Source organism: Drosophila miranda (genome assembly GCF_003369915.1).
Source record: "Drosophila miranda strain MSH22 chromosome Y unlocalized genomic scaffold, D.miranda_PacBio2.1 Contig_Y4_pilon, whole genome shotgun sequence".
Lineage (NCBI taxonomy): Eukaryota > Metazoa > Arthropoda > Insecta > Diptera > Drosophilidae > Drosophila > Drosophila miranda.
The window spans coordinates 802,692-1,045,519 of NW_022881636.1; the positions used below are offsets into that span (position 1 = coordinate 802,692).

At 49.5% G+C, this 242,828-nt stretch overlaps 6 protein-coding genes across 10 annotated transcripts; 4 read left to right on the plus strand and 2 right to left on the minus strand.

The window, feature by feature from the left end:
- Positions 1 to 31,281: 31,281 nt before the first annotated feature.
- On the plus strand, positions 31,282 to 33,780 carry LOC117194898. The gene is made up of 7 exons (XM_033399361.1): positions 31,282 to 31,564; positions 32,182 to 32,559; positions 32,613 to 32,782; positions 32,863 to 33,039; positions 33,108 to 33,254; positions 33,326 to 33,589; positions 33,678 to 33,780. Exons 1-7 carry the CDS (start codon positions 31,304 to 31,306, stop codon positions 33,778 to 33,780), a joined length of 1,500 nt encoding a protein of 499 aa, XP_033255252.1. The 5' UTR covers positions 31,282 to 31,303.
- Positions 33,781 to 60,940: 27,160 nt separating this feature from the next.
- LOC117194899 lies at positions 60,941 to 80,491 on the plus strand. Of its 2 annotated transcripts, none has more exons than XM_033399362.1 (6): positions 60,941 to 61,239; positions 61,293 to 61,462; positions 61,543 to 61,719; positions 61,788 to 61,934; positions 79,704 to 79,967; positions 80,063 to 80,491. In XM_033399362.1, exons 1-6 carry the CDS (start codon positions 60,949 to 60,951, stop codon positions 80,154 to 80,156), a joined length of 1,143 nt encoding a protein of 380 aa, XP_033255253.1. In that variant the 5' UTR covers positions 60,941 to 60,948; the 3' UTR covers positions 80,157 to 80,491. The 2 variants fall into 2 exon arrangements, with proteins under 2 accessions (XP_033255253.1, XP_033255254.1); XM_033399363.1 differs by having other exon boundaries at positions 61,305 to 61,462.
- Positions 80,492 to 98,056: 17,565 nt separating this feature from the next.
- On the minus strand, positions 98,057 to 100,120 carry LOC117194925. Its single transcript, XM_033399389.1, has 6 exons — positions 100,028 to 100,120; positions 99,090 to 99,467; positions 98,867 to 99,024; positions 98,610 to 98,786; positions 98,395 to 98,541; positions 98,057 to 98,324 (listed from the first exon to the last, which is right to left on the minus strand). The coding sequence occupies exons 1-6, from the start codon at positions 100,118 to 100,120 to the stop codon at positions 98,057 to 98,059; spliced, it is 1,221 nt and encodes a 406-aa protein (XP_033255280.1).
- Positions 100,121 to 107,413: 7,293 nt separating this feature from the next.
- Positions 107,414 to 110,081, minus strand: LOC117194936. Of its 3 annotated transcripts, none has more exons than XM_033399398.1 (7): positions 109,975 to 110,081; positions 108,642 to 109,019; positions 108,419 to 108,588; positions 108,162 to 108,338; positions 107,947 to 108,093; positions 107,612 to 107,875; positions 107,414 to 107,516 (listed from the first exon to the last, which is right to left on the minus strand). In XM_033399398.1, the coding sequence occupies exons 2-7, from the start codon at positions 108,996 to 108,998 to the stop codon at positions 107,414 to 107,416; spliced, it is 1,218 nt and encodes a 405-aa protein (XP_033255289.1). In that variant the 5' UTR covers positions 108,999 to 109,019; positions 109,975 to 110,081. The 3 variants fall into 3 exon arrangements, with proteins under 3 accessions (XP_033255289.1, XP_033255288.1, XP_033255287.1); XM_033399397.1 differs by lacking the exon at positions 109,975 to 110,081 and adding an exon at positions 109,579 to 109,855 and having other exon boundaries at positions 108,419 to 108,576; XM_033399396.1 differs by lacking the exon at positions 109,975 to 110,081 and adding an exon at positions 109,579 to 109,855.
- A 2,199-nt stretch (positions 110,082 to 112,280) lies between these two features.
- Positions 112,281 to 222,118, plus strand: LOC117194907. Of its 2 annotated transcripts, none has more exons than XM_033399373.1 (3): positions 112,281 to 112,417; positions 221,602 to 221,979; positions 222,045 to 222,118. In XM_033399373.1, exons 1-3 carry the CDS (start codon positions 112,325 to 112,327, stop codon positions 222,087 to 222,089), a joined length of 516 nt encoding a protein of 171 aa, XP_033255264.1. In that variant the 5' UTR covers positions 112,281 to 112,324; the 3' UTR covers positions 222,090 to 222,118. The 2 variants fall into 2 exon arrangements, with proteins under 2 accessions (XP_033255264.1, XP_033255263.1); XM_033399372.1 differs by having other exon boundaries at positions 222,033 to 222,089.
- On the plus strand, positions 116,331 to 119,237 carry LOC117194905. Its single transcript, XM_033399370.1, has 7 exons — positions 116,331 to 116,612; positions 117,202 to 117,579; positions 117,633 to 117,802; positions 117,883 to 118,059; positions 118,128 to 118,274; positions 118,346 to 118,609; positions 118,705 to 119,237. Exons 1-7 carry the CDS (start codon positions 116,352 to 116,354, stop codon positions 118,805 to 118,807), a joined length of 1,500 nt encoding a protein of 499 aa, XP_033255261.1. The 5' UTR covers positions 116,331 to 116,351; the 3' UTR covers positions 118,808 to 119,237.
- Positions 222,119 to 242,828: the final 20,710 nt, after the last annotated feature.

Genomic DNA, 242,828 nt, shown 5'->3' on the forward strand with positions numbered 1-242,828 from the left:
TGGAAATCGCTAACTACGTCAAGTCTGCTGTAAGCATTCAACAGGCTCAGTTAATGGAACAACTAACTTCATTTTTAAGCAAAACAATTGAATCTTCGATTCAAAGTCAATTAGCGTCACTCCAGCTGACGCAACCAGAACATATCTCTCCCGATGTTTCCGGTGACAATAACATTAACCAAACAAATAACGTGGGTATCGGTCAAGCACGAGATAGTCACGCAGAAGTTCTTTTAGATTTTTCAAGAGCGAGTGCAAATCGAAGTAATTCGAGCTCACACGTAGCACCAGCAAAAGTTTCCAGTATAATGCAGAATTGGCGCATTAAATTCGATGGTTCAAAAACTTGCATGAGGATGGATGAGTTTATTTATCGAGTACGTTCTCTAACGCAACAAAATCTTTATAACAATTATCAATTGCTTTGTGATCACTTGTATCTTTTATTCGCGGGAAAAGCTAGTGATTGGTACTGGAAATTCCATCGAAATTACCCAAACTTTAATTGGGATACGTTTTGTATAGAGTTTAGAAGAAGATTTGAAGATGTTGAGACCGACTATGATATCTGGGAAAAGATTAGGAAACGTCGTCAGGGCGAAAACGAATCCTTCGATGACTTTCAATATGCTATCGAAGATCTCGTGGATAGGCTTCATAATTCGGTTACAGAAGAAGATGTTGTGAATCTACTTATTAGAAATTCCAAGCCCACTCTTCACCACGAGCTTCTTCACTTAAAGATTGCCAATAGATCGTTATTACGACGAGAGGTACGTAAGCACGAGCAGTTTTATAACGATATAAGATCGGTCAAGCAAAGGACTCTTCGCTCATACGTATCGAAATTGTCAGGTCCAGACGATAGCGAGCAGCTATTCGATGACTTGGTCGAGCATAATGAAGTGTGTCAAATACAACGTCGTACTTCACAGTCAGTTCCAACTTGCTGGAACTGTGACAACAAAGGTCATAAATTTGACGATTGTGTAGGTCCTCGTAAGATCTTTTGCTACGGGTGTGGAACAAAAGATACTTATAAACCGGTATGTCCCAAATGTAACCCTCCGGGAAACCGGCAGAAGGATGTGTTAAACAACAACAAGCCGACACATCCTTAGAAAAAAGTTTGCAAGAATCACCTACTAGTTTAACGAACGACCAAAGTTTAAGGGAGCCTAAGATCAGCTCACAAACAGTAGAGGAAACCCTGCCTACGGCATATCATTTTTCATTTACTCCTTTACCTGAAAGGGAAACATAGGATTGCTCATAGTTGTTGATCACAATACTAAGTTCCATTTTCTGTGTCCCTTGAAGAAATTTACAGCCCCTAAGATCTGTGAATATCTGGAAGGGTCTCTCTTTTATACATTTGGGGTGCCAGAAGTCATCTTGTCAGACAATGGATCCCAATTTAAATCTAGCTACTTTCAGGCATTTTTAAATAGCTTCGGTATAACACAAAAATGCACAGCTATTTATTCACCGCAAGCGAATGCCAGCGAGCGACTGAACAGATCCGTGATAGCTGCGATACGAGCTTATATCGGTAACGAACATTCCAATTGGGACTGTAACCTAAATGCCATTAGTGGTTCATTGAGATCTACCTTACATAGGAGTACAGGGTATTCTCCATATTTTCTAGCATTTGGTCAAAACATGATGTTGAATGGGAAGGATTACGCACTCTTGCGTAAACTAGACCTTTTGAACGACGATACTAGAATGGAGAACCCCGATTCCTTGCAGCTAATCCGGCAACAGGCTAAAGCGAATGTCAATAAGGCACACGAAGAAAATTCGCATAGATACAATTTGCGCTGCCGTGATACACAATTAAAGATTGGAGATTTGGTATATGCTAGAAATTTCACACAAAGTAGTGCTATAAAAAAGTTTAGTTCTAAACTAGCCCCTGTGTTCATTCCCGCTCAGGTAATTAAAAAGCGAAGTCCGTACTATTACGAATTGGTCGATGGGAACAAGAAATATCTCGGCGTGTATCATCTGAAAGACATTCAAATCAGGAAATAATCTCTCCTAATCAAGTTCTTCAGATAATTATTCGTCGAGCAGGTCTTGTATAATTATCTGTGGTGTAGTAGCCAGCACAAAATATAGGGAATTGGTTATCTTCTTTCGTCTCGTGAGACCCCCTAGTGATATTTCGAACGATCAAGCTTTAGCCGCTCTTAAGGTTGGATCAAAGCCTTAGCCGCTCTTAAGTCCGAACGCCCACGAACACATACAAGCGACGGACAGTGGGAAGCATAGACGGCAATCGTACGATTGCACAGTTAAGCTATGCTGTGCATTAGACGATCGTTTTATGCTGCTGCGAATGTTCTGGATCATACGATTGCACAGTTAGTAAAAAGCTCAAAAGCTCTGCTGCACTGGCTACTCAGTCCATCGTCTATTACTGCTTTGAACAATATAAGAAAGTTGATCGATCTGTAAAGACGTGATAATTTCCGAGTGCGAGCAACATACATATTGCACACACATATATATAGTGCTATCCGGAAAATATATATATTTCCACAAATATATGCTGGAAGCATATAGTTACAAGTGCCGTACAGTTCAGTGGTCAGTGAATGACAAGAATTTAGTGCAGATATATTTGGGAAAAGAGGTATGTTTTCATATTAGTGCCGTGCACGTGCTGACATAACCTATGTTGCAGGGAGGTGTACCTAAGCTGCCCCATCGCGGTATAGTCTCGAGAAGACTACCCTGGGAGCTGGCTTAGGCGAACAGTTGTCGAGGTTTCTCCAACCCCATCCATAATTCATCTTTTCTGGACCTTATATTGCCACCAAGTCGGAATCTCCAAAGATCCAAGTGGAACAGATCAGCCTTAATCGCCAAGAATATTTAGTGCTGCTCAGACATAAATAACTAAATACAAGCTTGGCGGAAGATTCGTCAGTACGGCCCGGAACCATATACATCGCACCTGTTGACCTCTAACCAACTTCAGGCGGTCAACAGTCTACAAAGCAGCAGCACAGGATCGAGTTTTGTCCAATTTACATTTAATTCATTATCAAGTTCCAACGCATAAACATCAGCAGTTTAACGTAATGTAACTGAAACTTTATTAACACCCCTCTTTGATGTTACGCGCGTACATACCTACATACATATGTGCATATGCACACTAAATTGTCTTCGTTTGCTACCTTTTGGTTCAATTTTCGCGATAGAGCATAACAATTAAATTTCTGTCTGTATTATGAAAACCAAAACAACTGACTGATGACTATGCGACGGTGTTTGTAGCGTAATTGTATTGTATGCATTATATATTTATGATTTCCATATTTTAAACAGCTGCGGTCAACATCTACGACATCATTGGGCCCAACGATCAGCGTAAGACAATAACGCCGGAGTGAGTAACTATGTACAGCAAAAAGTAGTTTGGTCAAAAGAGCCTATTAACTTGAAAGTGTAGATATGCATACAGTGTATAATGATTCAAACCCGTCTGCTCAGTGTGTATAATGCACCCCAGTCTGATCTAGCTTTTGTTTACGATTTCGATTCTTATTCTCTCGTTTATATATATATATATATCTATACCCTAATGTTTTTCATGCTTTAAAATAATGAATTTATAACTAAACTTATATGATAATTAGGATTAAGGAAATATTACCCACAAATTAGAAGCTAAGTCAATTGTTGTGTTTCTACAACTGCAACGTAATGAATATTGAAATTGAAGTCTCACATTATATTAAAATATGAATCTTTTTGGATTGAAATGAATCTTTAAAATCATAAAAATGGCCTGTCGAGTATCCGTGCCAGGATCTTATAAAATGTGGTAAACCTTAGTAAAGGATTGATCAAGGGACAATGCAAGAACTCGAACGCAATGTCATGGTAGGGAGGGTACAGAAGAGAGGGACAATCAACACCTAGGTTCTCTCTAAATAGAAATGGTTCAGTAGGGCTTTTTTTTTTGGCGTGTCGGCGCTATCAGTATTTCAGTTTCCTTTGTTTTATATAATCACTTATAGTTCCCGTAAAGTGCACTAATTAAATGTAGTGGAGTACGATAGTACAATTAGGCGAGGAAGAACCCCGACCATCCGGCGAGCTAGACCCGAGCCTAGCAAGAGTGCACACGACCAACCCTATTTGTACGCCGTCCTTAAGTCAGTCATGGTCATCTGCTGATACCGAGGGCCTATATATCTGTTTACATATATATATATTTAAACTCTGGTACACTACACTGTGTCCCCTTGGCCCTCTGACAATGCCTCACATTCCAGCCACAGGCTGCTTGACTCTGTCCCCGTCGCAGCTCCTGTCTCCGCTCCTGTGGCTGCTCTTGTGGCGTATGTTGTTGCCATTTTAAGTGTGCATGTGCGCCCCAAGGCTGATGGTGGGAGGGTGCGGCCGCAGAAAGAAGAGGAAACACACAATGAAATTTAAATGGCCTCCGAGTAGCCATGCCCTGAGTGAAAGGACTATTTAATGCAGCAAAATTCTGCCAGGTATTCCCTACATAAATGCTTTTTCCTGGAACAGCTGCCGACAGCCATCTGACAAATGTGGCGAGGGCACACAACCGAGCCATGAGATACATCTACCTCCCAACAGGTGGAAACTTTGATAAACGCTTGAATACCAGAACAGTTTGCTGGCTGCCAGCTAAATGCCTAGCAACGGCTTATCATATTTGATACACTGAAATTCCATTCAGACACTGCATTTCCTTTGAACTCCACTGACTGCTGGCTCTTTATGGGGAAATTGACAACGCACCAGTGACCTCTACTGATTCCAATCTGCGTCCAAGAGTTGCAGAAAGAGCAGTCGAGAGGAGGATAGAACGGATACCAAGGTCACTATGGACATTCAGCTCATCATATCACAGGCCACTGCCCTCTCTTTTCAGAGGAAACTCAACTTATTTCGATAGAATTATCCCTTTACCCTCCACACAACACACTTTACCACCACTAAGGTTGCGAATGCCCAGGGGTGGCCATATACCGAGCATTCATTTTAATGCCCTTCCACTCGCTGCTCCTCAATAAAAGAGCAAAGAAATAAAATAAACTTTAAGGACCGCAAGCAAAAGCTGAAACAGCTGATAATCATGATTTATGGGAAATGAGTAGCGAGGTGGCAGGCCAATGACAGCAATCGACTCGAGGCAGGAACGTCCTGTTGGCATAGAACGAATGCTTTGGTCAAACCAGAAAAGAGGCCAATAAACACGGCCATAAAAACACCCACTCCAGCACCCTTGGCTTTTCATCAGATCAGGGAAATGTAGGAACGAAAGAATGAAGCCATTGTAAACGAAATCATTTTCTGGCTTTGCTATTTAAAAAACTTTTTTGCAGATTCATCATTGTTGGACGAGGATATGTGTATGGTGTGTGGAGTGTGGAGCGTGGCGTGTGGCGTGTGGCCTGGTGTGCTTTGGTCCGCTTCGAAAGCAATTTGCCAGCCAGCCATAGAAGCAATTATTTTCTCATACTACGTATACGCAACGCGTGCCCAATGCGCTGCTAACAGATTTATTCTTTCATTAGAAGACAAACAACCGCTTTCCATTACGCGGCTGCCGTTTCTTATTAAAACTCAAACAGAAGCGAGAGACCAGCTGCAGAAGCCATCGCAAATTGCGCGCCCAGCTTTATTTACATAATTTTTTCTTGAGGGACAATAGTGGCCCCAAGAAACGCAACAAAATTCTCATTAAAAGCCAGAAAACTGTACGCCCATTTAGCTTGGGGCCAGCTTGGCAACCATCAGAGTGGGTCCAAGAGTCCTAGAGTCCTGCCAAGTGTTCCGAAAAGCATTGCCGGCCTGGACAGTAGTATCGCCTCCAGCTCGAATTTGCATTCATATTAAACATTGCTCGGTCGTAATCTGATTATGTGCAGAAATACATGTAGCACTTAAATCACCTGTAATTGATTTCTACCCTCCATTCGCACTCCATCACTCATACGCAGCGTTGCCCCTGGCAGCCCTGTAAACCCTCAACACGACCGCTGACAGGTAAATAATCACAATCACAATCAAAATGGTCATCATCGTGATGAGCAGCCTCGCAATTACCCCCCACAGCTCCACGGATTCTCCCCAGCTTCCGCCCACATGTGGATCATCGATTATTTCCCATTGGTTTTGATTGATGTCTGCTTCCGCAGACCGATAATGATTATGTTTATGATGAAGCCACTAATTTATAATGCGGCGAAAACAAAGCCACCGTACCTGGCCAGCTAATAAATCAAAATCGAAGTTTACATGGGGATGCCATTTTCAAGAGTTCCGGTGGAACGGAAGCATTATTTGTGTTCATGGCTGAATAATTTAATGGAAAATGCGATTGAGTGGCCTGCAGTTATCCAATTGAATGCCGTTTTTTATGTTGTACATTATAGAAGCCTGCCTCCTATGGATTCGAATGAAAATGTAGCTTTGATTTTGCCGTATCAGGCAATTAAAATCAGGGCATGTTCGCGATTGGTTTTCCGCTAATAAATTGGAAGCGTGCCATGGGAAAGGATGCGAGCTATCCACCAACAGCACCACAAAAACTTTAACAATGAGAGAAACAATTTCTTCGAACTGTTGCATATTTATATTCATCTGAGTACAACATCTACAATTCCTCTGCAAGTACTGGGTACACTCGAATTGGCAAGAATAATCAAATTCAGCAAAAGCTCATAAAAAATATATGTGGGGCCCTAAAAGGATTCCAAGAGACCACCCTCAAGCCAAAGGGGTGGAGCTGGTGGCGGCTCTTTTCAGCTTGAAACTGAACTTTGATGACAGCTGGGGCTCGGCCAGGGCCAGGGCCAGGGCCTCCCCACGCCCGAGTCAAAGTCCCACTCATTCAACATCAAACGCATTCGGTAAAGGCGAAGCGTTGTTTGTGCGAATGAGTTCCAGTTCAATGAACGGGCCAACATATCGGCAGCAGATACCGCACTCACAGGCACACTCCCCCGTAACAGTACCCCACACAGAAAGGAATCCTCGTGGTAGGGATGGGCCGGCTAAGATATTGGTCCCTCCCTCCCAAAGTGGTTTAGAGCTCGATGCATAAATTCCGGCGAACTTCGAATTGATTCATAGAAATTTCTTTATTAGACAACGTGGCTTACCACATCATCGGGAGAATGACTGGATCTCGCCCAGGAAAAACGAATTTCGTTGCCCCAGCAACAGAACGGGGGCAGAGTAAGCCGCATTGAATGAATCTGTCAGTCAAGGAGAGACGAGCATTATTATCCACAGCCTTGCGGGGCGTTTCCACATTTCCCAGCCATTCGAGGACACAATCCAGAACGGCTTAACCTACATATGGAGAGAATGCTTGACCCGGCCCGCCAGAAGGTTACCTGGACAACAGGTTAGAGAAGTCCTCAAAGACCCATTCAATCTGTATCTCTCTGTGTGGGTAAATACCAAATGGTCTGGTGTCCCTCTTAATGAGAATCCCCTTAAAATATTGACCGCGTATACGTATTTATTTATGTACAGTCTGTCGCCCCCGGGGCGGAGAACAATGTCTGGGGTAGGACGCCGTTACGCGCTGTCCTGCTGTTGCATGCCAAACGGAATACAGTTTGTGGCTGCTGAATTCAGGAACATGAATAAGTCAATGTCTGTGCTGTCATTGGGGTTGGCTGGGGGGATGGCAATGACTTTGTCTCGTCTCTGTCTCTATCTCTATCTCTGTCCCTGTTCCTGTCCCTACACTCTGGTTACATTTCCACTTCGGTCTGCCACTGGCATTGTGTTTGTTCAGAGTGTCTTTGGCTCCGGGCTATATTTGCCGCTTGGCTATGGGTTTAATCAAGCTTGAAATTGTCTAATGTCGGTGGGAAATGTGCAGGGACCCCATGATTGGGTTGTTGAGTTGATATTACTGGGTGCTCAATCTCTCTGACTTCGAATGGGGCTATAAAGAACGGTCTTAATTTCTGAAGTGCTCAAATTACACCGCCCCATATCTCTGTAATTAATTTATCCTACAGTCAAATGCTTTTGAATTGACATTCAACTAAAATGCTCTAAAAACGCAAACCCCTAAAGTAGCGCAAAGAAACGTAAGTCATAATTCTTTCCCGGTATTGTGGAGCTGCTTTCCCGCTGTTCCAATAAAATAGAGAATCCGCTTACCATGAAAGGAAATTGTTCTAAGAAAAACACGTAGCTGCTCTCCAACTCAAGAAATCGCTTTTCATTTTTATACCCGATACTCAAAATAAGTATTGGGGTATTTTAGATTTGTGGTAAAAGTGGATGTGTGTAACGTCCAGAAGGAATCGTTTCCGACCCCATAAAGTATATATATTCTTGATCAGCATCAATAGCCGAGTCGATTGAGCCCTGTCTGTCTTTCCGTCCGTCCGTCCCTATCAGCGCCTAGTGCTCAAAGACTATAAAAGCTAGAGCAACGACATTTAATATCCGGACTTCTGTGATATGTCACTGCTACAAGTATATTTCAAAACTTTGCCCCGCCCACTTCCGCCCTGTGAGGGAGCGTACGCTCCACCCACATTTTTCCGCCCATCAACTCGCCGGCATTTTCCCATTGGAGGGACCCGGACCTACGTTATTTGAATTAAGATTTTGACTTTTCTTCGTTTTCTAGGTTTAAGCATCCAACGGCACCGACACAGCAACGGGGAGGAATACACCAAGAATCGAAATCCAACGGCACCGACACAGAAACGGGGAGGAATACACCAAGAAACAAAACCCAACAACAACAACGCAGCGGAAGCCAAAGAGAGAGAGAGGAATACACCAAGAGCCGAAACGGTAGCCAACAGCATCAATTCAGCGACGGCCGAAGACGAGAAGCGCCGAAAAGATAAGCCGCCAGCGTCGACGCAGCAACGAAGCGCCGAAACGGTATGCCCACAGCAGCAACGGCAGAAGAGAAACGCGGAAAACTAAAGCGAAGTAACGACGCGCCAGCAGCGAAAAGGAGAGGCAAAAGTCACCGGCGCAGCGTAGACGCCGAACGACGGCGCCAGCCCTCTGCCGCCGCGAGAATGACGACGCTGGCCGCCCACGCTGGCGCTGGATCGGGAGAGTTCTGAGGCTGGAGAAGAAAAACGTGGATGAGAAAAATTCGATTGGGAGCAGTCGTAGGAGTCGGACGTGTTCGCGGAAAAATTCGAGTGGCTTGGAAAAAGTAAAAACACGTGGCGGCCCGGATCCACGCCAACGCTATCAGTGACACGGGGAAGATCCGGCATCGACGCTGCGCTTACGGGGAGAAGACTCTGCATCGATACTACACTTACGGAGAGGAGATCCTGCATCTACGCTGCACCCACGGGGAAGAGGAGGCTTGCGACGAGTACAAGCGTGGGAGTTCAGGGGTAAGCTAGTCTCTAGACGTGTATACGGGCTGCTGAGCGGTGCGATAGGTAGGGAACCAAGAGAGAATAAAGTGAAATGTAACGAATATAACAGAAACATAGCCCGACCACCAACTATCTATACACTAGGGAACCTGGAGGCCCTGGGCTTCATCTTCTCTGCCCTTCCTCCCCCCTCTTGCCGAGCCTGCGTGCTTCCATCCAGTAGTTCGTAGCCCGACAGGATCCTGAGGCCGCTGTCCGGCGATTGCCTAGGCGTTCTCGGTGACACCTGTCGTCGTTCCCTCCGCATGATTCCCTCCCGTAGTTTGTGACCTCGCAGGGTCCCGAGGCCGCTATCCGACGATCGTCTAAGCGTCCCCGGTGACGCCTGTTGCTGTCTCGCCTGATCCCCGATTCCCTGGTTTCCGAAGGGACTGTCCGGCGAATGCCTAGGCCCTCTCGGCGATACCTGCCCTGTATGATAAAGACTTTCGCAGTAATGTTTAGCCCGATAGTGTCCCGTGAGTGCAATCCGGCGATTGCCTAAGCACTCTCGGCGATATACGTCGGTATTCTCGTACTCGTAGTAACTCTTAGTTCGGCGTTGTCCCGTAAGTGCTATCCGGCGATTGCCTAGGCACTCTCGGCGATGCCTGTCGATATCCCTGACCCCCGTAGTAATTCTTAGTTCGACAGTGTCCCGTAAGTGCTATTCGGCGATTGCCTAGGCACTCTCGGTGATGCTCGTCGATATCCCTGACCCTCGTAGTAGTTCTTAGGCCGACAGGGTCCCGTAAGTACCGTCCGGCGATAGCCTAGGTACCCTCGGCGACACTTGTTGGTATTTCCGCATAGCGAAAACCCCCTTTCCGCGTCGTAGTAATTCTTAGGCCGACAGCGTCCCGTAAGTACCGTCTGGCGATAGCCTAGGTACTCTCGGTGATACTTGTCGGTATTTCCGCATAGCAAAGTTCCCCTTTCCGCGTCGTAGTAATTCTTAGGCCGACAGGGTCCCGTAAGTACCGTCCGGCGATAGCCTAGGTACTCTCGGCGATACTTGTCGGTATTCCCGCATAGCAAAGTCCCCCTTCCCGCTTCGTAGTAACTCTCAGGCCGGCAGGGTCCCGTAAGTACTGTCCGGCGGTAGCCTAGGTACTCTCGGCGACACCTGTCGGTATTATCGCATAGTAAAGTCCTCCGTATTGATTCTGAGTTCGGTGGGGTCCTGAAGGCGCTATTCGGCGATAACCGGAGTGCTCTCGGTGAAACCAACTGCCACGTCCCACGCTACGATCGCTCCCGTCCGCGGGACTGCTGCCCCGTCCCCCATCGTCGGTCCGAAATACGGAGTCCCGGCAAATTATAAATATTACTGTAATTTCGACCCTGGAGTAGACTGAGATATGTACCCCAGCCCAGGATCGCTTCCTTACAGATGGCGCCCGAGCAAGGACTCCGGGATTCCGTTATGTTTTGGGGCGCTAAGTGGAACAGTCGATCAGAAGAAAGAGTAGCAGGGGGAATCGGGACTGTACCATGCGCAAGCACGGCCAGTCGGAATAATTAGGACAAGAATAGCTGTATATCTCTGTAAAAAAACCTCACGTGAGGTCGCCCATTATTCACGTACAGCCGAGGCTGGCTTCCCTAACCTCCCTAGCAATAGCGTCAGCACGTGGCCGCTGCGCCCACATGAGGAGGAGAGCGCCGCGACGAGGCGGCAGAGAAAGAGAACCGAGCCGAAGCTGAGCGGAAATCGCTAGAGAGAGAGCGACATGTACGCAGCGAATAGCGCGTCGTGGGCGGTAGAGGCCGAGCGAGCGTCGGAATCCTCCCGAAGACCAACCAGCCCGGCTATATATTTCGTACTCAGACCCAGAAGAGGATAGGCAACGCCCGGCCCTCAGCGAGAAGAGTCAATGCCCGGCCCTCAGCGCGAGCAGTCATTCAATGCCCGGTCTTCAGCGCGATCATTCAATGCCCGGCCTACAAAACAATAGCCGATAGTCAACGCCCGGCCCTCAGCGAGAAGAGTCAATGCCCGGCCCTCAGCGCGAGCAGTCAACGCCCGGTCTTCAGAGCAGTCATTCGATGCCCGGTCTTCAGCGCGATCATTCAATGCCCGGCCTACAAAACAATAGCCGATAGTCAACGCCCGGCCCTCAGCGAGAAGAGTCAATGCCCGGCCCTCAGCGCGAGCAGTCATTCAATGCCCGGTCTTCAGCGCGATTATTCAATGCCCGGCCTACAAAACAATAGCCGATAGTCAATGCCCGGCCCTCAGCGCGAGCAGTCAACGCCCGGTCTTCAGAGCAGTCATTCGATGCCCGGTCTTCAGCGCGATCATTCAATGCCCGGCCTACAACCGGCCTACAACCAACGCCTCCACTGGACAACCGTGTTAACCGTACATACGCCGTTCTTCCGTGACTAACCTCAAGGACTCCGGTATTCAGTGCGTGACCTAAGAAAAGATTCTACCGGAGGCTCAATACGTGATACTACCGTTGGAAATGCGAAAGACCTCGAAGTGCCAGTTCGACCACCGTGCTTCGACATGGGGGTACAGTGGATTTCGTATCGGCGCAAGGACGAATTGCAGGCCATCGCCGCCGAATTCGGCCTCGGTGAAACCGGGACAGTGGACGAACTGCGCAGCCGGATCTCGGCCATTATCTCGCGCGGTGAGCATCCGACTGGGATCGAAAAACGGATCAAAGAAGGAAGGGATCTGTGCGGAGCAGCCGCGCGCAGCTCACGGCGACTCTGGCTGGCTTGAAACCACGACTGACCGGCGACATGGTGACAATCACCACCAGCACCGCTTCCGCGAGGAAGCCGGAACTTCGTGACCCGGAAGGGAAGAAATTTCCTTCGCCGCCCTGGCCGATAAGCTGCGCAATTGGGGTCTGAAGTTCGACGGACACTCGGATGCGCTGGCTTTCATCGAACGGTTGGAAGAAAGAACGGTTGCCGCGAGCCATCTCCGGGCTACTAACTGGCAAGGCAGAAGGATGGTTTAGGACGTTCCAGATGCAAGGCAAGCCATGGACCGAGTTCCGGAAGGAGTTCTTGGAGTTCTTCCTACCCCCGCGATACTTTTAGCGCTTGGAAGATACGATCCGCTCCCGTCGCCACCGACCCCGAGAAGCCTTTCAGGACTACTTGATCGACCTCCGACTCATGATGCAACGAGCTCAGTATACTCCAGACAGGGAGCTGGACAGGATCTACGAGAACCTTCGGCCGGAATACCAACTGTTCACCCGTAGACATGAGTTCGAGACGTTGCGAGAACTGACCCAATTGATAGTAGCGTACGAGACAACGCGGGACCGCGAACATACCCACCCAGCTAACGACCGCCCAAATACGAAAGCCAAAACGCCATCATACCAAGGACCCGGATTATCCACCCCACAGCATGCTTCTCCAGACGACACCGGGCCCTCCCGGAGCGCCGAGACGGCAAGCCGCGTAGTGACCCAGATGGAGACCGGCCGGTGAACACACGCCGGGCCTGCCGTAATTGCGGGGAGGAAGGTAATTTCAGCAGTTCATGCAGGAATCGGCGAGTGCTATTCTGTTGGGAGTGTGGCCGCCGCGGCATCCGGACGATCGACTGCTGTAGGCTATCCGAGTCGGGAAACGGGCCGAGTCTCCGCTCGTCAGGGAACCGATCGGAGACATACCTCCAGGGCCCCCAGGAGTAACTCATCCCTTAAGTTTGGAAGGAGGCAGGATCGCCGCGCTAGTAACCATCGAAGGAGTACCGCTCACAGCTACCCTCGACACGGGAGCAACGCGGTCGTTCGTCAGTCATCGCATCGCTCATGAAGTAAGTACCGGAGGGAACGCACGGAATATAAGGACTACCGTCCGCCTGGCGTCCGCCAGCAAAGGAGGTGACGCTAGCAGTTTCGGTCAAGGTACGTCTGGATCAACAGGAAACGCTGGTGATTCTATTAGTCCTACCCATGGTAGTGGACGACATCATACTGGGGCTCGATTTCCTTTGCGGCGTCCAGGCCATAATACAATGCGGACGAGCGTACTTGCAGTTGACCCAGCGGGCGATCCGGGAAACAAACCCGATCCCCACATCATCCTCGACTCGGCCCCGCATGGTTACTTTTAGTGACGAAAGTTCCGCGACTGCATCCGCTGGTCCTACCGACTCGACCAATCCAACGGCGACCCACCGGACGTAGACAACGCACCAGAATCCCAACCACGCCAGACCCAGCAATGTACCAGTGACAACGCACCCGAATCCCAACCACGCCAGACCCAGCAATGGACCCACGACAACGCATCAGGATCTCGAACACGCCAGACCCAGCAACGCCACCCGAACCCAACCCACGATTCGATACGACCGCGCCAGAACCATCAACGAAGATTCGACGGAGACGACTGCGACACCGCTGAACACACCCAGGGCCAGTCCGTCCGCCTCGAAGAACACCCAAAGGAACGAAGATTCGACGGAGACGACTGCGACACCGCTGGACACACCCAGGGCCAGTCCGTCCGCCTCGAAGAACACCCAAAGCAACGAAGATTCGACGGAGACGACTGCGACACCGCTGGACACACCCAGGGCCAGTCCGTCCGCCTCGAAGAACACCCAGAGAAACGAGGATTCGACGGAGACGACTGCGACACCGCTGCACACACCCAGGGCCAGTCCGTCTGCCTCGAAAACCACCCAGAGTATCCCTACCAAGACAACGGAGCTAAGCCACGACCACGCCAGAACCAGCAGTAACCTCAGGACAACGATTCTAAGTTTCGACCACGCCAGACTCAGCAGCAATACAAGGACAATGCATCGAAGCCTCGACCACGCCAGACCCAGCAGCAATACAAGGACAACGCATCTAAGCCCCGACCGAGACGGACCCGGCGGCGCTAAAATTATAACACGATCGACGCGAGCCAAATCAGAAATGCACAGCAGTGCGGATCAATCAGAGCGAACGATCCCACGGGAAACAAGCATCGCTCTACACCACGACCCGCTACGCCTGGAAGACCACGGCCCCGAAGGACATGGGCGGGTCAAGGTAGACCAACTCGCACCTCACCCCCCAACGAATTATCAACTCGCCCCGTTAGCCGATGCCGCGGCCGGTCGACAACGCAACCCTTTTCGAAGATCAGACTCGACTAACCCAGTTACCGTGAACCTCGACTACAGGTTCATCAAGGCAAACGAAGGAAAACTGCGAGTTTAGCCGACTTAAAGGCGTTCCACGGAGTGGACCACCCGAGGAGAACCCAACGACGTTGGAGAGACCTGAATGACCTGCCGACTTCGCAAGGGCCACTTGCGGTAGCGCGCTACCGTCATGTCCTCGCCCCGTAAGGGGCGCGACCCACGAAACCGTAAGCTACGTATACAACCCCTTATGGGATTAGATAAGTACTACACCCAATGTAAACATCTTCTTACTCGCACCGCTCAAGCAGGATAGGGGGAGGGTATTAGTACTTCTAGTTAAGACAGGCAGGTTCTAACCGACAGGCATTTTCTCCCTAGAATCGACTGAAGACATGAAGCGTCTAAGAGACGGAAGGCAAGCTCGGCCCCTAGGGGCAAATGGTGATACGACGGGACACCCTAGTGGAGACGAGCAGCCTGAAGTCCCGGCACTTGCCGACGAACCAACGACACACCGGACTCGCGGCTGGATCGTCGACCCCAATGGGCCATCCGCCTCCCGTCAAGCCCAGCTGAGGCGGGTCGGAGAGGCGACACTTCGACAACAGGACAGGATGCCATGGTGCCGGCGCGCGGCAGCCCTCCAAGGGTGGATCGACCAACAAACCCAGGGCCCGGGGACCGACGCCGAAGAGGAAGTAGAGCCCGATGGCCGCTTCGCAACCGCAGGTGTCCGCTCGGCGCCCAATCACGACGTCGCCGCCCTGAATCGCCGTTGGTTCGGGAGGTATGGGGCTGCCATCGACGACGACAACGCGACCACGGACACCGACGAGCACGAGACGATAATACGCGACGCTCAAAGCCTGGCGTCCACGCTGCAGGACGAAGGGAACCGACACCCACTGGCTCGCGGAACGAATGGGACTCGCCTCTTTGGGCCGAGTGGAACCTGGCCGGTCAAGGTCGGGCAGCCACCCCTCTAGCAGTACACGACCCGCCGCAGTTGAATGCGAGCATCACGCGAATGATGCCACCTTACACACACACACGTATAGAACGTATCTTATTGGTTTCCGATAAAGAACTCTTGTTTCCCTTCCTCTGAATGCAACTCGATTTGAACTGTAATTATGGGAAAACGTTTCTCTTGTTTCGTGTCGTTTGCAGCCTGACCGCTATGTGCCCGGCTCCCCCATTTTTCGCGACAGCAGTCCAGCGCGCCCCGCCACCTCAGCCTCAGGGGCGCCTATAACAGCTTCTTCTTGTGACAGTTGAGAACCTTGACGTTCCTTACACAGGAGTCATCACTGTAGCCGTCCTAATAGGTGCAAACATAGCATTCGAGTGCTGCAAGAGAGGGAGAGAGAGAGTGAGAGAGAGAGAGAGAGAGACATAGAGAATATTGAACGAGGTCATGACGCTGCTATGCCTTTCGCTTTCGTTTCGTTGTTTTTCAACGAATGAGCATCAAGGGCAGAGTCTGCTTCATTAAATGTCGCCTTTTGCTGGATACAAATCCACACCGCAAATATCTTGTATGGTAATCCAAGAAAACTCTTTTCACACACCATATGAATGTCAAAGGGTGTTCAGGAGGTAGTCTTTCTTTCTGGTTTTCTTTGAAGAAATTCCCTGAGCGCGCAAAGGGAGCTGGCTGGCGGTAAATAAGAACAAAGTGAACCACAGCCGTGGCCACCCATTTCTGGGGCCTCCGTTGTTTATGGCCCGCTGTGGTGGCCAACTGTCAAGTGAGCATCGCCTGCACCTACACGCCCCACCCCACCCACATCGTGGCACCTCAGCGGGACCGCCGACTAGAGGAATGCTTTCAACATTTCTTTGGGTGACTCGCAATTGGGATCAAGTCAATATTTGCAGAGTAAAAATAAAAATTACTTCCGCCCGAAACTCGAGCGTTTCTTAAGTATGTTACATCCACCACTCTCCACCTGGATGGATGACCCGCCGCTTGGCGCCGCTGTGACGAGAGCAGTGGAGTGGTGGACGATTCCAGTGAACTGAATAGCGGCTCACTGGGACCAGAGTTGTCGCCTAGTCGAAGGAGAGCGTATAACAAAAGATGCAAAGCAGGGTTGAGTTGGAGACGGGGACCAGTCGCGACTGGGAATGGTTTTGAATAATTTTCATAGGCATTTTTCAAAATTTGCACTTGAATTTTCGTGTTGTGCCGCACTTTATCAATGAATAAAATATGAAGTCAAATTCCTGGTCTCATTTCGACGGAGGAAATGGTAATTAAATAATTGAAGCATTGAATTAAATAAGGAAAGTAATTAAATTCAGGGAAATTCTTCGAAAAGATAGCCACGAATAGAATTCGATATGGATACATATACTTCATACATTCGTTCATCCGATGTAAATACATATTTACAAATTTCAAATTTCACGAGAATGGGGAAAATGCCAGGAATGCCAAAATATTGATGGAAGTCAAGCCGAGGCTTTTAGCCAGGCGACGCGTGCCAATCCGCAAGATCTTCTCCCATGTACACTTTTTTTTTTTTTTTTTTTTTTTTTTTTTTTTTTTCATATACTTATTTATTTGCTCTATAATATATACTATACAATTTATATTTAACTTAATTTAACGGACAAGAGTATGTTGGGACTAGGGGCCCCGCGGACTGCGGTACTGCCGCAAAGCATTGCTTCGCAGTGGCGTGGACACCTACTCCGTCCCCTTCTCTCCAAGGACCTAAGCGTTCGCATCACGCTAGAGGCGAACTTCGCGGCCGCTTCCCACACCTTCGGGTCTGCCAGCATCAGCGGCACCCGAGTCTCGGTGCTGACCCTAGACCCTGCTGCTGTCTCCAATGTCTGACGCTCGAGGTCAAACCTGTGGCAGTCGAAGAGGACGTGGCGAGCGTCCTCCTCTATGCCTGTGCCACACTCGGGGCACCAGTCCTCTGTCTCGTGGCCGAAGCGCTTGCTTCCTTTCAACCCAGCATGCTATGCTTGGGATGAGGGTGTGGGTCCATCGGCCTTTGGGGGAGTGGTCCCATCGAGTCTGCCATCTGTCTATGCTGGTCCTTCTGGCGGCGTCCTTAATTTCTGCTTTGGAGCGTACCTCGGCTGCACTGTCCGTCATGGCATCATGGATCTCCTTCCTCTCCCTTATCAGCTCCCTGAGCGGAACTTGCCCGGCAATGACTAACGCGGCTTCGTCTGAGATGGTCCGGAACGAGCACGCGATCCTAATGGCGCACAGTCTGTACGTTGCCTCCACTCCTCGCATGTAGCTCCTCACCTTCGCGGCTTCTGCCCACACCGGTGCGGCGTAGAGCATCTGCGACGTCACGACGCTCGTCAGCAGTTTCCTCGTTGCCTGCTTTGGCCCTCTGGTGTTTAGCAGCATCCTGGATAGCGCTCCCGCGTTCCCACCGGCCTTCGTGTGGACGTATTCCAGATGCTCTTTGAAGGACAGGCGCGTGTCGATGAGGACTCCAAGGTACTTGATGGACCTCTGCGATTCGATCGCGGTCCCACCAACCTGCACTCTGGCGGTCTCGACCACTTTACGGCTGGATATCAGGACCGCCTCCGTTTTTTGGGCCGCCAGCTCCAGCCCCGCGGCGGCTAGCCACGCCTCGACGGCTTGTATGGCGACGTTGGCAAGCTCCTCCACCGCGGCAAGTTCCTTCGCTACCGCCACTATTGCGACGTCGTCAGCGAAACCCACCAGGTTAGTGTTGGCTGGCATCGGGAGCCGTAGGACCCCGTCGTACATGGCGTTCCAGAGCAGAGGTCCCAAAACGGAGCCCTGCGGGACTCCGGCTGAGACTTCGTATGCCCTAGAGCCCTGACATTTATTTTATTTATTTATTAAATTAACAAATTATCTGTTAATAATGGTGCTTAGTTGCTAAAGGCGGAAAAAGATAAGTTAAAAGTTAGCTAAATTTAAATGATTATAAATATTGCATGCAATTAGTTTAAGAGACAGTTCAGGGGATAGGGTTTGAGAGAGGGAGTTATAATTATGGCATAAAACCCTAAAAGGTTCATGATCAGCAAAATTAGACCTACATATGGGTAGACGGATAGGCCTAAGAGTACGGGTAGGTCTAGATGGAACGGCCAAGTCAATCTGACCCAAGAGAGTTTGGGAGTCAACAGTCCCAAGAAGGAGCTTGTGCACGAACATTACGCCATTGCATATTCTGCGATGGTGCAACGACGGCAGGTCAATAAGATTTAGCGTAGACCGGTAGGGTGGCAAGATTCTACCCGAGTCCCAGTTAAAGTTCCGAAGGGCAAAAATTAAAAATTGCTTTTGCACGGATTCAATAACAGCCTGCTGCTCTTTATACTGCGGGCTCCACACACAAGAACAATACTCCAATATAGGACGTACTAACGAGATGTACAGTTGTTTCGTAACGTACGGGTCGTCAAACTCCTTGGACCAACGCTTGATGAACGCTAAAACACCCTTAGCTTTATTTACAGTTGCAGCTATATGGGTGTTGAAACACATCTTATGATCAAAAAGGACTCCGAGGTCATTTGAACTCGAAATTCGCTCAAGGACATGATTTCCTAGAACATATGAGACAAAATGAGGAGCGCGACGGTAAAATGTCATAAGTTTGCATTTGGAAAGGTTCAGAAAAAGAAGATTAGTTGAACACCACAATAGTAGTTCACTTAGATCAAGTTGAAGGCGTGTGTGCAAATACCAATCAGAGTAAGAAAGACAGATTTTGACATCATCAGCATACGTTAGTGTAGTAGAGTATGTTATAACTTGAGGAAGGTCGTTCACAAATAAAATAAACAGAAGCGGGCCCAGATGACTTCCCTGTGGCACACCTGAAGTAACATTAACAGTATTTGACAACACGTTAGAAAACAAAACACGTTGAGTACGGTTAGAGAGATAGGACAAAATCCAATCTAGAAGATTCGTTGGGAACCCTTATAAAGAGAGCTTTTGAATAAGCAGAGCATGGTTCACAGAATCGAATGCCTTGCTGAAGTCCGTAAAAACTACATCCGTCTGCAAACCAATTTGAAAACCACGGTGGATTAGGTTAGAAAACTCAAGAAGGTTAGTCGATGTCGAACGATGACTGAAAAAACCGTGTTGCGACGGTGATATCAAGCTGCAACAAAGATGTTGCAGCTGCCGGGTGACCAGGAACTCAAGAAGCTTCGGGATGGCGGAAAGCTTTGCGATACCACGATAGTTTTCAAGGTTTGATCTTGAACCTTTTTTGTGAAGCGGAATGATGTAGGACTCATTCCAAATTACTGGGAGAGAAGACTGTTCCAAGGAGAGGTTGAAGAGAAAGGTCAAGGGTTTGCAAAGGGACTGGGCACAGTGTTTTAAGATGCAACTTGGTACCTGATCTGGACCCGCAGAAAACGATATGTCCATAGATGACAAACCTTCCAGAACAACGCTTTCCTCGAAAAAGGGCAGAAAAATGCTGTTAGCTTGAGGTAGCTGGTACGGATACGGAGTAGATGCGTTGTAAATATGAGACGAGTACGTTGTTTGAAAAAAGTTAGCGAATAGCAGAAGCTTCTGTTTTGTTCTGGTAATGAAGGGACGGAGGAAAAACGTTTGACTTGCGCTTAGAGTTAACGAACGAATAGAATTTTTTAGGATCACTAGGAAAGTTACTACTACATTGTGAAAGGTAATGATTATAACACTGACTATTGACGGCAAGGAACAGAGAGCGAGCGGAGGAGTATAGAGCTAAGGCCAACGTGGAGCCTGACTTCTGGTACTTTTTATAGAGCCGGGATTTATTATTTTTTAAGTATGACAAATACTTGGAGAACCAGGGAGGCTTGGACGATACAGGTACAGTGATATCTGGAACAAACGTATTAAGGGCGGAGTAAATAGAACTATAAAACGAGTTAACAGTTGCATCTATGTTCGGTAATGAATAAAGAAACGACCAATCAACACGCGAGAGATGTAGATCTAAATCGATAAAGTTTGTTTTGCGAAAACACTTTATGTGACAAGGAGCCATGGAACTGTCAGCTCCTCCAGATTGTGTACACTCCAGTGATATCAACAGAGTTGGATGGTAAGGATCTTCAGGGAGAGATATTGGGCTTGCTCTATAAACCGTAGCAAGAGAACCATCGTTAACAAAAACGAGGTCAAGAAGTCTGTCCCTAATGTTTTTAACGGCATTAATTTGGACAAGGGAAATATCCGTTAGCCCATTGATAAAGTCATTATGGCAATTGGGAAACAACAGGTTAGCGTCATTACAAGGCAGCCAAGAAAGAAATGGGAGGTTAAAGTCCCCATGACAATAATTCGATCATTGCACCCTAATGCAGAAACAACATTATTAATTGCTGAGAGGTGGTGTAAGTAAAGCTCAGCATCAGACCTGGGAGGAATGTAAGAGCAGGTTAAATAGAAAAATGCGGAGCCAACACGAACTTTGACTGCAACAAATTCAATTCCATGAATGTTATTGAATGGGAATAACTCAGATGAGAAAACAGATTTAACAGATTAGAAAACATTAGACGACATGTGTCCATTGTCAGCACCCTATTGCTGAAATAGCTGCGCGCTATGTTCAGTAGGTAGCCTGGGATGTTGAAGGACCTCAGTGCCTCCAGCGTCCGGGTCCAGTCGGCCGAGTTGAAGGCGTTCCTTATGTCCAGTGTCACCACCAGACAATAGGACTTTGTTCCGCCTCTCCACCTAGTCCCAGCAATGGCTTCCTCCGCCGTTTGTACGACCCTCAAGATGGCGTCCTGCGTCGACCTCCCTTTCCTGAACCCGTATTGGTTCTTGGAGAGACCGCCTGCTGCTTCGATGGCTGCGCTCAGCCTCGCACCGATCACCCTTTCGAAGATGGGCCTGTAGGAAGAGGCCACCCCTGGCGGCTTGCCCGGCTTGGTTAATAGTAGCAGCCGTTGCCTTTTCCACCTCTCGGGGAACGTCCCTCCTGGAGGCATTTGTTGAAAAGGCCCGCAACTTCCCTCGGGAGTAGAAGAAGTGCCAGCTTCAAAGCGCTGTTGCGCACCGCATCCGGACCCGGAGCCTTCCTAGGTATCAGGTTTCTGCCTGCCTGCAACACCTCGGCTTCCGTTACCTCGCAGATGTCGCTCGGGCTATGCTCGAACCGCAGGGAGCTAGGAATCTGCCGTCCTCGAGGAAACAGTGCCCTGACTATACCCTCCAGTGCCTCTGGATCTGTTGGAGCTTTGCTGCCCGCGTTCAGCCTCTTCACCACCATCCTGTACGTGCCTCCCCAGGGGTCCTCTTCGGCGGCATCACACAGCTTAAGGAAGCATTCCCTCTTGCTGTTCCTTATGGCGGTCTTCAGATACTTCCTCGCCGCTTTGTAGGTCTCGCTGCATCGGGCCAAGCGCGGTGTGCCTCTGGCTCGCTGGAGCAGCCTTCTGGCCCGGTGGCAGGTTCTACGGAGAACCGCAATCGCTTCGCTCCACCAGAAAACTGGATCCTTGTGCTTCTGGAACGTCCCTCTCGGTAGCATGCTCTGGTCGCAGGCGCCTTCAAGTGCGTCCGCCAATTTGGTCGCCATATCGTTGGCTCCGTCTGCATCGTTTGCAGAGTAGCTCTCAAGGGCGCTTGCGAATCTCTGAGTTCCCAGCGTGTCCTGGCGGTACGCCTTCCCATGCCGGAACGGGGTACCTCTCGATCGGGCAAGGGTGCCCAGGGTGCATAGTATGGCCTCGTGGTCGCTGGCAGTGTATACGTCGCTGATCCTCCATCGGGCGTGCCGGGCCAGCGTGCTGCTGGCATAGGTGAGATCGATGATCGACCCTACACCTGCCCTGCTGAAAGTTTGTTGGGACCCTTCGTTCAGAAGGACGACGTCCAGAGAGGCAAAAGCCTCCAACACTGTGCGGCCTCTGGCGTTTGTACGGGAGGACCCCCATTCCAGGGCCCAGGCGTTGAAGTCGCCTCCGACTACGACGTTGTTCCGTCCTCGCAGATCGCAGCTCAGCTCATCCATAATGCGGCTGAAAGTCTCCAGTGAGAGGCTGGGTGCCAGGTAGCAGCTGTAGAACCATATGCCGCCTACATACCCTCGGACGAACCCGTCTGCCGACTTGGTGTCGCGCAATTGCGGCGCGTCGACGCCACAGAGCCACAGGGCCACAGGGCCGCTTTGCCAGTAAGGTCCGTGGCCCAATCGCTGCTGCTGCCCACCTTATGTGGTTCGCTGAGGAGTGCCACCTCAGAGCCAAGCTCGCGCACCGTCAGCGTCAGGAGATCCTGTGCGGCCCTGCAGTGATTCAGGTTGAGTTGAATCAACTGCATGTCGTCCTGGTTTTGCCGACCCAGCTGGGCAGTTTTTAGTGCCTGCCTGGTGCGTGACCTCCTTCTTTCCAGCTACTGAACAGATGAAGCACGCAGGCTCTTTTTTGCATTCGGCAACTTTGTCCCTTTCTCCCCGCATTTGATGCAGCAGCCACTCCTGTCCACTGTACTCTTGCAGTTCGGTGCGATATGCCCGGGTTCCAGGCATCGGTAGCACCTTGGGAGTCCATCTCTTTCCCGGATCCTACATATGGTCCAGCCGATCCTCACCTTGCCGCCTTTCAGGATCGCTTGGCCCAGGGAGAAGGGCAAGCTGACCACCGCCAGCTGGGACTCCGCGTATCCGCGGCGCAGACTGCGGACTCTTACTCGACCCTCGTCAATGTTGAATTGGCGAGTTAGAGCGGCACAGATCTCCTGCTCCGTCGCGAGGGAGTCGATGTCCCGTATCTCCAATATGACCACCTTCGAGTCTTCCGTTATTGCGCGCACAGACGCTCCATCGCCGAGGACACGTGCGATGCTGACTTTCATGCCCTCAGCACTCTCCACGCTGTCTTTTGCCACCTCCAGCAGAAGGTTGCCGTTTATGGTGCGGCGTACCTTGGAGACGCAGCTTCCCAGGTCGGAAAGCTGGTTGTCGTGTCGTCTGGTGACCATTGCCAGAACCTCGCTGTACGACTTCCCGGGGCCTGAACTATGACCGCGTTTGGGCGAGCGCGGCGTGCTGCTCTCGGCCTCTTGGCCACCACGCTCCATTCGCTGTCAGGGATTCCGGGGCTCTTGGGCTGCCTCATGGCGCTGGTCGTCGCCACGTCTCCGTGTGGCCGCAACGGGGCCTTTTTAAGGGTCCTCTTGGTTGCGATAGCTCCTTTTCGCTGCCTTGGGCGCGTAGGTGGGGTTCCCGGCTCCCCATTGGACCTTCGGCCACGGATGGCTGGCTAAGTCTACGCCACGGTTCGGTTTGCGCTGCGGCATCTTTCCTCCAGACGGTCGTTGTCTGCTGCTCCTTGTCTGCGCTCCGCGTGCTCTGTGAGCATTTCGGGCACAGGCCTTGGGCGTCGGAGCCTTCCTGCAGCGCGCTTCTACCCGCTGCAGCCTCTTGGCTCGATTCGATGATGTTCGAGTGCAGCTCCTTCATGCGCACGAACAGTGCTCTGGTGGCCATGTTGATGTGGCGCGTATTTTTGTCCATCATCCTGGTCTGAACCTCATCAAGGATTTTTCCCAGCTCCGAGATGTTCTCAAGGCAGGTAGCCTCCTGGTGGGCCTTGCTCTTCTTGGGCGGCGTTTGCCTCTGGGAACTTCCCGGGCTGGCTGGGTCCCGAACCCTCTTGGGGTCTCCCTAGAGTCAAGGTCCCGACTCTGCGCCGCTGCTGCTGGAGATGGAGATGGCTCGGGTGCCGGCGATCGGGCGAGCATGCTACCCTTCCTGAAGGCGAGCTTTTCATCCTCCTCCATTCCTATTGTTTACTTTAGAATTTGAATTTCGAAATTAAAATCTCCCTCCGTTGGCGCGCAACTCCAGCTCTCTCCAACACTCTGGCAGCCCTGGGTCGATCGGGGCTGTCTGGCAACACCGTCCGTGTGGCAACTCTACGCGATCACCTGTCTGGCGGCGCGATCAGCTGCTGTGTGTGGAGCTCCATGTACACTTGTACGTGTGTGTGTGTGTACACGGATATGTGTGAATGTAATTTCATAGCTGACAGACGACGCGGCATTATCTACTCTATATGCGAGTGTGTGGCAACAAATATCGCCTGCTGAATGACCAGACACATTTATTTGTTGCCGCTGCCTCATCTTGACAATCAATTAATTTTCCCCCTCCCAAACCGGAGGCAAGGCTCCCCCGCTCCCCCCGCTCCCACTCCCGCTGTCAACAAAGGAAAGTGGCGTCGCGGGCGCTAATTGTTTTTAATGCAAATGGAAAAGGATTTAATAGCGAAGGCGAAACACATTAAGAATGGATTTTTAAAACCATTTAAATTATGCCACAAGTTCCCATCAATCTGGCTGCGTGCCTCTTCTACTTCTGCCGCCTGATGACGCCACTGTTCCAACTGCTATGACGTCAACGATTGCAACACTCTTCAGCTGTGCAGCCAGTGCATCCCGTCTCGGCCGGATTTGTCTTCGCCAAAGTTCACTGACACTTTCATGAGTTTTCTTGGGTCGACGAAAATAGTTTTTCCACATTTCGCATTCGACCGAGTGGAAATGAAATCCCTTGGAGCATAGATAGAATATTTCAGAGCAGTGCTCGCTGCCAAAAGCTTACTGTTACACATTCGTTCTGCGAAACGAAATCCAGTTAATTAAAATGTGGCAAGCAAATAATCAACAAGCAATTCAAACTAGAAAAAGACCACAATTCTGCTTCCTCTCTGCCTTTGCCTGCCGTAAATGGCCGTCCAATTGGTAATGGCTCGACAAAAATCTCACATTCATATTTACGAACCATAAATATGGACTCAAACTACCAAAAAAAGGAAAGGAAAAAAATAAAAGGAGGTTAACCAATTTGTTCGCTTGCGGCTGCTGTAAGTGACAACAAAAGAGGTGGTGGAGCCGGTCAAGGCATTGTAGCTTTTTGCAAATGAGTTTCCGTATTTCATTCGGATTCCATGCATATTGCATTTTCTATAAATACAGTATTTGCCAACTGTTCTTTTTTATTTTCACTCTCAAACTGAGTCAATGCAGTGCGTGGGCGGAGGTGCAGATGCAGCTGCAACAGCAACAGCAACAGCATCGGGGTGGCAGCATCAGCACCGAAAATAAATTTCAAATATGTCACAAGCAAAATGAGATAGAATTTTTAGGCGAATATTCGCTGTGCCATGCTGCGTGGGCAGCGATGGAAAACGCAGGTGAAGTCAATGCGCTCTAGCCGAAAAAGTAAAGCCAGCATCAATAATGTGAGCAGGCGAGGGGATATAGTTGTCAATCGATTCGCAAGAAGTTCAGGGTTGCCTACTGAACTGAACCGTTCGACAATAGTTCTCTACGATCCAGACTACAAAGTGGCAAAACAATAACACTCCCCCACACACCAGACGTGCGATGTCTCAGCTAATTTTCATTGCTACAAGCGCGGACGGGCGTCCTTCAGGGCCTGCCAAATTCTAAATTTTGGCTAATTTGTCAACAGCCCCCCAGCATTATCCGCACATATCCGACAATTTGGGTAAACCCAAACATCTAACAAAAGCTGTACACATTCGCTACTTACACTATATGGATAGTACGGATTGAATTACTGGAACCATGTGTCCGCTATAGAGAGCTTAGCTTGTACATACATAAATGGGCACCTAGCACTATTATATTTTGCATGCAAATTCCAGGACACAAGTGTGTACCCTCACGTAAAGATGATGCCAGAAATTCCAACTGACGAAGCAGATATGCGATACACTGCATCAGCAGTAACCTACCAAGATGAGGCTCCTCCGTGCTTAGCCGCCTCCCTTGGCACTGACACTTGGCATTTCGCAACCTTCTCGAGCCAAGGCGAGCACTTCAGAAAATTGAAACTTTCAGTTTTATGCCACCATCGAGCACACAGCACAGTACTTTTACATGGCCAAGTGCAACTCTTTTGGCTGACTTTTCAATTTTCTAATATGCTTTAAAGCTTCTGCTTGATGCTGTTGGGAGCGGCGCCTATTGCTTAATTCGATTTTGCTTGACTTTGATGCTGGCAAACTTCATTTGTCCGACTCTAAAAGCGTGAAATAGGATTAGGCCGACGGAAATGCATTCAAGCTGACTTAAATCCATTTCTAGTTGGGCAACGATACAAAGTACCAATTAATAATCTATAGGAAATCAGATTTGAGAGGAGTTAGGGAAGAGAGAGTTGCAGTGCACGCAGTTTATGAAAGAGATCCAAATTAAATTAAGACTGCCAGAAGTATTCCACAAATAGCCATGACCAGAATGAAGCTACTTTGGGCCAAAACGATGACGGGTCAATACTTTTTTCCAGGCTTGTGGATAGATCAGCGTCAGTGCGGCGCCTTAATGCAAGTCTGTGAACGAATTGTATTTGGTAAATTTTCTTTACAGGAATCCGAAAGGATCGAACAAGGTGAAAATGAGCAAGGCATCGGTAGCACCTTGGGAGTCCATTTCTTTCCCGGATCCTACATATGGTCCAGCCGATCCTCACCTTGCCGCCTTTCAGGACCGCTTGGCCCAGGGAGAAGGGCAAGCTGACCACCGCCAGCTGGGACTCCGCGTATCCGCGGCGCAGACTGCGGACTCTTACTCGACCCTCGTCAATGTTGAATTGGCGAGTTAGAGCGGCACAGATCTCCTGCTCCGTCGCGAGGGAGTCGATGTCCCGTATCTCCAATATGACCACCTTCGAGTCTTCCGTTATTGCGCGCACAGACGCTCCATCGCCGAGGACACGTGCGATGCTGACTTTCATGCCCTCAGCACTCTCCACGCTGTCTTTTGCCACCTCCAGCAGAAGGTTGCCGTTTATGGTGCGGCGTACCTTGGAGACGCAGCTTCCCAGGTCGGAAAGCTGGTTGTCGTGTCGTCTGGTGACCATTGCCAGAACCTCGCTGTACGACTTCCCGGGGGCCTGAACTATGACCGCGTTTGGGCGAGCGCGGCGTGCTGCTCTCGGCCTCTTGGCCACCACGCTCCATTCGCTGTCCGGGATTCCGGGGCTCTTGGGCTGCCTCATGGCGCTGGTCGTCGCCACGTCTCCGTGTGGCCGCAACGGGGCCTTTTTAAGGGTCCTCTTGGTTGCGATAGCTCCTTTTCGCTGCCTTGGGCGCGTAGGTGGGGTTCCCGGCTCCCCCATTGGACCTTCGGCCACGGATGGCTGGCTAAGTCTACGCCACGGTTCGGTTTGCGCTGCGGCATCTTTCCTCCAGACGGTCGTTGTCTGCTGCTCCTTGTCTGCGCTCCGCGTGCTCTGTGAGCATGGCCATGTGGCCATGTTGATGTGGCGCGTATTTTTGTCCATCATCCTGGTCTGAACCTCCTCAAGGATTTTTCCCAGCTCCGAGATGTTCTCAAGGCAGGTAGCCTCCTGGTGGGCCTTGCTCTTCTTGGGCGGCGTTTGCCTCTGGGAACTTCCCGGGCTGGTTGGGTCCCGAACCCTCTTGGGGGTCTCCCTAGAGTCAAGGTCCCGACTCTGCGCCGCTGCTGCTGGAGATGGAGATGGCTCGGGTGCCGGCGATCGGGCGAGCATGCTACCCTTCCTGAAGGCGAGCTTTTCATCCTCCTCCATTCCTATTGTTTACTTTAGAATTTGAATTTCGAAATTAAAATCTCCCTCCGTTGGCGCGCAACTCCAGCTCTCTCCAACACTCTGGCAGCCCTGGGTCGATCGGGCTGTCTGGCAACACCGTCCGTGTGGCAACTCTACGCGATCACCTGTCTGGCGGCGCGATCAGCTGCTGTGTGTGGAGCTCCATGTACACTTGTACGTGTGTGTGTGTGTACACGGATATGTGTGAATGTAATTTCATAGATGACAGACGACGCGGCATTATCTACTCTATATGCGAGTGTGTGGCAACAAATATCGCCTGCTGAATGACCAGACACATTTATTTGTTGCCGCTGCCTCATCTTGACAATCAATTAATTTTCCCCCTCCCAAACCGGAGGCAAGGCTCCCCCGCTCCCCCCGCTCCCACTCCCGCTGTCAACAAAGGAAAGTGGCGTCGCGGGCGCTAATTGTTTTTAATGCAAATGGAAAAGGATTTAATAGCGAAGGCGAAACACATTAAGAATGGATTTTTAAAACCATTTAAATTATGCCACAAGTTCCCCATCAATCTGGCTGCGTGCCTCTTCTACTTCTGCCGCCTGATGACGCCACTGTTCCAACTGCTATGACGTCAACGATTGCAACACTCTTCAGCTGTGCAGCCAGTGCATCCCGTCTCGGCCGGATTTGTCTGCGCCAAAGTTCACTGACACTTTCATGAGTTTTCTTGGGTCGACGAAAATAGTTTTTCCACATTTCGCATTCGACCGAGTGGAAATGAAATCCCCTTGGAGCATAGATAGAATATTTCAGAGCAGTGCTCGCTGCCAAAAGCTTACTGTTACACATTCGTTCTGCGAAACGAAATCCAGTTAATTAAAATGTGGCAAGCAAATAATCAACAAGCAATTCAAACTAGAAAAAGACCAAAATTCTGCTTCCTCTCTGCCTTTGCCTGCCGTAAATGGCCGTCCAATTGGTAATGGCTCGACAAAAATCTCACATTCATATTTACGAACCATAAATATGGACTCAAACTACCAAAAAAAGGAAAGGAAAAAAATAAAAGGAGGTTAACCAATTTGTTCGCTTGCGGCTGCTGTAAGTGACAACAAAAGAGGTGGTGGAGCCGGTCAAGGCATTGTAGCTTTTTACAAATGAGTTTCCGTATTTCATTCGGATTCCATGCATATTGCATTTTCTATAAATACAGTATTTGCCAACTGTTCTTTTTTATTTTCACTCTCAAACTGAGTCAATGCAGTGCGTGGGCGGAGGTGCAGATGCAGCTGCAACAGCAACAGCAACAGCATCGGGGTGGCAGCATCAGCACCGAAAATAAATTTCAAATATGTCACAAGCAAAATGAGATAGAATTTTTAGGCGAATATTCGCTGTGCCATGCTGCGTGGGCAGCGATGGCCAAATGCAGGTGAAGTCAATGCGCTCTAGCCGAAAAAGTGAAAGCCAGCATCAATAATGTGTGCAGGCGAGGGGATATAGTTGTCAATCGATTCGCAAGAAGTTCAGGGTTGCCTACTGAACTGAACCGTTCGACAATAGTTCTCTACGATCCAGACTACAAAGTGGCAAAACAATAACACTCCCCACACACCAGACGTGCGATGTCTCAGCTAATTTTCATTGCTACAAGCGCGGACGGGCGTCCTTCAGGGCCTGCCAAATTCTAAATTTTGGCTAATTTGTCAACAGCCCCCAGCATTATCTGCACATATCCGACAATTTGGGTAGAACCAAACATCTAACAAAAGCTGTACACATTCGCTACTTACACTATATGGATAGTACGGATTGAATTACTGGAACCATGTGTCCGCTATAGAGAGCTTAGCTTGTACATACATAAATGGGCACCTAGCACTATTATATTTTGCATGCAAATTCCAGGACACAAGTGTGTACCCTCACGTAAAGATGATGCCAGAAATTCCAACTGACGAAGCAGATATGCGATACACTGCATCAGCAGTAACCTACCAAGATGAGGCTCCTCCGTGCTTAGCCGCCTCCCTTGGCACTGACACTTGGAATTTCGCAACCTTCTCGAGCCAAGGCGAGCACTTCAGAAAATTGAAACTTTCAGTTTTATGCCACCATCGAGCACACAGCACAGTACTTTTACATGGCCAAGTGCAACTCTTTTGGCTGACTTTTCAATTTTCTAATATGCTTTAAAGCTTCTGCTTGATGCTGTTGGGAGCGGCGCCTATTGCTTAATTCGATTTTGCTTGACTTTGATGCTGGCAAACTTCATTTGTCCGACTCTAAAAGCGTGAAATAGGATTAGGTCGACGGAAATGCATTCAAGCTGACTTAAATCCATTTCTAGTTGGGCAACGATACAAAGTACCAATTAATAATCTATAGGAAATCAGATTTGAGAGGAGTTAGGGAAGAGAGAGTTGCAGTGCACGCAGTTTATGAAAGAGATCCAAATTAAATAAAGACTGCCAGAAGAATTCCACAAATAGCCATGACCAGAATGAAGCTACTTTGGGCCAAAACGATGACGGGTCAATACTTTTTTCCAGGCTTGTGGATAGATCAGCGTCAGTGCGGCGCCTTAATGCAAGTCTGTGAACGAATTGTATTTGGTAAATTTTCTTTACAGGAATCCGAAAGGATCGAACAAGGTGAAAATGAGCAGTGTACGAATTAAACATTTTACCATTTAACCATTTGGTAATTTGGTAAACCATTTTTTTGTGAAGCTCAAGACTCAAGCCACGGAGTACCGTTAATAATACGAAAATGTACAGTAATTAGTATCTGATCTACATCCATACAACATTGAAATGCAGCCCTGAATATCGCTCCGATTATAATCGGGAGACAGCTCTGCTTTTCACTTTGAATTCCGGCTTGAGCAGGCGACGACTTTCAGTGTGAAAATCCGAACAGTCATCCTTGCGAAAATTGTGCCAGCGAGCGGAGCTCATGTAAAGTGGAAAATTAAATATAAAAATTAAAATTCCTCTCAGCGTCGTAGTTAGAAGTGTCGAACAAAATATTCTAAAACTGTATTTAGCACGCGCGTGTTCTCAAGTAAGTTCACACATATTTAAAATAAAAAATTTCGCATTTGCCGCACACACGAACACACGCACGCACACACAAACGCCGGTTTTGTGAACTCACTTGACGAAAAGAAAGAGCGAGAAGAAAAAAGTTGCCAAATCAAAATGGTCACCGAGCCGAAGTCCGTTGAGCCCAAGGTCAGCACCAAGGAGGCGCAGTGCCCGTCATCGGACTGCGAGACTTCCCAGCAGGAGCCGGTCTCGCAAGTAAGCAGCCCGAAGGGCGCCCGTGTGGGGATCTTCAATGCCGAGGACTTCTTGTCGCGTGCTCAGATGAACGACCAAATCAACAACATCTTGCGCTCGCCCACCAAGCCGCCCAACGGGGTGCGCCAGCGCTCCGTCTACACCAACAACCCATCGCCGGTAAGTGAAATTCCAAGCAATAACGTGAAAGTTTCTTCAATTTTCAGACATTTTGTTTTACAAAACTGCCGCATCATCGCGCTAGCAGGGTATCAACAGCGAGTTAACAGCCGCCGCAGTCGCCGCAACAGCTCGGCAACAGCAGCATTGCCACATCACCTCATTGCCCTCTCCTGTTATTTCAGACCATCTTATTTTCCGTCTCGCTCTTTTCCACCATTGCTCTCTTACTTTCCGACTTTAATATTCGAATTTTCCTTCTCTATTCCCCCCCTCTTCTCTTCTCTTCTCATCTCTTCTCTTCTAATACTATTCAAAATAGTTTGGTTAATTTCTATAAAAATCAAATGCAAATTGGGAAAAACGCACACACGTATGTAAATACATATATGTATGTATGTATGTATATGCATGCGTTAACAGAATGTCGACAGAATGTTAGCAACAGTTTCGAAGTCATTCGATTTCTGCGCTGCTGACACTTTCTCTCGTATCTGTCGCTTTCTCTCCTGCCGGTATTCAATTATTTTCTGGCACTTTCACTTCCTCACCTCTTCGTTTCCTTCCGGATCTAACTTCCGCTACTACCTCTCGCCTTCTCATCCCCCCTCCCTTAGCAAGCAAGCTTGCGTGTCGGCATGACTGGGGGGCAGCTGTCCCAACGCATGAGCAACATCTCGCTGTCCTCCGGCACGGACTCCGTGGGCCACATGGATCGCGGCAGCAGCTCCAGTCTCGCTAGCAGCGCCACCGTTGGCACCAACACCATCACCAGCGGCATTTCCAAGGAGTGCGCCAATTACCCCGTCGGCAGTCAGTCGGCCCGTCCATACGTCCAACTGCCGGGCATACACATTTCCAACCCTGCCCAGTACGGGTCAGGGAATATGCAAGAAATAGACGCTGGCAAAATGGCGCACAACGGCAAGGCACTCACAGGGCGCTACAATGCCACGCCCACCTATGGCTTCCACAGCGAGCAGAACTACTGCCTGGTAAGGGGCTCCTGCATATCTGTAAATCTAGCCGATTCTATGCTCAATCTCAGAATTCCCAACAGTTGCCGTCTCCAATGCCCCCTCCACCATACGCCTTGGCACGCGTGAGCAGCACACGCAACTTCGAGCTCGAGAACCACACACCGCCGGAATGTCCCGGCTCTGGACCCATTGCCATGACGAACGGCACCATCCAGTTGCGCCTCCGCGATGGCGTGCGGTGAGTGTGGACGCCCCCAGCCCCTTGGCTCTTCTTTAAAACCGACCCCTAATGATAATACCTTTCTTTGCATGGGGCAGCATTGACATGACTCTGGACAAGGCGGTGCGCGTGCTCAATCAGCGCAGCATGGTGGCAGTTGCTCTATCACGCAACTGCAGCAACTCGGCTTTGATCCACCCCAATGGACGCATCTTGCAGAGCGGCGCTAAAGTCGAAATACTCACCTACGACGGCATGAAGGGCAATAACTTTGTGTAAGTGGGAATGGCCCTTACCCCAACGTGGCATCTTTTGAATCCTTTGAATTATCTTCCCATTACAGTCGCTATGCCAAGATGTGGTACAAGGGTGTGAGCTTCACCAGCGAGGCGTGCGCTCTCATCTACCTGGTGGACACAGCCGGGACGCGCACCACAACCGACACTTTCACCGATCTGACCAAGGACTACACCCTGGCAGTGTTCTATAAGTGAGTCCCCCCGGCCAATTGCATCGCTTCTTATTTGGCTAATTTCGATTTAATTCCCGAACTTCTCGCAGCGACTCGCACCATGGTGCCTCTTATATGGCTGAAGCCCATGACGTGATTGCCAATTCAGCTTACACCTGTACCGAGGATGGCACTGAGATCTATGACATAAACGGATTTCGCATCACCCAGGCAGCCGATGGCCTGGTGAAGGTCACTCGTGTGGACAACAAGTGCTTGATTCGCACCAGTCCCGGCAATGGATCGGCCACTTTGACCACACCTGGCATCCATTGCACTGCCTCTCTGGGCAAGACCTCGCATCTGTTTGTTCGGTGAGTGTCAAACCGATGCTCTCAACCTCCCCCTCCCCTCGCCCATCATCCTGCTCTGCTAACTTCCGTTCTGTTCTGTCCTTTGTAGTCGCAATGAGAAGCGCATGCACTTCGATGGATCCTGTTTCATTGTACGCAACGCCGGACACTCCGCCGGCTTCAATGAGAACAACCTGCTCATTGTCTACTGAGCGGCGTTCGTAGTCCGGAGATAGAAACGGCGCAGTGGTAGCCCATCCCACACGCACACACTCACACATGTCAACACATTTCACCTGGAACACATACATAGACACCTACAGCAGCACACTTGAGGGACCTTGACGTGGAGAGAGGGATTCAGTTAGGATCCCGGAATTTAGGAATATCAAAATCAATTTGGGAAATAAGTTAGAAAGCAAATATGTTCGTACAAAAACCAGCACCACACCACACCACACACACACACACCTCAGCGAAGGAACTCAGCCCAGTCCTATCTGGGTTCCGATTGCTCGACATGGGCGCAACACAACCACACCACCAACCCCCAGGGAATACTAGTTGTCTTTCGTTTACCATTGCCTACATATATATCATGCCGTATATATGCGTGTATTACTAGTTGATATTGCAAATCGGGTGCGCTTTCCTGCTTCCCTAAATCAGTTGGCCAAATCAGACCGATCTCAAGCTGAAGCGGAACCAATCAGAGCCGAATCGCATCGAACAGGGCCGTGCCAGCGTTTGGTGTTCAAAAAAAGAAACATCGTTTTTCTACTCGTTTCCATTTCGACTTTTTCAGTTCTTCTTAATTGTTTCTTTTACGCAGTTCAGTTCTAAATTTTGTTTGATAGACTTTAAAAATGGCAAAACTCAAGAATAAAAAGTTTAAAGAAATATCTCCCAAAAAAAAATTTACAAAATTATGCACAGTTGGTGCGTCTGATTAAGCAACGTGTATTCAACAATTATAGTAGATCAGAGGACTAGTTCTCTTGGGCGTTACGTTTAGGCAACGTAACGCCAGTGCCGATACATTATTTCTAAGCTACCAGTTCTTTCAATGCAATCCAATAATGTTCATCCACACCTGTAGCATACAGACACTCGAACACGTAACCCATAATCACACACACCGCACACTCTTTACAAGAGGCAAAAGAAAGTGAATTATTTGCAAGTGGCACAGCGCCAGCCACAGTTAAACCAGCCACAGGACACACATGAAAGATAGAACAGATCCTGTGAAAGGTAGAAAGTGAGAGTTTATTAAATTAACCCCTATTGTAATTTGATTAAAAGACACTTGTCCTGTGAGGAGGACAATGAAAGAAACCCCCATACAAACACAAAACATAGGCTTAATATATACATAAATACGATGGGATGTCCAATTATAATACAAAGTTAAGCCCAGTGTGAAAAACCGGTATTAGCCTTACGTCAATCTCCAACACCTAAATTTTCTATCATGTAAAGATAAATTCATGTGCCCCAAAATCAATACTATGGAAGTATAATAAATTTAAAATGCAATCTGTTCATTCAATAAATTAATTTATTCCTTCAAAGGAATGGTGGAGCAATGGAGCTCGTTTCGTTTCCTACCCTCCATCCTTTGCTAATTTCTTGGTGGAAAGAAAATGTCGACTGCCTCCTGCCCCGTGCCTTTATGTGTTCGAGTATTTATGTACCTTCTGTCATACATGGCCGGGGGTATCGTAAATTTACAACAAAATTGTTTTATGGCCCCACTCCATGGGCCCTCCTGGCCCCCCTCAGGCGGAGCTTGGCGTTTACGCCGTCGCCTGAAGTGCCATCAGGAGTTGGACAATTTCAGGCCCTAGACGACAGTTTGGTTGGGTGTCCCATCTTTAAGAGCACTTGGAATTTAATCATTTAAATTTCTGTGAGGATTTCCAAGAAAATAAATTTAAATATCTGCCGCTATAGAGTTTATATTTAAATCCGATTTAATGTAAAAGCGGATTACGCTCTTCCATTTTGAAGGGACTTCGGATAAGCCCTATCTTCGGAGACATCGGGATATGGAAGACCTTTTTGATCTCTAAAAACCAAGCTTCGCGGGGATAAAAATATTTCGTTGAATTTTTAATCGCACATTAACGACACAGCTGTTTTTATTTTATCGTAGCGTGACAGCCCTGGGCGGCCAGTGTGTACACTCTTTTGGACTACAATATTGTTTGTCTTGCTGTTGACAGCGGTAAATTAGGCAAATGGAAGGAAAAGTACATTGATATTAAATTAGTAAAATGTCTTGATCCTTGTCGTTACCTGCAAACAAATCAAAATGCACAGGGATATCGGATCGACTGTCATGCAGACTAAAGTTTCCAACAAACTTAACCTGGAGCTGGAGGTGGAGGTAGGCACGCGGCGCGGATGCTACAGCGCTGGCTGTGGCTGTTGATAAAGATTATTTGATAATGTCTTGGCGGAACTATCTGCCACGTCTGTCTCTGTCATAAGAAGAAAGTTGTTCCATGGTTAGAGAGAGAAAGAGAGATACATACGGAAAGTGTGTAAAAGCGTGGAGCAGTGAGAGCGGGTGCGGAAGCCACAGCGTGGATACAGAAGCAGCGGTAAGTACAAATAGCCCAACCAGGGAAGGATCAAAATATTGATGTCTGGAATGGCTTTATTCAAGTGTGAGAGCCTAACTGGGACTCGTGCGAGCAAAGGACCGACCCCACATATGTATTGTAAGGAAGTTCTCAGTCCGAGGTACAGCTTCTCAGTCTGTCCAGGGCCCGGTGCTTCCCCACAGCAAAATTTATTGCGTGAGGACCTAAGGGGAGAGCCGTTCGCAGCGAAAGCGCACCCGTGGGGTGGATCGAGGCGCGGGTGAACTCGTGCTTGGGGAGCTGCCGAGACGTGTGTTGGGGGTCATGCGAGGCGGGAGGAGGGGGTTTGGGTCAGGGGTCGGAAGGGTAGGGGAGAGGGGAGCCCAGCTTAGCAAATGCCGCATGATCCACGACTCAGCCCTCCGAGATCACTCTCGAGCCTCGCCCGCGCTGGACCGTGCCAGGCCTCTGCTTTACCTTTTGCAGCTTCTCCGCCGCTTCGTGGCTGGGCAGCTTTCGGCTGTCGGCCTCGGCTGCGTGGGCGAGGCCGTTCTCTCTCTTGCTTTGGCTGCGTGGGCGTAAGAGCGATCGGCGAGTCTCTTCGTTTCCTTCTCTTCCATGTAGGCTCTCTTTGCTTTCTTGTTGTCTCTTCGCTGCTAATAAGTAAACGCCTCACGATTTTAGGGGTTTTCTTAGCCTATTTCTTATTTTAATTGGGGAAACTAAGGATTCATTGTTCGTTGTCTAAGTAATACTAATTATAATAGAAGTAATAAGAATCGGATAAAAAGTGATAATGAAATAATGAAATTAGATAACCAGCCGTCGGGGCGGTCCTTCCAGGGGATGGTGTCGTGGTTAGTGCTGTGGAGGCTTATGCCTTCACACTCCCTTCCTACTTCGGGGTATGGCGCGGTGAAATGCGCACCAAATTCCCGCTGATGCATACGCGGAAGCGTTGGCCGTCGTGGTGTTCTAAGCTGCGGATCCGGCTGCGCCCGTGACGCGCCGCGTTTGCCTGAGCGCTGGCGCCTTCCAACAGGCTTTGCGGGATGCGGCGGTCAGGCGTGCTTACCGCCAGGCGACTGGGGCGATTGGCCATTCCTGCTCCTCCTGCAGCGTGTTTAGCTCGGGCATCTCCTCGAACGCTGTGAGCAGTCCGCTCGCCTCTGCCTCTTCCAAGCCCAATGACAGGTCGCTGTCCTCCTTTGGTTGGCTCGCGTTTCCTGGTTCGGCCTCTCGGGCCGTGCAGCTCGTCGGTTCCGGGTTCGGGGCGTTGTGGTCGGTGGGAACTGGCGATAGCCACTTCATTGGTGCGTGGTCCAGCGGCTGCCAATCGGGATTCTCCCTTCTTTCCGGGGCTGCCGCCTCCTCCTGCGCGTCCCACTCCTGCAGTCTGGCGTGCCACCCGTCGTCCCTGCTGGTGTCCGGGATCGGGCCGTTTGGGTTCTCCTGCCGTCCCAGGATCCAGACTACCTCCTCGTCTCCGTCATCCCTGGGTATCGGGGACACGGGTCCGTCCCCCAGGCCGAGTTCCTGGAGCAGTTGGGGCAGCTCATTGCCGGTTACGTGTCTGGGTGGCTCGTGTTCATCCTGAAGGCCGAGGTTCCGGAGCCGTCGAGGCAGCGCATCGCCCAGACTGCCGTCGCGGATCCGTAGCGGAGTGGTGTCGTCCTCTCCTAGGAGCTGTACCTCGTCGTCGCTTGTTGTGTCGTTGTCCGACGCGGGGATGATCTCCCTCTCGGGCCCCGGTGGGCCCGATGGGCCGTGGATGGGCGAGCAGCAGTTGCAGGGTCCTGTCGGCGTCCTTCCAGGTGGTCCAAGGTGCCACGTCAACCGCGATGTTGGCTGGAGTGTTCTTCTGGCAGTTTGCCGGCCCATCTTCGTCCTCGCTCACGTCCGAGTATGGGCCCGTCGTGGCCCGCTCGGCCTCCAGTTGGCGGTTTAGCTCCCGGACGGAGTGCTTCACCCATGGGCGGCCACCCGCTTTTCCGAAGCGTCGGTCGTGCAAGAACTCTTCATCGGTGCTTGCCTGGCAGGTCGGCTGCCAGTGCTTGTCGGCCTCCATCGTGGGGCTGGTGAACCCTTCGTCGGAGCTGCTGTCGTAGCTCGGCCGTGGGGTCAGCGGTTCTCCCATGCGGAGTAGGCGACGAGCTGGCCCTGGATTGATCCAGTGGAGCCGTAGCTGTCTCTGCCCAAGTCCTTTGTTTCCTGCTGTATCCTGTTGGTGACTTCTGGTTCGACGAGCTGGCCCTGGATTGATCCAGTTGAGCCGTAGCTGTCTCTGCCCAAGTCCTTTGTTTCCTGCGGTGTCCTGTTGGTGACTCCTGGTTCGACGAGCTGGCCCTGGATTGATCCAGTGGAGCCGTAGCTGTCTCTGCCAAAGTCTTCCTTTCGTTGCGTTGTCCTGTTGGTGTCGGGGTTCGTGCTGGGGAACTGGCCATGGTTGGTTCCATCGGTGTCGCAGTTATTTCCGTCGTAGCTTCCTTCATGTCCTGTTGTGGTGGCGTAGTCCTGGGGTTGTTGCGTGATCTTGTCTGGTAGGGCTTTGCTATCACTGCGGTTGGATGGTTCGTGGTTGGCTGTGGGTTGTTGGTCTGCGGCTGGTATCGGATGGCAGTGGAGTCCGCAAACGTGATAGACCGTGGGCGTGGCTGGGCGGTGCATGATGGTATCGTCCCGGCGGGTTTCTGCTGCAACTTCAGCTGCAGATATGCCCGTCCGCAGTGGATCCTTGCGCGGATGCCACAGAGGAAGTCGAGCCCCAAGATGAAGTCGTCTAATACCGTGGGGAGTATAAGAAGAGATACCTGTGTTTCTTGCTGATCCAGGCGCACTGTGACTGCTATCGCTTGGTTGATCTCATTCCTGGTACCATCTGCCAGGCGGATCCTGGTCCTCACCTCTCGCCTGTTCTCGGTCGTCCCTATCTCCTTCGCCAGCCGCTCACTGATGAAGGATCGTGTGGCTCCCGTGTCGAGGGTGGCCGCAAATGCTCTCCCATTGATGTCCACCAGGGCAGCGATCCTTCCTCCGGTCATGCTTAATGGGTGGGTTTCTCCTGTTCCTGGGTGCGCGCCTCCGTCCATGTCCCAGTTGGGCGGAGACCCGACCCGTTTCCCGACGCTGGTTTCCGGCAGCAGTTGATGGTCCGGACCCCTCGGTGGCCACATTCCCAACAGAACAGCTTCTGTCGGTTAGTGCACGCAGCACTGAAATGGCCGTTTTCCCGGCAGTTCCGGCGGGCTCGTTGTACATCGATCGCCTGCTCTTGCTCATGGCCGATTCCTCGGTTGGCGATCTCGGTTTTCCCGCGTGTCTCGTGTGTGTTGCCTCGTTGTGGGTTGGTTCCATTGCCGGTATAGGCGGCACAGGGTCGATGGTTCTGCGTGGTCCCGACGCCGCGGAGTGCGTCTCGGTCCCGCGCGGTTTCGTAGGCCGAGACGAGCTGGGTCAATTCCGTGAGTGATCGGAAATCTTGTCTGCGCGTGTACATTTGATACTCCGGACGGAGATTTTCGTAGATCCGCTCGAGTTCCTGTTCCCGAGTATACTGGGCTCGTTGCATCATCAGACGCAACTCGATAAGGTAATCCCGGAAGGATTCCTTGGGCTTCTGTTCCCGACTTCGTATGGTGTCTTCCAGCCGCTTTCGAAAGTCTGTCCAATTCTGTCCCTGCATCTGAAAAGTTCGGAACCATCCTTCGGCCTTACCTGTAAGGAGACCGCGGCAACTGCTCTGGGCTCCCGCCGTATGATTCCACTCGCTCCTCGAGCCTTTCGATGAACGCCAGTGGGTCCGCGTGGCCGTCGAAAGTAAACCCCCATTTCCGGAGTTTGTCCGCCAGTAACGAGTACGAGATCTCACCCCCTCCGGGGCGAGAGACCCGATGTCCCTGAGGAAGACGTGGATGTTCTCCTTCCGTGGTTGTCTGGTGGCTAGGCGTGGCCAGGGGTCCAGCGGTAGTGGGTACTGGCGCGTGGTTCTTGCTGGACGCCTCTGGTCTGGTTCCTTGGAGTGGTCCTTGGGCAGCTCGTTGTGGTTGCTCGTCGTGGGCGGCCGGTGTCTCGGTTGCTGACTCGCGGTATCCGTGGGTGGATCCTTGGCTCGTGCTGGGCAGCTCGGGTACAATTAATCGCAGTTTTAGTCCCTCCTTGCTGTCTTTCATCTTCGTCTGGCTCTCTGGCCCGGGTGACGTGGCTGGACTCCGGTGGTCCCTGGGGCTCGGTATGTTCCCAAAGTGCGTAGCCAATTCGTCCAGCCTTGCCTGCACGGCTTCGGGGTGCCCAGGGCGTGCGATGAATGCGGTGATCCGGCTCCGTAGGTCCTCTTCAGTCCCAGTTTCTCCTAGTCCAAACTCCTTAGCTAGGCTCTGCAGCTCGTCCTTCCTGCGGGACGCTATCCAGCGGATGTTCATCCCGATCCTGGTACACTAATCGGGGCACCGGTACGAGTCCTTATCAGCACGGTACTGGGTCTGGGGCTTCTGTACTAGGATACGCGGCACAGGGTGGAAAGTCCTGTTCGAAGGACACGCGGCACGGTACTGGATCGGTGATCCTGTACTAGGATACACAGCACTGGGTGAGGGATCCTGTTCGAAGGGCACGTGGCACGGTTCTCGAAAAAGGTTCTGTCTGACTGCTCGGTGGTAACTCTGTGACTGCTCGGTAACAACTACCTGACTGCCCGGTAATGACTGTCTGACTGCTCGGTAACAACTGTCTGACTGCTCGGTAACAACTGTCCGACTGCTCGGTAATGACTGTCTCGACCGGTGTTCCTGCTCCGCCTTATATTGGCCGTGGCGTGGCCATGGCTATGTGGCCGAGGGCTCCTCTGCCATGTAGCTGCTCCTCTGCGATCGCCCTCTGTCCCCCGCTGCTCCGTTGTTCTACCGCTGCTTCGCTGCTTGGCTGCTCTGTCACTGCTTGGCTGCTCTGTCACTGCCTCGCTGCTCTGTCGCTGCGCCTTCTCCGCTCTGCCGCTTCCACGTTGCTCTGTCGCTGCTGCTTATCCGCTCTGCCGCTGCCACGTTGCTCTGTAGCTGCTGCTTCTCCGCTCTGCCGCTGCCACGTTGCTCTGTCGCTGCTGCTTCTCCGCTCTGCCGCTGCCACGTTGCTCTGTCGCTGCTGCTTCTCCGCTCTGCCGCTGCCTCGTTGCTCTGTCGTCGCTGCTTTCCTGCTCTGCCGCTGCGCCGCTGCTGCTGCTTTGCTACTCTGTCGTTGGTGCCGCTTTGTCGCCGTCGCGTGCCAAAGTTTTAGGCGCCGTCTGCGGCCATTTTCTCCCGGCACGCGGTGCTGTGTCTTCGGCGTCTCTCCCCGTCTCTTTCTGGCGCGTAGGTGGCTGTCTGCGTGGTTTTTCGCGTCTCTCCCCGTCTCTTTCTGGCGCGTAGGTGGCTGGCTGCGTGGTTTTCGCCGGCGCGTCTGGGACACGTGCCGGCGGCTGTTGCTTGGGGGGTATTAGAGAAACCAGTCTCAGCTGTACATAAGTCGAGGGATCAACGATTGGTGCTGGCTATTTGCCGGGACTCTGATTTTTGGCTGCTGATCACTGATTTTAAGTTTTCCCTCCTTTTCTCCTGCTGCTTTTCCTGATCCGTGGCTCCTAAACATCGTTTGCCGTTTTGCTTTTGTGGGTCTTGCCTTTTAATTGTTGGCTGCTGCTTGGTTCCCTTTTCACTTCTAACTGCTTTTCACTTATTCCCTATGCTCACCGACTCTCCCCTCGTGTCCCTGCTCGGGCGCCATCTGTAAGGAAGTTCTCAGGCCAAGGTACAGCTTCTCAGTCTGTCCAGGGCCCGGTCCTTCCCCACAGCAAAATTTGTTGTGTGAGGACCTAAGGGGAGAGCCGTTCGCAGCGAAAGCGCACCCGTGGGGTGGATCGAGGCGCGGGTGAACTCGTGCTTGGGGAGCTGCCGAGACGTGTGTTGGGGGTCATGCGAGGCGGGAGGAGGGGTTTGGGTCAGGGGTCGGAGAGTAGGGGAGAGGGGAGCCCAGCTTAGCAAATGCCGCATGATCCACGACTCAGCCCTCCGAGATCACTCTCGATCCTCGCCCGCGCTGGACCGTGCCAGGCCTCTGCTTTACCTTTTGCAGCTTCTCCGCCGCTTCGTGGCTGCGCAGCTTTCGGATGTCGGCCTCGGCTGCGTGGGCGATCGGCGGCTTCTCTGCCGCTTCGCTCTCTTGCATGCTGTTCCTTTGCCTTCGGCCGTTCTCTCTCTTGCTTTGGCTGCGTGGGCGTAAGAGCGACCGGCGAGTCTCTTCGTTTCCTTCTCTTCCATGTCGGCTCTCTTTGCTGCGTGGCCGGAGTAGGCGTCTCTCTTTCGTGTTGTCTCTTCGCTGCTAATAAGTAAACGCCTCACTATTTTAGGGGTTTTCTTAGCCTATTTCTTATTTTAATTGGGGAAACTAAGGATTCATTGTTCGTTGTCTAAGTAATACTAATTATAATAGAAGTAATAAGAATCGGATAAAAAGTGATAATGAAATAATGAAATTAGATAACCAGCCGTCGGGGCGATCCCTTCAGGGGATGGTGTCGTGGTTAGTGCCGTGGAGGCTTATGCCTTCACACTCCCTTCCTACTTCGGGGTGGGGCGCGGTGAAATGCGCACCAAATTCCCGCTGATGCATACGCGGAAGCGTTGGCCGTCGTGGTGTTCTAAGCTGCGGATCCGGCTGCGCCCGTGACGCGCCGCGTTTGCCTGAGCGCTGGCGCCTTCCAACAGGCTTTGCGGGATGCGGCGGTCAGGCGTGCTTACTCGCCAGGCGACTGGGGCGATTGGCCATTCCTGCTCCTCCTGCAGCGTGTTTAGCTCGGGCATCTCCTCGAACGCTGTGAGCAGTCCGCTCGCCTCTGCCTCTTCCAAGCCCAATGACAGGTCGCTGTCCTCCTTTGGTTGGCTCGCGTTTCCTGGTTCGGCCTCTCGGGCCGTGCAGCTCGTCGGTTCCGGGTTCGGGGCATTGTGGTCGGTGGGAACTGGCGATAGCCACTTCATTGGTGCGTGGTCCAGCGGCTGCCAATCGGGATTCTCCCTTCTTTCCGGGGCTGCCGCCTCCTCCTGCGCGTCCCACTCCTGCAGTCTGGCGTGCCACCCGTCGTCCCTGCTGGTGTCCGGGATCGGGCCGTTTGGGTTCTCCTGCCGTCCCAGGATCCAGACTACCTCCTCGTCTCCGTCATCCCTGGGTATCGGGGACACGGGTCCGTCCCCCAGGCCGAGTTCCTGGAGCAGTTGGGGCAGCTCATTGCCGGTTACGTGTCTGGGTGGCTCGTGTTCATCCTGAAGGCCGAGGTTCCGGAGCCGTCGAGGCAGCGCATCGCCCAGACTGCCGTCGCGGATCCGTAGCGGAGTGGTGTCGTCCTCTCCTAGGAGCTGTACCTCGTCGTCGCTTGTTGTGTCGTTGTCCGACGCGGGGATGATCTCCCTCTCGGGCCCGGGTGGGGTGATGGGCCGTGGATGGGCGAGCAGCAGTTGCAGGGTCCTGTCGGCGTCCTTCCAGGTGGTCCAAGGTGCCACGTCAACCGCGATGTTGGCTGGAGTGTTCTTCTGGCAGTTGGCCGGCCCATCTTCGTCCTCGCTCACGTCCGAGTATGGGCCCGTCGTGGCCCGCTCGGCCTCCAGTTGGCGGTTTAGCTCCCGGACGGAGTGCTTGACCCATGGGCGGCCACCCGCTTTTCCGAAGCGTCGGTCGTGCAAGAACTCTTCATCGGTGCTTGCCTGGCAGCTGCTGTCGTAGCTCGGCCGTGGGGTCAGCGGTTCTCCCATGCGGAGTAGGCGACGAGCTGGCCCTGGATTGATCCAGTGGAGCCGTAGCTGTCTCTGCCCAAGTCCTTTGTTTCCTGCTGTGTCCTGTTGGTGACTCCTGGTCCGACGAGCTGGCCCTGGATTGATCCAGTGGAGCCGTAGCTGTCTCTGCCCAAGTCCTTTGATTCCTGCGGTGTCCTGTTGGTGACTCCTGGTTCGACGAGCTGGTCCTGGATTGATCCAGTGGAGCCGTAGCTGTCTCTGCCCAAGTCCTTTGTTTCCTGCTGTGTCCTGTTGGTGACTCCTGGTTCGACGAGCTGGCCTTGGATTGATCCAGTGGAGCCGTAGCTGTCTCTGCCCAAGTCCTTTGTTTCCTGCTGTGTCCTGTTGGTGACACCTGGTTCGACGAGCTGGCCCTGGATTGATCCAGTGGAGCCGTAGCTGTCTCTGCCAAAGTCTTCCTTTCGTTGCGTTGTCCTGTTGGTGTCGGGGTTCGTGCTGGGGAACTGGCCATGGTTGGTTCCATCGGTGTCGCAGTTATTTCCGTCGTAGCTTCCTTCATGTCCTGTTGTGGTGGCGTAGTCCTGGGGTTGTTGCGTGATCTTGTCTGGTAGGGCTTTGCTATCACTGCGGTTGGATGGTTCGTTGTTGGCTGTGGGGTGTTGGTCTGCGGCTGGTATCGGATGGCAGTGGAGTCCGCAAACGTAACAGACCGTGGGCGTGGCTGGGCGGTGCATGATGGTATCGTCCCGGCGGGTTTCTGCTGCAACTTCAGCTGCAGATATGCCCGTCCGCAGTGGATCCTTGCGCGGATGCCACAGAGGAAGTCGAGCCCCAAGATGAAGTCGTCTAATACCGTGGGGAGTATAAGAAGAGATACCTGTGTTTCTTGCTGATCCAGGCGCACTGTGACTGCTATCGCTTGGTTGATCTCATTCCTGGTACCATCTGCCAGGCGGATCCTGGTCCTCACCTCTCGCCTGTTCTCGGTCGTCCCTATCTCTTTCGCCAGCCGCTCACTGATGAAGGATCGTGTGGCTCCCGTGTCGAGGGTGGCCGCAAATGCTCTCCCATTGATGTCCACCAGGGCAGCGATCCTTCCTCCGGTCATGCTTAATGGGTGGGTTTCTCCTGTTCCTGGGTGCGCGCCTCCGTCCATGTCCCAGTTGGGCGGAGACCCGACCCGTTTCCCGACGCTGGTTTCCGGCAGCAGTTGATGGTCCGGACCCCTCGGTGGCCACATTCCCAACAGAACAGCTTCTGTCGGTTTGTGCACGCACCACTGAAATGGCCGTTTTCCCGGCAGTTCCGGCAGGCTCGTTGTACATCGATCGCCTGCTCTTGCTCATGGCCAATTCCTCGGTTGGCGATCTCGGTTTCCCGGGTGTCTCGTGTGTGTTGCCTCGTTGTGGGTTGGTTCCATTGCCGGTATAGGCGGCACGGGGTCGATGGTTCTGCGTGGTCCCGACGCTGCGGAGTGCGTCTCGGTCCCGCGCGGTTTCGTAGGCCGAGACGAGCTGAGTCAATTCCGTGAGTGATCGGAAATCTTGTCTGCGCGTGTACATTTGATACTCCGGACGGAGATTTTCGTAGATCCGCTCGAGTTCCTGGTCCCGAGTATACTGGGCTCGTTGCATCATCAGACGCAACTCGATAAGGTAATCCCGGAAGGATTCCTTGGGCTTCTGTTCCCGACTTCGTATGGTGTCTTCCAGCCGCTTTCGAAAGTCTGTCCAATTCTGTCCCTGCATCTGAAAAGTTCGGAACCATCCTTCGGCCTTACCTGTAAGGAGACCGCGGCAACTGCTCTGGGCTCCCGCCGTATGATTCCACTCGCTCCTCGAGCCTTTCGATGAACGCCAGTGGGTCCGCGTGGCCGTCGAAAGTAAATCCCCATTTCCGGAGTTTGTCCGCCAGTAACGAGTACGAGATCTCACCCCCTCCGGGGCGAGAGACCCGATGTCCCTGAGGAAGACGTGGATGTTCTCCTTCCGTGGTTGTCTGGTGGCTAGGCGTGGCCAGGGGTCCAGCGGTAGTGGGTACTGGCGCGTGGTTCTTGCTGGACGCCTCTGGTCTGGTTCCTTGGAGTGGTCCTTGGGCAGCTCGTTGTGGTTGCTCGTCGTGGGCGGCCGGTGTCTCGGTTGCTGACTCGCGGTATCCGTGGGTGGATCCTTGGCTCGTGCTGGGCAGCTCGGGTACAATTAATCGCAGTTTTGGTCTCTCCTTGCTGTCTTCCATCTTCGTCCGGCTCTCTGGCCCGGGTGACGTGGCTGGACTCCGGTGGTGCCTGGGGCTCGGTATGTTCCCAAAGTGCGTAGCCAATTCGTCCAGCCTTGCCTGCACGGTTTCGGGGTGCCCAGGGCGTGCGATGAATGCGGTGATCCGGCTCCGTAGGTCCTCTACAGTCCCACTTTCTCCTAGTCCAAACTCCTTAGCTAGGCTCTGCAGCTCGTCCTTCCTGCGGGACGCTATCCAGCGGATGTTCATCCCGATCCTGGTACACTAATCGGGGCACCGGTACGAGTCCTTATCAGCACGGTACTGGGTCTGGGGCTTCTGTACTAGGATACGCGGCACAGGGTGGAAAGTCCTGTTCGAAGGACACGCGGCACGGTACTGGATCGGTGATCCTGTACTAGGATACACAGCACTGGGTGAGGGATCCTGTTCGAAGGGGACGTGGCACGGTTCTCGAAAAAGGTTCTGTCTGACTGCTCGGTGGTAACTCTGTGACTGCTCGGTAACAACTACCTGACTGCCCGGTAATGACTGTCTGACTGCTCGGTAACAACTGTCTGACTGCTCGGTAACAACTGTCCGACTGCTCGGTAATGACTGTCTCGACCGGTGTTCCTGCTCCGCCTTATATTGGCCGTGGCGTGGCCATGGCTATGTGGCCGAGGGCTCCTCTGCCATGTAGCTGCTCCTCTGCGATCGCCCTCTGTCCCCCGCTGCTCCGTTGTTCTACCGCTGCTTCGCTGCTTGGCTGCTCTGTCACTGCTTGGCTGCTCTGTCACTGCCTCGCTGCTCTGTCGCTGCGCCTTCTCCGCTCTGCCGCTTCCACGTTGCTCTGTCGCTGCTGCTTATCCGCTCTGCCGCTGCCACGTTGCTCTGTAGCTGCTGCTTCTCCGCTCTGCCGCTGCCACGTTGCTCTGTCGCTGCTGCTTCTCCGCTCTGCCGCTGCCTCGTTGCTCTGTCGTCGCTGCTTTCCTGCTCTGCCGCTGCGCCGCTGCTGCTGCTTTGCTACTCTGTCGTTGGTGCCGCTTTGTCGCCGTCGCGTGCCAAAGTTTTAGGCGCCGTCTGCGGCCATTTTCTCCCGGCACGCGGTGCTGTGTCTTCGGCGTCTCTCCCCGTCTCTTTCTGGCGCGTAGGTGGCTGTCTGCGTGGTTTTTCGCGTCTCTCCCCGTCTCTTTCTGGCGCGTAGGTGGCTGGCTGCGTGGTTTTCGCCGGCGCGTCTGGGACACGTGCCGGCGGCTGTTGCTTGGGGGGTATTAGAGAAACCAGTCTCAGCTGTACATAAGTCGAGGGATCAACGATTGGTGCTGGCTATTTGCCGGGACTCTGATTTTTTGGCTGCTGATCACTGATTTTAAGTTTTCCCTCCTTTTCTCCTGCTGCTTTTCCTGATCCGTGGCTCCTAAACATCGTTTGCCGTTTTGCTTTTGTGGGTCTTGCCTTTTAATTGTTGGCTGCTGCTTGGTTCCCTTTTCACTTCTAACTGCTTTTCACTTATTCCCTATGCTCACCGACTCTCCCCTCGTGTCCCTGCTCGGGCGCCATCTGTAAGGAAGTTCTCAGGCCAAGGTACAGCTTCTCAGTCTGTCCAGGGCCCGGTCCTTCCCCACAGCAAAATTTGTTGTGTGAGGACCTAAGGGGAGAGCCGTTCGCAGCGAAAGCGCACCCGTGGGGTGGATCGAGGCGCGGGTGAACCCGTGCTTGGGGAGCTGCCGAGACGTGTGTTGGGGGTCATACGAGGCGGGAGGAGGGGGTTTGGGTCAGGGGTCGGAAGGGTCGGAAGGGGAGAGGGGAGCCCAGCTTAGCAGATGCCGCATGATCCACGACTCACATCTGCGTCGCCGGGTCCCCAGGGCGAGGGTGTAGGAGAGGGAACCCAGCTTTGCGGATGCCGCGTGAATCCACGACTCACATCCAGCATCGCCGGGTCCCCCAGGGCGAGGGTGTAGGAGAGGGAACCCAGCTTTGCGGATGCCGCGTGAATCCACTACTCACATCCAGCATCGCCGGGTCCCCAGGGGAGACAGGTATGGGGAAGGGAAGCCCAGCTTGGGGGATGCCGCATGATCCACGACTCACATCCCCTTCGCCGGGACCCCAGGGAATAGGGAAGAGAGGGGGTGGGGCTGAGGGACTCCTACGGGCGAAAGTTCTGAAACCGGTGGGTTGAGGTGGGTGTCTTTATTGTGGGGGGAATAAATGACAAAAATTTACAACATTTTCGGGAAAACTCCTGGTTCTGTGCGTACACCCTGCCTACTGCACCGATCTATCCCCCCCCCCCCCCCCCCCCCCCCCCCCCCCCCCAGAGCTCACATACGTGAGGTGGCTCACCCTTGCTTTCCCTTCCTTGGGTCCGGCGGCCGGTCCTCGTCACGTCGGTGGCTTCCTTTGCACACCGCGGTCACAGCTGGTTTTTATTCACCGCGTCCGGCTTATTGCGTACACGGCGCGGTCACGGCTAGTTTTTAACTCTATTTTGGCTTCCGCCGCACAACCGGTCTGGCTCAGCCCTCCGAGATCACTCTCGAGCCTCGCCCGCGCTGGACCGTGCCAGGCCTCTGCTTTACCTTTTGCAGCTTCTCCGCCGCTTCGTGGCTGCGCAGCTTTCGGATGTCGGCCTCGGCTGCGTGGGCGATCGGCGGCTTCTCTGCCGCTTCGCTCTCTTGCATGCTGTTCCTTTGCCTTCGGCCGTTCTCTCTCTTGCTTTGGCTGCGTGGGCGTTAGAGCGACCGGCGAGTCTCTTCGTTTCCTTCTCTTCCATGTCGGCTCTCTTTGCTGCGTGGCCGGAGTAGGCGTCTCTCTTTCGTGTTGTCTCTTCGCTGCTAATAAGTAAACGCGTCACTATTTTAGGGGTTTTCTTAGCCTATTTCTTATTTTAATTGGGGAAACTAAGGATTCATTGTTCGTTGTCTAAGTAATACTAATTATAATAGAAGTAATAAGAATCGGATAAAAAGTGATAGTGAAATAATGAAATTAGATAACCAGCCGTCGGGGCGGTCCCTCCAGGGGATGGTGTCGTGGTTAGTGCTGTGGAAGCTTATGCCTTCACAGTATCTGTGACATATTCAATGCTCACGCTTGTGTGACTGCGCCCCTGCGAGTCCTTGTCTGCATCCATTTGCCGCTCGCACCCGTGTGCCCAACATCAAAAGCTTTTCACACTTAATTGGGCGTAAAATTAAATCAGAATTGATTAGAACACTTGAATGACAACAGCCGTGGCCGTGTTGCTGATGTCAATGGCATCAGAGACAGCCGCATCCTGCCAGCATCCAAGCCCCCAAGCCTCCCAGCTCCCAGCTCCCACTCCACCTCCTTCCAGCAATTCCGCTGGCATTCTAAGCATAAACAAACTTTTTGGTTTCGATTTTCCCCAGCTGACGCACGGCACGGCAAGGCACGGCACGTCGGTGACTTCGGCCTAGTTCCTGCCGCTTCTCGGGGCTCCTGCCACTTCCGAAGCCGGGCACTCCCGAGACAGACTCCCGCACTAATTGCTGCTGGGAACTTCCCTGGGAAGGCTCTCCCGCAACCCTGTTTTTCATCGGAAAGTTTATGAAATTCAATTTCCCCAAAAATGGGGAATGGAATGGAAAAAGGCCGGGCATCAATTTTCCTGCATTATCGTTTAATGAGCCGACAATTATGCGAGGCCCCTCTGCTTCGGCACCATGCACGTCTATAGATATTCAATTAACTTGTTTTCACAGCCATAACTCTCCGAACGAGTTCATTCCACATGCATTTGGCCAGGGCATAGGGCAAGTCAACTCGATTTCCGGCTATTAAGACATGGCTGAATTTCAGACGTGGAATGCAACGCCATGGAGTGCCGAGTCCAGGCAGGATAATTACATTTTAACCGGGTGATTCGAGCGGAGAGGAGAGTCGACAGCAACGTCAACGGTAATGGATAAATGCACATCTTCCGCCGCCCTGGGGGTCCTGGGAGCCGTCCTGGGGCACGGCACATTTAATGGGAAATGAATGGCAATGTTTGAGGTAGAAAATTATGAAAACGTTTCCAGGGGTAAGTTGTACGAAAACCAGCACGAAGTGCCCTCCATAATCTTCCACTTAAAGTTGATAAAAAATGTAAACGACTTTCATTTCGCCCGGGAGCGATACCTCTGACGAGGACTTCAAAGGACAGCTGGAAGACTCAGGACAAACTCGAGGCGAAAGTGCGTAGCTCATTGAATTGGATGGATTGTCATCCCAGTCGGTGACAGCAATCAAATCAATCACACCAGCCTCCACCTGAGTAGAGCAGGCAGGTCAAAGTGCGGCAGCCTTGGAGGATAAAGAATGGACCCCTTTTCTGACATCTGGTGATGTTTTGCGATGCAGCAAGAGGGAATTCCTACACCGATTGGGGCAAAACTTGGGCTAGGTACAGCTGGCAAGGCCGATAGCTTGATCCGATTCATAAATAATATACAGCTAAGAGTACTATATGTTTGGATTCATTGGGAATCCGTGCGTGGTGATGTCTAATGCAATTTGCGTAATTGAAACCCACTCGAAAGCAATTAAATTTCCTGTCGTTGGACCACTCTCCGGCAATGAGTAATTGCAATCGAGATTCCCAACTAATCTTCAGGTAAAACAATCCATAATGGAGCAGAAGTTTTGTTCACACTCGGCATTTATCAAGTTTGAAGTTTTAATTTGCTTTCGCCCCAACAAAAACAACTACAGAATACAGAATAACAAAAGTGTCAACACGATTATAATTGAGTTTAATTAAGCCGCAAAGTAACGCCTCTCAGCACTCTTGTCTGTGGACCGACCAACAGAAATTTAAAATATTTGCGCTAATCCACTTGGCAACGGCCTAACAGAAATGAACAGCTGGTGCCAGTCCAGGCCTCTTCAATGAGCCAACTTTCGGATAAAAGAGGTACGTGTCAAAGGCTTCAAATACTCGTATTTGCTGGGCCAAAGTACGTACAATAAACTCGAAGCAATCCGAAGAGCAAAGTTGCGATCTGGAAATTTATGGATGGCGAAGGCCAAAATGTTTTGCTGTAGGTCCAGGCCCAGGCTTAACCCATTTGTTGGCCCAGCTCTGAAAATGTCACATGCTCCTCACACCCACAGCTACACCCACACCCTGTGTGGTCTGGGTCTTGGCCGTCTGGGTCCGTCTCGGCCGGATTTGTCTGCGCCAAAGTTCACTGACACTTTCATGAGTTTTCTTGGGTCGACGAAAATAGTTTTTCCACATTTCGCATTCGACCGAGTGGAAATGAAATCCCCTTGGAGCATAGATAGAATATTTCAGAGCAGTGCTCGCTGCCAAAAGCTTACTGTTACACATTCGTTCTGCGAAACGAAATCCAGTTAATTAAAATGTGGCAAGCAAATAATCAACAAGCAATTCAAACTAGAAAAAGACCACAATTCTGCTTCCTCTCTGCCTTTGCCTGCCGTAAATGGCCGTCCAATTGGTAATGGCTCGACAAAAATCCCACATTCATATTTACGAACCATAAATATGGACTCGTACTACCAAAAAAAGGAAAGGAAAAAAATAAAAGGAGGTTAACCAATTTGTTCGCTTGCGGCTGCTGTAAGTGACAACAAAAGAGGTGGTGGAGCCGGTCAAGGCATTGTAGCTTTTTACAAATGAGTTTCCGTATTTCATTCGGATTCCATGCATATTGCATTTTCTATAAATACAGTATTTGCCAACTGTTCTTTTTTATTTTCACTCTCAAACTGAGTCAATGCAGTGCGTGGGCGGAGGTGCAGATGCAGCTGCAACAGCAACAGCAACAGCATCGGGGCATCAGCATCAGCACCGAAAATAAATTTCAAATATGTCACAAGCAAAATGAGATAGAATTTTTAGGCGAATATTCGATGTGCCATGCTGCGTGGGCAGCGATGGCCAAATGCAGGGGAAGTCAATGCGCTCTAGCCGAAAAAGTGAAAGCCAGCATCAATCATGTGAGCAGGCGAGGGGATATAGTTGTCAATCGATTCGCAAGAAGTTCAGGGTTTCCTACTGAACTGAACCGTTCGACAATAGTTCTCTACGATCCAGACTACAAGGTGGCAAAACAATAACACTCCCCCACACACCAGACGTGCGATGTCTCAGCTAATTTTCATTGCCACAAGCGCGGACGGGCGTCCTTCAGGGCCTGCCAAATTCTAAATTTTGGCTAATTTGTCAACAGCCCCCCAGCATTATCCGCACATATCCGACAATTTGGGTAGAACCAAACATCTAACAAAAGCTGTACACATTCGCTACTTACACTATATGGATAGTACGGATTGAATTACTGGAACCATGTGTCCGCTATAGAGAGCTTAGCTTGTACATACATAAATGGGCACCTAGCACTATTATATTTTGCATGCAAATTCCAGGACACAAGTGTGTACCCTCACGTAAAGATGATGCCAGAAATTCCAACTGACGAAGCAGATATGCGATACACTGCATCAGCAGTAACCCACCAAGATGAGGCTCCTCCGTGCTTAGCCGCCTCCTTTGGCACTGACACTTGGCATTTCGCAACCTTCTCGAGCCAAGGCGAGCACTTCAGAAAATTGAAACTTTCAGTTTTATGCCACCATCGAGCACACAGCACAGTACTTTTACATGGCCAAGTGCAACTCTTTTGGCTGACTTTTCAATTTTCTAATATGCTTTAAAGCTTCTGCTTGATGCTGTTGGGAGCGGCGCCTATTGCTTAATTCGATTTTGCTTGACTTTGATGCTGGCAAACTTCATTTGTCCGACTCTAAAAGCGTGAAATAGGATTAGGCCGACGGAAATGCATTCAAGCTGACTTAAATCCATTTCTAGTTGGGCAACGATACAAGTAAGTATACAAGTAAGTATACAAGTACAAGTACGATACAAGTACCAATTAATAATCTATAGGAAATCAGATTTGAGAGGAGTTAGGGAAGAGAGAGTTGCAGTGCACGCAGTTTATGGAAGAGATCCAAATTAAATTAAGACTGCCAGAAGTATTCCACAAATAGCCATGACCAGAATGAAGTTACTTTGGGCCAAGGCGATGACGGGTCAATACTTTTTTTCCAGGCTTGTGGATAGATCAGCGTCAGTGCGGCGCCTTAATGCAAGTCTGTGAACGAATTGTATTTGGTAAATTTTCTTTACAGGAATCCGAAAGGATCGAACAAGGTGAAAATGAGCAGTGTACGAATTAAAAATTTTACCATTTAACCATTTGGTAATTTGGTAAACCATTTTTTTGTGAAGCTCAAGACTCAAGCCACGGAGTACCATTAATAATACGAAAATGTACAGTAATTAGTATCTGATCTACATCCATACAACATTGAAATGCAGCCCTGAATATCGCTCCGATTATAATCGGGAGACAGCTCTGCTTTTCACTTTGAATTCCGGTTTGAGCAGGCGACGACTTTCAGTGTGAAAATCCGAACAGTCATCCTTTCGAAAATTGTGCCAGCGAGCGGAGCTCATGTTAAGTGGAAAATTAAATATAAAAATTAAAATTCCTCTCAGAGTCGTAGTGAGAAGTGTCGAACAAAATATTCTAAAACTGTATTTAGCACGCGCGTGTTCTCAAGTAAGCTCACACATATTTAAAGTGAACGAGGGGGAACGTTGTGAGTTGCTGCGGAGACCGCAACTCTACATTTATACCCGATACTTAGTCAGTAAGGCTCTCCTCCGGCAGACGCCGCTAATATTGAACGACACGACAAAGAGTGCGTGCGAGAGACAGAAAATCAGTCTGAGCGTGACGTCGGGCGCTGCGTAGCCAGTGCAAATTGATTTGTTCCTTTTGGCTATAAAAATTGTCTGATCTGATCCAGATTCAGCAACCTGATAGATATGATCATTATCTATGATTCTGCGTTTTTAGTTTTCTCGTATCTCCAAAATTGTGGATGCCACAGATTTTCGTCTTTTAGGGGGCGGAAGGGGGTGGGGCGAAATTAAGAGATACACGTTTTTTAGTGAAATCTAACAGGAGTGCGGATACCAAATTTGGTTACTCTAGCGTTAATAGTCTCTGAGATATGTGAATATCCCCAGATTTTCGTCCTTTGCGGGGGCGGAAGGGGGTGTGGCGAAATTTTGAAACAAACTCGTCTCGGTCCGATATCTTAGGAGTGTGGATACCAAATTTGGTTGCTCTAGACTTTATAGTCTCTGAGATCTAGGCGCTAATGTTTTACTCTAAGCAAAGCCGCCTATGCTACGTGTGTGTTAGAGAGAGACAGAGCGAGAAAAATGAAATTGTTTTCTTGATGCTGGCTATAATAATAATACGATCCAAATCAGATTCTTCAGTCTAAAAGATATAGTCATTTTCTACGATTCTGCGTTTTTGGTTTTCTCATATCTTTAAAATTGTGGATGCCACAGATTTTCGTCCTTTGTGGGGCGGAAGTGGGCGGGGCGAAGTTTTGAAATATTTTTGTAGCAGTGACATATCACAGAAGTCTGGATCCAAAACATCGTTGCTCTAGCTCTTATAGTCTTTGAGCACTAGGCGCTAATAGGGACGGACAGACGGACAGACGGACGGACGGACGGACGGACGGACGGACAGACGGACAGACAGAAAGGGCTCAATCGACTCGGCTATTGATGCTGATCAAGAATATATATACATTTTGGGGTCGGAAACGATTCCTTCTGGACGTTACACACATCCATTTTCACCACAAATCTAATATACCCCAGTACTCATTTTGAGTATCGGGTATAATTAAAAATTTCGCATTTGCCGCACACACGAACACACGCACGCACACACACACGCCGGTTTTGTGAACTCACTTGACGAAAAGAAAGCGAGAAGAAAAAAGTTGCCAAATCAAAATGGTCACCGAGCCGAAGTCCGTTGAGCCCAAGGTCAGCACCAAGGAGGCTCAGTGCCAGTCATCGGACTGCGAGACTTCCCAGCAGGAGCCGGTCTCGCAAGTAAGCAGCCCGAAGGGCGCCCGTGTGGGGATCTTCAATGCCGAGGACTTCTTGTCGCGTGCTCAGATGAACGACAAAATCAACAACATCTTGCGCTCGCCCACCAAGCCGCCCAACGGGGTGCGCCAGCGCTCCGTCTACACCAACAACCCATCGCCGGTAAGTGAAATTCCAAGCAATAACGTGAAAGTTTCTTCAATTTTCAGACATTTTGTTTTACAAAACTGCCGCATCATCGCGCTAGCAGGGTATCAACAGCGAGTTAACAGCCGCCGCAGTCTTAACAGCTCGGCAACAGCAGCATTGCCACATCACCTCATTGCCCTCTCCTGTTATTTCAGACCTTCTTATTTTCCGTCTCGCTCTTTTCCACCATTGCTCTCTTACTTTCCGACTTCTTCTCTATTCCCCCCCTCTTCTCTTCTCTTCTCTTCTAATACTATTCAAAATAGTTTGGTTAATTTCTATAAAAATCAAATGCAAATTGGGAAAAACGCACACTCGTATGTAAATACATATATGTATGTATGTATGTATATGCATGCGTTAACAGAATGTCGACAGAATGTTAGCAACAGTTGCAAAGTCATTCGATTTCTGCGCTGCTGACACTTTCTCTCGTATCTGTCGTTTTCTCTCCTGCCGGTATTCAATTATTTTCTGGCACTTTCACTTACTCACCTCTTCATTTCCTTCCTGATCTAACTTCCGCTACTACCTCTCGCCTTCTCATCCCCCCTCCCTTAGCAAGCAAGCTTGCGTGTCGGCATGACTGGGGGCAGCTGTCCCAACGCATGAGCAACATCTCGCTGTCCTCCGGCACGGACTCCGTGGGCCACATGGATCGCGGCAGCAGCTCCAGTCTCGCTAGCAGCGCCACCGTTGGCACCAACACCATCACCAGCGGCATTTCCAAGGAGTGCGCCAATTACCCCGTCGGCAGTCAGTCGGCCCGTCCATACGTCCAACTGCCGGGCATACACATTTCCAACCCTCCCCAGTACGGGCCAGGGAATATGCAGGAAATAGACGCTGGCAAAATGGCGCCCACCTATGGCTTCGACAGCGAGAAGAACTACTGCCTGGTAAGGGGCTCCTGCATATCTGTAAATCTAGCCGATTCTATGCTCAATCTCAGAATTCCCAACAGTTGCCGTCTCCAATGCCCCCTCCACCATACGCCTTGGCACGCGTGAGCAGCACACGCAACTTCGAGCTCGAGAACCACACACCGCCGGAATGTCCCGGCTCTGGACCCATTGCCATGACGGACGGCACCATCCAGTTGCGCCTCCGCGATGGCGGGCGGTGAGTGTGGACGCCCCCAGCCCCTTGGCTCTTCTTTAAAACAGACCCCTAATGATAATACCTTTCTTTGCATGGGGCAGCATTGACATGACTCTGGACAAGGCGGTGCGCGTGCTCAATCAGCGCAGCATCGTGGCAGTTGCTCTATCACGCAACTGCAGCAACTCGGCTTTGATCCACCCCAATGGACGCATCTTGCAGAGCGGCGCTAAAGTCGAAATAGTCACCTACGACGGCATGAAGGGCAATTGGTAATGGCTCGACAAAAATCCCACATTCATATTTACGAACCATAAATATGGACTCGTACTACCAAAAAAAGGAAAAGAAAAAAATAAAAGGAGGTTAACCAATTTGTTCGCTTGCGGCTGCTGTAAGTGACAACAAAAGAGGTGGTGGAGCTGGTCAAGGCATTGTAGCTTTTTACAAATGAGTTTCCGTATTTCATTCGGATTCCATGCAATTGCATTTTCTATAAATACAGTATTTGCCAACTGTTCTTTTTTATTTTCACTCACAAACTGAGTCAATGCAGTGCGTGGGCGGAGGTGCAGATGCAGCTGCAACAGCAACAGCAACAGCATCGGGGTGGCAGCAACAGCACCGAAAATAAATTTCAAATATGTCACAAGCAAAATGAGATAGAATTTTTAGGCGAATATTCGCTGTGCCATGCTGCGTGGGCAGCGATGGCCAAATGCAGGGGAAGTCAATGCGCTCTAGCCGAAAAAGTGAAAGCCAGCATCAATCATGTGAGCAGGCGAGGGGATATAGTTGTCAATCGATTCGCAAGAAGTTCAGGGTTTCCTACTGAACTGAACCGTTCGACAATAGTTCTCTACGATCCAGACTACAAGGTGGCAAAACAATAACACTCCCCCACACACCAGACGTGCGAAGTCTCAGCTAATTTTCATTGCCACAAGCGCGGACGGGCGTCCTTCAGGGCCTGCCGAATTCTAAATTTTGGCTAATTTGTCAACAGCCCCCCAGCATTATCCGCACATATCCGACAATTTGGGTAGAACCAAACATCTAACAAAAGCTGTACACATTCGCTACTTACACTATATGGATAGTACGGATTGAATTACTGGAACCATGTGTCCGCTATAGAGAGCTTAGCTTGTACATACATAAATGGGCACCTAGCACTATTATATTTTGCATGCAAATTCCAGGACACAAGTGTGTACCCTCACGTAAAGATGATGCCAGAAATTCCAACTGACGAAGCAGATATGCGATACACTGCATCAGCAGTAACCCACCAAGATGAGGCTCCTCCGTGCTTAGCCGCCTCCTTTGGCACTGACACTTGGCATTTCGCAACCTTCTCGAGCCAAGGCGAGCACTTCAGAAAATTGAAACTTTCAGTTTTATGCCACCATCGAGCACACAGCACAGTACTTTTACATGGCCAAGTGCAACTCTTTTGGCTGACTTTTCAATTTTCTAATATGCTTTAAAGCTTCTGCTTGATGCTGTTGGGAGCGGCGCCTATTGCTTAATTCGATTTTGCTTGACTTTGATGCTGGCAAACTTCATTTGTCCGACTCTAAAAGCGTGAAATAGGATTAGGCCGACGGAAATGCATTCAAGCTGACTTAAATCCATTTCTAGTTGGGCAACGATACAAGTAAGTATACAAGTAAGTATACAAGTACAAGTACGATACAAGTACCAATTAATAATCTATAGGAAATCAGATTTGAGAGGAGTTAGGGAAGAGAGAGTTGCAGTGCACGCAGTTTATGGAAGAGATCCAAATTAAATTAAGACTGCCAGAAGTATTCCACAAATAGCCATGACCAGAATGAAGTTACTTTGGGCCAAGGCGATGACGGGTCAATACTTTTTTTCCAGGCTTGTGGATAGATCAGCGTCAGTGCGGCGCCTTAATGCAAGTCTGTGAACGAATTGTATTTGGTAAATTTTCTTTACAGGAATCCGAAAGGATCGAACAAGGTGAAAATGAGCAGTGTACGAATTAAAAATTTTACCATTTAACCATTTGGTAATTTGGTAAACCATTTTTTTGTGAAGCTCAAGACTCAAGCCACGGAGTACCATTAATAATACGAAAATGTACAGTAATTAGTATCTGATCTACATCCATACAACATTGAAATGCAGCCCTGAATATCGCTCCGATTATAATCGGGAGACAGCTCTGCTTTTCACTTTGAATTCCGGTTTGAGCAGGCGACGACTTTCAGTGTGAAAATCCGAACAGTCATCCTTTCGAAAATTGTGCCAGCGAGCGGAGCTCATGTTAAGTGGAAAATTAAATATAAAAATTAAAATTCCTCTCAGAGTCGTAGTGAGAAGTGTCGAACAAAATATTCTAAAACTGTATTTAGCACGCGCGTGTTCTCAAGTAAGCTCACACATATTTAAAGTGAACGAGGGGGAACGTTGTGAGTTGCTGCGGAGACCGCAACTCTACATTTATACCCGATACTTAGTCAGTAAGGCTCTCCTCCGGCAGACGCCGCTAATATTGAACGACACGACAAAGAGTGCGTGCGAGAGACAGAAAATCAGTCTGAGCGTGACGTCGGGCGCTGCGTAGCCAGTGCAAATTGATTTGTTCCTTTTGGCTATAAAAATTGTCTGATCTGATCCAGATTCAGCAACCTGATAGATATGATCATTATCTATGATTCTGCGTTTTTAGTTTTCTCGTATCTCCAAAATTGTGGATGCCACAGATTTTCGTCTTTTAGGGGGCGGAAGGGGGTGGGGCGAAATTAAGAGATACACGTTTTTTAGTGAAATCTAACAGGAGTGCGGATACCAAATTTGGTTACTCTAGCGTTAATAGTCTCTGAGATATGTGAATATCCCCAGATTTTCGTCCTTTGCGGGGGCGGAAGGGGGTGTGGCGAAATTTTGAAACAAACTCGTCTCGGTCCGATATCTTAGGAGTGTGGATACCAAATTTGGTTGCTCTAGACTTTATAGTCTCTGAGATCTAGGCGCTAATGTTTTACTCTAAGCAAAGCCGCCTATGCTACGTGTGTGTTAGAGAGAGACAGAGCGAGAAAAATGAAATTGTTTTCTTGATGCTGGCTATAATAATAATACGATCCAAATCAGATTCTTCAGTCTAAAAGATATAGTCATTTTCTACGATTCTGCGTTTTTGGTTTTCTCATATCTTTAAAATTGTGGATGCCACAGATTTTCGTCCTTTGTGGGGGCGGAAGTGGGCGGGGCGAAGTTTTGAAATATTTTTGTAGCAGTGACATATCACAGAAGTCTGGATCCAAAACATCGTTGCTCTAGCTCTTATAGTCTTTGAGCACTAGGCGCTAATAGGGACGGACAGACGGACAGACGGACGGACGGACGGACGGACGGACGGACAGACGGACAGACAGAAAGGGCTCAATCGACTCGGCTATTGATGCTGATCAAGAATATATATACATTTTGGGGTCGGAAACGATTCCTTCTGGACGTTACACACATCCATTTTCACCACAAATCTAATATACCCCAGTACTCATTTTGAGTATCGGGTATAATTAAAAATTTCGCATTTGCCGCACACACGAACACACGCACGCACACACACACGCCGGTTTTGTGAACTCACTTGACGAAAAGAAAGCGAGAAGAAAAAAGTTGCCAAATCAAAATGGTCACCGAGCCGAAGTCCGTTGAGCCCAAGGTCAGCACCAAGGAGGCTCAGTGCCAGTCATCGGACTGCGAGACTTCCCAGCAGGAGCCGGTCTCGCAAGTAAGCAGCCCGAAGGGCGCCCGTGTGGGGATCTTCAATGCCGAGGACTTCTTGTCGCGTGCTCAGATGAACGACAAAATCAACAACATCTTGCGCTCGCCCACCAAGCCGCCCAACGGGGTGCGCCAGCGCTCCGTCTACACCAACAACCCATCGCCGGTAAGTGAAATTCCAAGCAATAACGTGAAAGTTTCTTCAATTTTCAGACATTTTGTTTTACAAAACTGCCGCATCATCGCGCTAGCAGGGTATCAACAGCGAGTTAACAGCCGCCGCAGTCTTAACAGCTCGGCAACAGCAGCATTGCCACATCACCTCATTGCCCTCTCCTGTTATTTCAGACCTTCTTATTTTCCGTCTCGCTCTTTTCCACCATTGCTCTCTTACTTTCCGACTTCTTCTCTATTCCCCCCCTCTTCTCTTCTCTTCTCTTCTAATACTATTCAAAATAGTTTGGTTAATTTCTATAAAAATCAAATGCAAATTGGGAAAAACGCACACTCGTATGTAAATACATATATGTATGTATGTATGTATATGCATGCGTTAACAGAATGTCGACAGAATGTTAGCAACAGTTGCAAAGTCATTCGATTTCTGCGCTGCTGACACTTTCTCTCGTATCTGTCGTTTTCTCTCCTGCCGGTATTCAATTATTTTCTGGCACTTTCACTTACTCACCTCTTCATTTCCTTCCTGATCTAACTTCCGCTACTACCTCTCGCCTTCTCATCCCCCCTCCCTTAGCAAGCAAGCTTGCGTGTCGGCATGACTGGGGGCAGCTGTCCCAACGCATGAGCAACATCTCGCTGTCCTCCGGCACGGACTCCGTGGGCCACATGGATCGCGGCAGCAGCTCCAGTCTCGCTAGCAGCGCCACCGTTGGCACCAACACCATCACCAGCGGCATTTCCAAGGAGTGCGCCAATTACCCCGTCGGCAGTCAGTCGGCCCGTCCATACGTCCAACTGCCGGGCATACACATTTCCAACCCTCCCCAGTACGGGCCAGGGAATATGCAGGAAATAGACGCTGGCAAAATGGCGCCCACCTATGGCTTCGACAGCGAGCAGAACTACTGCCTGGTAAGGGGCTCCTGCATATCTGTAAATCTAGCCGATTCTATGCTCAATCTCAGAATTCCCAACAGTTGCCGTCTCCAATGCCCCCTCCACCATACGCCTTGGCACGCGTGAGCAGCACACGCAACTTCGAGCTCGAGAACCACACACCGCCGGAATGTCCCGGCTCTGGACCCATTGCCATGACGAACGGCACCATCCAGTTGCGCCTCCGCGATGGCGTGCGGTGAGTGTGGACGCCCCCAGCCCCTTGGCTCTTCTTTAAAACAGACCCCTAATGATAATACCTTTCTTTGCATGGGGCAGCATTGACATGACTCTGGACAAGGCGGTGCGCGTGCTCAATCAGCGCAGCATCGTGGCAGTTGCTCTATCACGCAACTGCAGCAACTCGGCTTTGATCCACCCCAATGGACGCATCTTGCAGAGCGGCGCTAAAGTCGAAATAGTCACCTACGACGGCATGAAGGGCAATAACTTTGTGTAAGTGGGAATGGCCCTTACCCCAACGTGGCATCTTTTGAATCCTTTGAATTATCTTCCCATTACAGTCGCTATGCCAAGATGTGGTACAAGGGTGTGAGCTTCACCAGCGAGGCGTGCGCTCTCATCTACCTGGTGGACACAGCCGGGACGCGCACCACAACCGACACTTTCACCGATCTGACCAAGGACTACGCCCTGGCAGTGTTCTATGAGTGAGTCCCCCCGGCCAATTGCATCGCTTCTTATTTGGCTAATTTCGATTTAATTCCCGAACTTCTCGCAGCGACTCGCGCCATGGTCCCTCTTATATGGCTGAAGCCCATGACGTGATTGCCAATTCAGCTTACACCTGTACCGAGGATGGCACTGAGATCTATGACATAAACGGATTTCGCATCACCCAGGCAGCCGATGGCCTGGTGAAGGTCACTCGTGTGGACAACAAGTGCTTGATTCGCACCAGTCCCGGCAATGGATCGGCCACTTTGACCACACCTGGCATCCATTGCACTGCCTCTCTGGGCAAGACCTCGCATCTGTTTGTTCGGTGAGTGTCAAACCGATGCTCTCAACCTCCCCCTCCCCCTCCCCCTCGCCCGTCATCCTGCTCTGCTAACTTCCGTTCTGTTCTGTCCTTTGTAGTCGCAATGAGAAGCGCATGCACTTCGATGGATCCTGTTTCATTGTACGCAACGCCGGACACTCCGCCGGCTTCAATGAGAACAACCTGCTCATTGTCTACTGAGCGGCGTTCGTAGTCCGGAGATAGAAACGGCGCAGTGGTAGCCCATCCCACACGCACACACTCACACATGTCAACACATTTCACCTGGAACACATACATAGACACCTACAGCAGCACACTTGAGGGACCTTGACGTGGAGAGAGGGATTCAGTTAGGATCCCGGAATTTAGGAATATCAAAATCAATTTGGGAAATAAGTTAGAAAGCAAATATGTTCGTACAAAAACCAGCACCACACCACACCACACACACACACACCTCAGCGAAGGAACTCAGCCCAGTCCTATCTGGGTTCCGATTGCTCGACATGGGCGCAACACAACCACACCACCAACCCCAGGGAATACTAGTTGTCTTTCGTTTACCATTGCCTACATATATATCATGCCGTATATATGCGTGTATTACTAGTTGATATTGCAAATCGGGTGCGCTTTCCTGCTTCCCTAAATCAGTTGGCCAAATCAGACCGATCTCAAGCTGAAGCGGAACCAATCAGAGCCGAATCGCATCGAACAGGGCCGTGCCAGCGTTTGGTGTTCAAAAAAGAAACATCGTTTTTCTACTCGCTTCCATTTCGGCTTTTTCAGTTTTTCTTAATTGTTTCTTTTACGCAGTTCAGTTCTAAATTTTGTTTGATAGACTTTAAAAATGGCAAAACTCAAGTAAAAAAAGTTTAAAGAAATATCTCCCAAAAAAAAATTTACAAAATTATGCACAGTTGGTGCGTCTGATTAAGCAACGTGTATTCAACAATTATAGTAGATCAGAGGACTAGTTCTCTTGGGCGTTACGTTTAGGCAACGTAACGCCAGTGCCGATACATTATTTCTAAGCTACCAGTTCTTTCAATGCAATCCATAATCACACACACCGCACACTCTTTACAAGAGGCAAAAGAAAGTGAATTAGTTGCAAGTGGCACAGCGCCAGCCACAGTTAAAACAGCCACAGGACACACATGAAAGATAGAACAGATCCTGTGAAAGGTAGAAAGTGAGAGTTTATTAAATTAACCCCTATTGTAATTTGATTAAAAGACACTTGTCCTGTGAGGAGGACAATGAAAGAAACCCCCATACAAACACAAAACATAGGCTTAATATATACATAAATACGATGGGATGTCCAATTATAATACAAAGTTAAGCCCAGTGTGAAAAACCGGGATTAGCCTTACGTCAATCTCCAACACCTAAATTTTCTATCATGTAAAGAGAAATTCATGTGCCCCAAAATCAATACTATGGAAGTATAATAAATTTAAAATGCAATCTGTTCATTCAATAAATTAATTTATTCCTCCAAAGGAATGGTGGAGCAATGGAGCTCGTTTCGTTTCCTACCCTCCATCCTTTGCTAATTTCTTGGTGGAAAGAAAATGTCGACTGCCTCCTGCCCCGTGCCTTTATGTGTTCGAGTATTTATGTACCTTCTGTCATACATGGCCGGGGGTATCGTAAATTTACAACAAAATTGTTTTATGGCCCCACTCCATGGGCCCTCCTGGCCCCCCTCAGGCGGAGCTTGGCGTTTACGCCGTCGCCTGAAGTGCCATCAGGAGTTGGACAATTTCAGGCCCTAGACGACAGTTTGGTTGGGTGTCCCATCTTTAAGAGCACTTGGAATTTAATCATTTAAATTTCTGTGAGGATTTCCAAGAAAATAAATTTGAATATCTGCCGCTATAGAGTTTATATTTAAATCCGATTTAATGTAAAAGCGGATTACGCTCTTCCATTTTGAAGGGACTTCGGATAAGCCCTATCTTCGGAGACATCGGGATATGGAAGACCTTTTTGATCTCCAAAAACCAAGCTTCGCGGGGATACAAATATTTCGTTGAATTTTTAATCGCACATTAACGACACAGCTGTTTTTATTTTATCGTAGCGTGACAGCCCTGGGCGGCCAGTGTGTACACTCTTTTGGACTACAATATTGTTTGTCTTGCTGTTGACAGCGGTAAATTAGGCAAATGGAAGGAAAAGTACATTGATATTAAATTAGTAAAATGTCTTGATCCTTGTCGTTACCTGCAAACAAATCAAAATGCACAGGGATATCGGATCGACTGTCATGCAGACTAAAGTTTCCAACAAACTTAACCTGGAGCTGGAGGTGGAGGTAGGCACGCGGCGCGGATGCTACAGCGCTGGCTGTGGCTGTTGATAAAGATTATTTGATAATGTCTTGGCGGAACTATCTGCCACGTCTGTCTCTGTCATAAGAAGAAAGTTGTTCCATGGTTAGAGAGAGAAAGAGAGATACATACGGAAAGTGTGTAAAAGCGTGGAGCAGTGAGAGCGGGTGCGGAAGCCACAGCGTGGATACAGAAGCAGCGGTAAGTACAAATAGCCCAACCAGGGAAGGATCAAAATATTGATGTCTGGAATGGCTTTATTCAAGTGTGAGAGCCTAACTGGGACTCGTGCGAGCAAAGGACCGACCCCACATATGTATTGTAAGGAAGTTCTCAGTCCGAGGTACAGCTTCTCAGTCTGTCCAGGGCCCGGTGCTTCCCCACAGCAAAATTTGTTGCGTGAGGACCTAAGGGGAGAGCCGTTCGCAGCGAAAGCGCACCCGTGGGGTGGATCGAGGCGCGGGTGAACTCGTGCTTGGGGAGCTGCCGAGACGTGTGTTGGGGGTCATGCGAGGCGGGAGGAGGGGGTTTGGGTCAGGGGTCGGAAGGGTAGGGGAGAGGGGAGCCCAGCTTAGCAAATGCCGCATGATCCACGACTCAGCCCTCCGAGATCACTCTCGAGCCTCGCCCGCGCTGGACCGTGCCAGGCCTCTGCTTTACCTTTTGCAGCTTCTCCGCCGCTTCGTGGCTGGGCAGCTTTCGGCTGTCGGCCTCGGCTGCGTGGGCGAGGCCGTTCTCTCTCTTGCTTTGGCTGCGTGGGCGTAAGAGCGATCGGCGAGTCTCTTCGTTTCCTTCTCTTCCATGTAGGCTCTCTTTGCTTTCTTGTTGTCTCTTCGCTGCTAATAAGTAAACGCCTCACGATTTTAGGGGTTTTCTTAGCCTATTTCTTATTTTAATTGGGGAAACTAAGGATTCATTGTTCGTTGTCTAAGTAATACTAATTATAATAGAAGTAATAAGAATCGGATAAAAAGTGATAATGAAATAATGAAATTAGATAACCAGCCGTCGGGGCGGTCCTTCCAGGGGATGGTGTCGTGGTTAGTGCTGTGGAGGCTTATGCCTTCACACTCCCTTCCTACTTCGGGGTATGGCGCGGTGAAATGCGCACCAAATTCCCGCTGATGCATACGCGGAAGCGTTGGCCGTCGTGGTGTTCTAAGCTGCGGATCCGGCTGCGCCCGTGACGCGCCGCGTTTGCCTGAGCGCTGGCGCCTTCCAACAGGCTTTGCGGGATGCGGCGGTCAGGCGTGCTTACTCGCCAGGCGACTGGGGCGATTGGCCATTCCTGCTCCTCCTGCAGCGTGTTTAGCTCGGGCATCTCCTCGAACGCTGTGAGCAGTCCGCTCGCCTCTGCCTCTTCCAAGCCCAATGACAGGTCGCTGTCCTCCTTTGGTTGGCTCGCGTTTCCTGGTTCGGCCTCTCGGGCCGTGCAGCTCGTCGGTTCCGGGTTCGGGGCGTTGTGGTCGGTGGGAACTGGCGATAGCCACTTCATTGGTGCGTGGTCCAGCGGCTGCCAATCGGGATTCTCCCTTCTTTCCGGGGCTGCCGCCTCCTCCTGCGCGTCCCACTCCTGCAGTCTGGCGTGCCACCCGTCGTCCCTGCTGGTGTCCGGGATCGGGCCGTTTGGGTTCTCCTGCCGTCCCAGGATCCAGACTACCTCCTCGTCTCCGTCATCCCTGGGTATCGGGGACACGGGTCCGTCCCCCAGGCCGAGTTCCTGGAGCAGTTGGGGCAGCTCATTGCCGGTTACGTGTCTGGGTGGCTCGTGTTCATCCTGAAGGCCGAGGTTCCGGAGCCGTCGAGGCAGCGCATCGCCCAGACTGCCGTCGCGGATCCGTAGCGGAGTGGTGTCGTCCTCTCCTAGGAGCTGTACCTCGTCGTCGCTTGTTGTGTCGTTGTCCGACGCGGGGATGATCTCCCTCTCGGGCCCCGGTGGGGTGATGGGCCGTGGATGGGCGAGCAGCAGTTGCAGGGTCCTGTCGGCGTCCTTCCAGGTGGTCCAAGGTGCCACGTCAACCGCGATGTTGGCTGGAGTGTTCTTCTGGCAGTTGGCCGGCCCATCTTCGTCCTCGCTCACGTCCGAGTATGGGCCCGTCGTGGCCCGCTCGGCCTCCAGTTGGCGGTTTAGCTCCCGGACGGAGTGCTTCACCCATGGGCGGCCACCCGCTTTTCCGAAGCGTCGGTCGTGCAAGAACTCTTCATCGGTGCTTGCCTGGCAGGTCGGCTGCCAGTGCTTGTCGGCCTCCATCGTGGGGCTGGTGAACCCTTCGTCGGAGCTGCTGTCGTAGCTCGGCCGTGGGGTCAGCGGTTCTCCCATGCGGAGTAGGCGACGAGCTGGCCCTGGATTGATCCAGTGGAGCCGTAGCTGTCTCTGCCCAAGTCCTTTGTTTCCTGCTGTATCCTGTTGGTGACTTCTGGTTCGACGAGCTGGCCCTGGATTGATCCAGTTGAGCCGTAGCTGTCTCTGCCCAAGTCCTTTGTTTCCTGCGGTGTCCTGTTGGTGACTCCTGGTTCGACGAGCTGGCCCTGGATTGATCCAGTGGAGCCGTAGCTGTCTCTGCCCAAGTCCTTTGTTTCCTGCTGTGTCCTGTTGGTGACTCCTGGTTCGACGAGCTGGCCCTGGATTGATCCAGTGGAGCCGTAGCTGTCTCTGCCCAAGTCCTTTGTTTCCTGCTGTGTCCTGTTGGTGACACCTGGTTCGACGAGCTGGCCCTGGATTGATCCAGTGGAGCCGTAGCTGTCTCTGCCAAAGTCTTCCTTTCGTTGCGTTGTCCTGTTGGTGTCGGGGTTCGTGCTGGGGAACTGGCCATGGTTGGTTCCATCGGTCTCGCAGTTATTTCCGTCGTAGCTTCCTTCATGTCCTGTTGTGGTGGCGTAGTCCTGGGGTTGTTGCGTGATCTTGTCTGGTAGGGCTTTGCTATCACTGCGGTTGGATGGTTCGTGGTTGGCTGTGGGTTGTTGGTCTGCGGCTGGTATCGGATGGCAGTGGAGTCCGCAAACGTGATAGACCGTGGGCGTGGCTGGGCGGTGCATGATGGTATCGTCCCGGCGGGTTTCTGCTGCAACTTCAGCTGCAGATATGCCCGTCCGCAGTGGATCCTTGCGCGGATGCCACAGAGGAAGTCGAGCCCCAAGATGAAGTCGTCTAATACCGTGGGGAGTATAAGAAGAGATACCTGTGTTTCTTGCTGATCCAGGCGCACTGTGACTGCTATCGCTTGGTTGATCTCATTCCTGGTACCATCTGCCAGGCGGATCCTGGTCCTCACCTCTCGCCTGTTCTCGGTCGTCCCTATCTCCTTCGCCAGCCGCTCACTGATGAAGGATCGTGTGGCTCCCGTGTCGAGGGTGGCCGCAAATGCTCTCCCATTGATGTCCACCAGGGCAGCGATCCTTCCTCCGGTCATGCTTAATGGGTGGGTTTCTCCTGTTCCTGGGTGCGCGCCTCCGTCCATGTCCCAGTTGGGCGGAGACCCGACCCGTTTCCCGACGCTGGTTTCCGGCAGCAGTTGATGGTCTGGACCCCTCGGTGGCCACATTCCCAACAGAACAGCTTCTGTCGGTTAGTGCACGCAGCACTGAAATGGCCGTTTTCCCGGCAGTTCCGGCAGGCTCGTTGTACATCGATCGCCTGCTCTTGCTCATGGCCGATTCCTCGGTTGGCGATCTCGGTTTTCCCGCGTGTCTCGTGTGTGTTGCCTCGTTGTGGGTTGGTTCCATTGCCGGTATAGGCGGCACGGGGTCGATGGTTCTGCGTGGTCCCGACGCCGCGGAGTGCGTCTCGGTCCCGCGCGGTTTCGTAGGCCGAGACGAGCTGGGTCAATTCCGTGAGTGATCGGAAATCTTGTCTGCGCGTGTACATTTGATACTCCGGACGGAGATTTTCGTAGATCCGCTCGAGTTCCTGTTCCCGAGTATACTGGGCTCGTTGCATCATCAGACGCAACTCGATAAGGTAATCCCGGAAGGATTCCTTGGGCTTCTGTTCCCGACTTCGTATGGTGTCTTCCAGCCGCTTTCGAAAGTCTGTCCAATTCTGTCCCTGCATCTGAAAAGTTCGGAACCATCCTTCGGCCTTACCTGTAAGGAGACCGCGGCAACTGCTCTGGGCTCCCGCCGTATGATTCCACTCGCTCCTCGAGCCTTTCGATGAACGCCAGTGGGTCCGCGTGGCCGTCGAAAGTAAATCCCCATTTCCGGAGTTTGTCCGCCAGTAACGAGTACGAGATCTCACCCCCTCCGGGGCGAGAGACCCGATGTCCCTGAGGAAGACGTGGATGTTCTCCTTCCGTGGTTGTCTGGTGGCTAGGCGTGGCCAGGGGTCCAGCGGTAGTGGGTACTGGCGCGTGGTTCTTGCTGGACGCCTCTGGTCTGGTTCCTTGGAGTGGTCCTTGGGCAGCTCGTTGTGGTTGCTCGTCGTGGGCGGCCGGTGTCTCGGTTGCTGACTCGCGGTATCCGTGGGTGGATCCTTGGCTCGTGCTGGGCAGCTCGGGTACAATTAATCGCAGTTTTAGTCCCTCCTTGCTGTCTTTCATCTTCGTCTGGCTCTCTGGCCCGGGTGACGTGGCTGGACTCCGGTGGTCCCTGGGGCTCGGTATGTTCCCAAAGTGCGTAGCCAATTCGTCCAGCCTTGCCTGCACGGCTTCGGGGTGCCCAGGGCGTGCGATGAATGCGGTGATCCGGCTCCGTAGGTCCTCTTCAGTCCCAGTTTCTCCTAGTCCAAACTCCTTAGCTAGGCTCTGCAGCTCGTCCTTCCTGCGGGACGCTATCCAGCGGATGTTCATCCCGATCCTGGTACACTAATCGGGGCACCGGTACGAGTCCTTATCAGAACGGTACTGGGTCTGGGGCTTCTGTACTAGGATACGCGGCACTGGGTGGAAAGTCCTGTTCGAAGGACACGCGGCACGGTACTGGATCGGTGATCCTGTACTAGGATACACAGCACTGGGTGAGGGATCCTGTTCGAAGGGCACGTGGCACGGTTCTCGAAAAAGGTTCTGTCTGACTGCTCGGTGGTAACTCTGTGACTGCTCGGTAACAACTACCTGACTGCCCGGTAATGACTGTCTGACTGCTCGGTAACAACTGTCTGACTGCTCGGTAACAACTGTCCGACTGCTCGGTAATGACTGTCTCGACCGGTGTTCCTGCTCCGCCTTATATTGGCCGTGGCGTGGCCATGGCTATGTGGCCGAGGGCTCCTCTGCCATGTAGCTGCTCCTCTGCGATCGCCCTCTGTCCCCGCTGCTCCGTTGTTCTACCGCTGCTTCGCTGCTTGGCTGCTCTGTCACTGCTTGGCTGCTCTGTCACTGCCTCGCTGCTCTGTCGCTGCGCCTTCTCCGCTCTGCCGCTTCCACGTTGCTCTGTCGCTGCTGCTTATCCGCTCTGCCGCTGCCACGTTGCTCTGTAGCTGCTGCTTCTCCGCTCTGCCGCTGCCACGTTGCTCTGTCGCTGCTGCTTCTCCGCTCTGCCGCTGCCACGTTGCTCTGTCGCTGCTGCTTCTCCGCTCTGCCGCTGCCTCGTTGCTCTGTCGTCGCTGCTTTCCTGCTCTGCCGCTGCGCCGCTGCTGCTGCTTTGCTACTCTGTCGTTGGTGCCGCTTTGTCGCCGTCGCGTGCCAAAGTTTTAGGCGCCGTCTGCGGCCATTTTCTCCCGGCACGCGGTGCTGTGTCTTCGGCGTCTCTCCCCGTCTCTTTCTGGCGCGTAGGTGGCTGTCTGCGTGGTTTTTCGCGTCTCTCCCCGTCTCTTTCTGGCGCGTAGGTGGCTGGCTGCGTGGTTTTTGCCGGCGCGTCTGGGACACGTGCCGGCGGCTGTTGCTTGGGGGGTATTAGAGAAACCAGTCTCAGCTGTACATAAGTCGAGGGATCAACGATTGGTGCTGGCTATTTGCCGGGACTCTGATTTTTTGGCTGCTGATCACTGATTTTAAGTTTTCCCTCCTTTTCTCCTGCTGCTTTTCCTGATCCGTGGCTCCTAAACATCGGTTTGCCGTTTTGCTTTTGTGGGTCTTGCCTTTTAATTGTTGGCTGCTGCTTGGTTCCCTTTTCACTTCTAACTGCTTTTCACTTATTCCCTATGCTCACCGACTCTCCCCTCGTGTCCCTGCTCGGGCGCCATCTGTAAGGAAGTTCTCAGGCCAAGGTACAGCTTCTCAGTCTGTCCAGGGCCCGGTCCTTCCCCACAGCAAAATTTGTTGTGTGAGGACCTAAGGGGAGAGCCGTTCGCAGCGAAAGCGCACCCGTGGGGTGGATCGAGGCGCGGGTGAACCCGTGCTTGGGGAGCTGCCGAGACGTGTGTTGGGGGTCATGCGAGGCGGGAGGAGGGGGTTTGGGTCAGGGGTCGGAAGGGTAGGGGAGAGGGGAGCCCAGCTTAGCAGATGCCGCATGATCCACGACTCACATCTGCGTCGCCGGGTCCCCAGGGCGAGGGTGTAGGAGAGGGAACCCAGCTTTGCGGATGCCGCGTGAATCCACGACTCACATCCAGCATAGCCGGGTCCCCCATGGCGAGGGTGTAGGAGAGGGAACCCAGCTTTGAGGATGCCGCGTGAACCCACGACTCACATCCAGCATCGCCGGGTCCCCAGGGGAGACAGGTATGGGGAAGGGAAGCCCAGCTTGGGGGATGCCGCATGATCCACGACTCACATCCCCTTCGCCGGGCCCCCAGGGAATAGGGAAGAGAGGGGGTGGGGCTGAGGGACTCCTACGGGCGAAAGTTCTGAAACCGGTGGGTGTCTTTATTGTGGGGGGAAAAAATGACAAAAATTTACAACATTTTCGGGAAAACTCCTGGTTCTGTGGCTCACCCTTGCTTTCCCTTCCTTGGGTCCGGCGGCCGGTCCTCGTCACGTCGGTGGCTTCCTTTGCACACCGCGGTCACAGCTGGTTTTTATTCACCGCGTCCGGCTTATTGCGTACACGGCGCGGTCACGGCTAGTTTTTAACTCTATTTTGGCTTCCGCCGCACAACCGGTCTGGCTCAGCCCTCCGAGATCACTCTCGAGCCTCGCCCGCGCTGGACCGTGCCAGGCCTCTGCTTTACCTTTTGCAGCTTCTCCGCCGCTTCGTGGCTGCGCAGCTTTCGGCTGTCGGCCTCGGCTGCGTGGGCGATCGGCGGCTTCTCTGCCGCTTCGCTCTCTTGCATGCTGTTCCTTTGCCTTCGGCCGTTCTCTCTCTTGCTTTGGCTGCGTGGGCGTAAGAGCGACCGGCGAGTCTCTTCGTTTCCTTCTCTTCCATGTCGGCTCTCTTTGCTGCGTGGCCGGAGTAGGCGTCTCTCTTTCGTGTTGTCTCTTCGCTGCTAATAAGTAAACGCGTCACTATTTTAGGGGTTTTCTTAGCCTATTTCTTATTTTAATTGGGGAAACTAAGGATTCATTGTTCGTTGTCTAAGTAATACTAATTATAATAGAAGTAATAAGAATCGGATAAAAAGTGATAGTGAAATAATGAAATTAGATAACCAGCCGTCGGGGCGGTCCCTCCAGGGGATGGTGTCGTGGTTAGTGCTGTGGAGGCTTATGCCTTCACAGTATCTGTGGCATATTCAATGCTCACGCTTGTGTGACTGCACCCCTGCGAGTCCTTGTCTGCATCCATTTGCCGCTCGCACCCGTGTGCCCAACATCAAAAGCTTTTCACACTTAATTGGGCGTAAAATTAAATCAGAATTGATTAGAACACTTGAATGACAACAGCCGTGGCCGTGTTGCTGATGTCAATGGCATCAGAGACAGCCGCATCCTGCCAGCATCCAAGCCCCCAAGCCTCCCAGCTCCCAGCTCCCACTCCACTTCCTGCCAGCAATTCCGCTGGCATTCTAAGCATAAACAAACTTTTTGGTTTCGATTTTCCCCAGCTGACGCACGGCACGGCAAGGCACGGCACGTCGGTGACTTCGGCCACGTTCCTGCCGCTTCTCGGGGCTCCTGCCACTTCCGAAGCCGGGCACTCCCGAGACAGACCGCACTAATTGCTGCTGGGAACTTAGCTGGGGAGGCTCCCCCGCAACCCTGTTTTTCATCGGAAAGTTTATGAAATTCAATTTCCCCCAAAAATGGGGAATGGAATGGAAAAAGGCCGGGCATCAATTTTCCTGCATTATCGTTTAATGAGCCAACAATTATGCGAGGCCCCTCTGCTTCGGCACCATGCACGTCTATAGATATTCAATTAACTTGAATTCACAGCCATAACTCTCCGAACGAGTTCATTCCACATGCATTTGGCCAGGGCATAGGGCAAGTCAACTCGATTTCCGGCTATTAAGACATGGCTGAATTTCAGACGTGGAATGCAACGCCATGGAGTGCCGAGTCCAGGCAGGATAATTACATTTTAACCGGGTGATTCGAGCGGAGAGGAGAGTCGACAGCAACGTCAACGGTAATGGATAAATGCACATCTTCCGCCGCCCTGGGGGTCCTGGGAGCCGTCCTGGGGCACGGCACATTTAATGGGAAATGAATGGCAATGTTTGAGGTAGAAAATTATGAAAACGTTCCCAGGGGTAAGTTGTACGAAAAACAGCAGGAAGTGCCCTCCATAATCTTCCACTTAAAGTTGATACAAAATGTAAACGACTTTCATTTCGCCCGGGAGCGATACCTCTGACGAGGACTTCAAAGGACAGCTGGAAGACCCAGGACAAACTCGAGGCGAAAGTGAGTAGCTCATTGAATTGGATGGATTGTCATCCCAGTCGGTGACAGCAATCAAATCAATCACACCAGCCTCCACCTGAGTAGAGCAGGCAGGTCAAAGTGCGGCAGCCTTGGAGGATAAAGAGTGGACCCCTTTTCTGACATTTGGTGATGTTTTGCGATGCTGCAAGAGGGATTTCCTACACCGATTGGGGCAAAACTTGGGCTGGGTACAGCTGGCAAGGCCGATAGCTTGATCCGATTCATAAATAATATACAGCTAAGAGTACTATATGTTTGGATTCATTGGGAATCCGTGCGTGGTGATGTCTAATGCAATTTGCGTAATTGAAACCCACTCGAAAGCAATTACATTTCCTGTGGTTGGACCACTCTCCGGCAATGAGATTCGTTGGAGTAATTGCAATCGAGATTCCCAACTAATCTTCAGGTAAAACAATCCATAATGGAGCAGAAGTTTTGTTCGCACTCGGCATTTATCAAGTTTGAAGTTTTAATTTGCTTTCGCCCCAACAAAAACAACTACAGAATACAGAATAACAAAAGTGTCAACACGATTATAATTGAGTTTAATTAAGCCGCAAAGTAACGCCTCTCAGCACTCTTGTCTGTGGACCGACCAACAGAAATTTAAAATATTTGCGCTAATCCACTTGGCAACGGCCTAACAGAAATGAACAGCTGGTGCCAGTCCAGGCCTCTTCAATGAGCCAACTTTCGGATAAAAGAGGTACGTGTCAAAGGCTTCAAATACTCGTATTTGCTGGGGCCAAAGTACGTACAATAAACTCGAAGCAATCCGAAGAGCAAAGTTGCGATCTGGAAATTTATGGATGGCGAAGGCCAAAATGTTTTGCTGTAGGTCCAGGCCCAGGCTTAACCCATTTGTTGGCCCAGCTCTGAAAATGTCACATGCTCCTCACACCCACAGCTACACCCACACCCTGTGTGGTCTGGGTCTTGGCCGTCTGGGTCCGTCTCGGCCGGATTTGTCTGCGCCAAAGTTCACTGACACTTTCATGAGTTTTCTTGGGTCGACGAAAATAGTTTTTCCACATTTCGCATTCGACCGAGTGGAAATGAAATCCCCTTGGAGCATAGATAGAATATTTCAGAGCAGTGCTCGCTGCCAAAAGCTTACTGTTACACATTCGTTCTGCGAAACGAAATCCAGTTAATTAAAATGTGGCAAGCAAATAATCAACAAGCAATTCAAACTAGAAAAAGACCACAATTCTGCTTCCTCTCTGCCTTTGCCTGCCGTAAATGGCCGTCCAATTGGTAATGGCTCGACAAAAATCCCACATTCATATTTACGAACCATAAATATGGACTCGTACTACCAAAAAAAGGAAAGGAAAAAAATAAAAGGAGGTTAACCAATTTGTTCGCTTGCGGCTGCTGTAAGTGACAACAAAAGAGGTGGTGGAGCCGGTCAAGGCATTGTAGCTTTTTACAAATGAGTTTCCGTATTTCATTCGGATTCCATGCATATTGCATTTTCTATAAATACAGTATTTGCCAACTGTTCTTTTTTATTTTCACTCTCAAACTGAGTCAATGCAGTGCGTGGGCGGAGGTGCAGATGCAGCTGCAACAGCAACAGCAACAGCATCGGGGCATCAGCATCAGCACCGAAAATAAATTTCAAATATGTCACAAGCAAAATGAGATAGAATTTTTAGGCGAATATTCGATGTGCCATGCTGCGTGGGCAGCGATGGCCAAATGCAGGGGAAGTCAATGCGCTCTAGCCGAAAAAGTGAAAGCCAGCATCAATCATGTGAGCAGGCGAGGGGATATAGTTGTCAATCGATTCGCAAGAAGTTCAGGGTTTCCTACTGAACTGAACCGTTCGACAATAGTTCTCTACGATCCAGACTACAAGGTGGCAAAACAATAACACTCCCCCACACACCAGACGTGCGATGTCTCAGCTAATTTTCATTGCCACAAGCGCGGACGGGCGTCCTTCAGGGCCTGCCAAATTCTAAATTTTGGCTAATTTGTCAACAGCCCCCCAGCATTATCCGCACATATCCGACAATTTGGGTAGAACCAAACATCTAACAAAAGCTGTACACATTCGCTACTTACACTATATGGATAGTACGGATTGAATTACTGGAACCATGTGTCCGCTATAGAGAGCTTAGCTTGTACATACATAAATGGGCACCTAGCACTATTATATTTTGCATGCAAATTCCAGGACACAAGTGTGTACCCTCACGTAAAGATGATGCCAGAAATTCCAACTGACGAAGCAGATATGCGATACACTGCATCAGCAGTAACCCACCAAGATGAGGCTCCTCCGTGCTTAGCCGCCTCCTTTGGCACTGACACTTGGCATTTCGCAACCTTCTCGAGCCAAGGCGAGCACTTCAGAAAATTGAAACTTTCAGTTTTATGCCACCATCGAGCACACAGCACAGTACTTTTACATGGCCAAGTGAAACTCTTTTGGCTGACTTTTCAATTTTCTAATATGCTTTAAAGCTTCTGCTTGATGCTGTTGGGAGCGGCGCCTATTGCTTAATTCGATTTTGCTTGACTTTGATGCTGGCAAACTTCATTTGTCCGACTCTAAAAGCGTGAAATAGGATTAGGCCGACGGAAATGCATTCAAGCTGACTTAAATCCATTTCTAGTTGGGCAACGATACAAAGTACCAATTAATAATCTATAGGAAATCAGATTTGAGAGGAGTTAGGGAAGAGAGAGTTGCAGTGCACGCAGTTTATGGAAGAGATCCAAATTAAATTAAGACTGCCAGAAGTATTCCACAAATAGCCATGACCAGAATGAAGTTACTTTGGGCCAAAACGATGACGGGTCAATACCGTCAGGCTTCCAGGCTTGTGGATAGATCAGCGTCAGTGCGGCGCCTTAATGCAAGTCTGTGAACGAATTGTATTTGGTAAATTTTCTTCGAAAATGTACAGTAATTAGTATCTGATCTACATCCATACAACATTGAAATGCAGCCCTGAATATCGCTCCGATTATAATCGGGAGACAGCTCTGCTTTTCACTTTGAATTCCGGTTTGAGCAGGCGACGACTTTCAGTGTGAAAATCCGAACAGTCATCCTTTCGAAAATTGTGCCAGCGAGCGGAGCTCATGTAAAGTGGAAAATTAAATATAAAAATTAAAATTCCTCTCAGAGTCGTAGTGAGAAGTGTCGAACAAAATATTCTAAAACTGTATTTAGCACGCGCGTGTTCTCAAGTAAGTTCACACATATTTAAAGTGAACGAGGGGGAACGTTGTGAGTTGCTGCGGAGACCGCAACTCTACATTTATACCCGATACTTAGTCAGTATGGCTCTCCTCCGGCAGACGCCGCTAATATTGAACGACACGACAAAGAGTGCGTGCGAGAGAGACAGAAAATCAGTCTGAGCGTGACGTCAGGCGCTGCATAGCCAGTGCAAATTGATTTGTTCCTTTTGGCTATAAAAATTATCTGATCTGATCCAGATTCAGCAACCTGATAGATATGATCATTATCTATGATTCTGCGTTTTTAGTTTTCTCGTATCTCCAAAATTGTGGATGCCACAGATTTTCGTCTTTTAGGGGGCGGAAGGTGGTGGGGCGAAATTAAGAGATATACGTTTTATAGTGAAATCTAACAGGAGTGCGGATACCAAATTTGGTTACTCTAGCGTTAATAGTCTCTGAGATTTGTGAATATCCCCAGATTTTCGTCCTTTGCGGTGGCGGAAGGGGGTGTGGCGAAATTTTGAAACAAACTCGTCTCGGTCCGATATCTTAGGAGTGTGGATACCAAATTTGGTTGCTCTAGCTTTTATAGTCTCTGAGATCTAGGCGCTAATGTTTTACTCTAAGCAAAGCCGCCTATGCTACGTGTGTGTTAGAGAGAGACAGGGAGAGAAAAAATGAAATTGTTTTCTTGATGCTGGCTATAATAATAATACGATCCAAATCAGATTCTGCAGTCTAAAAGATATAGTCATTTTCTACGATTCTGCGTTTTTGGTTTTCTCGTATCTTAGAAATTGTGGATACCACAGATTTTCGTCCTTTGTGGGGGCGGAAGTGGGCGGGGCGAAGTTTTGAAATATTTCTGTAGCAGTGACATATCACAGAAGTCTGGATCCAAAACATCGTTGCTCTAGCTCTTATAGTCTTTGAGCACTAGGCGCTAATAGGGACGGACAGACGGACAGACGGACGGACGGACGGACGGACAGACGGACAGACAGAAAGGGCTCAATCGACTCGGCTATTGATGCTGATCAAGAATATATATACATTATGGGGTCGGAAACGATTCCTTCTGGACGTTACACACATCCATTTTCACCAAAAATCTAATATACCCCAATACTCATTTTGAGTATCGGGTATAATTAAAAATTTCGCATTTGCCGCACACACGAACACACGCACGCACACACACACGCCGGTCTTGTGAACTCACTTGACGAATAGAAAGCGAGAAGGAAAAAGTTGCCAAATCAAAATGGTCACCGAGCCGAAGTCCGTTGAGCCCAAGGTCAGCACTAAGGAGGCTCAGTGCCAGTCATCGGACTGCGAGACTTCCCAGCAGGAGCCGGTCTCGCAAGTAAGCAGCCCGAAGGGCGCCCGTGTGGGGATCTTCAATGCCGAGGACTTCTTGTCGCGTGCTCAGATGAACGACAAAATCAACAACATCTTGCGCTCGCCCACCAAGCCGCCCAACGGGGTGCGCCAGCGCTCCGTCTACACCAACAACCCATCGCCGGTAAGTGAAATTCCAAGCAATAACGTGAAAGTTTCTTCAATTTTCAGACATTTTGTTTTACAAAACTGCCGCATCATCGCGCTAGCAGGGTATGCCCTCTCCTGTTATTTCAGACCTTCTTATTTTCCGTCTCGCTCTTTTCCACCATTGCTCTCTTACTTTCCGACTTTAATATTAGAATTTTCCTTCTCTATTCCCCCCTCTTCTCTTCTCTTCTAATACTATTCAAAATAGTTTGGTTAATTTCTATAAAAATCAAATGCAAATTGGGAAAAACGCACACTCGTATGTAAATACATATATGTATGTATGTATGTATATGCATGCGTTAACAGAATGTCGACAGAATGTTAGCAACAGTTGCAAAGTCATTCGATTTCTGCGCTGCTGACACTTTCTCTCGTATCTGTCGTTTTCTCTCCTGCCGGTATTCAATTATTTTCTGGCACTTTCACTTACTCACCTCTTCATTTCCTTCCTGATCTAACTTCCGCTACTACCTCTCGCCTTCTCATCCCCCCTCCCTTAGCAAGCAAGCTTGCGTGTCGGCATGACTGGGGGCAGCTGTCCCAACGCATGAGCAACATCTCGCTGTCCTCCGGCACGGACTCCGTGGGCCACATGGATCGCGGCAGCAGCTCCAGTCTCGCTAGCAGCGCCACCGTTGGCACCAACACCATCACAAGCGGCATTTCCAAGGAGTGCGCCAATTACCCCGTCGGCAGTCAGTCGGCCCGTCCATACGTCCAACTGCCGGGCATACACATTTCCAACCCTCCCCAGTACGGGCCAGGGAATATGCAGGAAATAGACGCTGGCAAAATGGCGCACAGCGGCAAGGCACTCACAGAGCGCTACAATGCCACGCCCACCTATGGCTTCGACAACGAGCAGAACTACTGCCTGGTAAGGGGCTCCTGCATATCTGTAAATCTAGCCGATTCTATGCTCAATCTCAGAATTCCCAACAGTTGCCGTCTCCAATGCCCCCTCCACCATACGCCTTGGCACGCGTGAGCAGCACACGCAACTTCGAGCTCGAGAACCACACACCGCCGGCATGTCCCGGCTCTGGACCCATTGCCATGACGAACGGCACCATCCAGTTGCGCCTCCGCGATGGCGTGCGGTGAGTGTGGACGCCCCCAGCCCCTTGGCTCTTCTTTAAGACCGACCCCTAATGTTAATACCTTTCTTTGCATGGGGCAGCATTGACATGACTCTGGACAAGGCGGTGCGCGTGCTCAATAAGCGCAGCATGGTGGCAGTTGCTCTATCACGCAACTGCAGCAACTCGGCTTTGATCCACCCCAATGGACGCATCTTGCAGAGCGGCGCTAAAGTCGAATTAGTCACCTACGACGGCATGAAGGGCAATAACTTTGTGTGAGTGGGAATGGCCCTTACCCCAACGTGGCATCTTTTGAATCCTTTGAATTATCTTCCCATTACAGTCGCTATGCCAAGATGTGGTACAAGGGTGTGAGCTTCACCAGCGAGGCGTGCGCTCTCATCTACCTGGTGGACACAGCCGGGACGCGCACCACAACCGACTTTCACCGATCTGACCAAGGACTACACCCTGGCAGTGTTCTATGAGTGAGTCCCCCCGGCCAATTGCATCGCTTCTTATTTGGCTAATTTCGATTTAATTCCCGAACTTCTCGCAGCGACTCGCGCCATTGTCCCTCTTATATGGCTGAAGCCCATGACGTGATTGCCAATTCAGCTTACACCTGTACCGAGGATGGCACTGAGATCTATGACATAAACGGATTTCGCATCACCCAGGCAGCCGATGGCCTGGTGAAGGTCACTCGTTTGGACAACAAGTGCTTGATTCGCACCAGTCCCGGCAATGGATCGGCCACTTTGACCACACCTGGCATCCATTGCACTGCCTCTCTGGGCAAGACCTCGCATCTGTTTGTTCGGTGAGTGTCAAACCGATGCTCTCAACCTCCCCCTCCCCCTCCCCCTCGCCCATCATCCTGCTCTGCTAACTTCCGTTCTATTCTGTCCTTTGTAGTCGCAATGAAAAGCGCATGCACTTCGATGGATCCTGTTTCATTCAACAGCAGCACACTTTAGGGACCTTGACGTGGAGAGAGGGATTCAGTTAGGATCCCGGAATTTAGGAATATCAAAATCAATTTGGGAAATAAGTTAGAAAGCAAATATGTTCGTACAAAAACCAGCACCACACCACACCACACACACACACCTCAGCGAAGGAACTCAGCCCAGTCCTATCTGGGTTCCGATTGCTCGACATGGGAGCAACACAACCACACCACCAACCCCCAGGGAATACTAGTTGTCTTTCGTTTACCATTACCATTACCATATATATCATGCCGTATATATGCGTATATTACTAGTTGTTATTGCAAATCGGGAGCGCTTTCCTGCTTCCCCAAATCAGTTGGCCAAATCAGACCGATCTCAAGCTGAAGCGGAACCAATCAGAGCCGAATCGCATCGAACAGGGCCGTGCCAGCGTTTGGTGTTCAAAAAAAGAAACATCGTTTTTCTACTCGTTTCCATTTCGGCTTTTTCAGTTCTTCTAAATTGTTTCTTTTACGCAGTTCAGTTCTAAATTTTGTTTGATAGACTTTAAAAATGGCAAAACTCAAGAAAAAAAAATTTAAAGAAATATGTCCCAAAAAAAAATTTACAAAATTATGCACAGTTGGTGCGTCTGATTAAGCAACGTGTATTCAACAATTATAGTAGATCAGAGGACTAGTTCTCTTGGGCGTTACGTTTAGGCAACGTAACGCCAGTGCCGATACATTATTTCTAAGCTACCAGTTCTTTCAATGCAATCCAATAATGTTCATCCACACCCGTAGCATACAGACACTCGAACACGTAACCCATAATCACACACACCGCACAATCTTTACAAGAGGCAAAAGAAAGTGAATTATTTGCAAGTGGCACAGCGCCAGCCACAGTTAAAACAGCCACAGGACACACATGAAAGATAGAACAGATCCTGTGAAAGGTAGAAAGTGAGAGTTTATTAAATTAACCCCTATTGTAATTTGATTAAAAGACACTTGTCCTATGAGGAGGACAATGAAAGAAACCCCCATACAAACACAAAACATAGGCTTAATATATACATAAATACGATGGGATGTCCAATTATAATACAAAGTTAAGCCCAGTGTGAAAAACCGGGATTAGCCTTACGTCAATCTCCAACACCTAAATTTTCTATCATGTAAAGAGAAATTCATGTGCCCCAAAATGGAAGTATAATAAATTTAAAATGCAATCTGTTCATTCAATAAATTAATTTATTCCTCCAAAAGAATGGTGGAGCAATGGAGCTCGTTTCGTTTCCTACCCTCCATCCTTTCCTAATTTCTTGGTGGAAAGAAAATGTCGACTGCCTCCTGCCCAGTGCCTTTATGTGTTCGAGTATATATGTACCTTCTGTCATACATGGCCGGGGGTATCGTAAATTTACAACAAAATTGTTTTATGGCCCCACTCCATGGGCCCTACTCAGGCGGAGCTTGGCGTTTACGCCGTCACCTGAAGTGCCATCAGGAGTTGGACAATTTCAGGCCCTAGACGACAGTTTAGTTCGGTTTCCCATCTTTAAGAGCACTTGGAATTTAATCATTTAAATTTCTGTGAGGATTTCTAAGAAAATAAATTTGAATATCTGCCGCTATAGAGTTTATATTTAAATCCGATTTAATGTAAAAGCGGATTACGCTCTTCCAATTTGAAGGGACTTCGGATAAGCCCTATCTTCAGAGACATCGGGATATGGAAGTCCTTTTTGATCTCCAAAAACCAAGCTTCGCGGGATACAAATATTTCGTTGAATTTTTAATCGCACATTTACGACACAGCTGTTTTTATTTTATCGTAGCGTGACAGCCCTGGGCGGCCAGTGTGTACACTCTTTTGGACTACAATATTGTTTGTCTTGCTGTTGACAGCGGTAAATTAGGCAAATGGAAGGAAAAGTACATTGATATTTAATTAGTAAAATGTCTTAAGCCTTGTCGTTACCTGCAAACAAATCCAAATGCACAGGGATATTGGATCGACTGTCATGCAGACTAAAGTTTTCAACAAACTTAACCTGGAGCTGGAGGTGGAGGTAGGCACGCGGCGCGGATGCTACAGCGCTGGCTGTGGCTGTTGATAAAGATTATTGGATAATGTTTTGGCGGAACTATCTGTCTCTGTCATAAGAAGAAAGTTGTTCCATGGTTAGAGATACACAAAGAGAGAGAAAGAGAGATGCATACGGAAAGTGTGTGAAAGCGTGGAGCAGTGAGAGCGGGTGCGGAAGCCACAGCGAGAATACAGAAGCAGCGGTAAGTACAAATAGCCCAACCAGGGAAGGATCAAAATATTGATGTCTGGAATGGCTTTATTCAAGTGTGAGAGCCTAACTGGGACTCGTGCGAGCAAAGGACCGACCCCACATATGTATCTGTGGCATATTCAATGCTCACGCTTGTGTGACTGCGCCCGTGCGAGTCCTTGTCTGCATCCATTTGCCGCTCGCACCCGTGTAAAATTAAATCAGAATTGATTAGAACACTTGAATGACAACAGCCGTGGCCGTGTTGCGGATGTCAATGGCATCAGAGAGAGCCGCATCCTGCCAGCATCCAAGCCCCCAAGCCTCCCAGCTCCCAGCTCCACCTCCTGCCAGCAATCCCGCTGGCATTCTAAGCATAAACAAACTTTTTGGTTTCGATTTTCCCCAGCTGACGCACGGCACGGCAAGGCGCGGCACGTCGGTGCCTTCGGCCACGTTCCTGCCGCTTCTCGGGGCTCCTGCCACTTCCGAAGCCGGGCACTCCCGAGACAGAGCGCACTAATTGCTGCTGGGAACTTCCCTGGGGAGGCTCCCCCGCAACCCTGTTTTTCATCCGAAAGTTTATGAAATTCAATTTCCCCCAAAAATGGGGAATGGAATGAAAAAAGGCCGGGCATCAATTTTCCTGCATTATCGTTTAATGAGCCGACAATTATGCGAGGCCCCTCTGCTTCGGCCCCATGCACGTCTATAGATATTCAATTAACATGAATTCACAGCCATAACTCTCCGAACGAGCTCATTCCACATGCATTTGGCCAGGGCATAGGGCAAGTCAACTCGATTACCGGCTATTAAGACATGGCTGAATTTCAGACGTGGAATGCAACGCCATGGAGTGCCGAGTCCAGGCAGGTTAATTACATTTTAACCGGGTGATTCGAGCGGAGAGGAGAGTCGACAGCAACGTCAACGGTAATGGATAAATGCACATCTTCCGCCGCCCTGGGGGTCCTGGGAGCCGTCCTGAGGCACGGCACATTTAATGGGAAATGAATGGCAATGTTGGAGGTAGAAAATTATGAAAACGTTCCCAGGGGTAAGTTGTACGAAAACCAGCACGAAGTGCCCTCGATAATCTTCCACTTAAAGTTGATAAAAAATGTAAACGACTTTCATTTCGCCCGGGAGCGATACCTCTGACGAGGACTTCAAAGGACAGCTGGAAGACCCAGGACAAACTCGAGGCGAAAGTGAGTAGCTCATTGAATTGGATGGATTGTCATCCCAGTCGGTGACAGCAATCAAATCAATCCCACCAGCCTCCACCTGAGTAGAGCAGGCAGGTCAAAGTGCGGCAGCCTTGGAGGATAAAGAATGGACCCCTTTTCTGACATTTGGTGATGTTTTGCGATGCAGCAAGAGGGAATTCCTACACCGATTGGGGCAAAACTTGGGCTAGGTACAGCTGGCAAGGCCGATAGCTTGATCCGATTCATAAATAATATACAGCTAAGAGTACTATATGTTTGGATTCATTGGGAATCCGTGCGTGGTGATGTCTAATGCAATTTGCGTAATTGAAACCCACTCGAAAGCAATTAAATTTCCTGTGGTTGGACCACTCTCCGGCAATGAGATTCGTTGGAGTAATTGCAATCGAGATTCCCAACTAATCTTCAGGTAAAACAATCCATAATGGAGCAGAAGTTTTGTTCGCACTCGGCATTTATCAAGTTTGAAGTTTTAATTTGCTTTCGCCCCAACAAAAACAACTACAGAATACAGAATAACAAAAGTGTCAACACGATTATAATTGAGTTTAATTAAGCCGCAAAGTAAAGCCTCTCAGCACTCTTGTCTGTGGACCGACCAACAGAAATTTAAAATATTTGCGCTAATCCACTTGGCAACGGCCTAACAGAAATGAACAGCTGGTGCCAGTCCAGGCCTCTTCAATGGGCCAACTTTCGGATAAAAGAGGTACGTGCCAAAGGCTTCAAATACTCGTATTTGCTGGGGCCAAAGTACGTACAATAAACTCGAAGCAATCCGAAGAGCAAAGTTGCGATCTGGATATTTATGGATGGCGAAGGCCAAAATGTTTTGCTGTAGGCCCAGGCCCAGGCTGAACCCATTTGTTGGCCCAGCTCTGAAAATGTCACATGCTCCTCACACCCACAGCTACACCCACACCCTGTGTGGTCTGGGTCTTGGTCTGGGTCTGGGTCTGGCCATTGTCTGTCATTGATGCCAAATGGTGTCGGTACAGGTTTTCAAAGGATGCTATTCCCGACTTAATTAAGTTGATGCCACCGTGTTGTACGAAATCTCTTCGATGCGCTGCGCTAAAGCTGAAAGTCTCATTATTTCCTATTTAAAGTCATTACCACGTTATCTGCAGCCTTCAATTGAAGTGGGTTCTCGTTCTCCTGCAACTTCCAGCAGCCACCGTCGCCCAGTCCCCATTTTTCAGTTAACGATTTCATTTCAATTGACAATTTAATTAAGTCTAATGGTAAAATGTTGTCAAGCAATTATCATGCTTATGTAGCTCTTAATTTTCCATATTTTTCGCGCTCCCCCAACCTTGGTAAGGACATTTTCCTGGCCAGAGGTGTATGTAAATCGAATTTCAAACGAGGCGAAGGCCAAAAAGCGCTGCATACGTGTTGTGTACCCTATTGTGGAGCGAAAAAATTTGTATATATAAATTAGTATAAATTAGTATATACATATGTATATGTGGAAGTCCAATGCCACAGGTTATGTATGATAAAAAGCTGACCAATCCAATTTGTATCTCCTCTTCGTTCAGTTACTGTAGCAATCAGGATTTGGTTTTGAATAACTTTATGCAACGCGTAGGAGATTAAAGACTAGATGTAGACTAGCTCCAATCTAATTATTATCTCCTTTTCGATTCCGGGGACTCCCGCTAATGCTGAAAGCAGGATGTGGCAATAACTAGCCAGTCGTTGGAAATTTGATTTAGAAAAAGGAAAAAGGTCGCCGGATGCGTTTTGCAATTGCGTCATGTGCCATAAAATGCAGTTTGAGCAGGGATTTTTTCATTTCCTGACCTGCAACGTCAGATATAAATTCATTGAGCAAAAAGTCAGGAAAAATTCATCACCCACATCCGCTGTTCCCGGCAGTGGAAATGTATTGCTTCTAAAATGTAGTTATGTTTCGCGAGACCTCCTAAAGAATGCTTTAAGAAACCTATCACCTAGCGACGGATTCTTAGAAAACTCTCTCTATAGCTTTTTATACCCGATACTCAAAATGAGTATTGGGGTATATTAGATTTGTGGTGAAAATGGATGTGTGTAACGTCCAGAAGGGCCGTCAGCCATCGGGTGCTACAGGGGGACAAACGGATGACGGGTCGGCTCGCACAACTGTGAACTCGGAACTGAGGCGCAGCCGCTCCGGTTAGTAATACCCGGTGCGGTCTGCGTCTCACACCCCCCCCCTAGGACACAGAGGGTTGCGAGCGAACCGTCACCCGCCGTAACTGTGCACACCGGTGGAAGTGCGACTATACTCTCCCCGTGAGGGCGGCTGGAAACAGGTCCTAGCACGGTCATGTCTCTGCTATGATGCTGGCGAATGGTAGTCGGGCGGAGAGAAGAAAACTCTCAGTGAAATTACCCCAATCCAAGGTGACACTGTTATATGCCGAGGGATGCATGGCCGGGGGGGTGCCCGGTCGCTAATATGCGGACTCTGGATACCTGCCGCCCTCCAGTTTAAATCAGGCTTCCCGGGGCAAGCGGGCTATGCCTCGGGTGACCATCCCCTTCCCGCCTACTCGTGGGAACTACTATGCCAAATAAAAAACAAATAAAAACCAACAAAGCCGCAAAGGAGCTCGGTACTCCTCTAAAAGTCCCGGAGGGACAAGCCAATCCCTCTGCACCAGCGCCTGGGAAACCGGGTCCAAAGAAGACGGGGAAGGAGACTGAGTCGGTCCACCGTCTTCAGGCAGCAGCCGCAGTGAGGGGGGGCCCGAAAAGCCAATCGGGTCCTTCCAAGTCGGGTGGCTCCAAGGGCGAAGCGGATACCGGGGTGGCTGCCAAGCAGAGCGTAATCGCGGCTGGTGAGCGCACCGGGACCGAAGAACCCATGGGAGCCCCGGCGGGCAGCGTCTCTGCACCACGGGGTGGAAAGCCGTCGTACCAGGACAGGAGACGAGCGGCTTTCATCCTGTCCAACGAAGACCCGAACTTCAAGGCGTCAGCCGAAGGAAAGGAGCAGAGGCTGTGGGCCTGCTCAATCCTTCCACTGTTCCAGCCAGCCAAAGCCGGAAAGGGCGCAGCCAAGGCCGCCAACAAGCGGCAACGCTCAGCGGAGGACCCCGCAAATCAGCCAGGCCAAGCCCAGCAAGCCAAGCGGGTGAAGACCCACCTCACGAACCGGTCGTTCGCTGAGGTGGCGAGGGGCAGGACCCTGATCGGTGTCCTGGACAGGGGCGCCGAGGACGGCCATGTCCCTCGCGATAAGTGGCACCTGGTGGAGAACGAGCTCCAGGACCGGTTCCTACTGGAACTGGAGGAGAACGGCGGAGCACCGCCAAAGTGTGAGGACGCAGGGTGGCATCAAGGCAAGGTGAAAGCCATCGCCTGCCAAGACGCTCGCTCTGCGGCCCTCTACATGAAGGCGGTGGCGGCCCTAAAAGAGGTCTATCCAGGGGCGAAACTGGAGGCCGTGAAGTGGGAAGATGTCCCTAGTCGCCCGAGAGCCAGAGCGTGGGTCTCGGCTAAGCCTGCAGAGCCTGAGAAGATCCTCAGGTTACTGCAGGTCTGCAACCCCCACCTTCCTACAGCCGATTGGAAGGTGGCAAAGGTGGAGGATATCCAAGGGCAGAGGCGCCAGGTTATCCTCGTCCTAAATGAGGAATCCATTGATCTCCTCGCAAAGTCGGACGGTGTAGTGGATTATGGCTACAAGAAGGTCACCATATCCACTTACAAGTCCGATCGCAAGGGCAGGCAAGTGGAGGTCGAGCCAGACCCGGAGCTGCCGGAGATCCCGAAAGAGGGGGCCTCGTGCGAGGAAGACAACCCGGCGTCGGATGCGGCGTCCATGATGTCGGACGATATCTTGGACGACTACGCGTTCGACGAGAGCGACCTAGCCAGAGGTCTCAGCCACATCGTTGTCGGGGAGGAGCCGGAGTCCCCTGACAGCGATCTAGAAGTAACAATGGTGGAGGCGAGCCTCAGGAATGTCGTTGACGCTCCTGCAGATAAACCTCCACCATTGTAAGGCAGCATGCGCTGCTCTACTGCTCCACCTGGCCAAGGATGGAGCCGACATAGTCCTCATTCAGGAGCCCTGGATCCTCGGAAACAGGGTCTCCGGTCTGAGGACTTCTGACTACAAGCTATATGTAGCTGAAACCGCAGGTAAAATTCGTACCTGCATTCTTGCAAAAAGAGAGTTGCACCTATTTTTGCTCCCAAATTTCAGCAATGAAGACCACACCGCAGTGAGCCTCGAAGGCCAGGAGCGCTCACTGAGGATCTGCTCCGCATACATGGGGCATGAACAAACAGACCCCCCTCCACACGCGCCTCTCCGGGCTCTAATCGCAGACTGCTCGGCCAAGGACATCGGCCTAATTGTGGGGTGCGATGCCAATGCACATCACTGTCAGTGGGGAAGCACTGACACAAACGAAAGGGGTGAGTACCTTTTCAGTTACTTACTGACCACTCAGATGGTCTTACTAAACCGGGGTAGTGATCCCACCTTTATCATTAAAAACCGCAAGGAGGTCCTGGACCTCACGCTTGCCTCTCATGAGATACAGCGTAACATTGTATCCTGGAGGGTCCTGGAAGAGCACTCCTTCTCGGACCACAGGTACGTGGAAACTGTCTTCTCCTTCTCAGTACCGAAGCCAGTCCGATTCCGAAACATCAGGCGGACAAACTGGACTCGGTACTCTGATTACCTCTGTCGTGTTCTCCCTGAGCCCCCATCTGAGGAGGAGTTCTCCACGGAGGCCACGACTCGTCTTCTTAAGATCTTTACCGACGCCTGCAATAAGGCGCTCGACAAAGCATGCCCCTCTGGCAAGAACAGAGGCCGGAAGAAACCTGAATGGTGGAATCCGAAACTGGGTGAACTCCGGAAAGCCTCCCGGAGACTCTTCAATAAAGCTAAGGCTGAAAACGTTGAGCAAAACTGGGCCGAATACAAGGCCAGTCTGTCAACCTACAACAAAGAACTTAGAAAAGCCAAACGCGCCTCCTGGCGTAAGTTCTGCAGCGAAATCGAGAGTAACTCAGAAGCCTCACGCTTGCGCAGAGTTCTCTCGAAGACAACACCCACCCTGGGCTACTTGAAGAACACCGACCAGTCGTGGACTACGTCCAGCGAGGAGTCGCTAAATCTTCTCCTAAATACCCACTTCCCTGGCTGCGATGAAAACAGACCCAACTACCTCGCGCCTCCTTCTGTCGCCTCAAATGCCATCTTGGGACTGCTAAGCCAGGAAAACATTTCCTGGGCGATCAGAAGCTTTAAACCCTACAAGTCCGCGGGGCCAGACGGCATTTTCCCTGCCCAACTGATTCACGCGGGACATAAAGCCATTAACTGGCTCAAAATAATTTACGAGGGAATCTTCTCCCACGGGTGCATTCCTGACACCTGGCTTCAGACCAAAGTCGTATTCATACCCAAGGCAGGCAAGCCCTCGCACACTGCCCCAAAAGATTTCAGACCCATAAGTCTATCGTCTTTTCTTCTAAAGGCGATGGAGCGGCTCCTGGGGCTGCATCTAACGGCGTGCATTCCGTCCAGTCTGATCTCAGACTCCCAGCATGCCTATCGGAAGGGAAGATCCACCGAAACGGCCCTACACTCGATCACATCGATCATCGAAGCGTCCCTTAACTTTAAGGAGTACACCCTAGTAGCCTTCCTCGACATAGAAGGCGCCTTTAACAACATCCTTCCGACCGCCATCACGGGCGCACTGACGGATCTGGGCGTTGACTCCAGGACGGTGAGCCTGATCGATCAGATGCTACAATGCAGGACGGTTGAGGCATCACTGGGGACGTCAACGTGTACCAGATTTGTCAGCAGAGGCACACCGCAGGGCGGAGTCCTCTCGCCCCTCCTATGGAACGTGGCAGTGAACACACTGCTGCGGGAGATAGAGGGGGGTGGCTGCCGTGTGGTGGCGTACGCGGACGATGTTGCCATAGCATTCTCCGGAAAATTTCCGCAGACATTGTGTGAGTGCATGACAAGTACTCTCACGAAAATGTCGAAATGGGCAGACAAATGCGGGTTAGGCGTCAACCCGTCTAAAACGGAACTGGTGCTTTTCACTAGGAAGTACAAAGTTCCGGTACTGATTCCCCCAAGACTATGTGGGGAAACGCTAGTCTTCAGCAACAACGCCAAGTATCTTGGCCTAATCCTCGATAGAAAGCTCGATTGGAAATTGAGCATAGAGGATAGAGTAAAGAAGGCCACAGTGGCCCTCTATACCTGCAGGAAAGCCATCGGACTAAAATGGGGAATGACCCCCTATATAGTTCGGTGGCTCTACACCGCCATCATACGACCAATCATGCTCTATGGAGTGGTGGTATGGTGGCCAGCCTTGGACAGAAGGACATGCCTCAATAAACTCAGCAGAGTTCAACGCATGGCAGAGCTATGCATAACTGGCGGGCTACGCACTACTCCAGGGGAAGCCCTGGATACTGTGCTGGACCTCCTCCCTGTGGATCTCATGGGAAAGAAGGTGGCAACACTTTCCGCCCTCAGAATGAGAGAAGCCAGACTGTGGAAAGCATCCGCGGTTGGGCACTCGGGAATCCTGATGAGACTCCCGCAATTACCAGAGAGGACAGATTACTGTATCCCCAGTGATCACCTCTCGACGCCCTTCCAGGTATCAATCCCATCTAGGGAGGACTGGGAGATGGGCGAACCAGGACCTGCAAATGCGGTCCACTTCTACACTGATGGCTCAAAGCTAGACGGCCGCGTGGGAGGCGGAGTCTACTGCAGCGAGCTGAACATCAGTCATTGCTTCAGGCTCCCGGATCACTGTAGTGTGTTCCAAGCGGAGGTTGAAGCCATCAAGGAGGCCATTTCGATTGTCTCCAAATTACTTCTAGATACGCACTTAGTGTGCGTCTTCTCGGACAGCCAAGCAGCTATCAAAGCTCTAGGCTCAATATCGTCGAACTCAGCGACTGTAAATGACTGCCGCAGGTCTCTGCACGAGATCGCAGAGCAGTTAGATCTCTTCCTTATATGGGTCCCCGGCCACAGGGACATCGAGGGGAATGACGCCGCCGACGAGCTAGCCAGGCAGGGGACTACGATTCCTCTCCTACCGGAGAGGGAGCAAGGAGCGATGCCCTTGGCTACCTGCAGGCTCCTAACGCACGAATTGTTCGAGCAAAATGCCAATAGGAGATGGCAGCAAACCGTTTCCTGTAGAGTCTCAAGATTGATATGGCCATATCGATCGAAGAAGCGCTCAGCAGAGCTGTATAAACTCAGCAGAGCACAGTGCTCTGCAGTTACTAGAGCCATTACGGGACACTGGCAGATCGGCACTCACGCCTCTAGACTGTCAATCCCTCATAACGACTTCTGCAGGAGTTGTCGCGACGAGGAGGAGGAGGAATCGGTCCCCCACTTCTTCTGCCACTGCCCAGCCCTTGGAAATCGTCGTCTTCGTATTCTCGGGGCCGCTTTCCTCACGGACATTTCGGACCTGTCCGTAATCAAACCAGGGACCTTGTCCAAATACATCCAAGCCACCGGATGGGACTGCCCTTAACCTGCAGAAGTATGCTCTCACGGTTCGGGCAACGCGAAGGGGCACATGCCCATGCGGCAACACAACGGACCTTTTATAGGTCCAAGTGAGCTTGGGGGCGGGAGGCTCTTATCCCCCCCCTCCCGGCTACCCCCTTAACCTAACCTAACCTAACGTCCAGAAGGAATCGTTTCCGACCCCATAATGTATATATATTCTTGATCAGCATCAATAGCCGAGTCGATTGAGCCCTTTCTGTCTGTCCGTCTGTCCGTCCGTCCGTCCGTACGTCCGTCCGTCCGTCTGTCCGTCTGTCCGTCCCTATTAGCGCCTAGTGCTCAAAGACTATAAGAGCTAGAGCAACGATGTTTTGAATCCAGACTTCTGTGATATGTCACTGCTACAAAAATTTACATTTTAAAACTTCGCCCCGCCCACTTCCGCCCCCACAAAGGACGAAAATCTGTGGCATCCACAATTTTAAAGATACGAGAAAACCAAAAACGCAGAATCGTAGAGAATGACTATATCTTTTAGACTGCAGAATCTGAATTGGATCGTATTATTATTATAGCCAGCATCAACAAAACAATATCATTTTTTCTCGCCCTGTCTCTCTCTAACACACACGTAGCATAGGCGGCTTTGCTTGGAGTAAAACATTAGCGCCTAGATCTCAGAGACTATAAAAGCTAGAGCAACCAAATTTGGTATCCACACTCCTAAGATATCAGACCGAGACGAGTTTGTTTCAAAATTTCGCCACACCCCCTTCCGCCCCCGCAAAGGACGAAAGTCTGGGGATATTCACAAATCGCAGAGACTATTAGCGCTAGAGTAACCAAATTTGGTATCCGCACTCCTGTTAGATTTCACTATAAAACGTATATCTCTTAATTTCGCCCCACCACCTTCCGCCCACCAAAAGACGAAAATCTGTTGCATCCACAATATTGAGGATACAAGAAAACTAAAAACGCAGAATCATAGATAATGATCATATCTATCAGATTGCTGAATCTGGATCAGATCAGATAACTTTTATAGCCAAAAGGAACAAATCAATTTGCTTTGGCTACGCAGCCCCCGACGTCACGCTCAGACTGATTTTCTGTCTCTCTCGCACGCACTCTTTGTCGTGTCGTTCAATATTAGCGGCGTCTGCCGGAGGAGAGCCATACTGACTTAGTATCGGGTATAACTGTAGAGTTGCGGTGTCCGCTGCAACTCACAACGTTCCCCCTCGTTATATTTAATTTTCCACTTTACATGTGCTCCGCTCGCTGGCACAATTTTCGAAAGGATGACTGTTCGGATTTTCACACTGAAAGTCGTCGCCTGCTCAAACCGGAATTCAAAGTGAAAAGCAGAGCTGTCTCCCGATTATAATTGGAGCGATATTCAGGGCTGCATTTCAATGTTGTATGGATGTAGATCAGGTACTAATTACTGTACATTTTCGTATTATTAATGGTACTCCGTGGCTTGAGTCTTGAGCTTCACAAAAAAATGGTTTACCAAATTACCAAATGGTTAAATGGTAAAATGTTTAATTCGTACACTGCTCATTTTCACCTTGTTCGATCCTTTCGGATTCCTGTAAAGAAAATTTACCAAATACAATTCGTTCACAGACTTGCATTAAGGCGCCGCACTGACGCTGATCTATCCACAAGCCTGGAAAAAAGTATTGACCCGTCATCGTTTTGGCCCAAAGTAACTTCATTCTGGTCATGGCTATTTGTGGAATACTTCTGGCAGTCTTAATTTAATTTGGATCTCTTCCATAAGCTGCGTGCACTGCAACTCTCTCTTCCCTAACTCCTCTCAAATCTGATTTCCTATAGATTATTAATTGGTACTTTGTATCGTTGCCCAACTAGAAATGGATTTAAGTCAGCTTGAATGCATTTCTGTCGGCCTAATTCACGCTTTTAGAGTCGGACAAATGAAGTTTGCCAGCATCAAAGTCAAGCAAAATCGAATTAAGCAATAGGCGCCGCTCCCAACAGCATCAAGCTGAAGCTTTAAAGCGTATTAGAAAATTGAAAAGTCAGCCAAAAGAGTTGCACTTGGCGATGTAAAAGTACTGTGCTGTGTGCTCGATGGTGGCATAAAACTGAAAGTTTCAATTTTCTGAAGTGCTCGCCTTGGCTCGAGAAGGTTGCGAAATGCCAAGTGTCAGTGCCAAAGGAGGCGGCTAAGCACGGAGGAGCCTCATCTTGGTGGGTTACTGCTGATGCAGTGTATCGCATATCTGCTTCGTCAGTTGGAATTTCTGGCATCATCTTTACGTGAGGGTACACACTTGTGTCCTGGAATTTGCATGCAAAATATAATAGTGCTAGGTGCCCATTTATGTATGTACAAGCTAAGCTCTCTATAGCGGACACATGGTTCCAGTAATTCAATCCGTACTATCCATATAGTGTAAGTAGCGAATGTATACAGCTTTTGTTAGATGTTTGGTTCTACCCAAATTGTCGGATATGTGCGGATAATGCTGGGGGGCTGTTGACAAATTAGCCAAAATTTAGAATTTGGCAGGCCCTGAAGGACGCCCGTCCGCGCTTGTGGCAATGAAAATTAGCTGAGCCATCGCACGTCTGGTGTGTGGGGGAGTGTTATTGTTTTGCCACCTTGTAGTCTGGATCGTAGAGAACTATTGTCGAACGGTTCAGTTCATTAGGCAACCCTGAACTTCTTGCGAATCGATTGACAACTATATCCCCTCGCCTGCTCACATGATTGATGCTGGCTTTCACTTTTTCGGCTAGAGCGCATTGACTTCACCTGCATTTGGCCATCGCTGCCCACGCAGCATGGCACAGCGAATATTCGCCTAAAAATTCTATCTCATTTTGCTTGTGACATATTTGAAATTTATTTTCGGTGCTGATGCTGCCACCCCGATGCTGTTGCTGTTGCTGTTGCAGCTGCATCTGCACCTCCGCCCACGCACTGCATTGACTCAGTTTGAGAGTGAAAATAAAAAAGAACAGTTGGCAAATACTGTATTTATAGAAAATGCAATATGCATGGAATCCGAATGAAATACGGAAACTCATTTGTAAAAAGCTACAATGCCTTGACCGGCTCCACCACCTCTTTTCTTGTCACTTACAGCAGCCGCAAGCGAACAAATTGGTTAACCTCCTTTTATTTTTTTCCTTTCCTTTTCTTGGTAGTACGAGTCCATATTTATGGTTCGTAAATATGAATGTGGGATTTTTGTCGAGCCATTACCAATTGGACGGCCATTTACGGCAGGCAAAGGCAGAGAGGAAGCAGAATTGTGGTCTTTTTCTAGTTTGAATTGCTTGTTGATTATTTGCTTGCCACATTTTAATTAACTGGATTTCGTTTCGCAGAACGAATGTGTAACAGTAAGCTTTTGGCAGCGAGCACTGCTCTGAAATATTCTATCTGTGCTCCAAGGGGATTTCATTTCCACTCGGTCGAATGCGAAATGTGGAAAAACTATTTTCGTCGACCCAAGAAAACTCATGAAAGTGTCAGTGAACTTTGGCGCAGACAAATCCGGCCGAGACGGCCCCAGACGGCCAAGACCCAGACCACACAGGGTGTGGGTGTAGCTGTGGGTGTGAGGAGCATGTGACATTTTCAGAGCTGGGCCAACAAATGGGTTCAGCCTGGGCCTGGGCCTACAGCAAAACATTTTGGCCTTCGCCATCCATAAATTTCCAGATCGCAACTTTGCTCTTCAGATTGCTTCGAGTTTATTGTACGTACTTTGGCCCCAGCAAATACGAGTATTTGAAGCCTTTGGCACGTACCTCTTTTATCCGAAAGTTGGCCCATTGAAGAGGCCTGGACTGGCACCAGCTGTTCATTTCTGTTAGGCCGTTGCCAAGTGGATTAGCGCAAATATTTTAAATTTCTGTTGGTCGGTCCACAGACAAGAGTGCTGAGAGGCTTTACTTTGCGGCTTAATTAAACTCAATTATAATCGTGTTGACACTTTTGTTATTCTGTATTCTGTAGTTGTTTTTGTTGGGGCGAAAGCAAATTAAAACTTCAAACTTGATAAATGCCGAGTGCGAACAAAACTTCTGCTCCATTATGGATTGTTTTGCCTGAAGATTAGTTGGGAATCTCGATTGCAATTACTCCAACGAATCTCATTTACGGAGAGTGGTCCAACCACAGGAAATTTAATTGCTTTCGAGGGGGGTTCAATTACGCAAATTGCATTAGACATCACCACGCACGGATTCCCAATGAATCCAAACATATAATACGCTTAGCTGTATATTATTTTTGAATCGGATCAAGCTATCGGCCTTGCCAGCTGTACCTAGCCCAAGTTTTGCCCCAATCGGTGTAGGAATTCCCTCTTGCTGCATCGCAAAACATCACCAAATGTCAGAAAAGGGGTCCATTCTTTATCCTCCAAGGCTGCCGCACTTTGACCTGCCTGCTCTAGATTATGGAGGGCACTTCGTGCTGGTTTTCGTACAACTAACCCCTGGGAACGTTTTCATAATTTTCTACCTCCAACATTGCCATTCATTTTCCATTAAATGTGCCGTGCCCCAGGACGGCTCCCAGGACCCCCAGGGCGGCGGAAGATGTGCATTTATCCATTCCCGTTGACGTTGCTGTCGACTCTCCTCTCCGCTCGAATCACCCGGTTAAAATGTAATTAACCTGCCTGGACTCGGCACTCCATGGCGTTGCATTCCACGTCTGAAATTCAGCCATGTCTTAATAGCCGGTAATCGAGTTGACTTGCCCTATGCCCTGGCCAAATGCATGTGGAATGAGCTCGTTCGGAGAGTTATGGCTGTGAATTCATGTTAATTGATTATCTATAGACGTGCATGGTGCCGAAGCAGAGGGGCCTCGCATAATTGTCGGCTCATTAACCGATAATGCAGGAAAATTGATGCCCGGCCTTTTTCCATTCCATTCCCCATTTTTGGGGGAAATTGAATTTCATAAACTTTCCGATGAAAAACAGGGTTGCGGGGGAGCCTCCCCAGGCAAGTTCCCAGCAGCAATTAGTGCGCTCTGTCTCGGGAGTGCCCGGCTTCGGAAGTGGCAGGAGCCCCGAGAAGCGGCAGGAACGTGGCCGAAGTCACCGACGTGCCGTGCCTTGCCGTTCCGTGCGTCAGCTGGGGAAAATCGAAACCAAAAAGTTTGTTTATGCTTAGAATGCCAGCGGGATTGCTGGCAGGAGGTGGAGCTGGGAGCTGGGAGGCTTGGGGGCTTGGATGCTGGCAGGATGCGGCTCTCTCTGATGCCATTGACATCCGCAACACGGCCACGGCTGTTGTCATTCAAGTGTTCTAATCAATTCTGATTTAATTTTACACGGGTGCGAGCGGCAAATGGATGCAGACAAGGACTCGCAGGGGCGCAGTCACACAAGCGTGAGCATTGAATATGCCACAGATACATATGTGGGGTCGGTCCTTTGCTCGCACGAGTCCCAGTTAGGCTCTCACACTTGAATAAAGCCATTCCAGACATCAATATTTTGATCCTTCCCTGGTTGGGCTATTTGTACTTACCGCTGCTTCTGTATCCACGCTGTGGCTTCCGCACCCGCTCTCACTGCTCCACGCTTTCACACACTTTCCGTATGCATCTCTCTTTCTCTCTCTTTGTGTATCTCTAACCATGTAACAACTTTCTTCTTATGACAGAGACAGACGTGGCAGATAGTTCCGCCAAGACATTATCCAATAATCTTTATCAGCAGCCACAGCCAGCGCTGTAGCATCCGCGCCGCGTGCCTACCTCCACCTCCAGCTCCAGGTTAAGTTTGTTGGAAACTTTAGTCTGCATGACAGTCGATCCGATATCCCTGTGCATTTGGATTTGTTTGCAGGTAACGACAAGGCTCAAGACATTTTACTAATTAAATATCAATGTACTTTTCCTTCCATTTGCCTAATTTACCGCTGTCAACAGCAAGACAAACAATATTGTAGTCCAAAAGAGTGTACACACTGGCCGCCCAGGGTTGTCACGCTACGATAAATTAAAAACAGCTGTGTCGTAAATGTGCGATTAAAAATTCAACGAAATATTTGTATCCCCGCGAAGCTTGGTTTTTGGAGATCAAAAAGGTCTTCCATATCCCGATGTCTCCGAAGATAGGGCTTATCCGAAGTCCCTTCAAATTGGAAGAGCGTAATCCGCTTTTACATTAAATCGGATTTAAATATAAACTCTATAGCGGCAGATATTCAAATTTATTTTCTTGGAAATCCTCACAGAAACTTAAATGATTAAATTCCAAGTGCTCTTAAAGATGGGAAACCGAACCAAACTGTCGTCTAGGGCCTGAAATTGTCCAACTCCTGATGGCACTTCAGGTGACGGTGTAAACGCCAAGCTCCGCCTGAGTAGGGCCCATGGAATGGGGCCATACAACAATTTTGTTGTAAATTTACGATACCCCGGCCATGTATGACAGAAGGTACATAAATACTCGAACACATAATGGCAAGGGGCAGGAGGCAGTCGACATTTTCTTTCCACCAAGAAATTAGCAAAGGATGGAGGGTAGGAAACGAAACGAGCTCCATTGCTCCACCATTCTTTTGGAGGAATAAATTAATTTATTGAATGAACAGATTGCATTTTAAATTTACAAAATTCCAGGTGAAATGTGTTGACATGTGTGAGTGTGTGCGTGTGGGATGGGCTACCACTGCGCCGTTTCTATCTCCGGACTACGAACGCCGCTCAGTAGACAATGAGCAGGTTGTTCTCATTGAAGCCGGCGGAGTGTCCGGCGTTGCGTACAATGAAACAGGATCCATCGAAGTGCATGCGCTTCTCATTGCGACTACAAAGGACAGAACAGAACGGAAGTTAGCAGAGCAGGATGATGGGCGATGGGGAGGGGGAGGGGGAGGTTGAGAGCATCTGTTTGACACTCACCGAACAAACAGATGCGAGGTCTTGCCCAGAGAGGCAGTGCAATGGATGCCCGGTGTGGTCAAAGTGGCCGATCCATTGCCGGGACTGGTGCGAATCAAGCACTTGTTGTCCACACGAGTGACCTTCACCAGGCCATCGGCTGCCTGGGTGATGCGAAATCCGTTTATGTCATAGATCTCAGTGCCATCCTCGGTACAGGTGTAAGCTGAATTGGCAATCACGTCATGGGCTTCAGCCATATAAGAGGGACCATGCCGCGAGTCGCTGCGAGAAGTTCGGGAATTAAATCGAAATTAGCCAAATAAGAAGCGATGCAATTGGCCGGGGGACTCACTCATAGAACACTGCCAGGGTGTAGTCCTTGGTCAGATCGGTGAAAGTGTCGGTTGTGGTGCGCGTCCCGGCTCTGTCCACCAGGTAGATGAGAGCGCACGCCTCGCTGGTGAAGCTCACACCCTCGTACCACATCTTGGCATAGCGACTGTAATGGGAAGATAATTCAAAGGATTCAAAAGATGCCACGTTGGGGTAAGGGCCATTCCCACTCACACAAAGTTATTGCCCTTCATGCCGTCGTAGCTGACTATTTCGACTTTAGCGCCGCTCTGCAAGATGCGTCCATTGGGGTGGATCAAAGCCGAGTTGCTGTAGTTGCGAGATAGAGCAACTGCCACCATGCTGCGCTGATTGAGCACGCGCACCGCCTTGTCCAGAGTCATGTCAATGCTGCCCCATGCAAAGAAAGGTATTAACATTAGGGGTCGGTCTTAAAGAAGAGCCAAGGGGCTGGGGGCGTCCACACTCACCGCACGCCATCGCGGAGGCGCAACTGGATGGTGCCGTTCGTCATGGCAATGGGTCCAGAGCCGGGACATGCCGGCGGTGTGTGGTTCTCGAGCTCGAAGTTGCGTGTGCTGCTCACGCGTGCCAAGGCGTATGGTGGAGGGGGCATTGGAGTCGGCAACTGTTGGGAATTCTGAGATTGAGCATAGAATCGGCTAGATTTACAGATATGCAGGAGCCCCTTACCAGGCAGTAGTTCTGCTCGTTGTCGAAGCCATAGGTGGGAGTGGCATTGTAGCGCCCTGTGAGTGCCTTGCCGTTGTGCGCCATTTTGCCAGCGTCTATTTCCTGCATATTCCCTGGCCCGTACTGGGGAGGGTTGGAAATGTGTATGCCCGGCAGTTGGACGTATGGACGGGCCGACTGACTGCCGACGGGGTAATTGGCGCACTCCTTGGAAATGCCGCTGGTGATGGTGTTGGTGCCAACGGTGGCGCTGCTAGCGAGACTGGAGCTGCTGCCGCGATCCATGTGGCCCACGGAGTCCGTGCCGGAGGACAGCGAGATGTTGCTCATGCGTTGGGACAGCTGCCCCCCAGTCATGCCGACACGCAAGCTTGCTTGCTAAGGGAGGGGGATGAGAAGGCGAGAGGTAGTAGCGGAAGTCAGATCCGGAAGGAAATGAAGAGGTGAGGAAGTGAAAGTGCCAGAAAATAATTGAATACCGGCAGGAGAGAAAACGACATGAATCGAATGACTTTGCAACTGTTGCTAACATTCTGTTAACGCATGCATATACATACATACATACATATATGTATTTACATACGTGTGTGCGTTTTTCCCAATTTGAATTTGATTTTTATAGAAATTAACCAAACTATTTTGAATAGTATTAGAAGAGAAGAGAAGAGGGGGGGAATAGAGAAGGAAAATTCGAATATTAAAGTCGGAAAGTAAGAGAGCAATGGTGGAAAAGAGCGAGACGGAAAATAAGAAGGTCTGAAATAACAGGAGAGGGCAATGAGGTGATGTGGCAATGCTGCTGTTGCCGAGCTGTTAAGACTGCGGCGGCTGTTAACTCGCTGTTGATACCCTGCTAGCGCGATGATGCGGCAGTTTTGTAAAACAAAATGTCTGAAAATTGAAGAAACTTTCACGTTATTGCTTGGAATTTCACTTACCGGCGATGGGTTGTTGGTGTAGACGGAGCGCTGGCGCACCCCGTTTGGCGGCTTGGTGGGCGAGCGCAAGATGTTGTTGATTTTGTCGTTCATCTGAGCACGCGACAAGAAGTCCTCGGCATTGAAGATCCCCACACGGGCGCCCTTCGGGCTGCTTACTTGCGAGACCGGCTCCTGCTGGGAAGTCTCGCAGTCCGATGACTGGCACTGCGCCTCCTTGGTGCTGACCTTGGGCTGAACGGACTTCGGCTCGGTGACCATTTTGATTTGGCAACTTTTTTCTTCTCGCTCTTTCTTTTCGTCAAGTGAGTTCACAAAACCGGCGTTTGTGTGTGCGTCCGTGTGTTCGTGTGTGCGGCAAATGCGAAATTTTTCACTTTAAATATGTGTGAACTTACTTGAGAACACGCGCGTGCTAAATACAGTTTTAGAATATTTTGTTCGACACTTCTCACTACGACTCTGAGAGGAATTTTAATTTTTATATATTAGTTTTCCACTTTACATGAGCTCCGCTCGCTGGCACAATTTTCGAAGGGATGACTGTTCGGATTTTCACACTGAAAGTCGTCGCCTGCTCAAACCGGAATTCAAAGTGAAAAGCAGAGCTGTCTCCCGATTATAATCGGAGCGATATTCAGGGCTGCATTTCAATGTTGTATGGATGTAGATCAGATACTAATTACTGTACATTTTCCTATTATTAATGGTACTCCGTGGCTTGAGTCTTGAGCTTCACAAAAAAATGGTTTACCAAATTACCAAATGGTTAAATGGTAAAATGTTTAATTCGTACACTGCTCATTTTCACCTTGTTCGATCCTTTCGGATTCCTGTAAAGAAAATTTACCAAATACAATTCGTTCACAGACTTGCATTAAGGCGCCGCACTGACGCTGATCTATCCACAAGCCTGGAAAAAAGTATTGACCCGTCATCGTTTTGGCCCAAAGTAACTTCATTCTGGTCATGGCTATTTGTGGAATTCTTCTGGCAGTCTTAATTTAATTTGGATCTCTTCCATAAACTGCGTGCACTGCAACTCTCTCTTCCCTAACTCCTCTCAAATCTGATTTCCTATAGATTATTAATCGGTACTTTGTATCGTTGCCCAACTAGAAATGGATTTAAGTCAGCTTGAATGCATTTCCGTCGGCCTAATCCTATTTCACGCTTTTAGAGTCGGACAAATGAAGTTTGCCAGCATCAAAGTCAAGCAAAATCGAATTAAGCAATAGGCGCCGCTCCCAACAGCATCAAGCTGAAGCTTTAAAGCGTATTAGAATATTGAAAAGTCAGCCAAAAGAGTTGCACTTGGCGATGTAAAAGTACTGTGCTGTGTGCTCGATGGTGGCATAAAACTGAAAGTTTCAATTTTCTGAAGTGCTCGCCTTGGCTCGTGAAGGTTGCGAAATGCCAAGTGTCAGTGCCAAAGGAGGCGGCTAAGCACGGAGGAGCCTCATCTTGGTGGGTTACTGCTGATGCAGTGTATCGCATATCTGCTTCGTCAGTTGGAATTTCTGGCATCATCTTTACGTGAGGGTACACACTTGTGTCCTGGAATTTGCATGCAAAATATAATAGTGCTAGGTGCCCATTTATGTATGTACAAGCTAAGCTCTCTATAGCGGACACATGGTTCCAGTAATTCAATCCGTACTATCCATATAGTGTAAGTAGCGAATGTATACAGCTTTTGTTAGATGTTTGGTTCTACCCAAATTGTCGGATATGTGCGGATAATGCTGGGGGCTGTTGACAAATTAGCCAAAATTTAGAATTTGGCAGGCCCTGAAGGACGCCCGTCCGCGCTTGTGGCAATGAAAATTAGCTGAGACATCGCACGTCTGGTGTGTGGGGGAGTGTTATTGTTTTGCCACCTTGTAGTCTGGATCGTAGAGAACTATTGTCGAACGGTTCAGTTCATTAGGCAACCCTGAACTTCTTGCGAATCGATTGACAACTATATCCCCTCGCCTGCTCACATGATTGATGCTGGCTTTCACTTTTTCGGCTAGAGCGCATTGACTTCCCCTGCATTTGGCCATCGCTGCCCACGCAGCATGGCACAGCGAATATTCGCCTAAAAATTCTATCTCATTTTGCTTGTGACATATTTGAAATTTATTTTCGGTGCTGATGCTGCCACCCCGATGCTGTTGCTGTTGCTGTTGCAGCTGCATCTGCACCTCCGCCCACGCACTGCATTGACTCAGTTTGAGAGTGAAAATAAAAAAGAACAGTTGGCAAATACTGTATTTATAGAAAATGCAATATGCATGGAATCCGAATGAAATACGGAAACTCATTTGTAAAAAGCTACAATGCCTTGACCGGCTCCACCACCTCTTTTGTTGTCACTTACAGCTGCCGCAAGCGAACAAATTGGTTAACCTCCTTTTATTTTTTTCCTTTCCTTTTTTTGGTAGTACGAGTCCATATTTATGGTTCGTAAATATGAATGTGGGATTTTTGTCGAGCCATTACCAATTGGACGGCCATTTACGGCAGGCAAAGGCAGAGAGGAAGCAGAATTGTGGTCTTTTTCTAGTTTGAATTGCTTGTTGATTATTTGCTTGCCACATTTTAATTAACTGGATTTCGTTTCGCAGAACGAATGTGTAACAGTAAGCTTTTGGCAGCGAGCACTGCTCTGAAATATTCTATCTGTGCTCCAAGGGGATTTCATTTCCACTCGGTCGAATGCGAAATGTGGAAAAACTATTTTCGTCGACCCAAGAAAACTCATGAAAGTCTCAGTGAACTTTGGCGCAGACAAATCCGGCCGAGAAGGCCCCAGACGGCCAAGACCCAGACCACACAGGGTGTGGGTGTAGCTGTGGGTGTGAGGAGCATGTGACATTTTCAGAGCTGGGCCAACAAATGGGTTCAGCCTGGGCCTGGGCCTACAGCAAAACATTTTGGCCTTCGCCATCCATAAATTTCCAGATCGCAACTTTGCTCTTCAGATTGCTTCGAGTTTATTGTACGTACTTTGGCCCCAGCAAATACGAGTATTTGAAGCCTTTGGCACATACCTCTTTTATCCGAAAGTTGGCCCATTGAAGAGGCCTGGACTGGCACCAGCTGTTCATTTCTGTTAGGCCGTTGCCAAGTGGATTAGCGCAAATATTTTAAATTTCTGTTGGTCGGTCCACAGACAAGAGTGCTGAGAGGCGTTACTTTGCGGCTTAATTAAACTCAATTATAATCGTGTTGACACTTTTGTTATTCTGTATTCTGTAGTTGTTTTTGTTGGGGCGAAAGCAAATTAAAACTTCAAACTTGATAAATGCCGAGTGCGAACAAAACTTCTGCTCCATTATGGATTGTTTTACCTGAAGATTAGTTGGGAATCTCGATTGCAATTACTCCAACGAATCTCATTGCCGGAGAGTGGTCCAACCACAGGAAATTTAATTGCTTTCGAGTGGGTTTCAATTACGCAAATTGCATTAGACATCACCACGCACGGATTCCCAATGAATCCAAACATATAGTACTCTTAGCTGTATATTATTTATGAATCGGATCAAGCTATCGGCATTGCCAGCTGTACCTAGCCCAAGTTTTGCTTCAATCGGTGTAGGAATTCCCTCTTGCTGCATCGCAAAACATCACCAAATGTCAGAAAAGGGGTCCATTCTTTATCCTCCAAGGCTGCCGCACTTTGACCTGCCTGGTCTACTCAGGTGGAGGCTGGTGTGATTGATTTGATTGCTGTCCCCGACTGGGATGACAATCCATCCAATTCAATGAGCTACTCACTTTCGCCTCGAGTTTGTCCTGGGTCTTCCAGCTGTCCTTTGAAGTCCTCGTCAGAGGTATCGCTCCGGGGCGAAATGAAAGTCGCTTACATTTTTTATCAACTTTAAGTGGAAGATTATGGAGGGTACTTCGTGCTGGTTTTCGTACAACTTACCCCTGGGAACGTTTTCATAATTTTCTACCTCCAACATTGCCATTCATTTTCCATTAAATGTGCCGTGCCCCAGGACGGCTCCCAGGACCCCCAGGGCGGCGGAAGATGTGCAATTATCCATAACCGTTGACGTTGCTGTCGACTCTCCTCTCCGCTCGAATCACCCGGTTAAAATGTAATTATCCTGCCTGGACTCGGCACTCCATGGCGTTGCATTCCACGTCTGAAATTCAGCCATGTCTTAATAGCCGGAAATCGAGTTGATTTGCCCTATGCCCTGGCCAAATACATGTGGAATGAACTCGTTCGCAGAGTTATGGCTGTGAATTCAAGTTAATTGAATATCTATAGACGTGCATGGTGACGAAGCAGAGGGGCCTCGCATAATTGTCGGCTCATTAAACGATAATGCAGGAAAATTTATGCCCGGCCTTTTTCCATTCCATTCCCCATTTTTGGGGGAAATTGAATTTCATAAACTTTCCGATGAAAAACAGGGTTGCGGGGGAGCCTCCCCAGGGAAGTTCCCAGCAGCAATAAGTGCGCTCTGTCTCGGGAGTGCCCGGCTTCGGAAGTGGCAGGAGCCCCGAGAAGCGGCACGAACGTGGCCGAAGTCACCGACGTGCCGTGCCTTGCCGTGCCGTGCGTCAGCTGGGGAAAATCGAAACCAAAAAGTTTGTTTATGCTTAGAATGCCAGCGGGATTGCTGGCAGGAGGTGGAGTGGGAGCTGGGAGCTGGGAGGCTTGGGGCTTGGATGCTGGCAGGATACGGCTCTCTCTGATGCCATTGACATCCGCAACACGGCCACGGCTGTTGTCATTCAAGTGTTCTAATCAATTCTGATTTAATTTTACACGGGTGCGAGCGGCAAATGGATGCAGACAAGGACTCGCAGGGGCGCAGTCACACAAGCGTGAGCATTGAATTTGCCACAGATACATATGTGGGGTCGGTCCTTTGCTCGCACGAGTCCCAGTTAGGCTCTCACACTTGAATAAAGCCATTCCAGACATCAATATTTTGATCCTTCCCTGGTTGGGCTATTTGTACTTACCGCTGCTTCTGTATCCACGCTGTGGCTTCCGCACCCGCTCTTACTGCTCCACGCTTTCACACACTTTCCGTATGCATCTCTCTTTCTCTCTCTTTGTGTATCTCTAACCATGTAACAACTTTCTTCTTATGACAGAGACAGACGTGGCAGATAGTTCCGCCAAGACATTATCCAATAATCTTTATCAGCAGCCACAGCCAGCGCTGTAGCATCCGCGCCGGGTGCCTACCTCCACCTCCAGCTCCAGGTTAAGTTTGTTGAAAACTTTAGTCTGCATGACAGTCGATCCGATATCCCTGTGCATTTGGATTTGTTTGCAGGTAACGACAAGGCTCAAGACATTTTACTAATTAAATATCAATGTACTTTTCCTTCCATTTGCCTAATTTACCGCTGTCAACAGCAAGACAAACAATATTGTAGTCCAAAAGAGTGTACACACTGGCCGCCCAGGGTTGTCACGCTACGATAAAATGAAAACAGCTGTGTCGTAAATGTGCGATTAAAAATTCAACGAAATATTTGTATCCCCGCGAAGCTTGGTTTTTGGAGATCAAAAAGGTCTTCCATATCCCGATGTCTCCGAAGATAGGGCTTATCCGAAGTCCCTTCAAATTGGAAGAGCGTAATCCGCTTTTACATTAAATCGGATTTAAATATAAACTCTATAGCGGCAGATATTCAAATTTATTTTCTTGGAAATCCTCACAGAAATTTAAATGATTAAATTCCAAGTGCTCTTAAAGATGGGAAACCGAACCAAACTGTCGTCTAGGGCCTGAAATTGTCCAACTCCTGATGGCACTTCAGGTGACGGCGTAAACGCCAAGCTCCGCCTGAGGGGGGCCAGGAGGGCCCATGGAGTGGGGCCATAAAACAATTTTGTTGTAAATTTACGATACCCCCGGCCATGTATGACAGAAGGTACATAAATACTCGAACACATAAAGGCACGGGGCAGGAGGCAGTCGACATTTTCTTTCCACCAAGAAATTAGCAAAGGATGGAGGGTAGGAAACGAAACGAGCTCCATTGCTCCACCATTCTTTTGGAGGAATAAATTAATTTATTGAATGAACAGATTGCATTTTAAATTTATTATACTTCCATAGTATTGATTTTGGGGCACATGAATTTCTCTTTACATGATAGAAAATTTAGGTGTTGGAGATTGACGTAAGGCTAATCCCGGTTTTTCACACTGGGCTTAACTTTGTATTATAATTGGACATCCCATCGTATTTATGTATATATTAAGCCTATGTTTTGTGTTTGTATGGGGGTTTCTTTCATTGTCCTCCCCACAGGACAAGTGTCTTTTAATCAAATTACAATTGGGGTTAATTTAATAAACTCTCACTTTCTACCTTTCACAGGATCTGTTCTATCTTTCATGTGTGTCCTGTGGCTGTTTTAAATGTGGCTGGCGCTGTGCCACTTGCAAATAATTCACTTTCTTTTGCCTCTTGTAAAGATTGTGCGGTGTGTGTGATTATGGGTTACGTGTTCGAGTGTCTGTATGCTACGGGTGTGGATGAACATTATTGGATTGCATTGAAAGAACTGGTAGCTTAGAAATAATGTATCGGCACTGGCGTTACGTTGCCTAAACGTAACGCCCAAGAGAACTAGTCCTCTGATCTACTATAATTGTTGAATACACGTTGCTTAATCAGACGCACCAACTGTGCATAATTTTGTAAATTTTTTTATTTTGGGAGATATTTCTTTTACTTTTTCTTCTTGAGTTTTGCCATTTTTAAAGTCTATCAAACAAAATTTAGAGCTGAACTGCGTAAAAGAAACAATTTAGAAGAACTGAAAAAGCCGAAATGGAAACGAGTAGAAAAACGATGTTTCTTTTTTTGAACACCAAACGATGGCACGGCCCTGTTCGAAGCGATTCGGCTCTGATTGGTTCCGCTTCAGCTTGAGATCGGTCTGATTTGGCCAACTGATTTCGGGAAGCAGGAAAGCGCTCCCGATTTGCAATAACAACTAGTAATACACGCATATATACGGCATGATATATATGTAGGCAATGGTAAACGAAAGACAACTAGTATTCTCTGGAGGTTGGTGGTGTGGTTGTGTTGCGCCCATGTCGAGCAATCGGAACACAGATAGGACTGGGCTGAGTTCCTTCGGTGAGGTGTGTGTGTGTGGTATGGTGTGGTGCTGGTTTGTGTACGAACATATTTGCTTTCTAACTTATTTCCCAAATTGATTTTGATATTCCTAAATTCCGGGATCCTAACTGAATCCCTCTCTCCACGTCAAGGTCCCTCAAGTGTGCTGCTGTAGGTGTCTATGTATGTGTTCCAGGTGAAATGTGTTGACATGTGTGAGTGTGTGCGTGTGGGATGGGCTACCACTGCGCCGTTTCTATCTCCGGACTACGAACGCCGCTCAGTAGACAATGAGCAGGTTGTTCTCATTGAAGACGGCGGAGTGTCCGGCGTTGCGTACAATGAAACAGGATCCATCGAAGTGCATGCGCTTCTCATTGCGACTACAAAGGACAGAACAGAACGGAAGTTAGCAGAGCAGGATGATGGGCGAGGGGGAGGGGGAGGGGGAGGTTGAGAGCATCGGTTTGACACTCACCGAACAAACAGATGCGAGGTCTTGCCCAGAGAGGCAGTGCAATAGATGCCAGGTGTGGTCAAAGTGGTCGATCCATTGCCGGGACTGGTGCGAATCAAGCACTTGTTGTCCACACGAGTGACCTTCACCAGGCCATCGGCTGCCTGGGTGATGCGAAATCCGTTTATGTCATAGATCTCAGTGCCATCCTCGGAACAGGTGTAAGCTGAATTGGCAATCACGTCATGGGCTTCAGCCATATAAGAGGGACCATGGCGCGAGTCGCTGCGAGAAGTTCGGGAATTAAATCGAAATTAGCCAAATAAGAAGCGATGCAATTGGCCGGGGGGACTCACTTATAGAACACTGCCAGGGTGTAGTCCTTGGTCAGATCGGTGAAAGTGTCGGTTGTGGTGCGCGTCCCGGCTGTGTCCACCAGGTAGATGAGAGCGCACGCCTCGCTGGTGAAGCTCACACCCTTGTACCACATCTTGGCATAGCGACTGTAATGGGAAGATAATTCAAAGGATTCAAAAGATGCCACGTTGGGGTAAGGGCCATTCCCACTCACACAAAGTTATTTCCCTTCATGCCGTCGTAGGTGACTAATTCGACTTTAGCGCCGCTCTGCAAGATGCGTCCATTGGGGTGGATCAAAGCCGAGTTGCTGCAGTTGCGTGATAGAGCAACTGCCACCATGCTGCGCTGATTGAGCACGCGCACCGCCTTGTCCAGAGTCATGTCAATGCTGCCCCATGCAAAGAAAGGTATTAACATTAGGGGTCGGTCTTAAAGAAGAGCCAAGGGGCTGGGGGCGTCCACACTCACCGCACGCCATCGCGGAGGCGCAACTGGATGGTGCCGTTCGTCATGTCAATGGGTCCAGAGCCGGGACATGCCGGCGGTGTCTGGTTCTCGAGCTCGAAGTTGCGTGAGCTGCTCACGCGTGCCAAGGCGTATGGTGGAGGGGGCATTGGGGACGGCAACTGTTGGGAATTCTGAGATTGAGCATAGAATCGGCTAGATTTACAGATATGCAGGAGCCCCTTACCAGGCAGTAGTTCTGCTCGTTGTCGAAGCCATAGGTGGGCGTGGCATTGTAGCGCCCTGTGAGTGCCTTGCCGTTGTGCGCCATTTTGCCAGCGTCTATTTCCTGCATATTCCCTGGCCCGTACTGGGGTGGGTTGGAAATGTGTATGCCCGGCAGTTGGATGTATGGACGGGCCGACTGACTGCCGACGGGGTAATTGGTGCACTCCTTGGAAATGCCGCTGGTGATGGTGTTGGTGCCAACGGTGGCGCTGCTAGCGAGACTGGAGCTGCTGCCGCGATCCATGTGGCCCACGGAGTCCGTGCCGGAGGACAGCGAGATGTTGCTCATGCGTTGGGACAGCTGCCCCCCAGTCATGCCGACACGCAAGCTTGCTTGCTAAGGGAGGGGGATGAGAAGGCGAGAGGTAGTAGCGGAAGTTAGATCCGGAAGGAAATGAAGAGGTGAGGAAGTGAAAGTGCCAGATAATAATTGAATACCGGCAGGAGAGAAAACGACATGAATCGAATGACTTTGCAACTGTTGCTAACATTCTGTTAACGCATGCATATACATACATACATACATATATGTATTTACATACGTGTGTGCGTTTTTCCCAATTTGAATTTGATTTTTATAGAAATTAACCAAACTATCTTGAATAGTATTAGAAGAGAAGAGAAGAGGGGGGAATAGAGAAGGAAAATTCGAATATTAAAGTCGGAAAGTAAGAGAGCAATGGTGGAAAAGAGCGAGACGGAAAATAAGAAGGTCTGAAATAACAGGAGAGGGCAATGAGGTGATGTGGCAATGCTGCTGTTGCCGAGCTGTTAAGACTGCGGCGGCTGTTAACTCGCTGTTGATACCCTGCTTGCGCGATGATGCGGCAGTTTTGTAAAACAAAATGTCTGAAAATTTAAGAAACTTTCACGTTATTGCTTGGAATTTCACTTACCGGCGATGGGTTGTTGGTGTAGACGGAGCGCTGGCGCACCCCGTTGGGCGGCTTGGTGGGCGAGCGCAAGATGTTGTTGATTTTGTCGTTCGTCTGAGCACGCGACAAGAAGTCCTCGGCATTGAAGATCCCCACACGGGCGCCCTTCGGGCTGCTTACTTGCGAGACCGTCTCCTGCTGGGAAGTGTCGCAGTCCGATGACTGGCACTGCGCCTCCTTGGTGCTGACCTTGGGCTCAACGGACTTCGGCTCGGTGATCATTTTGATTTGGCAACTTTTTTCTTCTCGCTTTCTTTTCGTCAAGTGAGTTCACAAAACCGGCGCTTGTGTGTGCGTGCGTGTGTTCGTGTGTGCGGCAAATGCGAAATTTTTCACTTTAAATATGTGTCAACTTACTTGAGAACACGCGCGTGCTAAATACAGTTTTAGAATATTTTGTTCGACATTTCTCACTACGACTCTGAGAGGAATTTTAATTTTTATATATTAGTTTTCCACTTTACATGAGCTCCGCTCGCTGGCACAATTTTCGAAAGGATGACTGTTCGGATTTTCACACTGAAAGTCGTCGCCTGCTCAAACCGGAATTCAAAGTGAAAAGCAGAGCTGTCTCCCGATTATAATCGGAGCGATATTCAGGGCTGCATTTCAATGTTGTATGGATGTAGATCAGATACTAATTACTGTACATTTTCGTATTATTAATGGTACTCCGTGGCTTGAGTCTTGAGCTTCACAAAAAAATGGTTTACCAAATTACCAAATGGTTAAATGGTAAAATGTTTAATTCGTACACTGCTCATTTTCACCTTGTTCGATCCTTTCGGATTCCTGTAAAGAAAATTTACCAAATACAATTCGTTCACAGACTTGCATTAAGGCGCCGCACTGACGCTGATCTATCCACAAGCCTGGAAAAAAGTATTGACCCGTCATCGTTTTGGCCCAAAGTAACTTCATTCTGGTCATGGCTATTTGTGGAATTCTTCTGGCAGTCTTTATTTAATTTGGATCTCTTCCATAAACTGCGTGCACTGCAACTCTCTCTTCCCTAACTCCTCTCAAATCTGATTTCCTATAGATTATTAATTGGTACTTTGTATCGTTGCCCAACTAGAAATGGATTTAAGTCAGCTTGAATGCATTTCCGTCGGCCTAATCCTATTTCACGCTTTTAGAGTCGGACAAATGAAGTTTGCCAGCATCAAAGTCAAGCAAAATCGAATTAAGCAATAGGCGCCGCTCCCAACAGCATCAAGCAGAAGCTTTAAAGCATATTAGAAAATTGAAAAGTCAGCCAAAAGAGTTGCACTTGGCCATGTAAAAGTACTGTGCTGTGTGCTCGATGGTGGCATAAAACTGAAAGTTTCAATTTTCTGAAGTGCTCGCCTTGGCTCGAGAAGGTTGCGAAATGCCAAGTGTCAGTGCCAAAGGAGGCGGCTAAGCACGGAGGAGCCTCATCTTGGTGGGTTACTGCTGATGCAGTGTATCGCATATCTGCTTCGTCAGTTGGATTTCTAGCATCATCTTTACGTGAGGGTACACACTTGTGTCCTGGAATTTGCATGCAAAATATAATAGTGCTAGGTGCCCATTTATGTATGTACAAGCTAAGCTCTCTATAGCGGACACATGGTTCCAGTAATTCAATCCGTACTATCCATATAGTGTAAGTAGCGAATGTATACAGCTTTTGTTAGATGTTTGGTTCTACCCAAATTGTCGGATATGTGCGGATAATGCTGGGGGGCTGTTGACAAATTAGCCAAAATTTAGAATTTGGCAGGCCCTGAAGGACGCCCGTCCGCGCTTGTGGCAATGAAAATTAGCTGAGACATCGCACGTCTGGTGTGTGGGGGAGTGTTATTGTTTTGCCACCTTGTAGTCTGGATCGTAGAGAACTATTGTCGAACGGTTCAGTTCATTAGGCAACCCTGAACTTCTTGCGAATCGATTGACAACTATATCCCCTCGCCTGCTCACATGATTGATGCTGGCTTTCACTTTTTCGGCTAGAGCGCATCGACTTCCCCTGCATTTGGCCATCGCTGCCCACGCAGCATGGCACAGCGAATATTCGCCTAAAAATTCTATCTCATTTTGCTTGTGACATATTTGAAATTTATTTTCGGTGCTGATGCTGCCACCCCGATGCTGTTGCTGTTGCTGTTGCAGCTGCATCTGCACCTCCGCCCACGCACTGCATTGACTCAGTTTGAGAGTGAAAATAAAAAAGAACAGTTGGCAAATACTGTATTTATAGAAAATGCAATATGCATGGAATCCGAATGAAATACGGAAACTCATTTGTAAAAAGCTACAATGCCTTGACCGGCTCCACCACCTCTTTTGTTGTCACTTACAGCAGCCGCAAGCGAACAAATTGGTTAACCTCCTTTTATTTTTTTCCTTTCCTTTTTTTGGTAGTACGAGTCCATATTTATGGTTCGTAAATATGAATGTGGGATTTTTGTCGAGCCATTACCAATTGGACGGCCATTTACGGCAGGCAAAGGCAGAGAGGAAGCAGAATTGGTGTCTTTTTCTAGTTTGAATTGCTTGTTGATTATTTGCTTGCCACATTTTAATTAACTGGATTTCGTTTCGCAGAACGAATGTGTAACAGTAAGCTCTTGGCAGCGAGCACTGCTCTGAAATATTCTATCTATGCTCCAAGGGGATTTCATTTCCACTCGGATCCCGTGTGGGGATCTTCAATGCCGAGGACTTCTTGTCGCGTGCTCAGATGAACGACAAAATCAACAACATCTTGCGCTCGCCCACCAAGCCGACCAACGGGGTGCGCCAGCGCTCCGTCTACACCAACAACCCATCGCCGGTAAGTGAAATTCCAAGCAATAACGTGAAAGTTTCTTCAATTTTCAGACATTTTGTTTTACAAAACTGCCGCATCATCGCGCTAGCAGGGTATCAACAGCGAGTTAACAGCCGCCGCAGTCTTAACAGCTCGGCAAGAGCAGCATTGCCATATCAACTCATTGCCCTCTCCTGTTATTTCAGACCTTCTTATTTTCCGTCTCGCTCTTTTCCACCATTGCTCTCTTACTTTCCGACTTTAATATTCGAATTTTCCTTCTCTATTCCCCCCCTCTTCTCTTCTCTTCTAATACTATTCAAAATAGTTTGGCTAATGCTCCATAATCTTCCACTTAAAGTTGATAAAAAATGTAAACGACTTTCATTTCGCCCGGGAGCGATACCTCTGACGAGGACTTCAAAGGACAGCTGGAAGACCCAGGACAAACTCGAGGCGAAAGTGAGTAGCGCATTGAATTGGATGGATTGTCATCCCAGTCGGTGACAGCAATCAAATCAATCACACCAGCCTCAACCTGAGTAGAGCAGGCAGGTCAAAGTGCGGCAGCCTTGGAGGATAAAGAATGGACCCCTTTTCTGACATTTGGTGATGTTTTGCGATGCAGCAAGAGGGAATTCCTACACCGATTGGGGTAAAACTTATGCTAGGTACAGCTGGCAAGGCCGATAGCTTGATCCGATTCATAAATAATATACAGCTAAGAGTACTATATGTTTGGATTCATTGGGAATCCGTGCGTGGTGATGTCTAATGCAATTTGCGTAATTGAAACCCACTCGAAAGCAATTAAATTTCCTGTGGTTGGACCACTCTCCGGCAATGAGGTTCGTTGGAGTAATTGCAATCGAGATTCCCAACTAATCTTCAGGTAAAACAATCCATAATGGATTTTTGTTCGCACTCGGCATTTATCAAGTTTGAAGTTTTAATTTGCTTTCGCCCCAACAAAAACAACTACAGAATACAGAATAACAAAAGTGTCAACACGATTATAATTGAGTTTAATTAAGCCGCAAAGTAAAGCCTCTCAGCACTTTTGTCTGTGGACCGACCAACAGAAATTTAAAATATTTGCGCTAATCCACTTGGCAACGGCCTAACAGAAATGAAAAGCTGGTGCCAGTCCAGGCCTCTTCAATGGGCCAACTTTCGGATAAAAGAGGTACGTGCCAAAGGCTTCAAATAATCGTATTTGCTGGGGCCAAAGTACGTACAATAAACTCGAAGCAATCCGAAGAGCAAAGTTGCGATCTGGAAATTTATGGATGGCGAAGGCCAAAATGTTAAGCTGCCCAAAACCCAGGCTGAACCCATTTGTTGGCCCAGCTCTGAAAATGTCACATGCTCCTCACACCCACAGCTACACCCACACCCTGTGTGGTCTGGGTCTTGGCCGTCTGGGGCCGTCTCGGCCGGATTTGTCTGCGCCAAAGTTCACTGACACTTTCATGAGTTTTCTTGCGTCGACGAAAATAGTTTTTCCACATTTCGCATTCGACCGAGTGGAAATGAAATCCCCTTGGAGCACAGATAGAATATTTCAGAGCAGTGCTCGCTGCCAAAAGCTTACTGTTACACATTCGTTCTGCGAAACGAAATCCAGTTAATTAAAATGTGGCAAGCAAATAATCAACAAGCAATTTAAACTAGAAAAAGACCACAATTCTGCTTCCTCTCTGCCTTTGCCTGCCGTAAATGGCCGTCCAATTGGTAATGGCTCGACAAAAATCCCACATTCATATTTACGAACCATAAATATGGACTCGTACTACCAAAAAAAGGAAAGGAAAAAAATAAAAGGAGGTTAACCAATTTGTTCGCTTGCGGCTGCTGTAAGTGACAACAAAAGAGGTGGTGGAGCCGGTCAAGGCATTGTAGCTTTTTACAAATGAGTTTCCGTATTTCATTCGGATTCCATGCATATTGCATTTTCTATAAATACAGTATTTGCCAACTGTTCTTTTTTATTTTCACTCTCAAACTGAGTCAATGCAGTGCGTGGGCGGAGGTGCAGATGCAGCTGCAACAGAAACAGCAACAGCATCGGGGTGGCAGCATCAGCACCGAAAATAAATTTCAAATATGTCACAAGCAAAATGAGATAGAATTTTTAGGCGAATATTCGCTGTGCCATGCTGCGTGGGCAGCGATGGCCAAATGCAGGGGAAGTCGATGCGCTCTAGCCGAAAAAGTGAAAGCCAGCATCAATCATGTGAGCAGGCGAGGGGATATAGTTGTCAATCGATTCGCAAGAAGTTCAGGGTTGCCTAATGAACTGAACCGTTCGACAATAGTTCTCTACGATCCAGACTACAAGGTGGCAAAACAATAACACTCCCCCACACACCAGACGTGCGATGTCTCAGCTAATTTTCATTGCCACAAGCGCGGACGGGCGTCCTTCAGGGCCTGCCAAATTCTAAATTTTGGCTAATTTGTCAACAGCCCCCCAGCATTATCCGCACATATCCGACAATTTGGGTAGAACCAAACATCTAACAAAAGCTGTATACATTCGCTACTTACACTATATGGATAGTACGGATTGAATTACTGGAACCATGTGTCCGCTATAGAGAGCTTAGCTTGTACATACATAAATGGGCACCTAGCACTATTATATTTTGCATGCAAATTCCAGGACACAAGTGTGTACCCTCACGTAAAGATGATGCTAGAAATCCAACTGACGAAGCAGATATGCGATACACTGCATCAGCAGTAACCCACCAAGATGAGGCTCCTCCGTGCTTAGCCGCCTCCTTTGGCACTGACACTTGGCATTTCGCAACCTTCTCGAGCCAAGGCGAGCACTTCAGAAAATTGAAACTTTCAGTTTTATGCCACCATCGAGCACACAGCACAGTACTTTTACATGGCCAAGTGCAACTCTTTTGGCTGACTTTTCAATTTTCTAATATGCTTTAAAGCTTCTGCTTGATGCTGTTGGGAGCGGCGCCTATTGCTTAATTCGATTTTGCTTGACTTTGATGCTGGCAAACTTCATTTGTCCGACTCTAAAAGCGTGAAATAGGATTAGGCCGACGGAAATGCATTCAAGCTGACTTAAATCCATTTCTAGTTGGGCAACGATACAAAGTACCAATTAATAATCTATAGGAAATCAGATTTGAGAGGAGTTAGGGAAGAGAGAGTTGCAGTGCACGCAGTTTATGGAAGAGATCCAAATTAAATTAAGACTGCCAGAAGAATTCCACAAATAGCCATGACCAGAATGAAGTTACTTTGGGCCAAAACGATGACGGGTCAATACTTTTTTCCAGGCTTGTGGATAGATCAGCGTCAGTGCGGCGCCTTAATGCAAGTCTGTGAACGAATTGTATTTGGTAAATTTTCTTTACAGGAATCCGAAAGGATCGAACAAGGTGAAAATGAGCAGTGTACGAATTAAACATTTTACCATTTAACCATTGGGTAATTTGGTAAACCATTTCTTTGTGAAGCTCAAGACTCAAGCCACGGAGTACCATTAATAATACGAAAATGTACAGTAATTAGTATCTGATCTACATCCATACAACATTGAAATGCAGCCCTGAATATCGCTCCGATTATAATCGGGAGACAGCTCTGCTTTTCACTTTGAATTCCGGTTTGAGCAGGCGACGACTTTCAGTGTGAAAATCCGAACAGTCATCCTTTCGAAAATTGTGCCAGCGAGCGGAGCTCATGTAAAGTGGAAAACTAATATATAAAAATTAAAATTCCTCTCAGAGTCGTAGTGAGAAATGTCGAACAAAATATTCTAAAACTGTATTTAGCACGCGCGTGTTCTCAAGTAAGTTCACACATATTTAAAGTGAAAAATTTCGCATTTGCCGCACACACGAACACACGCACGCACACACAAGCGCCGGTTTTGTGAACTCACTTGACGAAAAGAAAGCGAGAAGAAAAAAGTTGCCAAATCAAAATGGTCACCGAGCCGAAGTCCGTTGAGCCCAAGGTCAGCACCAAGGAGGCGCAGTGCCAGTCATCGGACTGCGACACTTCCCAGCAGGAGCCGGTCTCGCAAGTAAGCAGCCCGAAGGGCGCCCGTGTGGGGATCTTCAATGCCGAGGACTTCTTGTCGCGTGCTCAGATGAACGACAAAATCAACAACATCTTGCGCTCGCCCACCAAGCCGCCCAACGGGGTGCGCCAGCGCTCCGTCTACACCAACAACCCATCGCCGGTAAGTGAAATTCCAAGCAATAACGTGAAAGTTTATCAATTTTCAGACATTTTTTTTTACAAAACGCATCATCGCGCAAGCAGGGTATCAACAGCGAGTTAACAGCCGCCGCAGTCTTAACAGCTCGGCAACAGCAGCATTGCCACATCACCTCATTGCCCTCTCCTGTTATTTCAGACCTTCTTATTTTCCGTCTCGCTCTTTTCCACCATTGCTCTCTTACTTTCCGACTTTAATATTCGAATTTTCCTTCTCTATTCCCTCCCTCTTCTCTTCTAATACTATTCAAAATAGTTTGGTTAATTTCTATAAAAATCAAATGCAAATTGGGAAAAACGCACACACGTATGTAAATACATATATGTATGTATGTATGTATATGCATGCGTTAACAGAATGTCGACAGAATGTTAGCAACAGTTGCAAAGTCATTCGATTTCTGCGCTGCTGACACTTTCTCTCGTATCTGTCGTTTTCTCTCCTGCCGGTATTCAATTATTTTCTGGCACTTTCACTTCCTCACCTCTTCATTTCCTTCCGGATCTAACTTCCGCTACTACCTCTCGCCTTCTCATCCCCCCTTCCTTAGCAAGCAATCTTGCGTGTCGGCATGACTGGGGGGAAGCTGTCCCAACGCATGAGCAACATCTCGCTGTCCTCCGGCACGGACTCCGTGGGCCACATGGATCGCGGCAGCAGCTCCAGTCTCGCTAGCAGCGCCACCGTTGGCACCAACACCATCACCAGCGGCATTTCCAAGGAGTGCGCCAATTACCCCGTCGGCAGTCAGTCGGCCCGTCCATACGTCCAACTGCCGGGCATACACATTTCCAACCCTCCCCAGTACGGGCCAGGGAATATGCAGGAAATAGACGCTGGCAAAATGGCGCACAACGGCAAGGCACTCACAGGGCGCTACAATGCCACGCCCACCTATGGCTTCGACAACGAGCAGAACTACTGCCTGGTAAGGGGCTCCTGCATATCTGTAAATCTAGCCGATTCTATGCTCAATCTCAGAATTCCCAACAGTTGCCGTCTCCAATGCCCCCTCCACCATACGCCTTGGCACGCGTGAGCAGCACACGCAACTTCGAGCTCGAGAACCACACACCGCCGGCATGTCCCGGCTCTGGACCCATTGCCATGACGAACGGCACCATCCAGTTGCGCCTCCGCGATGGCGTGCGGTGAGTGTGGACGCCCCCAGCCCCTTGGCTCTTCTTTAAGACCGACCCCTAATGTTAATACCTTTCTTTGCATGGGGCAGCATTGACATGACTCTGGACAAGGCGGTGCGCGTGCTCAATCAGCGCAGCATGGTGGCAGTTGCTCTATCACGCAACTGCAGCAACTCGGCTTTGATCCACCCCAATGGACGCATCTTGCAGAGCGGCGCTAAAGTCGAAATAGTCAGCTACGACGGCATGAAGGGCAATAACTTTGTGTGAGTGGGAATGGCCCTTACCCCAACGTGGCATCTTTTGAATCCTTTGAATTATCTTCCCATTACAGTCGCTATGCCAAGATGTGGTACAAGGGTGTGAGCTTCACCAGCAAGGCGTGCGCTCTCATCTACCTGGTGGACACAGCCGGGACGCGCACCACAACCGACACTTTCACCGATCTGACCAAGGACTACACCCTGGCACTGTTCTATGAGTGAGTCCCCCCGGCCAAATGCATCGCTTCTTATTTGGCTAATTTCGATTTAATTCCCGAACTTCTCGCAGCGACTCGCGCCATTGTCCCTCTTATATGGCTGAAGCCCATGACGTGATTGCCAATTCAGCTTACACCTGTACCGAGGATGGCACTGAGATCTATGACATAAACGGATTTCGCATCACCCAGGCAGCCGATGGCCTGGTGAAGGTCACTCGTGTGGACAACAAGTGCTTGATTCGCACCAGTCCCGGCAATGGATCGGCCACTTTGACCACACCTCGCATCCATTGCACTGCCTCTCTGGGCAAGACCTCGCATCTGTTTGTTCGGTGAGTGTCAAACCGATGCTCTCAACCTCCCCCTCCCCCTCCCCCTCGCCCGTCATCCTGCTCTGCTAATTTCCGTTCTGTTCTGTCCTTTGTAGTCGCAATGAGAAGCGCATGCACTTCGATGGATCCTGTTTCATTGTACGCAACGCCGGACACTCCGCCGGCTTCAATGAGAACAACCTGCTCATTGTCTACTGAGCGGCGTTCGTAGTCCGGAGATAGAAACGGCGCAGTGGTAGCCCATCCCACACGCACACACTCACACATGTCAACACATTTCACCTGGAACCCATACATAGACACCTACAGCCGCACACTTGAGGGACCTTGACGTGGAGAGAGGGATTCAGTTAGGATCCCGGAATTTAGGAATATCAAAATCAATTTGGGAAATAAGTTAGAAAGCAAATATGTTCGTACAAAAACCAGCACCACACCACACCACACACACACACCTCAGCGAAGGAACTCAGCCCAGTCCTAACTGGGTTCCGATTGCTCGACATGGGCGCAATACAACCACACCACCAACCCCCAGGGAATACTAGTTGTCTTTCGTTTACCATTGCCTACATATCGTTTATCAATTCGCTTCTAGCTCTTGCTTAAGCCGGTTGTGTTTTTTTCTTTCTCCCGCATTCTCCGCCCTTTGCCTAAATATCATACAATATTGTTGTGACTTTGTTTTGATATATTATCGCATCTCTTTAATTTGATTCTACTTTGTGTTAACCACCAGTGTTTTGTTTGTAAACAAGTGTGTTCGGTCAAACTCCTTTAAGGAACAAGTATTCAAATGACCCTCGTAAAATAGAGAGCCTACGCTCACTTTTTGTATTTACTCACCATATTGTACTAAATTCACCACTGTATTCTCTCTCTTATGCCCAGTACTCAAGCACTAAGATTTGTAATAAATAGTTATTCCCTAATACTCAACTGGATCGATCGACTTTTCTCTTTCTTGTATAGACTTTAATTCGTTTGCAGAAAAAACTAACCCCCCCCCATCCGTGAATTAACATTAATGCGGAAAACGCTCCGCGTACAAACATTTTGGCGCCCAACGTGGGGCATGTGTGTTATGTTAATTCTTCTGTGAACAATTAAGCTAATCGCAATCTACAAAGGCAACAATTACAACATTCGCTCGTCTCGCAGCTGCAATCGAAAGTTCCGAAAACCGTATCAGAATTGTTCGTCTAGATCGCGGGATCGTTGTCCTCGCCTTGCTCTCGCCGTTCTCGCTTAATTTTATCATTCGCTTGTCACCCACAACGCATTCAACGGCGCTTGCATTCTCGGTTCGTTCGCTTTGCAGCTACCTGCTTTGGTCCATCGATCAACGCATTCTTTCTATTGGAATTCCACCGCTTCACTTTCGTTTTGCTTTCGTTGCCGCTGCTGGAACTTTTGCTTTTGCTTTCACCGTTGGATTTGTAGTCTAGCTGCTGCTGCTTGCTGCGTTTTTTGTTGTTGTTATTTTTGGAAGCTCTAGTTCTGTGTCAGCGTAATTACACTACACAACAAAATGACGACGCTCGAAGACTTAAAACGCCAACGGAGCAATATAAAACGAAATATAACTCGGATCAAATCTGTGGTAGATGCTAAATCGGAAACCCCGATATGCAATGATGAGCTTCGCTATCGGTTGAACATCTTAGAAACGTATTTCAAGAATGTTTTAAATGTCCAAGCTAATATTGAAGACCTTAGTCCGAATGATGAAGGACGGGCAGATTTGGAGGATACATACATAGCAATCAAGCTAGCCATAAAGGAAAAAATGGGAGGAGATCTGAACGCCAGCATTGTTGCGCCGGACTACCACCCACCGCCAGTGAAATCATCGTTACCAAGGTTGTCGCTACCCACTTTCGACGGAACATATGCAAACTATAAGAATTTCATTCACTCGTTCGAGCAAATTGTTGTGCGTGAGTCTGGATTGTCTAATATAGAAAAGTTTAATTATTTGCTGACCTGCCTCACGGGGCCGACATTAGATACAATTCAGGCATTCCAGGTTACAAGCGAAAACTATCCGAAGGCCCTAGCAAAACTCAAAAGCCGTTTTGATAATCCTACTCTTATATTTTTAGAAGGTATTGAGGCATTGTTTGCACTACAACCTGTGGAAAGGTCAAACAGTCAGCAGCTTCACAGCCTAGTGGATAAGGCATCCGCTATATTAAGCTCGCTGGAGTCCATCGGCAAACCTGAGAACATTGTTCACGCTATGGTTATATATATTATAATGGAAAAGTGTGATCAGCAAACTCGGAACAAGTGGAAGGAATCGCAGGACTACAAAACTCTGCCAACCTGGCTGGCATGCACACAGCTTTTGGAACGCCACTGTCAGTTTCTCCATTCGTCTGGAAACTCGGCTGCTACTTCGTCACAACGAAAGGCTGAATCCAATAAGTCAAATCGTCATTCTAATCACCAAATAAACTCGTCGTTTGCTATCACTAATCCGTCTTGTACACTTTGTTCTAGTTCTGGCCATAAGATCTCTAATTGCGCTCAGTTCAAGGCTATGAACAGCAACCAATGGTACGATAATGCAAAACGCCTCGGTCTCTGCATCAATTGTCTTGGAAATGGTCATAGAGTGGCGCAATGTTCATCGACTCATCGTTGCCGATCCTGTAATCGGAATCATCATTCATCTTTGCATTACTCTCAGCCGCAACAGCCACCCCAATCATCAGCAGGACAATCTTCAACTACTGAACCGGTACTCCAACCAGCGCAACCCTCCTGGCAAACGGCTCATCAAGCTGCTTTACATTCTCATATGGAGATCGCAGCAGATGATCAAATTTTGTTGGCAACAGCTATGGTTTTGGTAAAGGATGCCACAGGTGAATACAAACTCGGTAGAGCGTTGCTTGATTCATGCTCTCAGGTTAATTTTGTAACCGACTGCATTTTATGTTGATGACCTTTTGTGTGGGGCTGATGATATAGATACACTCTTCAAACTAAAAACTGAAATCACATCAACTCTCGCTCGTGGTCAGTTTCCATTATGCAAGTGGCATTCAAATCATCCAGGCGTAATGGAAGACGAATCTACCAAGGAATTAAACATTTCAGAAAACTCAGTCAGCAGCACACTCGGCTTAACTTGGCATCATCGAATAGATGCATTTAGTTTCACATTTAATTCAAAGGAAGTCTATCCCACTACCACAAAACGAACAATTTTGTCTACTGCGTCGTCGCTATTCGATCCAATCGGTCTGCTATCACCGTTAGTCATTGTGTCTAAGATCATTCTTCAGGAGTTGTGGCTTTTGAAACTCGACTGGGACGAGTCTGTCCCCCAGAATTTAAGACACGCATGGAGCAAGTGTTTGGAATCGCTGAAGTCACTGTCGTCACTAGCGGTACCTCGTTTTTGTTTGCAGCCTGATACTAGGAGCATTCAAATACATGGATTTTGCGACGCATCGATTCGGGCATACGGCTGCTGTGTTTATGTGCGCACGGAGAATTCGCTTGGACAGGTCACAGTGAAATTGTTCACTTCTAAGTCTAGAGTAGCACCAGTGAAGAAACAGGCTCTTCCGTAGCTTGAACTATGCGGCGCACATCTACTTTCTCAGTTGTTCTCAGTTCTCAGTTCTCAAAGTCAAGGCCATATTCAGTAAACACACTATCACATCTTATTTTTGGAGCGACTCACAGGTCGTATTGCATTGGTTGCAACAACACTCAGTCACCTTATCGACCTTTGTTGGAAATCGAGTGTCCGATATTCAGGATTTAACGCTATGTGCCAACACATCAAAACCCTGCTGATATTCTGTCGCGAGGCTGTAACGTGAGCGAGTTGATTAAGTCTCCATGGTTTTCGGGTCCTACGTTTCTAGTCGAAGATTCACTAAACTGGCCCGCCACTGGTGGAAAACTTGATATTGACATGGACGTGGTTAACTCGGAGAATCGGAAAAGTTCGTTTGCTGCCGTACACGAGACAAATAATATCCTCAACATCGTCGATAATATCAGCTCGTACCCCCACAGTCTGCGTCTCATTGCTTGGATGATTAGGTTCATAAGGAGATGTCGGAAGCAATCGACGTTTACCACAACCTCACCGACGCCAGATGAACTTCGTTTTGCTTCACATTGCCTTATTTGGAACATTCAACAAACTCATTTTGGGGAGGACATCCGTTTACTTCAGAAGCAAAAACCATTAAAAAGCAGCTTAAAGTTTCTTACTCCCTTATTAGAAGTCGTGAACGGATTCGAACTTATCAAGGTTGGTGGACGTTTGGAATACTCAGACCTACAAGACGGTCAAAAACATCCGTTGCTGCTGCCTAGTCAGTCAAAATTTGTATGGAACTATATTCGCCATTTGCATCTTCGGAACTATCACGCTGGACCTAAAGCCCTAGTCGCTCTCATTCGTTTTGGAGTATTGGATCGTTAACGCCAGAGACTTGGCACGTAGAATTGTTCGCTCCTGTGTACACTGCGTTCGCTAGAGACCGAAGCTGCTACAACAACTCATGGGCTCATTACCGCCTACGCGACTCGCTCCGGCTCGACCCTTTGAACGCTGTGGAGTTGACTTTTGTGGACCCATCAACACATATCTACGCATTCGAGGAAAGGGACCTACAAAAGCATACATAGCCGTGTTCGTTTGCCTTCTCACCAAGGCCGTTCACATCGAAGTAGTCTCTGATTTGTCAACAAAGGCGTTCTTAAACGCATTGAAACGGATGGGAGGTCGTCGCAAGCTGCCGACAGACATCTTCTGCGATAATGCCACTAACTTTGTAGGGGCATCGAATCAACTGCAGGAACTAAAAAAGTTTATGTTTTTTTTTTTTTTTTTTTTTTTTAAAGAGACCCAAGGCCGTCAGCCATCGGGTGCTACAGGGGGACAAACGGATGACGGGTCGGCTCGCACAACTGTGAACTCGGAACTGAGGCGCAGCCGCTCCGGTTAGTAATACCCGGTGCGGTCTGCGTCTCACACCCCCCCCCCTAGGACACAGAGGGTTGCGAGCGAACCGTCACCCGCCGTAACTGTGCACACCGGTGGAAGTGCGACTATACTCTCCCCGTGAGGGCGGCTGGAAACAGGTCCTAGCACGGTCATGTCTCTGCTATGATGCTGGCGAATGGTAGTCGGGCGGAGAGAAGAAAACTCTCAGTGAAATTACCCCAATCCAAGGTGACACTGTTATATGCCGAGGGATGCATGGCCGGGGGGTGCCCGGTCGCTAATATGCGGACTCTGGATACCTGCCGACCTCCAGTTTAAATCAGGCTTCCCGGGGCAAGCGGGCTATGCCTCGGGTGACCATCCCCTTCCCGCCTACTCGTGGGAACTACTATGCCAAATAAAAAACAAATAAAAACCAACAAAGCCGCAAAGGAGCTCGGTACTCCTCTTAAAGTACCGGAGGGACAAGCCAATCCCTCTGCACCAGCGCCTGGGAAACCGGGTCCAAAGAAGACGGGGAAGGAGACTGAGTCGGTCCACCGTCTTCAGGCAGCAGCCGCAGTGAGGGGGGGCCCGAAAAGCCAATCGGGTCCTTCCAAGTCGGGTGGCTCCAAGGGCGAAGCGGATACCGGGGTGGCTGCCAAGCAGAGCGTAATCGCGGCTGGTGAGCGCACCGGGACCGAAGAACCCATGGGAGCCCCGGCGGGCAGCGTCTCTGCACCACGGGGTGGAAAGCCGTCGTACCAGGACAGGAGACGAGCGGCTTTCATCCTGTCCAACGAAGACCCGAACTTCAAGGCGTCAGCCGAAGGAAAGGAGCAGAGGCTGTGGGCCTGCTCAATCCTTCCACTGTTCCAGCCAGCCAAAGCCGGAAAGGGCGCAGCCAAGGCCGCCAACAAGCGGCAACGCTCAGCGGAGGACCCCGCAAATCAGCCAGGCCAAGCCCAGCAAGCCAAGCGGGTGAAGACCCACCTCACGAACCGGTCGTTCGCTGAGGTGGCGAGGGGCAGGACCCTGATCGGTGTCCTGGACAGGGGCGCCGAGGACGGCCATGTCCCTCGCGATAAGTGGCACCTGGTGGAGAACGAGCTCCAGGACCGGTTCCTACTGGAACTGGAGGAGAACGGCGGACCACCGCCAAAGTGTGAGGACGCAGGGTGGCATCAAGGCAAGGTGAAAGCCATCGCCTGCCAAGACGCTCGCTCTGCGGCCCTCTACATGAAGGCGGTGGCGGCCCTAAAAGAGGTCTATCCAGGGGCGAAACTGGAGGCCGTGAAGTGGGAAGATGTCCCTAGTCGCCCGAGAGCCAGAGCGTGGGTCTCGGCTAAGCCTGCAGAGCCTGAGAAGATCCTCAGGTTACTGCAGGTCTGCAACCCCCACCTTCCTACAGCCGATTGGAAGGTGGCAAAGGTGGAGGATATCCAAGGGCAGAGGCGCCAGGTTATCCTCGTCCTAAATGAGGAATCCATTGATCTCCTCGCAAAGTCGGACGGTGTAGTGGATTATGGCTACAAGAAGGTCACCATATCCACTTACAAGTCCGATCGCAAGGGCAGGCAAGTGGAGGTCGAGCCAGACCCGGAGCTGCCGGAGATCCCGAAAGAGGGAGCCTCGTGCGAGGAAGACAACCCGGCGTCGGATGCGGCGTCCATGATGTCGGACGATATCTTGGACGACTACGCGTTCGACGAGAGCGACCTAGCCAGAGGTCTCAGCCACATCGTTGTCGGGGAGGAGCCGGAGTCCCCTGACAGCGATCTAGAAGTAACAATGGTGGAGGCGAGCCTCAGGAATGTCGTTGACGCTCCTGCAGATAAACCTCCACCATTGTAAGGCAGCATGCGCTGCTCTACTGCTCCACCTGGCCAAGGATGGAGCCGACATAGTCCTCATTCAGGAGCCCTGGATCCTCGGAAACAGGGTCTCCGGTCTGAGGACTTCTGACTACAAGCTATATGTAGCTGAAACCGCAGGTAAAATTCGTACCTGCATTCTTGCAAAAAGAGAGTTGCACCTATTTTTGCTCCCAAATTTCAGCAATGAAGACCACACCGCAGTGAGCCTCGAAGGCCAGGAGCGCTCACTGAGGATCTGCTCCGCATACATGGGGCATGAACAAACAGACCCCCCTCCACACGCGCCTCTCCGGGCTCTAATCGCAGACTGCTCGGCCAAGGACATCGGCCTAATTGTGGGGTGCGATGCCAATGCACATCACTGTCAGTGGGGAAGCACTGACACAAACGAAAGGGGTGAGTACCTTTTCAGTTACTTACTGACCACTCAGATGGTCTTACTAAACCGGGGTAGTGATCCCACCTTTATCATTAAAAACCGCAAGGAGGTCCTGGACCTCACGCTTGCCTCTCATGAGATACAGCGTAACATTGTATCCTGGAGGGTCCTGGAAGAGCACTCCTTCTCGGACCACAGGTACGTGGAAACTGTCTTCTCCTTCTCAGTACCGAAGCCAGTCCGATTCCGAAACATCAGGCGGACAAACTGGACTCGGTACTCTGATTACCTCTGTCGTGTTCTCCCTGAGCCCCCATCTGAGGAGGAGTTCTCCACGGAGGCCACGACTCGTCTTCTTAAGATCTTTACCGACGCCTGCAATAAGGCGCTCGACAAAGCATGCCCCTCTGGCAAGAACAGAGGCCGGAAGAAACCTGAATGGTGGAATCCGAAACTGGGTGAACTCCGGAAAGCCTCCCGGAGACTCTTCAATAAAGCTAAGGCTGAAAACGTTGAGCAAAACTGGGCCGAATACAAGGCCAGTCTGTCAACCTACAACAAAGAACTTAGAAAAGCCAAACGCGCCTCCTGGCGTAAGTTCTGCAGCGAAATCGAGAGTAACTCAGAAGCCTCACGCTTGCGCAGAGTTCTCTCGAAGACAACACCCACCCTGGGCTACTTGAAGAACACCGACCAGTCGTGGACTACGTCCAGCGAGGAGTCGCTAAATCTTCTCCTAAATACCCACTTCCCTGGCTGCGATGAAAACAGACCCAACTACCTCGCGCCTCCTTCTGTCGCCTCAAATGCCATCTTGGGACTGCTAAGCCAGGAAAACATTTCCTGGGCGATCAGAAGCTTTAAACCCTACAAGTCCGCGGGGCCAGACGGCATTTTCCCTGCCCAACTGATTCACGCGGGACATAAAGCCATTAACTGGCTCAAAATAATTTACGAGGGAATCTTCTCCCACGGGTGCATTCCTGACACCTGGCTTCAGACCAAAGTCGTATTCATACCCAAGGCAGGCAAGCCCTCGCACACTGCCCCAAAAGATTTCAGACCCATAAGTCTATCGTCTTTTCTTCTAAAGGCGATGGAGCGGCTCCTGGGGCTGCATCTAACGGCGTGCATTCCGTCCAGTCTGATCTCAGACTCCCAGCATGCCTATCGGAAGGGAAGATCCACCGAAACGGCCCTACACTCGATCACATCGATCATCGAAGCGTCCCTTAACTTTAAGGAGTACACCCTAGTAGCCTTCCTCGACATAGAAGGCGCCTTTAACAACATCCTTCCGACCGCCATCACGGGCGCACTGACGGATCTGGGCGTTGACTCCAGGACGGTGAGCCTGATCGATCAGATGCTACAATGCAGGACGGTTGAGGCATCACTGGGGACGTCACCGTGTACCAGATTTGTCAGCAGAGGCACACCGCAGGGCGGAGTCCTCTCGCCCCTCCTATGGAACGTGGCAGTGAACACACTGCTGCGGGAGATAGAGGGGGGTGGCTGCCGTGTGGTGGCGTACGCGGACGATGTTGCCATAGCATTCTCCGGAAAATTTCCGCAGACATTGTGTGAGTGCATGACAAGTACTCTCACGAAAATGTCGAAATGGGCAGACAAATGCGGGTTAGGCGTCAACCCGTCTAAAACGGAACTGGTGCTTTTCACTAGGAAGTACAAAGTTCCGGTACTGATTCCCCAAGACTATGTGGGGAAACGCTAGTCTTCAGCAACAACGCCAAGTATCTTGGCCTAATCCTCGATAGAAAGCTCGATTGGAAATTGAGCATAGAGGATAGAGTAAAGAAGGCCACAGTGGCCCTCTATACCTGCAGGAAAGCCATCGGACTAAAATGGGGAATGACCCCCTATATAGTTCGGTGGCTCTACACCGCCATCATACGACCAATCATGCTCTATGGAGTGGTGGTATGGTGGCCAGCCTTGGACAGAAGGACATGCCTCAATAAACTCAGCAGAGTTCAACGCATGGCAGAGCTATGCATAACTGGCGGGCTACGCACTACTCCAGGGGAAGCCCTGGATACTGTGCTGGACCTCCTCCCTGTGGATCTCATGGGAAAGAAGGTGGCAACACTTTCCGCCCTCAGAATGAGAGAAGCCAGACTGTGGAAAGCATCCGCGGTTGGGCACTCGGGAATCCTGATGAGACTCCCGCAATTACCAGAGAGGACAGATTACTGTATCCCCAGTGATCACCTCTCGACGCCCTTCCAGGTATCAATCCCATCTAGGGAGGACTGGGAGATGGGCGAACCAGGACCTGCAAATGCGGTCCACTTCTACACTGATGGCTCAAAGCTAGACGGCCGCGTGGGAGGCGGAGTCTACTGCAGCGAGCTGAACATCAGTCATTGCTTCAGGCTCCCGGATCACTGTAGTGTGTTCCAAGCGGAGGTTGAAGCCATCAAGGAGGCCATTTCGATTGTCTCCAAATTACTTCTAGATACGCACTTAGTGTGCGTCTTCTCGGACAGCCAAGCAGCTATCAAAGCTCTAGGCTCAATATCGTCGAACTCAGCGACTGTAAATGACTGCCGCAGGTCTCTGCACGAGATCGCAGAGCAGTTAGATCTCTTCCTTATATGGGTCCCCGGCCACAGGGACATCGAGGGGAATGACGCCGCCGACGAGCTAGCCAGGCAGGGTACTACGATTCCTCTCCTACCGGAGAGGGAGCAAGGAGCGATGCCCTTGGCTACCTGCAGGCTCCTAACGCACGAATTGTTCGAGCAAAATGCCAATAGGAGATGGCAGCAAACCGTTTCCTGTAAAGTCTCAAGATTGATATGGCCATATCGATCGAAGAAGCGCTCAGCAGAGCTGTATAAACTCAGCAGAGCACAGTGCTCTGCAGTTACTAGAGCCATTACGGGACACTGGCAGATCGGCACTCACGCCTCTAGACTGTCAATCCCTCATAACGACTTCTGCAGGAGTTGTCGCGACGAGGAGGAGGAGGAATCGGTCCCCCACTTCTTCTGCCACTGCCCAGCCCTTGGAAATCGTCGTCTTCGTATTCTCGGGGCCGCTTTCCTCACGGACATTTCGGACCTGTCCGTAATCAAACCAGGGACCTTGTCCAAATACATCCAAGCCACCGGATGGGACTGCCCTTAACCTGCAGAAGTATGCTCTCACGGTTCGGGCAACGCGAAGGGGCACATGCCCATGCGGCAACACAACGGACCTTTTATAGGTCCAAGTGAGCTTGGGGGCGGGAGGCTCTTATCCCCCCCCCTCCCGGCTACCGCCTTAACCTAACCTAACCTAAAGAGACCCAAGATGAAATCTATAAATTTTGCGCATCTGACTTTATTAATTTCCATTTTATTCCCCCCAGGGCACCTCATTTCGGAGGCCTTTGGGAAGCGGCAGTCAAGAGTGCAAAGGGGCTGTTAACTCGTACGCTGGCCAACACCAGGTTCGCCTTCGAAGAGTTGAGCACTGTCGTCGTCGAGATAGAATCGATCCTCAACTCGCGCCCGCTATCGCCGCTTTCGTCAGACCCAAATGACTATAGCACTCTCACGGCTGGTCATCTCTTGGTTGGCGAATCATTGCGATCACTACCTGAAAGGTCCCTCGAGAATATCAAGCTGTCAAGTATGGACCGCTACGATGCGATTACGGCCGTCAAGCAACGGTTTTGGAAGCAATGGTCTGCTGACTATGTCAACGAATTGCGATCGCGCACGAAGTGGACAGCACCCTCAACGAACCTCACCGAGGGCACGTTGGTCATCATCCATGAGGACAACCTGCCACCGCTACGCTGGAAACTAGGCCGAGTGCAGTCTACTGTGCTTGGGAAGGATGGACTTGTACGGGTGGTGCACCTCCGCACTGCAAATGGAACATGTTGCAGGCCAATACACAAGTTAGCAATTCTTCCGGTGGTTTGAAAGCAGTCCTTTCAATGGGGCCGGGATGTTCGGTCAAACTCCTTTAAGGAACAAGTATTCAAATGACCCTCGTAAAATAGAGAGCCTACGCTCACTTTTTGTATTTACTCACCATAATTGTATGAAATTCACCACTGTATTCTCTCTCTTATGCCCAGTACTCAAGCACTAAGATTTGTAATAAATAGTTATTCCCTAATACTCAACTGGATCGATCGACTTTTCTCTTTCTTGTATAGACTTTAATTCGTTTGCAGAAAAAACTAACACACCCCCATCCGTGAATTAACATTAATGCGGAAAACGCTCCGTGTACAAACAAAGTGTTTAATATAAATTCAATATTGCAACGTAACACATCGGACTCGTGCAGGCAATTTGTTATTGTTTTTTGCCCAGTCTGCTTTTCGTTATCGCTTCTTCGGTGTGCACTGTTCTCGCGCATCAGCGTTTGCATCGCCCCCCCTCTCTCGTGAGCATAAGCGGGCTTGCTCTCACTCTCTCTGGATTGCCTATACTCTCCCTCTCTGTGGACTTTTCTTTTGTGTCTCTGCTTTGGTGAGTTTACTGCTCGTTTTCTGCACTTCGTTTGATCATCTGCTTTGAATTATTGCCGCTGCAGCTGATTGTCTGGCTCGCTATGCTGTCTGCTCTCCTACTTTACCTGCGATCTCACTCCGTTCTTTTTTTTATTCGTGCACAGTGTCCATAATGGCAATTGTTTGCAGTGCAAAGAAATGTGAATTCGGTGGTGTTATCATTGGTGATTCATTTCTTAGCTGCTGGCTGTGCGACAATTTTGCCCACATAAAATGTGCTGGTGGTGGAAATTTTGGCCGGCTGAATGATCTGATCTCGAAACGCATGGGCCTGTCTTGGTCATGTCTGGCTTGTCGGGAGATTGAGGCCGAAATGCGCACATTTATGAGACAGACTCGAACTGGGTTTCTGGATGTCCGGAAACAATTTGTGGCTCTCAACGAGAAATTTCTTGCCCTTGAATCACAGTTTCTTGGGCTCAAACTCTTGAGCGAATCGCCTAGACGGAAAATTCCGCATAATGATACCAATCTCTTGCAACCTAATCCGATTGGTACGCCTGCCTCCCACCTTCATCCATCGGAAGCATTTCCGTGTAGTCATGCCACGCCGTTGTCTGTAAGTCCGCCAACGGTGGCTCCGGAGTTCTTTACACCGAGCAATGTGCTTCCTTCGAGCACCCAACTTCCCAACAGCATCAGTCCCATCCCTGCAGTTTCTGTGGCCATCACTTCTGACGCGGTGAGTGCTCCTAGTGCGAGTGTGCTGGTTGCTGACGACGTCTTGCCAATTCCTGCTCCAATTCCTGCTCCAATTCCTGCTCCAACTCCTACTCCAATTCCTGCTACAGACATTGCTTTTAGGAGTGGCTCCACCATCTCGTTCTCGCTCGGGACCTCAACTTAGAGCAGTGGTCCCTCGGAAAGCAATATTTGTTTCTCGTCTTATTCCTGAGGCTACAAAGGAGGATGTTAAACAACATCTTGCCGCTAAACTTAACACTTCGCCTGTTGATATAGTTGTGACTAAATTTACATTTAAACATAAGCGCAACATATCATCCTTTAAAATTCTTCTCCCTAATTCTTTACTATCCTGTTCTCTAGAACCGTCAATATGGCCTGAGCATACAATTGTGGATGAGTTCCTTCTGATGTACTATTTTTCCATGCACTATCAGAACGTTCGCAGTTTGCTGGGAAAATTGCGTCAAATTCATACTGATAGCGCGTCCTTTGATTTCGATGCCATCGCGTTTACCGAAACCTGGCTTAACTCCTCTGTCAATGATCATGAAATTTTCATTGATAGTTACACTATTTATAGAATGGACCGCCCATCTTTTGCAGGTGGGGTTCTGATTGCAGTTAAATCTGTTTTCTCATCTGAGTTATTCCCATTCAATAACATTCATGGAATTGAATTTGTTGCAGTCAAAGTTCGTGTTGGCTCCGCATTTTTCTATTTAACCTGCTCTTACATTCCTCCCAGGTCTGATGCTGAGCTTTACTTACACCACCTCTCAGCAATTAATAATGTTGTTTCTGCATTAGGGTGCAATGATCGAATTATTGTCATGGGGACCTTAACCTCCCATTTCTTTCTTGGCTAATGACTTTATCAATGGGCTAACGGATATTTCCCTTGTCCAAATTAATGCCGTTAAAAACATTAGGGACAGACTTCTTGACCTCGTTTTTGTTAACGACGGTTCTCTTGCTGCGGTATCTAGAGCAAGCCAAATATCTCTCCCTGAAGATCCTTACCATCCAACTTTGTTGATATCACTTGAGTGTACACAATCTGGAGGTGCTGACAGTTCCATGGCTCCTTGTCACATAAAGTGTTTTCGCAAAACAAACTTTATCGATTTCGATCTACATCTCTCGCGTGTCGTTTCTTTATTCATTACCGAACATAGATGCAACTGTTAACTCGTTTGATAGTTCTATTTACTCCGCCCTTAATACGTTTGTTCCAGATATCACTGTACCTGTATCGTCCAAGCCTCCCTGGCTCTCCAAGTATTTGTCATACTTAAAAAATAATAAATCCCGGCTCTATAAAAAGTACCAGAAGTCGGGCCTCCACGTTGGCCTTAGCTCTATACTCCTCCGCTCGCTCTCTGTTCCTTGCCGTCAATAGGCAGTGTTATAATCATTACCTTTCACAATGTAGTAGTAACTTTCGTAGTGATCCAAAAAAATTCTATTCGTTCGTTAACTCTAAGCGCAAGTCAAACGTTTTTCCTCCGTCCGTTCATTACCAGAACAAAACAGAAGCTTCTGCTGTTGGTATTGCAAATTTATTCGCTAACTTTTTCCAAACAACGTACTTCGTCTCATATTTACAACGCATCCACTCCGTATCCGTACCAGCTACCTCAAGCTAACAGCATTTTTCTGCCCTTATTCGAGGAAAGCGTTGTTCTGGAAGGTTTGTCATCTATGGACATATCGTTTTCTGCGGGTCCAGATAAGGTACCAAGTTGCATCTTAAAACACTGTGCCCAGTCCCTTTGCAAGCCCTTGACCTTTCTCTTCAACCTCTCCTTGGAACAGTCTTGTCTCCCAGTAATTTGGAATGAGTCCTACATCATTCCGCTTCACAAAAAAGGTTCAAGATCAAACATTGAAAACTATCGTGGTATCGCAAAGCTTTCCGCCATCCCGAAGCTTCTTGAGTTCCTGGTCACCCGGCAACTGCAACATCTTTGTTGCAGCTTGATATCTCCGTCGCAACACGGTTTTTTCAGACATCGTTCAACATCGACTAACCTTCTTGAGTTTTCTAACCTAATCCACCGTGGTTTTCAAATTGGTTTGCATTCGATTCTGTGAACCATGCTCTGCTTATTCAAAAGCTCTCTTTATTAGGGTTCCCAACGAATCTTCTTGATTGGATTTTGTCCTATCTCTCTAACCGTACTCAACGTGTTTTGTTTTCTAACGTGTTGTCAAATACTGTTAATGTTACTTCAGGTATGCCACAGGGAAGTCATCTGGGCCCGCTTCTGTTTATTTAATTTGTGAACGACCTTCCTCAAGTTATAACATACTCTACTACACTAATGTATGCTGATGATGTCAAAATCTGTCTTTCTTACTCTGATTGGTATTTGCACACACGCCTTCAACTTGATCTAAGTGAACTACTATTGTGGTGTTCAACTAATCTTCTTTTTCTGAACCTTTCCAAATGCAAACTTATGACATTTTACCGTCGCGCTCCTCATTTTGTCTCATATGTTCTAGGAAATCATGTCCTTGAGCGAATTTCGAGTTCAAATGACCTCGGAGTCCTTTTTGATCATAAGATGTGTTTCAACACCCATATAGCTGCAACTGTAAATAAAGCTAAGGGTGTTTTAGCGTTCATCAAGCGTTGGTCCAAGGAGTTTGACGACCCGTACGTTACGAAACAACTGTACATCTCGTTAGTACGTCCTATATTGGAGTATTGTTCTTGTGTGTGGAGCCCGCAGTATAAAGAGCAGCAGGCTGTTATTGAATCCGTGCAAAAGCAATTTTTAATTTTTGCCCTTCGCAACTTTAACTGGGACTCGGGTAGAATCTTGCTACCCTACCGGTCTAGGCTAAATCTTATTGACCTGCCATCGTTGCACCATCGCAGAATATGCAATGGTGTAATATTCGTGCACAAGCTCCTTCTTGGGACTGTTGACTCCCAAACTCTCTTGGGTCAGATTGACTTGGCCGTTCCATCTAGACCTACCCGTACTTTTAGGCCTATCCGTCTACCCATATGTAGGTCTAATTATGCTGATCATGAACCTTTTAGGGTTTTATGCCATAATTATAACTCCACCTCTCAAACCCTATCCCCTGAACTGTCTCTTAAACTAATTGCATGCAATATTTATAATCATTTAAATTTAGCTAACTTTTAACTTATCTTTTTCCGCCTTTAGTAACTAAGCACCATTATTAACAGATCATTTGTTAATTTAATAAATAAATAAATAAAAAATATATATCATGCCGTATATATGCGTGTATTACTAGTTGTTATTGCAAATCGGGAGCGCTTTCCTGCTTCCCCAAATCAGTTGGCCAAATCAGACCGATCTGAAGCTGAAGCGGAACCAATCAGAGCCGAATCGCATCGAACAGGGCCGTGCCAGCGTTTGGTGTTCAAAAAAAGAAACATCGTTTTTCTGCTCGTTTCCATTTCGGCTTTTTCAGTTCTTCTAAATTGTTTCTCTTACGCGGTTCAGTTCTAAATTTTGTTTGATAGACTTTAAAAATGGCAAAACTCAAGAAAAAACGAGGGGGAACGTTGTGAGTTGCTGCGGACACCGCAACTCTACAGTTATACCCGATACTAATTCAGTATGGCTTTCCTCCGGCAGACGCTGCTAATATTAAACGACACGACAAAGAGTGCGTGCGAGAGAGACAGAAAATCAGTCTGAGCGTGACGTCGGGCGCTGCGTAGCCAGTGCAAATTGATTTGTTCCTTTTGGCTATAAACATTATCTGATCTGGTCCAGATTCAGCAATCTGATATATATGGTCGTTATCTATGATTCTGCGTTTTTAGTTTTCTCGAATGTGCAATATTGTGGATGCAACAGATTTTCGTCCTTTGTGGGGGCGGAAAAGGGTATGGCGAAATTCTGAGATATACGTTTTATAGTGAGATCTAACAGAAGTGCGGATACCAAATTTGGTTACTCTAGCCTTAATAGTCTCTGAGATTTGTGGATGCCCCAGATTTTCGTCCTTTGCGGGGGCGGAAGGGGGTGTGGCGAAATTTGGACACTAAACGGTCAAGGTCCGATATCACAGGAGTGTGGATACCAAATTTGGTTGCTCTGGCTTTTATAGGTTCTGAGATCCTTGAACTCATATTTTGCAATTGGCAAAGCCGACCATGAAACCTGTGTGTTAGAGAGAGACAGAGCGAGAAAGAAAGAAATTGTTTTCTTGATTCTGGCTTAAATCATTATACGATCTGGTTCAGATTTTGCACTGTAGAAGATATGGTCATCCTCACCGATTCTGCGTTTTTGGTTTTATCGTATCTTTAAAATGTGGATGCCACAGATTTTCGTCCTTTGTGGGGGCGGAAGTGGGCGGGGCGAAGTTTTGAAATATTTTTGTAGCAGTGACATATCACAGAAGCCTGGATCCAAAACATCGTTGCTCTAGCTCTTATAGTCTTTGAGTACTAGGCGCTGAAGGGGACGGACGGACGGACAGACGGACGGACGGACGGACGGACGGACAGACGGACAGACAGAAAGGGCTCAATCGACTCGGCTATTGATGCTGATCAAGAATATATATACATTTTGGGGTCGGAAACGATTCCTTCTGGACGTTACACACATCCATTTTCACCACAAATCTAATATACCCCAGGACTCATTTTGAGTATCGGGTATAATTAAAAATTTCGCATTTGCCGCACACACGAACACACGCACGCACACACACACGCCGGTTTTTACAATTACAATTGGGGTTAATTTAATAAACTCTCACTTTCTACCTTTCACAGGATCTGTTCTATCTTTCATGTGTGTCCTGTGGCTGTTTTAAATGTGGCTGGCGCTGTGCCTCTTGCAAATAATTCACTTTCTTTTGCCTCTTGTAAAGAGTGTGCGGTGTGTGTGATTATGGGTTACGTGTTCGAGTGTCTGTATGCTACGTGTGTGGATGAACATTATTGGATTGCATTGAAAGAACTGGTAGCTTAGAAATAATGTATCGGCACTGGCGTTACGTTGCCTAAACGTAACGCCCAAGAGAACTAGTCCTCTGATCTACTACAATTGTTGAATACACGTTGCTTAATCATAATTTTGTGCATAATTTTGTAAATTTTTTTTTTGGTAGATATTTCTTTAAACTTTTTATACCCGATACTCAAAATGAGTATTGGGGTATATTAGATTTGTGGTAAAAGTGGATGTGTGGAAGGAAGGAATCGTTTCCGACCGTCTGTCCGTCCGTCCGTCCATCCGTCCGTCCGTCCCCTTCAGCGCCTAGTGCTCAAAGACTATAAGATCTAGAGCAACGATGTTTTGGATCCAGGCTTCTGTGATATGTCACTGCTACAAAAATATTTCAAAACTTCGCCCCGCCCACTTCCGCCCTCACAAAGGACGAAAATCTGTGGCATCCACATTTTAAAGATACGATAAAACCAAAAACACAGAATCGGTGAGGATGACCATATCTTCTACAGTGCAAAATCTGAACCAGATCGTATAATGATTTTAGCCAGAATCAAGAAAACAATTTCATTCTTTCTCGCTCTGTCTCTCTCTAACACACAGGTTTCATGGTTGGTTTTGTCAATTGCAAAATATGAGTTCAAGGATCTCAGAACCTATAAGAGCCAGAGCAACCAAATTTGTTATCCACACTCCTGTGATATCGGACCTTGACCGTTTCGTGTCCAAATTTCGCCACACCCCGTTCCGCCCCCGCAAAGGACGAAAATCTGGGGCATCCACAAATCTCAGAGACTATTAAGGCTAGAGTAACCTAATTTGGTATCCGCACTTCTGTTAGATCTCACTATAAAACGTATATCTCAGAATTTCGCCATACCCTTTTCCGCCCCCACAAAGGACGAAAATCTGTTGCATCCACAATATTGCACATTCGAGAAAACTAAAAAGGCAGTACTATAGATAATGATCATATCTATCAGATTGCCGAATCTGGATCAGATCAGATCATTTTTATAGCCAAAAGGAACAAATCAATTTGCACTGGCTACGCAGCCCCCGACGTCACGCTCAGATTGATTTTCTGTCTCTCTCGCACGCACTTCTTGTCGTGTCGTTTAATATTAGCGGCGTCTGCCGGAGGAGAGTCATACCTACTTAGTATCGGGTATAACTGTAGAGTTGCGGTCTCCGCAGCAACTCACAACGTTCCCCCTCGTTATTTTATCGTAGCGTGACAGCCCTGGGCGGCCAGTGTGTACACTCTTTTGGACTACAATATTGTTTGTCTTGCTTTTGACAGCGGTAAATTAGGCAAATGGAAGGAAAAGTACATTGATATTTAATTAGTAAAATGTCTTGAGCCTTGTCGTTACCTGCAAACAAATCAAAATGCACAGGGATATCGGATCGACTGTCATGCAGACTAAAGTTTCCAACAAACTTAACCTGGAGCTGGAGGTGGAGGTAGGCACGCGGCGCGGATGCTACAGCGCTGGCTGTGGCTGTTGATAAAGATTATTGGATAATGTCTTGGCGGAACTATCTGCCCCGTCTGTTTCTGTCATAAGAAGAAAGTTGTTCCATGGTTAGAGATACACAAAGAGAGAGAAAGAGAGATGCATACGGAAAAAGTGTGAAAGCGTGGAGCAGTGAGAGCGGGTGCGGAAGCCACAGCGTGGATACAGAAGCAGCGGTAAGTACAAATAGCCCAACCAGGGAAGGATCAAAATATTGATGTCTGGAATGGCTTTATTCAAGTGTGACAGCCTAACTGGGATTCGTGCGAGCAAAGGACCGACCCCACATATGTATCTGTGGCATATTCAATGCTCACGCTTGTGTGACTGCGCCCCTGCGAGTCCTTGTCTGCATCCATTTGCCGCTCGCACACGTGTGCCCAACATCAAAAGCTTTTCACAATTAATTGGGCGTAAAATTAAATCAGAATTGATTAGAACACTTGAATGGCCGTGGCCGTGTTGCTGATGTCAATGGCATCAGAGAGAGCCGCATCCTGCCAGCATCCAAGCCCCCAAGCCTCCCAGCTCCCAGCTCCCACTCCACCTCCTGCCAGCAATTCCGCTGGCATTCTAAGCATAAGCAAACTTTTTGGTTTCGATTTTCCCCAGCTGACGCACGGCACGGCAAGGCACGGCACGTCGGTGACTTCGGCCACGTTCCTGCCGCTTCTCGGGGCTCCTGCCACTTCCGAAGCCGGGCACTCCCGAGACAGAGCGCACTAATTGCTGCTGGGAACTTCCCTGGGGAGGCTCCCCCGCAACCCTGTTTTTCATCGGAAAGTTTATGAAATTCAATTTCCCCCAAAAATGGGGAATGGAATGGAAAAAGGCAGGGCATCAATTTTCCTGCATTATCGTTTAATGAGCCGACAATTATGCGAGGCCGCTCTGCTTCGGCACCATGCACGTCTATAGATATTCAATTAACTTGAATTCACAGCCATAACTCTCCGAACGAGTTCATTCCACATGCATTTGGCCAGGGCATAGGGCAAGTCAACTCGATTTCCGGCTATTAAGACATGGCTGAATTTCAGACGTGGAATGCAACGCCATGGAGTACCGAGTCCAGGCAGGATAATTACATTTTAACCGGGTGATTCGAGCGGAGAGGAGAGTCGACAGCAACGTCAACGGTAATGGATAAAAGCACATCTTCCGCCGCCCTGGGGGTCCTGGGAGCCGTCCTGGGGCACGGCACATTTAATGGGAAATGAATGGCAATGTTGGAGGTAGAAAATTATGAAAACGTTCCCAGGGGTAAGTTGTACGAAAACCATCACGAAGTGCCCTCCATAATCTTCCACTTAAAGTTGATAAAAAATGTAAACGACTTTCATTTCGCCCGGGAGCGATACCTCTGACGAGGACTTCAAAGGACAGCTGGAAGACCCAGGACAAACTCGAGGCGAAAGTGAGTAGCTCATTGAATTGGATGGATTGTCATCCCAGTCGGTGACAGCAATCAAATCAATCGCACCAGCCTGCACCTGAGTAGAGCAGGCAGGTCAAAGTGCGGCAGCCTTGGAGGATAAAGAATGGACCCCTTTTCTGACATTTGGTGATGTTTTGCGATGCAGCAAGAGGGAATTCCTACACCGATTGGGGCAAAACTTGGGCTAGGTACAGCTGGCAAGGCCGATAGCTTGATCCGATTCATAAATAATATACAGCTAAGAGTACTATATGTTTGGATTCATTGGGAATCCGTGCGTGGTGATGTCTAATGCAATTTGCGTAATTGAAACCCACTCGAAAGCAATTAAATTTCCTGTGGTTGGACCACTCTCCGGCAATGAGATTCGTTGGAGTAATTGCAATCGAGATTCCCAACTAATCTTCAGGTAAAACAATCCATAATGGAGCAGAAGTTTTGTTCGCACTCGGCATTTATAAAGTTTGAAGTTTTAATTTGCTTTCGCCCCAACAAAAACAACTACAGAATACAGAACAACAAAAGTGTCAACACGATTTTAATTGAGTTTAATTAAGCCGCAAAGTAAAGCCTCTCAGCACTCTTGTCTGTGGACCGACCAACAGAAATTTAAAATATTTGCGCTAATCCACTTGGCAACGGCCAAGAACAGAAATGAACAGCTGGTGCCAGTCCAGGCCTCTTCAATGGGCCAACTTTCGGATAAAAGAGGTACGTGCCAAAGGCTTCAAATACTCGTATTTGCTGGGGCCAAAGTACGTACAATAAGCTCGAAGCAATCCGAAGAGCAAAGTTGCGATCTGGAAATTTATGGATGGCGAAGGCCAAAATGTTTTGCTGTAGGCCCAGGCCCAGGCTGAACCCATTTGTTGGCCCAGCTCTGAAAATGTCACATGCTCCTCACACCCACAGCTACACCCACACCCTGTGTGGTCTGGGTCTTGGTCTGGGTGTGGGTCTGGCCATTGATGCCAGTTGGTGTCGGTACAGGTTTTCAAAGGATGCTATTCCCGACTTAATTAAGTTGATGCCACTGTGTTGTACGAAATCTCTTCGATGCGCTGCGCTAAAGCTGAAAGTCTCATTATTTCCTATTTAAAGTCATTACCACGTTATCTGCAGCCTTCAATTGAAGTGGGTTCTCGTTCTCCTGCAACTTCCAGCAGCCACCGTCGCCCAGTCCCCATTTTTCAGTTAACGATTTCATTTCAATTGACAATTTAATTAAGTCTAATGGTAAAATGTTTTCAAGCAATTATCATACTTATGTAGCTCTTCATTTTCCGTATTTTTCGCGCTCCCCCAACCTTGGTAAGGCGATTTTCCTGGCCAGAGGTGTATGTAAATCGAATTTCAAACGAGGCGAAGGCCAAAAAGCGCTGCATACGTGTTGTGTACCCTATTGTGGAGCGAAAAAATTAGTATATACATACATACATATGTATATGTGGAAGTCCAATGCCACAGGTTTTGTATGATAAAAAGCTGACCAATCCAATTTGTATCTCCTCTTCGTTCAGTTACTGTAGCAATCAGGATTTGGTTTTGAATAACTTTATGCAACGCGTAGGAGATTAAAGACTAGATGTAGACTAGCTTCAATCCAAATATTATCTCCTTTTCGATTCCGGGGACTCCCGCTAATGCTGAAAGCAGGATGTGGCAATCACTAGCCAGTCGTTGGAAATTTGATTTAGAACGAGGGGAACGTTGTGAGTTGCTGCGGACACCGCTACTCTACAGTTATACCCGATACTAAGTCAGTATGGCTCTCCTCCGGCAGACGCCGCTAATATTGAACCACACGACAAAGAGTGCGTGCGAGAGAGACAGAAAATCAGTCTGAGCGTGACGTCGGGCGCTGCGTAGCCACTGAAAATTGATTTCTTGCTTTTGGCTATCGTTTCCGACCCCATAAAGTATATATATTCTTGATCAGCATCAATAGCCGAGTCGATTGAGCCCTGTCTGTCTTTCCGTCCGTCCGTCTGTCCGTCCCTATCAGCGCCTAGTGCTCAAAGACTATAAGAGCTAGAGCAACGATGTTTTGGATCCAGACTTCTGTGATATGTCACTGCTACAAAAATATTCCAAAACTTCGTCCCGCCCACTTCCGCCCCCACAAAGGACGAAAATCTGTGGCATCCACATTTTAAAGATACGATAAAACCAAAAAACGCAGAATCGGTGAGGATGACCATATCTTCTACAGTGCAAAATCTGAACCAGATCGTATAATGATTTTAGCCAGAATCAAGAAAACAATTTCATTCTTTCTCGCTCTGTCTCTCTCTAACACACAGGTTTCATGGTTGGTTTTGTCAATTGCAAAATATGAGTTCAAGGATCTCAGAACCTATAAGAGCCAGAGCAACCAAATTTGTTATCCACACTCCTGTGATATCAGACCTTGACCGTTTCGTGTCCAAATTTCGCCACACCCCGTTCCGCCCCCGCAAAGGACGAAAATCTGGGGCATCCACAAATCTCAGAGACTATTAAGGCTAGAGTAACCTAATTTGGTATCCGCACTTCTGTTAGATCTCACTATAAAACGTATATCTCAGAATTTCGCCATACCCTTTTCCGCCCCCACAAAGGACGAAAATCTGTTGCATCCACAATATTGCAAATTCGAGAAAACTAAAAAGGCAGTACTATAGATAATGATCATATCTATCAGATTGCCGAATCTGGATCAGATCAGATCATTTTTATAGCCAAAAGGAACAAATCAATTTGCACTGGCTACGCAGCCCCCGACGTCACGCTCAGATTGATTTTCTGTCTCTCTCGCACGCACTTCTTGTCGTGTCGTTTAATATTAGCGGCGTCTGCCGGAGGAGAGTCATACCTACTTAGTATCGGGTATAACTGTAGAGTTGCGGTCTCCGCAGCAACTCACAACGTTCCCCCTCGTTATTTTATCGTAGCGTGACAGCCCTGGGCGGCCAGTGTGTACACTCTTTTGGACTACAATATTGTTTGTCTTGCTTTTGACAGCGGTAAATTAGGCAAATGGAAGGAAAAGTACATTGATATTTAATTAGTAAAATGTCTTGAGCCTTGTCGTTACCTGCAAACAAATCAAAATGCACAGGGATATCGGATCGACTGTCATGCAGACTAAAGTTTCCAACAAACTTAACCTGGAGCTGGAGGTGGAGGTAGGCACGCGGCGCGGATGCTACAGCGCTGGCTGTGGCTGTTGATAAAGATTATTGGATAATGTCTTGGCGGAACTATCTGCCCCGTCTGTTTCTGTCATAAGAAGAAAGTTGTTCCATGGTTAGAGATACACAAAGAGAGAGAAAGAGAGATGCATACGGAAAAAGTGTGAAAGCGTGGAGCAGTGAGAGCGGGTGCGGAAGCCACAGCGTGGATACAGAAGCAGCGGTAAGTACAAATAGCCCAACCAGGGAAGGATCAAAATATTGATGTCTGGAATGGCTTTATTCAAGTGTGACAGCCTAACTGGGATTCGTGCGAGCAAAGGACCGACCCCACATATGTATCTGTGGCATATTCAATGCTCACGCTTGTGTGACTGCGCCCCTGCGAGTCCTTGTCTGCATCCATTTGCCGCTCGCACACGTGTGCCCAACATCAAAAGCTTTTCACAATTAATTGGGCGTAAAATTAAATCAGAATTGATTAGAACACTTGAATGGCCGTGGCCGTGTTGCTGATGTCAATGGCATCAGAGAGAGCCGCATCCTGCCAGCATCCAAGCCCCCAAGCCTCCCAGCTCCCAGCTCCCACTCCACCTCCTGCCAGCAATTCCGCTGGCATTCTAAGCATAAGCAAACTTTTTGGTTTCGATTTTCCCCAGCTGACGCACGGCACGGCAAGGCACGGCACGTCGGTGACTTCGGCCACGTTCCTGCCGCTTCTCGGGGCTCCTGCCACTTCCGAAGCCGGGCACTCCCGAGACAGAGCGCACTAATTGCTGCTGGGAACTTCCCTGGGGAGGCTCCCCCGCAACCCTGTTTTTCATCGGAAAGTTTATGAAATTCAATTTCCCCCAAAAATGGGGAATGGAATGGAAAAAGGCAGGGCATCAATTTTCCTGCATTATCGTTTAATGAGCCGACAATTATGCGAGGCCGCTCTGCTTCGGCACCATGCACGTCTATAGATATTCAATTAACTTGAATTCACAGCCATAACTCTCCGAACGAGTTCATTCCACATGCATTTGGCCAGGGCATAGGGCAAGTCAACTCGATTTCCGGCTATTAAGACATGGCTGAATTTCAGACGTGGAATGCAACGCCATGGAGTACCGAGTCCAGGCAGGATAATTACATTTTAACCGGGTGATTCGAGCGGAGAGGAGAGTCGACAGCAACGTCAACGGTAATGGATAAAAGCACATCTTCCGCCGCCCTGGGGGTCCTGGGAGCCGTCCTGGGGCACGGCACATTTAATGGGAAATGAATGGCAATGTTGGAGGTAGAAAATTATGAAAACGTTCCCAGGGGTAAGTTGTACGAAAACCATCACGAAGTGCCCTCCATAATCTTCCACTTAAAGTTGATAAAAAATGTAAACGACTTTCATTTCGCCCGGGAGCGATACCTCTGACGAGGACTTCAAAGGACAGCTGGAAGACCCAGGACAAACTCGAGGCGAAAGTGAGTAGCTCATTGAATTGGATGGATTGTCATCCCAGTCGGTGACAGCAATCAAATCAATCGCACCAGCCTGCACCTGAGTAGAGCAGGCAGGTCAAAGTGCGGCAGCCTTGGAGGATAAAGAATGGACCCCTTTTCTGACATTTGGTGATGTTTTGCGATGCAGCAAGAGGGAATTCCTACACCGATTGGGGCAAAACTTGGGCTAGGTACAGCTGGCAAGGCCGATAGCTTGATCCGATTCATAAATAATATACAGCTAAGAGTACTATATGTTTGGATTCATTGGGAATCCGTGCGTGGTGATGTCTAATGCAATTTGCGTAATTGAAACCCACTCGAAAGCAATTAAATTTCCTGTGGTTGGACCACTCTCCGGCAATGAGATTCGTTGGAGTAATTGCAATCGAGATTCCTAACTAATCTTCAGGTAAAACAATCCATAATGGAGCAGAAGTTTTGTTCGCACTCGGCATTTATCAAGTTTGAAGTTTTAATTTGCTTTCGCCCCAACAAAAACAACTACAGAATACAGAATAACAAAAGTGTCAACACGATTTTAATTGAGTTTAATTAAGCCGCAAAGTAAAGCCTCTCAGCACTCTTGTCTGTGTACCGACCAACAGAAATTTAAAATATTTGCGCTAATCCACTTGGCAACGGCCTAACAGAAATGAACAGCTGGTGCCAGTCCAGGCCTCTTCAATGGGCCAACTTTCGGATAAAAGAGGTACGTGCCAAAGGCTTCAAATACTCGTATTTGCTGGGGCCAAAGTACGTACAATAAACTCGAAGCAATCCGAAGAGCAAAGTTGCGATCTGGAAATTTATGGATGGCGAAGGCCAAAATGTTTTGCTGTAGGCCCAGGCCCAGGCTGAACCCATTTGTTGGCCCAGCTCTGAAAATGTCACATGCTCCTCACACCCACAGCTACACCCACACCCTGTGTGGTCTGGGTCTTGGTCTGGGTCTGGGTCTGGCCATTGTCTGTCATTGATGCCAGTTGGTGTCGGTACAGGTTTTCAAAGGATGCTATTCCCGACTTAATTAAGTTGATGCCACTGTGTTGTACGAAATCTCTTCGATGCGCTGCGCTAAAGCTGAAAGTCTCATTATTTCCTATTTAAAGTCATTACCACATTATCTGCAGCCTTCAATTGAAGTGGGTTCTCGTTCTCCTGCAACTTCCAGCAGCCACCGTCGCCCAGTCCCCATTTTTCAGTTAACGATTTCATTTCAATTGACAATTTAATTAAGTCTAATGGTAAAATGTTTTCAAGCAATTATCATCCTTATGTAGCTCTTCATTTTCCGTATTTTTCGCGCTCCCCCAACCTTGGTAAGGCGATTTTCCTGGCCAGAGGTGTATGTAAATCGAATTTCAAACGAGGCGAAGGCCAAAAAGCGCTGCATACGTGTTGTGTACCCTATTGTGGAGCGAAAAAATTAGTATATACATACATACATATGTATATGTGGAAGTCCAATGCCACAGGTTTTGTATGATAAAAAGCTGACCAATCCAATTTGTATCTCCTCTTCGTTCAGTTACTGTAGCAATCAGGATTTGGTTTTGAATAACTTTATGCAACGCGTAGGAGATTAAAGACTAGATGTAGACTAGCTTCAATCCAAATATTATCTCCTTTTCGATTCCGGGGACTCCCGCTAATGCTGAAAGCAGGATGTGGCAATCACTAGCCAGTCGTTGGAAATTTGATTTAGAACGAGGGGGAACGTTGTGAGTTGCTGCGGACACCGCTACTCTACAGTTATACCCGATACTAAGTCAGTATGGCTCTCCTCCGGCAGACGCCGCTAATATTGAACCACACGACAAAGAGTGCGTGCGAGAGAGACAGAAAATCAGTCTGAGCGTGACGTCGGGCGCTGCGTAGCCACTGAAAATTGATTTCTTGCTTTTGGCTATCGTTTCCGACCCCATAAAGTATATATATTCTTGATCAGCATCAATAGCCGAGTCGATTGAGCCCTGTCTGTCTTTCCGTCCGTCCGTCTGTCCGTCTGTCCGTCCCTATCATCGCCTAGTACTAAAAGACTATAAGAGCTAGAGCAACGATGTTTTGGATCCAGACTTCTGTGATATGTCACTGCTACAAAAATATTTCAAAACTTCGCCCCGCCCACTTCCGCCCCCACAAAAGACAAAAATCTATGGCATCCACAATTTTAAAGATATGAGAAAACCAAAAACGCAGAATCGTAGAGAATGACTATATCTTTTAGACTGCAGAATCTGAATTGGATCGTATTATTATTATAGCCAGCATCAAGAAAACAATTTCATTTTTTCTCGCCCTGTCTCTCTCTAACACACACGTAGCATTTTATACCCGATACTCAAAATGAGTATTGGGGTATATTAGATTTGTGGTAAAAGTGGATGTGTGTAACGTCCAGAAGGAATCGTTTCCGACCCCATAAAGTATATATATTCTTGATCAGCATCAATAGCCGAGTCGATTGAGCCCTGTCTGTCTGTCCGTCTGTCCGTCCGTCCGTCTGTCCGTCCCCTTCAGCGCCTAGTGCTCAAAGACTATAAGAGCTAGAGCAACGATGTTTTGGATCCAGACTTCTGTGATATGTCACTGCTACAAAAATATTTCAAAACTTCGCCCCGCCCACTTCCGCCCCCACAAAGAACGAAAATCTGTGGCATCCACATTTTTAAAGAAACGATAAAACCAAAAACGCAGAATCGTAGAAGATGACTATATGTTTTAGAATGTAAGATCTCAACCAGATCGTATAATTATTATAGCCAGAATCAAGAAAACAATTTTATTCTTTCTCGCTCTGTCTCTCTCTAACACACAGGTTTCATGGTCGGTTCTGCCAATTGCAAAATATGAGTTCCAGGATCTCAGAACCTATAAGAGCCAGAGCAACCAAATTTGGTATCCACACTCCTGTGATATCGGACCTTGACCGTTTCGTGTCCAAATTTCGCCACACCCCCTTCCGCCCCCGCAAAGGACGAAAAACTGAGGCATCCACAAATCTCAGAGACTATTAAGGCTAGAGTAACCAAATTTGGTATCCGCACTCCTGTTAGATCTCACTTTAAAACGTATATCTCAAAATTTCGCCCCACCCCCTTCCGCCCCCTAAAAGACGAAAATCTGTGGCATCCACAATTTTGGAGATACGAAAAAACTAAAAACGCAGAATCATAGATAATGATCATATCTATCAGGTTGCTGAATCTGGATCAGATCAGATAATTTTTATAGCCAAAAGGTACAAATCAATTTGCACTGGCTACGCAGCGCCCTTTGTCGTGTCGTTCAATATTAGCGGCGTCTGCCGGAGGAGAGCCTTACTGACTAAGTATCGGGTATAAATGTAGAGTTGCGGTCTCCGCAGCAACTCACAACGTTCCCCCTCGTTCTATTGTATAATTGGTATAATCATCCATGGCAACCTTGTTGGCCAACTCAAGCAGTGCTGGAATCTGGAATGTGGCTCAATTTCAAGCTTTCGGTGTACTGCAATTAAAGTGTGGTGTTGTGTGGCATACCACCAAGCTATCCACTTTTGCGGCTTTGTGTTGACTCAAGCAGATACAGATTCATATACAGGTATACGTTCGTTCGTTCTCTTTCGTAGTGATCAGACGCGTTTTTGTTTTGCGCTCCGCATTTTTATACCCGATACTCAAAATGAGTATTGGGGCATATTAGATTTGTGGTAAAAGTGGATGTGTGTAACGTCCAGAAGGAATCGTTTCCGACCCCATAAAGTTTATATATTCTTGATCAGTATCAATAGCCGAGTCGATTGAGCCATGTCTGTCTGTCCGTCTGTCCGTCCGTCCGTCTGTCCGTCCCTATTAGCGCCTAGTGCTCAAAGACTATAAGAGCTAGAGCAACGATGTTTTGTATCCAGACTTCTGGGATATGTCACTACTACAAAAATATTTCAAAACTTCGCCCCGCCCACTTCCGCCCCCACAAAAGACAAAAATCTGTGGCATCCACAATTTTAAAGATACGAGAAAGCCAAAAGCGCAGAATCGTAGAGAATGACCATATCTTTTAGACTGCAGAATTTGAATAAGATCGTATTATTATTATAGCCAGCATCAAGAAAACAATTTCATTTTTTCTCGCCCTGTCTCTCTCTAACACACACGTAGCATAGCCGTCTTTGCTTAGAGTTTCATCCGCAAAGGATATCTGGGGATATTTACAAATCTCAGAGACTATTAAGCCTAGAGTAACCAAATTTGGTATCTGCACTCCTGTTAGATCTCACTATAAAACGTATATCTCAAAATTTCGCCCCACCCCCTTCCGCCCCGTAAAAGACGAAAATCTGTGGCATCCACAATTTTGGAGATACGAGAAAACTAAAAACGCAGAATCATAGATAATGATCATATCTATCAGAATGCTGAATCTGGAATAGATCAGATAATTTTTATAGCCAAACGAAACAAATCAATTTGCACTGGCTACGCAGCCCCCGACGTCACGCTCAGACTGATTTTCTGTCTCTCTCGCACGCACTCTTTGTCGTGTCGTTCAATATTAGCGGCGTCTGCCGGAGGAGAGCCATACTGACTTAGTATCGGATATAACTGTAGAGTTGCGGTGTCCGCTGCAACTCACAACGTTCCCCCTCGTTTCCTTTTGTTTTGAATAAACAGCCGGGGTTTTCCTAAATAAACTTTAATTAACTTCCTAACCAGAAAACAATCTGGAAACCTATTCTATACCGCGAATGCATGCCTTTTGCTTTGTGTTAAAACATTATTTAACTTGTTATTTTTCGGCGTCGGCTTGTCGTGTGTGTGTTGTTGCAGTGAGTGAGTACGCATTACATTTCATTGCAGTCCGCTCTCGTTATCACTCTCTCCCTATCACCTAAACTTAAATAACTGTTCTTTCTCTCTCGCTCTCGTAACTTTCTGTTCAGTAGCTCTCTCTCTCTCTCATTAGCTGCTGCTGCAACTGTTCTCCTGTTCAACTGTTCTATTAGCGTTTGTCTGGCAGACAGGTTTGATAGCCATTTGTTTTAAAATATTATTTGATTCTAATTTTGTTCAAATTTCTTACTATGGAGTTTTCTGTTGTATGTGCCAAAAAATCATGCAATAAGCAGATCACCCACGATCAGCCGATTATCCCCTGCTGGCTCTGCGACTGCGTAGTGCACGAAAAATGCGCTGGATTTTCTGGCCTTGTGAGTGATGCCATTTCAAAACGTAATGGTTTGCACTACAGTTGCGAGGCATGCCGTGCGGTGGAGAAAGACATGGTGGCTTTCATGAGGCAGACGCGGAAGGGCTTTAAGGAGCTGACCGTTGGCTTTAAAAAGCAATACGATCGGCTCCTAGCCATGGAGTCTCAATTTGGCAGTCTGCAACTGCTGAATGAGTCTCCGTGGCGTAAAAAGGTCACTCCGCGGGATCTGCAAGTGCCAACCGTCACTCAGCCGTGCGCCGCCGAAAAACTGACTCCGACCACTCCAAGGGTGCAGCAGTTGATCTCGTTTGCCACCCCAAGGGCAACGACAGCTGCTGGCGATGCAGATTCGGTAGCCGAATTCATCGCCTCGGAGAATGTGCAGCCAAGTACGTCTGCAGCGTCCGTGTCCGTGGTGTCCGCAAGTTCGCTAGTTGTCCCGTCCATCCCGATCCCACCAGTAAATAGACCTTCCGGACCTCCGGATATTGCCACCACAGGTACTAGGCCTGTGGTGCCCAAACCACTGGTGGGAGTCCCACCAAAACGACAAGTTTTTCTCTCACGGCTGGCCCCTGACCTCACATCTAATGATGTAATTGCTTTTATTCAAAGCAAAATAAAAGCCGTGGGTTTAAAGGTGGAGAAATTCAACTTCTCTTATGCCAGGGAGATAGCCTCGTTTAAGATAAGCATCTCCCCAACTCAATTTGACACCATTTGCTCCGCCTAATTTTGGCCGGAGCATTTGGTGGTGAAGGAGTTTAATGCTAAGAAGAAGAATAGGCCCCCCATATCCCTTACAAATCTTTCCAGTGTGCCACCCTCAACCTCAACTTCCTCTTCCTCAACTTCCCGTCTTGCTTCCACTTTTCCAAAAAACTAACTTCACTTTTAGTAACCTATCAGAATGTCAGAGGCTTGCGTAGTAAGCTCAGCATTCTTTTCCGGGATAGTGTTGCATTTGCTTCCCACGTTATTGTGTTTACTGAAAACTGGTTAAAGCCGGACATTCTTTGTTCCGAGGTTTTGGCAGGTCGGTACACAACTTTTAGAAAGGACCGTTCGGAACAATTCACAGTCCTAGTTCAACAGGAACTGGAATTCCTGTGTGTAAAACTGATTCTTCCCGCTTTCGCTATATTTATTACTTGCTCGTATATCCCACCTTCTTCGGATATTTCAATTTATGAGCAGCACTTGTCCGCTTTAACCGCTGTTTCTTCCTCGCTATCTGATAAAGATCGTATGATAGTTCTTGGTGACTTCAACTTGCCAGGAACTGTTTGGTCTTCGGTAAACGAGTCTAGTATCCTAGTGCCCATGTCACGACATGACTTTGCTGACGGCTTGCTTGACCTGTCCCTGTCTCAAGTCAACCATGTGAAAAATTCCTTGGGTCGATTGCTTGATCTGTGCTTTGTATCGGATCCGACCATAGTGTTGTTAACCCGAGCCCTTCCGCTCACTATACCTGAAGACGCCTACCACCCTACTTTCGAGGTGTCGCTTGATATAGGACCAACTGTATTGGATCGGTCGAGTAGGCTATCCGCTGCTTTCGTAAAGCCGAGTTTGCGAAGCTTAATAACCTCATTAGGGATTTTGATTGGTCCGCTTTGTACTTGTGCACTGATGTCATAAAAGGCACAAACATTTTTTACAATGCTCTTGGCACATTTTTCGATTCTTGTGTCCCGCTTTCTTGTCCGACTAGAAAACCCCCTTGGTTTACCAAAGAGTTATCCAGTCTAAAAAACTTAAAATCAAGAGTTCATAAAAAATTTCACGATGTGGGTTCTCCTACTTCTCACTCTCGCTATGTAATAGCTCGGACAAACTTTTCAGTTCTTAATGCTCAATGCTATAAGAACTACCTATCTCGATGCAGGATACGTTTTTCTCAGGACCCTAAACAGTTTTACTGCTTCGTAAACAGTAAGCGTAGAACGTCCGCACACCCATCCTCGCTATCATTTTGTAATACGTCGGCAAATAATGATCAGGCAATTGCCAATCGTTTTGCCCAATTTTTCCAAACCACCTATTCTGAGGAAAGCTACTCTGGTCATCCGTACCCATACGGTTTACCGAGGTCGAACGGCATTTTCAGTCCCTTGTTAAATGAATGTTCCCTACTTCATGACCTTCGACTAGTTAAGCCGGTGTTTTCACCGGGTCCAGACGGGGTTCCAGGTTGTGTACTCAGGTACTGCGCCGAGGCTCTGTGTGGACCTTTGCTTAAACTATTCACCCTGTCCATTGATTCTTCTTGCTTCCTCCCTCTCCATAAAAAAGGTAGCAAGTCTGATGCAAAAAATTATAGAGGTATAGCAAAGTTATCCGCTATTCCTAAAATGTTTGAGAAGGATTTAACTCCGCACTTGCAACATCTCTGCAAGTCACTTATATCTCCAACTCAGCATGGATTTATAAGGCGGCGATCTACCACCACGAACTTGTTATAGTTTACCTCTTTCATTATTAAAGGCTTTCAAGGTAACTTACAGACGGATGTTATTTACACCGTAATTAGTAAAGCATTCGACTCTGTAAACCATTCCCTTTTAGCGCAAAAACTTGACCTTTTAGGGTTTCCGCCCAACCTCCTGAGATGGATTTCTAGCTATCTTTGTTCCAGGTCTCAAAGAGTCCTCTTCAAAAACTCCATCTCTTTACCAGTAAAGGTTTCTTCGGGAGTACCACAGGGCAGCCATCTAGGCCCCTTACTCTTCACACTCTTTATTAATGACTTGCCTTCAGTATTAACATACTCTCGAGTACTTATGTATGCGGATGATGTTAAACTCTGTGTCCAGTACAAGGACATCTCATTTCATTCTCGCTTGCAATCCGATCTCAATAACTTTCAGTCATGGTGTTGTGCAAACTTGTTACACCTTAATGCCTCGAAATGCAAAGTTATGACATTTCATCGTTCTAGCCCTTTGTTGGCTCCCTATACCCTATTTGGTGGTTCTCTTGAGAGAATTACCCTGGTGGATGATCTGGGTGTTATGTTGGACCCCAAGTTAAAGTTTTCCGAACACATTTCTACCATGGTAAATAAGGCCATGGGCGAGCTTGGGTTTATAAAGAGGTGGTCAAAGGAATTTGACGACCCCTATATAACAAAGACTCTCTATACCTCGCTTGTTCGTCCGATCTTAGAATACGGCTCCTGTGTATGGGGCCCTCAGTACAAAGTACACCAGGACCGTATAGAATCAGTACAGATAAACTTTTTACTCTTTGATCTGCGGGGCCTTAACTGGGATGCGGGTGTAAGACTCCCATCTTACTCTAGTAGACTACTATTAATAAACCTCCCATCCTTAGTTAACCGTAGAAAAATGCTTGGTGTGATATTTATGCACAACTTGATTAGGGGTGACATAGACAGCCCTGATCTGTTGAGCCGCATAAACTTCACAATTCCTTTTAGACTGACTAGAAATTTTATACCGTTGTTCCTTCCACTTTGTAGATCGAATTATTCCTTGCATGAACCGTTTAGGGTCTTATGCTCGGATTATAATTCCCTCTACCATATTATATCCACCACTAATTCTCTTCCTCTGATTAAATTACTAATCCTTACACACCTTTCTAGTAATTAGTAATTGTAGTGGTATTTGTATTTTGATTGCATGCTTAGTTTCTTAGTAAGTTTAGTGCTAATTTTCCTCGAATGTTAGTCTAATAGCTGTCTTTCTTGCATGTTCGCGTTCGGTTCGACTACGCACCGTTCGTCATGCGGCAGCGCCCCTCGGTCGGTTGGGCGGGAGGAGGGCTGCGTTGTGCTTAGGATCCGCGCGTAACAGCCTTCTGCTGGTTTCGCACGGGCCACTTGACTGTGCAGTAGCTGCATCGCCTCTAGAAATATGCAGTCATTGCATGTCAACGTCCAAGAATATACAGGTACATATATGCTACGAATACACTATACATATAGCCACATAGTATGCGGGGAAGCGGGCTCTTGTGATACTGCTGTAAGATGATTTTATGGTACTCACGTTCTGGACGAGGCCATTGATGCGGTTCCCATCTGCATCAGAAGCTCCTGTCCTGGCTCCTGTGATGCGAGCTGCCCTGTTCTAGTTCCTGCGCTTCCAGCGGTTTCAGTTTCAGCACCAGCAGCAGCCCTTTCTCGTCCCCTTCCCCGTCCAGTGGCCGTTGCCGCTGACGATGCCGATGCCGATGCCGATGCCGCTTCCGTTGGCTTTAATGATAAGACCGCGTTAGAATGCGGCAAGACAGCAGCAGATGTGGGCGATGACAAGGAATTGGCGGCTGGATGCTGGTAGGGATTGGTGTATCTGGAGTTGGAGGTAGGCAGGGGAGAGGTTGGCGGTGTGGGTTGTTGTGGAACTGAGGGGCCCGTTCTGTTGCGTAAACGGGCCAAGGCACTCCTTAAACCCTCCGTATTGTCTTTGTCGGGGCCCCTTCCAAATGAAATGCATCCGCACAGCACTCTCCCAGCCTCCGCCTCGGCCTCACTTCAGCTGCCCTGCCACGTTCGACTCTCAGGTGTGTTTGCCTCATGGATGGAACTCGACTCGTTCGTGCAAATGTAGAAAATGGTTACGGCTAGCCTCAAAGTTTTGGACTCATCTCTGGAAACCCCAGCCACAAGTGCAGCGGTCTGGGCCAATTCAGAAAACTAATTCCAACTTTTGTGTCTCGTCTCAGAACGTAAGGCCTGTGTGTGAGTGTGCGCCTAGACCTTATGGAACTTTTAAGCGAATTAAAATGTTCCAGAAGCGACTGTACTGGAAGGTAGTAGCTGCAGACAGAGCCCGACAGTTTTCTCCGGAAAAATAAGCAGGTCGGAGAGTGGCCGCAAGAAAAGAATGCAAATTAATCGAAGATTGTGCCAAATTCTAAATTGTGCTGATCGGAACAGTGGGTTTCTTCAAGCTTTATTTATTAACGTCCAGAGAAATGTCAGAGAAATTAAAATAAAATAAAAGAAGTGCATTTCATATTTTAATTAAATATATTTCATAGTTAAATTAAATACATTTAACAGTTAAATATTATATATAATATATTTGTTTGAGATGCCAAGCTTTTTTGGCACCTATGTGTTTCAAAAATGAAAAGAGATTTTGGGTTAAACTTTATAATTCGTATTTAATCTTGGTGGCTTAGCGGAAGCCGATTGCTTGGTATTTCCAGATAAACTTTATGCGAGATCGATATGCAACCAATGCGCAGAGGGGTTAGCATAGAACTAAACTATAGACGACGGCGTTAGATCAAAGTGATTGCCGAAGTGGCGGCAGCAGATCAAAGTAGTTGCCGAAGTGGCGGCGGCAGAGAGCCCCTTTAGCGGGAGAGCGCAGTAGCTCTGCAGAACGTCAACGATTTACAACATAGGCGGCTCTCTCTGCTCATACAATAATAATGTTAAAGTTACGGTTATTCTTCAGCGGCTGGCCCGAACATACTCCCCCCGTTGGGAGCTAGTCTCTCAACAGATTCCTTAAGGGGCAGCAAACATAGCCGAGTGACGGCCCTCCTGATCATTCCTGAGGATGTCTTCAGGTCAGCGACGCGACACACTCCGTCCTTGCCCAAAACGACATCGACCACTCTAGCCAGTGTCCAACGCATTGGAGGAAGATTTTCGTCCTTCACCAGAACGAGGTCGTTCTTGCAGATGTTTTGCGCGGGGGTAAGCCACTTCGCGCGCTCTTGCAAAAGAGTGAGATACTCTTCGCGCCATCGGCTCCAAAATATTTTCTGTAGTTGGGTGACCCGCTGCCAGCCATCCAGACGATTGTAGTTCAGCTTCGTTAGGTCAGGTTCGAGGATTTGATCATGGGGGCCGCCTAAAAGCAGATGAGAAGGAGTCAAAACGTCTAAATCATTAGGATTTTCTGAAAGCGAGAGCAAAGGGCGAGAGTTAACAATTGCAGTGATCTGACAGATCAGAGTGCGCAGCTCGTCGAAGCTAAGCACAGATGGTCCAACTGAGCGGTACAGGTGATATTTTGCGGTCTTCACGGCCGCTTCCCACAACCCGCCAAAATGCGGAGAGCGAGGTGGGATGAAACGCCAGTCGATCGAGTCAGCCAAGCAGGATTCGTGGACCTCCTTCATATGCGGTTCGCTCAGACAAAGCGTCTTTAGCTCCAGAAGCTCGTTCTTGGCCCCAACGAAGTTTGTCGCATTGTCCGACCAAATTTGACTTGGCCTTCCTCGAGTGGAAGTAAAACGCTTTAGTGCGCCTAGAAACGATGCGGTGGTCAAATCCTTTACGAGCTCTATGTGTATAGCCTTAGAAGTGAAACAGATGAATACGCTAATGTAGCACTTGATCGGAGGCCTCGTGCGGATTTCTGATCGGTAGAAAAAAGGTCCACAGTAATCTACTCCAGTGACTTCAAAAGCTCGAGATCCTTCCAAACGTTCCTTAGGTAGGTCTCCCATGATGTGTTCGACCATGCGCGGCCTAGTCCTGAAGCATCTCACACATCTGCTGACGACCCTTGACACTGCCTTAACACCTCCAATGGTCCAATATTCCAGCCGAATTTTGGATAGCAAGGCGCGAGGTCCGGCATGGAGGTTTCTTTCATGATAATATCTTATCAGCGCAAAGGTAATGGAATGTCCCTTTGGCAGAATGAGCGGGTGCTGAGCGTCAAATCCTAGCGATGAGTTGCCAAGACGACCTCCAACTCTAAGTAGTCCAGAATGATCGATGAACGGGTTGAGCGAACTAATAGAACTGGATTTCATGACTTGACCATTGCGCCGAATCTTCTTTATGTCCATCCACAAATTTGCCAGCTGAATGTGTCGAATTAGAAGATGCGTTCCTTGCCGAATATCAGAAACGGTGAGTCCTGGATGCCTAAGACGATGTATAAATTTATGCATGTAGGCGAATGTGCGCTGCATGCGAAAGAATGAATTCGCAAATTTGCATCCGGACGTGAGATCGGCATGTGGAGACGTGATTAGCAATCCTCTCTTGCGAAGCTCCAAAGTTGCTATGTTGTTAGTAGGAGATACAGGCCACTTATCCTTGGAGCCTAGCAAAAAGGATGGGCCGTGAAACCATAGCTCTGACTGGATAAGATGGTTGGGAAGCGAGCCTCTCGAGAGAATATCAGCAGGATTTAAAAATGTGGGAACATAGCGCCATTCCATGGCTGCCGTCAACTCCTGATTTGATGCCACTCGATTTGCCACGAAAACTTGAAATTTAGCTGGCTCGTCCCTAATCCAAGATAATGCTGTTGACGAATCCGACCAGCAATAGAACCGACCTGTAAAGATTCCCATGTCCTTTACATTCTGCATGATTTTCGCAAGCAAATGGGCTCCACTTAATTCCAGCTTAGAAATCGATATAGTCTTTTATAGTCTTTTTCTAAGCTGGCATCACAGAATCCGTGAACTTTTGTAGCCACACTAGAACGAAGAACCAAGCGAGGAAATGAAATCCGAGAAATGCTTGCCAAACTATTTCTCAAGTCCATCCAAGTTGAATGCAACGCTGAGGGTAGGCTTTCATCCCAATCCAAATTTTCTCTCCAAAGCTGCTGAAGGAAGATTTTGCACCTGACAATGACTGGATTTATCAATCCAAGAGGGTCGTAGAACCGCGCAATCGTAGATAAAACCGACCGCTTTGATAGCTTTGAGTTTGTGTCCAGCTGATCCGAAGCAGGGTCCCACGCTAAGCCGAGAGTTTTGGCAATGTCGCTTCCATCATTTTTCATCATCAAACTTTAGGAACTTCTCTATGTCATCTGCAGGGGTTCCCTCAAGTACTTCCTGGTGACTGGAGCACCATTTCCTAAGTCTAAAATTACCACGGGACAGTAAAGCTGATGTTTGGTGCATCTTGTCCATGACCTGTGCGACCGAATTACCGCCCGAAACAAGGTCATCCACGTAAAACTCCTGCCGCAGAGCAGCTGAGCCAAGAGGGTAGGAATCCTCCTCGTCAATGGCCAGCTGGTGCATTGCGCGGACCGCTAAAAATGATGCAGCCCTCGTCCCGTATGTGACGGTGTCTAATGTGTAGACTTGAACCTTGGACTCGATGGAATCTCGCCATAGGATGCACTGATACAAATTGTCGGGTGGAGACACTAGTACGCAGCGGTACATTTTACAAATGTCCCCAGTGAGAGCGACTGTTCGAAAGCGAATCAATATGCAGGCTGAATAACAGGGCCTGTCATCATCACATCATTTAGAGAATATCCAGTTGATGTAGCTGCGGATACATCGAAAACGACACGGAGTGTTGTCGTCGTACTGTCCTCCTTTAGGACACAGTGATGAGGCAAGAAATATTTGCAGAGACTCTCTGATTCCAACCTTGCTTCCATCTCAGCTATCGAATCTGGACAATTGTCTGTAGCCAAAAGCGCCGAGCTTGATACCTTCTGTCCACCGCCAGATACGATCCACCCAAGCCGGGTCTTCTGCAGAAGAGGCAGTCCATCGGTGAGTTTGATTTGCCCTACGCAGAGGAGATCATAAAAAACGCTCGCACCAATGAGAAGATCAACCCGTTGAGGATTGAAAAATGCAGGATCAGCGAGCTGAATGTTAGATGGAATACGCCAATCGGATACATTTACTGTCATACTTGGTTGAGAATCGGTAATCGTGGGGGCGATGAGAGCAGTAAGTGTAGTTGTGTAAGCAGAGGTGCGAGAATGCATACAAATGCTTATGGTGGATCCCTCAGTATACTATCGAAGTGCAACAAACTATGATGCCTACCGCCGCATACTCGACATTTTCCACTATTGCATGCGCGGGTCCGGTGCCCCGGCTTTAGGCAATTGAAGCATAGGGAAAGCTTCTTCACTTCTTTGTGGCGCAGCAACGGTGAGAGATTTCCGAATATCTTGCACGAGTATATTCCATCGCCCGCTGAGTGGCAAAAGACGCATACAGACGGGTCGGCGGAAGAGTTGGAAGCTACAAACGTTTTCTTAACCTGCGTATAGGAATGGTTTTTCCCACCTGATCGATTCTAGCGTGCGCCGCTGTAGCATTTTCCAACCGCTCCATGTTCTGGCAGCGTTGCTGCAAGAATTCGAAGAATTCCTCTGCGGTAGGTATATCATCCGACGATGTGTGCTCCTCCCATTTGGTTTGCGTCTTCGAATCCAACTTCTGCAGCAGCATGTTGATGACCATGAATCCGGAAATCTCCTCAGCAGTTCCCAATGTCTGCAACGCTCGCATGTGTAAATTGACTGCATCCGAAAACTCCCGAAGCCTATTAGCAGAAGGCGAGTCTACCCTCTTTAGCCCAAGAATCTTCTTGATGTGTGCCTGGAAAACAAGTCTTTTGTTATTAAAGCGTTTATTAAGTATATCCAGAGCCGCACGATAATTGGCACTGGAGAGCTCTAACGATCGAACCGAATCCAAAGCCGCATCAGCGAGGCAAGAGCGAAGGTGCTGGAATTTCTCGATGTCACTGAGATCCGCATCCGCTTCAATCACCGATTTGAACATTGCCATAAAATCCGAGAGCTCGACGTATCCACCATAAAACTTAGGCACCTTCAGCTCAGGAAGTCGCTGCTTGTGAGCCATGATGATGGTACTATGTCCGGAATGGCTTGGCAGAGTCGTAGAATGGGCAGCGGCGCGTGACTGGCTTACTTCAACAGCAGCCAGCAACTCAGCTTTCAACGATATGAAAAGAGTATCGAAGATTTCGCGCAGCTCACTCCCAATCTCGTTTTGATCGAGAGCCTCCAATTCATTATGGGCCTTATTAAATTCCTCTCGAATTTCTGCAAACATATCAAGGCGCACCTCGACTTCCGCGGCGGTCAGCTTATCGATTTTATTCCCCGCGAAGGATTCGCCAAGCCTGTGCAATCGATCATATAATGACTGACTTTTACGCTTATACAGACTCAGTCTGGAATCAGCCACCACAATATTTCCGCCCGCGCCTGTTTTCGGATCGTTGTCCATGTTAACCGTTGTGCAATTCGACACAACAACGGAAAATGAAATACCGCTTAAGCGACGATGTATAGACGCGAGAGCGAGAATGCAAGACACGAAAAGTCAAGAACCGCGGCTGCAGCTGCGCAGAGAATCGACGCTTAAAGTACCGGAATTTGTCTATAAATATTCCAGCCGCACTCTCACTGAATTTGCACTTTAAACTGTTTTTCAACGTGCACCCAAATGTATTTGTTGGTAGTTAAACTACCCAACAACACAATATTGTATAATTAATAAGTGCTTTAACGGAACGCGATTAAAAAATGGTTTTATATCACGTCGGGGTCACCAATGTTTGAGATGCCAAGCTTTTTTGGCACCTATGTGTTTCAAAAATGAAAAGAGATTTTGGGTTAAACTTTACAATTCGTATTTAATCTTGGTGGCTTAGCGGAAGCCGATTGCTTGCTATTGCCAGATAAACTTTATGCGAGATCGATATGCAACCAATGCGCAGAGGGGTTAGCATAGAACTAAACTATAGACGACGGCGTTAGATCAAAGTGATTGCTGAAGTGGCGGCAGCAGATCAAAGTAGTTGCCGAAGTGGCGGCGGCAGAGAGCCCCTTTAGCGGGAGAGCGCAGTAGCTCTGCAGAACGTCAACGTTTTACAACATAGGCGGCTCTCTCTGCTCATACAATAATAATGTTAAAGTTACGGTTATTCTTCAGCGGCTGGCCCGAACAATATTATATTTAAATTTTTATTTCCTACAAATTTAATATACCATATTTAATGTTTATTAATAATATAGTTGAGGAAAAGAATAAAAACTACGTAAATGATGGTTAGAAAGATGATTAGATGGAAAAGGTAATTGAAATATCATCCAAATGGTATTCCAATATTATAAACTTTTAGGGGGAAAAGAACGCTTTTCTGTTTCTGAAATTCCAGAGATTTTCTAGCTGTCTTTATTGCTCTCACAGAATTGGGTCAGATTTCATTCCCGGACCAGGGATGACCCTACGCCTTACTGGGAGAATCCATGTGATTGTAAAACGACAACTTTTGGCAGCAAATGTCCATTAAATTTGTTCCCAAGTCGAAAACAAGTCAAAGGCCAAACGTTGGGGGTAAAGTTTTGGCTTTCGGCTGGGTCTGCATGGATGCCCAGAATGGGGGCGTACTTCAGTTGAGGAGCCCTCCTGGGGGGAAAAAAAGGTTGAGGACGCTGAAAGTGAAACAAATTTTCCGACACACAATTAAAATCATATCCCAATGGCTGTGTCCCCTTGGCCCTCTGACAATGCCTCACATTCCAGCCACAGGCTGCTTGACTCTGTTCCCGTCGCAGCTCCTGTCTCCGCTCCTGTGGCTGCTCTTGTGGCGTATGTTGTTGCCATTTTAACTGTGCATGTGCGCCCCAAGGCTGATGGTGGAGGGTGCGGCCGCAGAAAGAAGAGGAAACACACAATGATATTTAAATGGCCTCCGAGTAGCCATGCCCTGAGTGAAAGGACTATTTAATGCAGCAAAATTCTGCCAGGTATTCTCTACATAAATGCTTTTTCCTGGAACAGCTGCCGACAGCCATCTGACAAATGTGGCGAGGCCACACGACCGAGCCATGAGATACATCTACTTTGATAAACGCTTGAATACCAGAACAGTTTGCTGGCTGCCAGCTAAATGCCTAGCAACGGCTTATCATATTTGATACACTGAAATTCCATTCAGACACTGCATTTCCTTTGAACTCCACTGACTGCTGGCTCTTTATGGGGAAATTGACAACGCACCAGTGACCTCTACTGATTCCAATCTGCGTCCAAGAGTTGCAGAAAGAGCAGTCGAGAAGAGGATAGAACGGATACCAAGGTCACTATGGACATTCAGCTCATCATATCAAAGGCCACTGCCCTCTCTTTTCAGAGGAAACTCAACTTATTTCGATAGAATTATCCCTTTACCTTCCACACAACACACTTTACCACCACTAAGGTTGCGAATGCCCAGGGGTGGCCATATACCGAGCATTCATTTTAATGCCCTTCCACTCGCTGCTCCTCAATAAAAGAGCAAAGAAATAAAATAAACTTTAAGGACCGCAAGCAAAAGCTGAAACAGCTGATAATCATGATTTATGGGAAATGAGTAGCGAGGTGGCAGGCCAATGACAGCAATCGACTCGAGGCAGGAACGTCCTGTTGGCATGGAGCGAATGCTTTGGTCAAACCAGAAAAGAGGCCAATAAACACGGCCATAAAAACACCCACTCCAGCACCCTTGGCTTTTCATCAGATCAGGGAAATGTAGGAACGAAAGAATGAATGTGGGGAAGCCATTGTAAACGAAATCATTTTCTGGCTTTGCTATTTAAAAAACTTTTTTGCAGATTCATCATTGTTGGACGAGGATATGTGTGTGGTGTGTGGAGTGTGGAGCGTGGCGTGTGGCGTGTGGCCTGGTGTGCTTTGGTCCGCTTCGAAAGCAATTTGCCAGCCAGCCATAGAAGCAATTATTTTCTAATATTACGTATACGCAACGCGTGCCCAATGCGCTGCTAACAGATTTATTCTTTCATTAGAAGACAAACAACCGCTTTCCATTACGCTGCTGCCGTTTCTTATTAAAACTCAAACAGAAGCGAGAGACCAGCTGCAGAAGCCATCGCAAATTGCGCGCCCAGCTTTATTTACATAATTTTTTCTTGAGGGACAATAGTGGCCCCAAGAAACGCAACAAAATTCTCATTAAAAGCCAGAAAACTGTACGCCCATTTAGCTTGGGGCCAGCTTGGCAACCATCAGAGTGGGTCCAAGAGTCCTAGAGTCCTGCCAACTGTTCCGAAAAGCATTGCCGGCCTGGACAGTAGTATCGCCTCCAGCTCGAATTTGCATTCATATTAAACATTGCTCGGTCGTAAGCTGATTATGTGCAGAAATACATGTATCACTTAAGTCACCTGTCATTGATTTCTACCCTACATTCGCACTCCATCACTCATACGCAGCGTTTCCCCTGGCAGCCCTGTAAACCCTCAACACGACCGCTGAGAGGTAAATAGTCACAATCACAATCAAAATGGTCATCATCGTGATGAGCAGCCTCGCAATTACCCCCCACAGCTCCACGGATTCCCCCCAGCTTCCGCCCACATGTGGATCATCCATTATTTCCCATTGGTTTTGATTGATGTCTGCTTCCGCAGACCGATAATGATTATGTTTATGATGAAGCCACTAATTTATAATGTGGCGAAAACAAAGCCACCGTACCTGGCCAGCTAATAAATCAAAATCGAAGTTTTCATGGGGATGCCATTTTCAAGAGTTCCGGTGGAACGGAAGCATTATTTGTGCTCATGGCTGAATAATTTAATGGAAAATGCGATTGAGTGGCCTGCAGTTATCCAATTGAATGCCGTTTTTTATGTTGTACATTATAGAAGCCTGCCTCCTATGGATTCGAATGAAAATGTAGCTTTGATTTCGCCGTATCAGGCAATTAAAATCAGGGCATGTTCGCGATTGGTTTTCCGCTAATAAATTGGAAGCGTGTCATGGGAAAGGATGCGAGCTATCCACCAACAGCACCACAAAAACTTTAACAATGAGAGAAAAAATTTCTTCGAACTGTTGCATATTTATATTCATCGGAGTACAACATCTACAATTCCTCTGCAAGTACTGGGTACACTCGAATTGGCCAAAATAATTAAATTCAGCAAAAGCTCATAAAAAATATATGTGGGGCCCTAAAAGGATTCCAAGAGACCACCCTCAAGCCGAGGGGTGGAGCTGGTGGCGGCTCTTTTCAGCTTGAAACTGAACTTTGATGACAGCTGGGGATCGGCCCCCCCCCCCCCCCCCCCCCCCCCCCCCCCCCCCCCCCCCCCCCCCCCCCCCCCCCCCCCCCCCACCCAGTAATAGCCACTTAATTATCAGTATATAGGCCAAGCTATGCCGGCTCTGTTCGGGGGCAAAGTAACTTTATTTGTTCGACAAGAGGGTAGAGGCTTCTAAGGGATAAACCGAGCCAAGTGCTGAAACAAAACAGACTAGTGAGCCACAATAGCAGGACAAGTGGCAGTGCCAATCCAAGGGCCAGGGCCTCCCCACGCCCGAGTCAAAGTCTCACTCATTCAACATCAAACGCATTCGGTAAAGGCGAAGCGTTGTTTGTGCGAATGAGTTCCAGTTCAATGAATGGGCCAACATATCGGCAGCAGATACCGCACTCACAGGCACACTCCCCCGTAACAGTACCCCACACAGAAAGGAATCCTCGTGGTAGGGATGGGCCGGCTAAGATATTGGTCCCTCCCTCCCAAAGTGGTTTAGAGCTCGATGCATAAATTCCGGCGAACTTCGAATTGAGTCATAGAAATTTCTTTATTAGACAGTTGGTAAGCCACATCATCGGGAGAATGACTGGACTGCATGCCAAACGGAATACAGTTTGTGGCTGCTGCTCGAGGCAGGCGACGCAGGAGACGCAGGCGACGCAGGAGTGCATTGCATTGCTGTGGCTGGCCAAGTACAGAAGTCATTGGCCGGGACAATGCTACTGTGCAACAGGAACATGAATAAGTCAATGTCTGTGCTGTCATTGGGGTTGGCTGGGGGATGGCAATGGCTTTGGCTCGTCTCTGTCTCTATCTCTATCTCTGTCCCTGTTCCTGTCCCTACACTCTGGTTACATTTCCACTTCGGTCTGCCACTGGCATTGTGTTTGTTCAGAGTGTCTTTGGCTCCGGGCTATATTTGCCGCTTGGCTATGGGCTTAATCAAGCTTGAAATTGTCTAATGTCGGTGGGAAATGTGCAGGGACCCCATGATTGGGTTGTTGACTCGACAGCTGGATCGATGGAGTTGGGGAGTTGATATAACTGGGTGCTCAATCTCTCTGACTTCGAATGGGGCTATAAAGAACGGTCTTAAATTCTGAAGTGCTCAAATTACACCGCCCCATATCTCTGTAATTAATTTATCCTACAGTCAAATGCTTTTGAATTGACATTCAACTAAAATGCTCTAAAAACGCAAGCCCCTAAAGTAGCGCAAAGAAACGTAAGTCATAATTGTTTCCCGGTATTATGGAGCTGCTTTCCCGCTGTTCCAATAAAATAGAGAATCCGCTTACCATGAAAGGAAATTGTTCTAAGAAAAACACGTAGCTGCTCTCCAACTCAAGAAATCGCTTTTTATTTTTATACCCGATACTCAAAATAAGTAAGTCGCGATCACGGCGGACGCCACTGGCTTTTCAGAACCAAACCCAACAACAACGAGACCCAACACCAAGAACCGAAAGCCAACGGCATCGACGCAGCAACGGCGAGGAATACACCAAGAATCGAAATCCAACGGCACCGACACAGAAACGGGGAGGACTACACCAAGAAACAAAACCCAATAACAACAACGCAGCGGAAGCCAAAGAGAGAGAGAGGAATACACCAAGAGCCGAAACGGTAGCCAACAGCATCAATTCAGCGACGGCCGAAGACGAGAAGCGCCGAAAAGATAAGCCGCCAGCGTCGACGCAGCAACGAAGCGCCGAAACGGTATGCCCACAGCAGCAACGGCAGAAAAAAAACGCGGAAAACTAAAGCGAAGTAACGACGCGCCAGCAGCGAAAAGGAGAGGCAAAAGTCACCTGCGCAGCGTAGACGCTGAACGACGGCGCCAGCCCTCTGCCGCCGCGAGAATGACGACGCTGGCCGCCCACGCTGGCGCTGGATCGGGAGAGTTCTGAGGCTGGAGAAGAAAAACGTGGATGAGAAAAATTCGATTGGGAGCAGTCGTAGGAGTCGGACGTGTTCGCGGAAAAATTCGAGTGGCTTGGAAAAAGTAAAAACACGTGGCGGCCCGGATCCACGCCAACGCTATCAGTGACACGGGGAAGATCCGGCATCGACGCTGCGCTTACGGGGAGAAGACTCTGCATCGATACTACACTTACGGAGAGGAGATCCTGCATCTACGCTGCGCCCACGGGGAAGAGGAGGCTTTCGACGAGTACAAGCGTGGGAGTTCAGGGGTAAGCTAGTCTCTAGACGTGTATACGGACTGCTGAGCGGTGCGATAGGTGGGGAACCAAGAGAGAATAAAGTGAAATGTAACGAATATAACAGAAACATAGCCCGACCACCAACTATCTATACACTAGGGAACCTGGAGGCCCGGTGCTTCATCTTCTCTGCCCTTCCTCCCGCCTCTTGCCCGAGCCTGCGTGCTTCCATCCAGTAGTTCGTAGCCCGACAGGATCCTGAGGCCGCTGTCCCGCGATTGCCTAGGCGTTCTCGGTGACACCTGTCGGCGTTCCCTCCGCATGATTCCCTCCCGTAGTTTGTGACCTCGCAGGGTCCCGAGGCCGCTATCCGACGATCGTCTTAGCGTCCCCGGTGACGCCTGTTGCTGTCTCACCTGATCCCCGTAGTTCCCTGGGTTCCGAAGGGGCTGTCCGGCGATTGCCTAGGCCCTCTCGGCGATACCTGCCCTGTATGATAAAGACTTTCGCAGTAATGTTTAGCCCGATAGTGTCCCGTGAGTGCTATCCGGCGATTGCCTAAGCACTCTCGGCGATACACGTCGGTATTCTCGTACTCGTAGTAATTCTTAGTTCGGCGGTGTCCCGTAAGTGCTATCCGGCGATTGCCTAGGCACTCTCGGCGATGCCTGTCGATATCCCTGACCCCCGTAGTAATTCTTAGTTCGACAGTGTCCCGTAAGTGCTATCCGGCGATTGCCTAGGCACTCTCGGTGGTGCTCGTCGATATCCCTCACCCTCGTAGTAATTCTTAGGCCGACAGGGTCCCGTAAGTACCGTCCGGCGATAGCCTAGGTACCCTCGGCGACACTTGTTGGTATTTCGCATAGCGAAAACCCCTTTCCGCGTCGTAGTAATTCTTAGGCCGACAGGGTCCCGTAAGTACCGTCCGGCGATAGCCTAGGTACTCTCGGTGATACTTGTCGGTATTTCCGCATAGCAAAGTTCCCCTTTCCGCGTCGTAGTAATTCTTAGGCCGACAGGGTCCCGTAAGTACCGTCCGGCGATAGCCTAGGTACTCTCGGCGATACTTGTCGGTATTCCCGCATAGCAAAGTCCCCCTTCCCGCTTCGTAGTAACTCTCAGGCCGGCAGGGTCCCGTAAGTACTGTCCGGCGGTAGCCTAGGTACTCTCGGCGACACCTGTCGGTATTATCGCATAGTAAAGACCTCCGTATTGATTCTGAGTTCGGTGGGGTCCTGAAGGCGCTATTCGGCGATAACCGGAGTGCTCTCGGTGAAACCAACTGCCACGTCCCACGCTACGATCGCTCCCGTCCGCGGGACTGCTGCCCCATCCCCCATCGTCGGTCCGAAATACGGAGTCCCGGCAAATAATAAATATTACTGTAATTTCGACCCTGGAGTAGACTGAGATATGTACCCCAGCCCAGGATCGCTTCCTTACAGATGGCGCCCGAGCAGGGACTCCGGGACTCCGTTATGTTTTGGGGCGCTAAGTGGAACAGTCGATCAGAAGAAAGAGTAGCAGGGGGAATCGGGACTGTACAATGCGCAAGCACGGCCAGTCGGAATCATTAGGAAAAGAATAGCTGTATATCTCTGTAAAAAAAACCGCACGTGAGGTCGCCCATTATTCACGTACAGCCGAGGCTGGCTTCCCTAACCTCCCTAGCAATAGCGTCAGCACGTGGCCGCTGCGCCAACATGAGGAGGAGAGCGCCGCGGCGAGGCGGCAGAGAAAGAGAACCGAGCCGAAGCTGGGCAGAAATCGCTAGAGAGAGAGCGACATGTACGCGGCGAGCAGCGCGTCGTGGGCGGTAGAGGCCGAGCGAGCGTCGGAATCCTTCCGAAGACCAACCAGCCCGGCTATATATTTCGTACTCAGACCCAGAAGAGGATAGTCAACGCCCGGCCCTCAGCGAGAAGAGTCAATGCCCGGCCCTCAGCGCGAGCAGTCATTCAATGCCCGGTGTTCAGCGCGATCATTCAATGCCCGGCCTACAAAACAATAGCCGATAGTCAACGCCCGGCCCTCAGCGAGAAGAGTCAATTCCCGGCCCTCAGCGCGAGCAGTCAACGCCCGGTCTTCAGCGCGATCATTCAAGGCCCGGCCTACAAAACGATAGCGGAGAGTAAACGCCCGGCCTTAAAAGTGATCAGTCAGCGTTCAGCCATCAACACGGGACGAGATCCAACGCTTAAATCAACGAACCCAGCACGACCAGGACCACAAGGACAATTCCAAGGACAACGATAGCAAGGACTATCGACCAGGACCCCAAGCAGCAAGGACGCCAAGGACGCCTACACTGGACAACCGTGTTAACCGTACATACGCCGTGCTTCCGTGACTAGCCCCAAGGACTCCGGTATTCAGTGCGTAACCTAAGAAAAGATTCTACCGGAGGCTCAATACGTGATACTACCGTCGGAAACGCGAAAGAGCTCGAAGTGCCACTTCGACCACCATGCTTCGACATGGGGGTACAGTGGATTTCGTATCGGCGCAAGGACGAATTGCAGGCCATCGCCGCCGAATTCGGCCTCGGTGAAACCGGGACAGTGGACGAACTGCGCAGCCGGATCTCGGCCTTTATCTCGCGCGGTGAGCATCCGACTGGGATCGAAGAACGGATCAAAGAGCTCGGAATGGTCTTCGACAGCGCGCCCAGCCCGAGAAGCCCGAGGAACACGTCCCCGTCGCCGGGACCGAGTCAGCGAGAGCGGAAGGAAGGGATCTGTGCGGAGCAGCCTCTATCTATCATAATTCCCGAGTTCCCGCGCGCAGCTCACGGCGACTCTGGCCGGCTTGAAACCACGACTGACCGGCGACATGGTGACAATCACCACCAGCACCGCTTCCCCGAGGAAGCCGGAACTTCGCGACCCGGAAGGGAAGAAATTTCCTTCGCCGCCCTGGCCGATAAGCTGCGCAATTGGGGTCTGAAGTTCGACAGACACTCGGATGCGCTGGCTTTCATCCAACGGTTGGAAGAAAGGGTCGACTCATATGGCGGAAGCCCAGCACAACTGCCGCGAGCCATCTCCGGGCTACTAACTGGCAAGGCAGAAGGATGGTTAAGGACGTTCCAGATGCAAGGCAAGCCATGGACCGAGTTCCGGAAGGAGTTCTTGGAGTTCTTCCTACCCCCGCGATACTTTCAGCGCTTGGAAGATACGATCCGCTCCCGTCGCCAACGACCCCGAGAAGCCTTTCAGGACTACTTGATCGACCTCCGACTCATGATGCAACGAGCTCAGTATACTCCAGACAGGGAGCTGGACAGGATCTACGAGAACCTTCGGCCGGAATACCAACTGTTCACCCGTAGACATGAGTTCGAGACGTTGCGAGAACTGACCCAATTGATAGTAGCGTACGAGACAACGCGGGACCGCGAACAAACCCACCCAGCTAACGACCGCCCAAATACGAAAGCCAGAACGCCATCATACCAAGGACCCGGATTATCCACTCCACAGCATGCTCCTCCAGACGACACCGGGCCCTCCCGGAGCGGCGAGATGGCAAGCCGCGTAGTGACCCAGGATGGAGACCGGCCGGTGAACACACGCCGGGCCTGCCGTAATTGCGGGGAGGAAGGTCATTTCAGCAGTTCATGCAGGAATCGGCGAGTGCTATTCTGTTGGGAGTGTGGCCGCCGCGGCATCCGGACGATCGACTGCTGTAGGCTATCCGAGTCGGGAAACGGGCCGAGTCTCCGCTCGTCAGGGAACCGATCGGAGACATACCTCCAGGGCCCCCAGGAGTAACTCATCCCTTAAGTTTGGAAGGAGGCAGGATCGCCGCGCTAGTAATCATCGTAGGAGTACCGCTCACAGCTACCCTCGACACGGGAGCAACGCAGTCGTTCGTCAGTCATCGCATCGCTCATGAAGTAAGTACCGGAGGGAACGCACGGAATATAAGGACTACCGTCCGCCTGGCGGACGGTACAGCAAAGGAGGTGACGCAAGCAGTTTCGGTCAAGGGACGTCTGGATCAACAGGAAACGCTGGTGATTCTATTAGTCCTACCCATGGTAGTGGACGACATCAAACTGGGGCTCGATTTCCTTTGCGGCGTCTAGGCCATAATACAATGCGGACGAGCGTACTTGCAGTTGACCCAGCGGGCGATCCGGGAAACCAACCCGATCCCCACATCATCCTCGACTCGGCCCCGCATGGTTACTTTTAGTGACGAAAGTCCCGCGACTGCATCCGCTGGTCCTACCCACTCGACCAATCCAACGGCGACCCACCGGACGAAGACAACGCACCAGAATCCCAACCACGCCAGACCCAGCAATATACCAGTGACAACGCACCCGAATCCCAACCACGCCAGACCCAGCAATGGACCCACGACAACGCATCAGGATCTCGAACACGCCAGACCCAGCAACGCCACCCGAACCCAACCCACGATTCGATAAGACCGCGCCAGAACCATCAACGAAGATTCGACGGAGACGACTGCGACACCGCTGGACACACCCAGGGCCAGTCCGTCTGCCTCGAAAACCACCCAGAGTATCCCTACCAAGACAACGGAGCTAAGCCACGACCACGCCAGAACCAGCAGTAACCTCAGGCCAACGTTTCTAAGTTTCGACCACGCTAGACTCAGCAGCAATACAAGGACAACGCATCGAAGCCTCGACCACGCCAGACCCAGCAGCAATACAAGGACAACGCATCTAAGCCCCGACCGAGACGGACCCGGCGGCGCTAAAATTATAACACGATCGACGAGAGCCAAATCAGAAATGCACAGCAGTGCGGCTCAATCAGAGCGACCGACCCCACGGGAAACCAGCATCGCTCTACACCACGACCCGCTACGCCTGGAAGACCACGGCCCCGAAGGACATGGGCGGGTCAAGGTAGACCAACTCGCACCTCACCCCCCAACGAATTATCAACTCGCACCGTTAGCCGATGCCGCGGCCGGTCGACAACGCAACCCTTTTCGAAGATCAGACTCGACTAACCCAGTTACCGTGAACCTCGACTACAGGTTCATCAAGGCAAACGAAGGAAAACTGCGAGTTTAGCCGACTTAAAGGCGTTCCACGGAGTGGACCACCCCGAGGAGAACCCAACGACGTTGGAGAGACCTGAATGACCTGCCGACTTCGCAAGGGCCACTTGCGGTAGCGCGCTACCGTCACGTCCTCGCCCCGTAAGGGGCGCGACCCACGAAACCGTAAGCTACGTATACATCCCCTTATGGGATTAGATAAGTACTACACCCAATGTAAACATCTTCTTACTCGCACCGCTCAAGCAGGATAGGGGGAGGGTATTAGTACTTCTAGTTAAGACAGGCAGGTTCTAACCGACAGGCATTTTCTCCCTAGAATCGACTGAAGACATGAAGCGTCTAAGAGACGGAAGGCAAGCTCGGCCCCTAGGGGCAAATGGTGATACGACGGGACACCCTAGCGGAGACCAGCAGCCTGAAGTCCCGGCAACTGCCGACGAACCAACGACACACCGGACTCGCGGCTGGATCGTCGACCCCAATGGGCCATCCGCCTCCCGTCAAGACCAGCTGAGGCGGGTCGGAGAGGCGACACTTCGACAACAGGACAGGATGCCATGGTGCCGGCGCGCGGCAGCCATCCAAGGGTGGATCGACCAACAAACCCAGGGCCCGGGGACCGACGCCGAAGAGGAAGTAGAGCCCGATGGCCGCTTCGCAACCGCAGGTGTCCGCTCGGCGCCCAATCACGACGTCGCCGCCCTGAATCGCCATTGGTTCTGGAGTTATGGGGCTGCCATCGACGACGACAACGCGACCACGGACACCGACGAGCACGAGACGATAATACGCGACGCTCAAAGCCTGGCGTCCACGCTGCAGGACGAAGGGAACCGACACCCACTGGCTCGCGGGAACGAATGGGACTCGCCACTTTGGGCCGAGTGGAATCTGGGGGGGTGAGGTGCGAGTTGGTCTACCTTGACCCGCCCATGTCCTTCGGGGCCGTGGTCTTCCAGGCGTAGCGGGTCGTGGTGTAGAGCGATGCTGGTTTCCCGTGGGGTCGGTCGCTCTGATTGAGCCGCACTGCTGTGCATTTCTGATTTGGCTCTCGTCGATCGTGTTATAATTTTAGCGCCGCCGGGTCCGTCTCGGTCGGGGCTTAGATGCGTTGTCCTTGTATTGCTGCTGGGTCTGCCGTGGTCGAGGCTTCGATGCGTTGTCCTTGTATTGCTGCTGAGTCTAGCGTGGTCGAAACTTAGAAACGTTGTCCTGAGGTTACTGCTGGTTCTGGCGTGGTCGTGGCTTAGCTCCGTTGTCTTGGTAGGGATACTCTGGGTGGTTTTCGAGGCAGACGGACTGGCCCTGGGTGTGTCCAGCGGTGTCGCAGTCGTCTCCGTCGAATCCTCGTTTCTCTGGGTGTTCTTCGAGGCGGACGGACTGGCCCTGGGTGTGTCCAGCGGTGTCGCAGTCGTCTCCGTCGAATCTTCGTTGATGGTTCTGGCGCGGTCGTATCGAATCGTGGGTTGGGTTCGGGTGGCGTTGCTGGGTCTGGCGTGTTCGAGATCCTGATGCGTTGTCGTGGGTCCATTGCTGGGTCTGGCGTGGTTGGGATTCGGGTGCGTTGTCACTGGTATATTGCTGGGTCTGGCGTGGTTGGGATTCTGGTGCGTTGTCTTCGTCCGGTGGGTCGCCGTTGGATTGGTCGAGTGGGTAGGACCAGCGGATGCAGTCGCGGGACTTTCGTCACTAAAAGTAACCATGCGGGGCCGAGTCGAGGATGATGTGGGGATCGGGTTGGTTTCCCGGATCGCCCGCTGGGTCAGCTGCAAGTACGCTCGTCCGCATTGTATTATGGCCTGGACGCCGCAAAGGAAATCGAGCCCCAGTTTGATGTCGTCCACTACCATGGGTAGGACTAATAGAATCACCAGCGTTTCCTGTTGATCCAGACGTACCTTGACCGAAACTGCTTGCGTCACCTCCTTTGCTGTACCGTCCGCCAGGCGGACGGTAGTCCTTATATTCCGTGCGTTCCCTCCGGTGCTTACTTCATGAGCGATGCGATGACTGACGAACGACTGCGTTGCTCCCGTGTCGAGGGTAGCTGTGAGCGGTACTCCTACGATGATTACTAGCGCGGCGATCCTGCCTCCTTCCAAACTTAAGGGATGAGTTACTCCTGGGGGCCCTGGAGGTATGTCTCCGATCGGTTCCCTGACGAGCGGAGACTCGGCCCGTTTCCCGACTCGGATAGCCTACAGCAGTCGATCGTCCGGATGCCGCGGCGGCCACACTCCCAACAGAATAGCACTCGCCGATTCCTGCATGAACTGCTGAAATGACCTTCCTCCCCGCAATTACGGCAGGCCCGGCGTGTGTTCACCGGCCGGTCTCCATCCTGGGTCACTACGCGGCTTGCCGTCTCGCCGCTCCGGGAGGGCCCGGTGTCGTCTGGAGGAGCATGCTGTGGAGTGGATAATCCGGGTCCTTGGTATGATGGCGTTCTGGCTTTCGTATTTGGGCGGTCGTTAGCTGGGTGGGTTTGTTCGCGGTCCCGCGTTGTCTCGTACGCTACTATCAATTGGGTCAGTTCTCGCAACGTCTCGAACTCATGTCTACGGGTGAACAGTTGGTATTCCGGCCGAAGGTTCTCGTAGATCCTGTCCAGCTCCCTGTCTGGAGTATACTGAGCTCGTTGCATCATGAGTCGGAGGTCGATCAAGTAGTCCTGAAAGGCTTCTCGGGGTCGTTGGCGACGGGAGCGGATCGTATCTTCCAAGCGCTGAAAGTATCGCGGGGGTAGGAAGAACTCCAAGAACTCCTTCCGGAACTCGGTCCATGGCTTGCCTTGCATCTGGAACGTCCTAAACCATCCTTCTGCCTTGCCAGTTAGTAGCCCGGAGATGGCTCGCGGCAGTTGTGCTGGGCTTCCGCCATATGAGTCGACCCTTTCTTCCAACCGTTGGATGAAAGCCAGCGCATCCGAGTGTCCGTCGAACTTCAGACCCCAATTGCGCAGCTTATCGGCCAGGGCGGCGAAGGAAATTTCTTCCCTTCCGGGTCGCGAAGTTCCGGCTTCCTCGGGGAAGCGGTGCTGGTGGTGATTGTCACCATGTCGCCGGTCAGTCGTGGTTTCAAGCCGGCCAGAGTCGCCGTGAGCTGCGCGCGGGAACTCGGGAATTATGATAGATAGAGGCTGCTCCGCACAGATCCCTTCCTTCCGCTCTCGCTGACTCGGTCCCGGCGACGGGGACGTGTTCCTCGGGCTTCTCGGGCTGGGCGCGCTGTCGAAGACCATTCCGAGCTCTTTGATCCGTTCTTCGATCCCAGTCGGATGCTCACCGCGCGAGATAAAGGCCGAGATCCGGCTGCGCAGTTCGTCCACTGTCCCGGTTTCACCGAGGCCGAATTCGGCGGCGATGGCCTGCAATTCGTCCTTGCGCCGATACGAAATCCACTGTACCCCCATGTCGAAGCATGGTGGTCGAAGTGGCACTTCGAGCTCTTTCGCGTTTCCGACGGTAGTATCACGTATTGAGCCTCCGGTAGAATCTTTTCTTAGGTCACGCACTGAATACCGGAGTCCTTGGGGCTAGTCACGGAAGCACGGCGTATGTACGGTTAACACGGTTGTCCAGTGTAGGCGTCCTTGGCGTCCTTGCTGCTTGGGGTCCTGGTCGATAGTCCTTGCTATCGTTGTCCTTGGAATTGTCCTTGTGGTCCTGGTCGTGCTGGGTTCGTTGATTTAAGCGTTGGATCTCGTCCCGTGTTGATGGCTGAACGCTGACTGATCACTTTTAAGGCCGGGCGTTTACTCTCCGCTATCGTTTTGTAGGCCGGGCCTTGAATGATCGCGCTGAAGACCGGGCGTTGACTGCTCGCGCTGAGGGCCGGGAATTGACTCTTCTCGCTGAGGGCCGGGCGTTGACTATCGGCTATTGTTTTGTAGGCCGGGCATTGAATGATCGCGCTGAACACCGGGCATTGAATGACTGCTCGCGCTGAGGGCCGGGCATTGACTCTTCTCGCTGAGGGCCGGGCGTTGACAATCCTCTTCTGGGTCTGAGTACGAAATATATAGCCGGGCTGGTTGGTCTTCGGAAGGATTCCGACGCTCGCTCGGCCTCTACCGCCCACGACGCGCTGCTCGCCGCGTACATGTCGCTCTCTCTCTAGCGATTTCTGCCCAGCTTCGGCTCGGTTCTCTTTCTCTGCCGCCTCGCCGCGGCGCTCTCCTCCTCATGTGGGCGCAGCGGCCACGTGCTGACGCTATTGCTAGGGAGGTTAGGGAAGCCAGCCTCGGCTGTACGTGAATAATGGGCGACCTCACGTGCGGTTTTTTTTACAGAGATATACAGCTATTCTTTTCCTAATGATTCCGACTGGCCGTGCTTGCGCATGGTACAGTCCCGATTCCCCCTGCTACTCTTTCTTCTGATCGACTGTTCCACTTAGCGCCCCAAAACATAACGGAGTCCCGGAGTCCCTGCTCGGGCGCCATCTGTAAGGAAGCGATCCTGGGCTGGGGTACATATCTCAGTCTACTCCAGGGTCGAAATTACAGTAATATTTATTATTTGCCGGGACTCCGTATTTCGGACCGACGATGGGGGATGGGGCAGCAGTCCGCGGACGGGAGCGATCGTAGCGTGGGACGTGGCAGTTGGTTTCACCGAGAGCACTCCGGTTATCGCCGAATAGCGCCTTCAGGACCCCACCGAACTCAGAATCAATACGGAGGTCTTTACTATGCGATAATACCGACAGGTGTCGCCGAGAGTACCTAGGCTACCGCCGGACAGTACTTACGGGACCCTGCCGGCCTGAGAGTTACTACGAAGCGGGAAGGGGGACTTTGCTATGCGGGAATACCGACAAGTATCGCCGAGAGTACCTAGGCTATCGCCGGACGGTACTTACGGGACCCTGTCGGCCTAAGAATTACTACGACGCGGAAAGGGGAACTTTGCTATGCGGAAATACCGACAAGTATCACCGAGAGTACCTAGGCTATCGCCGGACGGTACTTACGGGACCCTGTCGGCCTAAGAATTACTACGACGCGGAAAGGGGGTTTTCGCTATGAGAAATACCAACAAGTGTCGCCGAGGGTACCTAGGCTATCGCCGGACGGTACTTACGGGACCCTGTCGGCCTAAGAATTACTACGAGGGTGAGGGATATCGACGAGCACCACCGAGAGTGCCTAGGCAATCGCCGGATAGCACTTACGGGACACTGTCGAACTAAGAATTACTACGGGGGTCAGGGATATAGACAGGCATCGCCGAGAGTGCCTAGGCAATCGCCGGATAGCACTTACGGGACACCGCCGAACTAAGAATTACTACGAGTACGAGAATACCGACGTGTATCGCCGAGAGTGCTTAGGCAATCGCCGGATAGCACTCACGGGACACTATCGGGCTAAACATTACTGCGAAAGTCTTTATCATACAGGGCAGGTATCGCCGAGAGGGCCTAGGCAATCGCCGGACAGCCCCTTCGGAACCCAGGGAACTACGGGGATCAGGTGAGACAGCAACAGGCGTCACCGGGGACGCTAAGACGATCGTCGGATAGCGGCCTCGGGACCCTGCGAGGTCACAAACTACGGGAGGGAATCATGCGGAGGGAACGCCGACAGGTGTCACCGAGAACGCCTAGGCAATCGCGGGACAGCGGCCTCAGGATCCTGTCGGGCTACGAACTACTGGATGGAAGCACGCAGGCTCGGGCAAGAGGCGGGAGGAAGGGCAGAGAAGATGAAGCACCGGGCCTCCAGGTTCCCTAGTGTATAGATAGTTGGTGGTCGGGCTATGTTTCTGTTATATTCGTTACATTTCACTTTATTCTCTCTTGGTTCCCCACCTATCGCACCGCTCAGCAGTCCGTATACACGTCTAGAGACTAGCTTACCCCTGAACTCCCACGCTTGTACTCGTCGAAAGCCTCCTCTTCCCCGTGGGTGCAGCGTAGATGCAGGATCTCTTCTCCGTAAGTGTAGTATCGATGCAGAGTCTTCTCCCGTAAGCGCAGCGTCGATGCCGGATCTTCCCCGTGTCACTGATAGCGTTGGCGTGGATCCGGGCCGCCACGTGTTTTTACTTTTTCCAAGCCACTCGAATTTTTCCGCGAACACGTCCGACTCCTACGACTGCTCCCAATCGAATTTTTCTCATCCACGTTTTTCTTCTCCAGCCTCAGAACTCTCCCGATCCAGCGCCAGCGTGGGCGGCCAGCGTCGTCATTCTCGCGGCGGCAGAGGGCTGGCGCCGTCGTTCGGCGTCTACGCTGCGCCGGTGACTTTTGCCTCTCCTTTTCGCTGCTGGCGCGTCGTTACTTCGCTTTAGTTTTCCGCGTTTCTTTTCTGCCGTTGCTGCTGTGGGCATACCGTTTCGGCGCTTCGTTGCTGCGTCGACGCTGGCGGCTTATCTTTTCGGCGCTTCTCGTCTTCGGCCGTCGCTGAATTGATGCTGTTGGCTACCGTTTCGGCTCTTGGTGTATTCCTCTCTCTCTCTTTGGCTTCCGCTGCGTTGTTGTTGTTGGGTTTTGTTTCTTGGTGTAGTCCTCCCCGTTTCTGTGTCGGTGCCGTTGGATTTCGATTCTTGGTGTATTCCTCGCCGTTGCTGCGTCGATGCCGTTGGCTTTCGGTTCTTGGTGTTGGGTCTCGTTGTTGTTGGGTTTGGTTCTGAAAAGCCAGTGGCGTCCGCCGTGATCGCGACTTGCCCCCACCCCCCCCCCCCCCCCCCCCCTTTAAAGAAGATAATAAGCTACGTGAGGCTTAGAGACCCTCGGTCCGTATAATATATAAAATTAATACCATGTAGCCTTCGTGGCCTTCCCCCTTCCCCCCTTAGCCTAGCCCCCTTCAATGCTTAAACCTAGAAAACGAAGAAAAGTCAAAATCTTAATTCAAATAACGTAGGTCGTCCCTCCAATGGGAAAATGCCGGCGAGTTGATGGGCGGAAAAATGTGGGTGGAGCGTACGCTCCCTCACATGGCGGAAGTGGGCGGGGCAAAGTTTTGAAATATACTTGTAGCAGTGACATATCACAGAGGCTTTTAGCTTTTATAGTCTTTGAGCACTAGGCGCTGATAGGGACGGACAGACGGACGGACGGAAAGACAGACAGGGCTCAATCGACTCGGCTATTGATGCTGATGAAGAATATATATACTTTATGGGGTCGGAAACGATTCCTTCTGGACGTTACACACATCCACTTTTACCACAAATCTAAAATACCCCAATACTTATTTTGAGTATCGGGTATAAAAATAAAAAGCGATTTCTTGAGTTGGAGAGCAGCTACGTGTTTTTCTTAGAACAATTTCCTTTCATGGTAAGCGGATTCTCTATTTTATTGGAACAGCGGGAAAGCAGCTCCATAATACCGGGAAACAATTATGACTTACGTTTCTTTGCGCTACTTTAGGGGCTTGCGTTTTTAGAGCATTTTAGTTGAATGTCAATTCAAAAGCATTTGACTGTAGGATAAATTAATTACAGAGATATGGGGCGGTGTAATTTGAGCACTTCAGAATTTAAGACCGTTCTTTATAGCCCCATTCGAAGTCAGAGAGATTGAGCACCCAGTTATATCAACTCCCCAACTCCATCGATCCAGCTGTCGAGTCAACAACCCAATCATGGGGTCCCTGCACATTTCCCACCGACATTAGACAATTTCAAGCTTGATTAAGCCCATAGCCAAGCGGCAAATATAGCCCGGAGCCAAAGACACTCTGAACAAACACAATGCCAGTGGCAGACCGAAGTGGAAATGTAACCAGAGTGTAGGGACAGGAACAGGGACAGAGATAGAGATAGAGACAGAGACGAGCCAAAGCCATTGCCATCCCCCCAGCCAACCCCAATGACAGCACAGACATTGACTTATTCATGTTCCTGTTGCACAGTAGCATTGTCCCGGCCAATGACTTCTGTAATTGGCCAGCCACAGCAATGCAATGCACTCCTGCGTCGCCTGCGTCTCCTGCGTCGCCTGCCTCGAGCAGCAGCCACAAACTGTATTCCGTTTGGCATGCAGTCCAGTCATTCTCCCGATGATGTGGCTTACCAACTGTCTAATAAAGAAATTTCTATGACTCAATTCGAAGTTCGCCGGAATTTATGCATCGAGCTCTAAACCACTTTGGGAGGGAGGGACCAATATCTTAGCCGGCCCATCCCTACCACGAGGATTCCTTTCTGTGTGGGGTACTGTTACGGGGGAGTGTGCCTGTGAGTGCGGTATCTGCTGCCGATATGTTGGCCCATTCATTGAACTGGAACTCATTCGCACAAACAACGCTTCGCCTTTACCGAATGCTTTTGATGTTGAATGAGTGAGACTTTGACTCGGGCGTGGGGAGGCCCTGGCCCTGGCCCTTGGATTGGCACTGCCACTTGTCCTGCTATTGTGGCTCACTAGTCTGTTTTGTTTCAGCACTTGGCTCGGTTTATCCCTTAGAAGCCTCTACCCTCTTGTCGAACAAATAAAGTTACTTTGCCCCCGAACAGAGCCGGCATAGCTTGGCCTATATACTGATAATTAAGTGGCTATTACTGGGTGGGGGGGGGGGGGGGCTGGCCGATCCCCAGCTGTCATCAAAGTTCAGTTTCAAGCTGAAAAGAGCCGTGTCCAGCTCCACCCCTCGGCTTGAGGGTGGTCTCTTGGAATCCTTTTAGGGCCCCACATATATTTTTTATGAGCTTTTGCTGAATTTAATTATTCTGGCCAATTCGAGTGTACCCAGTACTTGCAGAGGAATTGTAGATGTTGTACTCCGATGAATATAAATATGCAACAGTTCGAAGAAATTTTTTCTCTCATTGTTAAAGTTTTTGTGGTGCTGTTGGTGGATAGCTCGCATCCTTTCCCATGACACGCTTCCAATTTATTAGCGGAAAACCAATCGCGAACATGCCCTGATTTTAATTGCCTGATACGGCGAAATCAAAGCTACATTTTCATTCGAATCCATAGGAGGCAGGCTTCTATAATGTACAACATAAAAAACGGCATTCAATTGGATAACTGCAGGCCACTCAATCGCATTTTCCATTAAATTATTCAGCCATGAGCACAAATAATGCTTCCGTTCCACCGGAACTCTTGAAAATGGCATCCCCATGAAAACTTCGATTTTGATTTATTAGCTGGCCAGGTACGGTGGCTTTGTTTTCGCCGCATTATAAATTAGTGGCTTCATCATAAACATAATCATTATCGGTCTGCGGAAGCAGACATCAATCAAAACCAATGGGAAATAATGGATGATCCACATGTGGGCGGAAGCTGGGGGGAATCCGTGGAGCTGTGGGGGGTAATTGCGAGGCTGCTCATCACGATGATGACCATTTTGATTGTGATTGTGACTATTTACCTCTCAGCGGTCGTGTTGAGGGTTTACAGGGCTGCCAGGGGAAACGCTGCGTATGAGTGATGGAGTGCGAATGTAGGGTAGAAATCAATGACAGGTGATTTAAGTGATACATGTATTTCTGCACATAATCAGCTTACGACCGAGCAATGTTTAATATGAATGCAAATTCGAGCTGGAGGCGATACTACTGTCCAGGCCGGCAATGCTTTTCGGAACAGTTGGCAGGACTCTAGGACTCTTGGACCCACTCTGATGGTTGCCAAGCTGGCCCCAAGCTAAATGGGCGTACAGTTTTCTGGCTTTTAATGAGAATTTTGTTGCGTTTCTTGGGGCCACTATTGTCACTCAAGAAAAAATTATGTAAATAAAGCTGGGCGCGCAATTTGCGATGGCTTCTGCAGCTGGTCTCTCGCTTCTGTTTGAGTTTTAATAAGAAACGGCAGCAGCGTAATGGAAAGCGGTTGTTTGTCTTCTAATGAAAGAATAAATCTGTTAGCAGCGCATTGGGCAAGCGTTGCGTATACGTAATAATAGAAAATAATTGCTTCTATGGCTGGCTGGCAAATTGCTTTCGAAGCGGACCAAAGCACACCAGGCCACACGCCACACGCCACGCTCCACACTCCACACACCACACACATATCCTCGTCCAACAATGATGAATCTGCAAAAAAGTTTTTTAAATAGCAAAGCCAGAAAATGATTTCGTTTACAATGGCTTCCCCACATTCATTCTTTCGTTCCTACATTTCCCTGATCTGATGAAAAGCCAAGGGTGCTGGAGTGGGTGTTTTTATGGCCGTGTTTATTGGCCTCTTTTCTGGTTTGACCAAAGCATTCGCTCCATGCCAACAGGACGTTCCTGCCTCGAGTCGATTGCTGTCATTGGCCTGCCACCTCGCTACTCATTTCCCATAAATCATGATTATCAGCTGTTTCAGCTTTTGCTTGCGGTCCTTAAAGTTTATTTTATTTCTTTGCTTTTTTATTGAGGAGCAGCGAGTGGAAGGGCATTAAAATGAATGCTCGGTATATGGCCACCCCTGGGCATTCGCAACCTTGGTGGTGGTAAAGTGTGTTGTGTGGAAGGTAAAGGGATAATTCTATCGAAATAAGTTGAGTTTCCTCTGAAAATAGAGGGCAGTGGCCTTTGATATGATGAGCTGAATGTCCATAGTGACCTTGGTATCCGTTCTATCCTCTTCTCGACTGCTCTTTCTGCAACTCTTGGACGCAGATTGGAATCAGTAGAGGTCACTGGTGCGTTGTCAATTTCCCCATAAAGAGCCAGCAGTCAGTGGAGTTCAAAGGAAATGCAGTGTCTGAATGGAATTTCAGTGTATCAAATATGATAAGCCGTTGCTAGGCATTTAGCTGGCAGCCAGCAAACTGTTCTGGTATTCAAGCGTTTATCAAAGTAGATGTATCTCATGGCTCGGTCGTGTGCCCTCGCCACATTTGTCAGATGGCTGTCGGCAGCTGTTCCAGGAAAAAGCATTTATGTAGAGAATACCTGGCAGAATTTTGCTGCATTAAATAGTCCTTTCACTCAGGGCATGGCTACTCGGAGGCCATTTAAATTTCATTGTGTGTTTCCTCTTCTTTCTGCGGCCGCCCCCTCCCTCCATCATCCTTGGGGCGCACATGCACAGTTAAAATGGCAACAACATACGCCACAAGAGCAGCCACAGGAGCGGAGACAGGAGCTGCGACGGGAACAGAGTCAAGCAGCCTGTGGCTGGAATGTGAGGCATTGTCAGAGGGCCAAGGGGACACAGCCATTGGGATATGATTTTAATTGTGTGTCGGAAAATTTGTTTCACTTTCAGCGTCCTCAACCTTTTTTTCCCCCAGGAGGGCTCCTCAACTGAAGTACGCCCCATTCTGGGCATCCATGCAGACCCAGCCGAAAGCCAAAACTTTACCCCCAACGTTTGGCCTTTGACTTGTTTTCGACTTGGGAACAAATTTAATGGACATTTGCTGCCAAAAGTTGTCGTTTTACAATCACATGGATTCTCCCAGTAAGGCGTAGGGTCATCCCTGGTCCGGGAATGAAATCTGACCCAATGCTGTGAGAGCAATAAAGACAGCTAGAAAATCTCTGGAATTTCAGAAACAGAAAAGCGTTCTTTTCCCCCTAAAAGTTTATAATATTGGAATACCATTTGGATGATATTTCAATTACCTTTTCCATCTAATCATCTTTCTAACCATCATTTACGTAGTTTTTATTCTTTTCCTCAACTATATTATTAATAAACATTAAATATGGTATATTAAATTTGTAGGAAATAAAAATTTAAATATAATATTGTTCGGGCCAGCCGCTGAAGAATAACCGTAACTTTAACATTATTATTGTATGAGCAGAGAGAGCCGCCTATGTTGTAAAACGTTGACGTTCTGCAGAGCTACTGCGCTCTCCCGCTAAAGGGGCTCTCTGCCGCCGCCACTTCGGCAACTACTTTGATCTGCTGCCGCCACTTCAGCAATCACTTTGATCTAACGCCGTCGTCTATAGTTTAGTTCTATGCTAACCCCTCTGCGCATTGGTTGCATATCGATCTCGCATAAAGTTTATCTGGCAATAGCAAGCAATCGGCTTCCGCTAAGCCACCAAGATAAAATACGAATTGTAAAGTTTAACCCAAAATCTCTTTTCATTTTTGAAACACATAGGTGCCAAAAAAGCTTGGCATCTCAAACATTGGTGACCCCGACGTGATATAAAACCATTTTTTAATCGCGTTCCGTTAAAGCACTTATTAATTATACAATATTGTGTTGTTGGGTAGTTTAACTACCAACAAATACATTTGGGTGCACGTTGAAAAACAGTTTAAAGTGCAAATTCAGTGAGAGTGCGGCTGGAATATTTATAGACAAATTCCGGTACTTTAAGCGTCGATTCTCTGCGCAGCTGCAGCCGCGGTTCTTGACTTTTCGTGTCTTGCATTCTCGCTCTCGCGTCTATACATCGTCGCTTAAGCGGTATTTCATTTTCCGTTGTTGTGTCGAATTGCACAACGGTTAACATGGACAACGATCCGAATACAGGCGCGGGCGGAAATATTGTGGTGGCTGATTCCAGACTGAGTCTGTATAAGCGTAAAAGTCAGTCATTATATGATCGATTGCACAGGCTTGGCGAATCCTTCGCGGGGAATAAAATCGATAAGCTGACCGCCGCGGAAGTCGAGGTGCGCCTTGATATGTTGGCAGAAACTCGAGAGGAATTTAATAAGGCCCATAATGAATTGGAGGCTCTCGATCAAAACGAGATTGGGAGTGAGCTGCGCGAAATCTTCGATACTCTTTTCATATCGTTGAAAGCTGAGTTGCTGGCTGCTGTTGAAGTAAGCCAGTCACGCGCCGCTGCCCATTCTACGACTCTGCCAAGCCATTCCGGACATAGTACCATCATCATGGCTCACAAGCAGCGACTTCCTGAGCTGAAGGTGCCTAAGTTTTATGGTGGATACGTCGAGTTCTCGGATTTTATGGCAATGTTCAAATCGGTGATTGAAGCGGATGCGGATCTCAGTGACATCGAGAAATTCCAGCACCTTCGCTCTTGCCTCGCTGATGCGGCTTTGGATTCGGTTCGATCGTTAGAGCTCTCCAGTGCCAATTATCGTGCGGCTCTGGATATACTTAATAAACGCTTTAATAACAAAAGACTTGTTTTCCAGGCACACATCAAGAAGATTCTTGGGCTAAAGAGGGTAGACTCGCCTTCTGCTAATAGGCTTCGGGAGTTTTCGGATGCAGTCAATTTACACATGCGAGCGTTGCAGACATTGGGAACTGCTGAGGAGATTTCCGGATTCATGGTCATCAACATGCTGCTGCAGAAGTTGGATTCGAAGACGCAAACCAAATGGGAGGAGCACACATCGTCGGATGATATACCTACCGCAGAGGAATTCTTCGAATTCTTGCAGCAACGCTGCCAGAAAATGGAGCGGTTGGAACATGCTACAGCGACGCACGCTAGTATCGATCAGGTGGGAAAAACCATTCCTATACGCAGGTTAAGAAAACGTTTGTAGCTTCCAACTCTTCCGCCGACCCGTCTGTATGCGTCTTTTGCCACTCAGCGGGCGATGGAATATACTCGTGCAAGATATTCGGAAATCTCTCACCGTTGCTGCGCCACAAAGAAGTGAAGAAGCTTTCCCTATGCTTCAATTGCCTAAAGCCGGGGCACCGGACCCGCGCATGCAATAGTGGAAAATGTCGAGTATGCGGCGGTAGGCATCATAGTTTGTTGCACTTCGATAGAATACAGCCCACAACACAAGGCTGCCCAGGGATTACTCCTCCCGATCTGGACGTTCAACCGGACACTCTTTCCGTTGCTCAAAATTCTGCTCGTCTCTACCTTCGTCTACCTCTCTTGCTGCGCAAGGTCTTCACTCTGATGTCGTGCTTCTGGCTACAGCCGTGGTTCTCGTAAAGAATCGGTCTGGCGTTTTAGTTCCTTGTCGTGCCATCTTAGATTCAGGATCGCAGCTGCATCTCGTCACATCCAGGTTCGCCCAGCAGCTTCAGCTTAGGAGAACTCAATCGTCTGCACTTGTGTCTGGGCTGGGCGATACCAGCGTTTCCACTGAGGGATCCACCATAAGCATTTGTATGCATTCTCGCACCTCTGCTTACACAACTACACTTACTGCTCTCATCGCCCCCACGATTACCGATTCTCAACCAAGTATGACAGTAAATGTATCCGATTGGCGTATTCCATCTAACATTCAGCTCGCTGATCCTGCATTTTTCAATCCTCAACGGGTTGATCTTCTCATTGGTGCGAGCGTTTTTTATGATCTCCTCTGCGTAGGGCAAATCAAACTCACCGATGGACTGCCTCTTCTGCAGAAGACCCGGCTTGGTTGGATCGTATCTTGCGGTGGACAGAAGGTATCAAGCTCGGCGCTTTTGGCTACAGACAATTGTCCAGATTCGATAGCTGAGATGGAAGCAAGGTTGGAATTAGAGGATCTCTGCAAATATTTCTTGCCTCATCACTGTGTCCTAAAGGAGGACAGTACGACGACAAAACTCCGTGTCGTTTTCGATGTATCCGCAGCTACATCAACTGGATATTCTCTAAATGATGTGATGATGACAGGCCCTGTTATTCAGCCTGCATATTGATTCGCTTTCGAACAGTCGCTCTCACTGGGGACATTTGTAAAATGTACCGCTGCGTACTAGTGTCTCCACCCGACAATTTGTATCAGTGCATCCTATGGCGAGATTCCATCGAGTCCGAGGTTCAAGTCTACACATTAGACACCGTCACATACGGGACGAGGGCTGCATCATTTTTAGCGGTCCGCGCAATGCACCAGCTGGCCATTGACGAGGAGGATTCCTACCCTCTTGGCTCAGCTGCTCTGCGGCAGGAGTTTTACGTGGATGACCTTGTTTCGGGCGGTAATTCGGTCGCACAGGTCATGGACAAGATGCACCAAACATCAGCTTTACTGTCCCGTGGTAATTTTAGACTTAGGAAATGGTGCTCCAGTCACCAGGAAGTACTTGAGGGAACCCCTGAAGATGACATAGAGAAGTTCCTAAAGTTTGATGATGAAAAATGATGGAAGCGACATTGCCAAAACTCTCGGCTTAGCGTGGGACCCTGCTTCGGATCAGCTGGACACAAACTCAAAGCTATCAAAGCGGTCGGTTTTATCTACGATTGCGCGGTTCTACGACCCTCTTGGATTGATAAATCCAGTCATTGTCAGGTGCAAAATCTTCCTTCAGCAGCTTTGGAGAGAAAATTTGGATTGGGATGAAAGCCTACCCTCAGCGTTGCATTCAACTTGGATGGACTTGAGAAATAGTTTGGCAAGCATTTCTCGGATTTCATTTCCTCGCTTGGTTCTTCGTTCTAGTGTGGCTACAAAAGTTCACGGATTCTGTGATGCCAGCTTAGAAAAAGACTATAAAAGACTATATCGATTTCTAAGCTGGAATTAAGTGGAGCCCATTTGCTTGCGAAAATCATGCAGAATGTAAAGGACATGGGAATCTTTACAGGTCGGTTCTATTGCTGGTCGGATTCGTCAACAGCATTATCTTGGATTAGGGACGAGCCAGCTAAATTTCAAGTTTTCGTGGCAAATCGAGTGGCATCAAATCAGGAGTTGACGGCAGCCATGGAATGGCGCTATGTTCCCACATTTTTAAATCCTGCTGATATTCTCTCGAGAGGCTCGCTTCCCAACCATCTTATCCAGTCAGAGCTATGGTTTCACGGCCCATCCTTTTTGCTAGGCTCCAAGGATAAGTGGCCTGTATCTCCTACTAACAACATAGCAACTTTGGAGCTTCGCAAGAGAGGATTGCTAATCACGTCTCCACATGCCGATCTCACGTCCGGATGCAAATTTGCGAATTCATTCTTTCGCATGCAGCGCACATTCGCCTACATGCATAAATTTATACATCGTCTTAGGCATCCAGGACTCACCGTTTCTGATATTCGGCAAGGAACGCATCTTCTAATTCGACACATTCAGCTGGCAAATTTGTGGATGGACATAAAGAAGATTCCCCCAGCTGATCCGAAGCAGGGTCCCACGCTAAGCCGAGAGTTTTGGCAATGTCGCTTCCATCATTTTTCATCATCAAACTTTAGGAACTTCTCTATGTCATCTTCAGGGGTTCCCTCAAGTACTTCCTGGTGACTGGAGCACCATTTCCTAAGTCTAAAATTACCACGGGACAGTAAAGCTGATGTTTGGTGCATCTTGTCCATGACCTGTGCGACCGAATTACCGCCCGAAACAAGGTCATCCACGTAAAACTCCTGCCGCAGAGCAGCTGAGCCAAGAGGGTAGGAATCCTCCTCGTCAATGGCCAGCTGGTGCATTGCGCGGACCGCTAAAAATGATGCAGCCCTCGTCCCGTATGTGACGGTGTCTAATGTGTAGACTTGAACCTCGGCCTCGATGGAATCTCGCCATAGGATGCACTGATACAAATTGTCGGGTGGAGACACTAGTACGCAGCGGTACATTTTACAAATGTCCCCAGTGAGAGCGACTGTTCGAAAGCGAATCAATATGCAGGCTGAATAACAGGGCCTGTCATCATCACATCATTTAGAGAATATCCAGTTGATGTAGCTGCGGATACATCGAAAACGACACGGAGTTTTGTCGTCGTACTGTCCTCCTTTAGGACACAGTGATGAGGCAAGAAATATTTGCAGAGATCCTCTGATTCCAACCTTGCTTCCATCTCAGCTATCGAATCTGGACAATTGTCTGTAGCCAAAAGCGCCGAGCTTGATACCTTCTGTCCACCGCAAGATACGATCCACCCAAGCCGGGTCTTCTGCAGAAGAGGCAGTCCATCGGTGAGTTTGATTTGCCCTACGCAGAGGAGATCATAAAAAACGCTCGCACCAATGAGAAGATCAACCCGTTGAGGATTGAAAAATGCAGGATCAGCGAGCTGAATGTTAGATGGAATACGCCAATCGGATACATTTACTGTCATACTTGGTTGAGAATCGGTAATCGTGGGGGCGATGAGAGCAGTAAGTGTAGTTGTGTAAGCAGAGGTGCGAGAATGCATACAAATGCTTATGGTGGATCCCTCAGTGGAAACGCTGGTATCGCCCAGCCCAGACACAAGTGCAGACGATTGAGTTCTCCTAAGCTGAAGCTGCTGGGCGAACCTGGATGTGACGAGATGCAGCTGCGATCCTGAATATAAGATGGCACGACAAGGAACTAAAACGCCAGACCGATTCTTTACGAGAACCACGGCTGTAGCCAGAAGCACGACATCAGAGTGAAGACCTTGCGCAGCAAGAGAGGTAGACGAAGGTAGAGACGAGCAGAATTTTGAGCAACGGAAAGAGTGTCCGGTTGAACGGCCAGATCGGGAGGAGTAATACCTGGGCAGCCTTGTGTTGTGGGCTGTATACTATCGAAGTGCAACAAACTATGATGCCTACCGCCGCATACTCGACATTTTCCACTATTGCATGCGCGGGTCCGGTGCCCCGGCTTTAGGCAATTGAAGCATAGGGAAAGCTTCTTCACTTCTTTGTGGCGCAGCAACGGTGAGAGATTTCCGAATATCTTGCACGAGTATATTCCATCGCCCGCTGAGTGGCAAAAGACGCATACAGACGGGTCGGCGGAAGAGTTGGAAGCTACAAACGTTTTCTTAACCTGCGTATAGGAATGGTTTTTCCCACCTGATCGATACTAGCGTGCGTCGCTGTAGCATGTTCCAACCGCTCCATTTTCTGGCAGCGTTGCTGCAAGAATTCGAAGAATTCCTCTGCGGTAGGTATATCATCCGACGATGTGTGCTCCTCCCATTTGGTTTGCGTCTTCGAATCCAACTTCTGCAGCAGCATGTTGATGACCATGAATCCGGAAATCTCCTCAGCAGTTCCCAATGTCTGCAACGCTCGCATGTGTAAATTGACTGCATCCGAAAACTCCCGAAGCCTATTAGCAGAAGGCGAGTCTACCCTCTTTAGCCCAAGAATCTTCTTGATGTGTGCCTGGAAAACAAGTCTTTTGTTATTAAAGCGTTTATTAAGTATATCCAGAGCCGCACGATAATTGGCACTGGAGAGCTCTAACGATCGAACCGAATCCAAAGCCGCATCAGCGAGGCAAGAGCGAAGGTGCTGGAATTTCTCGATGTCACTGAGATCCGCATCCGCTTCAATCACCGATTTGAACATTGCCATAAAATCCGAGAGCTCGACGTATCCACCATAAAACTTAGGCACCTTCAGCTCAGGAAGTCGCTGCTTGTGAGCCATGATGATGGTACTATGTCCGGAATGGCTTGGCAGAGTCGTAGAATGGGCAGCGGCGCGTGACTGGCTTACTTCAACAGCAGCCAGCAACTCAGCTTTCAACGATATGAAAAGAGTATCGAAGATTTCGCGCAGCTCACTCCCAATCTCGTTTTGATCGAGAGCCTCCAATTCATTATGGGCCTTATTAAATTCCTCTCGAATTTCTGCAAACATATCAAGGCGCACCTCGACTTCCGCGGCGGTCAGCTTATCGATTTTATTCCCCGCGAAGGATTCGCCAAGCCTGTGCAATCGATCATATAATGACTGACTTTTACGCTTATACAGACTCAGTCTGGAATCAGCCACCACAATATTTCCGCCCGCGCCTGTATTCGGATCGTTGTCCATGTTAACCGTTGTGCAATTCGACACAACAACGGAAAATGAAATACCGCTTAAGCGACGATGTATAGACGCGAGAGCGAGAATGCAAGACACGAAAAGTCAAGAACCGCGGCTGCAGCTGCGCAGAGAATGAGAGATTCGACGCTTAAAGTACCGGAATTTGTCTATAAATATTCCAGCCGCACTCTCACTGAATTTGCACTTTAAACTGTTTTTCAACGTGCACCCAAATGTATTTGTTGGTAGTTAAACTACCCAACAACACAATATTGTATAATTAATAAGTGCTTTAACGGAACGCGATTAAAAAATGGTTTTATATCACGTCGGGGTCACCAATGTTTGAGATGCCAAGCTTTTTTGGCACCTATGTGTTTCAAAAATGAAAAGAGATTTTGGGTTAAACTTTACAATTCGTATTTAATCTTGGTGGCTTAGCGGAAGCCGATTGCTTGCTATTGCCAGATAAACTTTATGCGAGATCGATATGCAACCAATGCGCAGAGGGGTTAGCATAGAACTAAACTATAGACGACGGCGTTAGATCAAAGTGATTGCCGAAGTGGCGGCAGCAGATCAAAGTAGTTGCCGAAGTGGCGGCGGCAGAGAGCCCTTTAGCGGGAGAGCGCAGTAGCTCTGCAGAACGTCAACGTTTTACAACATAGGCGGCTCTCTCTGCTCATACAATAATAATGTTAAAGTTACGGTTATTCTTCAGCGGCTGGCCCGAACAATATTATATTTAAATTTTTATTTCCTACAAATTTAATATACCATATTTAATGTTTATTAATAATATAGTTGAGGAAAAGAATAAAAACTACGTAAATGATGGTTAGAAAGATGATTAGATGGAAAAGGTAATTGAAATATCATCCAAATGGTATTCCAATATTATAAACTTTTAGGGGGAAAAGAACGCTTTTCTGTTTCTGAAATTCCAGAGATTTTCTAGCTGTCTTTATTGCTCTCACAGCATTGGGTCAGATTTCATTCCCGGACCAGGGATGACCCTACGCCTTACTGGGAGAATCCATGTGATTGTAAAACGACAACTTTTGGCAGCAAATGTCCATTAAATTTGTTCCCAAGTCGAAAACAAGTCAAAGGCCAAACGTTGGGGGTAAAGTTTTGGCTTTCGGCTGGGTCTGCATGGATGCCCAGAATGGGGGCGTACTTCAGTTGAGGAGCCCTCCTGGGGGGAAAAAAAGGTTGAGGACGCTGAAAGTGAAACAAATTTTCCGACACACAATTAAAATCATATCCCAATGGCTGTGTCCCCTTGGCCCTCTGACAATGCCTCACATTCCAGCCACAGGCTGCTTGACTCTGTTCCCGTCGCAGCTCCTGTCTCCGCTCCTGTGGCTGCTCTTGTGGCGTATGTTGTTGCCATTTTAACTGTGCATGTGCGCCCCAAGGCTGATGGTGGGAGGGTGCGGCCGCAGAAAGAAGAGGAAACACACAATGAAATTTAAATGGCCTCCGAGTAGCCATGCCCTGAGTGAAAGGACTATTTAATGCAGCAAAATTCTGCCAGGTATTCTCTACATAAATGCTTTTTACTGGAACAGCTGCCGACAGCCATCTGACAAATGTGGCGAGGGCACACGACCGAGCCATGAGATACATCTACCTCCCAACAGGTGGAAACTTTGATAAACGCTTGAATACCAGAACAGTTTGCTGGCTGCCAGCTAAATGCCTAGCAACGGCTTATCATATTTGATACACTGAAATTCCATTCAGACACTGCATTTCCTTTGAACTCCACTGACTGCTGGCTCTTTATGGGGAAATTGACAACGCACCAGTGACCTCTACTGATTCCAATCTGCGTCCAAGAGTTGCAGAAAGAGCAGTCGAGAAGAGGATAGAACGGATACCAAGGTCACTATGGACATTCAGCTCATCATATCAAAGGCCACTGCCCTCTCTTTTCAGAGGAAACTCAACTTATTTCGATAGAATTATCCCTTTACCTTCCACACAACACACTTTACCACCACTAAGGTTGCGAATGCCCAGGGGTGGCCATATACCGAGCATTCATTTTAATGCCCTTCCACTCGCTGCTCCTCAATAAAAGAGCAAAGAAATAAAATAAACTTTAAGGACCGCAAGCAAAAGCTGAAACAGCTGATAATCATGATTTATGGGAAATGAGTAGCGAGGTGGCAGGCCAATGACAGCAATCGACTCGAGGCAGGAACGTCCTGTTGGCATGGAGCGAATGCTTTGGTCAAACCAGAAAAGAGGCCAATAAACACGGCCATAAAAACACCCACTCCAGCACCCTTGGCTTTTCATCAGATCAGGGAAATGTAGGAACGAAAGAATGAATGTGGGGAAGCCATTGTAAACGAAATCATTTTCTGGCTTTGCTATTTAAAAAACTTTTTTGCAGATTCATCATTGTTGGACGAGGATATGTGTGTGGTGTGTGGAGTGTGGAGCGTGGCGTGTGGCGTGTGGCCTGGTGTGCTTTGGTCCGCTTCGAAAGCAATTTGCCAGCCAGCCATAGAAGCAATTATTTTCTATTATTACGTATACGCAACGCTTGCCCAATGCGCTGCTAACAGATTTATTCTTTCATTAGAAGACAAACAACCGCTTTCCATTACGCTGCTGCCGTTTCTTATTAAAACTCAAACAGAAGCGAGAGACCAGCTGCAGAAGCCATCGCAAATTGCGCGCCCAGCTTTATTTACATAATTTTTTCTTGAGTGACAATAGTGGCCCCAAGAAACGCAACAAAATTCTCATTAAAAGCCAGAAAACTGTACGCCCATTTAGCTTGGGGCCAGCTTGGCAACCATCAGAGTGGGTCCAAGAGTCCTAGAGTCCTGCCAAGTGTTCCGAAAAGCATTGCCGGCCTGGACAGTAGTATCGCCTCCAGCTCGAATTTGCATTCATATTAAACATTGCTCGGTCGTAAGCTGATTATGTGCAGAAATACATGTATCACTTAAGTCACCTGTCATTGATTTCTACCCTACATTCGCACTCCATCACTCATACGCAGCGTTTCCCCTGGCAGCCCTGTAAACCCTCAACACGACCGCTGAGAGGTAAATAGTCACAATCACAATCAAAATGGTCATCATCGTGATGAGCAGCCTCGCAATTACCCCCCACAGCTCCACGGATTCCCCCCAGCTTCCGCCCACATGTGGATCATCCATTATTTCCCATTGGTTTTGATTGATGTCTGCTTCCGCAGACCGATAATGATTATGTTTATGATGAAGCCACTAATTTATAATGCGGCGAAAACAAAGCCACCGTACCTGGCCAGCTAATAAATCAAAATCGAAGTTTTCATGGGGATGCCATTTTCAAGAGTTCCGGTGGAACGGAAGCATTATTTGTGCTCATGGCTGAATAATTTAATGGAAAATGCGATTGAGTGGCCTGCAGTTATCCAATTGATAATTGTTAAGCTTTGATAGTTAAGCCGGTGTTTTCACCGGGTCCAGACGGGGTTCCAGGTTGTGTACTCAGGTACTGCGCCGAGGCTCTGTGTGGACCTTTGCTTAAACTATTCACCCTGTCCATTGATTCTTCTTGCTTCCTCCCTCTCCATAAAAAAGGTAGCAAGTCTGATGCAAAAAATTATAGAGGTATAGCAAAGTTATCCGCTATTCCTAAAATGTTTGAGAAGGATTTAACTCCGCACTTGCAACATCTCTGCAAGTCACTTATATCTCCAACTCAGCATGGATTTATAAGGCGGCGATCTACCACCACGAACTTGTTAGAGTTTACCTCTTTCATTATTAAAGGCTTTCAAGGTAACTTACAGACGGATGTTATTTACACCGTAATTAGTAAAGCATTCGACTCTGTAAACCATTCCCTTTTAGCGCAAAAACTTGACCTTTTAGGGATTCCGCCCAACCTCCTGAGATGGATTTCTAGCTATCTTTGTTCCAGGTCTCAAAGAGTCCTCTTCAAAAACTCCCTCTCTTTACCAGTAAAGGTTTCTTCGGGAGTACCACAGGGCAGCCATCTAGGCCCCTTACTCTTCACACTCTTTATTAATGACTTGCCTTCAGTATTAACATACTCTCGAGTACTTATGTATGCGGATGATGTTAAACTCTGTGTCCAGTACAAGGACATCTCATTTCATTCTCGCTTGCAATCCGATCTCAATAACTTTCAGTCATGGTGTTGTGCAAACTTGTTACACCTTAATGCCTCGAAATGCAAAGTTATGACATTTCATCGTTCTAGCCCTTTGTTGGCTCCCTATACCCTATTTGGTGGTTCTCTTGAGAGAATTACCCTGGTGGATGATCTGGGTGTTATGTTGGACCCCAAATTAAAGTTTTCCGAACACATTTCTACCATGGTAAATAAGGCCATGGGCGAGCTTGGGTTTATAAAGAGGTGGTCAAAGGAATTTGACGACCCCTATATAACAAAGACTCTCTATACCTCGCTTGTTCGTCCGATCTTAGAATACGGCTCCTGCGTATGGTGCCCTCAGTACAAAGTACACCAGGACCGTATAGAATCAGTACAGATAAACTTTTTACTCTTTGATCTGCGGGGCCTTAACTGGGATGCGGGTGTAAGACTCCCATCTTACTCTAGTAGACTACTATTAATAAACCTCCCATCCTTAGTTAACCGTAGAAAAATGCTTGGTGTGATATTTATGCACAACTTGATTAGGGGTGACATAGACAGCCCTGATCTGTTGAGCCGCATAAACTTCACAATTCCTATTAGACTGACTAGAAATTTTATACCGTTGTTCCTTCCACTTTGTAGATCGAATTATTCCTTGCATGAACCGTTTAGGGTCTTATGCTCGGATTATAATTCCCTCTACCATATTATATCCACCACTAATTCTCTTCCTCTGATTAAATTACTAATGCTTACACACCTTTCTAGTAATTAGTAATTGTAGTGGTATTTGTATTTTGATTGCATGCTTAGTTTCTTAGTAAGTTTAGTGCTAATTTTCCTCGAATGTTAGTCTAATAGCTGTCTTTCTTGCATGTTCGCGTTCGGTTCGACTACGCACCGTTCGTCATGCGGCAGCGCCCCTCGGTCGGTTGGGCGGGAGGAGGGCTGCGTTGTGCCTAGGATCCGCGCGTAACAGCCTTCTGCTGGTTTCGCACGGGCCACTTGACTGTGCAGTAACTGCATCGCCTCTAGAAAGATGCAGTCATTGCATGTCAACGTCCAAGAATATACAGGTACATATATGCTACGAATACACTATACATATAGCCACATAGTATGCGGGGAAGCGGGCTCTTGTGGTACTGCTGTAAGATGATTTTATGGTACTCACGTTCTGGACGAGGCCATTGATGCGGTTCCCATCTGCATCAGAAGCTCCTGTCCTGGCTCCTGTGATGCGAGCTGCCCCTGTTCTAGTTCCTGCGCTTCCAGCGGTTTCAGTTTCAGCACCAGCAGCAGCCCTTTCTCGTCCCCTTCCCCGTCCAGTGGCCGTTGCCGCTGACGATGCCGATGCCGATGCCGCTTCCGTTGGCTTTAATGATAAGACCGCGTTAGAATGCGGCAAGACAGCAGCAGATGTGGGCGATGACAAGGAATTGGCGGCTGGATGCTGGTAGGGATTGGTGTATCTGGAGTTGGAGGTAGGCAGGGGAGAGGTTGGCGGTGTGGGTTGTTGTGGAACTGAGGGGCCCGTTCTGTTGCGTAAACGGGCCAAGGCACTCCTTAAACCCTCCGTATTGTCTTTGTCGGGGCCCCTTCCAAATGAAATGCATCCGCACAGCACTCTCCCAGCCTCCGCCTCGGCCTCACTTCAGCTGCCCTGCCACGTTCGACTCTCAGGTGTGTTTGCCTCAAGGATGGAACTCGACTCGTTCGTGCAAATGTAGAAAATGGTTACGGCTAGCCTCAAAGTTTTGGACTCATCTCTGGAAACCCCAGCCACAAGTGCAGCGGTCTGGGCCAATTCAGAAAACTAATTCCAACTTTTGTGTCTCGTCTCAGCACGTAAGGCCTGTGTGTGAGTGTGCGCCTAGACCTTATGGCACTTTTAAGCGAATTAAAATGTTCCAGAAGCGACTGTACTGGAAGGTAGTAGCTGCAGACAGAGCCCGACAGTTTTCTCCGGAAAAATAAGCAGGTCGGAGAGTGGCTGCAAGAAAAGAATGCAAATTAATCGAAGATTGTGCCAAATTCTAAATTGTGCTGATCGGAACAGTGGGTTTCTTCAAGCTTTATTTATTAACGTCCAGAGAAATGTCAGAGAAATTAAAATAAAATAAGAGAAGTGCATTTCATATTTTAATTAAATATATTTCATAGTTAAATTAAATACATTTAACAGTTAAATATTATATATAATATATTTGTTTGAGATGCCAAGCTTTTTTGGCACCTATGTGTTTCAAAAATGAAAAGAGATTTTGGGTTAAACTTTATAATTCGTATTTAATCTTGGTGGCTTAGCGGAAGCCGATTGCTTGCTATTGCCAGATAAACTTTATGCGAGATCGATATGCAACCAATGCGCAGAGGGGTTAGCATAGAACTAAACTATAGACGACGGCGTTAGATCAAAGTGATTGCCGAAGTGGCGGCAGCAGATCAAAGTAGTTGCCGAAGTGGCGGCGGCAGAGAGCCCCTTTAGCGGGAGAGCGCAGTAGCTCTGCAGAACGTCAACGTTTTACAACATAGGCGGCTCTCTCTGCTCATACAATAATAATGTTAAAGTTACGGTTATTCTTCAGCGGCTGGCCCGAACATACTCCCCCCGTTGGGAGCTAGTCTCTCAACAGATTCCTTAAGGGGCAGCAAACATAGCCGAGTGACGGCCCTCCTGATGTTTCCTGAGGATGTCTTCAGGTCAGCGACGCGACACACTCCGTCCTTGCCCAAAACGACATCGCCCACTCTAGCCAGTGTCCAACGCATTGGAGGAAGATTTTCGTCCTTCACCAGAACGAGGTCGTTCTTGCAGATGTTTTGCGCGGGGGTAAGCCACTTCGCGCGCTCTTGCAAAAGAGTGAGATACTCTTCGCGCCATCGGCTCCAAAATATTTTCTGTAGTTGGGTGACCCGCTGCCAGCCATCCAGACGATTGTAGTTCAGCTTCGTTAGGTCAGGCTCGAGGATTTGCTCATGGGGGCCGCCTAAAAGCAGATGAGCAGGAGTCAAAACGTCTAAATCATCAGGATTTTCTGAAAGCGAGAGCAAAGGGCGAGAGTTAACAATTGCAGTGATCTGACAGATCAGAGTGCGCAGCTCGTCGAAGCTAAGCACAGATGGTCCAACTGAGCGGTACAGGTGATATTTTGCGGTCTTCACGGCCGCTTCCCACAACCCGCCAAAATGCGGAGAGCGAGGTGGGATGAAACGCCAGTCGATCGAGTCAGCCAAGCAGGATTCGTGGACCTCCTTCATATGCGGTTCGCTCAGACAAAGCTTCTTTAGCTCCAGAAGCTCGTTCTTGGCCCCAACGAAGTTTGTCGCATTGTCCGACCAAATTTGACTTGGCCTTCCTCGAGTGGAAGTAAAACGCTTTAGTGCGCCTAGAAACGATGCGGTGGTCAAATCCTTTACGAGCTCTATGTGTATAGCCTTAGAAGTGAAACAGATGAATACGCTAATGTAGCACTTGATCGGAGGCCTCGTGCGGATTTCTGATCGGTAGAAAAAAGTTCCACAGTAATCTACTCCAGTGACTTCAAAAGCTCGAGATCCTTCCAAACGTTCCTTAGGTAGGTCTCCCATGATGTGTTCGACCATGCGCGGCCTAGTCCTGAAGCATCTCACACATCTGCTGACGACCCTTGACACTGCCTTAACACCTCCAATGGTCCAATATTCCAGCGGAATTTTGGATAGCAAGGCGCGAGGTCCGGCATGGGGGGGTCTTTCATGAGAATATCTTATCAGCGCAAAGGTAATGGAATGTCCCTTTGGCAGAATGAGCGGGTGCTGAGCGTCAAATCCTAGCGATGAGTTGCCAAGACGACCTCCAACTCTAAGTAGTCCAGAATGATCGATGAACGGGTTGAGCGAACTAATAGAACTGGATTTCATGACTTGACCATTGCGCCGAATCTCCTTTATGTCCATCCACAAATTTGCCAGCTGAATGTGTCGAATTAGAAGATGCGTTCCTTGCCGAATATCAGAAACGGTGAGTCCTGGATGCCTAAGACGATGTATAAATTTATGCATGTAGGCGAATGTGCGCTGCATGCGAAAGAATGAATTCGCAAATTTGCATCCGGACGTGAGATCGGCATGTGGAGACGTGATTAGCAATCCTCTCTTGCGAAGCTCCAAAGTTGCTATGTTGTTAGTAGGAGATACAGGCCACTTATCCTTGGAGCCTAGCAAAAAGGATGGGCCGTGAAACCATAGCTCTGACAGGATAAGATGGTTGGGAAGCGAGCCTCTCGAGAGAATATCAGCAGGATTTAAAAATGTGGGAACATAGCGCCATTCCAAGGCTGCCGTCAACTCCTGATTTGATGCCACTCGATTTGCCACGAAAACTTGAAATTTAGCTGGCTCGTCCCTAATCCAAGATAATGCTGTTGACGAATCCGACCAGCAATAGAACCGACCTGTAAAGATTCCCATGTCCTTTACATTCTGCATGATTTTCGCAAGCAAATGGGCTCCACTTAATTCCAGCTTAGAAATCGATATAGTCTTTTATAGTCTTTTTCTAAGCTGGCATCACAGAATCCGTGAACTTTTGTAGCCACACTAGAACGAAGAACCAAGCGAGGAAATGAAATCCGAGAAATGCTTGCCAAACTATTTCTCAAGTCCATCCAAGTTGAATGCAACGCTGAGGGTAGGCTTTCATCCCAATCCAAATTTTCTCTCCAAAGCTGCTGAAGGAAGATTTTGCACCTGACAATGACTGGATTTATCAATCCAAGAGGGTCGTAGAACCGCGCAATCGTAGATAAAACCGACCGCTTTGATAGCTTTGAGTTTGTGTCCAGCTGATCCGAAGCAGGGTCCCACGCTAAGCCGAGAGTTTTGGCAATGTCGCTTCCATCATTAAACTTTAGGAACTTCTCTATGTCATCTTCAGGGGTTCCCTCAAGTACTTCCTGGTGACTGGAGCACCATTTCCTAAGTCTAAAATTACCACGGGACAGTAAAGCTGATGTTTGGTGCATCTTGTCCATGACCTGTGCGACCGAATTACCGCCCGAAATAAGGTCATCCACGTAAAACTCCTGCCGCAGAGCAGCTGAGCCAAGAGGGTAGGAATCCTCCTCGTCAATGGCCAGCTGGTGCATTGCGCGGACCGCTAAAAATGATGCAGCCCTCGTCCCGTATGTGACGGTGTCTAATGTGTAGACTTGAACCTCGGACTCGATGGAATCTCGCCATAGGATGCACTGATACAAATTGTCGGGTGGAGACACTAGTACGCAGCGGTACATTTTACAAATGTCCCCAGTGAGAGCGACTGTTCGAAAGCGAATCAATATGCAGGCTGAATAACAGGGCCTGTCATCATCACATCATTTAGAGAATATCCAGTTGATGTAGCTGCGGATACATCGAAAACGACACGGAGTTTTGTCGTCGTACTGTCCTCCTTTAGGACACAGTGATGAGGCAAGAAATATTTGCAGAGACTCTCTGATTCCAACCTTGCTTCCCTCTCAGCTATCGAATCTGGACAATTGTCTGTAGCCAAAAGCGCCGAGCTTGATACCTTCTGTCCACCGCCAGATACGATCCACCCAAGCCGGGTCTTCTGCAGAAGAGGCAGTGCATCGGTGAGTTTGATTTGCCCTACGCAGAGGAGATCATAAAAAACGCTCGCACCAATGAGAAGATCAACCCGTTGAGGATTGAAAAATGCAGGATCAGCGAGCTGAATGTTAGATGGAATACGCCAATCGGATACATTTACTGTCATACTTGGTTGAGAATCGGTAATCGTGGGGGCGATGAGAGCAGTAAGTGTAGTTGTGTAAGCAGAGGTGCGAGAATGCATACAAATGCTTATGGTGGATCCCTCAGTGGAAACGCTGGTATCGCCCAGCCCAGACACAAGTGCAGACGATTGAGTTCTCCTAAGCTGAAGCTGCTGGGCGAACCTGGATGTGACGAGATGCAGCTGCGATCCTGAATCTAAGATGGCACGACAAGGAACTAAATCGCCAGACCGATTCTTTACGAGAACCACGGCTGTAGCCAGAAGCACGACATCAGAGTGAAGACCTTGGGCAGCAAGAGAGGTAGACGAAGGTAGAGACGAGCAGAATTTTGAGCAACGGAAAGAGTGTCCGGTTGAACGGCCAGATCGGGAGGAGTAATACCTGGGCAGCCTTGTGTTGTGGGCTGTATACTATCGAAGTGCAACAAACTATGATGCCTACCGCCGCATACTCGACATTTTCCACTATTGCATGCGCGGGTCCGGTGCCCCGGCTTTAGGCAATTGAAGCATAGGGAAAGCTTCTTCACTTCTTTGTGGCGCAGCAACGGTGAGAGATTTCCGAATATCTTGCACGAGTATATTCCATCGCCCGCTGAGTGGCAAAAGACGCATACAGACGGGTCGGCGGAAGAGTTGGAAGCTACAAACGTTTTCTTAACCTGCGTATAGGAATGGTTTTTCCCACCTGATCGATACTAGCGTGCGTCGCTGTAGCATGTTCCAACCGCTCCATTTTCTGGCAGCGTTGCTGCAAGAATTCGAAGAATTCCTCTGCGGTAGGTATATCATCCGACGATGTGTGCTCCTCCCATTTGGTTTGCGTCTTCGAATCCAACTTCTGCAGCAGCATGTTGATGACCATGAATCCGGAAATCTCCTCAGCAGTTCCCAATGTCTGCAACGCTCGCATGTGTAAATTGACTGCATCCGAAAACTCCCGAAGCCTATTAGCAGAAGGCGAGTCTACCCTCTTTAGCCCAAGAATCTTCTTGATGTGTGCCTGGAAAACAAGTCTTTTGTTATTAAAGCGTTTATTAAGTATATCCAGAGCCGCACGATAATTGGCACTGGAGAGCTCTAACGATCGAACCGAATCCAAAGCCGCATCAGCGAGGCAAGAGCGAAGGTGCTGGAATTTCTCGATGTCACTGAGATCCGCATCCGCTTCAATCACCGATTTGAACATTGCCATAAAATCCGAGAACTCGACGTATCCACCATAAAACTTAGGCACCTTCAGCTCAGGAAGTCGCTGCTTGTGAGCCATGATGATGGTACTATGTCCGGAATGGCTTGGCAGAGGCGTAGAATGGGCAGGGGCGCGTGACTGGCTTACTTCAACAGCAGCCAGCAACTCAGCTTTCAACGATATGAAAAGAGTATCGAAGATTTCGCGCAGCTCACTCCCAATCTCGTTTTGATCGAGAGCCTCCAATTCATTATGGGCCTTATTAAATTCCTCTCGAGTTTCTGCCAACATATCAAGGCGCACCTCGACTTCCGCGGCGGTCAGCTTATCGATTTTATTCCCCGCGAAGGATTCGCCAAGCCTGTGCAATCGATCATATAATGACTGACTTTTACGCTTATACAGACTCAGTCTGGAATCAGCCACCACAATATTTCCGCCCGCGCCTGTATTCGGATCGTTGTCCATGTTAACCGTTGTGCAATTCGACACAACAACGGAAAATGAAATACCGCTTAAGCGACGATGTATAGACGCGAGAGCGAGAATGCAAGACACGAAAAGTCAAGAACCGCGGCTGCAGCTGCGCAGAGAATCGACGCTTAAAGTACCGGAATTTGTCTATAAATATTCCAGCCGCACTCTCACTGAATTTGCACTTTAAACTGTTTTTCAACGTGCACCCAAATGTATTTGTTGGTAGTTAAACTACCCAACAACACAATATTGTATAATTAATAAGTGCTTTAACGGAACGCGATTAAGAAATGGTTTTATATCACGTCGGGGTCACCAATGTTTGAGATGCCAAGCTTTTTTGGCACCTATGTGTTTCAAAAATGAAAAGAGATTTTGGGTTAAACTTTACAATTCGTATTTAATCTTGGTGGCTTAGCGGAAGCCGATTGCTTGCTATTGCCAGATAAACTTTATGCGAGATCGATATGCAACCAATGCGCAGAGGGGTTAGCATAGAACTAAACTATAGACGACGGCGTTAGATCAAAGTGATTGCTGAAGTGGCGGCAGCAGATCAAAGTAGTTGCCGAAGTGGCGGCGGCAGAGAGCCCCTTTAGCGGGAGAGCGCAGTAGCTCTGCAGAACGTCAACGTTTTACAACATAGGCGGCTCTCTCTGCTCATACAATAATAATGTTAAAGTTACGGTTATTCTTCAGCGGCTGGCCCGAACAATATTATATTTAAATTTGTATTTCCTACAAATTTAATATACCATATTTAATGTTTATTAATAATATAGTTGAGGAAAAGAATAAAAACTACGTAAATGATGGTTAGAAAGATGATTAGATGGAAAAGGTAATTGAAATATCATCCAAATGGTATTCCAATATTATAAACTTTTAGGGGGAAAAGAACGCTTTTCTGTTTCTGAAATTCCAGAGATTTTCTAGCTGTCTTTATTGCTCTCACAGCATTGGGTCAGATTTCATTCCCGGACCAGGGATGACCCTACGCCTTACTGGGAGAATCCATGTGATTGTAAAACGACAACTTTTGGCAGCAAATGTCCATTAAATTTGTTCCCAAGTCGAAAACAAGTCAAAGGCCAAACGTTGGGGGTAAAGTTTTGGCTTTCGGCTGGGTCTGCATGGATGCCCAGAATGGGGGCGTACTTCAGTTGAGGAGCCCTCCTGGGGGGAAAAAAAGGTTGAGGACGCTGAAAGTGAAACAAATTTTCCGACACACAATTAAAATCATATCCCAATGGCTGTGTCCCCTTGGCCCTCTGACAATGCCTCACATTCCAGCCACAGGCTGCTTGACTCTGTTCCCGTCGCAGCTCCTGTCTCCGCTCCTGTGGCTGCTCTTGTGGCGTATGTTGTTGCCATTTTAACTGTGCATGTGCGCCCCAAGGCTGATGGTGGGAGGGTGCGGCCGCAGAAAGAAGAGGAAACACACAATGAAATTTAAATGGCCTCCGAGTAGCCATGCCCTGAGTGAAAGGACTATTTAATGCAGCAAAATTCTGCCAGGTATTCTCTACATAAATGCTTTTTCCTGGAACAGCTGCCGACAGCCATCTGACAAATGTGGCGAGGGCACACGACCGAGCCATGAGATACATCTACTTTGATAAACGCTTGAATACCAGAACAGTTTGCTGGCTGCCAGCTAAATGCCTAGCAACGGCTTATCATATTTGATACACTGAAATTCCATTCAGACACTGCATTTCCTTTGAACTCCACTGACTGCTGGCTCTTTATGGGGAAATTGACAACGCACCAGTGACCTCTACTGATTCCAATCTGCGTCCAAGAGTTGCAGAAAGAGCAGTCGAGAAGAGGATAGAACGGATACCAAGGTCACTATGGACATTCAGCTCATCATATCAAAGGCCACTGCCCTCTCTTTTCAGAGGAAACTCAACTTATTTCGATAGAATTATCCCTTTACCTTCCACACAACACACTTTACCACCACCAAGGTTGCGAATGCCCAGGGGTGGCCATATACCGAGCATTCATTTTAATGCCCTTCCACTCGCTGCTCCTCAATAAAAGAGCAAAGAAATAAAATAAACTTTAAGGACCGCAAGCAAAAGCTGAAACAGCTGATAATCATGATTTATGGGAAATGAGTAGCGAGGTGGCAGGCCAATGACAGCAATCGACTCGAGGCAGGAACGTCCTGTTGGCATGGAGCGAATGCTTTGGTCAAACCAGAAAAGAGGCCAATAAACACGGCCATAAAAACACCCACTCCAGCACCCTTGGCTTTTCATCAGATCAGGGAAATGTAGGAACGAAAGAATGAATGTGGGGAAGCCATTGTAAACGAAATCATTTTCTGGCTTTGCTATTTAAAAAACTTTTTTGCAGATTCATCATTGTTGGACGAGGATATGTGTGTGGTGTGTGGAGTGTGGAGCGTGGCGTGTGGCGTGTGGCCTGGTGTGCTTTGGTCCGCTTCGAAAGCAATTTGCCAGCCAGCCATAGAAGCAATTATTTTCTATTATTACGTATACGCAACGCGTGCCCAATGCGCTGCTAACAGATTTATTCTTTCATTAGAAGACAAACAACCGCTTTCCATTACGCTGCTGCCGTTTCTTATTAAAACTCAAACAGAAGCGAGAGACCAGCTGCAGAAGCCATCGCAAATTGCGCGCCCAGCTTTATTTACATAATTTTTTCTTGAGTGACAATAGTGGCCCCAAGAAACGCAACAAAATTCTCATTAAAAGCCAGAAAACTGTACGCCCATTTAGCTTGGGGCCAGCTTGGCAACCATCAGAGTGGGTCCAAGAGTCCTAGAGTCCTGCCAAGTGTTCCGAAAAGCATTGCCGGCCTGGACAGTAGTATCGCCTCCAGCTCGAATTTGCATTCATATTAAACATTGCTCGGTCGTAAGCTGATTATGTGCAGAAATACATGTATCACTTAAATCACCTGTCATTGATTTCTACCCTACATTCGCACTCCATCACTCATACGCAGCGTTTCCCCTGGCAGCCCTGTAAACCCTCAACACGACCGCTGAGAGGTAAATAGTCACAATCACAATCAAAATGGTCATCATCGTGATGAGCAGCCTCGCAATTACCCCCCACAGCTCCACGGATTCCCCCAGCTTCCGCCCACATGTGGATCATCCATTATTTCCCATTGGTTTTGATTGATGTCTGCTTCCGCAGACCGATAATGATTATGTTTATGATGAAGCCACTAATTTATAATGCGGCGAAAACAAAGCCACCGTACCTGGCCAGCTAATAAATCAAAATCGAAGTTTTCATGGGGATGCCATTTTCAAGAGTTCCGGTGGAACGGAAGCATTATTTGTGCTCATGGCTGAATAATTTAATGGAAAATGCGATTGAGTGGCCTGCAGTTATCCAATTGAATGCCGTTTTTTATGTTGTACATTATAGAAGCCTGCCTCCTATGGATTCGAATGAAAATGTAGCTTTGATTTCGCCGTATCAGGCAATTAAAATCAGGGCATGTTCGCGATTGGTTTTCCGCTAATAAATTGGAAGCGTGTCATGGGAAAGGATGCGAGCTATCCACCAACAGCACCACAAAAACTTTAACAATGAGAGAAAAAATTTCTTCGAACTGTTGCATATTTATATTCATCGGAGTACAACATCTACAATTCCTCTGCAAGTACTGGGTACACTCGAATTGGCCAGAATAATTAAATTCAGCAAAAGCTCATAAAAAATATATGTGGGGCCCTAAAAGGATTCCAAGAGACCACCCTCAAGCCGAAGGGTGGAGCTGGTGGCGGCTCTTTTCAGCTTGAAACTGAACTTTGATGACAGCTGGGGATCGGGCCCCCCCCCCCCCCCCCCCCCCCCCCCCCCCCCCCCCCCACCCAGTAATAGCCACTTAATTATCAGTATATAGGCCAAGCTATGCCGGCTCTGTTCGGGGGCAAAGTAACTTTATTTGTTCGACAAGAGGGTAGAGGCTTCTAAGGGATAAACCGAGCCAAGTGCTGAAACAAAACAGACTAGTGAGCCACAATAGCAGGACAAGTGGCAGTGCCAATCCAAGGGCCAGGGCCAGGGCCTCCCCACGCCCGAGTCAAAGTCTCACTCATTCAACATCAAACGCATTCGGTAAAGGCGAAGCGTTGTTTGTGCGAATGAGTTCCAGTTCAATGAATGGGCCAGCATATCGGCAGCAGATACCGCACTCACAGGCACACTCCCCCGTAACAGTACCCCACACAGAAAGGAATCCTCGTGGTAGGGATGGGCCGGCTAAGATATTGGTCCCTCCCTCCCAAAGTGGTTTAGAGCTCGATGCATAAATTCCGGCGAACTTCGAATTGAGTCATAGAAATTTCTTTATTAGACAGTTGGTAAGCCACATCATCGGGAGAATGACTGGACTGCATGCCAAACGGAATACAGTTTGTGGCTGCTGCTCGAGGCAGGCGACGCAGGAGACGTAGGCGACGCAGGAGTGCATTGCATTGCTGTGGCTGGCCAAGTACAGAAGTCATTGGCCGGGACAATGCTACTGTGCAACAGGAACATGAATAAGTCAATGTCTGTGCTGTCATTGGGGTTGGCTGGGGGGATGGCAATGGCTTTGGCTCGTCTCTGTCTCTATCTCTATCTCTGTCCCTGTTCCTGTCCCTACACTCTGGTTACATTTCCACTTCGGTCTGCCACTGGCATTGTGTTTGTTCAGAGTGTCTTTGGCTCCGGGCTATATTTGCCGCTTGGCTATGGGCTTAATCAAGCTTGAAATTGTCTAATGTCGGTGGGAAATGTGCAGGGACCCCATGATTGGGTTGTTGACTCGACAGCTGGATCGATGGAGTTGGGGAGTTGATATAACTGGGTGCTCAATCTCTCTGACTTCGAATGGGGCTATAAAGAACGGTCTTAAATTCTGAAGTGCTCAAATTACACCGCCCCATATCTCTGTAATTAATTTATCCTACAGTCAAATGCTTTTGAATTGACATTCAACTAAAATGCTCTAAAAACGCAAGCCCCTAAAGTAGCGCAAAGAAACGTAAGTCATAATTGTTTCCCGGTATTATGGAGCTGCTTTCCCGCTGTTCCAATAAAATAGAGAATCCGCTTACCATGAAAGGAAATTGTTCTAAGAAAAACACGTAGCTGCTCTCCAACTCAAGAAATCGCTTTTTATTTTTATACCCGATACTCAAAATAAGTATTGGGGTATTTTAGATTTGTGGTAAAAGTGGATGTGTGTAACGTCCAGAAGGAATCGTTTCCGACGCCATAAAGTATATATATTCTTCATCAGCATCAATAGCCGAGTCGATTGAGCCCTGTCTGTCTTTCCGTCCGTCCGTCTGTCCGTCCCTATCAGCGCCTAGTGCTCAAAGACTATAAAAGCTAGAGCAACGACATTTTATATCCGGACCTCTGTGATATGTCACTGCTACAAGTATATTTCAAAACTTTGCCCCGCCCACTTCCGCCATGTGAGGGAGCGTACGCTCCACCCACATTTTTCCGCCCATCAACTCGCCGGCATTTTCCCATTGGATGGACGACCTACGTTATTTGAATTAAGATTTTGACTTTTCTTCGTTTTCTAGGTTTAAGAATTGACTTTTCAGCTTTAGGTTAAGGGGGGAAGGGGGAAGGCCACGAAGGCTACATGGTATTAATTTTATATATTATACGGACCGAGGGGTCTCTAAGCCCCACGTAGCTTATTATCTTCTTTAAAGGGGTGGGGGGGGGGGGGGGGCAAGTCGCGATCACGGCGGACGCCACTGGCTTTTCAGAACCAAACCCAACAACAACGAGACCCAACACCAAGAACCGAAAGCCAACGGCATCGACGCAGCAACGGCGAGGAATACACCAAGAATCGAAATCCAACGGCACCGACACAGAAACGGGGAGGACTACACCAAGAAACAAAACAAGAGCCGAAACGGTAGCCAACAGCATCAATTCAGCGACGGCCGAAGACGAGAAGCGCCGAAAAGATATGCCGCCAGCGTCGACGCAGCAACGAAGCGCCGAAACGGTATGCCCACAGCAGCAACGGCAGAAAAAAAACGCGGAAAACTAAAGCGAAGTAACGACGCGCCAGCAGCGAAAAGGAGAGGCAAAAGTCACCGGAGCAGCGTAGACGCCGAACGACGGCGCCAGCCCTCTGCCGCCGCGAGAATGACGACGCTGGCCGCCCACGCTGGCGCTGGATCGGGAGAGTTCTGAGGCTGGAGAAAAAACGTGGATCAAAAAATTCGATTGGGAGCAGTCGTAGGAGTCGGACGTGTTCGCGGAAAAATTCGAGTGGCTTGGAAAAAGTAAAAACACGTGGCGGCCCGGCTCCACGCCAACGCTATCAGTGACACGGGGAAGATCCGGCATCGACGCTGCGCTTACGGGGAGAAGACTCTGCATCGATACTACACTTACGGCCCACGGGGAAGAGGAGGCTTTCGACGAGTACAAGCGTGGGAGTTCAGGGGTAAGCTAGTCTCTAGACGTGTATACGGACTGCTGAGCGGTGCGATAGGTGGGGAACCAAGAGAGAATAAAGTGAAATGTAACGAATATAACAGAAACATAGCCCGACCACCAACTATCTATACACTAGGGAACCTGGAGGCCCGGTGCTTCATCTTCTCTGCCCTTCCTCCCGCCTCTTGCCCGAGCCTGCGTGCTTCCATCCAGTAGTTCGTAGCCCGACAGGATCCTGAGGCCGCTGTCCCGCGATTGCCTAGGCGTTCTCGGTGACACCTGTCGGCGTTCCCTCCGCATGATTCCCTCCCGTAGTTTGTGACCTCGCAGGGTCCCGAGGCCGCTATCCGACGATCGTCTTAGCGTCCCCGGTGACGCCTGTTGCTGTCTCACCTGATCCCCGTAGTTCCCTGGGTTCCGAAGGGGCTGTCCGGCGATTGCCTAGGCCCTCTCGGCGATACCTGCCCTATATGATAAAGACTTTCGCAGTAATGTTTAGCCCGATAGTGTCCCGTGAGTGCTATCCGGCGATTGCCTAAGCACTCTCGGCGATACACGTCGGTATTCTCGTACTCGTAGTAATTCTTAGTTCGGCGGTGTCCCGTAAGTGCTATCCGGCGATTGCCTAGGCACTCTCGGCGATGCCTGTCGATATCCCTGACCCCCGTAGTAATTCTTAGTTCGACAGTGTCCCGTAAGTGCTATCCGGCGATTGCCTAGGCACTCTCGGTGGTGCTCGTCGATATCCCTCACCCTCGTAGTAATTCTTAGGCCGACAGGGTCCCGTAAGTACCGTCCGGCGATAGCCTAGGTACCCTCGGCGACACTTGTTGGTATTTCGCATAGCGAAAACCCCCTTTCCGCGTCGTAGTAATTCTTAGGCCGACAGGGTCCCGTAAGTACCGTCCGGCGATAGCCTAGGTACTCTCGGTGATACTTGTCGGTATTTCCGCATAGCAAAGTTCCCCTTTCCGCGTCGTAGTAATTCTTAGGCCGACAGGGTCCCGTAAGTACCGTCCGGCGATAGCCTAGGTACTCTCGGCGATACTTGTCGGTATTCCCGCATAGCAAAGTCCCCCTTCCCGCTTCGTAGTAACTCTCAGGCCGGCAGGGTTCCGTAAGTACTGTCCGGCGGTAGCCTAGGTACTCTCGGCGACACCTGTCGGTATTATCGCATAGTAAAGACCTCCGTATTGATTCTGAGTTCGGTGGGGTCCTGAAGGCGCTATTCGGCGATAACCGGAGTGCTCTCGGTGAAACCAACTGCCACGTCCCACGCTACGATCGCTCCCGTCCGCGGGACTGCTGCCCCATCCCCCATCGTCGGTCCGAAATACGGAGTCCCGGCAAATAATAAATATTACTGTAATTTCGACCCTGGAGTAGACTGAGATATGTACCCCAGCCCAGGATCGCTTCCTTACAGATGGCGCCCGAGCAGGGACTCCGGGACTCCGTTATGTTTTGGGGCGCTAAGTGGAACAGTCGATCAGAAGAAAGAGTAGCAGGGTGAATCGGGACTGTACCATGCGCAAGCACGGCCAGTCGGAATCATTAGGAAAAGAATAGCTGTATATCTCTGTAAAAAAAACCGCACGTGAGGTCGCCCATTATTCACGTACAGCCGAGGCTGGCTTCCCTAACCTCCCTAGCAATAGCGTCAGCACGTGGCCGCTGCGCCCACATGAGGAGGAGAGCGCCGCGGCGAGGCGGCAGAGAAAGAGAACCGAGCCGAAGCTGGGCAGAAATCGCTAGAGAGAGAGCGACATGTACGCGGCGAGCAGCGCGTCGTGGGCGGTAGAGGCCGAGCGAGCGTCGGAATCCTTCCGAAGACCAACCAGCCCGGCTATATATTTCGTACTCAGACCCAGAAGAGGATAGTCAACGCCCGGCCCTCAGCGAGAAGAGTCAATGCCCGGCCCTCAGCGCGAGCAGTCATTCAATGCCCGGTGTTCAGCGCGATCATTCAATGCCCGGCCTACAAAACAATAGCCGATAGTCAACGCCCGGCCCTCAGCGAGAAGAGTCAATTCCCGGCCCTCAGCGCGAGCAGTCAACGCCCGGTCTTCAGCGCGATCATTCAAGGCCCGGCCTACAAAACGATAGCGGAGAGTAAACGCCCGGCCTTAAAAGTGATCAGTCAGCGTTCAGCCATCAACACGGGACGAGATCCAACGCTTAAATCAACGAACCCAGCACGACCAGGACCACAAGGACAATTCCAAGGACAACGATAGCAAGGACTATCGACCAGGACCCCAAGCAGCAAGGACGCCAAGGACGCCTACACTGGACAACCGTGTTAACCGTACATACGCCGTGCTTCCGTGACTAGCCCCAAGGACTCCGGTATTCAGTGCGTGACCTAAGAAAAGATTCTACCGGAGGCCCAATACGTGATACTACCGTCGGAAACGCGAAAGAGCTCGAAGTGCCACTTCGACCACCATGCTTCGACATGGGGGTACAGTGGATTTCGTATCGGCGCAAGGACGAATTGCAGGCCATCGCCGCCGAATTCGGCCTCGGTGAAACCGGGACAGTGGACGAACTGCGCAGCCGGATCTCGGCCTTTATCTCGCGCGGTGAGCATCCGACTGGGATCGAAGAACGGATCAAAGAGCTCGGAATGGTCTTCGACAGCGCGCCCAGCCCGAGAAGCCCGAGGAACACGTCCCCGTCGCCGGGACCGAGACAGTGAGGGCGGAAGGAAGGGATCTGTGCGGAGCAGCCTCTATCTATCATAATTCCCGAGTTCCCGCGCGCAGCTCACGGCGACTCTGGCCGGCTTGAAACCACGACTGACCGGCGACATGGTGACAATCACCACCAGCACCGCTTCCCCGAGGAAGCCGGAACTTCGCGACCCGGAAGGGAAAAAATTTCCTTCGCCGCCCTGGCCGATAAGCTGCGCAATTGGGGTCTGAAGTTCGACGGACACTCGGATGCGCTGGCTTTCATCCAACGGTTGGAAGAAAGGGTCGACTCATATGGCGGAAGCCCAGCACAACTGCCGCGAGCCATCTCCGGGCTACTAACTGGCAAGGCAGAAGGATGGTTTAGGAGGAAGGTCGGGGAGGAAGGTCATTTCAGCAGTTCATGCAGGAATCGGCGAGTGCTATTCTGTTGGGAGTGTGGCCGCCGCGGCATCCGGACGATCGACTGCTGTAGGCTATCCGAGTCGGGAAACGGGCCGAGTCTCCGCTCGTCAGGGAACCGATCGGAGACATACCTCCAGGGCCCCCAGGAGTAACTCATCCCTTAAGTTTGGAAGGAGGCAGGATCGCCGCGCTAGTAATCATCGTAGGAGTACCGCTCACAGCTACCCTCGACACGGGAGCAACGCAGTCGTTCGACAGTCATCGCATCGCTCATGAAGTAAGTACCGGAGGGAACGCACGGAATATAAGGACTACCGTCCGCCTGGCGGACGGTACAGCAAAGGAGGTGACGCAAGCAGTTTCGGTCAAGGTACGTCTGGATCAACAGGAAACGCTGGTGATTCTATTAGTCCTACCCATGGTAGTGGACGACATCAAACTGGGGCTCGATTTCCTTTGCGGCGTCCAGGCCATAATACAATGCGGACGAGCGTACTTGCAGTTGACCCAGCGGGCGATCCGGGAAACCAACCCGATCCCCACATCATCCTCGACTCGGCCCCGCATGGTTACTTTTAGTGACGAAAGCCCCGCGACTGCATCCGCTGGTCCTACCCACTCGACCAATCCAACGGCGACCCACCGGACGAAGACAACGCACCAGAATCCCAACCACGCCAGACCCAGCAATATACCAGTGACAACGCACCCGAATCCCAACCACGCCAGACCCAGCAATGGACCCACGACAACGCATCAGGATCTCGAACACGCCAGACCCAGCAACGCCACCCGAACCCAACCCACGATTCGATACGACCGCGCCAGAACCATCAACGAAGATTCGACGGAGACGACTGCGACACCGCTGGACACACCCAGGGCCAGTCCGTCCGCCTCGAAGAACACCCAGAGAAACGAGGATTCGACGGAGACGACTGCGACACCGCTGGACACACCCAGGGCCAGTCCGTCTGCCTCGAAAACCACCCAGAGTATCCCTACCAAGACAACGGAGCTAAGCCACGACCACGCCAGAACCAGCAGTAACCTCAGGACAACGTTTCTAAGTTTCGCCCCCGCTAGCCTCAGCAGCAATACAAGGACAACGCATCGAAGCCTCGACCACGCCATACCCAGCAGCAATACAAGGACAACGCATCTAAGACCCGACCGAGACGGACCCGGCGGCGCTAAAATTATAACACGATCGACGAGAGCCAAATCAGAAATGCACAGCAGTGCGGCTCAATCAGAGCGACCGACCCCACGGGAAACCAGCATCGCTCTACACCACGACCCGCTACGCCTGGAAGACCACGGCCCCGAAGGACATGGGCGGGTCAAGGTAGACCAACTCGCACCTCCCCCCCCAACGAATTATCAACTCGCCCCGTTAGCCGATGCCGCGGCCGGTCGACAACGCAACCCTTTTCGAAGATCAGACTCGACTAACCCAGTTACCGTGAACCTCGACTACAGGTTCATCAAGGCAAACGAAGGAAAACTGCGAGTTTAGCCGACTTAAAGGCGTTCCACGGAGTGGACCACCCCGAGGAGAACCCAACGACGTTGGAGAGACCTGAATGACCTGCCGACTTCGCAAGGGCCACTTGCGGTAGCGCGCTACCGTCACGTCCTCGCCCCGTAAGGGTCGCGACCCACGAAACCGTAAGCTACGTATACATCCCCTTATGGGATTAGATAAGTACTACACCCAATGTAAACATCTTCTTACTCGCACCGCTCAAGCAGGATAGGGGGAGGGTATTAGTACTTCTAGTTAAGACAGGCAGGTTCTAACCGACAGGCATTTTCTCCCTAGAATCGACTGAAGACATGAAGCGTCTAAGAGACGGAAGGCAAGCTCGGCCCCTAGGGGCAAATGGTGATACGACGGGACACCCTAGCGGAGACCAGCAGCCTGAAGTCCCGGCACCTGCCGACGAACCAACGACACACCGGACTCGCGGCTGGATCGTCGACCCCAATGGGCCATCCGCCTCCCGTCAAGCCCAGCTGAGGCGGGTCGGAGAGGCGACACTTCGACAACAGGACAGGATGCCATGGTGCCGGCGCGCGGTAGCCATCCAAGGGTGGATCGACCAACAAACCCAGGGCCCGGGGACCGACGCCGAAGAGGAAGTAGAGCCCGATGGCCGCTTCGCAACCGCAGGTGTCCGCTCGGCGCCCAATCACGACGTCGCCGCCCTGAATCGCCGTTGGTTCGGGAGTTATGGGGCTGCCATCGACGACGACAAAGCGACCACGGACACCGACGAGCACGAGACGATAATACGCGACGCTCAAAGCCTGGCGTCCACGCTGCAGGACGAAGGGAACCGACACCCACTGGCTCGCGGGAACGAATGGGACTCGCCCCTTTGGGCCGAGTGGAACCTGGCCGGTCAAGGTCGGGCAGCCACCCCTCTAGCAGTACACGACCCGCCGCAGTTGAATGCGAGCATCACGCGAATGATGCCACCTTACACACACACACGTATAGAACGAATCTAATTGGGTTTACGATAAAGAACTCTTGTTTCCCTTCCTCTGAATGCAACTCGATTTGAACTGTAATTATGGGAAAACGTTTCTCTTGTTTCGTGTCGTTTGCAGCCTGACCGCTATGTGCCCGGCTCCCCCATTTTTCGCGACAGCAGTCCAGCGCGCCCCGCCACCTCAGCCTTAGGGGCGCCTATAACAGCTTCTTCTTGTGACAGTTGAGAACCTTGACGGCACTGGCGTTCCTTACACAGGAGTCATCACTGTAGCCGTCCTAATAGGTGCAAACATAGCATTCGAGTGCTGCAAGAGAGGGAGAGAGAGAGTGAGAGAGAGAGAGACATAGAGAATATTGAACGAGGTCATGACGCTGCTATGCCTTTCGCTTTCGTTTCGTTGTTTTTCTGCTTCATTAAATGTCGCCTTTTGCTGGATACAAATCCACACCGGAAATATCTTGTATGGTAATCCAAGAAAACTCTTTTCACACACCATATGAATGTCAAAGGGTGTTCAGGAGGTAGTCTTTCTTTCTGGTTTTCTTTGAAGAAATTCCCTGAGCGCGCAAAGGGAGCTGGCTGGCGGTAAATAAGAACAAAGTGAACCACAGGCCACCCATTTCTGGGGCCTCCGTTGTTTATGGCCCGCTGTGGTGGCCAACTGTCAAGTGAGCATCGCCTGCACCTACACGCCCCACCCCACCCACATCGTGGCACCTCAGCGGGACCGCCGACTGGAGGAATGCTTTCAACATTTCTTTGGGTGACTCGCAATTGGGATCAAGTCAATATTTGCAGAGTAAAAATAAAAATTACTTCCGCCCGAAACTCGAGCGTTTCTTAAGTATGTCACATCCACCACTCTCCACCTGGATGGATGACCCGCCGCTTGGCGCCGCTGTGACGAGAGCAGTGGAGTGGTGGACGATTCCAGTGAACTGAATAGCGGCTCACTGGGACCAGAGTTGTCGCCTAGTCGAAGGAGAGCGTATAACAAAAGATGCAAAGCAGGGTTGAGTTGGAGACGGGGAAACAATAGGCATTTTTGCAAAATTTGCACTTGAATTTTCGTGTTGTGCCGCATTTTATCAATGAATAAAATATGAAATCAAATTCCTGGTCTCATTTCGACGGAGGAAATGGTAATTAAATAATTGAAGCATTGAATTAAATAAGGAAAGTAATTAAATTCAGGGAAATTCTTCGAAAAGATAGCCACGAATAGAGTGCGATATGGATACATATACTTCATACATTCGTACATCCGATGTAAATACATATACATATGTACATACGTTTCTACCCACAAATTATAATTATTTTTGATGTGTGAAGGATGCACACACACAGAGAAAATGGATTGCCCTGAATGGTGTGTGGAGCGGGCGTTCATTTTGTAAAAATAATTGCTTTGCTCACGGATTTTTACAGAAATGATTATTGATGAGCACTTTGGCCTATTTTATCAAAATCAAACCCGACACGACAACGTCACCGCCGGCATCCGTCCGTCCCTCTGTCCGTTTGGTTTGCCCGTCGCTGGCAAATGAAGCGTGAAATGTGGCCCGACACCGCGGGCACCGCGCCAGCATACATTAAATCTTTCGAAAGTTTTGCATCAGCTCCCCCCCACGTACACCCTCTGGCCGAGTGCTTAGCACACCTCAGCGCGGGGAAAGGGCCGGTTGGATGGGGTTTTTGGCAAGTACCGAGACTGCAGATGACGTCAAGAGGCCGGCACGGCAGACATAGACCGCAGACCAATCCGACTAACCAGCGACCAGCCATAGATCCCCCTCGGACTGTGTGTTCCTCTTGGGTAAGCCACAGCGGAGGCGACAATTGCTTCCAGGAAATCCCCATGATTCACTCGAGGATGATGTCGCCGCGGGCTCGGATTTACTTGAGATGTGTAAACAACACAGTCACTCAAATTTCACGAGCCCTGCTCGATGATTCGATGAGGAATGAGGAAAATGCCAGGAATGCCAAAATATTGATGGAAGTCAAGCCGAGGCTTTTAGCCAGGCGACGCGTGCCAATCCGCAAGATCTTCTCCCATGTACAATTTTTTTTTATATTTTTTTTTTTTTATATTCATATACCTATTTATTCGCTCTATAATATATACTATACAATTTATATTTAACTTAATTTAACGGACAATAGTATGTTGGGACTAGGGGCCCCGCGGACTGCGGTACTGCCGCAAAGCATTGCTTCGCAGTGGCGTGGACACCTACTCCGTCCCCTTCTCTCCAAGGACCTAAGCGTTCGCATCACGCTAGAGGCGAAGTCCGCGGCCGCTTCCCACACCTTCGGGTCTGCCAGCATCAGCGGCACCAGAGTCTCGGTGCTGACCCTAGACCCTGCTGCTGTCTCCAATGTCTGACGCTCGAGGTCAAACCTGTGGCAGTCGAAGAGGACGTGGCGAGCGTCCTCCTCTATGCCTGTGCCACACGCGGGTCCCCAGTCCTCTGTCTCGTGGCCGAAGCGCTTGAGGTAGCCGCGGAAGCAGCCATGTCCGCTCAGTGCCTGGGTAAGGTAGAAATTCTCCTGGCCGTGCTTCCTTTCAACCCAGCATGCTATGCTTGGGATGAGGGTGTGGGTCCATCGGCCTTTGGGTGAGTGGTCCCATCGAGTCTGCCATCTGTCTATGCTGGTCCTTCTGGCGTCGTCCTTAATTTCTGCTTTGGAGCGTACCTCGGCTGCACTGTCCGTCATGGCATCATGGATCTCCTTCCTCTCCCTTATCAGCTCCCTGAGCGAAACTTGCCCGGCAATGACTAACGCGGCTTTGTCTGAGATGGTCCGGAACGAGCACGCGATCCTAATGGCGCTCAGTCTGTACGTTGCCTCCACTCCTCGCATGTAGCTCCTCAACTTCGCGGCTTCTGCCCACACCGGTGCGGCGTAGAGCATCTGCGACGTCACGACGCTCGTCAGCAGTTTCCTCGTTGCCTGCTTTGGCCCTCTGGTGTTTAGCAGCATCCTGGATAGCGCTCCCGCGGTCCCACCGGCCTTCGTGTGGACGTATTCTAGATGCTCTTTGAAGGACAGGCGCGTGTCGATGAGGACTCCAAGGTACTTGATGGACCTCTGCGATTCGATCGCGGTCCCACCAACCTGCACTCTGGCGGTCTCGACCACTTTACGGCTGGATATCAGGACCGCCTCCGTTTTTTGGGCCGCCAGCTCCAGCCCCGCGGCGGCTAGCCACGCCTCGACGGCTTGTATGGCGACGTTGGCAAGCTCCTCCACTGCGGCAAGTTCCTTCGCTACCGCCACTATTGCGACGTCGTCAGCTAAACCCACCAGGTTAGTGTTGGCTGGCATCGGGAGCCGTAGGACCCCGTCGTACATGGCGTTCCAGAGCAGAGGTCCCAAAACGGAGCCCTGCGGGACTCCGGCCGAGACTTCGTATGCCCTTGAGCCCTGACATGTGTCCATTGTCAGCACCCTATTGCTGAAATAGCTGCGCGCTATATTCAGTAGGTAGCCCGGGATGTTGAAGGACCTCAGTGCCTCCAGCGTCCGGGTCCAGTCGGCCGAGTTGAAGGCGTTCCTTATGTCCAGTGTCACCACCAGACAATATGACTTGGTTCCGCCTCTCTACCTAGTCCCAGCAATGGCTTCCTCCGCCGTTTTTACGACCCTCAAGATGGCGTCCAGCGTCGACCTCCCTTTCCTGAACCCGTATTGGTTCTGGGAGAGACCGCCTGCTGCTTCGATGGCTGCGCTCAGCCTCGCACCGATCACCCTTTCGAAGACTTTTCCCATGGAGCCCAGAAGGCAGATGGGCCTGTAGGAAGAGGCCACCCCTGGCGGCTTGCCCAGCTTGGTTAATAGTAGCAGCCGTTGCCTTTTCCACCTCTCGGGGAACGTCCCCTCCTGGAGGCATTTGTTGAAAAGGCCCGCAACTTCCCTCGGGAGTAGAAGAAGTGCCAGCTTCTGGCGTTTGTACGGGAGGACCCCCATTCCAGGGCCCAGGCGTTGAAGTCGCCTCCTACTACGACGTTGTTCCGTCCTCGCAGATCGCAGCTCAGCTCGTCCATAATTCGGCTGAAAGTCTCCAGTGAGAGGCTGGGTGCCAGGTAGCAGCTGTAGAACCATATGCCGCCTACATACCCTCGGACGAACCCGTCTGCCGACTTGGTGTCGCGCAATTGCGGCGCGTCGACGCCACAGAGCCACAGGGCCGCTTTGCCAGTAAGGTCCGTGGCCCAATCGCTGCTGCTGCCCACCTTATGTCGTTTGCTGAGGAGTGCCACCTCAGAGCCAAGCTCGCGCACCGTCTGCGTCAGGTGATCCTGTGCGGCCCTGCAGTGATTCAGGTTGAGTTGAATCAACTGCATGTCGTCAGGGTTTTGCCGACCCCGCTTCGCGTGGCTGGGCAGTTTTTAGTGCCTGCCTGGTGCGGGACCTCCTTCTTTCCAGCTGCTGAGCAGATGAAGCACGCAGGCTCTTTTTTGCATTCGGCAACTTTGTGCCCTTTCTCCCCGCATTTGATGCAGCAGCCACTCCTGTCCACTGTACGGAACTGCAACCGTGCGATATGCCCGGGTTCCAGGCATCGGTAGCACCTTGGGAGTCCATCTCTTTCCCGGATCCTACATATGGTCCAGCCGATCCTCACCTTGCCGCCTTTCAGGACCGCTTGGCCCAGGGAGAAGGGCAAGCTGACCACCGCCAGCTGGGACTCCGCGTATCCGCGGCGCAGACTGCGGACTCTTACTCGACCCTCGTCAATGTTGAATTGGCGAGTTAGAGCGGCACAGATCTCCTGCTCCGTCGCGAGGGAGTCGATGTCCCGTATCTCCAATATGACCACCTTCGAGTCTTCCGTCATTGCGCGCACAGACGCTCCATCGCCGAGGACGCGTGCGATGCTGGCTTTCATGCCCTCAGCACTCTCCACGCTGTCTTTTGCCCCCTCCAGCAGAAGGTTGCCGTTTATGGTGCGGCGTACCTTGGAGACGCAGCTTCCCTGGTCGGAAAGCTGGTTGTCGTGTCGTCTGGTGACCATTGCCAGAACCTCGCTGTACGACTTCCCGGGGGCCTGAACTATGACCGCGTCTGGGCGAGCGCGGCGTGCTGCTCTCGGCCTCTTGGCCACCACGCTCCATTCGCTGTCGGGGGTTCCGGGGCTCTTGGGCTGCCTCATGGCGCTGGTCGTCGCTACGTCTCCGTGTGGCCGCAACGGGGCCTTTTTAAGGGTCCTCTTGGTTGCGATAGCTCCTTTTCGCTACGCCACGGTTCGGTTTGCGCTCCTCCAGACGGTCGTTGTCTGCTGCTCCTTGTCTGCGCTCCGCGTGCTCTGTGAGCATTTCGGGCACAGGCCTTGGGCGTCGGAGCCTTCCTCCAGCGCGCTTCTACCCGCTGCAGCCTCTTGGCTCGATTCGATAATGTTCGAGTGCAGCTCCTTCATGCGCACGAACAGTGCTCTGGTGGCCATGTTGATGTGGCGCGTATTTTTGTCCATCATCCTGGTCTGAACCTCATCAAGGATTTTTCCCAGCTCCGAGAGGTTCTCAAGGCAGGTAGCCTCCTGGTGGGCCTTGCTCTTCTTGGGCGGCGTTTGCCTCTGGGAACTTCCCGGGCTGGCTGGGTCCCGAACCCTCTTGGGGGTCTCCCTAGAGTCAAGGTCCCGACTCTGCGCCGCTGCTGCTGGAGATGGAGATGGCTCGGGTGCCGGAGATCGGGCGAGCATGCTACCCTTCCTGAAGGCGAGCTTTTCATCCTCCTCCACTCCTATTGTTTACTTTAGAATTTGAATTTCGAAATTAAAATCTCCCTCCGTTGGCGCGCAACTCCAGCTCTCTCCAACACTCTGGCAGCCCTGGGTCGATCGGGGATGTCTGGCAGCACCGTCCGTGTGGCAACTCTACGCGATCTCCTGTCTGGCGGCGCGATCAGCTGCTGTGTGTGAAGCTCCATGTACACTTGTACGTGTGTGTGTGTACACGGATATGTGTGAATGTAATTTCATAGCTGACAGACAACGCGGCATTATCTACTCTATATGCGAGTGTGTGGCAACAAATATCGCCTGCTGAATGACCAGACACATTTATTTGTTGCCGCTGCCTCATCTTGACAATCAATTAATTTTCCCCCTCCCAAACCGTAGTCAAGGCTCCCCCGCTCCCTCTCCCGCTGTCAACAAAGGAAAGTGGCGTCGCGGGCGCTAATTGTTTTTAATGCAAATGGAAAAGGATTTAATAGCGAAGGCGAAACACATTAAGAATGGATTTTTACTGACACTTTCATGAGTTTTCTTGGGTCGACGAAAATAGTTTTTCCACATTTCGCATTCGACCGAGTGGAAATGAAATCCCCTTGGAGCATAGATAGAATATTTCAGAGCAGTGCTCGCTGCCAAAAGCTTACTGTTACACATTCGTTCTGCGAAACGAAATCCAGTTAATTAAAATGTGGCAAGCAAATAATCAACAAGCAATTCCAACTAGAAAAAGACCACAATTCTGCTTCCTCTCTGCCTTTGCCTGCCGTAAATGGCCGTCCAATTGGTAATGGCTCGACAAAAATCCCACATTCATATTTACGAACCATAAATATGGACTCGTACTACCAAAAAAAAGGAAAAAAGGAAAAAAATAAAAGGAGGTTAACCAATTTGTTCGCTTGCGGCTGCTGTAAGGCATTGTAGCTTTTTACAAATGAGTTTCCGTATTTCATTCGGATTCCATGCATATTGCATTTTCTATAAATACAGTATTTGCCAACTGTTATTTTTTATTTTCACTTACAAACTGAGTCAATGCAGTGCGTGGGCGGAGGTGCAGATGCAGCTGCAACAGCAACAGCAACAGCATCGGGGTGGCAGCATCAGCACCGAAAATAAATTTCAAATATGTCACTAGCAAAATGAGATAGAATTTTTAGGCGAATATTCGCTGTGCCATGCTGCGTGGGCAGCGATGGCCAAATGCAGGGAAAGTCAATGCGCTCAAGCCGAAAAAGTGAAAGCCAGCATCAATCATGTGAGCAGGCGAGGGGATATAGCTGTCAATCGATTCGAAAGAAGTTCAGGGTTGCCTACTGAACTGAACCGTTCGATAATAGTTCTCTACGATCCAGACTACAAGGTGGCAAATCAATAACACTCCCCCACACACCAGACGTGCGATGTCTCAGCTAATTTTCATTGCCACAAGCGCGGACGGGCGTCCTTCAGGGCCTGCCAAATTCTAAATTTTGGCTAATTTGTCAACAGCCCCCCAGCATTATCCGCAAATATCCGACAGTTTGGGTAGAACCAAACATCTAACAAAAGCTGTATACATTCGCTACTTACACTATATGGATAGTACGGATTGAATTACTGGAACCATGTGTCCGCTATAGAGAGCTTAGCTTGTACATACATAAATGGGCACCTAGCACTATTATATTTTGCATGCAAATTCCAGGACACAAGTGTGTACCCTCACGTAAAGATGATGCCAGAAATTCCAACTGACGAAGCAGATATGCGATACACTGCATCAGCAGTAACCCACCAAGATGAGGCTCCTCCGTGCTTAGCCGCCTCCTTTGGCACTGACACTTGGCATTTCGCAACCTTCTCGAGCCAAGGCGAGCACTTCAGAAAATTGAAACTTTCAGTTTTATGCCACCATCGAGCACACAGCACAGTACTTTTACATGGCCAAGTGCAACTCTTTTGGCTGACTTCTCAATTTTCTAATATGCTTTAAAGCTTCTGCTTGATGCTGTTGGGAGCGGCGCCTATTGCTTAATTCGATTTTGCTTGACTTTGATGCTGGCAAACTTCATTTGTCCGACTCTAAAAGCGTGAAATAGGATTAGGCCGACGGAAATGCATTCAAGCTGACTTAAATCCATTTCTAGTTGGGCAACGATACAAAGTACCAATTAATAATCTATAGGAAATCAGATTTGAGAGGAGTTAGGGAAGAGAGAGTTGCAGTGCACGCAGTTTATGGAAGAGATCCAAATTAAATTAAGACTGCCAGAAGTATTCCACAATTAGCCATGACCAGAATGAAGCTACTTTGGGCCAAAACGATGACGGGTCAATACTTGTTTCCAGGCTTGTGTATAGATCAGCGTCAGTGCGGCGCCTTAATGCAAGTCTGTGAACGAATTGTATTTGGTAAATTTTCTTTACAGGAATCCGAAAGGATCGAACAAGGTGAAAATGAGCAGTGCACGAATTAAACATTTTACCATTTAACCATTTGGTAATTTGGTAAACCATTTTTTTGTGAAGCTCAAGACTCAAGCCACGGAGTACCATTAATAATACGAAAATGTACAGTAATTGGTATCTGATCTACATCCATACAACATTGAAATGCAGCCCTGAATATCGCTCCGATTATAATCGGGAGACAGCTTTGCTTTTCACTTTGAATTCCGGTTTGAGCAGGCGACGACTTTCAGTGTGAAAATCCGAACAGTCATCCTTTCGAAAATTGTGCCAGCGAGCGGAGCTCATGTAAAGTGGAAAATTAAATATAAAAATTAAAATTCCTCTCAGAGTCGTAGTGAGAAGTGTCGAACAAAATCTTCTAAAACTGTATTTAGCACGCGCGTGTTCTCAAGTAAGTTCACACATATTTAAAGTGAAAAATTTCGCATTTACCGCACACACGAACACACGCACGCACACACAAACGCCGGTTTTGTGAACTCACTTGACGAAAAGAAAGAGCGAGAAGAAAAAAGTTGCCAAATCAAAGTGGTCACCGAGCCGAAGTCCGTTGAGCCCAAGGTCAGCACCAAGGAGGCGCAGTGCCAGTCATCGGACTGCGAGACTTCCCAGCAGGAGCCGGTCTCGCAAGTAAGCAGCCCGAAGGGCGCCCGTGTGGGGATCTTCAATGCCGAGGACTTCTTGTCGCGTGCTCAGATGAACGACAAAATCAACATCTTGCGCTCGCCCACCAAGCCGCCCAACGGGGTGCGCCAGCGCTCCGTCTACACCAACAACCCATCGCCGGTAAGTGAAATTCCAAGCAATAACGTGAAAGTTTCTTCAATTTTCAGACATTTTGTTTTACAAAACTGCCGCATCATCGCGCTAGCAGGGTATCAACAGCGAGTTAACAGCCGCCGCAGTCTTAACAGCTCGGCAACAGCAGCACCTCATTGCCCTCTCCTGTTATTTCAGACCACCTTATTTTCCGTCTCGCTCTTTTCCACCATTGCTCTCTTACTTTCCGACTTTAATATTCGAATTTTCCTTCTCTATTCCCCCCCTCTTCTCTTCTCTTCTAATACTATTCAAAATAGTTTGGTTAATTTCTATAAAAATCAAATGCAAATTGGGAAAAACGCACACACGTATGTAAATACATATATGTATGTATGTATGTATATGCATGCGTTAACAGAATGTCGACAGAATATTAGCAACAGTTGCAAAGTCATTCGATTTCTGCGCTGCTGACACTTTCTCTCGTCTCTGTCGTTTTCTCTCCTGCCGGTATTCAATTATTTTCTGGCACTTTCACTTCCTCACCTCTTCATTTCCTTCCGGATCTAACTTCCGCTACTACCTCTCGCCTTCTCATCCCCCTCCCTTAGCAGGCAAGCTTGCGTGTCGGCATGACTGGGGGGCAGCTGTCCCAACGCATGAGCAACATCTCGCTGTCCTCCGGCACGGACTCCGTGGGCCACATGGATCGCGGCAGCAGCTCCAGTCTCGCTAGCAGCGCCACCGTTGGCACCAACACCATCACCAGCGGCATTTCCAAGGAGTGCGCCAATTACCCCGTCGGCAGTCAGTCGGCCCGTTCATACGTCCAACTTCCGGGCATACACATTTCCAACCCTCTCCAGTACGGGCCAGAGAATATGCAGGAAATAGACGCTGGCAAAATGGCGCACAACGGCAAGGCACTCACAGGGCGCTACAATGCCACGCCCACCTATGGCTTCGACAACGAGCAGAACTACTGCCTGGTAAGGGGCTCCTGCATATCTGTAAATCAAGCCGATTCTATGCTCAATCTCAGAATTCAGAACAGTTGCCGTCTCCAATGCCCCTCCACCATACGCCTTGGCACGCGTGAGCAGCACACGCAACTTCGAGCTCGAGAACCACACACCGCCGGCATGTCCCGGCTCTGGACCCATTGCCATGACGAACGGCACCATCCAGTTGCGCCTCCGCGATGGCGTGCGGTGAGTGTGGACGCCCCCAGTCCCTTGGCTCTTCTTTAAGACCGACCCCTAATGTTAATACCTTTCTTTGCATGGGGCAGCATTGACATGACTCTGGACAAGGCGGTGCGCGTGCTCAATCAGCGCAGCATGGTGGCAGTTGCTCTATCACGCAACTGCAGCAACTCGGCTTTGATCCACCCCAATGGACGCATCTTGCAGAGCGGCGCTAAAGTCGAAATAGTCACCTACGACGGCAAGAAGGGCAATAACTTTGTGTGAGTGGGAATGGCCCTTACCCCAACGTGGCATCTTTTAAATCCTTTGAATTATCTTCCCATTACAGTCGATATGCCAAGTTGTGGTACAAGGGTGTGAGCTTCACCAGCGAGGCGTGCGCTCTCATCTACCTGGTGGACACAGCCGGGACGCGCACCACAACCGACACTTTCACCGATCTGACCAAGGACTACACCCTGGCAGTGTTCTATGAGTGAGTCCCCCGGCCAATTGCATCGCTTCTTATTTGGCTAATTTCGATTTAATTCCCGAACTTCTCGCAGCGACTCGCGCCATGGTGCCTCTTATATGGCTGAAGCCCATGACGTGATTGCCAATTCAGCTTACAACTGTACCGAGGATGGCACTGAGATCTATGACATAAACGGATTTCGCATCACCCAGGCAGCCGATGGCCTGGTGAAGGTCACTCGTGTGGACAACAAGTGCTTGATTCGCACCAGTCCCGGCAATGGATCGGCCACTTTGACCACACCTGGCATCCATTGCACTGCCTCTCTGGGCAAGACCTCGCATCTGTTTGTTCGGTGAGTGTCAAACCGATGCTCTCAACCTCCCCCTCCCCCTCCCCTCGCCCGTCATCCTGCTCTGCTAACTTCCGTTCTGTTCTGTCCTTTGTAGTCGCAATGAGAAGCGCATGCACTTCGATGGATCCTGTTTCATTGTACGCAACGCCGGACACTCCGCCGGCTTCAATGAGAACAACCTGCTCATTGTCTACTGAGCGGCGTTCGTAGTCCGGAGATAGAAACGGCGCAGTGGTAGCCCATCCCACACGCACACACTCACACATGTCAACACATTTCACCTGGAACACATACATAGACACCTACAGCAGCACACTTGAGGGACCTTGACGTGGAGAGAGGGATTCAGTTAGGATCCCGGAATTTAGGAATATCAAAATCAATTTGGGAAATAAGTTAGAAAGCAAATATGTTCGTACAAAAACCAGCACCACACCACACCACACACACACACCTCAGCGAAGGAACTCAGCCCAGTCCTATCTGGGTTCCGATTGCTCGACATGGGCGCAACACAACCACACCACCAACCCCCAGGGAATACTAGTTGTCTTTCGTTTACCATTGCCTACATATATATCATGCCGTATATATGCGTGTATTACTAGTTGTTATTGCAAATCGGGAGCGCTTTCCTGCTTCCCCAAATCAGTTGGCCAAATCAGACCGATCTCAAGCTGAAGCGGAACCAATCAGAGCCGAATCGCATGGAACAGGGCCGTGCCAGCGTTTGGTGTTCAAAAAAAGAAACATCGTTTTTCTACTCGTTTCCATTTCGGCTTTTTCAGTTCTTCTAAATTGTTTCTTTTACGCAGTTCAGTTCTAAATTTTGTTTGATAGACTTTAAAAATGGCAAAACTCAAGAAAAAAAAATTTAAAGAAATATGTCCCAAAAAAAAATTTAAAAAATTTGCACAGTTGGTGCGTCTGATTAAGCAACGTGTATTCAAGAATTATAGTAGATCAGAGGACTAGTTCTCTTGGGCGTTACGTTTAGGCAACGTAACGCCAGTGCCGATACATTATTTCTAAGCTACCAGTTCTTTCAATGCAATCCAATAATGTTCATCCACACCCGTAGCATACAGACACTCGAACACGTAACCCATAATCACACACACCGCACACTCTTTACAAGAGGCAAAAGAAAGTGAATTATTTGCAAGTGGCACAGCGCCAGCCACAGTTAAAACAGCCACAGGACACACATGAAAGATAGAACAGATCCTGTGAAAGGTAGAAAGTGAGAGTTTATTAAATTAACCCCCTAATTGCTGCTGGGAACTTCCCTGGGGAGGCTCCCCCGCAACCCTGTTTTTCATCGGAAAGCTTATGAAATTCAATTTCCCCCAAAAATGGGGAATGGAATGGAAAAAGGCCGGGCATCAATTTTCCTGCATTATCGTTTAATGAGCCGACAATTATGCGAGGCCCCTCTGCTTCGCCACCATGCACGTCTATAGATATTCAATTAACTTGAATTCACAGCCATAACTCTCCGAACGAGTTCCGAACAAGTCAACTCGATTTCCGGCTATTAAGACATGGCTGAATTTCAGACGTGGAATGCAACGCCATGGAGTGCCGAGTCCAGGCAGGATAATTACATTTTAACCGGGTGATTCGAGCGGAGAGGAGAGTCGACAGCAACGTCAACGGTAATGGATAAATGCACATCTTCCGCCGCCCTGGGGGTCCTGGGAGCCGTCCTGGGGCACGGCACATTTAATGGGAAATGAATGGCAATGTTGGAAGTAGAAAACGAGGGGGAACGTTGTGAGTTGCTGCGGACACCGCAACTCTACGGTTTACCCGATACTAAGTCAGTATGGCTCTCCTCCGGCAGACGCCGCTAATGTTAAACGACACGACAAAGAGTGCGTGCGAGAGAGACAGAAAATCAGTCTGAGCGTGACGTCGGGCGCTGCGTAGCCACTGCAAATTGATTTGTTCCTATTGGCTATAAAAATGATCTGATCTGATCCAGATTCAGCAGTCTGATAGATATGGTCATTATCTATGATTCTGCGTTTTTAGTTTTCTCGAATGTGCAATATTGTGGATGCAACAGATTTTCGTCCTTTGTGTGGGCGGAAGGAAGTGGGGCGAAATTTTGAGATACACGTTTTATAGTAAGATCTAACAGGAGTGCGGATACCAAATTTGGTTACTCTAGCCTTAATAGTCTCTGAGATTTTTGAATATCCCCAGATTTTAGTCCTTTGCGGGGGCGGAAGGGGGTGTGGCGAAATTTAGGAGTAGGGATACCAAATTTGGTTGCTCTAGCTTTTGTAGTTTCTGAGATCTAGGCGCGAATGTTTTACACTAAGCAAAGCCGCCTATGCTACGTGTGTGTTAGAGAGAGACAGGGCGAGAAAAAATGAAATTGTTTTCTTGATGCTGGCTATAATAATAATACGATCCAATTCAGATTCCGCAGTCCTAAAGATATGGTCATTCTCTACAATACTACGTTTTTGGTTTTCTCATATCTTTAAAATTGTGGATGCCACAGATTTTCGTCCTTTGTGGGGGCGGAAGTGGGCGGGGCGAAGTTTTGAAATGATTTTGTAGCAGTGACATATCACAGAAGTCTGGATCCAAAACATCGTTGCTCTAGCTCTTATAGTCTTTGAGCACTAGGCGCTGAAGGAGACGGACAGACGGACAGACGGACGGACGGACAGACAGACAGGGCTCAATCGACTCGGCTATTGATGCTGATCAAGCATATATATACTTTATGGGGTGGGAAACGATTCCTTCTGGACGTTACACACATCCATTTTCACCACAAATCTAATATACCCCAATACTCATTTTGAGTATCGGGTATAAAAAGCTATAGAGAGAGTTTTCTAAGAATCCGTCGCTAGGTGATAGGTTTCTTAAAGCATTCTTTAGGAGGTCTCGCGAAACATAACTACATTTTAGAAGCAATACATTTCCACTGCCGCACATGTCACTGCTACAAGTATATTTCAAAACTTTGCCCCGCCCACTTCCGCCCTGTGAGGGAGCGTACGCTCCACCCACATTTTTCCGCCCATCAACTCGCCGGCATTTTCCCATTGGAGGGACCCGGACCTACGTTATTTGAATTAAGATTTTGACTTTTCTTCGTTTTCTAGGTTTAAGCATTGACTTTTCAGCTTTATGTTAAGGTGGGAAGGGGGAAGGCCACGAAGGCTACATGGTATTAATTTTATATATTATACGGACCGAGGGGTCTCTAAGCCCCACGTAGCTTATTATCTTCTTTAAAGGGGGGGGGGGGGGGGGGGGGGGGGCAAGTCGCGATCACGGCGGACGCCACTGGCTTTTCAGAACCAAACCCAACAACAACGACGCAGCAGCAGCCAAAGAGAGAGGGGAATACACCAAGAACCGAAAACCAAAGGCATCGACGCAGCAACGGCGAGGAATACACCGAGAAAGCAGAAACCCAACGACAACGACGCAGCAGCAGCCAAAGAGGGAGAGGAATACACCAAGTATCGAAATCCAACGGCACCGACACAGCAACGGGGAGGAATACACCAAGAATCGAAATCCAAAAGCACAGACACAGAAACGGGGAGGAATACACCAAGAAAAAAAACCCAACAACAACAACGCAGCGGAAGCCAAAGAGATAGAGAGGAATACACCAAGAGCCGAAACGGTAGCCAACAGCATCAATTCAGCGACGGCCGAAGACGAGAAGCGCCGAAAAGATAAGCCGCCAGCGTCGACGCAGCAACGAAGCGCCGAAACGGTATGCCCACAGCAGCAACGGCAGAAGAGAAACGCGGAAAACTAAAGCGAAGTAACGACGCGCCAGCAGCGAAAAGGAGAGGCAAAAGTCACCGGCGCAGCGTAGACGCCGCGCTGGCGACGGCGCCAGCCCTCTGCCGCCGCGAGAATGACGACGCTGGCCGCCCACGCTGGCGCTGGATCGGGAGAGTTCTGAGGCTTGAGAAGAAAAACGTGGATGAGAAATATTCGATTGGGAGCAGTCGTAGGAGTCGGACGTGTTCGCGGAAAAATTCGAGTGGCTTGGAAAAAGTAAAAACACGTGGCGGCCCGGATCCACGCCAACGCTATCAGTGACACGGGGAAGATCCGGCATCGACGCTGCGCTTACGGGGAGAAGACTCTGCATCGATACTACACTTACGGAGAAGAGATCCTGCATCTACGCTGCACCCACGGGGAAGAGGAGGCTTTCGACGAGTACAAGCGTGGGAGTTCAGGGGTAAGCTAGTCTCTAGACGTGTATACGGGCTGCTGAGCGGTGCGATAGGTAGGGAACCAAGAGAGAATAAAGTGAAATGTAACGAATATAACAGAAACATAGCCCGACCACCAACTATCTATACACTAGGGAACCTGGAGGCCCGGGGCTTCATCTTCTCTGCCCTTCCTCCCACCTCTTGACCGAGCCTGCGTGCTTCCATCCAGTAGTTCGTAGCCGGACACGATCCTGAGGCCGCTGTCCGGCGATTGCCTAGGCGTTCTCGGTGACACCTGTCGGCGTTCCCTCGGCATGATTCCCTCCCGTAGTTTGTGACCTCGCAGGGTCCCGAGGCCGCTATCCGACGATCGTCTAAGCGTCCCCGGTGACGCCTGTTGCTGTCTCGCCTGATCCCCTTAGTTCCCTGGGTTCCGAAGGGGCTGTCCGGCGATTGCCTAGGCCCTCTCGGCGATACCTGCCCTATATGATAAAGACTTTCGCAGTAATGTTTAGCCCGATAGTGTCCCGTGAGTGCTATCCGGCCATTGCCTAAGCACTCTCGGCGATACACGTCGGTATTCTCGTACTCGTAGTAATTCTTAGTTCGGCGGTGTCCCGTAAGTGCTATCAGGCGATTGCCTAGGCACTCTCGGTGATGCTCGTCGATATCCCTGACCCTCGTAGTAATTTTTAGGCCGACAGGGTCCCGTAAGTACCGTCCGGCGATAGCCTAGGTACCCTCGGCGACACTTGTTGGTATTTCCGCATAGCGAAAACCCCCTTTCCGCGTCGTAGTAATTCTTAGGCCGACAGGGTCCCGTAAGTACCGTCCGGCGATAGCCTAGGTACTTTCGGTGATACTTGTCGGTATTTCCGCATAGCAAAGTTCCCCTTTCCGTGTCGTAGTAATTCTTAGGCCGACAGGGTCCCGTAAGTGCCGTCCGGCGATAGCCTAGGCACTCTCGGCGATACTTGCCAGTATTTCCGCATAGCAAAGTTCCCCTTCCGCGTCGTAGTAATTCTTAGGCCGACAGGGTCCCGTAAGTACCGTCCAGCGATAGCCTAGGTACTCTCGGCGATGCTTGTCGGTATTTCCGCATAGCAAAGTTCCCCTTTCCGCGTCGTAGTAATTCTTAGGCCGACAGGGTCCCGTAAGTACCGTCCGGCGATATCCTAGGTACTCTCGGCGATACTTGTCGGTATTCCCGCATAGCAAAGTTCCCCTTTCCGCGTCGTAGTAATTCTTAGGCCGACAGGGTCCCGTAAGTGCCGTCCGGCGATAGCCTAGGCACTCTCGGCGATACTTTCCGGTATTTCCGCATAGAAAGTCCCCCTTCCCGCTTCGTAGTAACTCTCAGGCCGGCAGGGTCCCGTAAGTACTGTCCGGCGGTAGCCTAGGTACTCTCGGCGACACCTGTCGGTATTATCGCATAGTAAAGACCTCCGTATTGATTCTGAGTTCGGTGGGGTCCTGAAGGCGCTATTCGGCGATAACCGGAGTGCTCTCGGTGAAACCAACTGCCACGTCCCACGCTACGATCGCTCCCATCCGCGGACTGCTGCCCCGTCCCCCATCGTCGGTCCGAAATACGGAGTCCCGGCAAATTATAAATATTACTGTAATTTCGACCCTGGAGTAGACTGAGATATGTACCCCAGCCCAGGATCGCTTCCTTACAGATGGCGCCCGAGCAGGGACTCCGGAATTCCGTTATGTTTTGGGGCGCTAAGTGGAACAGTCGATCAGAAGAAAGAGTAGCAGGGGGAATCGGGACTGTACCATGCGCAAGCACGGCCAGTCGGAATCATTAGGACAAGAATAGCTGTATATCTCTGTAAAAAAAACCGCACGTGAGGTCGCCCATTATTCACGTACAGCCGAGGCTGGCTTCCCTAACCTCCCTAGCAATAGCGTCAGCACGTGGCCGCTGCGCCCACATGAGGAGGAGAGCGCCGCGGCGAGGCGGCAGAGAAAGAGAACCGAGCCGAAGCTGAGCAGAAATCGCTAGAGAGAGAGCGACATGTCCGCGGCGAGCAGCGCGTCGTGGGCGGTAGAGGCCGAGCGAGCGTCGGAATCCTTCCGAAGACCAACCAGCCCGGCTATATATTTCGTACTCAGACCCAGAAGAGGATAGTCAACGCCCGGCCCTCAGCGAGAAGAGTCAATGCCCGGCCCTCAGCGCGAGCAGTCATTCAATGCCCGGTCTTCAGCGCGATCATTCAATGCCCGGCCTACAAAACAATAGCCGATAGTCAATGCCCGGCCCTCAGCGCGAGCAGTCAACGCCCGGTCTTCAGAGCAGTCTTTCGATGCCCGGTCTTCAGCGCGATCATTCAATGCCCGGCCTACAAGACAATAGCCGATAGTCAACGCCCGGCCCTCAGCGAGAAGACTCAATGCCCGGCCCTCAGCGCGAGCAGTCAACGCCCGGTCTTCAGCGCGATCATTCAAGGACCGGCCTACAAAACGATAGCGGAGAGTAAACGCCCGGCCTTAAAAGTGATCAGTCAGCGTTCAGCCATCAACACGGGACGAGATCCAACGCTTAATTCAACGAACCCAGCACGACCAGGACCACAAGGACAATTCCAAGGACAAAGATAGCAAGGACTATCGACCAGGACCCCAAGCAGCAAGGACGCCAAGGACGCCAAGGACGCCTCCACTGGACAACCGTGTTAACCGTACATACGCCGTGCTTCCGTGACTAGCCCCAAGGACTCCGGTATTCAGTGCGTGACCTAAGAAAAGATTCTACCGGAGGCTCAATACGTGATACTACCGTCGGAAACGCGAAAGACCTCGAAGTGCCAGTTCGACCACCGTGCTTCGACATGGGGGTACAGTGGATTTCGTATCGGCGCAAGGACGAATTGCAGGCCATCGCCGCCGAATTCGGCCTCGGTGAAACCGGGACAGTGGACGAACTGCGCAGCCGGATCTCGGCCTTTATCTCGCGCGGTGAGCATCCGACTGGGATCGAAAAACGGATCAAAAAGCTCGGAATGGTCTTCGACAGCGCGCCCAGCACGAGAAGCCCGAGGAACACGTCCCCGTCGCCGGGACCGAGTCAGCGAGAGCGGAAGGAAGGGATCTGTGCGGAGCAGCCTCTATCTATCATAATTCCCGAGTTCCCGCTCGAAGCTCACGACGACTCTGACCGGCTTGAAACCACGACTGACCGGCGACATGGTGACAATCACCACCAGCACCGCTTCCCCGAGGAAGCCGGAACTTCGCGACCCGGAAGGGAAGAAATTTCCTTCGCCGCCCTGGCCGATAAGCTGCGCAATTGGGGTCTGAAGTTCGACGGACACTCGGATGCGCTGGCTTCATCGAACGGTTGGAAGAAAGGGTCGACTCATATGGCGGAAGCCCAGCACAACTGCCGCGAGCCATCTCCGGGCTACTAACTGGCAAGGCAGAAGGATGGTTTAGGACGTTCCAGATGCAAGGCAAGCCATGGACCGAGTTCCGGAAGGAGTTCTTGGAGTTCTTCCTACCCCCGCGATACTTTCAGCACTTGGAAGATACGATCCGCTCCCGTCGCCAACGACCCCGAGAAGCCTTTCAGGACTACTTGATCGACCTCCGACTCATGATGCAACGAGCTCAGTATACTCCAGACAGGGAGCTGGACAGGATCTACGCGAACCTTCGGCCGGAATACCAACTGTTCACCCGTAGACATGAGTTCGAGACGTTGCGAGAACTGACCCAATTGATAGTAGCGTACGAGACAACGCGGGACCGCGAACAAACCCACCCAGCTAACGACCGCCCAAATACGAAAGCCAGAACGCCATCATACCAAGGACCCGGATTATCCACCCCACAGCATGCTCCTCCAGACGACACCGGGCCCTCCCGGAGCGCCGAGACGGCAAGCCGCGTATTGACCCAGGATGGAGACCGGAAGGTCATTTCAGCAGTTCATGCAGGAATCGGCGAGTGCTATTCTGTTGGGAGTGTGGCCGCCGCGGCATCCGGACGATCGACTGCTGTAGGCTATCCGAGTCGGGAAACGGGCCGAGTCTCCGCTCGTCAGGGAACCGATCGGAGACATACCTCCAGGGCCCCCAGGAGTAACTCATCCCTTAAGTTTGGAAGGAGGCAGGATCGCCGCGCTAGTAACCATCGAAGGAGTACCGCTCACAGCTACCCTCGACACGGGAGAAACGCGGTCGTTCGTCAGTCATCGCATCGCTCATAAAGTAAGTACCGGAGGGAACGCACGGAATATAAGGACTACCGTCCGCCTGGCGGACGGTACAGCAAAGGAGGTGACGCAAGCAGTTTAGGTCAAGGTACGTCTGGATCAACAGGAAACGCTGGCGATTCTATTAGTCCTACCCATGGTAGTGGACGACATCATACTGGGGCTCGATTTCCTTTGCGGCGTCCAGGCCATAATACAATGCGGACTAGCGTACTTGCAGTTGACCCAGAGGGCGATCCGGGAAACCAACCCGATCCCCACATCATCCTCGACTCGGCACCGCATGGTTACTTTTAGTGACGAAAGTCCCGCGACTGCATCCGCTGGTCCTACCCACTCGACCAATCCAACGGCGACCCACCGGACGAAGACAACGCACCAGAATCCCAACCACGGCAGACCCAGCAACGTACCAGTGACAACGCACCAGAATCCCAACCACGCCAGACCCAGCAATGTACCAGTGACAACGCACCCGAATCCCAACCACGCCAGACCCAGCAATGGACCCACGACAACGCATCAGGATCTCGAACACGCCAGACCCAGCAACGCCACCCGAACCCAACCCACGATTCAATACGACCGCGCCAGAACCATCAACGAAGATTCGACGGAGACGACTGCGACACCGCTGGACACACCCAGGGCCAGTCCGTTCGCCTCGAAGAACACCCAAAGCAACGAAGATTCGACGGAGACGACTGCGACACCGCTGGACACACCCAGGGCCAGTCCGTCCGCCTCGAAGAACACCCAAAGCAACGAAGATTCGACGGAGACGACTGCGACACCGCTGGACACACCCAGGGCCAGTCCGTCCGCCTCGAAGAACACCCAGAGAAACGAGGATTCGACGGAGACGACTGCGACACCGCTGGACACACCCAGGGCCAGTCCGTCTGCCTCGAAAACCACCCAGAGTATCCCTACCAAGACAACGGAGCTAAGCCACGACCACGCCAGAACCAGCAGTAACCTCAGGACAACGTTTCTAAGTTTCGACCACGCCAGACTCAGCAGCAATACAAGGACAACGCATCTAAGCCCCGACCGAGACGGACCCGGCGGCGCTAAAATTATAACACGATCGACGCGAGCCAAATCAGAAATGCACAGCAGTGCGGCTCAATCAGAGCGAACGACCCCACGGGAAACCAGCATCGCTCTACACCACGGCCCGCTACGCCTGGAAGACCACGGCCCCGAAGGACATGGGCGGGTCAAGGTAGACCAACTCGCACCTCGCCCCCAACGAATTATCAACTCGCCCCGTTAGCCGATGCCGCGGTCGGTCGACAACGCAACCCTTTTCGAAGATCAGACTCGACTAACCCAGTTACCATGAACCTCGACTACAGGTTCATCAAGGCAAACGAAGGAAAACTGCGAGTTTAGCCGACTTAAAGGCGTTCCACGGAGTGGACCACCCCGAGGAGAACCCAACGACGTTGGAGAGACCTGAATGACCTGCCGACTTCGCAAGGGCCACTTGCGGTAGCGCGCTACCGTCATGTCCTCGCCCCGTAAGGGGCGCGACCCACGAAACCGTAAGCTACGTATACATCCCCTTATGGGATTAGATAAGTACTACACCCAATGTAAACATCTTCTTACTCGCACCGCTCAAGCAGGATAGGGGGAGGGTATTAGTACTTCTAGTTAAGACAGGCAGGGTCTAACCGACAGGCATTTTCTCCCTAGAATCGACTGAAGACATGAAGCGTCTAAGAGACGGAAGGCAAGCTCGGCCCCTAGGGGCAAATGGTGATACGACGGGACACCCTAGTGGAGACGAGCAGCCTGAAGTCCCGGCACTTGCCGACGAACCAACGACACACCGGACTCGCGGCTGGATCGTCGACCCCAATGGGCCATCCGCCTCCCGTCAAGCCCAGCTGAGGCGGGTCGGAGAGGCGACACTTCGACAACAGGACAGGATGCCATGGTGCCGGCGCGCGGCATCCATCCAAGGGTGGATCGACCAACAAACCCAGGGCCCGGGGACCGACGCCGAAGAGGAAGTAGAGCCCGATGGCCGCTTCGCAACCGCAGGTGTCCGCTCGGCGCCCAATCACGACGTCGCCGCCCTGAATCGCCATTGGTTCGGGAGTTATGGGGCTGCCATCGACGACGACAACGCGACCACGGACACCGACGAGCACGAGACGATAATACGCGACGCGCAAAGCCTGGCGTCCACGCTGCAAGACGAAGGGAACCGACACCCACTGGCTCGCGGGAACGAATGGGACTCGCCTCTTTGGGCCGAGTGGAACCTGGCCGGTCAAGGTCGGGCAGCCACCCCTCTAGCAGTACACGACCCGCCGCAGTTGAATGCGAGCATCACGCGAATGATGCCACCTTACACACACACGTATAGAACGAATCTAATTGGGTTTACGATAAAGAACTCTTGTTTCCCTTCCTCTGAATGCAACTCGATTTGAACTGTAATTATGGGAAAACATTTCTCTTGTTTCGTGTCGTTTGCAGCCTGACCGCTATGTGCCCGGCTCCCCCATTTTTCGCGACAGCAGTCCAGCGCGCCCCGCCACCTCAGCCTTAGGGGCGCCTATAACAGCTTCTTCTTGTGACAGTTGAGAACCTTGACGGCACTGGCGTTCCTTACACAGGAGTCATCACTGTAGCCGTCCTAATAGGTGCAAACATAGCATTCGAGTGCTGCAAGAGAGGGAGAGAGAGAGTGAGGGAGGGAGAGACATAGAGAATATTGAACGAGGTCATGACGCTGCTATGCCTTTCGCTTTCGTTTCGTTGTTTTTCAACGAATGAGCATCAAGGGCAGAGTCTGCTTCATTAAATGTCGCCTTTTGCTGGATACAAATCCACACCGCAAATATCTTGTATGGTAATCCAAGAAAACTCTTTTCACACACCATATGAATGTCAAAGTGAGTTCAGGAGGTAGTCTTTCTTTCTGGTTTTCTTTGAAGAAATTCCCTGAGCGCGCAAAGGGAGCTGGCTGGCGGTAAATAAGAACAAAGTGAACCACAGCCGTGGCCACCCATTTCTGGGGCCTCCGTTGTTTATGGCCCGCTGTGGTGGCCAACTGTCAAGTGAGCATCGCCTGCACCTACACGCCCCACCCCACCCACATCGTGGCACCTCAGCGGGACCGCCGACTGGAGGAATGCTTTCAACATTTCTTTGGGTGACTCGCAATTGGGATCAAGTCAATATTTGCAGAGTAAAAATAAAAATTACTTCCGCCCGAAACTCGAGCGTTTCTTAAGTATGTCACATCCACCACTCTCCACCTGGATGGATGACCCGCCGCTTGACGAGAGCAGTGGAGTGGTGGACGATTCCAGTGAACTGAATAGCGGCTCACTGGGACCAGAGCTGTCGCCTAGTCGAAGGAGAGCGTATAACAAAAGATGCAAAGCAGGGTTGAGTTGCAGACGGGGACCAGTCGCGAATGGGAATGGTTTTGAATAATTTTCATAGGCATTGTTGCAAAATTTGCACTTGAATTTTCGTGTTTTGCCGCACTTTATCAATGAATAAAATATGAAATCAAATTCCTGGTCTCATTTCAACGGAGGAAATGGTAATTAAATAATTGAAGCATTGAATTAAATAAGGAAAGTAATTAAATTCAGGGAAATTCTTCGAAAAGATAGCCACGAATAGAGTTCGATATGGATACATATACTTCATACATTCGTACATCCGATGTAAATACATATACACCACCAATACATATGACCTCACATCTAATGATGTAATTGCTTTTATTCAAAGCAAAATAAAAGCCGTGGGTTTAAAGGTGGAGAAATTTAACTTCTCTTATGCCAGGGAGATAGCCTCGTTTAAGATAAGCATCTCCCCAACTCAATTTGACACCATTTGCTCCGCCAAATTTTGGCCGGAGCATTTGGTGGTGAAGGAGTTTAAGGCTAAGAAGAAGAATAGGCCCCCATATCCCTTCCAAATCTTTCCAGTGTGCCACCCTCAACCTCAACTTCCTCTTCCTCAACTTCCCGTCTTGCTTCCACCTTTCCAAAAAACTAACTTCTCTTTTAGTAACCTAACAGAATGTAAGAGGCTTGCGTAGTAAGCTCAGCATTTTTTTCCGGGATAGTGTTGCATTTGCTTCCCACGTTATTGTGTTTACTGAAACCTGGTTAAAGCCGGACATTCTTAGTTCCGAGGTTTTGGCAGGTCGGTACACAACTTTTAGAAAGGACCGTTCGTCTCGACGTGCAGGGGGGGTTCTAATTGCAGTGGACTCTTACTTCACGTCGGAACACTTCACAGTCCAAGTTCAACAGGAACTGGAATTCCTGTGTGTAAAACTGATTCTTCCCACTTTCGCTATATTCATTACTTGGTCGTATATCCCACCTTCTTCGGATATTTCAATTTATGAGCAGCACTTGTCCGCTTTAACCGCTGTTTCTTCCTCGCTATCTGATAAAGATCGTATGATAGTTCTTGGTGACTTCAACTTGCCAGGAACTGTTTGGTCTTCGGTAAACGAGTCTAGTATCCTATTGCCCATGTCACGACATGACTTTGTTGACGGCTTGCTTGACCTATCCCTGTCTCAAGTCAACCATGTGAAAAATTCCTTGGGTCGATTGCTTGATCTGTGCTTTGTATGGGATCCGACCATAGTGTTGTTAGCCCGAGCCCTTCCGCTCACTATACCTGAAGACGCCTACCACCCTTCTTTCGAGGTGTCGCTAGATATAGGACCAACTGTATTGGATCGGTCGAGTAGGCTATCCGCTGCTTTCGTAAAGCCGAGTTTGCGAAGCTTAATAACCTCATTAGGGATTTTGATTGGTCCGCTTTGTACTTGTGCACTGATATCATAAAAGGCACAAACATTTTTTACAATGCTCTTGGCACATTTTTCGATTCTTGTGTCCCGCTTTCTTGTCCGACTAGATCTGGAAGGAATCGTTTATAATTCCTCTCCATAAAAAAGGTAGCAAGTCTGATGCAAAAAATTAAAGAGGTATAGCAAAGTTATCCGCTATTCGTAAAATGTTTGAGAATGTTTTAACTCCGCACTTGCAACATCTCTGCAAGTCACTTATATCTCCAACTCAGCATGGATTTATAAGGCGGCTATCAACCACCACGAACTTGTTAGAGTTTACCTCTTTCATTATTAAAGGCTTTCAATGTAACTTACAGACGGATGTTATTTACACCGACTTTAGTAAAGCATTCGACTCTGTAAACCATTCCCTTTTAGCGCATAAACTTGACCTTTTAGGGTTTCCGCCCAACCTCCTGAGATGGATTTCTAGCTATCTTTGTTCTAGGTCTCAAAGAGTCCTCTTCAAAAACTCCCTCTCTTTACCACTAAAGGTTTCTTCGGGAGTACCACAAGGCCGCCATCTAGGCCCCTTACTCTTCACACTCTTTATTAATGACTTACCTTCAGTATTAACATACTCTCGAGTCCTTATGTATGCGGATGATGTTAAACTCTGTGTCCAGTACAAGGACATTTCATTTCATTCTCGCTTGCAATCCGATCTCAATAACTTTCAGTCATGGTGTTGTGCAAACTTGTTACACCTTAATGCCTCGAAATGCAAAGTTTTGACATTTCATCGTTCTAGCCCTTTGTTGGCTCCCTACAGCCTATTTGGTGGTTCTCTTGAGAGAATTACCCTGGTGGATGATCTGGGTGTTATGTTAGACCCCAAGTTAAAGTTTTCCGAACACATTTCTACCATGGTAAATAAGGCCATGGGCGTGCTTGGGTTTATAAAGAGGTGGTCAAAGGAATTTGACGACCCCTATATAACAAAGACTCTCTATACCTCGCTTGTTCGTCCGATCTTAGAATACGGCTCCTGTGTATGGTGCCCTCAGTACAAAGTACACCAGGACCGTATAGAATCAGTACAGAAAAACTTTTTACTCTTTGCTCTGCGGGGCCTTAACTGGGATGCGGGTGTAAGACTCCCATCTTACTCTAGTAGACTACTATTAGTAAACCTCCCATCCTTAGTTAACCGTAGAAAAATGCTTGGTGTGATATTTATGCACAACTTGATCAGGGGTGACATAGACAGCCCTGATCTGTTGAGCCGCATAAACTTCACGATTCCTATTAGACTGACTAGAAATTTTATACCGTTGTTCCTTCCACTTTGTAGATCGAATTATTCCTTGCATGAACTGTTTAGGGTCTTATGCTCGGATTATAATTCCCTCACCATATTATATCCACCACTAATTCTCTTCCTCTTATTAAATTACTAATCCTTACACACCTTTCTATTAATTAGTAACTGTAGTGGTATTTGTATTTTGATTGCATGCTTAGTTTCTTAGTAAGTTTAGTACTAATTTTCCTCGAATGTCAGTCTAATAGCTATCTTTCTTGCATGTTCGCGTTTGGTTCGGCTACGCACCGCGCGTCATGCGGCAGCGCCCCTCGGTCGGTTGGGCGGGAGGAGGGCTGCGTCATTGCATGTCAACGTCCAAAGAACATATGTACATACGTTTCTACCCACAAATTATTATTATTTTTGATGTGTGAAGGATGCACACACACACAGAAAATGGATTGCCCTGAATGGTGTGTGGAGCGGGCGTTCATTTTGTAAAAATAATTGCTTTGCTCACGGATTTTTACAGAAATGATTATTGATGAGCACTTTGGCCTATTTTATCAAAATCAAACCCGACACGACAACGTCACCGGCGGCATTCGTCCGTCCCTCTGTCCGTTTGGTTTGCCCGTCGCTGGCAAATGAAGCGTGAAATGTGGCCCGACACCGCGGGCACCGCGCCAGCATACATTAAATCTTTCGAAAGTTTTGCATCAGCTCCCCCCACGTACACCCTCTGGCCGAGTGCTTAGCACACCTCAGCGCGGGGAAAGGGCCGGTTGGATGGGGTTTTTGGCAAGTACCGAGACTGCAGATGACGTCAAGAGGCCGGCACGGCAGACATAGACCGCAGACCAATCCGACTAACCAGCCGACCAGCCATAGATCCCCTCGGACTGTGTGTTCCTCTTGGGTAAGCCACAGCGGAGGCGACAATTGCTTCCAGGAAATCCCCATGATTCACTCGAGGATGATGTCGCCGCGGGCTCGGATTTACTTGAGATGTGTAAACAACACAGTCACTCAAATTTCACGAGCCCTGCGCGATGATTCGATGAGGAATGAGGAAAATGCCAGGAATGCCAAAATATTGATGGAAGTCAAGCCGAGGCTTTTAGCCAGGCGACGCGTGCCAATCCGCAAGATCTTCTCCCATGTACACTTTTTTTTTTTTTTTTTTTTTATATTCATATACTTATTTATTTGCTCTATAATATATACTATACAATTTATATTTAACTTAATTTAACGGACAAGAGTATGTTGGGACTAGGGGCCCCGCGGACTGCGGTACTGACGCAAAGCATTGCTTCGCAGTGGCGTGGACACCTACTCCGTCTGCTCCTTCCGCCTTCTCTCCAAGGACCTAAGTGTTCGCATCACGCTAGAGGCGAACTCCGCGGCCGCGGAGTCGGGTCTGCCAGCATCAGCGGCACCAGAGTCTCGGTGCTGACCCTAGACCCTGCTGCTGTCTCCAATGTCTGACGCTCGAGGTCAAGCCTGTGGCAGTCGAAGAGGACGTGGCGAGCGTCCTCTATGCCTGTGCCACACTCGGGGCACCAGTCCTCTGTCTCGTGGCCGAAGCGCTTGAGGTAGCCGCGGAAGCAGCCATGTCCGCTCAGTGCCTGGGTAAGGTAGAAATCCACCTGGCCGTGCTTCCTGTCAACCCAGCATGCTATGCTTGGGATGAGGGTGTGGGTCCATCGGCCTTTGGGTGACCTCTGCGATTCGATCGCGGTCCCACCAACCTGCACTCTGGCGGTCTCGACCACTTTACGGCTGGATATTAGGACCGCCTCCGTTTTTTGGGCCGCCAGATCCAGCCCCGCGGCGGCTAGCCGCGCCTCGACGGCTTGTATGGCGACGTTGGCAAGCTCCTCCACTGCGGCAAGTTCCTTTGCTACCGCCACTATTGCGACGTCGTTAGCGAAACCCACCAGGTTAGTGTTGGCTGGCATCGGGAGCCGTAGGACCCCGTCGTACATGGCGTTCCAGAGCAGAGGTCCCAAAACGGAGCCCTGCGGGACTCCGGCTGAGACTTCGTATGCCCTAGAGCCCTGACATGTGTCCATTGTCAGCACCCTATTGCTGAAATAGCTGCGCGCTATATTCAATAGGTAGCCCGGGATGTTGAAGGACCTCAGTGCCTCCAGCGTCCGGGTCCAGTCGCCGAGTTGAAGGCGTTCCTTATGTCCAGTGTCACCACCAGACAATATGACTTTGTTCCGCCTCTCCACCTAGTCCCAGCAATGGCTTCCTCCGCCGTTTGTACGACCCTCAAGATGGCGTCCAGCGTCGACCTCCCTTTCCTGAACCCCCCCTTTGGTTCTGGGAGAGACCGCCTGCTGCTTCGATGGCTGCGCTCAGCCTTGCACCGATCACCCTTTCGAAGACTTTTCCCATGGAGTCCAGAAGGCAGATGGTCCTGTAGGAAGAGGCCACCCCTGGCGGCTTGCCCGGCTTGGTTAATAGTAGCAGCCGTTGCCTTTTCCACCTCTCGGGAACGTCCCTCCTGGAGGCATTTGTTGAAAAGGCCCGCAACTTCCCTCGGGAGTAGAAGAAGTGCCAGCTTCAAAGCGCTGTTGCGGATCGCATCCGGACCCGGAGCCTTCCTAGGTATCAGGTTTCTGCCTGCCTGCAACACCTCGGCTTCCGCAACCTCGCAGATGTCGCTCAGGCTATGCTCGAACCGCAGGGAGCTAGGATCTGCCGTCCTCGAGGAAACAGTGCCCTGACTATACCCTCCAGTGCCTCTGGATCTGTTGGAGCTTTGCTGCCCGTGTTCAGCCTCTTCACCACCATCCTGTACGCGCCTCCCCAGGGGTCCTCTTCGGCGGCATCACACAGCTTAAGGAAGCATTCCCTCTTGCTGTTCCTTATGGCGGTCTTCAGATCCTTCCTCGCCGCTTTGTAGGTCTCGCTGCATCGGGCCAAGCGCGGTGTGCCTCTGGCTCGCTGGAGCAGCCTTCTGGCCCGGTGGCAGGTTCTACGGAGAACCGCAATCGCTTCGCTCCACCAGAAAACTGGATCCTTGTGCTTCCGGAACGTCCCTCTCGGTAGCATGCTCTGGTCGCAGGCGCCTTCAAGTGCGTCCGCCAATTTAATCGCCATATCGTTGGCTCCGTCTGCGTGAGGCTCAGGCCTCAGCGTGTCTTGGCGGTACGCCTTCCCATGCCGGAACGGGGTACCTCTCGATCGGGCAAGGGTGCCCAGGGTGCATAGTATGGCCTCGTGGTCGCTGCAGTGTATACGTCGCTGATCCTCCATCGGGCGTGCCGGGCCAGCGTGCTGCTGGCATAGGTGAGATCGATGATCGACCCTACACCTGCCCTGCTGAAAGTTTGTTGGGACCCTTCGTTCAGAAGGACGACGTCCAGAGAGGCAAAAGCCTCCAACACCGTGCGGCCTCTGGCGTTTGTACGGGAGGACCCCCATTCCAGGGCCCAGGCGTTGAAGTCGCCTCCGACTACGACGTTGTTCCTTCCTCGCAGATCGCAGCTCAGCTCGTCCATAATGCGGCTGAAAGTCTCCAGTGAGAGCTGGGTGCCAGGTAGCAGCTGTAGAACCATATGCCGCCTACATACCCGGACGAACCCGTCTGCCGACTTGGTGTCGCACTCTCCACGCTGTCTTTTGCCACCTCCAGCAGAAGGTTGCCGTTTATGGTGCGGCGTATCTTGGAGACGCAGCTTCCCAGGTCGGAAAGCTGGTTGTCGTGTCGTCTGGTGACCATTGCCAGAACCTCGCTGTACGACTTCCCGGGGGCCTGAACTATGACCGCGTCTGGGCTAGCGCGGCGTGCTGCTCTCGGCCTCTTGGCCACCACGCTCCATTCGCTGTCCGGGATTCCGGGGCTCTTGGGCTGCCTCATGGCGCTGGTCGTCGCCACGTCTCCGTGTGGCCGCAACGGGGCCTTTTTAAGGGTCCGATAGCTCCTTTTCGCTGCCTTGGCGCGTAGGTGGGGTTCCCGGCTCCCCCATTGGACCTTCGCCACGGATGGCTGGCTAAGTCTACGCCACGGTTCGGTTTGCGCTGCGGCATCTTTCCTCCAGACGGTCGTTGTCTGCTGCTCCTTGTCTGCGCTCCGCGTGCTCTGTGAGCATTTCGGCACAGCCTTGGCGTCGGAGCCTTCCTGCAGCGCGCTTCTACCCGCTGCAGCCTCTTGGCTCGATTCGATGATGTTCGAGTGCAGCTCCTTCATGCGCACGAACAGTGCTCTGGTGGCCATGTTGATGTGGCGCGTATTTTTGTCCATCATCCTGGTCTAAACCTCATCAAGGATTTTTTCCAGCTCCGAGAGGTTCTCAAGGCAGGTAGCCTCCTGGTGGGCCTTGCTCTTCTTGGGCGGCGTTTGCCTCTGGGAACTTCCCGGGCTGGCTGGGTCCCGAACCCTCTTGGGGTCTCCCTAGAGTCAAGGTCCCGACTCTGCGCCGCTGCTGCTGGAGATGGAGATGGCTCGGGTGCCGGCGATCGGGCGAGCATGCTACCCTTCCTGAAGGCGAGCTTTTCATCCTCCTCCATTCCTATTGTTTACTTTAGAATTTGAATTTCGAAATTAAAATCTCCCTCCGTTGGCGCGCAACTCCAGCTCTCTCCAACACTCTGGCAGCCCTGGGTCGATCGGGGCTGTCTGCAACACCGTCCGTGTGGCAACTCTACGCGATCACCTGTCTGGCGGCGCGATCAGCTGCTGTGTTTGAAGCTCCATGTAAACTTTTTTTTTTTTTTTTTTTTTTTTTTTTTTTTTGTTGTGTGACTACAGGAAAGCTTTATGCCGACTCAGCCGAAGCCGAAGTGAGGGACTCTAACCGCTCTTAAACCAACCACACCTATCCCGGATCCCGGCGTACTGTCGCGAGATATTACTTCGCCGGGGGAGATGCCCGTAGGGCTCTTCTCTTAATAATCTCATTTATCCTTTATCTCCTTGCATTGCGTGCTCTTTCTTCGCGACGCAGTTTGGTAGCCATAGTTACGGCCATGAATCTAATCGAGGCCCAGTTTCCTTCCGACTCCAGCAGGCATTCTGCCAGGTTTGACACCGCTGGCATTCTTCCAAGCTTGTTGCTTAGATCCTCTCGTTCTTGCCGAAATCTTGGACATTCGAAGAAGCAGTGCTCTGCGTCTTCGCTGACCCCTGCGCAGACCACGCAGAAGGGTCGTCCTCGTGCTTAAACCTATGCAGGTAGCTTTAAAGCAACCGTGTCCTGTCAGCAGTTGTGTCAGGTATACTCCACTTGTCCATGGCTACGGTTCAGCCAACTCTTCAGGTCTGGGA

What these genes read in the sequence shown, in the direction of transcription:
- LOC117194898 (XM_033399361.1), top strand. Translation starts at nt 31,304, where the DNA reads ATGGTCACCGAGCCGAAGTCCGTTGAGCCCAAGGTCAGCACCAAGGAG. An exon ending in ACACCAACAACCCATCGCCG is followed by an intron (nt 31,565 to 32,181) that starts GTAAGTGAAATT and finishes CCCCTCCCTTAG; the next exon opens with CAAGCAAGCTTGCGTGTCGG. An exon ending in CGCCTCCGCGATGGCGTGCG is followed by an intron (nt 32,783 to 32,862) that starts GTGAGTGTGGAC and finishes TGCATGGGGCAG; the next exon opens with CATTGACATGACTCTGGACA.
- LOC117194899 (XM_033399362.1), top strand. Translation starts at nt 60,949, where the DNA reads ATGAGCAACATCTCGCTGTCCTCCGGCACGGACTCCGTGGGCCACATG. An exon ending in ATGAAGGGCAATAACTTTGT is followed by an intron (nt 61,720 to 61,787) that starts GTAAGTGGGAAT and finishes TTCCCATTACAG; the next exon opens with TCGCTATGCCAAGATGTGGT. An exon ending in GCCCTGGCAGTGTTCTATGA is followed by an intron (nt 61,935 to 79,703) that starts GTGAGTCCCCCC and finishes AACTTCTCGCAG; the next exon opens with CGACTCGCGCCATTGTCCCT.
- LOC117194925 (XM_033399389.1), bottom strand. Translation starts at nt 100,120, where the DNA reads ATGAACGACAAAATCAACAACATCTTGCGCTCGCCCACCAAGCCGCCA. An exon ending in ACGAGCAGAACTACTGCCTG is followed by an intron (nt 99,025 to 99,089) that starts GTAAGGGGCTCC and finishes AATTCCCAACAG; the next exon opens with TTGCCGACTCCAATGCCCCC. An exon ending in ATGAAGGGCAATAACTTTGT is followed by an intron (nt 98,542 to 98,609) that starts GTGAGTGGGAAT and finishes TTCCCATTACAG; the next exon opens with TCGCTATGCCAAGATGTGGT.
- LOC117194936 (XM_033399396.1), bottom strand. Translation starts at nt 109,839, where the DNA reads ATGATCACCGAGCCGAAGTCCGTTGAGCCCAAGGTCAGCACCAAGGAG. An exon ending in ACACCAACAACCCATCGCCG is followed by an intron (nt 109,020 to 109,578) that starts GTAAGTGAAATT and finishes CCCCTCCCTTAG; the next exon opens with CAAGCAAGCTTGCGTGTCGG. An exon ending in ATGAAGGGAAATAACTTTGT is followed by an intron (nt 108,094 to 108,161) that starts GTGAGTGGGAAT and finishes TTCCCATTACAG; the next exon opens with TCGCTATGCCAAGATGTGGT.
- LOC117194907 (XM_033399372.1), top strand. Translation starts at nt 112,325, where the DNA reads ATGAACGACAAAATCAACAACATCTTGCGCTCGCCCACCAAGCCGACC. An exon ending in ACACCAACAACCCATCGCCG is followed by an intron (nt 112,418 to 221,601) that starts GTAAGTGAAATT and finishes CCCCTCCCTTAG; the next exon opens with CAGGCAAGCTTGCGTGTCGG. An exon ending in ACGAGCAGAACTACTGCCTG is followed by an intron (nt 221,980 to 222,032) that starts GTAAGGGGCTCC and finishes GCTCAATCTCAG; the next exon opens with AATTCAGAACAGTTGCCGTC.
- LOC117194905 (XM_033399370.1), top strand. Translation starts at nt 116,352, where the DNA reads ATGGTCACCGAGCCGAAGTCCGTTGAGCCCAAGGTCAGCACCAAGGAG. An exon ending in CGCCTCCGCGATGGCGTGCG is followed by an intron (nt 117,803 to 117,882) that starts GTGAGTGTGGAC and finishes TGCATGGGGCAG; the next exon opens with CATTGACATGACTCTGGACA. An exon ending in ACCTCGCATCTGTTTGTTCG is followed by an intron (nt 118,610 to 118,704) that starts GTGAGTGTCAAA and finishes TGTCCTTTGTAG; the next exon opens with TCGCAATGAGAAGCGCATGC.